The sequence below is a fragment of the Engystomops pustulosus genome, chromosome 4, assembly GCF_040894005.1.
Source record: "Engystomops pustulosus chromosome 4, aEngPut4.maternal, whole genome shotgun sequence".
NCBI lineage: Eukaryota > Metazoa > Chordata > Amphibia > Anura > Leptodactylidae > Engystomops > Engystomops pustulosus.
Window position 1 is genome coordinate 18,950,102 of NC_092414.1, and position 256,868 is coordinate 19,206,969.

Genomic DNA, 256,868 nt, shown 5'->3' on the forward strand with positions numbered 1-256,868 from the left:
TCCTCATGGCCCTACCCCTCATACACTGCTCCTCATGGCCCCATCCCTCATACACTTCTCCTCATGGCCCTATCCCTCATACACTGCTCCTCATGGCCCCATCCCTCATACACTGCTCCTCATGGCCCCATCCCTCATACACTGCTCCTCATGGCCCCATCCCTCATACACTGCTCCTCATGGCCCTATCCCTCATACACTGCTCCTAATGGTCCAATTCCTCATACACTGCTCCTCATGGCCTCATCCCTCATACACTGCTCCTCATGGCCCTATCCCTCATACACTGCTCCTCATGGCCCTATCCCTAATACACTGCTCCTCATGGCCCCATCCCTCATACACTGCTCCTCATGGCCCCATCCCTCATACACTGCTCCTCATGGCCCTATCCCTCATACACTGCTCCTCATGGCCCTATCCCTCATACACTGCTTCTCGTGGCCCCATCCCTCATACACTGCTCCTCATGGCCCCATCCCTCATACACTGCTCCTCATGGCCCCATCCCTCATACACTGCTCCTCATGGCCCCATCCCTCATACACTGCTCCTCATGGCCCCATCCCTCATACACTGCTCCTCATGGCCCTATCCCTCATACACTGCTCCTCATGGCCCTATCCCTCATACACTGCTTCTCGTGGCCCCATCCCTCATACACTGCTCCTCATGGCCCCATCCCTCATACACTGCTCCTCATGGCCCCATCCCCCATACACTGCTCCTCATGGCCCTATCCCTCATACACTGCTCCTCATGGCCCCATCCCTCATACACTGCTCCTCATGGCCCCATCCCTCATACACTGCTCCTCATGGCCCCATCCCTCATACACTGCTCCTCATGGCCCTATCCCTCATACACTGCTCCTCATGGCCCCATCCCTCATACACTGCTCCTCATGGCCCTATTCCTCATACACTGCTCCTCATGGCCCCATCCCTCATACACTGCTCCTCATGGCCCTATCCCTCATACACTGCTCCTCATGGCCCCATCCCTCATACACTGCTCCTCATGGCCCTATCCCTCATACACTGCTCCTCATGGCCCCATCCCTCATACACTGCTCCTCATGGCCCCATCCCTCATACACTGCTCCTCATGGCCCCATCCCTCATACACTGCTCCTCATGGCCCTATCCCTCATACACTGCTCTTCATGGCCCCATCCCTCATACACTGCTCCTCATGGCCCCATCCCTCATACACTGCTCCTCATGGCCCTATCCCTCATACACTGCTCCTCGTGGCCCCATCCCTCATACACTGCTCCTCATGGCCCCATCCCTCATACACTGCTCCTCATGGCCCTATCCCTCATACACTGCTCCTCATGGCCCCATCCCTCATACACTGCTCCTCATGGCCTCATACACTGCTCCTCATGGCCCTATCCCTCATACACTGCTCCTCATGGCCCCATCCCTCATACACTGCTCCTCATGGCCCCATCCCTCATACACTGCTCCTCATGGCCCCATCCCTCATACACTGCTCCTCATGGCCTCATACTCTGCTCCTCATGTCCCCATCCCTCATACACTGCTCCTCGTGGCCCCATCCCTCATACACTGCTCCTCATGGCCCCATCCCTCATACACTGCTCCTCATGGCCCCATCCCTCATACACTGCTCCTCATGGCCCTATCCCTCATACACTGCTCCTCATGGTCCTATCCCTCATACACTGCTCCTCATGGCCCCATACACTGCTCCTCATGGCCCTATCCCTCATACACTGCTCCTCATGGCCCCATCCCTCATACACTGCTCCTCATGTCCCCATCCCTCATACACTGCTCCTCAAGGCCCTATCCCTCATACACTGCTCCTCATGGCCCCATGCCTCATACACTGCTCCTCATGGCCCCATCCCTCATACACTGCTCCTCATGGCCCCATCCCTCATACACTGCTCCTCATGGCCCCATCCCTCATACACTGCTCCTCATGGCCCCATCCCTCATACACTGCTCCTCATGGCCTCATACACTGCTCCTCATGTCCCCATCCCTCATACACTGCTCCTCAAGGCCCTATCCCTCATACACTGCTCCTCATGGCCCCATCCCTCATACACTGCTCCTCATGGCCCCATCCCTCATACACTGCTCCTCATGGCCCCATCCCTCATACACTGCTCCTCATGGCCCCATCCCTCATACACTGCTCCTCATGGCCCCATCCCTCATACACTGCTCCTCATGGCCCCATCCCTCATACACTGCTCCTCATGGCCTCATACACTGCTCCTCATGGCCCTATCCCTCATACACTGCTCCTCATGGCCCCATCCCTCATACACTGCTCCTCATGGCCCCATCCCTCATACACTGCTCCTCATGGCCCCATCCCTCATACACTGCTCCTCATGGCCTCATACTCTGCTCCTCATGTCCCCATCCCTCATACACTGCTCCTCGTGGCCCCATCCCTCATACACTGCTCCTCATGGCCCCATCCCTCATACACTGCTCCTCATGGCCCCATCCCTCATACACTGCTCCTCATGGCCCTATCCCTCATACACTGCTCCTCATGGTCCTATCCCTCATACACTGCTCCTCATGGCCCCATACACTGCTCCTCATGGCCCTATCCCTCATACACTGCTCCTCATGGCCCCATCCCTCATACACTGCTCCTCATGTCCCCATCCCTCATACACTGCTCCTCAAGGCCCTATCCCTCATACACTGCTCCTCATGGCCCCATGCCTCATACACTGCTCCTCATGGCCCCATCCCTCATACACTGCTCCTCATGGCCCCATCCCTCATACACTGCTCCTCATGGCCCCATCCCTCATACACTGCTCCTCATGGCCCCATCCCTCATACACTGCTCCTCATGGCCCCATCCCTCATACACTGCTCCTCATGGCCTCATACACTGCTCCTCATGTCCCCATCCCTCATACACTGCTCCTCAAGGCCCTATCCCTCATACACTGCTCCTCATGGCCCCATCCCTCATACACTGCTCCTCATGGCCCCATCCCTCATACACTGCTCCTCATGGCCCCATCCCTCATACACTGCTCCTCATGGCCTCATACACTGCTCCTCATGTCCCCATCCCTCATACACTGCTCCTCATGGCCCTATCCCTCATACACTGCTCCTCATGGCCCCATCCCTCATACACTGCTCCTCATGGCCCTATCCCTCATACACTGCTCCTCATGGCCCCATCCCTCATACACTGCTCCTCATGGCCCCATCCCTCATACACTGCTCCTCATGGCCCTATCCCTCATACACTGCTCCTCATGGCCCCATCCCTCATACACTGCTCCTCATGGCCCCATCCCTCATACACTGCTCCTCATGGCCCCATCCCTCATACACTGCTCCTCATGGCCCCATCCCTCATACACTGCTCCTCATGGCCCTATCCCTCATACACTGCTCCTCATGGCCCCATCCCTCATACACTGCTCCTCATGGCCCTATCCCTCATACACTGCTCCTCATGGCCCCATCCCTCATACACTGCTCCTCATGGCCCCATCCCTCATACACTGCTCCTCATGGCCCCATCCCTCAAACACTGCTCCTCATGGCCCCATCCCTCATACACTGCTCCTCATGGCCCTATCCCTCATACACTGCTCCTCATGGCCCTATCCCTCATACACTGCTCCTCATGGCCCCATCCCTCATACACTGCTCCTCATGTCCCCATCCCTCATACACTGCTCCTCAAGGCCCTATCCCTCATACACTGCTCCTCATGGCCCCATCCCTCATACACTGCTCCTCATGGCCCCATCCCTCATACACTGCTCCTCATGGCCTCATACACTGCTCCTCATGTCCCCATCCCTCATACACTGCTCCTCAAGGCCCTATCCCTCATACACTGCTCCTCATGGCCCCATCCCTCATACACTGCTCCTCATGTCCCCATCCCTCATACACTGCTCCTCATGGCCCCATCCCTCATACACTGCTCCTCATGGCCCCATCCCTCATACACTGCTCCTCATGGCCCCATCCCTCATACACTGCTCCTCATGGCCTCATACACTGCTCCTCATGTCCCCATCCCTCATACACTGCTCCTCATGGCCCTATCCCTCATACACTGCTCCTCATGGCCCCATCCCTCATACACTGCTCCTCATGGCCCTATCCCTCATACACTGCTCCTCATGGCCCCATCCCTCATACACTGCTCCTCATGGCCCCATCCCTCATACACTGCTCCTCATGGCCCCATCCCTCAAACACTGCTCCTCATGGCCCCATCCCTCATACACTGCTCCTCATGGCCCTATCCCTCATACACTGCTCCTCATGGCCCTATCCCTCATACACTGCTCCTCATGGCCCCATCCCTCATACACTGCTCCTCATGGCCCCATCCCTCATACACTGCTCCTCATGGCCTCATCCCTCATACACTGCTCCTCATGGCCCCATCCCTCATACACTGCTCCTCATGGCCCTATCCCTCATACACTGCTCCTCATGGCCCTATCCCTCATACACTGCTCCTCATGGCCCCATCCCTCATACACTGCTCCTCATGGCCCCATCCCTCATACACTGCTCCTCATGGCCCCATCCCTCATACACTGCTCCTCATGGCCCTATCCCTCATACACTGCTCCTCATGGCCCCATCCCTCATACACTGCTCCTCATGGCCCCATCCCTCATACACTGCTCCTCATGGCCCCATCCCTCATACACTGCTCCTCATGGCCCTATCCCTCATACACTGCTCCTCATGGCCCCATCCCTCATACACTGCTCCTCATGGCCCTATCCCTCATACACTGCTCCTCATGGCCCCATCCCTCATACACTGCTCCTCATGGCCCCATCCCTCATACACTGCTCCTCATGGCCCCATCCCTCATACACTGCTCCTCATGGCCCTATCCCTCATACACTGCTCCTCATGGCCCTATCCCTCATACACTGCTCCTCATGGCCTCATCCCTCATACACTGCTCCTCGTGGCCCCATCCCTCATACACTGCTCCTCATGGCCTCATCCCTCATACACTGCTCCTCATGGCCCTATCCCTCATACACTGCTCCTCATGGCCCTATCCCTCATACACTGCTCCTCATGGCCCCATCCCTCATACACTGCTCCTCATGGCCCCATCCCTCATACACTGCTCCTCATGGCCCCATCCCTCATACACTGCTCCTCATGGCCCTATGCCTCATACACTGCTCCTCATGGCCCCATCCCTCATACACTGCTTCTCATGGCCCTATCCCTCATACACTGCTCCTCATGGCCCTATTCCTCATACACTGCTCCTCATGTCCCCATCCCTCATACACTGCACCTCATGGCCCTATCCCTCATACACTGCTTCTCATGGCCCTATCCCTCATACACTGCTCCTCATGGCCCCATCCCTCATACACTGCTCCTCATGGCCCCATCCCTCATACACTGCTCCTCATGGCCCCATCCCTCATACACTGCTCCTCATGGCCCCATCCCTCATACACTGCTCCTCATGGCCCCATCCCTCATACACTGCTCCTCATGGCCCCATCCCTCAAACACTGCTCCTCATGGCCCCATCCCTCATACACTGCTCCTCATGGCCCTATCCCTCATACACTGCTCCTCATGGCCCTATCCCTCATACACTGCTCCTCATGGCCCCATCCCTCATACACTGCTCCTCATGGCCCTATCCCTCATACACTGCTCCTCATGGCCCCATCCCTCATACACTGCTCCTCATGGCCCCATCCCTCATACACTGCTCCTCATGGCCCCATCCCTCATACACTGCTCCTCATGGCCCTATCCCTCATACACTGCTCCTCATGGCCCCATCCCTCATACACTGCTCCTCATGGCCCTATCCCTCATACACTGCTCCTCATGGCCCCATCCCTCATACACTGCTCCTCATGGCCCCATCCCTCATACACTGCTCCTCATGGCCCCATCCCTCATACACTGCTCCTCATGGCCCTATCCCTCATACACTGCTCCTCATGGCCCTATCCCTCATACACTGCTCCTCATGGCCTCATCCCTCATACACTGCTCCTCGTGGCCCCATCCCTCATACACTGCTCCTCATGGCCTCATCCCTCATACACTGCTCCTCATGGCCCTATCCCTCATACACTGCTCCTCATGGCCCTATCCCTCATACACTGCTCCTCATGGCCCCATCCCTCATACACTGCTCCTCATGGCCCCATCCCTCATACACTGCTCCTCATGGCCCCATCCCTCATACACTGCTCCTCATGGCCCTATGCCTCATACACTGCTCCTCATGGCCCCATCCCTCATACACTGCTTCTCATGGCCCTATCCCTCATACACTGCTCCTCATGGCCCTATTCCTCATACACTGCTCCTCATGTCCCCATCCCTCATACACTGCACCTCATGGCCCTATCCCTCATACACTGCTTCTCATGGCCCTATCCCTCATACACTGCTTCTCATGGCCCTATCCCTCATACACTGCTCCTCATGGCCCCATCCCTCATACACTGCTCCTCATGGCCCTATCCCTCATACACTGCTCCTCATGGCCCCATCCCTCATACACTGCTCCTCATGGCCCCATCCCTCATACACTGCTCCTCATGGCCCCATCCCTCATACACTGCTCCTCATGGCCCTCTTCTGTTGACTTGTGAAGCCAATGTGTGATTAGGGTCTGGGCCCATCGTAGGATCCCTGTGATTCTCCGGTGGGCCCGTCCAACCCTCCTTAATACTGTTAGGGATGGGTCTATGAGAAACAATTGGTCACACATTCTGCTTCCAGGGGCTCCTTCTAGGATCATGGGGGGGTCAATATTTCAAGGAGAAGGCAGGGAGACAGGATCACCAGGACACGGAAAGCTTGTCAGATTCTTATGTTTTTCCCACCAAAAATAACCCGAAAACAGGTTTTCTATATTTAGTTTTAATGAGAGAGAACGGTGATCAGATGTGAAAATCAACGGAAGTGTGAAAAATCGGTGAGAAATGGCACCTAAAAAGATCCAATAAATTACAAAGTCAATAAATTAAGAAGTCACCAAGTGGAAGAATCCAATAAATTAAGTATAAATTATGTAGTTCATGAGAAATAGACAAAACGGGCGTCCCAGACGCTGCCCCTGTCCTGGTGGTCCTGGGGTACAAATAAAGTTTTTTGATCAGGTGACTCCAAGAAGACTCCGGATTTCTGGTCCTGGGGAGAAAAAAAAGAGGAAAAAAAAAAGGGTAAAATATCAAAATTATAAGACAGAAGACAAACAGATTTCATTGATGAAACAAATTCTGGCCACCAGAGGGCGACACACTAACATAATATCAGCTCTGCTACATCCAACTCCACCGCATCAGTACTACTACATCTACTCTGCTACATCCAACTCCACCGCATCAGTACTACTACATCTACTCTGCTACATCCAACTCCACCGCATCAGTACTACTACATCTACTTTGCTACATCCAACTCCACCGCATCAGTACTACTACATCTACTCTGCTACATCCAACTCCACCCCATCAGTACTACTACATCTACTCTACTACATCCAACTCCACCGCATCAGTACTACTACATCTACTCTACTACATCCAACTCCACCGCATCAGTACTACTACATCTACTCTGCTACATCCAACTCCACCGCATCAGTACTACTACATCTACTCTACTACATCCAACTCCACCGCATCAGTACTACTACATCTACTCTGCTACATCCAACTCCACCGCATCAGTACTACTACATCTACTCTACTACATCCAACTCCACCGCATCAGTACTACTACATCTACTCTACTACATCCAACTCCACCGCACCAGTACTACTACATCTACTCTGCTACATCCAACTCCACCGCATCAGTACTACTACATCTACTCTGCTACATCCAACTCCACCGCATCAGTACTACTACATCTACTCTGCTACATCCAACTCCACCACATCAGTACTACTACATCTACTCTGCTACATCCAACTCCACCGCATCAGTAATACTACATCTACTCTGCTACATCCAACTCCACTGCATCAGTACTACTACATCTACTCTGCTACATCCAACTCCACTGCATCAGTACTACTACATCTACTCTGCTACATCCAACTCCACCACATCAGTACTACTACATCTACTCTGCTACATCCAACTCCACCGCATCAGTACTACTACATCTACTCTGCTACATCCAACTCCACCGCATCAGTACTACTACATCTACTCTGCTACATCCAACTATACTGCATCAGTACTACTACATCTACTCTACTACATCCAACTCCACCGCATCAGTACTACTACATCTACTCTACTACATCCAACTCCACCACATCAGTACTACTACATCTACTCTACTACATCCTACTCCACCGCATCAGTACTACTACATCTACTCTGCTACATCCAACTCCACCGCATCAGTACTGCTACATCTACTCTACTACATCCAACTCCACCGCATCAGTACTACTACATCTACTCTACTACATCCTACTCCACCGCATCAGTACTACTACATCTACTCTGCTACATCCAACTCCACCGCATCAGTACTACTACATCTACTCTGCTACATCCAACTCCACCGCATCAGTACTACTACATCTACTCTACTACATCCAACTCCACCGCATCAGTACTACTACATCTACTCTGCTACATCCAACTCCACCGCACCAGTACTACTACATCTACTCTACTACATCCAACTCCACCGCATCAGTACTACTACATCTACTCTACTACATCCACCGCATCAGTACTACTACATCTACTCTGCTACATCCAACTCCACCGCATCAGTACTACTACATCTACTCTGCTACATCCAACTCCACCGCATCAGTACTACTACATCTACTCTGTTACATCCAACTCATCCGCATCAGTACTACTACATCTACTCTGCTACATCCAACTCCACCTCATCAGTACTACTACATCTACTCTACTACATCCAACTCCACCGCATCAGTACTACTACATCTACTCTGCTACATCCAACTCCACCGCATCAGTATTACTACATCTACTCTACTACATCCAACTCCACCGCATCAGTACTACTACATCTACTCTGCTACATCCAACTCCACCGCATCAGTACTACTACATCTACTCTGCTACATCCAACTCCACCGCATCAGTACTACTACATCTACTCTGCTACATCCAACTCCACCGCATCAGTACTACTACATTTACTCTGCTACATCCAACTCCACCGCATCAGTACTACTACATCTACTCTGCTACATCCAACTCCACCGCATCAGTACTACTACATCTACTCTGCTACATCCAACTCCACCCCATCAGTACTACTACATCTACTCTACTACATCCAACTCCACCGCATCAGTACTACTACATCTACTCTGCTACATCCAACTCCACCCCATCAGTACTACTACATCTACTCTACTACATCCAACTCCACCGCATCAGTACTACTACACACACTCTGCTACATCCAACTCCACCGCATCAGTACTACTACATCTACTCTACTACATCCAACTCCACCCCATCAGTACTACTACATCTACTCTACTACATCCAACTCCACCGCATCAGTACTACTACATCTACTCTGCTACATCCAACTCCACCGCATCAGTACTACTACATCTACTCTGCTACATCCAACTATACCGCATCAGTACTACTACATCTACTCTGCTACATCCAACTATACCGCATCAGTACTACTACATCTACTCTGCTACATCCAACTCCACCGCATCAGTACTACTACATCTACTCAACTACATCCAACTATACCGCATCAGTACTACTACATCTACTCTTCTACATCCAACTATACCGCATCAGTACTACTACATCTACTCTGCTACATCCAACTCCACCGCATCAGTACTACTACATCTACTCTGCTACATCCAACTCCACTGCATCAGTACTACTACATCTACTCAACTACATCCAACTATACCGCATCAGTACTACTACATCTACTCTTCTACATCCAACTATACCGCATCAGTACTACTACATCTACTCTACTACATCCAACTCCACCGCATCAGTACTACTACATCTACTCTGCTACATCCAACTCCACCGCATCAGTACTACTACATCTACTCTGCTACATCCAACTCCACCGCATCAGTACTACTACATCTACTCTACTACATCCAACTCCACCGCATCAGTACTACTACATCTACTCTGCTACATCCAACTCCACCGCATCAGTACTACTACATCTACTCTACTACATCCAACTCCACCGCATCAGTACTACTACATCTACTCTGCTACATCCAACTCCACCGCATCAGTACTACTACATCTACTCTACTACATCCAACTCCACCGCATCAGTACTACTACATCTACTCTGCTACATCCAACTCCACCGCATCAGTACTACTACATCTACTCTGCTACATCCAACTATACCGCATCAGTACTACTACATCTACTCTGCTACATCCAACTATACCGCATCAGTACTACTACATCTACTCTGCTACATCCAACTATACCGCATCAGTACTACTACATCTACTCTGCTACATCCAACTCCACCGCATCAGTACTACTACATCTACTCTACTACATCCAACTCCACCGCATCAGTACTACTACATCTACTCTGCTACATCCAACTCCACCGCATCAGTACTACTACATCTACTCTGCTACATCCAACTCCACCGCATCAGTACTACTACATCTACTCTGCTACATCCAACTCCACTGCATCAGTACTACTACATCTACTCTACTACATCCTACTCCACCGCATCAGTACTACTACATCTACTCTACTACATCCTACTCCACCGCATCAGTGCTACTACATCTACTCTGCTACATCCAACTCCACCGCATCAGTACTACTACATCTACTCTGCTACATCCAACTCCACCGCATCAGTACTACTACATCTACTCTGCTACATCCAACTCTACCGCATCAGTACTACTACATCTACTCTGCTACATCCAACTCCACCGCATCAGTACTACTACATCTACTCTGCTACATCCAACTCCACCGCATCAGTACTACTACATCTACTCTACTACATCCAACTCCACCGCATCAGTACTACTACATCTACTCTGCTACATCCAACTCCACCGCATCAGTACTACTACATCTACTCTGCTACATCCAACTCCACCGCATCAGTACTACTACATCTACTCTGCTACATCCAACTCCACCGCATCAGTACTACTACATCTACTCTGCTACATCCAACTCCACCGCATCAGTACTACTACATCTACTCTACTACATCCAACTCCACCGCATCAGTACTACTACATCTACTCTGCTACATCCAACTCCACTGCATCAGTACTACTACATCTACTCTGCTACATCCAACTCCACCGCATCAGTACTACTACATCTACTCTGCTACATCCAACTCCACCGCATCAGTACTACTACATCTACTCTGCTACATCCAACTCCACCGCATCAGTACTACTACATCTACTCTACTACATCCAACTCCACCGCATCAGTACTACTACATCTACTCTACTACATCCAACTCCACCGCATCAGTTCTACTACATCTACTCTGCTACATCCAACTCCACCGCATCAGTACTACTACATCTACTCTGCTACATCCAACTCCACCGCATCAGTACTACTACATCTACTCTACTACATCCAACTCCACCGCATCAGTACTACTACATCTACTCTACTACATCCAACTCCACCACATCAGTACTACTACATCTACTCTACTACATCCTACTCCACCGCATCAGTACTACTACATCTACTCTACTACATCCAACTCCACCGCATCAGTACTACTACATCTACTCTACTACATCCAACTCCACCACATCAGTACTACTACATCTACTCTACTACATCCTACTCCACCGCATCAGTACTACTACATCTACTCTGCTACATCCAACTCCACCGCATCAGTACTGCTACATCTACTCTACTACATCCAACTCCACCGCATCAGTACTACTACATCTACTCTACTACATCCTACTCCACCGCATCAGTACTACTACATCTACTCTGCTACATCCAACTCCACCGCATCAGTACTACTACATCTACTCTGCTACATCCAACTCCACCGCATCAGTACTACTACATCTACTCTACTACATCCAACTCCACCGCATCAGTACTACTACATCTACTCTGCTACATCCAACTCCACCGCACCAGTACTACTACATCTACTCTACTACATCCAACTCCACCGCATCAGTACTACTACATCTACTCTACTACATCCACCGCATCAGTACTACTACATCTACTCTGCTACATCCAACTCCACCGCATCAGTACTACTACATCTACTCTGCTACATCCAACTCCACCGCATCAGTACTACTACATCTACTCTGTTACATCCAACTCATCCGCATCAGTACTACTACATCTACTCTGCTACATCCAACTCCACCTCATCAGTACTACTACATCTACTCTACTACATCCAACTCCACCGCATCAGTACCACTACATCTACTCTGCTACATCCAACTCCACCGCATCAGTATTACTACATCTACTCTACTACATCCACCGCATCAGTACTACTACATCTACTCTGCTACATCCAACTCCACCGCATCAGTACTACTACATCTACTCTGCTACATCCAACTCCACCGCATCAGTACTACTACATCTACTCTGCTACATCCAACTCCACCGCATCAGTACTACTACATCTACTCTGCTACATCCAACTATACCGCATCAGTACTACTACATCTACTCTGCTACATCCAACTCCACCGCATCAGTACTACTACATCTACTCTGCTACATCCAACTCCACCGCATCAGTACTACTACATCTACTCTGCTACATCCAACTCCACCGCATCAGTACTACTACATCTACTCTGCTACATCCAACTCACCGCATCAGTACTACTACATCTACTCTGCTACATCCAACTCCACCGCATCAGTACTACTACATCTACTCTGCTACATCCAACTCACTGCATCAGTACTACTACATCTACTCTGCTACATCCAACTCCACCGCATCAGTACTACTACATCTACTCTGCTACATCCAACTCACCGCATCAGTACTACTACATCTACTCTGCTACATCCAACTCCACCCCATCAGTACTACTACATCTACTCTACTACATCCAACTCCACCGCATCAGTACTACTACACACACTCTGCTACATCCAACTCCACCGCATCAGTACTACTACATCTACTCTACTACATCCAACTCCACCCCATCAGTACTACTACATCTACTCTACTACATCCAACTCCACCGCATCAGTACTACTACATCTACTCTGCTACATCCAACTCCACCGCATCAGTACTACTACATCTACTCTGCTACATCCAACTATACCGCATCAGTACTACTACATCTACTCTGCTACATCCAACTCCACCGCATCAGTACTACTACATCTACTCTGCTACATCCAACTCCACCGCATCAGTACTACTACATCCACTCTGCTACATCCAACTCTACCGCATCAGTACTACTACATCTACCCTGCTACATCCAACTCCACCGCATCAGTACTACTACATCTACCCTGCTACATCCAACTCCACCGCATCAGTACTACTACATCTACCCTGCTACATCCAACTCCACCGCATCAGTACTACTACATCTACCCTGCTACATCCAACTCCACCGCATCAGTACTACTACATCTACTCTACTACATCCAACTCCACCGCATCAGTACTACTACATCTACTCTGCTACATCCAACTATACCGCATCAGTACTACTACATCTACTCTGCTACATCCAACTCCACCGCATCAGTACTACTACATCTACTCAACTACATCCAACTCCACCGCATCAGTACTACTACATCTACTCTGCTACATCCAACTCCACCGCATCAGTACTACTACATCTACTCTACCACATCAGTACTACTACATCTACTCTACTACATCCAACTCCACCGCATCAGTACTACTACATCTACTCTGCTACATCCAACTCCACCGCATCAGTACTACTACATCTACACTACTACATCCAACTCCACCGCATCAGTACTACTACATCTACTCTGCTACATCCTACTATACCGCATCAGTACTACTACATCTACTCTACTACATCCAACTCCACCGCATCAGTACTACTACATCTACTCTTCTACATCCAACTATACCGCATCAGTACTACTACATCTACTCTGCTACATCCAACTCCACCGCATCAGTACTACTACATCTACTCTGCTACATCCAACTCCACTGCATCAGTACTACTACATCTACTCTGCTACATCCAACTCCACCGCATCAGTACTACTACATCTACTCTGCTACATCCAACTCCACCGCATCAGTACTACTACATCTACTCTGCTACATCCAACTCTACCGCATCAGTACTACTACATCTACTCTGCTACATCCAACTCCACCGCATCAGTACTACTACATCTACTCTGCTACTTCCAACTCCACCGCATCAGTACTACTACATCTACTCTACTACATCCAACTCCACCGCATCAGTACTAATACATCTACTCTGCTACATCCAACTCCACCGCATCAGTACTACTACATCTACTCTACTACATCCAACTCCACCGCATCAGTACTACTACATCTACTCTGCTACATCCAACTCCACCGCACCAGTACTACTACATCTACTCTACTACATCCAACTCCACCGCATCAGTACTACTACATCTACTCTACTACATCCAACTCCACCACATCAGTACTACTACATCTACTCTACTACATCCTACTCCACCGCATCAGTACTACTACATCTACTCTACTACATCCAACTCCACTGCATCAGTACTACTACATCTACTCTGCTACATCCAACTCCACTGCATCAGTACTACTACATCCACTCTACTACATCCAACTCCACCGCATCAGTACTACTACATCTACTCTGCTACATCCAACTCCACCGCATCAGTACTGCTACATCTACTCTACTACATCCAACTCCACCGCATCAGTACTACTACATCTACTCTGCTACATCCTACTCCACCGCATCAGTACTACTACATCTACTCTACTACATCCTACTCCACCGCATCAGTACTACTACATCTACTCTGCTACATCCAACTCCACCGCATCAGTACTACTACATCTACTCTGTTACATCCAACTCATCCGCATCAGTACTACTACATCTACTCTGTTACATCCAACTCATCCGCATCAGTACTACTTCATCTACTCTGCTACATCCAACTCCACCGCATCAGTACTACTACATCTACTCTACTACATCCAACTCCACCGCATCAGTACTACTACATCTACTCTGCTACATCCAACTCCACCGCATCAGTACTACTACATCTACTCTGCTACATCCAACTGCACCGCATCAGTACTACTACATCTACTCTGCTACATCCAACTCCACCGCATCAGTACTACTACATCTACTCTACTACATCCAACTCCACCACATCAGTACTACTACATCTACTCTACTACATCCAACTCCACCGCATCAGTACTACTACATTTACTCTGCTACATCCAACTCCACTGCATCAGTACTACTACATTTACTCTGCTACATCCAACTCCACCGCATCAGTACTACTACATCTACTCTGCTACATCCAACTCCACCCCATCAGTACTACTACATCTACTCTACTACATCCAACTCCACCGCATCAGTACTACTACATCTACTCTACTACATCCAACTCCACCGCATCAGTACTACTACATCTACTCTGCTACATCCAACTCCACCGCATCAGTATTACTACATCTACTCTACTACATCCAACTCCACCGCATCAGTACTACTACATCTACTCTACTACATCCAACTCCACCGCATCAGTACTACTACATCTACTCTGCTACATCCAACTCCACCACATCAGTACTACTACATCTACTCTGCTACATCCAACTCTACCGCATCAGTACTACTACATCTACTCTGCTACATCCAACTCCACCACATCAGTACTACTACATCTACTCTGCTACATCCAACTCCACCGCATCAGTACTACTACATCTACTCTACTACATCCAACTCCACCGCATCAGTACTACTACATCTACTCTGCTACATCCAACTCCACCGCATCAGTATTACTACATCTACTCTACTACATCCAACTCCACCGCATCAGTACTACTACATCTACTCTACTACATCCAACTCCACCGCATCAGTACTACTACATCTACTCTGCTACATCCAACTCCACCGCATCAGTACTACTACATCTACTCTGCTACATCCAACTCCACCGCATCAGTACTACATCTACTCTGCTACATCCAACTCCACCGCATCAGTACTACTACATCTACTCTACTACATCCAACTCTACCGCATCAGTACTACTACATCTACTCTGCTACATCCAACTCCACCGCATCAGTACTACTACATCTACTCTGCTACATCCAACTCCACCGCATCAGTACTACTACATCTACTCTGCTACATCCAACTCCACCGCATCAGTACTACTACATCTACTCTACTACATCCAACTCTACCGCATCAGTACTACTACATCTACTCTGCTACATCCAACTCTACCGCATCAGTACTACTACATCTACTCTGCTACATCCAACTCCACCGCATCAGTACTACTACATCCACTCTGCTACATCCAACTCCACCGCATCAGTACCACTACATCTACTCTACTACATCCAACTCCACGCCATCAGTACTACTACATCTACTCTGCTACATCCAACTCCACTGCATCAGTACTACTACATCTACTCTGCTACATCCAACTAAACTGCATCAGTACCACTACATCTACTCTGCTACATCCAACTCCACCGCATCAGTACTACTACATCCAACTCCACCGCATCAGTACTACTACATCTACTCTGCTACATCCAACTCCACTGCATCAGTACTACTACATCTACTCTGCTACATCCAACTCCACCGCATCAGTACTACTACATCTACTCTGCTACATCCAACTCCACCGCATCAGTACTACTACATCTACTCTGCTACATCCAACTCCACCGCCTCAGTACTACTACATCTACTCTACTACATCCAACTCAACCGCATCAGTACTACTACATCTACTCTACTACATCCAACTCCACTGCATCAGTACTACTACATCTACTCTGCTACATCCAACTCCACCGCATCAGTACTACTACATCTACTCTACTACATCCAACTACACCGCATCAGTACTACTACATCTACTCTACTACATCCAACTACACCGCATCAGTACTACTACATCTACTCCACTACATCCAACTATACCGCATCAGTACTACTACATCTACTCTGCTACATCCAACTCCACCGCATCAGTACTACTACATCTACACTGCTACATCCAACTCTACCGCATCAGTACTACTACATCCACTCTGCTACATCCAACTCCACCTCATCAGTACTACTACATCTACTCTGCTACATCCAACTCCACCACATCAGTACTACTACATCTACTCTGCTACATCCAACTCCACCGCATCAGTACTACTACATCTACTCTGCTACATCCAACTCCACTGCATCAGTACTACTACATCTACTCTGCTACATCCAACTCCACCACATCAGTACTACTACATCTACTCTGCTACATCCAACTCCACCGCATCAGTACTACTACATCTACTCTGCTACATCCAACTCTACCGCATCAGTACTACTACATCTACTCTGCTACATCCAACTCCACCGCATCAGTACTACTACATCTACTCTGCTACATCCAACTCCACCGCATCAGTACTACTACATCTACTCTGCTACATCCAACTCCACTGCATCATTACTACTACATCTACTCTGCTACATCCAACTCCACCGCATCATTACTACTACATCTACTCTGCTACATCCAACTCCACCGCATCGGTACTACTACATCTACTCTGCTACATCCAACTCCACCACATTAGTACTACTACATCTACTCTGCTACATCCAACTCCACCGCATCGGTACTACTACATCTACTCTGCTACATCCAACTCCACCGCATCAGTACTACTACATCTACTCTGCTACATCCAACTCCACCACATTAGTACTACTACATCTACTCTGCTACATCCAACTCCACCGCATCAGTACTACTACATCTACTCTGCTACATCCAACTCCACCGCATCAGTACTACTACATCTACTCTGCTACATCCAACTCCACCGCATCGGTACTACTACATCTACTCTGCTACATCCAACTCCACCGCATCAGTACTACTACATCTACTCTGCTACATCCAACTCCACCACATTAGTACTACTACATCTACTCTGCTACATCCAACTCCACCGCATCAGTACTACTACATCTACTCTGCTACATCCAACTCCACTGCATCAGTACTACTACATCTACCCTGCTACATCCAACTCCACCGCATCAGTACTACTACATCTACTCTGCTACATCCAACTCCACTGCATCAGTACTACTACATCTACTCTGCTACATCCAACTCCACCGCATCAGTACTACTACATCTACTCTGCTACATCCAACTCCACCGCATCAGTACTACTACATCTACTCTGCTACATCCAACTCCACCGCATCAGTACTACTACATCTACTCTGCTACATCCAACTCCACTGCATCAGTACTACTACATCTACCCTGCTACATCCAACTCCACCGCATCAGTACTACTACATCTACTCTGCTACATCCAACTCCACTGCATCAGTACTACTACATCTACTCTGCTACATCCAACTCCACCGCATCAGTACTACTACATCTACTCTACTACATCCAACTCCACCGCATCAGTACTACTACATCTACTCTGCTACATCCAACTCGCATCAGTACTACTACATCTACTCCACTACATCCAACTATACCGCATCAGTACTACTACATCTACTCTGCTACATCCAACTCCACCGCATCAGTACTACTACATCTACTCTGCTACATCCAACTCCACCGCATCAGTACTACTACATCTACTCTACTACATCCAACTCCACCGCATCAGTACTACTACATCTACTCTGCTACATCCAACTCCACCGCATCAGTACTACTACATTTACTCTGCTACATCCAACTCCACTGCATCAGTACTACTACATCTACTCTGCTACATCCAACTATACCGCATCAGTACTACTACATCTACTCTACTACATCCAACTCCACCGCATCAGTACTACTACATCTACTCTGCTACATCCAACTCCACCGCATCAGTACTACTACATCTACTCTACTACATCCAACTCCACCGCATCAGTACTACTACATCTACTCTGCTACATCCAACTCCACTGCATCAGTACTACTACATCTACTCTGCTACATCCAACTCCACCGCATCAGTACTACTACATCTACTCTACTACATCCAACTCCACCTCATCAGTACTACTACATCTACTCTGCTACATCCAACTCCACCGCATCAGTACTACTACATCTACTCTACTACATCCAACTCCACCTCATCAGTACTACTACATCTACTGTGCTACATCCAACTCCACCGCATCAGTACTACTACATCTACTCTGCTACATCCAACTACACCTCATCAGTACTACTACATCTACTCTGCTACATCCAACTCCACCGCATCAGTACTACTACATCTACTCTACTACATCCAACTCCACCGCATCAGTACTACTACATCTACTCTACTACATCCAACTACACCTCATCAGTACTACTACATCTACTCTGCTACATCCAACTCCACCGCATCAGTACTACTACATCTACTCTACTACATCCAACTCCACCGCATCAGTACTACTACATCTACTCTGCTACATCCAACTCCACCGCATCAGTACTACTACATCTACTCTACTACATCCAACTCCACCTTATCAGTACTACTACATCTACTCTGCTACATCCAACTCCACCGCATCAGTACTACTACATCTACTCTGCTACATCCAACTCCACCGCATCAGTACTACTACATCTACTCTGCTACATCCAACTCCACCGCATCAGTACTACTACATCTACTCTACTACATCCAACTCCACCGCATCAGTACTACTACATCTACTCTACTACATCCAACTCATCCGCATCAGTACTACTACATCTACTCTGCTACATCCAACTCCACCGCATCAGTACTACTACATCTACTCTGCTACATCCAACTACACCGCATCAGTACTACTACATCTACTCTGCTACATCCAACTCCACCGCATCAGTACTACTACATCTACTCTGCTACATCCAACTCCACTGCATCAGTACTACTACATCTACTCTGCTACATCCAACTATACCGCATCAGTACTACTACATCTACTCTACTACATCCAACTCCACCGCATCAGTACTACTACATCTACTCTGCTACATCCAACTCCACCGCATCAGTACTACTACATCTACTCTACTACATCCAACTCCACCGCATCAGTACTACTACATCTACTCTGCTACATCCAACTCCACTGCATCAGTACTACTACATCTACTCTGCTACATCCAACTCCACCGCATCAGTACTACTACATCTACTCTACTACATCCAACTCCACCTCATCAGTACTACTACATCTACTCTGCTACATCCAACTCCACCGCATCAGTACTACTACATCTACTCTACTACATCCAACTCCACCTCATCAGTACTACTACATCTACTGTGCTACATCCAACTCCACCGCATCAGTACTACTACATCTACTCTGCTACATCCAACTACACCTCATCAGTACTACTACATCTACTCTGCTACATCCAACTCCACCGCATCAGTACTACTACATCTACTCTACTACATCCAACTCCACTGCATCAGTACTACTACATCTACTCTACTACATCCAACTACACCTCATCAGTACTACTACATCTACTCTGCTACATCCAACTCCACCGCATCAGTACTACTACATCTACTCTACTACATCCAACTCCACCGCATCAGTACTACTACATCTACTCTGCTACATCCAACTCCACCGCATCAGTACTACTACATCTACTCTACTACATCCAACTCCACCGCATCAGTACTACTACATCTACTCTGCTACATCCAACTCCACCGCATCAGTACTACTACATCTACTCTGCTACATCCAACTACACCGCATCAGTACTACTACATCTACTCTGCTACATCCAACTCCACCGCATCAGTACTACTACATCTACTCTGCTACATCCAACTCCACTGCATCAGTACTACTACATCTACTCTGCTACATCCAACTATACCGCATCAGTACTACTACATCTACTCTACTACATCCAACTCCACCGCATCAGTACTACTACATCTACTCTGCTACATCCAACTCCACCGCATCAGTACTACTACATCTACTCTACTACATCCAACTACACCTCATCAGTACTACTACATCTACTCTGCTACATCCAACTCCACCGCATCAGTACTACTACATCTACTCTACTACATCCAACTCCACTGCATCAGTACTACTACATCTACTCTGCTACATCCAACTCCACCGCATCAGTACTACTACATCTACTCTACTACATCCTACTCCACCGCATCAGTACTACTACATCTACTCTACTACATCCAACTCCACCGCATCAGTACTACTACATCTACTCTGCTACATCCAACTCCACCGCATCAGTACTACTACATCTACTCTGCTACATCCAACTGCACCGCATCAGTACTACTACATCTACTCTGCTACATCCAACTATACCGCATCAGTACTACTACATCTACTCTGCTACATCCAACTCCACCGCATCAGTACTACTACATCTACTCTGCTACATCCAACTCCACCGCATCAGTACTACTACATCTACTCTGCTACATCCAACTCCACCACATCAGTACTACTACATCTACTCTGCTACATCCAACTCCACCGCATCAGTACTACTACATCTACTCTACTACATCCAACTCCACCGCATCAGTACTACTACATCTACTCTGCTACATCCAACTCCACCGCATCAGTACTACTACATCTACTCTGCTACATCCAACTCCACCGCATCAGTACTACTACATCTACTCTGCTACATCCAACTCTACCGCATCATTACTACTACATCTACTCTGCTACATCCAACTCCACCGCATCAGTACTACTACATCTACTCTGCTACATCCAACTCATCCGCATCAGTACTACTACATCTACTCTGCTACATCCAACTCCACCGCATCAGTACTACTACATCCAACTCCACCGCATCAGTACTACTACATCTACTCTGCTACATCCAACTCCACCGCATCAGTACTACTACATCTACTCTACTACATCCAACTCTACCGCATCAGTACTACTACATCTACTCTGCTACATCCAACTCCACCGCATCAGTCCTACTACATCTACTCTGCTACATCCCACTCCACCGCATCAGTACTACTACATCTACTCTACTACATCCAACTCCACCGCATCAGTACTACTACATCTACTCTGCTACATCCAACTCCACCGCATCAGTTCTACTACATCTACTCTGCTACATCTAACTCCACCGCATCAGTACTACTACATCTACTCTGCTACATCCAACTCCACCGCATCAGTACTACTACATCTACTCTGCTACATCCAACTATACTGCATCAGTACTACTACATCCACTCTGCTACATCCAACTCCACCACATCAGTACTACTACATCTACTCTACTACATCCAACTATACCGCATCAGTACTACTACATCTACTCTGCTACATCCAACTATACTGCATCAGTACTACTACATCTACTCTGCTACATCCAACTCCACCGCATCAGTACTACTACATCTACTCTGCTACATCCAACTCCACCGCATCAGTACTACTACATCTACTCTGCTACATCCAACTATACTGCATCAGTACTACTACATCTACTCTGCTACATCCAACTCCACCGCATCAGTACTACTACATCTACTCTGCTACATCCATCACAGCATCAGTACTACTACATCTACTCTGCTACATCCAACTCCACCGCATCAGTACTACTACATCTACTCTGCTACATCCAACTCCACCGCATCAGTACTACTACATCTACTCTACTTCATCCAACTCCACCGCATCAGTACTACTACATCTACTCTGCTACATCCAACTCCACCGCATCAGTACTACTACATCTACTCTACTACATCCAACTCCACCGCATCAGTACTACTACATCTACTCTACTACATCCAACTCCACCGCATCAGTACTACTACATCTACTCTGCTACATCCAACTCCACCGCATCAGTACTACTACATCTACTCTACTACATCCAACTATACCGCATCAGTACTACTACATCTACTCTGCTACATCCAACTATACCGCATCAGTACTACTACATCTACTCTGCTACATCCAACTCCACCGCATCAGTACTACTACATCTACTCTGCTACATCCAACTCCACTGCATCAGTACTACTACATCTACTCTACTACATCCTACTCCACCGCATCAGTACTACTACATCTACTCTACTACATCCTACTCCACCGCATCAGTGCTACTACATCTACTCTGCTACATCCAACTCCACCGCATCAGTACTACTACATCTACTCTGCTACATCCAACTCCACCGCATCAGTACTACTACATCTACTCTGCTACATCCAACTCCACCGCATCAGTACTACTACATCTACTCTGCTACATCCAACTATACTGCATCAGTACTACTACATCTACTCTGCTACATCCAACTCCACCGCATCAGTACTACTACATCTACTCTGCTACATCCAACTCCACCGCATCAGTACTACTACATCTACTCTGCTACATCCAACTCCACCGCATCAGTACTACTACATCTACTCTGCTACATCCAACTCCTCCACGTCAGTACTACTACATCTACTCTGCTACATCCAACTCCACCGCATCAGTACTACTACATCTACTCTGCTACATCCAACTTCACCGCATCAGTACTACTACATCTACTCTGCTACATCCAACTCCACCACATCAGTACTACTACATCTACTCTGCTACATCCAACTCCACCGCATCAGTACTACTACATCTACTCTACTACATCCAACTCCACCGCATCAGTACTACTACATCTACTCTGCTACATCCAACTCCACCGCATCAGTACTACTACATCTACTCTGCTACATCCAACTCCACCGCATCAGTACTACTACATCTACTCTGCTACATCCAACTCTACCGCATCATTACTACTACATCTACTCTGCTACATCCAACTCCACCGCATCAGTACTACTACATCTACTCTGCTACATCCAACTCCACCGCATCAGTACTACTACATCCAACTCCACCGCATCAGTACTACTACATCTACTCTGCTACATCCAACTCCACCGCATCAGTACTACTACATCTACTCTGCTACATCCAACTCCACCGCATCAGTACTACTACATCTACTCTGCTACATCCAACTCCACCGCATCAGTACTACTACATCTACTCTGCTACATCCAACTCCACCGCATCAGTACTACTACATCTACTCTACTACATCCAACTCCACCGCATCAGTACTACTACATCTACTCTGCTACATCCAACTATACCGTATCAGAACTACTACATCTACCCTGCTACATCCAACTCTACCGCATCAGTACTACTACATCTACTCTACTACATCCAACTCCACCGCATCAGTACTACTACATCTACTCTGCTACATCCAACTCCACTGCATCAGTACTACTACATCTACTCTGCTACATCCAACTATACCGCATCAGTACTACTACATCTACTCTGCTACATCCAACTCCACCGCATCAGTACTACTACATCTACTCAACTACATCCAACTCCACCGCATCAGTACTACTACATCTACTCTGCTACATCCAACTCCACCGCATCAGTACTACTACATCTACTCTACCACATCAGTACTACTACATCTACTCTACTACATCCAACTCCACCGCATCAGTACTACTACATCTACTCTGCTACATCCAACTCCACCGCATCAGTACTACTACATCTACACTACTACATCCAACTCCACCGCATCAGTACTACTACATCTACTCTGCTACATCCTACTATACCGCATCAGTACTACTACATCTACTCTACTACATCCAACTCCACCGCATCAGTACTACTACATCTACTCTTCTACATCCAACTATACCGCATCAGTACTACTACATCTACTCTGCTACATCCAACTCCACCGCATCAGTACTACTACATCTACTCTGCTACATCCAACTCCACTGCATCAGTACTACTACATCTACTCTGCTACATCCAACTCCACCGCATCAGTACTACTACATCTACTCTGCTACATCCAACTCCACCGCATCAGTACTACTACATCTACTCTGCTACATCCAACTCTACCGCATCAGTACTACTACATCTACTCTGCTACATCCAACTCTACCGCATCAGTACTACTACATCTACTCTGCTACATCCAACTCCACCGCATCAGTACTACTACATCTACTCTTCTACATCCAACTATACCGCATCAGTACTACTACATCTACTCTGCTACATCCAACTACACCTCATCAGTACTACTACATCTACTCTGCTACATCCAACTCCACCGCATCAGTACTACTACATCTACTCTGCTACATCCAACTCCACCGCATCAGTACTACTACATCTACTCTACTACATCCAACTCCACCGCATCAGTACTACTACATCTACTCTGCTACATCCAACTCCACCGCATCAGTACTACTACATCTACTCTACTACATCCAACTCCACCGCATCAGTACTACTACATCTACTCTGCTACATCCAACTCCACCGCATCAGTACTACTACATCTACTCTACTACATCCAACTCCACCGCATCAGTACTAATACATCTACTCTGCTACATCCAACTCCACCGCATCAGTACTACTACATCTACTCTACTACATCCAACTCCACCGCATCAGTACTACTACATCTACTCTGCTACATCCAACTCCACCGCACCAGTACTACTACATCTACTCTACTACATCCAACTCCACCGCATCAGTACTACTACATCTACTCTACTACATCCAACTCCACCACATCAGTACTACTACATCTACTCTACTACATCCTACTCCACCGCATCAGTACTACTACATCTACTCTACTACATCCTACTCCACCGCATCAGTACTACTACATCTACTCTGCTACATCCAACTCCACCGCATCAGTACTGCTACATCTACTCTACTACATCCAACTCCACCGCATCAGTACTACTACATCTACTCTACTACATCCTACTCCACCGCATCAGTACTACTACATCTACTCTACTACATCCTACTCCACCGCATCAGTACTACTACATCTACTCTGCTACATCCAACTCCACCGCATCAGTACTACTACATCTACTCTGTTACATCCAACTCATCCGCATCAGTACTACTTCATCTACTCTGCTACATCCAACTCCACCGCATCAGTACTACTACATCTACTCTACTACATCCACCTCCACCGCATCAGTACTACTACATCTACTCTGCTACATCCAACTCCACCGCATCAGTACTACTACATCTACTCTGCTACATCCAACTGCACCGCATCAGTACTACTACATCTACTCTGCTACATCCAACTCCACCGCATCAGTACTACTACATCTACTCTACTACATCCAACTCCACCACATCAGTACTACTACATCTACTCTACTACATCCAACTCCACCGCATCAGTACTACTACATTTACTCTGCTACATCCAACTCCACTGCATCAGTACTACTACATCTACTCTGCTACATCCAACTCCACCGCATCAGTACTACTACATCTACTCTGCTACATCCAACTCCACCCCATCAGTACTACTACATCTACTCTACTACATCCAACTCCACCGCATCAGTACTACTACATCTACTCTACTACATCCAACTCCACCGCATCAGTACTACTACATCTACTCTGCTACATCCAACTCCACCGCATCAGTATTACTACATCTACTCTACTACATCCAACTCCACCGCATCAGTACTACTACATCTACTCTGCTACATCCAACTCCACCGCATCAGTACTACTACATCTACTCTGCTACATCCAACTCCACCGCATCAGTACTACATCTACTCTGCTACATCCAACTCCACCGCATCAGTACTACTACATCTACTCTACTACATCCAACTCTACCGCATCAGTACTACTACATCTACTCTGCTACATCCAACTCCACCGCATCAGTACTACTACATCTACTCTGCTACATCCAACTCCACCGCATCAGTACTACTACATCTACTCTGCTACATCCAACTCCACCGCATCAGTACTACTACATCTACTCTACTACATCCAACTCTACCGCATCAGTACTACTACATCTACTCTGCTACATCCAACTCTACCGCATCAGTACTACTACATCTACTCTGCTACATCCAACTCCACCGCATCAGTACTACTACATCCACTCTGCTACATCCAACTCCACCGCATCAGTACCACTACATCTACTCTACTACATCCAACTCCACGCCATCAGTACTACTACATCTACTCTGCTACATCCAACTCCACTGCATCAGTACTACTACATCTACTCTGCTACATCCAACTAAACTGCATCAGTACCACTACATCTACTCTGCTACATCCAACTCCACCGCATCAGTACTACTACATCTACCCTGCTACATCCAACTCCACCGCATCAGTACTACTACATCTACTCTGCTACATCCAACTCCACCGCATCAGTACTACTACATCTACTCTGCTACATCCAACTCCACCGCATCAGTACTACTACATCTACCCTGCTACATCCAACTCCACCGCATCAGTACTACTACATCTACTCTACTACATCCAACTCCACCGCATCAGTACTACTACATCTACTCTGCTACATCCAACTCCACTGCATCAGTACTACTACATCTACTCTGCTACATCCAACTCCACCGCATCAGTACTACTACATCTACTCTGCTACATCCAACTCCACCGCATCAGTACTACTACATCTACTCTGCTACATCCAACTCCACCGCCTCAGTACTACTACATCTACTCTACTACATCCAACTCCACCGCATCAGTACTACTACATCTACTCTACTACATCCAACTCCACTGCATCAGTACTACTACATCTACTCTGCTACATCCAACTCCACCGCATCAGTACTACTACATCTACTCTACTACATCCAACTACACCGCATCAGTACTACTACATCTACTCTACTACATCCAACTACACCGCATCAGTACTACTACATCTACTCCACTACATCCAACTATACCGCATCAGTACTACTACATCTACTCTACTACATCCAACTCCACCGCATCAGTACTACTACATCTACACTGCTACATCCAACTCTACCGCATCAGTACTACTACATCTACCCTGCTACATCCAACTCCACCGCATCAGTACTACTACATCTACTCTGCTACATCCAACTCCACCGCATCAGTACTACTACATCCACTCTGCTACATCCAACTCCACCTCATCAGTACTACTACATCTACTCTGCTACATCCAACTCCACCACATCAGTACTAATACATCTACTCTGCTACATCCAACTCCACTGCATCATTACTACTACATCTACTCTGCTACATCCAACTCCACCGCATCATTACTACTACATCTACTCTGCTACATCCAACTCCACCACATTAGTACTACTACATCTACCCTGCTACATCCAACTCCACCGCATCAGTACTACTACATCTACTCTGCTACATCCAACTCCACTGCATCAGTACTACTACATCTACCCTGCTACATCCAACTCCACCGCATCAGTACTACTACATCTACTCTGCTACATCCAACTCCACTGCATCAGTACTACTACATCTACTCTGCTACATCCAACTCCACCGCATCAGTACTACTACATCTACTCTGCTACATCCAACTCCACCGCATCAGTACTACTACATTTACTCTGCTACATCCAACTCCACTGCATCAGTACTACTACATCTACTCTGCTACATCCAACTATACCGCATCAGTACTACTACATCTACTCTACTACATCCAACTCCACCGCATCAGTACTACTACATCTACTCTGCTACATCCAACTCCACCGCATCAGTACTACTACATCTACTCTACTACATCCAACTCCACCGCATCAGTACTACTACATCTACTCTGCTACATCCAACTCCACCGCATCAGTACTACTACATCTACTCTGCTACATCCAACTCCACTGCATCAGTACTACTACATCTACTCTGCTACATCCAACTCCACCGCATCAGTACTACTACATCTACTCTACTACATCCAACTCCACCTCATCAGTACTACTACATCTACTCTGCTACATCCAACTCCACCGCATCAGTACTACTACATCTACTCTACTACATCCAACTCCACCTCATCAGTACTACTACATCTACTGTGCTACATCCAACTCCACCGCATCAGTACTACTACATCTACTCTGCTACATCCAACTACACCTCATCAGTACTACTACATCTACTCTGCTACATCCAACTCCACCGCATCAGTACTACTACATCTACTCTACTACATCCAACTCCACTGCATCAGTACTACTACATCTACTCTACTACATCCAACTACACCTCATCAGTACTACTACATCTACTCTGCTACATCCAACTCCACCGCATCAGTACTACTACATCTACTCTACTACATCCAACTCCACCGCATCAGTACTACTACATCTACTCTGCTACATCCAACTCCACCGCATCAGTACTACTACATCTACTCTACTACATCCAACTCCACCGCATCAGTACTACTACATCTACTCTGCTACATCCAACTCCACCGCATCAGTACTACTACATCTACTCTGCTACATCCAACTCCACCGCATCAGTACTACTACATCTACTCTGCTACATCCAACTCCACCGCATCAGTACTACTACATCTACTCTACTACATCCAACTCCACCGCATCAGTACTACTACATCTACTCTACTACATCCAACTCATCCGCATCAGTACTACTACATCTACTCTGCTACATCCAACTCCACCGCATCAGTACTACTACATCTACTCTGCTACATCCAACTACACCGCATCAGTACTACTACATCTACTCTGCTACATCCAACTCCACCGCATCAGTACTACTACATCTACTCTGCTACATCCAACTCCACTGCATCAGTACTACTACATCTACTCTGCTACATCCAACTATACCGCATCAGTACTACTACATCTACTCTACTACATCCAACTCCACCGCATCAGTACTACTACATCTACTCTGCTACATCCAACTCCACCGCATCAGTACTACTACATCTACTCTACTACATCCAACTACACCTCATCAGTACTACTACATCTACTCTGCTACATCCAACTCCACTGCATCAGTACTACTACATCTACTCTGCTACATCTAACTCCACCGCATCAGTACTACTACATCTACTCTGCTACATCCAACTCCACCGCATCAGTACTACTACATCTACTCTGCTACATCCAACTCCACCGCATCAGTACTACTACATCTACTCTACTACATCCTACTCCACCGCATCAGTACTACTACATCTACTCTGCTACATCCAACTCCACCGCATCAGTACTACTACATCTACTCTACTACATCCAACTCCACCGCATCAGTACTACTACATCTACTCTGCTACATCCAACTCCACCGCATCAGTACTACTACATCTACTCTACTACATCCAACTCCACCGCATCAGTACTACTACATCTACTCTGCTACATCCAACTCCACCGCATCAGTACTACTACATCTACTCTGCTACATCCAACTGCACCGCATCAGTACTACTACATCTACTCTGCTACATCCAACTATACCGCATCAGTACTACTACATCTACTCTGCTACATCCAACTCCACCGCATCAGTACTACTACATCTACTCTGCTACATCCAACTCCACCGCATCAGTACTACTACATCTACTCTGCTACATCCAACTATACCGCATCAGTACTACTACATCTACTCTGCTACATCCAACTCCACCGCATCAGTACTACTACATCTACTCTACTACATCCTACTCCACCGCATCAGTACTACTACATCTACTCTGCTACATCCAACTCCACCGCATCAGTACTACTACATCTACTCTACTACATCCAACTCCACCGCATCAGTACTACTACATCTACTCTGCTACATCCAACTCCACCGCATCAGTACTACTACATCTACTCTACTACATCCAACTCCACCGCATCAGTACTACTACATCTACTCTGCTACATCCAACTCCACCGCATCAGTACTACTACATCTACTCTGCTACATCCAACTGCACCGCATCAGTACTACTACATCTACTCTGCTACATCCAACTATACCGCATCAGTACTACTACATCTACTCTGCTACATCCAACTCCACCGCATCAGTACTACTACATCTACTCTGCTACATCCAACTCCACCGCATCAGTACTACTACATCTACTCTGCTACATCCAACTCCACTGCATCAGTACTACTACATCTACTCTGCTACATCCAACTCCACCGCATCAGTACTACTACATCTACTCTACTACATCCTACTCCACCGCATCAGTACTACTACATCTACTCTGCTACATCCAACTCCACCGCATCAGTACTACTACATCTACTCTACTACATCCAACTCCACCGCATCAGTACTACTACATCTACTCTGCTACATCCAACTCCACCGCATCAGTACTACTACATCTACTCTACTACATCCAACTCCACCGCATCAGTACTACTACATCTACTCTGCTACATCCAACTCCACCGCATCAGTACTACTACATCTACTCTGCTACATCCAACTGCACCGCATCAGTACTACTACATCTACTCTGCTACATCCAACTCCACCGCATCAGTACTACTACATCTACTCTGCTACATCCAACTCCACCGCATCAGTACTACTACATCTACTCTGCTACATCCAACTCCACCACATCAGTACTACTACATCTACTCTGCTACATCCAACTCCACCGCATCAGTACTACTACATCTACTCTACTACATCCAACTCCACCGCATCAGTACTACTACATCTACTCTGCTACATCCAACTCCACCGCATCAGTACTACTACATCTACTCTGCTACATCCAACTCCACCGCATCAGTACTACTACATCTACTCTGCTACATCCAACTCTACCGCATCATTACTACTACATCTACTCTGCTACATCCAACTCCACCGCATCAGTACTACTACATCTACTCTGCTACATCCAACTCATCCGCATCAGTACTACTACATCTACTCTGCTACATCCAACTCCACCGCATCAGTACTACTACATCCAACTCCACCGCATCAGTACTACTACATCTACTCTGCTACATCCAACTCCACCGCATCAGTACTACTACATCTACTCTACTACATCCAACTCTACCGCATCAGTACTACTACATCTACTCTGCTACATCCAACTCCACCGCATCAGTCCTACTACATCTACTCTGCTACATCCCACTCCACCGCATCAGTACTACTACATCTACTCTGCTACATCCAACTCCACCGCATCAGTACTACTACATCTACTCTACTACATCCAACTCCACCCCATCAGTACTACTACATCTACTCTACTACATCCAACTCCACCGCATCAGTACTACTACATCTACTCTGCTACATCCAACTCCACCGCATCAGTTCTACTACATCTACTCTGCTACATCTAACTCCACCGCATCAGTACTACTACATCTACTCTGCTACATCCAACTCCACCGCATCAGTACTACTACATCTACTCTGCTACATCCAACTATACTGCATCAGTACTACTACATCCACTCTGCTACATCCAACTCCACCACATCAGTACTACTACATCTACTCTACTACATCCAACTATACCGCATCAGTACTACTACATCTACTCTGCTACATCCAACTATACTGCATCAGTACTACTACATCTACTCTGCTACATCCAACTCCACCGCATCAGTACTACTACATCTACTCTGCTACATCCAACTCCACCGCATCAGTACTACTACATCTACTCTACTACATCCTACTCCACCGCATCAGTACTACTACATCTACTCTACTACATCCTACTCCACCGCATCAGTGCTACTACATCTACTCTGCTACATCCAACTCCACCGCATCAGTACTACTACATCTACTCTGCTACATCCAACTCCACTGCATCAGTACTACTACATCTACTCTGCTACATCCAACTCCACCGCATCAGTACTACTACATCTACTCTGCTACATCCAACTATACTGCATCAGTACTACTACATCTACTCTGCTACATCCAACTCCACCGCATCAGTACTACTACATCTACTCTGCTACATCCAACTCCACCGCATCAGTACTACTACATCTACTCTGCTACATCCAACTCCACCGCATCAGTACTACTACATCTACTCTGCTACATCCAACTCCACCGCATCAGTACTACTACATCTACTCTGCTACATCCAACTATACTGCATCAGTACTACTACATCTACTCTGCTACATCCAACTCCACCGCATCAGTACTACTACATCTACTCTGCTACATCCAACTCCACCGCATCAGTACTACTACATCTACTCTGCTACATCCAACTGCACCGCATCAGTACTACTACATCTACTCTGCTACATCCAACTATACCGCATCAGTACTACTACATCTACTCTGCTACATCCAACTCCACCGCATCAGTACTACTACATCTACTCTGCTACATCCAACTCCACCGCATCAGTACTACTACATCTACTCTGCTACATCCAACTCCACCGCATCAGTACTACTACATCTACTCTGCTACATCCAACTCCTCCACGTCAGTACTACTACATCTACTCTGCTACATCCAACTCCACCGCATCAGTACTACTACATCTACTCTGCTACATCCAACTTCACCGCATCAGTACTACTACATCTACTCTGCTACATCCAACTCCACCACATCAGTACTACTACATCTACTCTGCTACATCCAACTCCACCGCATCAGTACTACTACATCTACTCTACTACATCCAACTCCACCGCATCAGTACTACTACATCTACTCTGCTACATCCAACTCCACCGCATCAGTACTACTACATCTACTCTGCTACATCCAACTCCACCGCATCAGTACTACTACATCTACTCTGCTACATCCAACTCTACCGCATCATTACTACTACATCTACTCTGCTACATCCAACTCCACCGCATCAGTACTACTACATCTACTCTGCTACATCCAACTCCACCGCATCAGTACTACTACATCTACTCTGCTACATCCAACTATACTGCATCAGTACTACTACATCCACTCTGCTACATCCAACTCCACCACATCAGTACTACTACATCTACTCTACTACATCCAACTATACCGCATCAGTACTACTACATCTACTCTGCTACATCCAACTATACTGCATCAGTACTACTACATCTACTCTGCTACATCCAACTCCACCGCATCAGTACTACTACATCTACTCTGCTACATCCAACTCCACCGCATCAGTACTACTACATCTACTCTGCTACATCCAACTATACTGCATCAGTACTACTACATCTACTCTGCTACATCCAACTCCACCGCATCAGTACTACTACATCTACTCTGCTACATCCATCACAGCATCAGTACTACTACATCTACTCTGCTACATCCAACTCCACCGCATCAGTACTACTACATCTACTCTGCTACATCCAACTCCACCGCATCAGTACTACTACATCTACTCTACTACATCCAACTCCACCGCATCAGTACTACTACATCTACTCTGCTACATCCAACTCCACCGCATCAGTACTACTACATCTACTCTACTACATCCAACTCCACCGCATCAGTACTACTACATCTACTCTACTACATCCAACTCCACCGCATCAGTACTACTACATCTACTCTGCTACATCCAACTCCACCGCATCAGTACTACTACATCTACTCTACTACATCCAACTATACCGCATCAGTACTACTACATCTACTCTGCTACATCCAACTATACCGCATCAGTACTACTACATCTACCCTGCTACATCCAACTCCACCGCATCAGTACTACTACATCTACTCTGCTACATCCAACTCCACTGCATCAGTACTACTACATCTACTCTACTACATCCTACTCCACCGCATCAGTACTACTACATCTACTCTACTACATCCTACTCCACCGCATCAGTGCTACTACATCTACTCTGCTACATCCAACTCCACCGCATCAGTACTACTACATCTACTCTGCTACATCCAACTCCACCGCATCAGTACTACTACATCTACTCTGCTACATCCAACTCCACCGCATCAGTACTACTACATCTACTCTGCTACATCCAACTATACTGCATCAGTACTACTACATCTACTCTGCTACATCCAACTCCACCGCATCAGTACTACTACATCTACTCTGCTACATCCAACTCCACCGCATCAGTACTACTACATCTACTCTGCTACATCCAACTCCACCGCATCAGTACTACTACATCTACTCTGCTACATCCAACTCCACCGCATCAGTACTACTACATCTACTCTGCTACATCCAACTATACTGCATCAGTACTACTACATCTACTCTGCTACATCCAACTCCACCGCATCAGTACTACTACATCTACTCTGCTACATCCAACTCCACCGCATCAGTACTACTACATCTACTCTGCTACATCCAACTGCACCGCATCAGTACTACTACATCTACTCTGCTACATCCAACTATACCGCATCAGTACTACTACATCTACTCTGCTACATCCAACTCCACCGCATCAGTACTACTACATCTACTCTGCTACATCCAACTCCACCGCATCAGTACTACTACATCTACTCTGCTACATCCAACTCCACCGCATCAGTACTACTACATCTACTCTGCTACATCCAACTCCTCCACGTCAGTACTACTACATCTACTCTGCTACATCCAACTCCACCGCATCAGTACTACTACATCTACTCTGCTACATCCAACTTCACCGCATCAGTACTACTACATCTACTCTGCTACATCCAACTCCACCACATCAGTACTACTACATCTACTCTGCTACATCCAACTCCACCGCATCAGTACTACTACATCTACTCTACTACATCCAACTCCACCGCATCAGTACTACTACATCTACTCTGCTACATCCAACTCCACCGCATCAGTACTACTACATCTACTCTGCTACATCCAACTCCACCGCATCAGTACTACTACATCTACTCTGCTACATCCAACTCTACCGCATCATTACTACTACATCTACTCTGCTACATCCAACTCCACCGCATCAGTACTACTACATCTACTCTGCTACATCCAACTCCACCGCATCAGTACTACTACATCCAACTCCACCGCATCAGTACTACTACATCTACTCTGCTACATCCAACTCCACCGCATCAGTACTACTACATCTACTCTGCTACATCCAACTCCACCGCATCAGTACTACTACATCTACTCTGCTACATCCAACTCCACCGCATCAGTACTACTACATCTACTCTGCTACATCCAACTCCACCGCATCAGTACTACTACATCTACTCTACTACATCCAACTATACTGCATCAGTACTACTACATCTACTCTGCTACATCCAACTCCACCGCATCAGTACTACTACATCTACTCTGCTACATCCAACTCTACCGCATCATTACTACTACATCTACTCTGCTACATCCAACTCCACCGCATCAGTCCTACTACATCTACTCTGCTACATCCCACTCCACCGCATCAGTACTACTACATCTACTCTACTACATCCAACTCCACCGCATCAGTACTACTACATCTACTCTGCTACATCCAACTCCACCGCATCAGTTCTACTACATCTACTCTGCTACATCTAACTCCACCGCATCAGTACTACTACATCTACTCTGCTACATCCAACTCCACCGCATCAGTACTACTACATCTACTCTACTACATCCAACTCCACCGCATCAGTACTACTACATCTACTCTGCTACATCCAACTATACCGTATCAGAACTACTACATCTACTCTGCTACATCCAACTCCACCGCATCAGTACTACTACATCTACTCTACTACATCCAACTCCACCGCATCAGTACTACTACATCTACTCTACTACATCCAACTCCACCGCATCAGTACTACTACATCTACTCTACTACATCCAACTCCACCGCATCAGTACTACTACATCTACCCTGCTACATCCAACTCCACCGCATCAGTACTACTACATCTACTCTGCTACATCCAACTCCACCGCATCAGTACTACTACATCTACTCTGCTACATCCAACTCCACCGCATCAGTACTACTACATCTACTCTGCTACATCCAACTCCACCGCATCAGTACTACTACATCTACTCTACTACATCCAACTCCACCGCACCAGTACTACTACATCTACTCTGCTACATCCAACTCCACCGCATCAGTACTACTACATCTACTCTGCTACATCCAACTCCACCGCATCAGTACTACTACATCTACTCTACTACATCCAACTCTACCGCATCAGTACTACTACATCCACTCTGCTACATCCAACTCCACCGCATCAGTACTACTACATCTACTCTGCTACATCCAACTCCACCGCATCAGTACTACTACATCTACTCTACTACATCCAACTCTACCGCATCAGTACTACTACATCTACTCTGCTACATCCAACTCCACCGCATCAGTACTACTACATCTACTCTGCTACATCCAACTCCACCGCATCAGTACTACTACATCTACTCTGCTACATCCAACTCCACCGCATCAGTACTACTACATCTACTCTGCTACATCCAACTCTACCGCATCAGTACTACTACATCTACTCTGCTACATCCAACTCCACCGCATCAGTACTACTACATCTACTCTGCTACATCCAACTCCACCGCATCAGTACTACTACATCCACTCTGCTACATCCAACTCCACCGCATCAGTACTACTACATCTACTCTACTACATCCAACTCCACCGCATCAGTACTACTACATCTACTCTGCTACATCCAACTCCACCGCATCAGTACTACTACATCTACTCTGCTACATCCAACTCCACCGCATCAGTACTACTACATCTACTCTGCTACATCCAACTCCACCGCATCAGTACTACTACATCTACTCTGCTACATCCAACTCCACCGCATCAGTACTACTACATCTACCCTGCTACATCCAACTCCACCGCATCAGTACTACTACATCTACTCTGCTACATCCAACTCCACCGCATCAGTACTACTACATCTACTCTGCTACATCCAACTCCACCGCATCAGTACTACTACATCTACTCTGCTAAATCCAACTATACTGCATCAGTACTACTACATCTACTCTGCTACATCCAACTCTACTGCATCAGTACTACTACATCCACTCTACTACATCCAACTCCACCGCATCAGTACTACTACATCTACTCTGCTACATCCAACTCCACCGCATCAGTACTACTCCATCTACTCTGCTACATCCAACTATACCGCATCAGTACTACTACATCTACTCTGCTACATCCAACTCCACCGCATCAGTACCACTACATCTACTCTACTACATCCAACTCCACCGCATCAGTACTACTCCATCTACTCTGCTACATCCAACTATACCGCATCAGTACTACTACATCTACTCTGCTACATCCAACTCCACCGCATCAGTACTACTACATCTACTCTACTACATCCAACTCCACCGCATCAGTACTACTACATCTACTCTGCTACATCCAACTCCACTGCATCAGTGCTACTACATCTACTCTGCTACATCCAACTGCACCGCATCAGTACTACTACATCTACTCTACTACATCCAACTCCACCGCATCAGTACTACTACATCTACTCTGCTACATCCAACTCCACCGCATCAGTACTACTACATCTACTCTGCTACATCCAACTCCACCGCATCAGTACTACTACATCTACTCTGCTACATCCAACTCCACCGCATCAGTACTACTACATCTACTCTGCTACATCCAACTCCACCGCATCAGTACTACTACATCTACTCTGCTACATCCAACTCCACCGCATCAGTACTACTACATCTACTCTGCTACATCCAACCCCACCGCATCAGTACTACTACATCTACTCTGCTACATCCAACTCCACCGCATCAGTACTACTACATCTACTCTGCTACATCCAACTCCACCGCATCAGTACTACTACATCTACTCTGCTACATCCAACTCCACCACATCAGTACTACTACATCTACTCTGCTACATCCAACTCCACCGCATCAGTACTACTACATCTACTCTGCTACATCCAACTATACCGCATCAGTACTACTACATCTACTCTGCTACATCCAACTCCACCGCATCAGTACTACTACATCTACTCTACTACATCCAACTCCACCGCATCAGTACTACTACATCTACTCTGCTACATCCAACTCCACCGCATCAGTACTACTACATCTACTCTACTACATCCAACTCCACCGCATCAGTACTACTACATCTACTCTACTACATCCAACTCTACTGCATCAGTACTACTACATCTACTCTACTACATCCAACTCCACCGCATCAGTACTACTACATCTACTCTACTACATCCAACTCCACCGCATCAGTACTACTACATCTACTCTGCTACATCCAACTCCACCGCATCAGTACTACTACATCTACTCTACTACATCCAACTCCACCGCATCAGTACTACTACATCTACTCTGCTACATCCAACTCCACCGCATCAGTACTACTACATCTACTCTGCTACATCCAACTCCACCGCATCAGTACTACTACATCCACTCTGCTACATCCAACTCCACCGCATCAGTACTACTACATCTACTCTACTACATCCAACTCCACCGCATCAGTACTACTACATCTACTCTGCTACATCCAACTCCACTGCATCAGTACTACTACATCTACTCTGCTACATCCAACTCCACTGCATCAGTACTACTACATCCACTCTACTACATCCAACTCCACCGCATCAGTACTACTACATCTACTCTGCTACATCCAACTCCACCGCATCAGTACTACTACATCTACTCTGCTACATCCAACTCCACCGCATCAGTACTACTACATCTACTCTGCTACATCCAACTCCACCGCATCAGTACTACTACATCTACTCTGCTACATCCAACTCCACCGCATCAGTACTACTACATCTACTCTGCTACATCCAACTCCACTGCATCAGTACTACTACATCCACTCTACTACATCCAACTCCACCTCATCAGTACTACTACATCTACTCTGCTACATCCAACTCCACCGCATCAGTACTACTACATATACTCTGCTACATCCAACTCCACCGCATCAGTACTACTACATCTACTCTGCTACATCCAACTCCACCGCATCAGTACTACTACATCTACTCTGCTACATCCAACTCCACCGCATCAGTACTACTACATCTACTCTGCTACATCCAACTCCACCGCATCAGTACTACTACATCTACTCTGCTACATCCAACTCTACCGCATCAGTACTACTACATCTACTCTGCTACATCCAACTCCACCGCATCAGTACTACTACATCTACTCTGCTACATCCAACTCCACCGCATCAGTACTACTACATCTACTCTGCTACATCCAACTCCACCACATCAGTACTACTACATCTACTCTGCTACATCCAACTCCACCGCATCAGTACTACTACATCTACTCTGCTACATCCAACTCCACTGCATCAGTACTACTACATCCACTCTACTACATCCAACTCCACCGCATCATTACTACTACATCTACTCTGCTACATCCAACTCCACCGCATCAGTACTACTACATCTACTCTACTACATCCAACTCCACTGCATCAGTACTACTACATCTACTCTGCTACATCCAACTCCACCGCATCAGTACTACTACATCTACTCTGCTACATCCAACTCCACCGCATCAGTACTACTACATCTACTCTGCTACATCCAACTCATCCGCATCAGTACTACTACATCTACTCTACTACATCCAACTCCACCGCATCAGTACTACTACATCTACTCTACTACATCCAACTCCACCGCATCAGTACTACTACATCTACTCTGCTACATCCAACTCCACCACATCAGTACTACTACATCTACTCTGCTACATCCAACTATACCACATCAGTACTACTACATCTACTCTGCTACATCCAACTCCACCGCATCTGTACTACTACATCTACTCTGCTACATCCAACTCCACCGCATCTGTACTACTACATCTACTCTGCTACATCCAACTCCACTGCATCAGTACTACTACATCTACTCTGCTACATCCAACTATACCGCATCAGTACTACTACATCTACTCTGCTACATCCAACTCCACCGCATCTGTACTACTACATCTACTCTGCTACATCCAACTCCACCGCATCAGTACTACTACATCTACTCTACTACATCCAACTCCACCGCATCAGTACTACTACATCTACTCTACTACATCCAACTCCACCGCATCAGTACTACTACATCTACTCTACTACATCCAACTCCACCGCATCAGTACTACTACATCTACTCTGCTACATCCAACTCCACCGCATCTGTACTACTACATCTACTCTGCTACATCCAACTCCACCGCATCAGTACTACTACATCTACTCTACTACATCCAACTCCACCGCATCAGTACTACTACATCTACTCTGCTACATCCAACTCCACCGCATCAGTACTACTACATCTACTCTGCTACATCCAACCCCACCGCATCAGTACTACTACATCTACTCTACTACATCCAACTCCACCGCATCAGTACTACTACATCTACTCTGCTACATCCAACCCCACCGCATCAGTACTACTACATCTACTCTACTACATCCAACTCCACCGCATCAGTGCTACTACATCTACTCTGCTACATCCAACTCTACCACATCAGTACTACTACATCTACTCTGCTACATCCAACTCCACCGCATCAGTACTACTACATCTACTCTGCTACATCCAACTATACCGCATCAGTACTACTACATCTACTCTACTACATCCAACTCCACCGCATCAGTACTACTACATCTACTCTGCTACATCCAACTCCACTGCATCAGTACTACTACATCTACTCTGCTACATCCAACTCTACCGCATCAGTACTACTACATCTACACTGCTACATCCAACTATACCGCATCAGTACTACTACATCTACTCTGCTACATCCAACTCCACCGCATCAGTACTACTAAATCTACTCTGCTACATCCAACTCCACCGCATCAGTACTACTACATCTACTCTGCTACATCCAACTCTACTGCATCAGTACTACTACATCTACTCTGCTACATCCAACTCCACCGCATCAGTACTACTACATCTACTCTGCTACATCCAACTCCACCGCATCAGTACTACTACATCTACTCTGCTACATCCAACTCCACCGCATCAGTACTACTACATCTACTCTACTACATCCAACTCCACCGCATCAGTACCGCTACATCTACTCTGCTACATCCAACTCCACCGCATCAGTACTACTACATCTACTCTGCTAAATCCAACTATACTGCATCAGTAATACTACATCTACTCTGCTACATCCAACCCCACCGCATCAGTACTACTACATCTACTCTGCTACATCCAACTCCACCGCATCAGTACTACTACATCTACTCTACTACATCCAACTCCACCGCATCAGTACTACTACATCTACTCTGCTACATCCAACTCCACTGCATCAGTACTACTACATCTACTCTGCTACATCCAACTCCACCGCATCAGTACTACTACATCTACTCTACTACATCCAACACCACTGCATCAGTACTACTACATCTACTCTGCTACATCCAACTCCACCGCATCAGTACTACTACATCTACTCTGCTACATCCAACTCTACCGCATCAGTACTACTACATCTACTCTGCTACATCCAACTCCACCGCATCAGTACTACTACATCTACTCTGCTACATCCAACTCCACCGCATCAGTACTACTACATCTACTCTGCTACATCCAACCCCACCGCATCAGTACTACTACATCTACTCTACTACATCCAACTCCACCGCATCAGTGCTACTACATCTACTCTGCTACATCCAACTCTACCACATCAGTACTACTACATCTACTCTGCTACATCCAACTCCACCGCATCAGTACTACTACATCTACTCTGCTACATCCAACTATACCGCATCAGTACTACTACATCTACACTGCTACATCCAACTATACCGCATCAGTACTACTACATCTACTCTGCTACATCCAACTCCACCGCATCAGTACTACTACATCTACTCTGCTACATCCAACCCCACCGCATCAGTACTACTACATCTACTCTGCTACATCCAACTCTACCGCATCAGTACTACTACATCTACTCTGCTACATCCAACTCCACCGCATCAGTACTACTACATCTACTCTGCTACATCCAACTCCACCGCATCAGTACTACTACATCCACTCTGCTACATCCAACTCCACCGCATCAGTACTACTACATCTACTCTACTACATCCAACTCCACCGCATCAGTACTACTACATCCACTCTGCTACATCCAACTCCACCGCATCAGTACTACTACATCTACTCTACTACATCCAACTCCACCGCATCAGTACTACTACATCTACTCTGCTACATCCAACTCCACCGCATCAGTACTACTCCATCTACTCTGCTACATCCAACTATACCGCATCAGTACTACTACATCTACTCTGCTACATCCAACTCCACCGCATCAGTACCACTACATCTACTCTACTACATCCAACTCCACCGCATCAGTACTACTCCATCTACTCTGCTACATCCAACTATACCGCATCAGTACTACTACATCTACTCTGCTACATCCAACTCCACCGCATCAGTACTACTACATCTACTCTACTACATCCAACTCCACCGCATCAGTACTACTACATCTACTCTGCTACATCCAACTCCACTGCATCAGTGCTACTACATCTACTCTGCTACATCCAACTGCACCGCATCAGTACTACTACATCTACTCTACTACATCCAACTCCACCGCATCAGTACTACTACATCTACTCTGCTACATCCAACTCCACCGCATCAGTACTACTACATCTACTCTGCTACATCCAACTCCACCGCATCAGTACTACTACATCTACTCTGCTACATCCAACTCCACCGCATCAGTACTACTACATCTACTCTGCTACATCCAACTCCACCGCATCAGTACTACTACATCTACTCTGCTACATCCAACCCCACCGCATCAGTACTACTACATCTACTCTGCTACATCCAACTCCACCGCATCAGTACTACTACATCTACTCTGCTACATCCAACTCCACCGCATCAGTACTACTACATCTACTCTGCTACATCCAACTCCACCACATCAGTACTACTACATCTACTCTGCTACATCCAACTCCACCGCATCAGTACTACTACATCTACTCTGCTACATCCAACTCCACCACATCAGTACTACTACATCTACTCTGCTACATCCAACTCCACTGCATCAGTACAACTACATCTACTCTGCTACATCCAACTCCACTGCATCAGTACTACTACATCTACTCTGCTACATCCAACTCCACCACATCAGTACAACTACATCTACTCTGCTACATCCAACTCCACCACATCAGTACTACTACATCTACTCTGCTACATCCAACTCCACCACATCAGTACTACTACATCTACTCTGCTACATCCAACCCCACCGCATCAGTACTACTACATCTACTCTGCTACATCCAACTCCACCGCATCAGTACTACTACATCTACTCTGCTACATCCAACTCCACCGCATCAGTACTACTACATCTACTCTGCTACATCCAACTCCACCGCATCAGTACTACTACATCTACTCTGCTACATCCAACTCCACCGCATCAGTACTACTACATCTACTCTGCTACATCCAATTCCACCGCATCAGTACTACTACATCTACTCTGCTACATCCAACTCCACCGCATCAGTACTACTACATCTACTCTGCTACATCCAACTCCACCGCATCAGTACTACTACATCTACTCTGCTACATCCAACTCTACCGCATCAGTACTACTACATCTACTCTGCTACATCCAACTCCACCGCATCAGTACTACTACATCTACTCTGCTACATCCAACTCCACCACATCAGTACTACTACATCTACTCTGCTACATCCAACTCCACCGCATCAGTACTACTACATCTACTCTGCTACATCCAACTCCACCGCATCAGTACTACTACATCTACTCTGCTACATCCAACTCCACCGCATCAGTACTACTACATCTACTCTGCTACATCCAACTATACCACATCAGTACTACTACATCTACTCTGCTACATCCAACTCCACCGCATCAGTACTACTACATCTACTCTACTACATCCAACTCCACCGCATCAGTACTACTACATCTACTCTACTACATCCAACTCCACCGCATCAGTACTACTACATCTACTCTGCTACATCCAACTCCACCGCATCAGTACTACTACATCTACTCTGCTACATCCAACTACACCGCATCAGTACTACTACATCTACTCTACTACATCCAACTCCACCGCATCAGTACTACTACATCTACTCTGCTACATCCAACTCCACCGCATCAGTACTACTACATCTACTCTGCTACATCCAACTCCACCGCATCAGTACTACTACATCTACTCTGCTACATCCAACTCCACCGCATCAGTACTACTACATCTACTCTGCTACATCCAACTCCACCGCATCAGTACTACTACATCTACTCTACTACATCCAACTCTACCGCATCAGTACTACTACATCTACTCTGCTACATCCAACTCCACCTCATCAGTACTACTACATCTACTCTACTACATCCAACTCCACCGCATCAGTACTACTACATCTACTCTGCTACATCCAACTCCACTGCATCAGTACTACTACATCTACTCTGCTACATCCAACTCCACTGCATCAGTACTACTACATCTACTCTGCTACATCCAACTCTACCGCATCAGTACTACTACATCTACTCTACTACATCCAACTCCACCGCATCAGTACTACTACATCTACTCTACTACATCCAACTCCACCGCATCAGTACTACTACATCTACTCTGCTACATCCAACTCCACCGCATCAGTACTACTACATCTACTCTGCTACATCCAACTGCACCGCATCAGTACTACTACATCTACTCTACTACATCCAACTCCACCGCATCAGTACTACTACATCTACACTGCTACATCCAACTGCACCGCATCAGTACTACTACATCTACTCTGCTACACCCAACACCACCGCATCAGTACTACTACATCTACTCTACTACATCCAACTCCACCGCATCAGTACTACTACATCTACTCTGCTACATCCAACTCCACCGCATCAGTACTACTACATCTACTCTGCTACATCCAACTATACCGCATCAGTACTACTACATCTACTCTGCTACATCCAACTCCACCTCATCAGTACTACTACATCTACTCTGCTACATCCAACTCCACCGCATCAGTACTACTACATCTACTCTGCTACATCCAACTCCACCGCATCAGTACTACTACATCTACTCTGCTACATCCAACTCCACCGCATCAGTACTACTACATCCACTCTGCTACATCCAACTCCACCGCATCAGTACTACTACATCTACTCTACTACATCCAACTCCACCGCATCAGTACTACTACATCTACTCTGCTACATCCAACTCCACTGCATCAGTACTACTACATCTACTCTGCTACATCCAACTCCACTGCATCAGTACTACTACATCCACTCTACTACATCCAACTCCACCGCATCAGTACTACTACATCTACTCTGCTACATCCAACTCCACCGCATCAGTACTACTACATCTACTCTGCTACATCCAACTCCACCGCATCAGTACTACTACATCTACTCTGCTACATCCAACTCCACCGCATCAGTACTACTACATCTACTCTGCTACATCCAACTCCACCGCATCAGTACTACTACATCTACTCTACTACATCCAACTCCACCGCATCAGTACTACTACATCTACTCTACTACATCCAACTCCACCGCATCAGTACTACTACATCTACTCTGCTACATCCAACTCCACCGCATCAGTACTACTACATCTACTCTGCTACATCCAACTCCACCGCATCAGTACTACTACATCTACTCTGCTACATCCAACTCCACCGCATCAGTACTACTACATCTACTCTACTACATCCAACTCCACCGCATCAGTACTACTACATCTACTCTGCTACATCCAACTCCACTGCATCAGTACTACTACATCTACTCTGCTACATCCAACTCCACTGCATCAGTACTACTACATCCACTCTACTACATCCAACTCCACCTCATCAGTACTACTACATCTACTCTGCTACATCCAACTCCACTGCATCAGTACTACTACATCCACTCTACTACATCCAACTCCACCTCATCAGTACTACTACATCTACTCTGCTACATCCAACTCCACCGCATCAGTACTACTACATATACTCTGCTACATCCAACTCCACCGCATCAGTACTACTACATCTACTCTGCTACATCCAACTCCACCGCATCAGTACTACTACATCTACTCTGCTACATCCAACTCCACTGCATCAGTACTACTACATCCACTCTACTACATCCAACTCCACCTCATCAGTACTACTACATCTACTCTGCTACATCCAACTCCACCGCATCAGTACTACTACATATACTCTGCTACATCCAACTCCACCGCATCAGTACTACTACATCTACTCTACTACATCCAACTCTACCGCATCAGTACTACTACATCTACTCTGCTACATCCAACTCCACCGCATCAGTACTACTACATCCACTCTGCTACATCCAACTCCACCTCATCAGTACTACTACATCTACTCTACTACATCCAACTCCACCGCATCAGTACTACTACATCTACTCTACTACATCCAACTCCACCGCATCAGTACTACTACATCTACTCTACTACATCCAACTCCACCGCATCAGTACTACTACATCTACTCTACTACATCCAACTCCACCGCACCAGTACTACTACATCTACTCTGCTACATCCAACTCCACCGCATCAGTACTACTACATCTACTCTGCTACATCCAACTCCACCGCATCAGTACTACTACATCTACTCTGCTACATCCAACTCCACCGCATCAGTACTACTACATCTACTCTGCTACATCCAACTCCACCGCATCAGTACTACTACATCTACTCTGCTACATCCAACTCTACCGCATCAGTACTACTACATCTACTCTGCTACATCCAACTCCACCGCATCAGTACTACTACATCTACTCTGCTACATCCAACTCCACCGCATCAGTACTACTACATCTACTCTGCTACATCCAACTCCACCGCATCAGTACTACTACATCTACTCTGCTACATCCAACTCCACTGCATCAGTACTACTACATCTACTCTACTACATCCAACTCCACCGCATCAGTACTACTACATCTACTCTGCTACATCCAACTCCACCGCATCAGTACTACTACATCTACTCTGCTACATCCAACTCCACCGCATCAGTACTACTACATCTACTCTGCTACATCCAACTCCACCGCCTCAGTACTACTACATCTACTCTGCTACATCCAACTCCACCGCATCAGTACTACTACATCTACTCTGCTACATCCAACTCCACCGCATCAGTACTACTACATCTACTCTGCTACATCCAACTCCACCGCATCAGTACTACTACATCTACTCTGCTACATCCAACTCCACCGCATCAGTACTACTACATCTACTCTGCTACATCCAACTCCACTGCATCAGTACTACTACATCTACTCTACTACATCCAACTATACCGCATCAGTACTACTACATCTACTCTGCTACATCCAACTCCACCGCATCAGTACTACTACATCTACTCTGCTACATCCAACTCCACCGCATCAGTACTACTACATCTACTCTGCTACATCCAACTCCACCGCATCAGTACTACTACATCTACTCTGCTACATCCAACTCCACCGCATCAGTACTACTACATCCACTCTGCTACATCCAACTCATCCGCATCAGTACTACTACATCTACTCTACTACATCCAACTCCACTGCATCAGTACTACTACATCTACTCTGCTACATCCAACTCCACCGCATCAGTACTACTACATCTACTCTGCTACATCCAACTCCACCGCATCAGTACTACTACATCTACTCTGCTACATCCAACTCCACCGCATCAGTACTACTACATCTACTCTACTACATCCAACTCCACCGCATCAGTACTACTACATCTACTCTGCTACATCCAACTCCACCGCATCAGTACTACTACATCTACTCTGCTACATCCAACTCCACCGCATCAGTACTACTACATCTACTCTGCTACATCCAACTCCACCGCATCAGTACTACTACATCTACTCTGCTACATCCAACTCCACTGCATCAGTACTACTACATCCACTCTACTACATCCAACTATACCACATCAGTACTACTACATCTACTCTGCTACATCCAACTCCACTGCATCAGTACTACTACATCTACTCTGTTACATCCAACTACACCGCATCAGTACTACTACATCTACTCTGCTACATCCAACTCCACCGCATCAGTACTACTACATCTACTCTTCTACATCCAACTCCACAGCATCAGTACTACTACATCTACTCTGCTACATCCAACTCCACCGCATCAGTACTACTACATCTACTCTGCTACATCCAACTCCACCGCATCAGTACTACTACATCTACTCTGCTACATCCAACTCCACCGCATCAGTACTACTACATCTACTCTGCTACATCCAACTTCACCGCATCAGTACTACTACATCTACCCTGCTACATCCAACTCCACCGCATCAGTACTACTACATCTACTCTGCTACATCCAACTCCACCGCATCAGTACTACTACATCTACTCTGCTACATCCAACTTCACCGCATCAGTACTACTACATCTACCCTGCTACATCCAACTCCACCGCATCAGTACTACTACATCTACTCTGCTACATCCAACTCCACCGCATCAGTACTACTACATCTACTCTGCTACATCCAACTCCACCGCATCAGTACTACTACATCTACTCTGCTACATCCAACTCCACCGCATCAGTACTACTACATCTACTCTGCTACATCCAACTCCACCGCATCATTACTACTACATCCAACTCCACTGCATCCAACTCCTCCGCATCAGTACTACTACATCTACTCTGCTACATCAGATGATGTCGTTGCTTCTATGTCCATGGGGGGCGCTATTGTAATCGGATTACTCACCTGCTTCTTCCCGTAACCAAATATCCACCCAGTGATCTGCACCTGAAAGTAATTTATAAAAAATCATCAGAAAAAGGTTCAGAGAATTTCAGGCTTGTGACAGCGGGACCAGACTACACAGGGTGTGTTTGTAGTCTGTTACCATAGAGACACAGAGCTCTGCAGTGGAGCTGTAGGCAAATAAAACAGAATGAAATTCTTTTTCATTTACAAATATTGGGCAAAAATATAAACATCAACATCCAGGGGCGGATAAGACCCCCTACAATATGAATATTATAGCCCCTACAAGTCTGGGATCACTCCCTACATCAGAAGAATCAGCTTCATAGGGGAATGGAGGATGTGTCTCTTCTGTCTGATATCAATCTGGGGTTTCAGGACCTTTGTAGGACCTTCAAAGGTCCTGAAATGTCTCTTGCATACATGTGCAAATAAGTTTTCCATGATGGGATAAGGAGAACCACACCTCTTTTAGCTACCTTGTAAGGCAGCTTCCTTAGCATCAAGCATGACCTTATCCCATTCCGGAAAACGTATTTGCATATTTTCCCAGAATCCCCTAGTGGAGCGTCCATTGCTATAAGACTCCACACGCCGTAAGGAGAACTCTTTCTTCCCGACCCTGGTCACAAGCCTCTCACTCAGCCAAACCAGTTCCCTACACTGTGCTGAAGAGATTCAACCAGGTGGAAACAGCGCTGTCTACAGTTGGGAGTCTGTTCCTTCTGGAATAGATATACTGGTTTGGTCTTAATCCTGCATCATGTCATTAGGCTTCCTGAAGGTCATGCTTGATGTCAAGGGAGCTGCCTTACAAGGTAGCTAAAAGAGGCGGGGTTTTCCTTATCCCATCCTGGAAAACTTATTTGCATATTTTCCCAGAATCCCCCTAGTGGAGCATCCATGGCTATAAGACTCCACAGAACTCTTACTTCCTGACCCTCACAATTCCTGTTCCTGTTATGAGAAGGCCAAAGCCAACGATCCCCGGTCAAATAGAAGTCCCAGATATCACAATAAGAAGGGGAGCCGCTGGGGAGGGGGGCACAATAAGAGGGAGCTCCTGGGGGGGGGAGTACTTACTGGTCTGGTGGCACAGTAAGAAGGGTGCGGCCAGTGGGGGTTCAATAAGAGATGAGTTGATGGCAGGGTTCAATAAGAAGGGCAGCTGCTGGGGGGCACAATAAGAGGGGGAGTTGTTCGGAGAGCAAAATAAAAGTCAGAGTTGATGGGGAAACACACAAAGAGTGGGACTTGCTTCGAAGGCAAAATAAGAGTGAAAGTTGATGGGGGGACACAATAAGAGGGGGAGGTGCTGGGGTGGCACAATAAAAGGGGGAGGTGCTCGGGTGGCACAATAAGAGGGGGAGGTGCTGGGATGGCACAATAAGAGGGGAGCTCCTGGGGGGGGGAGTACTTACTGGTCTGGTGGCACAGTAAGAAGGGTGCGGCCAGTGGGGGTTCAATAAGAGATGAGTTGATGGCAGGGTTCAATAAGAAGGGCAGCTGCTGGGGGGCACAATAAGAGGGGGAGTTGTTCGGAGAGCAAAATAAAAGTCAGAGTTGATGGGGAAACACAAAAAGAGTGGGACTTGCTTCGAAGGCAAAATAAGAGTGAAAGTTGATGGGGGGACACAATAAGAGGGGGAGGTGCTGGGGTGGCACAATAAAAGGGGGAGGTGCTCGGGTGGCACAATAAGAGGGGGAGGTGCTGGGATGGCACAATAAGAGGGGAGCTGCTGGGGTGGCACAATAAGAGTTGGAACTGATTAGGGGCACAATAAGAAGGGAGCTGCTGCAAGGGACACAATAAGAGGGGTAGTTGCTGGGGTGGTACAATAAGAGGGGAGCTGCTGGAGGGGAAAAATTTGTGGGGGGGCTGCTGGGGTGGTACAAAAAGAAGGTGAAGCTTCTAGGGGGGTAAAATATGAGGGAGAGCTGCTGAGGGGCACAATAATAGGGGGAGGTGCTGGGGTGGCACAATAAGAGCTGGAGCTGCTGGGGGGCACAATAATAGAGGGAGTTGCTGGAGGAGCAAAATAAGTGGGGGTTTCTGCGGGGGTGGTACAATAAGAAGGTGGAGCTGCTAGTGGGGTAAAATATGAGGGAGAGCTGCTGGGGGGGCACAATAAGAGGGGGAGTTGATGGGGTGGCATAATAAAAGGGTGGGCACAATAAAAGGGGGCTTTATTATTAGGGGGGAGCTGGGGCACAATATCAGGGGGGCTACAATGTGACAGGGAGATGGAGGGCACTAGGGGGGGAATCATACTGTGTAGGGGTGGAGCAAGGGGCGGAGCAAAAGGTAGGGTTAAGTGCAACTAAAGGGGTGGAACTATCATATTACGGCGCTTCGTTCTCCAGCATATGATGCAAACCCCGCCCCCCTGGCACCCGCTGGATCTATCAGGTGGCTCCGGGCTTTCTTTTTTGCCCCTCATTTGTCTGTAGCTCTGGCTCTTATGTGGGGTTTTTTTTTTTTTTAGATTTTTATGCCTTCCTCTTACAGCAGGGGCGAGAAGGTCAATGCTCTCCTGTCACGTAAACTACTTTTCTACAGCTGCTCATCTGGTGCAATGTATATCCCCCCCAGCACTACACCCGGCTCATCCCATGTATCCGGGCAGTTCAGAGAAGATTCCTCCGGAATTGTTGGAGTGGAATTCCACAAATAGAAAGCAGAGAGACCCCTTGTCTTGTAGGAGACCCCCTAAAGGTCATCCAAGCTTAAGGTCATCTAAGCAGATGTCATGTACTGATGTAGCAGAGCTGAGTGTGATAACTGGTGCTCAAATTTCAGATCCCCCCCCCCCTCCTTACAGCCCCCCCCGCGAAACATCTTCAATTACGCTACCAATTTATAGAATTTAATGACATTTTAATTTAAAAGGAATATTTCATGTGAAACTTCCGGCATTTGATATTTTCAATGGGAATTTACCCTCATGTAAATTCCACATCCCGTCCCAGAGGGCGGAGATTATGGAAATTTTGGGGCCCGCGTTTGTTTTTGTAATATTCTCCTGGATAATTTTAGATTTTAGTTTTTTTGTCTTTCTCTCTTTGAAATTATACTTTCAAAATTCACTATGGAAATGAGATTCTGTTATTTTTCCCGAATTCTCGATCATATAACTTCTTAACCCCTTCCCGTCTCAAACCTGTTTAGTCCGTTCCCTCAATTACCATATTTTTCTCGTGTGATCCGTTATGTTGAATTTACAAAATTTTATAAAATATAAATATATATAATTTTTTTAAAATTTATTTTATTATTTTGCCTTCCAAAAATCTATAGAACTATCTGTATGGGGGGGGGGGGGCTTGTTTTTTGCAGGATGAGTGGTATTTTCTTACTGGCACCAATGGATTTTCTATAAAACATGTTGAGAAACCTATTAAGAAAAAAAAGATTGTGAACAGAGAAGAAAATATGGATTCTGTTTTCGTTGAGGTTTGAACAGCAAAAAACAAGTTCTCTTTATTCCGTGGGTCTGTATCATCCCACCTCATATCGGTTTTATTATATTTTACCACTTTGAAAAAATATACAGTATATAAAACTTAAAACAAAGGTGCCATATCTTCCTCCTATAACCTTTTATTCTGCCATACATAACTCTGTGAGGGGGCTTGTTTTTTCCTGGGATGAGCTGTAGTTTTATTGGTACCTTACAACTTTTTGCTTACAATTTTTGGATGCTATTTTTTTACAGTTAAAATCAGAAACAAAAACACCTATGTAGTCATTACGATATTTTTGGTTGGTGTTTCTGCGGGGGTGTTTTTTTTTTTTTTTGGTTTTTTTTTTTTATTCTGAAACTTTAATCAAACTTTATAGAATTTTTTAAACCTTTTTACTTTTAGCCCCCTTAAACTTTTTTTTTTCCAGAATTCTGGGAAACCTTGTAGGGAACTGGGGTAGGGGTGGAAAAAAAAGTATAGCTACTTGGCTACCAAGTTCCACCTAGATTCTATATTTTTCGGTTTTAGGCCCTGCCCCCGAGGTGGGTCATGGGACATCACTTCCTCTGATGAAAGGATGTCCACAGATCTGAGGAGGCCATAGCGGGGGTTTTTTACCTCTAGGGGCAGGGCAGAAATGCAAGTACCAGAAAGTGGAAATCGGGAGCTGTGTTTTTTGTGGAGGGTGGGCTACCTCTTTCCAAGCAACCCTTTAAGGGACATAGCTTGAACCCTACTATAATACAATGTTGCAGTATTTTATAGAATCATTACAATCGGGAAATGTCCGGTCCACGGACCCAAAATTCAACAAAGTGTACTGGTCGGGTATGGCCGGAACAGCGGGAGTGAGCTGATTGGCTGGATCAGTCATGTGGGTTTCTTCCAATCAGCTCACTCCTGCTCCAAATTATTGATGAGTCGATTTCTGGATTCTAAAATACTGGATCAAAGGAGTTCGCTTTCTGTCTTTTGTACCTGTGGTCCATATTGTGTATAAGAAGCTTTGACCTTCTGTGTGAGACACAGTGGGGCTCACTTACTATGGGCTCCACGGCCGCACTTTCGTCGGGTTTCTCGTTTTTTTCTGTTTTGCGTCGAATTCCGCCAGGATATTGGGTCAAGCGATCAGATTTTGGCGCAATCGTGCCGGCTTTCACGCGACAGAAATCAGGGGCGTGGCAGTCGGAAAACCTGATGGATTCGGAAAAACCGTGGAATTTAAAAAACGATTTGTGTCGCAAAATCAATCACTCACATGCACCGGGAATGGGTTTGTGAACTCCAGCGGACCTCGGCGGACTTCAGCGCAGCAGCGACACCTCGTGGACGTTGGAGGAACTACCTTAGTGAATGCCGGAAAACCCGGATCCTCATCTAAGAAGGTGCCGCTTGATCGTGACAGGACCGGGTAAGTAAATGACCCCTATTGTGACACAGCAGGGAATTTCCTAAACATCCCGGAATATCTACGCTCCCGGAGCTGTGACAACACAATAAAGACAGCGCTCCATACAATCTGCTGGAGGAACAGATGCAGAGGCCAGACATAGCGCTGCCTCCTCCAAAGACGTCTTCAAGGCGGAGGCACCCGATTCCTTGCATTGTATACAGTAAGGAGTAGTGACAGCTCAAGTCGTCCTCTGGGAAACCCTAAAGGAGACACGAGTGTCCATATCCTAGAGACGGAAACTGGTCAGACTAGATGCATTGAGCAAAATTAACTACATTCTAGTCTCTCTATCACCAAACTGCAGTCAACGTAGTCAATGTCCGACCCTTTAATAGGCCTTGAATGGTGGCTAATGTTGATAGCCTGACAGTTATACACGTTCTTGCCCCTTATTAGTATTGTGTTAGTACAGATGAGTTCTCCTCTACCAGGAAGAACACCCTAGTGCTACATGTTAAGAGTAGTAACTCTAAGTCAACATGAGACCCTTTAACAGGCCTAAAGAATAACAGCTGGCCTAGGGATTCTTAAAGACCAGGGAATGTTCCGATATCTGGATGAGTTCTTCTCAAGGAGGTAGAATGCAAGCTCTCTAGTGTCATCTTTAGATCAACGGCAGACCCTTTAACAGGCCTTGAAGCAGGCCTAAGGATTCTTATGGACCAGCCAACGGAGAGTTAATATGTAAATGAACTCTCCTCCAGGGAAATGAACAGAAAAACTTGGTTCTACCCAACTGGAGGTCCAACTCCGTAAATCAACATGAGACAAAACAAACCAGAGTCTAAAGTAAAAATTAAAAAAAAAAAAATCTCTAAATTTTTTTTTATTATTATTTTTCCCCCCAAATTATAGAATACAGCTCTGGTTGGGTGGGATGATATTGTTTTTCATTATGGAGAGTAAGAACACTGCCTCTTTATCGCCATTGAGAGAGATAGCAACTTTATTAGTGGACATGAGACCCTTTAAGAGGCCTAGCAATGGATTTAAGATAATAACCAAACAAGATCTTAGTGGAGAGACCATGAGGGACTGTTATAGGTTAGGCAGTATTCTTGGGTACAAATATGAAGATTATCTCTCCTCCAGGAGGAAGAAAACTACCTCTCTCGGTAGTGCTAACTATTAAAAGTAGCAACTCTATAGGTCAGTGGTGGCGAACCTATGGCACGCGTGCCAGAGAGGGCACACAGAGCCCTCACTGCTGGCACGCGCCCCATCCTCCCAACCACTGCCAGGTGCGGACACCCACTGTCCACACCTGGTTGTTATGGCTATTAGCAGTATCGGAGCGCAGCTGGATCAGTGATCAGCCGGAGGAACGCGAGTCTAAGGTGAGTTTATTTTATTTTTTTTATACAGGGCATACATGGGGCATAATATATCAGCAAGAAGGCTGATTTCCTACCCGCTCCCGCACCTCCCATAAAACTCTGCCTGCAACTGGCCCGAAACTCGCGGCACAAACTGTGCCCATTACCACAAGCCCCCCTCGCGCCCGAACCCCAGCCCGTTCTGCCCGCTATCGCAAACCAACACCCCCCCCCCCAAATCCGCCCACTACTGCAATTCGCCCCCCCCAACTCCGCCCACTCTCACTACCCCCCCACTCAACTCCGGTCACTGCCCCCCATCACCCCCTCCCCTGGAACTCATGCCTCATAACCCCACTGCCCCGTACTCCAGATGCTGCATTACCCCCCCCCCCCCCTTCAGCCCTAACTCCGGCCGCCCACCCTCTGCCCATCTGCCCATCTACTGGGTTGCAGTTTGGGCACTCGGTCTCTAAAAGGTTCGCCATCACTGCTATAGGTCAACATGAGACCCTTTAATGGGCCTGGAAATTACCAGTTGGCCCAGGGAGTCATATTCAACTGTGGCAATGCTCTCTGGGAAAATAATATGCAGATGAGCCCTCTTCGAGCTGTGTCTTTATGGTCCCTATTGAAAATAACAACATGAGACCCTTTACATGAGTCAACATGAGACCCTTTAACAGGCCTTGAAGCTGTGTTTTTTTACCTCACAGTATAGAATAGGGCAACAGTTAATGTTAGTGTTAGGGGATAGTGTTTTTCCATATGGAGCTCTCCTCCAGGAAGAATAAATCTGTCTCTATATTTTCACCTATTGGAAGTAGAAATCCGATGGGTCAACATGAGACCCTTTAATGGGCCTGGAGATAATCAGTTGGCCTAGGGATTCATATTTGGCAATGCTTTCTGGGAAAATAATATGCAGATGAGCCCTCTTCGAGCTGTGTCTTTAGGGCCCCTATTAAAAGTAGCAATGAGTCAACATGAGACCCTTTAACAGGCCTTGAAACATTTTTTTTTCCTTCACAATATATGTTTGAATGTTAATAAATCTGTCTCTCTCGTGTCACATATTGGAGGTAACAGCTCTAATAGTCAACATGAGACCCTTTAATAGGCCTTGACAAAGCCCAATATCTAAACCGGACCTCTCTGGGGTCAGCTGTTTTGAAGTTCTTGCCCCTCTTTTGTACAGTGTAAGACACTCTTTGACAAAGTGAGATTAGGCTTGGGGGATACCAATATCTGGTTTATGGGTTCCTATAGGACAGGCAATAGTCCTGGGAAAAATATGCAGATGAGCTCTCCTCCAGGAGGAAGAACTCTCTCTCTAGTGCCACCTATTGGAGGAAAATACCCGATAAATCAACATAATAGTCACCTAATTAAACTCCACTGTCATCAAGTTGGAAGCTCCCTTTAAGAGCGCCGCTGGGTGACTCTACCCTGGGATCCCGGCACAAGGATTCATAATCCGGGGGTCTGTCATGTAACATGTCACTTAGCGCATAATTAGGATTCTCCACATAATTTCCGATCCTCGATGTTGGCAGAAGACGGATATAATTAGTAAATAAGCGACTATCGGGACTTTGAAATCCAATAGGATGACATACAATACGTGCAGATGTAGCAGAGCTGAATCTGTCACTAGGGTATGTGCACACGGGAGGGGTCCGCAGCTGAGTACTCTATACGGTGGTTATGTATGAGCTCTATATGGAAGTATTATCTGGACTCTATATGGTGGTAATATAGGAGCTCTATATGGAAGTATTATCTGGACTCTATATGGTGGTAATATAGGAGCTCTATATGGAAGTATTATCTGGACTCTATATGGTGGTAATATAGGAGCTCTATATGGAAGTATTATCTGGACTCTATATGGTGGTAATATAGGAGCTCTATATGGAAATATTATCTGGACTCTATACGGTGGTAATATAGGAGCTCTATATGGAAGTATTATCTGGACTCTATACGGTGGTAATATAGGAGCTCTATATGGAAATATTATCTGGACTCTATACGGTGGTAATATAGGAGCTCTATATGGAAGTATTATCTGGACTCTATATGGTGGTAATATAGGAGCTCTATATGGAAGTATTATCTGGACTCTATATGGTGGTAATATAGGAGCTCTATATGGAAGTATTATCTGGACTCTATATGGTGGTAATATAGGAGCTCTATATGGAAGTATTATCTGGACTCTATATGGTGGTAATATAGGAGCTCTATATGGAAGAATTATCTGGACTCTATATGGTGGTAATATAGGAGCTCTATATGGAAGTATTATCTGGACTCTATATGATTGTACTGTATGGGCTCTGGATGGCAGTATTATCAGGTCTCTATATGGTGGCTCTGTAAGTCATTGTGCTGTCTATGTATAGTAGTATTATGTGACTTCTGTATGGCAGTGTTATATAGATTCTGTATGGCAGTATTATTTAGTATCTGCCTCGTATTATTATGTGGCCTCTGCCCTGTAGTATCATGTGGACATGATAAAGTCGACACCGAAGCGGCCCCTCCTCCCTCCCTGTGTTATATTTATTGTTGTTTATGTGAATTTACGATGTTTTCTTGTTTATCTCTTAAGTCGCAGCTGGCGGAAAGTGAGAAATGTGTTAGAAAAGGCTCGGCTGGCCGACTTGCCAGCTGGGAGTCCAATTAAAATTTCAAGTGCCTTAAACCTTTGGCTTTGTTGTATGGAGATAATAAAGCTGCAACCTTTTTACACCCAGAAAGAGTTGTGATCTGTTTTATTCATAAGTTGGTTGGTAAGGGGTTTACTGCGGCATTAAGGTGCTTAAAGATACGGGTAGTTCATGCCTTCAGTCTATGGCGTCCGTATGGCAATGTTATATAGATTGTATATGGCAGTATTATTTAGTATATGGATGGTAGTATTATGTTATTACTGTTTGCCATTGTGATGGGGTCTCTGGAAGTCATCGTGCTGTCTCTGTATAGTAGTATTATATGGCGTACGTATGGCAATGTTATATAGATTCGGTATGGCGGTATTATTTAGTATCTGTACTGTATAACTATGTGGTCTCTGCCTTGCACTATAAAGAGGGCTCTGTATGTCACTGTGCTGTCCCTACAGGTGTCATTGTTGCATTGTATGGTGTAGTAGTATTATATGTAGTCTGTATGGCGATATTATTTAGGACTGATAGGATATACGTATGTGGTCTTTGTAAGGTTTTTATGACACTGTGCTATCTCTGTATTGTAGTATTATGTATGGTATGGTAGTATTATCTGCAATGTTAGATGAGTTCTGTATAGCAGTATTATTTAGGGTCCTCGTTACGGTACAATGTGACCAGTTCTGTAGGATTACAGTAGTGACTATAAGTCAGGTGCCACCCCTGGGCACAGTAGAGCGGTATGGCGGTATTCCAATGCACTCGGGAAGTTGATACGGCGGCTGCGGGGGGGAATCGGGTGTCTCCTAATGACAATGGAAATCTGCGTTGGAATGTAAAAGCGATGGAATGTAAAAGCAGCAAAGTGGAAATTCGAGCTCCTTGTCAGGCACATTGTCCGCTACCGTATGACGCGCCATGTATCCAAGGACAGGGGCACCACGCAGACAGATTAGGGGCAGCTAAAAAGGATAGGTCTTTTTTTTTTTTTTTTGGAAGATTCCGGAATGTTCCGGGAAAAATTAACAAGTACGTTTTTTCTTTACATTCCTCAGCAGTCGAGACCACTAGTTGCTATGGAGAGCTAGGTAGCACTTCCTTGGCAACCAGTAGATGTCCCGATTTTTTTGCGAGGAGAGGGAATCGGCAAGGAGGGCAAAGGTCAACCAAGGAATATGAGTATTCTACCGGTCTAAAGTCCATGTACTTTTTATATTCGATCCAATAGAGGACGATGAAGTCACAAGCCCCTCCTCCCAGCATGTTTAAATCATGCCCCCCATTTCCAGTTTTTTTAAACTCAGCCCCTAATGTGACCAGTAGTTTTAAGCCCCGCCCCTATTGTGACCACTATTTCTTTCTTGTCCTCTCCCTATTGTGTACTTTATTATAAACTGGTATTTTTGAGTTCCACCTCATTGGTCTTACCCCAATTGTGACCGGTATTTTTTACCCTCATTCTGACCAGTATTTCTGTCCTGTAATCTGAGTCCCGCCCCCTATTGTGACCAGTATTTCCTTGCTGTTATTTGAGTCCCGCCCCCTATTGTGACCAGTACTTCAACCCTGTTATTTGAGTCCCGCCCCCTATTGTGACCAGTATTTCCTTCCTGTTATTTGAGTCCCACCCCCTATTCTGATCAGCATTTTTTTCCTGTAATCTGAGCCCCGCCTCCTATTCTTACCAGTATTTCTTTCCAGTAATCCAGATGCCTATTTTGACCAGTATTTCCTTGCTGTTATTTGAGTCCCACCTCCCTTTGTGACCAGTATTTCCTTCCTGTTATTTGTGTCCCATCCCCTATTATGACCAATATTTCCTTCATGTTATTTGAGTCCCACCCCTATTTTGACCACATTTTCTACCCTGTTATTTGGGTCCTGCTCCATATTTTGGCCAGTATTTCCTTCTTGTTATTTTAGTCCTGCCCCCTATTCTGACCAGTATTTCTTTCCTGGTATCTGAGTCCCGCCCCCTATTCTGACCGGTATTTCTTTGCTGTAATCTGTGTCCCGCCCCCTATTCTGACCAGTATTTCTTTCCTGGTATCTGAGTCCCGCCCTCTATTCTGACCAGTATTCCTTTCCAGTAATCTGAGTCCAGATGCCTATTTTGACCAGTATTTCCTTGTTGTTATTTGAGTCCCACCCCCCTTTGTGACCAGCATTTCTACCCTGTTATTTGAGTCCCATCCCCTTTTGTGACCAATATTTAATTCCTGTTATTTGAGTCCCGCCCCTATTTTGACCACATTTTCTACCCTGCTATTTGGATCCTGCTCCATATTTTGGTCAGTATTTCTTTCCTGTCATTTGAGTTCCATCCCCCTATTGTGACCAATATTCATTCCTGTTGTTTGAGTCCCGCCCCCTATTCTGACCAGAATTTCTTTCCTTTAATATGAGTCCCGCCCCCTATTCTGACCAGTATTTATTTCCAGTAATCTTAGTCCCGCCGCCTATTCAGACAAGTACTTATTCCTTGCTGTTATTTGAGTACCGTCCCCTATTGTGACCAATATTTCCTTCCTGTTATTTGAGTCCCGCCCCTATTTTGACCAGATTTTCTACCCTGTTGCTGCTCAATACTTTGGCCAGTATTTCTTATTTGAGTTCTGCCCCAATTGTGGCCAGTATTTCTTTTCTGTTATTTGAGTCCCGCCCCCTATTGTGACCAGTATTTCCTTCCTGTTATTTGAGTCCTGCCCTCTATTGTGACCAGTATTTCCTTCCTGTTATTTCAGTCCCGCCCCCTATTCTGACCAGTATTTCCTTCCAGTTATTTGAGTCCTGTTGCATATAGCGTCTTTTTATCCCCTTCATTTACCACACTTATTTTGGTCAGTACACTTATTTTGGTCAGTACAAACTAACCAGTGATTTTAAGCTCCACCCCTATTACTGACAGCACTTTTCAGTCCCGCCCCTTATCTTTACGGGTATTTTTGACTTACATTAGTGGCCACCCTAGAGACTCTTTTTCTCTCTTTGACACCACATCTTCTATATTTTTGTGAAAATATCTCTCAGCAAGGAGACAAAACAGATGACACCTGTTTCTAGGCAACTGCCGCAGGGAATCCCAGGCACATAATTACAATGGAAAGCCCCCGGGATTTACTTTCTTTCTTTCTGTTTTTTCTGCATTCAATGGGATAGTCTGAGATTAAAAATCAGAGTCCCACCCACAGCGCCATGTCCGTGCACGGGCTGCGTCCGCTACTGCTCTTCTGCCCAATTTACTTGAATAAGGATGCAATACCAGACATGGCCTGTGGAGAATGGGGCGCTGTGTTTAGGTAAAAGGTGATGCTTATGGCACTCATCAATTTTCATACACTTAGTATATATCTTATATATTTACAACCCTGTATCCTGATAGTGATGGCGGCATCATGTCACATTGCAGGTGAGCGCCGGGCGCCCAGGTATCCAACCCTGCAGTAATTGTGCTGAAAACAAGATGCTGCAGTCTCCGGGGACAGAACCGCCTGGAGAGACATCACATACACCGACATTACAGAGGATTTCATCTAGTATACAGGAGGGAAAAACTGTACATCTAGATAGGGATCCATTATCTCTCTCTATCTATCTCATATCTATCTATCTATCTCATATCTATCTATCTCATATCTATCTATCTCATATCTATCTATCTATCTATCTCATATCTATCTCATATCTATCTATCTCATATCTATCTATCTCATATCTATCTATCTATCATCTCCTATCTATCTATCTATCTATCTATCTATCTATCATCTCCTATCTATCTCCTATCTATCTATCTATCATCTCCTATCTATCTATCTATCTATCTATCTATCTATCTATCTATCTATCTATCTATCTATCTATCATCTCCTATCTATCTATCTATCTATCTCATATCTATCTATCCAAATGTCTATCTATCTCATATCTATCTATCTCATATCTATCTATCTCATATCTATCTCATATCTTTCTTTCTATTCCTTTTTCTATTTCATCTATTTAATATCTATCTATCTAGATCACTTGGATACAGGTAAGTAAGTGCCCCCTGCTGGCTCCCCTGACGACAACCGTAGCAGTGATCAGAGCGGGCGCCGCTGCTAATGAGGTTTGGTAATTAGCAGGAATAAATCAGCCTCATGATCAGATACACGGAGAGAAAACAACCTGCCCGACATGATTAAATTACAGATTCCGTTTAATTAATCCCTCTCTCTGTGATATCAGGGGATCCTCTGCTGAGAATCCATTATAAATAGGGATAGACACGTGCACACAGGACTACTCCTCCATGCACTCCCCTGTCCTTCTAGATATCAGACATCTTATAGGTAAACCAACAAACCAATACTTATCAGTCACTAAGGAACTACATCTCATCGATCTATAAAGGGTTAATTTATTCTACATTGGCGCTAATTACGCCAATGTATAATGCTGCCCCTGCACTCTCAAGTCTCCAGTACCTGGTAATGATGATGACCTCCAGGCTGCTACTGTTCCTGTTGGAGACCCTACTTCAGCTCTGGATATAGACCAATCCCCTGATTGGCTAATGCCCGCTATCTGGTACAGCTTTTTTTTTCCAGTTTGGGCTGTGGCCTTTATCCCCTGATGTTATTTAAAAAGCCACAGACATTGCTGGACTTCTCCCCATATTCAGAACTCAAGGGACTCTTTGAACCTTGCTAGTTGTGCTCAAAAGCACTCATCTCTGCTGAAAGCAGAGCAACTTTTACTAAGAGCTGTGCCGCTCATCGCAGAGGAGAATACTACACCCTTTTTCCTCATCCTGAGATCTATGTGGCACCCCGTTTGCCATCCAAGGACTGTGCCCAGAGAATGGACTCTATTATGGCAGAGCTCTCTGAGAGAGTTATAGTCACAGTTTTGCTTTTCTAGGGTAAAGGACTATTTATTGCTTAAGTAACATTATGCAATGTTTGAAGTGTGTACCCATTGGGGCTCATTTACTAAGGGTCCGAACGCCGCACTTTCGTCAGGTTTCCCGAATATTTCCGGGAAATGTTACTATATATTTAATTGCTAGGCTTTGTCGGACAGTCTCTTGGTGTAGTGTGTGTAAAATCCTGACTGCAGGCTTACGCCTAAATCTGCGCTCACTAATCGTGTGACCTCTAGAGGGCCAGCGGTGTATAATGATTTACATCTGGACGTAGCACGCTGGGGTAAGACCATAAATTGGAAGGTAAAGTTAAAGGACACCTGTCATCAGGTCTGTGTCACTTGTCCTGTCACTACTACCTGTTGGAGCAGCTCACAAGGATCCCATCCAAGCCTTTATCTATTTATTTCATACATTATTCATTATAAAATCATCTATTCTTTATCATGTAAATGAGGCTGGTCACATGGTCAGAGGCAGTGATGTCACCCCTGTTACCCCTCCCCTCTCCTCCCCCTGCTCATGTCTGTGTGTAATGTATAGTAAAGCATTGCTAGTATGTGTGCTGCATCTGCTGACATGCTGCATCCTCCTAATATACAGGTGAGAGACACAGACATCAGCTACACAAGTACCTGACATGTTCTGCTATAACATGGCTGCTTGGAGCTGTTGTATCTCTCCTATACACACACAGGCTGCAGGGGGCGTGGCCACCAGCACCAGGAAGCACATCATTATACAGCCTCACATCATTATACAGGCTGTCAGTCAAGCACTGGGGGTGTGGCTGTACCTCCCACTCATGAATAGAGTGGACAGCTTGAATATGCTAATGCTTCATTGGACATTTCCCAGGTCATTTGCATACAGCTTTAGGACCTCATTGCTTAGGTTTACAGGCATGTAGAGGGACAATGAATGGATAGAGGCAATGCTCTCTAATGGCAGTTTATGAAAATATATTTAGTTTAGGGGGGTTATTTTGCATGACGGGTTCTCTTTAATGTATAATATAGTGTGGGAAGAGAGGGAGCTACAACTCAAAGGCAAGTCCAACCTACAGACAGTCTAAACAGAAAACGTCAAATGCGAAGCTTCTGCCTCAACAATAAAAAGCTTCTACAATAAAAAGAGCGTTATTTCGACCTGGCTCCTTTCTGATGAAAAAAGGAGATCAGAAACAAGTCAGGTCGAAAAAGCGTTTTGTTTATTTGAAACACTTAAAAGGACAGTTGTTTTATTTACCGTTAAAAAAAATCAGAATCCTCTAAAATGTTGAGGCAGAAGCTCGGCATTTCATGATATGTATAATATATGTATTTGTGCGTATATGGTGATGAACCTAAGAGCCTAGGTTTGCAGCATACCGGGACCTCCAGGAGGCCGTGCTTATCCTTTCCATAGCTGGGCCATGGGCATCTTGTTTCATTACCAAGGGGGTATGTAATGGCCCAGTAAATCGGGACATTACGGAATATTGTGGTCCTATTAAATGATGTATGTCCAAAGAGCCTGATCAACTCGGTGAGGCAATTTACGCCATCTACTGTCCATAAATGGTAATGCAGCTGAATGTTATCTGCCTAGGATGGGAGGGTTTACATGATAACCAATCATAACTTGTGTTTGACCTTTGTCAATCCTGGTTCTACCCCTGGAGGTTCCTAATTAGAACCCAAAGGAAAGTTTTACTTATACTCCCGCTGGCTGGTGTTCCAGAGTTCTGTCTGATAGTGATGGGAAGTCCGGTTCTTATTAGTGAGCTGGCTCATTAGGCTTCGCTCTCTAAGAAGGGCCGGCTCTTTTGGTTCCTGATTGGCTCCCTATTAAATATATAATAAGGAGCCGCAGACCAGTCAGTCATCCCACACCACAGCACTTTTTACCGAATTTTATCGGGTTAAAGGGGGTGTGGTGAGGTTTAGTGAGCTATCACCGGCTCTATGTGCCGGCTCATTCGCAAACGGCCCATCACTGCTGCGTGAGAGTCCTGGGAGGACACAAGGCCTGCTGCTGCTGTCTCACCTGAGGGCAATCTCCCTTCCTCCTGCCACACTTCAGAGTTTGCTTCAATTGCTGCCAAAGAACATCTACCTTTTCGAGCCCCAAGTTCCAAAACCTGGGCTGGAAGCATCCTCTACCAGACTACATCCAACCAGCAGCAGCCTGTTACATTTGCTGCGTTAAAGTCTTGGAATAGAAAGACTGTAAGTTTGAAGTTCTACATCTTGTCTCAACGTGTGATCCCTGGCTGCCGCTAACTTCATGGGCCTCCCCTCTACTATCTACCAGGGGATTCGTAATACATGAATACACTGGAAGCGTCCCAGAGAGAATCTTACTGTGGCTTCCCCCTCTTCTTACAGCCCCTCGCTGGCCCTGCCTGGCGTAAATGAGGCCTGTTCCACCTGGACCAAGCGACCGTGACAAGTCTAGAGCAAGGCTGCACTCAAGCCACCAACACGAAAGGTCAGGCTCTGATGGGAGAACATTGCACAATCAAGTAAAAACTAGCCCTGCTTTTGTGCTATACCCGCAGTCACCACTAGAGGCAACATAGAAGCTTACTGTATACTGTGTTATTACTAAGCTCCCTCTAGTGGTGGCTGGAGGAAGCCAAAATTTTAAAACTATACTCTTATCAACACTGTGGAACTTAAACATCGTATAAGTGAAAGGAGAGCTAGAACCAGTATATATATATATATATATACCTTATATAAATTACCTTTAACGGGAATCTCTCAGCAGCTTTAATCATGCAAAACAGCAGACAGTGTTAGGTATTGTCCCTGGAGAGATGTGTAATCATACCTTTGTGTATAGCAGTAGTGGATGGACTGTGAAATAAGGATTTATATTCTAGAATTGTAACCACATTTCCTCACACTGCTGTGCTCTTAGTTCCATCCCTCTGTTAGCAAGTTTATGTTACTTCAGCAGTCACCAAGACAAGAGGGCAGGGCTTGTAAAAAAAAAAAAAAAAGAAACTCAAAAAAGAGAGCCAAGAGCACAGCAGTGTGAGGATTCTCCCACAGTGCACTTGCACAAGTTGCAATACTTGAATATAAATGCATGTTTTACAATCCTGCAGCTACTAACATACCTATAGATAGATATGATTACACTTCTCTCCAGGGGTAATACCTTGCGTGGGCTGCAAAGAGCAAAGCAGTGTGAGAGTAACCCCCAGACTATACAGAGAAGCTACAACCCCGGAATATGAAACCTGTCTTCACAGTCCTGCTGTTACTAACAACATACACAAAGGTATTATTGCACAGATTTGCAGAGACAATACCTAATACTGGCTACACAGAGCACAGAGCACAGCAGTGTGAAGACAGCCCCCCCAATACAACAATCCTGGAATATAAATCCATATTTATAATTGCTGCTTCTAATAACAACATGAATAAAGATATGGTTACATAGCATTCAGGGTCAATACCTCACACTGGTTGCAGGGAGCAAAGCAGTGTGAGGACAACCCCCTAATACTACAGTCCTGGAATATATATCCATATTTGACAGTCCTGCTGCTACAACACACAAGCATGAATACACATCTTTCCAGGGAGAATATCTATCACTGGCGGCAGAGAGCACAGCAGTGTGAGGACACGCCCCCAGAAGCTACAATCCTGGAATATAAATCCTTATTTCTTAGTCCTGCTGCTTTCAGCAACACATAAAGGTATAATTACACAGATATCCAGGGACAATACCGAACACTGGCTGCAGAAAGCACAGAGCACAGCAGTGTGAGGACACGCCCCCGGAAACTACAATCCTGTAACATAATTCCATATATCACAGTCCTGCTGCTGCTATCAACACATACAGGTATGATTACACAAATCCCCAGGGATAGTACCAAACACTGGCTGCAGAAAGCACAGAGCACAGCAGTGTGAGGACACGCCCCCGGAAACTACAATCGTGGAATATAAATCCTTATTTCTTAGTCCTGCTGCTTTCAGCAACACATACAGGTATAATTACACAGATATCCAGGTACAATACCAAACACTGGCTGCACAGAGCACAGCAGTGTGAGGACACGCCCCCAGAAACTACAATCCTGTAACATAATTCCATATATCAAAGTCCTGCTGCTGCTTACAACACATACAGGTATGATTACACAAATCTTAAGGGACAATACCAACCACTGGCTGCGGAAAGCACAGAGCACAGCAGTGTTAGGACACACCCCCCAGAAACTACAATAGCAATACCTAACACTGGCCGCTGCTTCATCTGGACATCCCCTTTAAGGCGCTTGTTATATAAGGTCTGAGCCATAGTCTGATGCAGATTCAGGATTTGAATCCTAAGGAGTAATACTAAATCTTAGGATTTGGGCTTCAGCGCTCCGTAAATCCGGGATTTGTATAATAGCGCCATACACGCCGCATCCAGAAGTCGCTGTTGTCTTTTTTAACAGGGGGAAGATAACAATGGACGCCACATAACAACGCGGCTCTGCAAATCCTCCCGGCGCAGGGAAGAGAAATAACTGAGGTCGGCGTTCGTGTTACACAACGGTAAATTAAGAGGAAAATTTCTCTGCGCTATAAATCACGGTGACGTTCCGCAGATCTCCCGGGAGATTCCCAAGTCAGAGCGGAGAACTGAGATTTTCCTGCACATTTTTCCATAAAAAGCACCAGCCTTCCCTATTGGCTGCCTATGGTATTGCAACGCATGCCCCTATATAGAAATGTGACTAAACCGCAATACCTGACGCAGCCTATGGACAAGAGTGGCGCTATTACTGTGTCCATGCTGCCAGATGCTGAATATGTGCACAGTGTTAGTTGGAACATGTTGTTTGTACACTATGTGATTGGTTAGGGCAGAATTATGTGCTCCAGAGCTGCACATCTACTCAACTGATTAGGGCAGAATTATATGCTCCGGAGCTGCACATCTACTCAACTGATTAGGGCAGAATTATATGCTCCGGAGCTGCACATCTACTCAACTGATTAGGGCAGAATTATGAGCTCCAGAGCTGCACATCTACTCAACTGACTAGGGCATAATTATATGCTCCGGAGCTGCACATCTACTCAACTGATTAGGGCAGAATTATGTGCTCCAGAGCTGCACATCTACTCAACTGATTAGGGCAGAATTATATGCTCCGGAGCTGCACATCTACTCAACTGATTAGGGCAGAATTATGTGCTCCAGAGCTGCACATCTACTCAACTGACTAGGGCAGAATTATATGCTCCGGAGCTGCACATCTACTCAACTGATTAGGGCAGAATTATATGCTCTGGACCTGCACATCTACTCAACTGATTAGGGCAGAATTACATGCTCCAGAGCTGCACATCTACTCAACTGATTAGGGCAGAATTATATGCTCCGGAGCTGCACATCTACTCAACTGATTAGGGCAGAATTATATGCTCTGGACCTGCACATCTACTCAACTGATTAGGGCAGAATTACATGCTCCAGAGCTGCACATCTACTCAACTGATTAGGGCAGAATTATGTGCTCCAGAGCTGTAATGTTATTTAACTGGTAGGGCAGAATTATCTGCTGTGGAGCTGTTCTTCTGTTTAACTAGTTAGGGCAGAACTTTGTGCTCCGGAGCTGTTACTTGTTAAAATTAATAGGGAAGAATTATGAGTTCTTCTGTTTAAATTCTTAGGGTAGATTTATGTGTTCCAGAGCTGTACTTCTATTTAACTGGTTAGGGCAGATTTATGTGCTCCAAAGCTGCATTGAGAAGATTTATATGCTCCAGAGCTGTACTTCTTATGAACTGGCTAGCTGTTCTTCTATCTAACTGGTTAGAGCAGATTTATGTTCTCCAGAGCTATACTTCTATTTAACAGGGTAAGGCAGAATTTTATGCTCCAGAGCTGCACATCTACTTAACTGATTAGGGATGATGTATATGCCCCAGAGCTGTACTTCTAATGAACTGCATAGCTGTTCTTCTATCTAACTGATAAGGAAAGAATTATGTGCTCCAGAGCTGTACTTATATATAACTGGCTAGGGCAAATTTATGTTCTCTGAAGCGGTTCTTCTATCTAACTGGTTAGGACAGAATTATGTGCTCCAGAGCTGCACATCTACTTAACTAATTGGGAAGATGTATATGCTCCAGAGCTGTACTTCTAATTAAGTGGCTAGCTGTTCTTCTTTCTAACTAGTAAGGGAAGAATTATGTGCTCGAGAGCCGTACTTCTATTTAAAAGTATTAAAATTTTGTGCTTCGTATCTGTTCTTTTTTTAAAATTTTTTAAGGAAAGAATTATGACTCATTCTGTTTAAATTCTTAGGGTACATTTATGTGTTCCAGAGCTGTACTTCTATTTAACGGGTTAGAGCAGAGTTATGTGCTCCAGAGCTGCACATCTACTTAACTGATTAGGGAAGATTTTTATGCTCCAGAGCTGTACTTCTATTGAACTGGGTAGCTGTTCTTATATCTAACTGGTTAGGGCAGTATCATGTGCTCCAGAGCTGTACTTCTGTTTAACTGATTAGTGCAAATTTGGAGCAGTACTTCTATTTAACTGGTGAGGACAGAATTATGTGCTCCAGAGCTGCACATCTACATAACTGATTGGGAAGATGTATATGCTCCAGAGCTGTAGTTCCAATTAACTTCCTAGCTGTTCTAACTAGTAAGGGAAGAATTATGTGCTCCAAAGCTGTACTTCTATATAACTGGTTAGGGCAGACTTATATTCCCTGAAGTAGTTCTTCTATTTAACTAGTTAAGGCAGATTTATATGCTTCAGAGCTGTACTTCTATTTAAGTGATAGGGCAGCATTATGCATTCCGGGAATGTTCTTCTGTTTAACTTGTTAGGCAAGAATTATAATGTGCTCCAGAGCTGTACTTCTATTTAAGTGGTAGGGCAGAATTATATGCTCCAGGGATGTTCTTCTGTTTAACTTGGTAGGCAAGAATTACAGTATAATGTGCTCCAGAGCTGCACTTCTATTTAACCGGGTAAGGCACAATTATGTGCTCTGGAGATGTTCTTCTGTTAAACTAGTTAGGGTAGAATTATGTGCTTTAGAGCTGTCCTTCTATTTAACTTTGTAGGGCAGAATTATAGGCTTGAGAGCTGTTCTTCACGTTAAAATTTGCTATTTGCTTACTTAATACCGCCATATGCAAACAACTTAATAATACCACTATGTAGAGCGGGTATATAGGGTATATAGGCCCAACACTAAACCACCATTCAGTGAAGAAGAGCAGGGTTATATTCAAACTACATATTACCATCATGTTGGTCAAGATAACACTGCCAAATACTGGCAGTATAATACTAAAACATAAGTATAAAATTCTAACTGAAGTATATAGTAGCAAAGCTGCTCTCCCCCTGAGCAATTTGGTGTTTGTTTCTTCAAAATCCGCCCACCCGTTCAAAAGATATGGCCCTTGGAAGTTTAAGTGTGGCTTAGCTTATACCAGCTGAGTGGGCGGTGCCAGATAATAAATGTTACCGCCCCCTTGAATGGTATGAGCTGATTCACACATAAACTTCCGAGAGCTATATCTTCTGAACAGATGGACGGTTTAAAAAAAAACAAACGCCAAATAAATCAGGGACTTAGCACAAATCATATGAGGGAGGTCATTCAAAATTTTGTACTTGCTGACAGGTCCCCTTTAAATGAGAGCATATTCAGCTCTGCTACATCTGCAGTTGCATTTATGAATAGAAAAAAAGTTCTCTGTGTTATTTTTGTCTTTTTTTAGGATTTGATGAAGAAAAACCTGTGTGACAGCGCAGGAGTGACAGCGCAGTAAATGACACGCTTTTCCGAGGTAATTAAGCTTAACTTATTTTCTCGACTGTAGGCTCCACCGTAGATTACTATAATTTGGCGGCAATCGGCGTGCCATGCGAAAGTAAATTTAACTCTAGGAAAATGTTTCAATCTAAAAATAAAAGTGGACGGCGAAAAAAAAAAACTAGGACATTTTCCATCATCGACGGTTTTGACGTCCACTCATGACCCTCCGCGAAGAAACATGGATTGCCTTTAAATGGAAGGATTTAATAAAATTTGTAACTCCGGAGAAAATGTCACATCAGACGCTATGTGTCTGCCACACCAAGACAGGAGTTCTCATGTCTAAAAGCAGATTTAAAAAAATACATAAAAAATTTCCCCAAAATAGCACCACTCTTATCAGTGGCTATTTCTGGTATTGCAACTCAACTCTATTTAAAAGGGTTTCTATGAGAAATAGTGCCACATTTGTACACAGGTTGTAGAGGGTTTTGCAGCTTGGCCCTATTGACGTTGATGCTAGGCTGCAGTACCAGCAATGTCCTATAGGACAAAATTCTAAATTCTACAAATTTAAATCCTCCTTTAAGCTGCAATTCCAGACATGACCATTGATATATGGGGCGCTGTTTCTGGAACAAAAAGACACAGATGTTATGTAATATCAAAATTAAAAACCCCAATTAAAGGGGTTTTGCCATCATGGAGACAGTGGTAATGTCCTTGAAGTCATCCTGTAATGGGTGATATTTGTGGGAGGAGCTTAAATGGCTACCTTGTCCTTACTAAAGGATTTGAAAGCGAGCTGAGTTAAAGTACCCCATCATGGCCAGTAGGGTACACTATGCAGCAGATGCCAAGTGCCAGTACCTACTGATTGTATATAGGTGACTTATCCTAAGGGGGTCAATATCTAGTATTTGACAACTTTTAAAGCATTTGTATATTTTCATAGAGGTTTGTATGATAGAGAGCTCCAAATACTATAAATGGACTCTGATATAAAAAAAATAACATGCCAGTTCCCACAGCCACCACTAGAGGGAGCTTCAGAGCTCACTGCATACTGTGTGTACATTGAACTCTATGATGAACTTGAGCATGAAGTAAGCTCATAAGCTCCCTGTAGTGGAGGCTGCAGGTTGTCATAAACTTATATTTTAAGCTCATGCATTGAAATTAGAGATCTGTATCTGAAACAAATGTGTATATTTTTATAGAGGTTTATATGATACAGACCTCCAAATCCTATAATTGCACCCTGATATAAAAGATAACATGCCAGTTCCCTAAAGCCACCACTAGAGGGAGCTTCAGAGCTCACTGCATACTGTGTGTAAATTGAACTCTATGATGAACTTGAGCATGAAGTAAGCCCATAAGCTCCCTCTAGTGGTGGCTGGTGGTAGTCATAAACTTACATTTTAAGCCCCCACAGGGAAAAAAGTATAATTTAGGACCTTATTTTAATAAGTGGACATCCCCTTTAAAATTTCTTAGTATAGGAGACAGTTTTAGGAACAGACAAATAGCATATATTCTATAAAAAATCACCCAAAAAACAAAAACCCTGTGACTCTGCTCTGACCCAAAGTAAGTTTTACGACCGTTCAACCTGCCAGAGACTCGCCAGTAACTCACGACACATGAAATTGGCTGGAAAAGCCGACACCTCCGGCTCGACAAGTCCTTTAAATCCACATATACCAAGGACACGTCTGCAGTTTACATAAACATTGACTTTCCATAGCAACGGAACTCGCCGTGAGCCATGGCAACAGCCAAACAGAGACTGGGGGGTTTTATAAAATATCACATATATCATTTTTTCGTCTGACTACTAGTAACGATCTGCTGCAGGTCCCCGGAGACTCTGAACAAGCAGAGAGTGATTTCTTTTATAGCTGGTGGCTGGGAGAATCCGTTTTTATGCTGTAATAAAACTTAAAAGAAAAAAACTAAACAAAAAAAAGGAAATATCTTAATTGATTTATTGTAATAGATATGACATTCTCTGTTCTGGAGGAACGCGGAGTCCCAGGGGTGGCCTCCCTGGACTGTCATCACTCCACTCCTTGACTCCTGATCCTTTGTACTGACCCCTGACCTTGACCTCGACCTGGATGCACCTCCTACTTGACCATGGTCAAATTTGCTCTCACCCTATGATCTGTCACATCGTGACTGCTCTCCTGGTGATAAATTGCACCCCAATTCCTGTCTATGCTCCTGTTTTCTCTCATGGTTTGTTACATCGTAAACCGTTTTACGGTTATCTGTTTCTGACGAGGTTCTGTCTTCTGTCTCGTGGTTTGTTTCCTTCTTACCAGCTTCCTGGTAATGACCCTTGTCTCCATTCTGAAGACTGTGCTCCTGTGTCATATACAGTACTAGCTTCTCACATCCTGACTACGCTCGTGAGGTTGACCCTTGCTCTTATCCTCTCAGAGTCCATACATCCTGACTACTCTCCTGGTGATAACCTTTGCCTCAGCTCCTGACTATGCTCTGTCTTGTCCCATGGCCTATTACATTCGGACCACCTCTCTGGTAATGACCCGAGTTTCCATTCCTGACTGTGCTCCTGTTTCATACATTAGCTTCTAACATCCTGACTACGCTCCTGAGGCTGACCCTTTTATCCACTCTGGCCACGCTCCTTTTTTATCCCCTCATTTAGTGCCTTTTGACCACTCTCTTGGTGATAACCTTTTGTCTGTTCCTGTCTATGACCTGTCTTGTCCCATGGCTGATTACATCTAGACCACCTCCATTCCTGACTGTGCTCCTGTCTCATACACTAGCTTCTCACATCCTGACTACGCTCCTGAGGCTGACCCTTTTATCCACTCTGGCCATGCTCCTTTTTTATCCCCTCACTCAGTACATCCTGACCACTCTCTTGGTGATAAAATTTTTACTGCTCCTGTCTATGACCTGTCTTGTCCCATGGCCGATTACATCTGGACCACCTCCATTCCTGACTGTGCTCCTGTCTCATACACTAGCTTCTCACATCCTGACTACGCTCCTGAGGCTGACCCTTTTATCCACTCTGGCCATGCTCCTTTTTTATCCCCTCACTCAGTACATCCTGACCACTCTCTTGGTGATAACATTTTTACTGCTCCTGTCTATGACCTGTCTTGTCCCATGGCCGATTACATCTGGACCACCTCCATTCCTGACTGTGCTCCTGTCTCATACACTAGCTTCTCACATACTGACTACGCTCCTGAGGCTGACCCTTTTATCCACTCTGGCCACGCTCCTTTTTTATCCCCTCGCTCAGAACATCCTGACCACTATCCTGGTGATAACCTTTTTATCTTCTGACTATGCTCTGTCTTGTCCCATGGCCGATTACATTCGGACCACCTCTCTGGTAATAACCCGAGTTTCCATTCCTGACTGTGCTCCTGTCTCATACACTAGCTTCTCACATCCTGACTACGCTCCTGAGGCTGACCCTTTTATCCACTCTGGCCACACTCCTTTTTTATCCCTTCATCCTGACCACTCTTCTGCTGATAACCTTTTGTCTGCTCCTGCCTGTGACCTGTCTTGTCCCATGGACGATTACATCTAGACCACCTCCATTCCTGACTGTGCTCCTGTCTCATACACTAGCTTCCCACATCCTGACTATGCTCCTGAGGCTGACTCTTTTATCCACTCTGGCCACGCTCCTTTTTTATCCCCTCATTTAGTACATCCTGACCACTCTCTTGGTGATAACCTTTTGTCTGCTCCTGTCTACAACCTGTCTTGTCCCATGGCCGATTACATCTGGACCACCTCCATTCCTGACTGTCCTGCTGTCTCTTAGACCTGCTTCTAACATCCTGACTACGCTCCTTAAGCTGACCCATTTATCCATTCTGGCCATGCTCCTTTTTTATACCCTCATTTAATGCCTTTTGACCACTCTTTTGGTGATAACCCTTTGTCTGCTCCTGTCTATGACCTGTCTTGTCCCATGGCTGATTACATCTAGACCACCTCCATTCCTGACTGTGCTCCTGTCTCATACACTAGCTTCTCACAACCTGACTACACTCCTGAGTCTGACCCATTTATCCACTCTGGCCACGCTCCTTTTTTGTCCCCTCGCTCAGTACATCCAGACCGCTCTCCTTGGGATAACCTTTTTCTCATCTCCTGACTGGTGGACCCCTCTGTTCTGCCAATCCCAACTGTCTTTGAAGTAACTTGTAGGGTGGATCCTATGGCTCCTGGTTTGTTTTTGTTTTTCCTCCCTGTATTCCATTGGGTCTTAAACAACCAGTTATGTTACAATAGGAAAGGGATCTCAATATTTAGATGGTGGTGGCATCACTGTTGGAAGTCATCAGTTGACCTTGGCCAAAACCTCCCCTAATGACTTTACCGGGACCTACTTTGTCCCATTGAGCATCCATGATTTCTATCCCACATCAGGGGACGGGTAACAGTAGGAACAAAAGCCTATATATGGTGGACGCGTCCTAAAGCTGATCATTTCTCTCTTCTCTCTTGACTACGATCTTCTCGCTCCCGATAGGACAACCCCTAGCATCTAACTTTTAGTCAATAAACATCTAAAGAAACCTAAACCAGGTACGTCAACTATTCCAATTGTGTATCGGAAATCTCCTTTACTCTCAGTAGAGCAGGTCTAGACCTTGGTCTCCAAGATGATGTTTGAACGGGAGGAGAAGATGGATATGTTCTTCAAAATTAGGCAACCGTGGCCAGACGACACCCATATCGCAACGGATTCTATTGTTCTTGAATGGCGACTTCTACTCAATACTGGTTCCATTTGCTACTAAGGGGCTTTAGTGACCCTTAAAGGGGAAGGAGAGAAAACGCGGGATGTGTCTTTAAGAGATCGAGCGTCTGGATGAAGACAAGTTAAGCAACTGATTAAATATTTCTTTGGCATCTTGCTTTCCCCCCGTTGTTGTGACGGTTACATAACCGCTGCTTAAATATTTGATTTTGCAGGAACATTCGGGGATTTGAGTGTTGTGCACAGCAGAGGGTCCACGTGACACGTTTGAGACTGTTTCTATGGATACTCGTTGATTTTTTCATTCATATGCAATTTAAAAAGATTCATCAAGAATGTTCAATATGTCAGAAGGCATTAGCTGCTATTCCCGGGATCTGTGTTTTCCTGTGCACCGGCTTTCCCTTAAAGGGCTTCTCCACCTCTAATCCCTACTTTGCTTGATAAGAAACAGATTCCAAAGTTTTTAGTTTGGCGTTTTGTTCATACGTTCCTCGTATATTCCTGGACACCCCCAACATATACACTGAGCGTATCCATGTACTGGCAGATGGGGGCATCCTTTTTACCTCTGTATAACAGTTTTCTTTCCACCCCACTCCCTCCTGCTGAGCAATGTATATGCTCAGCAGATGTCATAGGAGGCAATGGGGGACGGATTCAAAGTATTGCATCCATCCCCTGGACTCCGCTAAGCGTACACTCTACAGTATCTGTCCATATAAGACTGCATTCAGATGGCCATTGGGGGACGTATATATGGGCAACGTATATACATCGGCAATGGGCGCGCAACGCCATACGGGAGCGGTACGGTGCACCACCATACCATTCCGTACTTGGGGGAATACGGCGCTGTGCACCATGTTTCTCTATGGAGAGGGGCAGGGGTGAGCAGCGCTCATCCCCTCCTCCTCTCCTGGGCGCTGCCGTGTGCCCGGCGTGCTACGGTAGGACAGGCACACGTTTGTCTGAATATAGCCTAAGGGCAGTGACATCACTACGAACACTAATAATGGCTCCTGTCAATTCGCTCCTCCGCCCAATGTTTGCAGGTTTGGGTCAGCAGAACACGAAGAGTTCTATTCTTCCCCCCATCGGTGCTAGCACTGATCTCTGGTGTAATCCTTTATAAGCCGTCCATGCTGATCTGCCATTTTGGCAGCAATCTTTTGCCAGCAGCGATCACGGATGTTACCGGTGGGCGAGTGGACCCATTTAAACGGATAACACCTGTGATTGATTACGGTGTTCCCATTCGGGTCCAGATCTACGAACCAGCTCGACCAAATACTACCAGCCGCTCATCGCTACTAAGTGTTAGACCTTGGCCATTTTTTTTAATGAGCTGTATTTTCCCTCTTGTCCTTCAGAACAAAAGGGAATTTTTGTAACCAAAAAACCATGATACAGTCCCAATATAATATCACAGTGCACAAATAATACTGCAATAAAGGTCGTATATAGTACCTATGTAATATCAGGATAACATATAGAGGAGGTAGTACCACCAGGGCCACATGGTGCCCAAAATGGCCATGATTCTAAAGATGGTCAGATACAGTAATACCGCCATGTGTATGTCCTAATAACACCGCAGTATAATACCCAAATAATATATGAATAGTATATTGATGCTGTATCACCACCAGGGCCCCAAATATCACTATAGCATATTGAAGTGGTAGCGCCACCAGGGCTGCATAGTGCTCAGAAAAAGACCATCATACTAAACCTGAGTGCATAAATAATACTGCTATACCAGGGCCCACACAGTAGTACTGTATAATACCCAAAACATATCACTATTGTATTATGTAGTGGTACCGCCACCAAGGCCACATAGTGCTAAAAAAAAAGACTGTCATACTAAGCCTAAGTGTATAAATAATACTGCTATACAGTGCCCACATAGTAGTACTATACACCAAAATTTCACTATAGTATATTGAAGTGGTAGTGCCACTATAGTGCTACTAAAGTGAGTGTAGTGCTACTATGTGGGCACTATATAGCAGTATTATTTATGCACTTAATATGATGCACAAAGTGCATAAATAATACTGCTCTACAGTTCCCACATAGTAGTACTATACCCCAAAATATCACTATAGTATACTATATTGAAATGGTAGTGCCACCAGGGTCACATAGTGCTCAAAAAAGACTGTCATGCTAAGTGCATAAATAATACTGCTATACAGTGCCCACATAGTAGTACTATAGTATTACAAAATTTCACTATAGTATATTGAAGTGGTAGTGCCACCAGGACCACATAGTTCTCAAAAAAGACCGTCATACTAAACCTAAGTGCCAACTCTACGTAATATATAGTAATACCACCATACAGTGTCTAAATAGCAGTGCGGTATAATACCCCAAAATACACACAGATGGTATTTTAAAATGCTACTGCCACCAGGGCCTTTGTGAACCTAAGTGCACAAATAATACTGCTATAGTAGTGCCACCAGGACCACAGAGTGCTCAAAACCGGCCATCATACTAAACCTAAGTAATATACAGTAATATCACCATACGGTGCGGTATAATATCCTAAATATATTCGGATGTTATATTAAAATGCTACCACCATCAGAGCCACAAGATGCACAAAATAATACTACCATACATTGGCAATACCTAAATAACCTTAGGGTAGCATCCTCAAGTCACACTACACATACTGATCAATTAAGACTGTCATACTAGGAATAATACTGCCGGACCGTAGCCAAATGCCAGAGCTAAAATAATATTTTGCTTAATAACAGTTGACGATCATTAACAGTATATAAGTAATACCGCCATATAGTGTCCCAGAAGTTCCATTCCGTGGACAAATAATACCACGAAACAGTTCTCACATCACAAAGTCTGAGAATGCCAAAGTAATACCACAAAATCGTTCTATCCCACATGTATAAAGAATACCGTTTCACAAAGACTAATAAATAATACCGTAAAACAACTAGACCTCCATTTAAGATCACAATTGACATTTCTTCCCGATATTTATGTATTTGCTTCTACAAAATAGAAATGAATTCACTTTCTCTATAGTTATTTTGGATCCAGTGACATCAGAACACCAGGGACCGATGACATCACTGAGTATGTAGCCGGTGAATACACCGGCATCATGGAAACAAGTCTGCACAGATCGTAGTGTCCATGGTAACAGTCCAACAACATGACAAAAAAAAAAAAATCAAATAAATGACTATTTCTATTAATAAGTTAATTTTTTTTTCTCGGTTTTATAATTAGCACTGAATAGTACGGCCCTGTTTTAGAAATATAGAGACGTAACCTAGCAACCGACCATGTGACAACAAGGTGGCCAATAGCTCCGCTCCTAGGTTTCAGGGTAATGTGGTGGTCACCGACCTAAGAAGGGGAAGTTTTTATACAAACTACTTTTGTATAAAATAATATCATTTCTCTGAAAAAGTTGTAATAGGCATTTCTCATCAGGATCTCACATGACCTTATCAGGATCTCAGAAATCTACATCCTATTGATAGGGTAGTAAATAAGTAAGTTTGGGGTTTAATCTTTGGGAAAACTAATATTTAGGAGAACGGGGAACTGAATGAAGTGCTGACATGCATGTGTGTATGAGGGTTACCTGACTTTTCCCCAAACAAGGCCAAGTAGTTGGAGTTCAAAATGGCCGACCTATTCCTTCTTCAGGAAAAAAGCACTACCCAACATGTATCTGGCAATAGCTTATTTCCCTAACCCCACAGGGGAGTTAGGCTTCCCGTTCATTATTCACCCTATCTATCCACAACATGTAACCTAGCAACAGACCATGTGACAACAAGGTGACCATAATATCCATGCTTAGGTTTCAGGGTAATGTGGTGGTCACTTACCTATGTAGGGGGAAAGGGGCAACTAGTTTTTATAAATTATAAAGACTCTTGTAATAGACAAATCTAAGCCTACGCAACTTCATCAGGAATCCAATTAAAGGGGTTGTCCCATTGTGCTATTGAAAGTGTAGGAAATAAGTTGGAGGTCATTGGGGTCCAAACTTTGGGAAACCCAAGATTTGGGAAAATGAGACTGAGTGAAGCACTGACATACGTGTGTGTGGGGGAGTCTTGACTTTTCCCTAACAAGGCCAAATAGCTGGAGTTCAAAATGGCCGAAGTTTTTGTTCTTAGAGAGATTAATCAGCACCCAGATGTATCTGGAAATAGCTTATTTCCCTAACCCCATTTAGAATAGGGGAGTTATGATAAGGAATAATAAACAGGAAGCCCATCTATCCACTACATGTAATATGGACATGTAACCTAGCAACAGACCATGTGACAACAAGGTGACCATAATATCCGTCCCTAGGCATCAGGATAATGTGGTGGTCACCTACCGATGAAGGGAAAGGGCAACTACTTTTTTGTCAAATATAAATTCCCTGAAAAAGTTGTAATAGACAAATTTAAGCCTACACAACTTCATCAAGATTCCAATTAAAGGGGTTGTCTCCGAATTTTATGTCCTACTGAGAGGGTAATAAATAAATTTGAGGTCATGGAGGTCAAATCTTTGAGAAACCCAAGATTTAGAAAAACGGGACTGAATGAAGCGCTGACATGCATGTGCGTATAAGGGAGTCTTGTTTTTTCCCTGACAAGGCCAAGTAGTTGGAGTTCAAAATGGCCGACTTTTTTTTCTTAGAGGAGATAAGCTGTACCCACATGTATAAGGAATCAGGATTGTTCCCTATCTTCATTTAGGTGCACCTATCATAAATGAGAATAGGGGAGAATGGGTAATCTACCCATTACACACACCGGCCAACTCTTCCGAAATGTCAAGAGACCCCCGAGAAAACAGAGACCTACCAGGTCTCATATCTATCAGTTCCTTGCTCATTTTATGACATAGTTTGCATGTCATTTCATGCAAAAGGAGGCGTGGTAGTATGCCAAGGGGCGTGGCCACCTCAAAATCCAGGCGCCATCTTTAAGAGTCAGCAAGTACTTATAAGGCTAGGTGTGTCTTGCCCAAAATATATTTTAAAATAAAATGACATCAGAAAATTCTTTTTGGAAATTGTGAAATGTGAGCTGTTAGGTTTCGCTCATAACTAAATGACATTTTAATTCCTTTGTTTTGACAAAAAATGACAAGTCTTGTAAATTGCGTAAAAAGTGTGGAAAGCTAAACATATGGCCATACTGAAGGCATACTATATTTGGGCAGTGCAGCAAGGTGTTTGTGCTTTATGGCAGCTGCAAAGAATTGGAATTTAAAAGGGACGTCCAAAACTTTTTAAAGGGATCTGATTGGTATAAGACCTCAGCCAGTCATTGGCTTGGAGCCATTTGCAAGTGCTGAGAAGTCACAGGAAGTAGAAACCATCTGGGACCTGGTAAGCATTGGTTTAGAATAGCAAAAGATTTGGAAAGTATCAGTTTTTGTTGTTTTTATATGCCATTCTGACCCAGACAACCCCTTTAATAGATAGAAAAGTGAGTAAAATATGTTTATAGACTATAATGTGCCTTTTGGCATTATTTAGCCAGATCAATAGAATAGAACTAGCTACAATAAAATCTCCTGCCCTTGATGAGATGACACTGCTTACTGAGCTTTGCTGTGTAGACTAAGTCATTTTGACATGACATTACTGAACCTGTCTTAGTCTACACAGCAAAGCCCAGCACAGCAGTAAATAGATAAGTGTACTGTGCATTTTGATATGACATTACTGAACCTGTCTTAGTCTACACAGCAAGGCCCGGTGTTATTACAATGATATTACTCTGTTTGCCATGTCTCAATCTACACAGCAAAGCACAGAATCCTAATGATATGATCACACTAACCATTATTCTTTCTATACAGCAAAGCACAGCAGCATCATAATTAGATAAATCTGCTCACTATTTCTTAATCTACAAAGCAATGCTCAGCAAATCTGCACACAATTCCTCAATCTACACAGCAAAGCACAGCAACATCATAATTATATGACCCTGCTAACCATGTCTCAGTTTATACAGCAGCATTCAACAATGTCACAGTGAGGTGATCCTGTCTAAGTCTGCAATCTACAAATCAAAGCTCAACAAAGTCATCATGATAAATCTGCTGATCCTGCCCAGTCTACGTGACAAAGCTAAGGAGAAGACTCTGTTTCAGTCTGTACAGCAAATCTCAGCAAATATATAATGAGATCACTCAGCTGACCTTGTTTTAATCTATACAGCAAAGTTAAAACACAACTAACAGAGTCGTAATAAGAACCTGTCTCCCTATGCACAATCAGAGCAAAGTCATAAAAGTACTCTTCTGACCCTGTCTCAGTCTACACAGCAAAACTGAGTAAACTACTAGAGTAAGCACAGGTATTGTTGGTGCGTCTATTATAAATGTATTGCCCTCTAAGGATAATAAGAAGTCTCTGTTCCTGCGTCGGTCTGTAGAGCGAACCTAAACAAACACATGATGAGATGACTCTGCTCACCTATCCTCAATCTACATAGCAAAGCGCAGCAAAGTCATAATAAGACTCTTCTGACTCTGTTTCAGACTACATAACAAAGCACAGCACAGTCATAATAAGACATGGGTGAACCTGTCTCTCTCTGCAAAATCAGAGAAAAGTCATAAAAGTACTCTCCTGGCCCTGTCTCAGTCTACACAGCAAAGCACAGCACAGATTGTGTATAAATCAGAATATACAGCTTTAGATAGATACTATAGTAAGTAACAAAATTCTGTACGGCTGAGGTCTTCTGCCTGGCTATAAATATAAACCAATTATCAATTCAGGGAAGAAAAATAATGAAGTTTTCTTTCACTCGTTAAACCATGACAACAGCCATAATTTTCAGATACAATCTCGGAAAATGATCCGCCATTAACATTCATTGGCAGCATCCGAAACGGTAAATGATGTTTTCCCTCATGCGACGGCGGGCTGTTTTATCAACAACCGGATTACTCCGCTTCCCTCTGTGCATCTAATTATTTTCCTTACAAAAGCGCAGATGTGATTGACAGGAGATGTAAACACGAGCGAGGCTCCCGATCAGCGGCGGCAGGGGCGCTCACGGCTTGGTAGCCATTAACATCGCTTTGTTTTGGTATCTGGGTTATTTAACTCGCCCCATCGAAATGAAATCATCTCAGAAGCATGTGCATCATTTCTCCAATTATTTTCACATTCATTATCCGGGATTTCCTGACAGCGGTTTATTAGCAGGAAGAAAATGAAATTGTAAAAAAAAATAGGCTAAAATGTGAAAGGGAGGGATAAAACTTTGGTGGTTTGATATTCTTTGTTAATGTCATTCTCAATATGTATTTATAGGGCTGAGGGGTTTTCTTAACAATTTTTAGCTTGCCTATTGAGTATAACTCTGTCTATCAACAGGCACCACTAGGGGGAGCTTTGAAGCTAAGTGTATACTGGTCATTCTTGAGTATAACCAGTATGCATTCAGCTCCTCAGCTCCCTCTTGTGGTGGTTGGCAGTGGAAAAATGTGTTCAAGTCAGCATCAAGTAAGGATCCTATGGTTTGTTCAACTGTGGATCCCCTGGTGTGTCCAGACTCTCACTCAGTTGGTCTGACAAAACAAATAAAACACTATGGAGGCTACTATGACCATGTGTCCTTGAGCAAATGGAGAACCCCTTTGATGTGTGGGGCTAAAGATTAACACTAGGCAGGATACTAACAGGAAAATCTAAGCGTAGACCCCAAGTCATTAATATAAACTTGAAGGAAAATCCCTTTAACCTATTCAAATTAATTGTCACGGGTGCTCCTGCGACCCATATTGCGGGTCGCGGACTCACACGTGCCCCTCTCTGCCCGCCAGCGCTGCGTCCGTGTTTCTTACCTGTTCCCATTCCTGCACCTGGTCCTCCAGCTGTGCGCGTGCCCCTGCCTAAGGCACCCCCGCCTAAGCATTGTTCCCTAATGCCCTGCGTTCTTAGTGTGATTTCCAGTTGTGACCCCGGTTCCGTATAAGACTTTGATCCTGTTCCGCCTGCCCTGACCTGTTGCTTCGTCTCCGACTGCGATCCCGCGCTGTCCGTCCTGATCTCCTGCCTGTCCCCGACTACAATTCTGCTCAACGTCTGTGTACCTCACTTTGGCTTCCAACGCGGACAAAGTCGCACCTGTGGTACCACACCGCAGTATGTCCAACCCGCTTTGCACCGGGCTCTGGTGAAAACTGTGAACCACTTAGATTCCGGTCCCTCATGTCGGCTTACGTCATTGTCCGCATTGGTCCAGTTGGTCTACTACCCCTGGAACCTGACATTAGTGCTGCTGAGTTGGTCATAGACCCCTTCGAGGACCTATCCAATGAGGTCATTAATATCAATTGGTAGGAAATCCCTTTAACCCATTGAAATTAATGTTTCTGAGATGGAATACCAGTGACCTTGCCTCACAACCAGATTCAGTGGGATAGTCACAGATTTCGGGGGCCAAACGAAGACCTTATACAAGGTCAAAAGTCTCAGGAAAGGGGTATTATAGTATATAGCATGTACTAATCTTGACAACGTGGGGCAGTTAAGGTGGGTATTATATTATGTGGGCACTCTAGGGGGGTTGGGTAAGGGGCGTGGCTTATGGTATTGGAATCCTTGTGAAGCTGCGTTCCCACTGATGAGATGGTGTTGGATCCCCATGATGCTACATCCTGGGAAGACAATCCATGCTATCCATCCATCCATCCACTATCCATCCATCCACTACCCTCTATCCATACTGCTACAGCCAATGTGTGATGGGAAACCAAAAAGAAAAAAAAACAGCTTTCAGTCGTTAAATTCAACATTTTATGTCATTTTTGCACTTTTTCGCGAGGGCTCGACAAACAAACATGTTGTAAAACAGTGCGGCTCGCCGTTCTGTCACACAACACGTCCTCCGCAATATGCCAAAGGCAGCGGATTGGGAACATGTTTACAGTCTCCCTGAGCTTATGCAAAGCCGTCTGCCGCTTCCTCCGAACACAAACCAAAGCCCCGCGCACCGAGCCAGCGCCAAACAAATGGACAGGGGGGGACAGTGAAATTTTTGGAAAAAAAAAATTTGTATAGAATTTTCTCTCTACTAAATTGGATTGGATCTCTACAACGGGAGGAAGCGCCGCCCGCCTTCTACCATACGTAATCCACTTACAGCAGGAAATATTTGCTTTATGGAATTAATGCCGGGCCTTGATTATCGCAACGATTTAATTATGAGTCATTATCCGAAAGGAAGAATCATTCACAAAAATGGAGTTTGAATTGATCTCTGACAGTCAAGCTCACCGCCGATGTTGTGTACAATGGTGTTGGTACCAAATTCGAAGAAATTTGTATTTAACTCCAGGGGAATGGATGAGGTCGGAAAACGGTTATGGGGACCACTATAGTCCACTATACAGGTAGACTGATGTTATAGGGGAAGATCCAGACTGCACACATTTTCCAGTGCTAGGGCGGTCCAGACTACACAAGACTCCTTAAATCATCCTCCTTCCAACAACTTCCTGAAAAACACACCCTACCAGCCTCCAAATTGAGTTGTCCTCATGCGGGACACTGGAGTCCATTATTGTTTTATAGCCTGGGCCCATCGCAGTACCCTCTGGTTGACTGGTCCAACTGAGGTCCAGATTATACAACCAACCTGCTATTATAGGACCAGACTACACAACCAGACTGCTGTTATAGGGGGAGGGCCAGACTACACAACCAACCTGCTGTTATAGGGGGAGGACCAGACTACACAACCAACCTGCTGTTATAGGGGGAGGACCAGACTACACAACCAAACTGCTGTTATAGGGGGAGGGCCAGACTACACAACCAGACTGCTGTTATAGGGGGAGGGCCAGACTACACAACCAGCCTGCTGTTATAGGGGGAGGGCCAGACTATACAACCAGACTGCTGTTATAGGTTTAGGGCCAGACTACACAACCAGCCTGCTGTTATAGGGGGAGGACCAGACCACACAACCAGACTGCTGTTATAGGGGGAGGACCAGACTACACAACCAGACTGCTGTTATAGGGGGAGGACCAGACTACACAACCAGCCTGCTGTTATAGGAGGAGGACCAAACTACACAACCAAACTGCTGTTATAGGGGGAGGGCCAGACTACACAACCAGACTGCTGTTATAGGGGGAGGGCCAGACTACACAACCAGCCTGCTGTTATAGGGGGAGGACCAGACTACACAACCAGATTGCTGTTATAGGGGGAGGGCCAGACTACACAACCAGACTGCTGTTATAGGGGGAGGACCAGACTACACAACCAGACTGCTGTTATAGGGGGAGGACCAGACTACAAAACCAGACTGCTGTTATAGGGGGAGGGCAAGACTACACAGCCAGAATGCTGTTATAGGGGGAGGACCAGACTACACAACCAGACTGCTGTTATAGGGGGAGGGTCAGACTACACAACCAGACTGCTGTTATAGGGGGAGGACCAGACTACACAACCAGACTGCTGTTATAGGGGGAGGACCAGACTACACAACCAGACTGCTGTTATACGGGGAGGGCCAATCTACACAGCCAGACTGCTGTTATAGGGGGAGGACCAGACTACACAACCAGCCTGCTGTTATAGGGGGAGGACCAGACTAAACAGCCTGACTGCTGTAATAAGGCGAGGACCACATTTCCCAACTAGACTGCTGTTATAGTGGGTGGTCAGACTACAAAGCCATACTTCTGTTATAGGGGGAGTCCAGACTACATAACCAGACTGCTGTTTTAGGAGGAGGTCCAGACTACACAGCCACACTTCTGTTATAGGGGGAAACCTAACTAAATACAACCAGAATACTGTTATAGTTGGCAGTTCACACTACAAATCAAAACTTCTGTTACAGGGGTAGTCCAGACTACACATCTTGACTGATGTTATAAGAGGAGGACTAGACTACACAGCCAAACTTCTGTTTTAGGGGGAGGACCACTTTATGCAACTAGACTGCTGTTATAGGAGGACAACCAGAATTAACAACCAGGCTGCTGTTATTGGGGAAGAACCCGACCACACAACCAGACTGCTGCTATTGGGGGAGGACCAGACTACACAACCAGACTGCTGTTATTGGGGAAGAACCCGACCACACAACCAGACTGCTGTTATAGGGGGAGGTCCAGACTACACAACCAGACTTCTGCTATTGGGGGAGGACTTGACTACACAACCAGACTGCTGTTATTTGGGGGGGACCAAAGTACACAACCAGCCTGCTGTTATTGGAGAAGAACCAGACCACACAACCACACTGCTGTTATTGGGGGAGCACCAGACTACACAACCAGCCTGCTGTTATAGGAGGAGGCAGGGGGCATAACCAAAAGAGGCAGGGCCCCATAGTATACTTCTGAATGTGGCCCCCCCCTTCCCCCATAAAAAATATACATATTTGTATACTCACACATGTGAGTTACAATCACACACAGTATATAGATACCATATATACATACAGTATATACACATATACATGCAATACCATATACACCCATGCATCATATACACATACATTCAGAATATACACATCATATATACACACACATACAAGTACAGTGTATTTATACCACACACAGCATATTTACACCCAACACCATAGATGTCGGGGCCCCAAGACACTTCGTGACCCAAAGAGACTTCTATAGCTGCTACCCCTGTATATACATCCCTCGGAGGAGGGCCAGACTACACAACTAGCCTGCTGTCATAAGTTTTATAGACTCTGGCCTCCCATAAAATCTCCTTTTTGTGGACGCTAAAAATGAAGACTAGTATGTCATTGAAATGTGTATTGGAATGGGTGCAGCAGTCAAAGAGTATATAATTTACAATAATGAATACAATAATAATCCCTCTGATGTGTCAAACGTGTTTTGGGCACAATAGTCTGAACTCAACCCTAACGGCTTAGTAATACAATACACATATAAAAATACAACAAAGTCACTACCCCACTGTTCTGTTTATGGTACAGATGTAATGTAACTAAGGGCCCGATTCACGTTTTCCCGATGTGTTACCCGAATATTTCCGATTTGCGCCGATTTTCCCTGTATTGCCCCGGGTTTTTGGTGCACGCGATCGGATTGTGGCGCATCGGCGCCAGCATGCACGCGACGGAAATCGGGGGCGTGGCCGAACGAAAACCCGACGGATTCGGAAAAACCGCCGCATTTAAAAAAAAAAGTGTCGCGGGTATAGGCCGGTGGATTTCAGGGCATTCCGGCGGGCCTCGGGGAACTTCAGCGCAGCAGCGACATCAGGTGGACGGCGGAGGAACTACCTTAGTGAATCGCTGGAAGACCCGAATCCACCGTAGAGGACGCGCCGCTGGATCGCGAATGGGCCGGGTAAGTAAATCTGCCCCAATGTTTTTACTTACCCCTGCTCCGGCTGCCCTATACTGAAAAATCCCTTTAATATTAAGACCCTTTAGTGACCCCTGCACTACACACCCTAGATATTAACCCTCGCTTTTCCTATATAAGAAATACAGCCCTGTTCCGATTGCCTTTATCTCCGGCCTCCTCAGGTTTGTTTCCGTCACACTGGAAACTCATATGATCTCCTCATGTTACACGCCGTGTGACATACAATGCATTGTCATTCAATAGCCAGATGTAACCCGCTGACCTGTAAAGGACAAACCCGAGGAGCCATTCATCACACTGACAGGACAAGATTTCACAGTGACAGGGTTTGTTTAGGAATGTAACCAGGAAATCTTCAAGTGACATCCGAAAAAAAAACGTATCTAGATCTTTAGGAATCTTTTTGGAATTGCATCCACTAAGGAGCTCTTATAAAAGATAGTCACAAATCTAAGTCCTTTTTTTTTTTGCTACAAACAGCGCCACCATTGTCTTTAGGCAATGTCTGGTACTGCGAGTACTATGATAAACAGTAGCAGCTAGAGAGTACTATGATAAACAGTACCAGCTAAGGAGTACTATAATAATCTGTACCAGCTAGAGAGTACTATGATAAACAGTACCAGTTAGAGAGTACTATGATAATCAGTACCAGCTAGAGAGTACTATGATCAACAGTACCAGTTAGAGAGTACTATGATAATCAGTACTAGCTAGAGAGTACTATGATAATCAGTACCAGCCAGAGAGTACTATGATAATCAGTACCAGCTAGAGAGTACTATGATAAACAGTACTAGCTAGAGAGTACTATGATAATCAGTACCAGCTAGAGAGTACTATGATAATCAGTACCAGCCAGAGAGTACTATGATAAACAGTACCAGCCAGAGAGTACTCTGATAATCAGTACCCGCTAGGGAGTACTATGATAATCAGTACCAGCCAAAGAGTACTATGATAATCAGTACCAGCTAGAGAGTACTATGATAAACAGCACCAGCTAGAGAGTCCTATAATAAACAGCACCAGATAGAGAGTACTAAGATAAACAGCACCAACTCGAGAGTATTATGATAAACAGTACCAGATAGGGAGTACTATGTTAATCAGTACCAGTTAGAAGGTACTATGATAAACAGTACCAGCTGGGGAATACTATGATAAACAGTACCAGCTAGAGAGTACTATGATAAAAAGTACCATATAGAGAGTACTATGATAAACAGTACCAGATAGGGAGTACTAGGATAATCAGTACCAGCTAGAGAGTACTATAATAATCAGTACCAGCTAGACAGTACTATGATAATCAGTACCAGTTAGAGAGTACTATGATAAACAGTACCAGCTAGAGAGTACTATGATAATCAGTACCAGCTAGAGAGTAATAGGAAAAACAGTACCAGCTAGAGAGTACTAGGATAATCAGTACCAGCTAGAGAGTAATAGGATAATCAGTACCAGCTAGAGAGTACTAGGATAATCAGTACCAGCTAGAGAGTAATAGGATAATCAGTACCAGCTAGAGAGTAATAGGATAAACAGTACCAGATAGGGAGTACTATGATAAACAGTACCAGCTAGGGAGTACTGTGATAATTAGTACCAGCTAGAGAGTACTATAATAATCAGTACCAGGTAGAGAGTACTATAATAATCAGTACCAGCTAGAGAGTACTATGATAATCAGTACCAGCTAGAGAGTAATAGGATAAACAGTACCAGCTAGAGAGTACTAGGATAATCAGTACCAGCTAGAGAGTAATAGGATAATCAGTACCAGCTAGAGAGTACTAGGATAATCAGTACCAGCTAGAGAGTAATAGGATAATCAGTACCAGCTAGAGAGTACTAGGATAATCAGTACCAGCTAGAGAGTACTATGATAATCAGTACCAGCTAGAGAGTATTATGATAATCAGTACCAGCTAGAGAGTACTATGATAAACAGTACCAGCTAGGGAGTACTCTGATAATCAGTACCCGCTAGAGAGTACTATGATAATCAGTACCAGCTAGAGAGTACTATGATAAACAGTAGCAACTAGAGAGTACTATGATAAACAGCACCAGCTAGAGAGTACTATGATAAACAGTACCAGATAGGGAGTACTATGTTAAACAGTACCAGCTAGAGAGTACTATGTTAAACAGTACCAGCTAGAGAGTCCTATAATAAACAGCACCAGCTAGAGAGTACTATGATAATCAGTACCAGCTAGAGAGTACTATGATAAACAGTACCAGCTAGGGAGTACTGTGATAATTAGTACCAGCTAGAGAGTACTATAATAATCAGTACCAGCTAGACAGTACTATGATAATCAGTACCAGTTAGAGAGTACTATGATAAACAGTAGCAGCTAGAGAGTACTTTTAGAAACAGCACCAGCTAGAGAGTACTATGATAAACAGCACCAACTCGAGAGTACTATGATAAACAGTACCAACTTGAGAGTACTATGATAAACAGTACCAGATAGGGAGTACTATGTTAAACAGTACCAGCTAGAGAGTACTATGATAAACAGTACCAGCTAGAGAGTACTGTGATAATCAGTACCAGCTAGAGAGTACTATGATAATCAGTACCAGCTAGAGAGTACTATGGTAATCAGTACCGGCTAGAAAGTACTATGATAATCAGTACCAGCTAGAGAGTACTAGGATAATCAGTACCAGCTAGAGAGTCCTATAATAAACAGCACCAGCTAGAGAGCACTATGATAATCAGTACCAGCTAGAGAGTACTATGATAAACAGTACCAGCTAGGGAGTACTGTGATAATTAGTACCAGCTAGAGAGTACTATAATAATCAGTACCAGCTAGACAGTACTATGATAATCAGTACCAGTTAGAGAGTACTATGATAAACAGTACCAGCTAGAGAGTACTATGATAATCAGTACCAGCTAGAGAGTAATAGGATAAACAGTACCAGCTAGAGAGTAATAGGATAGTCAGTACCAGCTAGAGAGTACTAGGATAATCAGTACCAGCTAGAGAGTAATAGGATAATCAGTACCAGCTAGAGAGTAATAGGATAGTCAGTACCAGCTAGAGAGTACTAGGATAATCAGTACCAGCTAGAGAGTAATAGGATAATCAGTACCAGCTAGAGAGTAATAGGATAAACAGTACCAGATAGGGAGTACTATGATAAACAGTACCAGCTAGAGAGTACTATGATAATCAGTACCATCTAGAGAGTATTATGGTAATCAGTACCGGCTAGAAAGTACTATGATAAACAGTACCAGCTAGGGAGTACTGTGATGAACAGTACCTGCTAGAGAGTTTTATGATAAACAGTACCAGCTAGAGAGTACTATGATAATCAGTACCAGCCAGAGAGTACTATGATAAACAGTACCATCTAGAGAGTACTATGATAATCAGTACCAGCTAGAGAGTACTATGATAATCAGTACCAGCTAGAGAGTACTATGATAAACAGTACCAGATAGGGAGTACTATGTTAAACAGTACCAGCTAGAGAGTACTATGATAATCAGTACCAGATAGAGAGTACTATGATAAACAGTACCAGCTAGAGAGTAATAGGATAAACAGTACCAGCTAGAGAGTAATAGGATAGTCAGTACCAGCTAGAGAGTACTAGGATAATCAGTACCAGCTAGAGAGTAATAGGATAATCAGTACCAGCTAGAGAGTAATAGGATAGTCAGTACCAGCTAGAGAGTACTAGGATAATCAGTACCAGCTAGAGAGTAATAGGATAGTCAGTACCAGCTAGAGAGTACTAGGATAATCAGTACCAGCTAGAGAGTAATAGGATAATCAGTACCAGCTAGAGAGTAATAGGATAAACAGTACCAGATAGGGAGTACTATGATAAACAGTACCAGCTAGAGAGTACTATGATAATCAGTACCATCTAGAGAGTATTATGGTAATCAGTACCGGCTAGAAAGTACTATGATAAACAGTACCAGCTAGGGAGTACTGTGATGAACAGTACCTGCTAGAGAGTTTTATGATAAACAGTACCAGCTAGAGAGTACTATGATAATCAGTACCAGCCAGAGAGTACTATGATAAACAGTACCATCTAGAGAGTACTATGATAATCAGTACCAGCTAGAGAGTACTATGATAATCAGTACCAGCTAGAGAGTACTATGATAAACAGTACCAGATAGGGAGTACTATGTTAAACAGTACCAGCTAGAGAGTACTATGATAATCAGTACCAGCTAGAGAGTACAGTAATAAACAGTACCAGCTAGAGAGTACTATGATAAACAGTACCAGCTAGAGAGTACTATGATAATCAGTACCAGCTAGAGAGTACTATGATAATCAGTACCTGCTAGAGAGTACTTTGATAATCAGTACCAGCTAGAGAGTACTATGATAAACAGTACCAGCTAGAGAGTACTGAGAAACATTATCAGCTAGAGAGTACTATGATAATCAGTACCAGCCAGAGAGTACTATGAGAAACAGTGCCATCTAAAGAGTACTATGATAAACAGTACTAGCTAGAGAGTACTATGAGAAACAGTACCAGCTAGAGAGTACTATGAGAAACAGTATCAGCTAGAGAGTACTTTGATAAATAGTACCAGCTAGAGAGTATCCCGATATACAGTACCAGCTAGGAAGTATCCCCTATGAACAGTACCAGCCAGAGAGTTCTATGATAAACAGTACCAACTAGAGAGTACTATGATAAACATTACCAGCTAGAGAGTACTATGATAATCAGTACCAGCTAGAGACTACTATGATAATCAGTACCCTATAGAGAGTACTATGATAAACAGTACCAGCCAGAGAGTTCTATGATAAACAGTACCAACTAGAGAGTACTATGATAATCAGTACCAGCCAGAGAGTACTATGATAAGCAGTACCAGCTAGAGAGTACTGAGAAACATTATCAGCTAGAGAGTACTATGATAATCAGTACCAGCCAGAGAGTACTATTAGAAACAGTGCCATCTAAAGAGTACTATGATAAACAGTACTAGCTAGAGAGTACTATGAGAAACAGTACCAGCTAGAGAGTACTATGAGAAACAGTATCAGCTAGAGAGTACTTTGATAAATAGTACCAGCTAGAGAGTATCCCGATATACAGTACCAGCTAGGAAGTATCCCCTTTGAACAGTACCAGCCAGAGAGTTCTATGATAAACCGTACCAACTAGAGAGTACTATGATAAACATTACCAGCTAGAGAGTACTATGATAATCAGTACCAGCTAGAGACTACTATGATAATCAGTACCCTATAGAGAGTACTATGATAAACAGTACCAGCCAGAGAGTTCTATGATAAACAGTACCAACTAGAGAGTACTATGATAATCAGTACCAGCCAGAGAGTACTATGATAAGCAGTACACGCTAGAGAGTACTATGAGAAACAGTACCATCTAAAGAGTACTATGAGAAACAGTACTAGCTAGAGAGTACTATGAGAAACAGTACCAGCTAGAGAGTACTATGAGAAACAGTATCAGCTAGAGCAGTGATGGCGAACCTTTTAGAGACCGAGTGCCCGAACTACAACCAAAATCCACTTATTTACCATTAAGTGCCAACATGGCATATTAAGCAGTAACTTATTGCTACCTGTTATTCCATTGTATCGGACGCCTGAGGCCACCAATACAGTGGAAAGAAGGAGGGCAAATTCAGACTTTAATTATAGCTTCTCTCCAAGTTGCCTGGGACAGCAGAAAGATTTGATGGATTTGATCCTGTTTGGTGAACTCTGTCCTGGGGCAATGGTCTGAGTGCCCACAGAAAGGGCTCTGAGTGCCACCTCTGGCACCCGTGCCATAGGTTCGCCACCACTGAGCTAGAGAGTACTTTGATAATAAGTACCAGCTAGAGAGTATCCCGATATACAGTACCAGCTAGGAAGTACCCCCTATGAACAGTACCAGCCAGAGAGTACTATGATAAACAGTACCAGCTAGAAAGTACTATGATAAACAGTACCAACTAGAGAGTACAGGCAGTCCCCGGGTTACATACAAGATAGTGTCTGTAGGTTTGTTTCTTAAGTTGAATTTGTATGTAAGTTGGAACTGTATATTTTATCATTGTAATCCCAGCCAGAACGTTTTTGGTCTCTGTGACAATTGGATTTTAAAAATGTTGGGTTGTCATAAGAATCAATATTAACACTAAAGCTTCATTGCAGACACATTTGATAACTGATACAGCTGATCATTGTAGCCTAATAAATTACCAATATCCAGAGGTCCGTTTGTAACTAGGGGTCGTATGTAAGTTGAGTGTAGGGGACCGCCTGTACTATGATAAACAGTAGCAGCTAGAAAGTATCCCGATATGCAGTACCAGCTAGGGAGTACCCCCTATGAACAGTACCAGCCAGAGAGTATCCCAATAAACAGTACCAGCTAGGGAGTACCCCCTATGAACAGTACCAGCCAGAGAGTACTATGATAAACAGTAGCAGCTGGAGAGTACCCCCGATAAACAGTACCAGCTAGAGAGTATCCTGAAAAACAGTACCAGCTAGGGAGTATCCCCTATGAACAGTACCAGCCAGAGAGTACCACGATAAACAGTACCAGCCTGAGAGTACCCCCTATGAAAATTACCAACAAGAGAGGACCCCCTATGAACACTACCAGCAAGAGAGGACCCCCTATGAACAGTATCAGCCAAAAAGGACCCTTATAATATTGGTATATATAAAATTGGTATATATATATATACATACTATAGCCCTACCACATAGACTGTTGAGTACCCCCTATGAACTATACCAGAGATTACCCCTATGTACAGTACAAGCCAGAATGTAACTCCTATGAATAGTACCAACTGGTGATTACTCCCTTTAAACAGTACCAGCCAGACTACCCTCTATGAATAGTACCAGCCAGAGTATCCTATATGTACAGTACCATCTAGAAAGTACCCCCTATGACCTTTATCAACTGACAAGTACCCCCTTTGAACAGTACCAGCCAGAAAGTAACCCTTATGACCAGTACCAATTGGTTATAAACCCTATAAACAGTACCATCAAGATTGGGCCAAAAGTGGACCTAAAACTGATAGCCTGACGACTGAGCTTGACTCTACAAAGCCCAACGAGAAGTCAGGGGCCGCGCCCATTGGTATGGTGCCTTAAGGAATCTCTAGAGGTCCATAAGAGATCAAAAGCTCAATTTCATGTTGGTAGTAAAGTAAACCCTTGAGGGTATGGTCAAAACCTGAGTCGTAGGGTGTCCCTTCCTTGTCCTAGTACTGATTTTGTATTGGGGCTCGGCAGATTCGTTAACGTCTCTAGTTATGTACCATTTAGTGCCAAAATTCACTCCGTGAGACTTCATATTGTGATTTTTCCATCTATGTGACTATAAATACATAAAGCTGAGTCATATACTTTGTGCCTTATGAGTGGGAGCCGCCATATTAAGCGTTCGCCTGTCTTAGTATTTACTTCTCCTCGGTTTTTGGTTCCTTTGAGGCAGAAGTGTTCTGGATTACGTAGGTGTGAAGAGAAGTGTAAAGAGAAGTGATAATGAGGTTATTATTTCAGGTATACTACGTTCCTCTACCGCTGGTGTCTTATCACATCCCCCTCCTCTACCGGGGAGACGCAACCTCATGAGTCCCAGGGAACGTCTGGAGCAGAGTTGAACATAAACCTACATGAGATATTGGGGGAAATGTGAGTCAAAACGTGTAAAAAACAGTCATGATGCGGAGAAAGATCTGTGTCTCTGCTGCATCTACAGCCATGAACGAGCAATTAGGTCACAAAATATAACATAGAAGGTAGACGCTGGGGTTAATTATATAGTAGCAATTAAAAGAAAGCATTAAAATTGCAAAAATAAAAATATATAAAATAATAGGTAATAAAATAACAAAGAAAACTAGGAAAAATTGAACACAACTAAAAACTTTGATAACTAATAATAATATATTGGGGGCATTGGCTGGCTATATACTGGGGATTGGTCTGGCTGGCTATATACAGGGGGGCATGGGCTGGCTGGCTATATGCTGGTGTACATGGTCTGGATATATACTAGGAGGCATGGGCTGGCTATATACCAGCTGGCTATATACTGGTGGGCATGGGCTGGCTATATGCTGGGGGCATGGGCTAGCATATTGGTCTAGCTGGCTATATACAGGGGGCATGGGCTGGCTGGCTATATACTGAGTGACAGGGGCTGGCTATATATTAGGGGGCATGGGCTGCCTGGCTATTTACTGGGGGGCATGGGCTGCCTGGCTATATGCCAGAGGGTATGGGCTGGCTATATACTAGCTAGCTATGTACTGGGGGCATTGGCTGGCTGGCTATATACTGAGTGACAGGGGCTGGCTATATATTAGGTGGCATGGGCTGCCTGGCTATTTACTGGGGGGCATGGGCTGCCTGGCTATATGCCAGAGGGTATGGGCTGGCTATATACTAGCTAGCTATGTACTGGGGGCATTGGCTGGCTGGCTATATACTGAGTGACAGGGGCTGGCTATATATTAGGTGGCATGGGCTGCCTGGCTATTTACTGGGGGGCATGGGCTGCCTGGCTATATGCCAGTGGGTATGGGCTGGCTATATACCAGCTAGCTATATACTGGGGGCATTGGCTGGCTGGCTATATGCTGGTGGGCATGGGAAGGCTATATACTAGCTAGCTATATACTGGGGGCATTGGCTGGCTGGCTATATGCTGGTGGGCATGGGCTGGCTATATACCAGCTAGCTATATACTGGGGGCATTGGCTGGCTATATGCTGGTGGGCATGGGCTGGCTATATACTAGCTAGCTATATACTGGGGGCATTGGCTGGCTGGCTATATGCTGGTGGGCATGGGAAGGCTATATACTAGCTAGCTATATACTGGGGGCATTGGCTGGCTGGCTATATGCTGGTGGGATAGCTATGTACCGGATGAAAGCTGTGACCAATGCATTTCCCCCTCTAGGCTTATACTCGATATGTTTTAGGTCAATAGGTTTTCACAGTTTTTTGTGTTAAAATTAGGTTCCTCGGCTTATACAAGATAATATACGAAAATATCATAATAGAAACAAAAGAGGAAAAAGGAAACACAATTTGATCAAATAAAATAAGGGAAAAATTGTAAGTAAATTCTTCAGGGCATGGCCGCCCTCCACACCTCCCGCACCTCGTGCTGATCTGGCGCTCACCTGGCCCTTGGATCTCTCTCGGGAGGAGAAGGGAGACTCGGTTCCCCCCCCGGCTCGCCCCGCGGTTGTCATGGCGCTGCCGGCGCGCTGATCCTGCGCTGACTCCACGCTGGGTCCCGTAGTGGAGGAAGGAGGAGACCGGCAGTTTGTGGCGCACCTCTGGCGCGTTTTGGGCGCACGAACGCCGAGGTGATCGGGCGCCTGCAGGATGTGGAGCGCTGGGCTGGAGGGATCAAGAAGAAGAGCGGGGAGCAGCTGAAGACCGGTGCCGGAGGCGCGCTGACCCGGAGGAAGGCGTTACGAGCTCCATGCTGAGGCGAGTGTCTGGAGGGCTTTCCAGCGAGTCGGCGTGACCGGAGACAGAGTTGGCAAGATTCCTCTCGATTTGGGTCCCTATTGGCATGTTTGAATCGTCTGCATGTTGAAGCACCCCGTGAGACGGGTGTGATGCCCCACGTCTTGTGATTCTGGCCATGCGCAGCAGATCGTCTGGATTGGTGAGATGTAACTGGCCTAAATTCTTTCTGCTTCCAGTGGGCTACATACGGTGCTAACTTTGACTTCTTTCTAACCAAAATAATATCTGCATGACATCTGCTTGCTATTTGCTTGCTATCTGCCTGATAATAGCCATTTACATCTTTTGCATATAACTCTTCTAACATTTCCAAGCTGCGAACTATATATTGGTGATCCGTTAAGAAGTCTGAAGATAAGCTTACAATCACAATGTGACATTCTTCTGCCATTCTGTGCTATGCCATCTCTGCATATATGCCTGCTACCTGCCTCCTATTTTGCTTGATATATGCTAGCCACTTCCACCCTTGCATCTAATTCCGCTAATGTCTGTGTCATGTCAAGAATGTTGAAGATAAGCTAATAACTAATAATGTGATATTTTGATATATTGTGCTATAATAACTCTGCACACAGTACTTTTTAATGATTGGGGCGAACGGTCCCTGTTTATGATTATGATTGGTATCTAGAATTAGCTTACACGTCTTGCAAATTACGCTCTGTAGAGAGTTCCCCCCTTACACTTCCTGCTATTTTTCAGGGGTCTATATCTCGGTTACTATACTAATGCTATCTTGACCTCTGGCAGTTGTGAAGTATATCTTGCTGCACTAGTGGGCTGCGGCGTTTTTTTTTTTTCTTTTTTTTTTTTTCTCCTTCTCCTAGAGATAATACGTCCTGGTTTAAGTACAATCCTCGTTTTATCAGGGATGCCTCCAAAAAATACCTCAAGGAAATCCCTGGGAGCAGTTTCTCCCAGGGAGAAAGAGAAAGGAGGGGCTAAAGGAGAGAACTCCACGAAGTTAGATAAACTATGGAAGTCCCCCCCAGCTAAAACACGTACAGGCTTGACCTTACAGAAAAATCCTGAAAACGAGACTCAAGACCCCAAAAATAAATCACAAGGCTCAAAAGCAGCTACGACTGCTGAGGGGGAGGACCGGGATGAGGACGAACCAAATATGGGGGGAGAAAACATTATGTTAAAGGAGATCTTAGACTCTATAAAAACATGTAATGCAGCAATACTGGGTCTCACAGATCAGGTGGGGGCCCTGAGAGGAGACGTCTCGCTCCTGAGAGAAGAACTGAACAGGGTAAGAGATAAACAAAAAACTGCAGAAGATAAAATCACTAATATTGAGAAAGAGGTGGGCACTCTTAAAAAAATCACCTCTCGACTTGAGACAGAGAATAAGGCCCTTAAAGGGAAAATAGCGGATATGGAGGACCGCTCAAGAAGAGCTAACTTAAGATTAATAGGGGTTCCAGAAAAAGCTGAGGGGGAGAATCCCGTAAGTTTCATTAAAGAATGGTTTTTGAAGGAATTAGGGAAGGAACATCTTTCCCAGTCTTTTGACATCGAACGGGCACACAGAATCCCGGCAGGTCCTTATATCCCCGGGAATACCCCTCGCACTTTTATCTGCAAAGTATTACTCTCGAGAGATCGGGATATGATATTGAAACGAGCACGTGATCTAAAAGATCTATCAATCCAAGGGTCTAAGGTTGCAATATACCCGGACTTCTCTAAGGAGACCCTCCAGAAGAGGAAGAGTTTTCTGGAGGTGAAAAAAAGGTTGAGAGACAAGGGAATTATTTATTCTTTAATGTTCCCGGCCAAATTGAAAATTATTTTCAAAGGACAGTCCCAGTTCTTCAGTACGCCAGAACAAGTCTCAGACTGGTTAGACCTTAAGGGACTTTAAAGTTGGGAATTTAGGTTACTATGAGTTGTCTCAGGTCAGCAACTGGGGGAGACGGGGGTGAGGGGGGCGGGAAAGTGGCTGAAGTAGGTAGAGTTTTACTATGGTAGAACAGGTGGGGGGAGTTGGGGGGGGGGGGATGAACCGATGCTGGGGATGTGGTGTGGTCGTAGGGTTGCCCTCGTTGTTTCTCTTTGGTTTAATTCGTAGATATAAATGGCTACTAGATTCATAGTATGGAATATAAGAGGACTAAAAGATCGCTTGAAACGTTGTATTATCTTTGATTATATTGTTAAACAACTGCCAGCGATTGTTATATTACTTGAGACACACCTCGATAAGGATTCGTTAAATCTTGTGGAAAGGAGGTGGGCCAGTCAGACGTACAACTCAGTGTTTTCAACTTTTTCTAGAGGAGTTACTATCCTGGTGCATAGATCAGTAGATTTCCAATTATTGGAAGCAAGGACTGACCCCGATGGAAGATATGTATTTCTGCTAGGAATTCTAGATCGCATTAAATGCGTCGTGGCAGGAGTATACATACCTCCCCCCTTTAGATATGATGTATTGATAAGTCTACTGCGTTTCATGGAGAAGGTGGGCGAATGCCCAGTTATGGTCCTCGGTGACTTTAATGCCGTAATGTCGGAAAAGCTTGATCGTTTAGGGAAAAAAAACCCGGCAAGTATAGAGACGGGAGACACCCCCTTTGCTAGGTTTTGCCAGGAAGTGGGTTGGAGAGACGTATGGAGAGCCCTAAAAGGGGAGCAACAGATTTTTTCATGCTACAATCGCTCCCATAATACTTTCTCCAGGATAGATTTAGCGTTGGTTAACGATCTTGCCCTTGACCGGGTGGGGAAAATTCGGTATGATAATCGTACCATCTCCGATCACTCCCCACTCGTTCTGGAGATGTCTGGATCTGCGAAACCTGGATGTAAATTTTGGAAGCTCAATGCGCACTGGCTAGTGCTACTGACAGATGAGGATAAAATTAAGGAAATGATATGTAGCTTTATTGTGAGGAATAGAACTGGGGCCTCCCTTGGGTTAATGTGGGATGCCTTGAAATCCTTCCTTAGAGGGATATTAAACTCAGAAATCATATACCTGCGCAAGCAATGGGCCAGAAAGGAGAGGCTATTAAAAAAGGAGGTAAAAGATAAAGAGAAGGCCTTGCTAGAGTGTGGTTCGAGTGAGCGGCGCGATAGCTTTATTAAGGCACAAGAGGAATATAATAATCTGATAGCAGATAAGGCGATGCAGAAATTATTTTTTTTAGATCAGAGGGCACATTGTGAGAGCGGGGTCCCCTCCAAGGGTCTTCTCCAGAAAGTTAAAAAACAACAGGAGGAAAATAGAATTACGGCCATTAAAAATAATTTTGGCGACATAACTACTAACGCCGAGGAGATTAGAGATACTTTTCTAAAGTTTTTCCAAGGAATCTACGCCTCAGATCTGGAGGCGTCAATAGGGGACATAAGACATTTTTTAGATAATGTACAATTTCCATCCCTCTCGGGGGAAGGGATAGATGTGCTATCACGTCCTATAACGATTTCAGAGCTTGAGGAGTCCCTGGTATCCTCCAGACGTAACTCTGCCCCGGGATTGGATGGGCTTCCTATAGAAGTCTATAGTAGATTTGGCTCTATTCTTCTACCTCTTATGATGGAGATATGGGAATCAGCACAAGAGGAGGGTAGGTTGCCTGATTCATGGTATGAGGCAAGTATAGTCTTGATTCATAAAAAAAATAAAGATCCACTGGAAGCGGAATCCTATAGACCGATCTCGCTTATTAATGCAGATGCCAAGCTGATGGCCAAACTACTGTCAAACAGATTAAAAGAGTTTGCTCCTACACTAATACATGAAGACCAATGTGGGTTTTTGACTGGTCGACAGAGTAAGACTAATATAAGACGGCTCTATGCAGGTTTGCAGATGGGCAGGGGGGTTCGCGCTCCATCCTGTCACTGGATGCTTCTAAGGCCTTTGACAGGGTGGAGTGGGACTTCCTCTGGGAGGTCATGCATAGATTTGGGCTGGGTTCGCCCTTTGTGGATTGGGTCAGGCTTTTTTATAAATCCCCAAGGGTTTGTATCAGGGTTAATAACGACTTCTCCCCTTTTTTTACACTGGCTAGGGGTACTAGGCAAGGTTGCCCCCTGTCTCCGTTGCTATTCGCGCTCTATATAGAACCTCTGGCAATAAGACTTAGGGCAGATAGGGAGATAGAGGGGGGAGGATTAGCTGGGCCCGAAGATAAGATAATGCTATATGCGGATGATGTCCTTTTATTTCTTAAAGATTCAGAAATCTCGGTACCAAAAGCCCTGAAGGTCATTCAGGAATTTGGTAGATTCTCGGGCTTCCAGATTAACTCCCATAAGTCGATTTTGGTCCCATTAGACGACGTCCCCCACCCCAATTATTTGCAGTTGGAATTGAAGATTTCCTCCGTATGCGATTATCTTGGGCTAAAAGTATCGGCCAAAGTAGATGAGTATATTACGATGAATCTGGCTCCCTTGCTAACAAAAATAAAAAATAAGGTGAACACATGGAACACGTTGCCATTAAACCGAGCAGAGAGAGTTATACTCATAAAGAGTGTTCTGCTCCCACAAATACTATACGTACTATCTAACTCGCCTTGCTGGATAGGGAAGAAATGGTTTGGGCTTATCCGTGCGATTTTAAATAAACTACTTTGGGGGAGAAAAAGGGTGCGCATTAAACAAGAAACTTTAATGCTTAATAAGGAAAGGGGAGGTTTGTCATTACCATCCTTTTTTCATTATTTTTTGGCGGCACAGACACAATTCATTTTGGAAAATAGACAGTCAAACATATTTTATGCGATCACATTGCAGCTGGAGCGAAGATTCGATTCAATTCTGGCTCTATTGGAGTCAGGTCAACTGAAATGTCTTAACGCTAAAAGATTCCCCTTGGCACGGTTACTGGAATACACTTGGAGAGATCTGAAAAGCTTATTTGGTATTGAGGGAGGATTTAGGTTTACCCCGTTGTGGGGCAACCTTAATTTTCCTGAGTTGGCTAAAATGGATGACGTTGGGTTTTGGGAAAGAAAGGGGATTAAGTCGCTGGAGCAGTTGGAAGAAGATGGGACATTGCCCTCGTTTCAGGATTGGTGTGATAGGCACATTTTGGAGGAAAGGGATTTTTTTAGATATGGTCAAATTGCGCACGCATATAGGAAAGAAGTATATCATGATAGATTCACGAGACACTTAGAGAGTAAATTTATGGAACTATTAGATTTAGAGGTATCACGACTTAAGTTATCATGTATCTACGGCCGACTTAGGATTAGAATAGATCAGAAGGGTAGCCATGTTACTCAACTGAAATGGGCAAACCAGGTCGGCCCTATCACGGCGACACAATGGCAAGAAATTTATAAGAATGTGATTAGATCAACAATTAATTTAAATCACAGGTGTACACAATTACATATATTATATCGAATTTATTACACACCAGACTTAATGTTTAAAATTGGTTTAATCGAAAACTCCAATTGTAGGAGGTGTAATCGTTCCCAAGCTGATATCCTACATGTCCTATGGGACTGCCCGAAGCTCAATCAGTATTGGGAGGAGATATTTACGAGCATAGAGGATCAGCTACAAACGGGGCTCCCGCGGGTTGCTACCTTTGGGGTCCTGGGTCTACTCCCGATCTCCCTAGGGGACAGAATAAAAAGTGACTTGGCCTTGAAGACCATCTTTCTTGCAAGATTAGTGTTAGTTAAACACTGGATAGATGAGAAGACTCCAACTGTTAATGAATGGATAAATTTAGTCAAGCGTATAAAAACATACGAATGCGCATATGAGAAACGATATAGGAAGGGCACCAAATTAAACGATACGTGGAATCAGTGGAGCCTATAAGAGGTGTCCGCTGTTCTCTACGGTATATTTATCGGAACCATTCAGCGTCTCCAGCATCGGTAGAGGGTGGGGGGCAGGGAGGGTTTGGGGGGGGGGGTTTATTTGGATTGTAATAAGGTCATGCTTCGCTATAGGTGACGGCTCCTAATGGCAGAGAGTCGGCGTACATATGGTCATCTGTAATACGATATATAGCGATGTAAGGATATAATATGAAATGTTTTGTTGTGGTTTTGGATACCGCAAAAAAAAAAAAACTGTCATGTAACTTTTTGTCTTGTTTAAAAGCAAATAAAAAAAAAAAAGAGTTTAAAAAAAAAAAAAAAAAAAATTCTTCATTTAAGAAAGCAACAACTAAAATAAAAATCTAAAATTTAAAAAGAGCACAGGTGCGAAAGGAACTTATGAAAATATAGAAAAATGCAAAAAAATCGGAAAAAAAAATACAGTACTTTCAATTTTAAAAGAAATAGATTTGCTTTGATTTTCCTTAAGAAAAAAAAAATTAAAGTAATACAGTAAACATGTAAAGTGTAATGCAGTAAAACCTCTCTGAAATGGTAAAAACTCCTCCCTAAAAGATCAATTTTTTTCAGTGACGGATTTTTTTGTTCCCAATGCGCAGATTTCATTGTAATATAGTAGATTGTTCTCATCTCTTTTAGGATAAATTCACAAATGGAGTAATTTTATGGCAATTCCGCAGCAAAATCCTAAGTTGTTATAAAGTCGCACCCCCCCCCCCCTCCCCTATAGCATCCAGGCTATAGCCTGAAGTGGCAGCCATCTTGTTTGTTTGTCACCCAGCTTTCCCAGTGGACCATATGTTACCAGAGCTCTTCCAAATGGCTCACTAGAATATTACAAGACTTGATGTACGAGGTCAACTTTCTGGGTCATTTTCTGCTATTTTTGGTATAAATGCTCTTTTACTAAGTTATGCAATACTTAAAATGTTTGTAATCCTGTAAGAATATTAATCTCCTGTAATGCGCAGATGTGAGGTTATCTGCTTCTTAAAGGGAAAGACAGTGAAACAAAACACGAAACGCCACCCCACCTCCCCAATCTGGAATTATTCATTAGGGAATCCTTCAGACTCCCTGATGAATAACTTATACAGAAGAGGAGCTCTCTAGGTCGGGCCCTGAAGGAGTTCAAGCAGCTGCTTAGCAACAAGCTCCACCTACTTAGGCGTTTATAACAGCTACTTACAAGAAATAAAAACGACTTTTCTATTCAAAGCAGCCAATCACGGCTTTCAATTTAAAACTTGTTAGGTGATTGGTTGCTTTGGGCAAAAAAAAAACAGTTTTTCTCATAAATTCTCCTCAGACATTTGAAAAACACAAATAAAGGACCCATAAATGACTGATTCCCCTTAAAAAGTTTTCCTCAGAACATCCGATTGGCATGGAAAACGTAGAAGAGGTCTTATCACTGGTGTATTCCCTAGACTGGTGACGATCCCAGTGTTTAGACTCTAACAAAGGGAACCTGTCTGGTGTGATTTGGGATACTAAACCATCTGAATGGTTTGTCCCGGAGCGATGATATTGATCCGAAAAGGATCTGTGGGTGGTTAAGTGGCCCAAATCACTGTGACAGTGAGGACCTTGACTCAAGATTGAATATCCCTTTAAGCACAATTTAGTATGTATGAGACCAGTGCAAAATCTGATAAGTAAATTGAATTTTTACCTCAGCTAAAGATCTGAGGTAAAATTTCCGGCTTAGTGACCCGTTTTGCCTCTATTTACTAAGGTAGGATGTCCTCTCAACCTACCTCCTAGTACCGAACCCCTGGATTATGTCCACTACCAGACGTAGCTACCTATCTCCCTCAGATATCTGAGGTAAAGATCCGGCCTACTGACCAGATTTTGCCTATATTTACCCTCGCTAAGGTAGGACACCATCTCGACCCACCATCTGGCACCGACCCCCTGGATTATGTCCACTACCAGACCTAGCTAGCCATCTCCCTCAGATATCTGTGGTAAAATATGTCAGAAACCCCCTCCATGAGTCACAGTTATAACCCAACAGGCCACCATTTTTATGGATCCCTGGGTAAGAGGGCCGTAAAACCTGTGAAGGCCTTAATAGAGGGCCCCCCAAAGTGCAACATATTTGCTCAAGTAAGAACAACAATGGAACTACTCTAACTATCTCCATAGTGGCTTATTTCCGTGGTCAGAAATCCCTGTGAACAGGTTTTTGGCAATGATAGTCTTTTGTGGCCATATAACAAAATAGTACAATATAGCGAGATATACACCAAATGAAAGGGGTACAATTCAAATAGAACCGCCCTTTAAGTCAGGATTAAGACCACGCTAAATGACTGAAGGTACAAAACTCCTCAAAAACAGTGGTGATTTTTCATGACAACCCGCACAGGAGCTGCGTACCACATACGGCCGGATGCACGTAGCTCTGTACAAACCACAGAAGATTGATAGGCAGGGAGTGTGTGCAGCCGTAAGGACCTCTCCTTTCGAGCATAAGTGGGTTAATTACTGTCTGAATTAATTGCACTAATTAACATGCGCACATGCGGGAAAAGCGGCCCTCGCCTGATCCGGTGCTTGAAAAACAGAAGTGGTTAACGTGCCAGATGTAAAAATAGACACAATTTTATTTAAAGAGCCCCTACACAGACAATGGTACAGGAAGCAGACAGCGCTGTCCTCTGTCTAGTGGTCAGATCAGGTAACTGCAGTTGTGCTCCTATTCATTTGAATGGGAGCTTAGCTGCAATTACTCTGTTTAGCCACTACACATAGACTGGCGCTGTCTGCTTCCTGTTGCTGATCAGCTTATCTGTTGGGTCCTGGGTGTTGGATATCTACCAATCTGACAATCGTGACCTATGTTTAGGATATTCATTTTTGATTAAACTATTCTCTACCTTTATGTAAATGAACATCTTGGTGCACTAAGGGTGGAGCCATGCCTGCAGGTGCACCGTTTTTTTTCATTCCACCCCCCCCCCCATATGATTTTTTTTAAGATAACATATCTCTGGGAAACAGGAACATATGTGTCTGGAAAGCATCTACACAATGCTGAGTTTACTTGTGGTGGCGTTTGAGATCTTGGACACTCCCTTTAAGTCACGTGTAGCTCTGTGTCTAAATCTGCATATATATATATATATATATATATATATATATATATATATATATATATATGTATACATTGAGGCACATTTATCAGGGATAGTTTTCTGGTATACAAACCTTGAAATAGGAATATTTTAGGGCTTGTACACCAATTTCCCCCGTAATTACACTTTCCCGCCAAATGGGCCTGGAGGGGTGTGATGGGGGCGTGTCAAGCATTTCAGGAACAGCCTGTGGCGCAGCGCTTCCACCCGCCGTATTTATCAAGAAGCAGGAACCTCCTGATAAATCCGTCCAGTGATAGGAGATAGGGGCAACATCACAAGCTGGTGCACTCAGCGCCAACATATCATTAATGTGCCCCATAGTGTAGGAATTGCTCAACTGTGGTGATGCTGCAATGAAATGTCATACTGTTGTGATGCCCTGATGACATGTTAGACTGTGGGGATGCCCCAATGAGATGTCACACTGTGCATTGTCACATTGTTGTGATGCTCCGATAAGATGTCACACTTTGTTGATGCCCCAATGAGATGTCACACTGTGGTGAAGCCCCAATGAGATGTCACACTGTTGTGAAGCCCCGATGAGATGTCACACTGTTGTGAAGCCCCGATGAGATGTCACACTGTGGTGAAGCCCCAATAAGATGACACAATGTGGTGAAGCCCCAATGGGATGACCCACTGTTGTGATGCCCCAATGACATGTCAGACTAAGGGGATCCCCAATGCAATGTCACATTGTTGTGATGCCCCAATGAGATGTCACACTATGGTGATGCCCCGATGAGATTTCACACTGTTGTGATGCCCCAATAAGATGTCACACTATGGTGATGCCCCGATGAGATGTCACACTGTGGTGATGCCCCAATTAGATGTCACACTATGGTGATGCCCCGATGAGATGTCACACTGTTCTGATGCCCCAATGAGATGTCAGACTGTGGGGATGCCCCAATGAGATGTCACACTATGGTGATGCCCCGATGAGATGTCACACTGTTCTGATGCCCCAATGCAACGTCACATTGTTGTGATACTCCGATGAGATGTCACACTGTGGTGATGCCCCAATAAGATGTCACACTATGGTGATGCCCCGATGAGATGTCACACAGTTCTGATGCCCCAATGAGATGTCAGACTGTGGGGATGCCCCAATGAGATGTCACACTATGGTGATGCCCGATGAGATGTCACACTGTTGTGATCCCCCAATGAGAAGTCACACTGTGGTGATGCCCCGATGAGATGTCACACTGTTCTGATGCCCCAATGCAACGTCACATTGTTGTGATACCCCGACGAGATGTCACATTGTGGTGAAGCCCCAATGAGATGTCACACTGTTGTGATGCCCCGATGACTTGTCACACTGTGGTGTTGTGCGGATGCACCTGCGTCACCCAACCGTGCACAGTGACTTGTAATTATGCACCTGCTTCATAATGTTGACATAACAAAAACAAGAATTCTGTTTTCACTAAATATATTGAAACTAATATAAACCGTACGGAAAAACATTTCACAAAGCAGTGTGAAATTTTAAAGGCGACTTGTCACCAGGAAAGTTTAGATGTTGCTTTGTTAAAAAGATTTCTTCTAAAAACAGCGCCCCCAGAGGAGAAATGGAGCATTACACAACGCCTATGTAATGGTCTTATATACTGAGTCCTCCAGAGGGTTGGAAAATGAGAGTCTTGAATAGGGATGGTGTGAGGGGTGGGGGAGTCCTACATCGATTAACCTAGAAGTCCTTAATACCGTTTAGGAAATAGGATTTCCAAGTCAACAGAGTAACATGATGTTCTGCTCCATTAGTCTGAATACTAAAAGGCTCCGCTCCCAGGACTGGCCACAGATGGACAATTAAAGGGCTATTCATCAGAGTCATTACATGGGAGATACCATTACGGTGGTGACATACAGTAACTTGTGGCTATGGTCCCTGGTGATACTGATGGCGAGATGAATACATTGCACACATATCACATATGGTGCCCGATTACATCCCAGGAACAGATTACACCACTGACGAGCCATGTCACAATGATTTGCTTCCGCAGACTTCCGTCTATATAACCCAATGTACTGATGTCACTGCTTATAATTCCTTCTAGTCAACACTGCCATTATTGAAGGAGACAGCGACATATAGCAAAATCTACTGGGGGAGGAGGGGAGGGGGGCAAGAGATTCCAAGATCAAGGAATAGGGAGAAAAATAAGTGGAAGTAAGTCACAATGTGATCTGATTACTAGATAAATAGATAGATATATAGATAGATAGGAGATAGATAGATAAGAGATAGATAGATAGATAGATAGATAGATAGATAGATAGATAGATAGATAGATATGAGATAGATAGATATGAGATAGATAGATAGATAGATAGATAGATATGAGATAGATAGATATGAGATAGATAGATAGATAGATAGATAGATAGATATTCAAGGAAGGCAGCAGCACTCCAGTAGATGACTTAAATCAGGGTGATCTTTATTTCAGATGCGATGTTTCGGTGTATCCACCTTTTTCAAGCTTGAAGCTTGAAAAAGGTGGATACACCGAAACGTCGCATCTGAAATAAAGATCACCCTGATTTAATTCATCTACTGGAGTGCTGCTGCCTTCCTTGAACATATTACCGGATCCTTGCCACGGATATACAGATTTCTGCATCCAGACAAACAGGTTGTGCTGCCTTGGACTTCTCTCTTTCTAGATAGATATAGAAGAAGTAAAATCCAAGTCAGCACAATCTTATGGACTCCTAATAAGGGCCACTTGTTCAATAAAGTTCACCTTTTATTTTGAAATTTTGAACCATGGAGTGCTGCCCGCTTTTTACTTTATTTTTCTAGATAGATAGATAGATAGAGAAGAGTGATAGATATAGATAGATATGAAATAGATAGATAGATAGATAGATAGATATGAGATAGACAGTTAGATATGAGATAGATAGATGGATATGAGATAGATAGATAGATAGATATGAGATAGATAGATAGATAGATAGATAGATAGATAGATAGATAGATAGATAGATATGAGATAGATAGATAGATATGAGATAGATACATATGAGATAGATAGATATGAGATAGATAGATAGATATGAGATAGATAGATATGAGATACATAGACAGATAGGAGATAGGAGATAGATAGATAGATAGATAGATAGATAGATATGAGATAGATAGATATGAGATAGATAGATAGATAGATAGAAATGAGATAGATAGATAGATAGATAGATAGATATGAGATAGATATATAGATAGATAGATAGATAGATAGATATGAGATAGATAGATAAATAGATAGATAGATAGATAGATAGATAGATAGATAGATAGATAGATATGAGATAGATAGATATGAGATAGATAGGAGATAGATTTAAAAACACATTACACAAGGAAACCCCTCTGTAATATACAGTGATTAGTAGTGTGACCAGATTTGGAGTTGATGTGGCCTCAGGCACTGGGAGTAGATATGCCCTAGAAACTGCACACAGCACATGCTCCATCTGCCCCTCCTCCTCCACTATTTTTACATACGCTACAGGCAATAAAGCTCCAATGAATCAAAAACAATCCAAAAAATTCCAGCCCTTTTTTTTTTCTAAGTTTTTGAGGTCTACTACATAAGTTATGGTCCACCAACCTGTTGTGTCCGCGCCGGCCCCCTGTACTCCATCAGTCTTCGCTCAGGTTGTGTTGTAGGGTTACAAGTCATCCCATGGTGGATTTTATCCGCAGGCCGGAAGGATAAAGCAGCTCCGTTGGATTATTCTAGATCTTTCATTCCATTGGTTTAGAAGATACGTTCCATTGGAAAAGAAAACTTTGTAATCACAGAGAAGGAAGAGATCCTGGAAGGGGTTAACTTTGAGATGAGTTTTTGAAATTCTCGAAACCCTTCCCCAACCCCCCCCCCTCCGCTCACTTCTCCTGGAGACGTCTTCCAAGGTTCTTCACATTGAAGGTAATAGAACTGAGCAGGACGTCAAGTGCAAGATGATGTTCTCTTTACCTTATGTGTATGACACAAACATAAGACGAGGGATTTCGATCCGGGGGCGGGGGCCCGATCGAAACATAAATCCCCCAACCCAGACTCCAAACCAAAAAAAAAAACTTGATGCAAACCATCGCTAACTCTATTTGGTTGTAGGCTATAGACTTGGAATTTTTTTATTATTATTATCCTGTGTCCAAAGAGTTAAAAAAATATCATTTGAAATATTTTAGATTTTTTATTTTTTTTTTTTTAAATTAGGGATTCGCATTGATTTTCCGGAAATAAAAAACAAAAAAAAAAAAAATTCCCTCTGGATTTTTTTTTTATTTTAAATTTTTATTTTTTTAAATTTTTTTTTAAAAAAAAAGGAGATCAGGTAACATTACGATTTTTAATAAAGTTTTTTTTTTTTTTTCGTAAAGAAATAAATCTACATGATGTAATAAATTAAGGCTCACAAATATATATATATATAGAGATAGAGATTTATATAGAACCATACAATATTTTCCCAAAAAAAAAAAAAAAATTTCCTGCTAAATTCAAGAGCACCAAATGCACTGCACGTACTAAATCGACCATAACTTTGTTCACGACAGGTAAAATTTGAGTGTCATTTTCTTACCTCGGTGATTAAAAATTTCACAAAATATAAATAATATTTATTTTTATTTTTTTTGTTCTTCAAAAAAATGTAATTATGTCCATTAAATATTTATACAATATAATTTTTTCTGAATTTTTTTTTTTAAATTATTATTAACTATCTGGAAAAAAAAAATTCCTTCTAGATGTAGACAAAGTATTTGTTTTGTTTTTGTTCCCTGTAATTATGTCACCTGAATTAAAAAAAAAAAATAGTTTTTTTTTTCAATTTTTTTTTTTTTATATATTCCAAGGAAAGGGAGGGAAAAATAATGGTTCACTTCCACGTTTTTTAACAATAAAATTAGTTATAAAATAGATCAGTGACTCGAAATACTGCAAAAAATTGTAACAAAATGTCTCTCCAACAGCAAATACTGTCCAGGTCGCTACTTAGAGATGACAAAAATTCTCTTTTTGTAAAAGGTTTTCTTAGCAAAAAAAAAAAAAAAATCCCTTGTTCCATTGGGGCTTTGATAGGTTCATTTGGGCTGCGGATGTTTGTGGATGATGATAATAATCATGATGATGATGATGATGAAAACGATGGACCTACAGGTCGGTTTCCCTGTTGGTATCCAGGCATAGGGCGTACAATGACTTCCTAAGGTCCACATTGCTCTTGGCTTTGAGGTTAGTCTTTTCTAAAGTGCCGGTCCCATTGTTGATGCCCTCAACATTTTCCAAGTGCACTATGGACTTGTTGAGTGAAGCTTTACTAGGACTTCTCTTAAGATCTCCAGCACAACTACCCTGAGCACTACTAGGTTCCTCCTTCAAGATGACCTGCTCCTCATGGTCAGTCTCTCTATGGTAGAAGTAGTTGAAGTTGGAGACAATGACAGGGACAGGTAAAGCAATGGTGAGTACTCCAGCAATGGCACACAAGGAACCCACAATTTTGCCCCCAACAGTGACTGGTCTCATATCTCCATAACCTACTGTGGTCATAGTCACCACCGCCCACCAAAAAGCATCCGGAATACTAGAGAAATGAGACTCCGGGTCATCAGCTTCTGCAAAATAGACCGCACTGGAAAACAGTATGACCCCAATGAAGAGGAAAAATATTAGCAACCCCAATTCTCTCATACTGGCCTTCAAAGTCTGCCCCAAGATCTGTAGTCCTTTGGAGTGCCTGGACAACTTGAATATTCTGAAGACCCTTACCAGGCGGATGACCCTCAAGATGGCCAAAGACATGGCTTGCTGTCCATTGTTAGTCTGTTGCTCAGCCAGCTCTGTGCCAAGGGTTATAAAGTAAGGGATGATGGCCACAATGTCTATGATGTTCATGATGTTCTTGGAGAAGTCAGATTTGCTGGGGCAGGCAAAGAACCTGACAAGTAACTCAAAGGTGAACCATATGACACAGGTAGTCTCTATGATGAAGAAGGGATCTGTCAGGCCACTGGGGGGAGTAGGCTGTTGGGTGTCGTTCAGCACCTTGGACAGTGTCGGGGGCAGCTCATTCTCATCCCTGAACTCTGGTAGGGTCTCCAGGCAGAAGGTGATAATAGAAATGAGGATGACAAGCACACTGACTATGGCAATACCTCTGGCAGAACTAGAACTCTCAGGATACTCAAAAATAAGCCATACCTGGCGCTGGAACTCGTTCCTTGGAAGGGGTTTCTCCTCATCTTTAAGGAAGCCCTCATCTTCTCTGAACCTCTCCATGGCTTCCTCACCCAACTCATAGAATCGAATCTCATCTGCAAAAACATCAATGGAAACATTGACAGGTCGCCTGATCTTGCCACCAGACTGGTAGAAGTAGAGGATCCCATCAAAGCTGGGTCTGTTGCGATCAAAAAAGTATTCATTCCTCAGGGGGTCAAAAAACCTCATCCTCTTCTCAGGATCCCCCAGTAAAGTGTCTGGAAACTGATTGAGTGTAGAGAGTTGGGTCTCAAACCTCAAGCCAGCGATGTTGATGATGACCCTTTGGTTGTTTTCGTGGTCCATGATACCCAGGTCAAAGTGGTGGTCCTCCTCCTCCTCAGGTAAGTTGGGGTGGTGGTGGTGGGCATGGGGTTCTTCTTCTTCATCCAACCTGATCACCGTGTCTAGATCACAATCCTTGATGTTAGTGCCAGGATAGCTCATGATCATGTCGTTGCTTTGCAAGCGTTCGCCCACACCTCCTCCTCCTCCACCACATCCACCTCCACCACCACCACCTCCTCCTCCTCCTCCTGCTTGCCCAGTCCCTGGTGGATGATATTGCTGCTGCTTCTGGTGAGGATGATGATGTTGTTGTGGTCGTTGCTGGCGGCTTTCCCCACCGACTTCTTCTGTCCCTTGACTGTAATCATTCAGCCAAGATGGTGCCCTGGGGATTTGCAGTAGATCCTTCCTGCCTGGCATGGTGGTGGTGGTGGTGGTTGTAGCTCCATCTTCTGCTGCTGTGCTGCCAGCTACAGCTGGGGCTCCACCGTTCTCCCAACTCACCAAAGCAATCTCCATTCTTCAGACATGAAATATTCATCAGCCCCAATCATTCTGCAGGATTGTCACAGAAGATCCTCCTCTCCCCTCCCTGAGATAGAGCTGAGGGGGGGGGGGTGTAAGGGGAATTAGAGCTGGATGTTCTCCAAAATAAAAAAAAAATGGAATATACTGAATATATATGGAAGAGAGGAGAAGAAGAAGAGCAGACCTCAGTGTACACAAATAACACAAGGAGAGGGAACCCAGATGAGAGACCAATCATTAATCCTGACGTCAAAGATGCTGCTGCTGCCTCCATCCATAGTTACCAAGCAGATGCCTGGCTCTCCACACAGCAATCTGTCCCTCTCCCCCCTTAGCTGTGTATTAATCTACCCTAAGGGAGGGGGCACCGCAGAGACACCCCCCAGGAAACTGATTGGCAGCTCTTGGGCACCACTGTGCAACAGTCTTCTGCTGACAGGTACCAGGATCCATAGATCTATATATACATCTTATGTGCTGCCTCCATGGGGGGATGTTATTTTAAGCCAGAGAGTAGTTAATAAAGGGTGGGGGGGGGGATTGTATTTCACAGAGGTTGTGTTGCAATGCAAAGCATTCACATGGAGGAGGCACTGACTGAGGTGCAAGGGCTGGGGTGAAAGGTGGGACTGGGGGGGGCTGTGCTGACAAGGGGGAGGGGGGGGGACTGTGTTACTTTACTTGTGTGACAATGTAACTACTATACAGTGAGAGGGAAGCCAATGTCTCCTGCAGAATATTACAGTGTGTGTGATGTGTTAGTCGTAGGAGTGGCTACATTTACTGTAATAACATGCAAAAAGTATTAGTAATATAATATACATGTGTGTATATATATATATATGTGTGTGTATATGTATATATATATATGTGTGTGTATATGTGTATATATATATATATATGTACATGTGCGTATATGTGTGTTTGTGAATATATTATATATGTTTGTGTATGTTTGTATATATGTGTGTGTATATATTTATATATATATATGTGTGTGTGTGTGTGTACATGTTTGTGTATATATATATATATATATATATATATATATGTGTGTGTGTGTTTGTGTGTATATATAAATATGTGTGTATATTTGTGTGAGTATATATATACATATATGTATATATGTGTGTGTGCTCATGTATGTATATTTAATTGTGTATAAATGTGTGTGTATGTATATATAATATATACTTGTGTGTATATAGGTATGTGTTTGTATATATTTGTGTGTATCTATATGTGTATATACAGTATATATATATATGTTTCTTTGTATATGTATATATATATATATATGTGTGTGTGTGTGTGTATGTATGTATATTTAATTGTGTGTATATATATATACAATATATGTGTGTGTGTTTATGTATATTATGTATATAAATATGTGTGTGTATGTTAGTGTATGTATATATAATATATATGCGTGTATGTGTATAACAATAAATATGAATGTGTTTGAATATATATGTATGTGTGTCTATGTGTGTATATACAGTATATGCGTGTGTTAATTTTGATTTAATTTTGTAATTTTAGTAATATATGAATTAGCAAAAAATTATTTAGTATAACTATCACACACTATTATTATATAAAGATATGATGATAATTAGGATTTTTACTATTTTATTTGGTACATACATTTTTAATCTTTTGGCAGAGATGATCATTTGGAGAGGTTTCTATGTATATGGTACTGAGCACTGTATCCATGCAGTTTAAAGGGATTTTCTTGTGTCACTAGAGGACCTTTAAGAGGCCAGATAAAAATTAAAGAAAATATACATTTTGCAGTATTTTACTGCTCCATTTTCTAATTCCATTGATCACTGAGCAGGAAGTGCAGACAATCATGTGACCACTGTAGCCAATCAGACGCCTCAGCGGTCACAGGTGATGTAACTGTTCTATCGCCACAATGGTCATGTGACCACCTGCACTTCCTGTCCGTCAGTGGCCATTCCATGCAATATTTTATGGGAGTATTTGCAAGTTTTTATTATTACATGTGGTATTTTTGTATTTCTATACATATTTCTTAGAGAATCTCTGCCAGGAAAGAGTTAACATAATTCTCTAGATTAAAAAGCAAATCCCCATCTCCAGTAAAAAAAAAAAAAAAAAAAAAAAAATGAACGCTGTTTGACTCCAAATATATTCTGCACTAGGCATCTCGTATGTTATGGAAAAATAGGGTGAACGCTTAGGGTAAAGGCATGGCAGAGCTGGAAAAAGTGAAACAGATGTCATATCCATCGAATGCTGAAAATCAGCGTGGGAAACAATGTTACCCTGAGCTAGGTTTTTCAATTCCCGTGGGATTAAGCCGTCCACTTTTGTAATCAACCATATAAAATCCAACTTCAATTTCCCAGCAAATACAAAAAATGCTTAATCCACGGTCACCTAAAAGATGTCCTCGGGTGCCCATATTACAGTTCCGTCCAAACTACGGGTAGGACCGTGCTGTGAAACGCCCAAAAACATTAGGCGTGAAGTGTAGAAACTAAGGAAGCTGTAGATGCCACTTAAAAACTAATTTGCATATACCCATTTAGGGTTAATATTTGAGGGGTCCCCGAAGGAGGACCCTCATCTATAAACTGGAGTCGAGATCATCTAAAACAAATGTTGTCCCAGTATGAACAGTACATAGACAACCAATTGGTTTAAATAGGGTGCAATACTTGTCTTTTCCTTTGGGGGCGCTGCAGGATAATTGAGCACAGATCAACGTTGACCTCTAGAGATCCCAACATTAAAGGAAGGTACAGTGAATATTAATAGCTTGAATCAAAAGTGTCCCTTGAAGCTCCTGGGCCCCAGTACTAAATCTCTAGGTCCTTCATTATCTCCTCCTGCTCCATGGTGCTCTATCAAAAAGGGGAGTGGCTTTGTGGGAAAACGGGAGCCAAAAATTATGACAACTTTGGGACATATTTCTGGCAGAAACCAAGAAATGGGAAGTCTAATAGTCTAAGACTTTAATCCAGCCCAGTTTAAGACTCATCCTGCCCAGTTTAAGATGGTCTAACCTAACTTTTAGATTTTATTTTTTAAAATTTTTCCTAAATATATTAAAACCGACCCAATGTATATAAACAATTTGGTGCATTAAAATGTACAACTCGTCCAGCAAAAATCAAGCCCTTCTCATGGCAAAATACATCACAGAAATGTTAAGGGCACAATTATACAGTCTTCCTTAAAGGCATCCTTAAAGGGTTAAATCTTCCTACCAGGCGTGACTCAGCTATAACCAGGCTCCTAGTAAGTAATTACCTTGGGGGGTTGTTATGAAGCTTCGACCAGGCAGTGTAGATGAATTATATACATTGTGGATATGCTCGGGTTTCAGAAGCAGACCCTATGTATGTATATGTTCCTGGAAGGCTCTCCACCAGGCCCGCAGTCCCGTAATTTCTACTACTGTATACATTTACTTTGCTGTGGTAGTGACAGGTGCCTGCAAAGTCTCCAGAGGTCTCTGGTGACTCACTGATCAGTATGGTTACTATTTACAAGGGTTGGGTGCACATGTTGGCCCAGGAAATAGAAACTAAGGGTCCACCCTCCACTGGAGGACCCACAATTTTCTCTTAGGCCCTGTCATGGTGGACAATCGTTACCATATGGAAATCAGATTGACGCTGGTCAATACATCTAGTCAAGAGCTGACCTGATCTAGTGCCAACTTAGGACCTTCTCCAGTTCGGAGAGTCGCTCCATAGGATCCTCCGTTGATCCTAGGGTTTAATCCAATTCTAAACGTCAAAGGTCTAGCAGAAGACAACCCTACTAAGAACTACATCCTAGGAATAGTCGAACCCCCCCAAAAAAATTATTTTGTGGGCTCAAGGCACACCAGTGTAAAACTGGTCCTATCATATCATATTCCCACTCTAGTGTCCCCTCACAACATATGCCCCATTTTGGGTCCATTAACCCCATATGCCAACTAGGTTCCCCTCACGTTTTTTTGTCCCACCACACCACATACCTCCTTAGAGCTCTCTAAGGACTTCTGCTTCTTACTTCTTTCCGATGCTGTGCATACAAGATCTCTGCATTTTGCCGCCTGAGGTGAGACACTCAACCTGACCCTGCTCCCAGCTCACTTGGCTTTGGAGCATTGTATGCCACTTAATATAACTTTACACCATTTGCCCCTTAGAGACCCTCACACCATATGCCCCATCACTCCATATGACCCCTTAGAGCTTCTACAGGACTCGTTTTTCTAGTTCTGCCCAATGCTGTTCCCTCAGGGTCTATGTATGCTTCCCCCCATGGGGCACATGCATTGGAGGATCCCAACTTTCTGCTAGGATAGGGCAGTTTGGTGAAGGTACAAGTGTAGCCCCTAACATGAGAATCTGCGTAGATTTCTTTACGTACACATTTATGGTCTCAGCTTCTGAATCCCATAAATCTAAATGATCAAATGGTCCACTTTAGGAAACACCTTCAATGTAACAAAAATATAAGATATAGATTTCAAGACGCTGAGAAGCCGTCATCTCGTCTGTGTATCAGATGACAAATGGGGCATATAAATATAAAATAGTGCACTTGGCTATAAAAAGGTTTCCGGTGCCATCTGGACACGGAAGGAAATGTAGATCAAAGTGTCCCTGGAGTTGTCACATGATACGGTTATGGGTTTTATTTAGTGTTGAGTCTTTAAAAATAGTAGTTGAGTTATGACCATCGTGTGCATCTAGCAAAGGCCTAAGGGTCATTGACCCATCAACCGATGGACCTCTCTCCTTCAAGGGACTGCTCAGTCAAACTTTCTGAGGTGACACGTAAAGGGCATCATACTTGGGTGAGGTATAATCATTATGTCCATGTATTACAAGCCTGAGCGTCATTGACCTATCAACCGATGGACCTCTCCTTCGAGGGACTGCTCAGTCAAACTTTCTGAGGTGACACATAAAGGGCATCATACTTGGGTGAGGTATAACCATTATGTCCATGTATTACAAGCCTGAGCATCATTGACCTATCAACCGATGGACCTCTCCTTCGAGGGACTGCTCAGTCAAACTTTTTGAGGTAACACGTACGGGAATCATAGTTGGGTGAGGTATAACCATTATGTCCATGTATTACAAGCCTGAGCGTCATTGACCTATCAACCGATGGACCTCTCTCCTTCGAGGGACTGCTCAGTCAAACTTTTTGAGGTGACACATAAAGGGCATCATAGTTGGGTGAGGTATAACCATTATGTCCATGTAGCAAAAGCCTAAGGGTCATTGACCTATCAACCGATGGACCTCACCGCTTCGAAGGACTGATCAGTCAAATTTTTAGAGGTGACACGTAAAGGGCATCGTAGTTGGGTGAGGTATAACCATTATGTCCATGTAGCACAAGCCTAAGGGTCACCGACTTATCAATCGATGGACCTCTCTCCTTCGAGGGACTGCTCAGTCAAACTTTTTGAGTTGACACATAAAGAGCATCATAGTTGGGTGAGGTATAACCATTATGTCCATATAGTACAAGCCTGAGCGTCATTGACCTATCAACCAACTGAACTCTCTCTTCGAGGGACTGCTCAGTTAAACTTTTTGGGGTGACATGTTATGGCCACTTTACATGAATGTCAATCCCCAAAGATTTTTTCCCTAAATCATAGTCAGCATGGTAGCAAGTTGAAGGATCTTCATTGTAAAAGTGTGTGTAGGTCCTTGAGGAACCATATCTGTCATGTTCCGCTCATTGCATATGGTGTTAATGGACCCAAAAGGGTGCGTATGTTGTGAGGGGACACTAAGTGGGCATATGATATGATAGGACCAGTGTTACACCAACGTTCCTTGAGACCACAAAATAAAAATTTTGGTGGGTATATTTATCTATACTTTTCCAGAATATTCTGATCCCTGAAGAGTGGGTCAATCTCCGAGGCCTAGTAGAATCATAATATATGATATGGGCACATTATGCAATGTCAAAAAGGGGGGTGACGAGGGGATAAAACAAACATTCTGTAACATAAAACGCTGTAGCTCTAATTATAGGCGATTCTAATGATCACATGGAGTCGTATTCATGGGATACAGCTTTTACTTCTAATGGTTTCCATGGAAACACACTCTAACTCCAGACAGGCATGGGCATGTGGGGAAGTCTTGTAGGCCTCGGCCTACCCTGGCAGCATGTATCGGCATCGCTCCCAAAAATTTCAGATAGTTACAAAGAGAACATATGGTTCGCTGTAGGAAAGATCCAATATTTCATGCAGAGGCGTGATGTGAGGCTACTGGACCCCAACACAAGATCTGAAACAGGCCCCCCACCATGTGCTACTTATATTACTAATGTCTGACACGGGGACTCATGGGCATCCTTGGTCCAGAAGCCGCTGTAATGCCCCCTACGGTTAATCCCACATATTAGGATATGATTTCCAAACATGCAAATATTGTCCACAACTGTGGGCAAGGCCACAAAATACCGGACCTAATCGGAGATGGCGCTCAAAAATACTGGCCACAATAGGGAATGGGGTTCAAAAATACTGATCACAATAGGGAACGAAACTCAAAATTGTCAGGCGCAATAGGGGGCGGGATTTTAAAATACGGCCCCCAATAGGGGAAGGGACTCAAAAATTCTAGTCATAATAGGGAACAGGACTTAAATTTGTTGGTCAAAATAGGGAATGGGAATCAAAAAGGGGGCAGGACTCAAAAATACGAGCCACAGTAGGGAATGGGACTTAAAAGTATCGGTCACAATAGGGGATAGCGCTCAAAATTGTCGGCCGCACTAAGGGGCAGAACTTAAAAAACCATCAACAATAGGTACCGGGACTTCAAAATTCCATCCACAATAAGGAACAGTACTCAAAGATACTGGGCAAATTCTGACTTACCAAAAGTGGGCAAATATTGGTCACTACTCAAAAATTGGGGACAGGGCTCAAAATTGTCAGCCACAATAGGGGACTTAAAAATACTACAATATTGAGCGTGAATCAATAGGGGACAGGACTCCAAAATACCGGCCACAATAGGGGACAGCACTCCAAAATACAGGTAACAATAGGGGGCAGGACTCCAAAATACCGGACACAATAGGGGACAGGACTCCAAAATTAAGGCCACAATAGAGGACAGGACTCCAAAGTACAGGCTACAATAGGGAACAGGACTCCAAAATACAGGCCTCAATAGGGGACAGGACTCCAAAATTACGGCCACAATAGGGAACAGGACTCCAAAATACCGGCCACAATATTGAACATGAATCAAAAATTCGGGCTTACCGAACCTGCAAATATTGGTTCGGAGACTCAAAAAATAAGAGCCACAAATAGGGGATGGGACTAAAAAATACTGGCAACAATAGGGGGCAATTTAATGGTATTATGAGGTTATGTAAAGTTTTATACTTCTTAAGGGATACATCTATGATCTTGGATGTGTCTGTGAAATCGTGACAACCCCCATTCCATCAAAATCCGCAGAACGGGGGGAACCCAGACCCCTCAACCCACTCCATTCTAGTAGGATAAAAAAAAGGGAAAACAATATGGGATTTTCTTTGGAATGTAAGCACTTCCGGCTTCCCATGTAAGCTGAGGATCCCTTTAATAACAAATTATGGCTTAAACAGCCCAGCGCAGTCATTACAAAGATGTGCAGTGAAACAGGTCAGCGCACAATCTACTTCATCACTTTCCTAATCCTAAAACAGCTTGATGTTTTATGCGGCGCGCTCATTCAGAGCTCGCGGACAGCGTAGTTTCAGTTTAAGCCCTCCGACTTCCGGATGGCGATTCCAATTGAATGTTTTGTGCTTGTGAGGATTAAACGCATAGTCAGTGGCAAATCACAGAAACATCTGTAGAAGCATCCTCCCTCCACCCAGGGCTAATCCACAGCGGGGGAAATAATGAATTAATTCTACATCTATCATGTGTTTTGTAGGCCGTGTCCTCTAAACGGTGTTATTGAGTGTCACTTTTTGAAAAAAAAAAATGTCAATGTGAGGACCCCTTTAAGAAAGAGTGGCTGCTATTCTGGTCAGTCAGGCATATCCATGTATTACATAGCCTGTCACCTCCCCTGGTTTATATGTTTCAGTAAATTCTTCTTTAAACCCCCATTCTGGATCATCTATGTTTTGCCGTTCCTCTGTTATTCCTCCAGGTGACTACATTGACAACTGGGTGTTATGATTTCCCAAGTTGAGAATTGTATCTCCTACAGAGGCCGACCTTGTAAGCACTAATTGGATAATGTTGAAACTGCAAAGAAATGTCACCAACTAGTCACACCCACTTGTCAGATTAACTCAAAAAAATTTCCAGGAAGAATAACAGAAACCCCTTTAAATAAAGTTCTGTGAAAAAAAATGTGTTTATTAAAATGACAGAACTGAGAATAAATAATCCAGATCCCTGGTTAATTCTTGGCATGGGAGCCTTTAATTTCCTGCATAAGTGTGTTCCATTAAACCGGTCCCATTATCATGATCAAAATTATAATTATCCTACCTGATCTGATTCCTGCCTCTCCCCTGATCAGTTTGGTGTTTGTTGTTTCAAAATCCGTCCAGCCGTTCAAAAGATATGGCCCCTAGAAATTTCTATGTGTACTAACGCACAGAGACACGCCCACGAGGAAAATAAATGGTTACATCCCCCTTGACTATGCACTAATTTGTATATAAACTTCCAAGGGCCATATCATTTGAACCGGTGGGTGGATTTTGAAAAAACAAATTCCAAATTGATCAGGAACACAGCGCTAATTATGTGAGCCATGTCAATCAGCATATTGTTTTGGGTGATAGTCCCCCTTTAAAGCTTTCCTAAGTAAAAATAGTTAGTTGTTGTATATGTATAATGATGCACAGTAGGACTCTGTGACCCTTTACATTCATAATTTATGACTCACTAGTATGACTTCACTAATCCCCTTGATCCCATTGTGTTTGAAGTAATAAGCAACCCCCTGGAATGTTAATGGATTTATCCTGACATCTTCCCTGTATAGAGACCCTGCCTGTTGACTACTGGAGATGGATATGTAGATCATATTCATCTACAACCGGTCTGAAGCCATTTGCCCTTTAAGTTCACATTAACCCACAACCAGTATACAAAAAAAAAAAAAAATCCTATCACCAAATGAATACAAAGGATCTTACATAATTTTAAATCTGTGTTCCATTAAACAGCAACCATCATCAAGATTAAAATGGTAAATAACCTACCCCATGATATTCCTGCCTCTCCCCTGATTAATTTGGTGTTCGCCTTTTCGAAATCCGTCCACCCGTTCAAAAGATATAACCCTGGGAAGTTTATAAGCAAAAACTAGCGCACAGAGACACGCCCACGAGGAAAATAAATGGTTACATCCCCCTTGATGAGGCGCTTATTTGTATATAAACTTCCAAGGGCCATATCTTTTGAACCGGTGGGCCGATTTTGAAAAAACAAACACCAAATTGATCAGGAACACAGCGCTAATTATGTGAGCCATGTCATTCAGCATATTCTTTTAGGTGATAACTCCCCTTTAAAGCTTTCCTAAGTAAAAATAACTAAAAATAGTTAGTTGCTGTATATGTATGTACATATATATGTATAGTGATGCTCAGGAGGACTCTGTGACTCTTTCCATTTATAATTTATGACTCACTCATATGACTTCACTAATCCCCTTGATCCCATTGTGTTTGAAGTAATAAGCGGCCCCCTGGAATGTTAATGGATTTATCCTTACATCTTCCCTGTATCTAGACCCTGACTGTTGACTAACATAGATCAAGAGTATAACAATGTTAACATTCTGCATTAACATTTTCTTAGCTTACCTTTTTCTGTTTCCTAAAGGGGTTGTCACAGATTTTCGGAATTTAAGGGGCGTGGCTTAGATCATATGCCCCTCCTTCCAAAGGAGTTATGCCCAAAGTATTGAGGCGCCCCTGTCTCTCTGTGAGTCAGGCCACTGTACTTTAAAGCGCAGAGTATTTCAGCAGAAGGTTATGAAGTAGATGGGGATGAATAAGCCCCCGTAGCTGATGGATAATAAATCTCATCCTAGAAATGATCAAAAGGGAATAAATTAGGATTGTGCAATCTGATGATTTATTAATGACAGCAGAGGATGACAATAACATTGGCGCTCTCGTCGCAGGCGGTAACAGGAACCTGTGGTTTCGTCTTCCTTCATTCTGTTCCTATCAATAAAACATTTAACGTTGGGCTGTGTATCCAAATTATACAAGTCTCCCGCAGCGGATGGGGTATTACTATTTACGGGGACAGAAGACTCGAGGTAGCCGGAGGGATCATATTACTAAATTTTAAAAAATGGAGTGGATTTGTTCCAGAAACAGCGCCACACTTGACCGCAGGTTGTGTGTGGTACTGCAGCTCAGTTACATTGAAATATACAGAGCTGAGCTTCAATGCCAGACACAACCTGTAAACATGCGTGGTGCTGTTTCTAGAGGAAGTTACCAAATTCTCCATATAATCGTGGTCTTTACTGCAATACCAGTTATAGCCACTTAGAAATGTATGGCACTGTGGTGGATGAGGAGCAATAAATACACAGTAATTGTCTGAATACGGTGGTTTCTTCAACGGATTTAGGTTGAGTTGTTAGGTCTCAGGATAAAGAATCATTTCCAAAGTCCTTTAAATCCCTTTAATACTGGATTCATTTGCATATGCGAATTATGATGATTAAAGGGGCCTGTTACCTCTAAAAAAATACATAACCTTGACCCATTTTGTAATCCGGAAACAACCCCTTTAAGGATGAGCACAGACACTGCAGTTTAGATCCCATTCATGTAAATTGGGTCTGACCTGCAGTAACCAGATCTGACCACTACACGGTGAACGGCGCTGTCTGCTTTCTGCTCCATCCTCGGTGTACCAGGCGCTGAGATTCATCTGATCTGTGGTGGGCACTGGGTGTCAGACCCCCATAAATCTGATGTTCTATAGATATTTTTAGCCCAGACCTCCCCTTTAAGGCTATGTTTGGCCATATGTAAGCTTGAATACCGTATACATACATAGATCTTGATCCCTTGATCTGACGTTGTTTGGCACATGCACAGAAGAGGAATCTGGGATAATGTACACAGCTCCTCTTCCCACTCAGTGTTTTGGAGGATAATATTACCAGAAGTCCCTCCATTTCCTCCTCTATGGTCTGTTAAAGGGATTGTCCGCTGTAGGCCATAGGGTCCAAGGGTCACACAAGAAATAAGTTGAGCACCCAGCTGCTGGGAACTACCAAGATTCACAGACAAAGCAAAGGTTTGAGATTCCTGCAGCACCCCCGCAGGGGAACTGAGGTATTACATGGTGTCCAGAGACATCTCCGGAGAGGGAGACACTATGGCCCACATGTAGGAAAGAGTTTGCGCCACTTTTGTGTCTGACTTTGCACTAGAAAGAAAGTACAAACTGTGGTGAAGACCGGGCACCAGTTCTGATGAATCTGGCGCCCCCTGCACACTACACAGGTAACTGCACACAGTACAGATCGGACCAGTTCTGATAAATGTGGCCCCATGTGCAGCTTCTGGTTCTCCTCCTTGTTGATGGCTCCTGAATCTCCCTGTGATTTCCCTGTGTACACTACTAACAGCCCTGTGTACAGCAATGTCACAAGTACCTGGACCCAAACACAATCATCCTGCACATAATGTTACAGGTCTACAGTATAACATCACCCCGGGGAGCCTGAGGGAGGGGAAACAAGGGAGACGCCTCTATCTCATATCTATCTATCTATCTATCTATCTATCTCATATCTACAATATATACTCGAGTATAAGCCGAGACCCCTAATTTTAACACAAAAAACTGGAAAAACCTAATGACTCTAGTATAAGCCTAGGGTGGGAAATGCATTGGTCACAACCCCAGTATACAGCCAGCAAGCCCCCTGTAGTATATAGCCAGCCTCCACCCTGTAGTATATAGCCTGCCAGCCCCCTGTAGTATATAGCCTGCCCGCCCCCTGTAGTATATAGCCTGCCAGCCCCTGTAATATATAGCCTGCCAGCCCCTGTAGTATATAGCCTGCCAGCCCCCTGTAGTATATAGCCTGCCCGCCCCCTGTAGTATATAGCCTGCCAGCCCCTGTAGTATATAGCCTGCCAGCCCCTGTAGTATATAGCCTGCCAGCCCCCATGTAGTATATAGCCTGCCAGCCCCCTGTAGTATATAGCTTGGCAGCCCCCTGTAGTATATAGCCAGGAAGCCCCCTGTAGTATATTGCCTGCCAGCACCTCTAGTATATAGCCTGCCAGCCCCCTGTAGTATATAGCCTGCCAGCCCCTTTAGTATATAGCCTGCCAGCCCCCTGTAGTATATAGCCTACCAACCCCTGTAGTATATAGCCACCAGCCCCCTGTAGTGTATAGCCTGCCATCCCCCTGTATTATATAGCCTGCCATCCCCCTGTAGTATATAGCCTGCCAACCCCTGTAGTACATAGCCTGCCATCCCCCTGTATTATATAGCCTGCCATCCCCCTGTATTATATAGCCTGCCATCCCCCTGTAGTACATAGCCTGCCATCCCCCTGTAGTATATAGCCTGCCAACCCCTGTAGTACATAGCCTGCCATCCCCCTGTATTATATAGCCTGCCATCCCCCTGTATTATATAGCCTGTCATCCCCCTGTAGTATATAGCCCGCCAGCCCCCTGTAGTATATAGCCTGCCAGCCCCTGTAGTATATAGCCTGCCAGCCCCCCTGTAGTATAAAGCCTGCCAGCCCCCCTGTAGTATAAAGCCTGCCAGCCCCCTGTAGTATATATCCTGCCAGCCCCTGTAGTATATAGCCTGCCAGCCCCCCTGTAGTATAAAGCCTGCCAGCCCCCTGTAGTATATAGCCTGCCAGCCCCCTGTAGTATATAGCCTGCCAGCCCCCTGTAGTATATAGCCTGCCAGCCCGGAAACAGGTGTACAAGCCGTGATTTAGTCTCAATTCCCAATGCAAAGCCAGGTACAGCGACTTCTACGCCGGTTGGGCTGGGAGGGGGCGGTGTCGGACTGTGCAGTGGGCCGGTGCAAGGTGTTCCTGCCCCGCACCTGTGCACTGCCCGTAGCCTGTACCTGTTCAGGTAAAGGTTATGGTGCAGACCCGGAGTAGAAGTGCCCTAGCGGCTCAGCACCTGGATTTGCCAGGAGGCCGGAGTAGGGAGGCAGGGCACCACCAGCTCAGATATAACATGAGGCCGGATCCTCCCAATAAACCCTGCTGGTGACAGAGGGCAGGGATTGCGTCGTACATTGGGGCACTGTGCGCCTTGTCTAGTGTCAGGGGGTCACAGGATCAGCTCTGGTCAATCTGTGGCCTCAGTGGACCACACGACATTAGGACACTGATTGGCCGAAGCAGATCCGACCTCGCCATCAACACTGGTACCGGATCAGGGGAAGTACACTGGCCTGGAAAACCCCATTAAGGCTCTTTGGGGGCGTGGCTTAACATTTGTTGGGGTGCATTATGGCTCTACGTGCAGAACTTTTATCCCACTTCCGTATCTTCTGTAGGTAAGGGGATAAGCCTCCGCAGGACCCCCGCGCCTCCCCATATTTATGTCCCAGACTACAGGTGCACAGTCCCGGTCACACTATCCTCACCCCCCTGCGCCCGGGGGGAGGTTACACCGTCATTAAAATAGTTTTTATAATCCTGTTTACCCTTAAACACAGAGTTAAAATAATCCGTGTTGTTTCCCGTGTCATGTGTCAGCCATGACTGATGTATTCCTGGCATCAACATAAAAAATACCGCCAAGCGGCGTCACGTAGGATGAAAAATACTGCACCCCTATTTCTCGTTCTCATTGGGTGCCATCGATCATGTGTCATCATAACCAAAGAAAAAGATCTTAAAGGGGAGGTAAAGGGACTTTAAGGCATAGTGAGATAACTAGCTGACCATAAAGAGGGGTCCCCTGAATCCCCAAATCCATGGAACAAGCAACTGGTTCCAGTGGGTCAAAGTCCATCGGCAAGTCTTCCCCAATCCTGCGTATAAAGGGTTAACTTGAAATTCTCCTTACACTTTAATAGCTATTCCTTCTGACCCACCGAAACACATGCACACTCGGCTCAGCCATTATGTGCTGTGAACCCCCTAATCCATGGGACAACTGGCTGCGTACGTGATATCAGTGGGGGTCAGGCTCCATCAGTAAGTAACCCCCATCCTGCGCTGAAAGGGTTAACTTGAAATTCCCCTTACACTTTAATAGCTATTCCTTCTGACCCACCCATACACATGCACACTTGGTTCACCCCCTAATCAATGTAACAACTGACATCACATGTGATACCAGGTGCCATCAGTAAGTAACCCCCATCCTGCACTGAAGGGTTACCCCCTTACACTTAAACAGCTATTCCTCCTGACCCCCGCACAGGCACACGCACACTCAGCTCAGCCGTTGTACATGCATTCTCAATGGGAAGATAAATCCCATACAGCATCAGATGAGACTCAGGCCACTCCCTATTGGACACAAACAACTTTCATCCAGGAGCTGATTTGGTATTTCTTTGACCCCTTTAAGAGGTTCATAGATCATTGCGGACCCCACTGACCACAAGAGCGCGTGCTTTGCCCCTCCAAACGCTGCTGATACATGGATGCAAGTTACCTGCATCACTTACTGGAGTCTGAGAGTGCTCGTCCTTCTGTTCCTCCACCATGCTTTACACTGCAGCTCTGCTCCTGCACCTAAATGTACAAAAAAGCCAAGTATTAGGTCATTGATGGAGATAAAGTGGGACAAATTAGCCCCAGAGAAGACTATGATGGGGTCCCCAAGTTTCTTACTTAATTATAGATAGATTAAGGAGAACCATGGAGCCATGGTTAAAGGGGCGTGTAGATGGCCCCCAGTTGAGCATCAGTATTGGGTGTGCAGAGTTGCTGGTCAGGGGGGCCGTTACATAAATGGACACTAGTGGATTTGTCTCTATAACCGATTGCGCATTGGGCCCCATGATTTTAAAGTTACACCTCTGGGCATGTGGCTGCCATATTTAAAGGGGCAGCCATCGTTTCGTACTATATCAGGGCAGTTCATGGGTATATAGGAGGTCATGTTATGACTAAATAATACAGTATCATAGAGTATTAAGGGGGTATGTGCCACTCAACAGGTGCCCGTCCCTTTAAGAGGCACCTTATTTTAAGTATATTATGTTAATCAGATATTTTCAGCTCATGTTATGATTATAAATTATTAGATCCCGGTTTTATATCCAAATAATAATCCGAATAAAAATAATGATTCATAGAGATACAGGTAATAACATCATCCGATGCCAGGAAGCTTCTATCCAGCGATGATATCATGTAATAAATATGGAAACTCTCTGCTGCCCTCTGCTGGTAAATAGTGAGAATCACAGGATGATTTAAAGGGGAACTCTACGAAAAGTTGAGATCCCTAATTAAGTTATAGATCTATAGTTTGAAGACATTTTAGAAGAAATCCATTTTTTGGGGGGAGGATTTATCAATTTCCCAAATATCTCATATTTTATAATCAGTATTGAGCATTATTAAAGGGGTCCTCCCGACGTTAAAAAACATGGCTGCTTTTTCCAAAAACAGAGCCACACCTGACCGTGGGTAGCGTGTGGTATGGCAACCAAGCTCCATTCATTTCTATATAGCTGCAATACCGGCACAAACCATGGTCAGGGGTGGCGCTGTTTTTGGAAGAAAGCAGTTTTTCAACCTTGGGAGAACCCCTTTAAGTCTCACACTCCTAATGGGTGATATTCCTCCATTTTCATCACCATCCGCTCACTGGAGCGAGATATGTGTTGATAAATTTAGTTTAATAAAGTTACATTTGTTGAATTTGCTGGACATCAGCTTGTGATTGGCTGCAGTGGTCACATGTCCCTGTGTCCTGCCTCCTCTAAAGGATCCTGGGTACCGGAGGCCACCTATGATGAATCTGTAGCAGTAGTGAATTTACCTAGGCAGCGACAGTGGGTCATGAAGACCCTCAGGGGGGCAGAGACTCTAGGAGCACCTGTCTCATGTGCTTTCCCTATAGCACAGTGCTGAGCAGGGGAGGAGTCATCCTCTGGTTGTCCGTCCCCAGCAGAGCCTGTGTGGCAGGCCATGGTCATTATCTACAGAAGTTTCTTTATATGTGAGCTGAAGCCTGTAAAACAAAAGAAACAACAATGTCAGCTACTACAGAAGAAGGGGAGAAATTTAAAGGACATGCACATTACCTTTCTTGGGGGTCCGGCTGTGTTTTCCTCTCTTTTCTGCCAGTTAGACTGTTCACATTAGGCTTTGCAGATATATTGTGGCTCCGACTCAGGGAAAGCAAAAACCTGGAGCTCCCTCCCTTAATAAGTGGGCTGATTACAAACAGGACTGTACACTCTACCCCCTCCCTGTGTGACTGTATGATGGCTGCACAGTACACTCTACCCCCTCCCTGAGTGACTGTATGATATCTGCACAGTACACTCTACCCCCTCCCTGTATGACTGTATGATAGCTGCACAGTTCTCTCTACCCCTTCCCTGTATGACTGTATGATGGCTGCACAGTGCACTCTACCCCCTCCCTGTATGACTGTATGATGGCTGCACAGTTCTCTCTACCCTCTCTCTGTATGACTGTATGATGGCTGCACAGTGCACTCTACCCCCTCCATGTATGACTGTATGATGGCTGCACAGTGCATTCTACCCCCTCTCTGCATGACTGTATGATGGCTGCACAGTGCACTCTACCCCCTCCCTGTATAACTGTATGATGGCTGCACAGTGCACTCTACCCCCTCCATGTATGACTGTATAATAGCTGCACAGTGCGCTCTACCCCCTCCCTGTATGGCTGTATGATGGCTGCACAGTGCACTCTACCCCCTCCCAGTATGGCTGTATGATGGCTGCACAGTGCACTATACCTCCTCCCTGTATAACTGTAAAATGGCTGCACAGTTCTCTCTACCCCTTCCCTGTATGACTGTATGATGGCTGCACAGTGAACTATACCTCCTCCCTGTATAACTGTAAAATGGCTGCACAGTTCTCTCTACCCCCTCTCTGTATGACTGTATGATGGCTGCACAGTGCACTCTACCCCTCCCTGTATGACTGTATGATGGCTGCACAGTGCACTTTACCCCCTCCCTGTATGACTGTATGATGGCTGCACGTTGCACTCTGCCCCCTCCATGTATGACTGTATGATGGCTGCACAGTGCATTCTACCCCCTCCCTGTATGACTGTATGATGGCTGCACAGTGCGTTCTACCCCCTCCCTGTATGACTGTATGATGGCTGCACAGTACACTCTACCCCCTCCCTGTATGAGTGTATGCTGGATGCACAGTGCACTCTACTCCTTCCCTGTATGACTATACGATGGCTGCACAGTTCTCTCTACCCCTTCCCTGTATGACTGTATGATGGCTGCACAGTGCACTCTACCTCCTCCCTGTCTGACTATATGATGGCTGCACAGTGCACTCTACCCACTCCCTGTATGACTATATGATGACTGCACAGTGCACTCTACCCACTCCCTGTATGATGGCTGCACAGTGCACTCTAACTTCTCTCTGTATGACTGTATGATGGCTGCACAGTGCACTTTACCTCCTCCCTGTATGACCTTATGATGGCTGCACAGTGCACTCTACCCTCTCTCTGAATGACTATAAGATGGCTGCTCAGTTCTCTTTACCCCCTCCCTGTACAACTGTATGATGGCTGCACAGTGAACTATACCTCCTCCCTGTATAACTGTAAAATGGCTGCACAGTTCTCTCTACCCCCTCTCTGTATGACTGTATGATGGCTGCACAGTGCACTCTACCCCTCCCTGTATGACTGTATGATGGCTGCACAGTGCACTTTACCCCCTCCCTGTATGACTGTATGATGGCTGCACGTTGCACTCTGCCCCCTCCATGTATGACTGTATGATGGCTGCACAGTGCATTCTACCCCCTCCCTGTATGACTGTATGATGGCTGCACAGTGCGTTCTACCCCCTCCCTGTATGACTGTATGATGGCTGCACAGTACACTCTACCCCCTCCCTGTATGAGTGTATGCTGGATGCACAGTGCACTCTACTCCTTCCCTGTATGACTATACGATGGCTGCACAGTTCTCTCTACCCCTTCCCTGTATGACTGTATGATGGCTGCACAGTACACTCTACCTCCTCCCTGTCTGACTATATGATGGCTGCACAGTGCACTCTACCCACTCCCTGTATGACTATATGATGACTGCACAGTGCACTCTACCCACTCCCTGTATGATGGCTGCACAGTGCACTCTAACTTCTCTCTGTATGACTGTATGATGGCTGCACAGTGCACTTTACCTCCTCCCTGTATGACCTTATGATGGCTGCACAGTGCACTCTACCCTCTCTCTGAATGACTATAAGATGGCTGCTCAGTTCTCTTTACCCCCTCCCTGTACAACTGTATGATGGCTGCACAGTGAACTATACCTCCTCCCTGTATAACTGTAAAATGGCTGCACAGTTCTCTCTACCCCCTCTCTGTATGACTGTATGATGGCTGCACAGTGCACTCTACCCCTCCCTGTATGACTGTATGATGGCTGCACAGTGCACTTTACCCCCTCCCTGTATGACTGTATGATGGCTGAACGTTGCACTCTGCCCCCTCCATGTATGACTGTATGATGGCTGCACAGTGCATTCTACCCCCTCCCTGTATGACTGTATGATGGCTGCACAGTGCGTTCTACCCCCTCCCTGTATGACTGTATGATGGCTGCACAGTACACTCTACCCCCTCCCTGTATGAGTGTATGCTGGATGCACAGTGCACTCTACTCCTTCCCTGTATGACTATACGATGGCTGCACAGTTCTCTCTACCCCTTCCCTGTATGACTGTATGATGGCTGCACAGTACACTCTACCTCCTCCCTGTCTGACTATATGATGGCTGCACAGTGCACTCTACCCACTCCCTGTATGACTATATGATGACTGCACAGTGCACTCTACCCACTCCCTGTATGATGGCTGCACAGTGCACTCTAACTTCTCTCTGTATGACTGTATGATGGCTGCACAGTGCACTTTACCTCCTCCCTGTATGACCTTATGATGGCTGCACAGTGCACTCTACCCTCTCTCTGAATGACTATATGATGGCTGCTCAGTTCTCTTTACCCCCTCCCTGTACAACTGTATGATGGCTGCACAGTGCTCTCTACCCCCTCCCTGTATGACTGTAAAATGGCTGCACAGTGCACTCTACCCCCTCTCTATATGACTGTATGATGGATGCACAGTGCACTCTACTCCTTCCCTGTATGACTGTATGATGGCTGCACTGTTCTCTCTACCCCCTCCCTGTATGACTGTATAATGGCTGCACAGTTCTCTCTACCCCATCCCTGTATAGCTGCATGATGGCTGTACACTGCACTCTACCCCCTCCTTGTATAACTGTATGATGGCTGCACAGGGCACTCTACCCCCTCCCTGTATGACTATATGATGGCTGCACAGTGCACTCTACCCACTCCCTGTATGACTGTATGTTGGCTGCACAGTGCACTCTACCCCCTCCCTGTATGACTATATGATGGCTGCACAGTGCACTCTACCCACTCCCTGTGTGACTGTATGTTGGCTGCACAGTGCACTCTACCCCCTCTCTGTATGACTGCATGATGGCTGCACAGTGCACTCTACCTCCTCCCTGTATGACTGTATGATGGCTGCCCAGTGCACTCTACCCTCTCTCTGTATGACTGTATGATGGCTGCACAGTGCTTTCAACCCCCTCCCTGTATGACTGTAAGATGGCTGCACAGTGCATTCTACCCCCTCTCTGTATGACTGTATGATGGCTGCACAGTGCATTCTACCCCCTCCCTGTATGACTGTATAATGGCTGCACAGTTCTCTCTACCCCCTCCCTGTATGGCTGTATGATGGCTGCACAGTGCACTCTACCCCTCCCTGTATGATGGCTGCACAGTGCACTCTACCCCCTCCCTGTATGACTGTATGATGGCTGCACGTTGCACTCTGCCCCCTCCCTGTATGACTGTATGATGGCTGCACAGTGTGTTCTACCCCCTCTCTGTATGACTGTATGATGGCTACACAGTGCACTCTACCTCCTCCCTGTATAACTGTATGATGGCTGCACAGTGCATTCTACCCCCTCCCTGTATGACTGTATGATGGCTGCACAGTACACTCTACCCCCTCCCTGTATGACTGTATGATGGATGCACAGTGCACTCTACTCCTTCCCTGTATGACTGTATGATGGCTGCACAGTTCTCTCTACCCCCTCCCTGTATGACTGTATGATGGCTGCACAGTTCTCTCTACCCCCTCCCTGTATGACTGTATGATGGCTGCACAGTACACTCTACCCCCTCCCTGTATGACTGTATGTTGGATGCAAAGTGCACTCTACTCCTTCCCTGTATGACTGTATGATGGCTGCACAGTTCTCTCTACCCCCTCCCTGTATGACTGTATGATGGCTGCACAGTGCACTTTACCCCCTCCCGGTATGACTGTATGATGGCTGCACAGTGCACTCTACCTCCGCCCTGTATAACTGTAAAATGGCTGCACAGTGCACTCTACCCCCTCCCTGTATGACTATATGATGGCTGCACAGTGCACTCTACCCCTCCCTGTATGACTGTATGATGGCTGCACAGTGCACTCTACCCACTCCCTGTATGATGGTTGCACAGTGCACTCTACCCCCTCTCTGTATGACTGTATGATGGCTGCACAGTGCACTTTACCTCCTCCCTGTATGACTATGTGATGGCTGCACAGTGCACTCTACCCCCTCTCTAAATGACTGTATGATGGCTGCTCAGTTCTCTTTACCTCCTCCCTGTACAACTGTATGATGGCTGCACAGTGCACTCTACCTCCTCCCTGTATGACTGTATGATGGCTGCACAGTGCTCTCTACCACCTCCCTGTATGACTGTAAGATGGCTGCACAGTGCACTCTACCCCCTCCCTGTATGACTATATGATGGCTGGACAGTGCACTCTACCCCCTCCCTGTATGACTATATGATGGCTGCACAGTGCACTCTACCCACTCCCTGTATGACTGTATGATGGCTGCACAGTGCACTCTACCCTCTCCCAGTATGGCTGTATGATGGCTGCACAGTGCACTATACCTCCTCCCTGTATAACTGTAAAATGGCTGCACAGTTCTCTCTACCCCTTCCCTGTATGACTGTATGATGGCCGCATAGTGCACTCTACCTCCTCCCTGTATGACTATATGATGGCTGCACAGTGCACTCTACCCACTCCCTGTATGATGGCTGCACAGTGCACTCTAACTCCTCTCTGTATGACTGTATGATGGCTGCACAGTGCACTTTACCTCCTCCCTGTATGACTTTATGATGGCTGCACAGTGCACTCTACCCCCTCTCTGAATGACTATATGATGGCTGCTCAGTTATCTTTACCCCCTCCCTGTACAACTGTATGATGGCTGCACAATGCTCTCTACCCCCTCCCTGTATGACTGTAAAATGGCTGCACAGTGCACAATACCCCCTCTCTATATGACTGTATGATGGATGCACAGTGCACTCTTCTCCTTCCCTGTATGACTGTATGATGGCTGCACTGTTCTCTCTACCCCCTCCCTGTATGACTGTATAATGGCTGCACAGTTCTCTGTACCCCATCCCTGTATGGCTGCATGATGGCTGCACACTGCACTCTACCTCCTCCCTGTATGACTATATGATGGCTGCACAGTGCACTCTACCCCCTCCCTGTATGACTATATGATGGCTGCACAGTGCACTCTACCCCCTCTCTGTATGACTGTATGATGGCTGCACAGTGCACTCTACCCCCTCCCTGTATGACTATATGATGGCTGCACAGTGCACTCTACCCACTCCCTGTATGACTGTATGATGGCTGCACAGTGCACTCTACCCACTCCCTGTATGACTGTATGATGGCTGCACAGTGCACTCTACCCCCTCTCTGTATGACTGCATGATGGCTGCACAGTGCACTCTACCCTCTCTCTGAAAGACTGTATGATGGCTTCTCAGTTCTCTTTACCCCCTCCCTGTACAACTGTATGATGGCTGCACAGTGCACTCTACCCCCTCTCTGTATGACTGTATGATGGCTGCACAGTGCATTCTACCCCCTCTCTGTATGACTGTATGATGGCTGCACAGTGCATTCTACCCCCTCCCTATATGACTGTATGATGGCTGCACAGTGCACTCTACCCCCTCCCTGTATGACTGTTTGATGGCTGCACAGTGCATTCTACCCCCTCTCTGTATGACTGTATGATGGCTGCACAGTGCATTCTACCCCCTCCCTGTATGACTGTAAAATGGCTGCACAGTGCACAATACCCCCTCTCTATATGACTGTATGATGGATGCACAGTGCACTCTTCTCCTTCCCTGTATGACTGTATGAAGGCTGCACTGTTCTCTCTACCCCCTCCCTGTATGACTGTATAATGGCTGCACAGTTCTCTGTACCCCATCCCTGTATGGCTGCATGATGGCTGCACACTGCACTCTACCTCCTCCCTGTATGACTATATGATGGCTGCACAGTGCACTCTACCCCCTCCCTGTATGACTATATGATGGCTGCACAGTGCACTCTACCCCCTCTCTGTATGACTGTATGATGGCTGCACAGTGCACTCTACCCCCTCCCTGTATGACTATATGATGGCTGCACAGTGCACTCTACCCACTCCCTGTATGACTGTATTATGGCTGCACAGTGCACTCTACCCACTCCCTGTATGACTGTATGATGGCTGCACAGTGCACTCTACCCCCTCTCTGTATGACTGCATGATGGCTGCACAGTGCACTCTACCCTCTCTCTGAAAGACTGTATGATGGCTTCTCAGTTCTCTTTACCCCCTCCCTGTACAACTGTATGATGGCTGCACAGTGCACTCTACCCCCTCTCTGTATGACTGTATGATGGCTGCACAGTGCATTCTACCCCCTCTCTGTATGACTGTATGATGGCTGCACAGTGCATTCTACCCCCTCCCTATATGACTGTATGATGGCTGCACAGTGCACTCTACCCCCTCCCTGTATGACTGTTTGATGGCTGCACAGTGCATTCTACCCCCTCTCTGTATGACTATATGATGGCTGCACAGTGCATTCTACCCCCTCCCTGTATGACTGTATGATGGCTGCACAGTGCACTCTACCCCCTCCCTGTATGACTGTTTGATGGCTGCACAGTTCTCTCTACCCCCTCCCTGTATGGCTGTATGATGGCTGCACAGTACACTCTACCCCTCCCTGTATGACTGTATGATGGCTGCACAGTGCAATCTACCCCCTCCCTGTATGACTGTATGATGGCTGCACAGTGCACTCTACCTCCTCCCTATATAACTGTAAAATGGCTGCACAGTGCACTCTACCCCCTCTCTGAATGACTCTATGATGGCTGCACAGTGCTCTCTACCACCTCCCTGTATGACTGTAAGATGGCTGCACAGTGCACTCTACCCCCTCCCTGTATGACTATATGATGGCTGCACAGTGCACTCTACCCACTCCCTGTATGACTGTATGATGGCTGCACAGTGCACTCTACCCCCTCCCTGTATGGCTGTATGATGGCTGCACAGTGCACTATACCTCCTCCCCGTATAACTGTAAAATGGCTGCACAGTGCACTCTACTCCTTCCCTGTATGACTGTATGATGGCTGCACAGTTCTCTCTACCCCCTCCCTGTATGACTGTATGATGGCTGCACAGTGCAGTCTACCCCCTCCCTGTATGGCTGTATGATGGCTGTACAGTGCACTATACCTCATCCCTGTATAACTGTAAAATGGCTGCACAGTGCACTCTACTCCTTCCCTGTATGACTGTATGATGGCTGCACAGTTCTCTCTACCCCCTCCCTGTATGACTGTATGATGGCTGCACAGTGCACTCTACCCCCTCCCTGTATGGCTGTATGATGGCTGCACAGTGCACTATACCTCCTCCCTGTATAACTGTAAAATGGCTGCACAGTGCACTTTACCCCCTCCCTGTATGACTATATGATGGCTGCACAGTGCACTCTACCCAATCCCTGTATGACTGTATTATGGCTGCACAGTGCACTCTACCCCCTCTCTGAATGACTGTATGATGGCTGCTCAGTTCTCTTTACTCCCTCCCTGTACAACTGTATGATGGCTGCACAGTGCTCTCTACCCCCTCCCTGTATGACTGTAGGATGGCTGCACAGTGCACTCTACCCCTCTCTGTATGACTGTATGATGGATGCACTGTGCACTCTACTCCTTCCATGTATGACTGTATGATGGCTGCACTGTTCTCTCTACCCCCTCCCTGTATGACTGTATGATGGCTGCACAGTTCTCTCTACCCATTCCCTGTATGGCTGCATGATGGCTGCACACTGCACTCTACCTCCTCCCTATATAACTGTATGATGGCTGCACAGTGCACTCTACCCCCTCCCTGTATGACTATATGATGGCTTCACAGTGCACTTTACCCACTCCCTGTATGACTGTATGATGGCTGCACAGTGCACTCTACCCCCTCTCTGTATGACTGCATGATGGCTGCACAGTGCACTCTACCACTTCCCTGTATGACTGTATGATGACTGCCCAGTGCACTTTACCCTCTCTCTGAAAGACTGTATGATGGCTTCTCAGTTCTCTTTACCCCCTCCCTGTACAACTGTATGATGGCTGCACAGTGCACTCTACCCCCTCTCTGAATGACTGTATGATGGCTGCACAGTTCTCTCTACCCCCTCCCTGTATGACTGTATGATGGCTGCACAGTGCACTCTACCTCCTCCCTGTATAACTGTATGATGGATGCACAGTGCACTGTACCTCCTCCCTTTATGACTATAAGATGGCTGCACAGTGCACTCTACCCACTCCCTGTATGATGGCTGCACAGTGCACTCTACCCCCTCTCTGTATGACTGTATGATGGCTGCACAGTGCACTCTACCTCCTCCCTGTATGGTTGTATAATAGCTGCACAGTGCGCTCTACCCCCTCCCTGTATGACTGTATGATAGCTGCACAGTGCACTCTACCCCTTTTCTGAATGACTGTATGATGGCTGCTCAGTTCTCTTTACCCCCTCCCTGTATGACTGTATGTTGGCTGCACAGTGCACTCTACCCCCTCTCTTAATGACTGTTTGATGGCTGCACAGTGCACTCTACCCCCTCCCTGTATGACTCTATGATGGCTGCACAGTGCACTCTACCCTCTCTCTGAATGACTGTATGATGGCTGCACAGTTCCCTCTACCCCTTCCCTGTATGACTGTATGATGGCTGCACAGTTCTCTCTACCCCCTCCCTGTACAACTGTATGATGGCTGCACAGTGCTCTCCACCCCCTCCCTGTATGACTGTAAGATGGCTGCACAGTGCACTCTACCTCCTCCCTGTATAACTGTAAAATGGCTGCACAGTGCACTCTACTCCTTCCCTGTATGACTGTATCATGGCTGCACAGTGCTCTCTACCCCCTCCCTGTATGATTTTATGATGGCTGCACAGTGCACTCTACCTCCTCCCTGTATGACTGTATGATGGCTACACAGTACACTCTACCCCCTCCCTGTATGACTGTATGATGGCTGCACAGTGCACTCTACCTCCTCCCTGTATGACTGTATGATGGATGCACAGTGCACTCTACTCCTTCCCTGTATGACTGTATGATGGCTGCACAGTGCACTCTACCTCCTCCCTGTATGACTGTATGATGGCTGCACAGTACACTCTACCCCCTCCCTGTATGACTGTATCATGGCTGCACAGTGCTCTCTACCCCCTCCCTGTATGATTTTATGATGGCTGCACAGTGCACTCTACCTCCTCCCTGTATGACTGTATGATGGCTGCACAGTACACTCTACCCCCTCCCTGTATGACTGTATGATGGCTGCACAGGTCACTCTACCCCCTCCCTGTATGACTGTATGATGGATGCACAGTGCACTCTACTCCTTCCCTGTATGACTGTATGATGGCTGCACAGTGCACTCTACCTCCTCCCTGTATGACTGTATGATGGCTGCACAGTACACTCTACCCCCTCCCTGTATGACTGTATCATGGCTGCACAGTGCTCTCTACCCCCTCCCTGTATGATTTTATGATGGCTGCACAGTGCACTCTACCTCCTCCCTGTATGACTGTATGATGGCTGCACAGTACACTCTACCCCCTCCCTGTATGACTGTATGATGGCTGCACAGTGCACTCTACCCCCTCCCTGTATGACTGTATGATGGATGCACAGTGCACTCTACTCCTTCCCTGTATGACTGTATGATGGCTGCACAGTGCTCTCTACCCTCTCCCTGTATGAATGTATGATGGCTGCACAGTTCTCTCTACCCCCTCCCTGTATGACTGTATGATAGCTGCACAGTGCACTCTACCTCCTCCCTGTATAACTGTATGATGGATGCACAGTGCACTCTACCCCCTCTCTGAATGACTGTATGATGGCTGCAAAGTGCACTCTACCCCCTCTCTGAATGACTGTATGATGGCTGCAAAGTGCACTCTACCCCCTCCATTTATGACTGTATGATGGCTGTACAGTGCACCCTACCCCCTCCCTGTATGACTGTATGATGGCTGCACAGTGCACTTTACCCCCTCCCTGTATGACTGTATGATGGCTGCACAGTGCGCTCTACCCCCTCCTTGTATGACTGTATGATGGCTGCACAGTGCACTCTACTTCCTCCCTGTATGACTGTATGATCGCTGCACAGTGCACTCTACCCCCTCTCTGTATGACTGTATGATCGCTGCACAGTGCACTTTACCCCCTCCCTGTATAACTGTATGATGACTGCACAGTGCACTCTACCCCCTCCCTGTATGACTGTATGATGGATGCACATTGCACTCTGCCCCCGCTCGATATGACTGTGTGATGGCTGCAAAGTACACTCTGCCCCCTCCCTGTATAACTGTATGATGACTGCACAGTACTATCTACCCCCTCCCTGTATGACTGTATGATGGCTGCACAGTACACTCTGCCGCCTCCCTGTATGACTGTATGATGGCTGCACAGTACACTCTGCCCCCTCCCTGTATAACTGTATAATGGCTGCACATTGCACTCTGCCCCCGCTCGATATGACTGTGTGATGGCTGCAAAGTACACTCTGCCCCCTCCCTGTATAACTGTATGATGACTGCACAGTACTATCTACCCCCTCCCTGTATAACTGTATGATGGCTGCACAGTACACTCTGCCGCCTCCCTGTATGACTGTATGATGGCTGCACAGTACACTCTGCCGCCTCCCTGTATGACTGTGTGATGACTGCACAGTACTCTCTACCCCCTCCCTGTATAACAGTATGATGGCTGCACAGTGCACTCTGCCGCCTCCCTGTATGACTGTATGATGGCTGCACAGTACACTCTGCCGCCTCCCTGTATGACTGTGTGATGGCTGCAAAGTACACTCTGCCCCCTCCCTGTATAACTGTATGATGACTGCACAGTACTCTCTACCCCCTCCCTGTATGACTGTATGATGGCTGCACAGTACACTCTGCCGCCTCCCTGTATGACTGTATAATGGCTGCACAGTGCACTCTGCCCCCTCCCTGTATAACTGTATGATGACTAACCAGTACTCTCTACTCCTTCCGTGTGTGACTCTATAATGGCTGCACAGTGCGCTCTACCCCCTCCCTGTATGACTGTATGATGGCTGCACAGTGCACTCTACCCCCTCCCTCTATGACTGTATGATGGCTGCACATTGCACGCTACCCCCTCCCTGTGTGCTGTATGATGGCTACACAGTGCATTCTACCCCCTCCCTGTATGATGGCTACACAATGCGCTCTAACCCCTCCCTGTATGACTGTATAATGGCTGCACAGTGCACTCTACCCCCTCCCTGTATAACTGTATGATGACAGCACAGTGCGCTCTAACTCTCCCTGTATGAACGAATGATGGCTGCTTAGTGGACTTTACCCCCTCCCTATATGACTGTTTGATGGCTGCACAGTTCTCTCTACCCCCTCCCTGTATGGCTGTATGATGGCTGCACAGTGCACTCTACCCCTCCCTGTATGACTGTATGATGGCTGCACAGTGCAATCTACCCCCTCCCTGTATGACTGTATGATGGCTGCACAGTGCACTCTACCTCCTCCCTATATAACTGTAAAATGGCTGCACAGTGCACTCTACCCCCTCTCTGAATGACTCTATGATGGCTGCACAGTGCTCTCTACCACCTCCCTGTATGACTGTAAGATGGCTGCACAGTGCACTCTACCCCCTCCCTGTATGACTATATGATGGCTGCACAGTGCACTCTACCCACTCCCTGTATGACTGTATGATGGCTGCACAGTGCACTCTACCCCCTCCCTGTATGGCTGTATGATGGCTGCACAGTGCACTATACCTCCTCCCTGTATAACTGTAAAATGGCTGCACAGTGCACTCTACTCCTTCCCTGTATGACTGTATGATGGCTGCACAGTTCTCTCTACCCCCTCCCTGTATGACTGTATGATGGCTGCACAGTGCAGTCTACCCCCTCCCTGTATGGCTGTATGATGGCTGTACAGTGCACTATACTTCATCCCTGTATAACTGTAAAATGGCTGCACAGTGCACTCTACTCCTTCCCTGTATGACTGTATGATGGCTGCACAGTTCTCTCTACCCCCTCCCTGTATGACTGTATGATGGCTGCACAGTGCACTCTACCCCCTCCCTGTATGGCTGTATGATGGCTGCACAGTGCACTATACCTCCTCCCTGTATAACTGTAAAATGGCTGCACAGTGCACTTTACCCCCTCCCTGTATGACTATATGATGGCTGCACAGTGCACTCTACCCAATCCCTGTATGACTGTATTATGGCTGCACAGTGCACTCTACCCCCTCTCTGAATGACTGTATGATGGCTGCTCAGTTCTCTTTACTCCCTCCCTGTACAACTGTATGATGGCTGCACAGTGCTCTCTACCCCCTCCCTGTATGACTGTAGGATGGCTGCACAGTGCACTCTACCCCTCTCTGTATGACTGTATGATGGATGCACTGTGCACTCTACTCCTTCCATGTATGACTGTATGATGGCTGCACTATTCTCTCTACCCCCTCCCTGTATGACTGTATGATGGCTGCACAGTTCTCTCTACCCATTCCCTGTATGGCTGCATGATGGCTGCACACTGCACTCTACCTCCTCCCTATATAACTGTATGATGGCTGCACAGTGCACTCTACCCCCTCCCTGTATGACTATATGATGGCTTCACAGTGCACTTTACCCACTCCCTGTATGACTGTATGATGGCTGCACAGTGCACTCTACCCCCTCTCTGTATGACTGCATGATGGCTGCACAGTGCACTCTACCACTTCCCTGTATGACTGTATGATGACTGCCCAGTGCACTTTACCCTCTCTCTGAAAGACTGTATGATGGCTTCTCAGTTCTCTTTACCCCCTCCCTGTACAACTGTATGATGGCTGCACAGTGCACTCTACCCCCTCTCTGAATGACTGTATGATGGCTGCACAGTGCTCTCTACCCCCTCCCTGTATGACTGTATGATGGCTTCACACTGCACTCTACCCCCTCCGTGTATGACTGTAGGATGGCTGCACAGTTCTCTCTACCCCCTCCCTGTATGACTGTATGATGGCTGCACAGTGCACTCTACCTCCTCCCTGTATAACTGTATGATGGATGCACAGTGCACTCTACCTCCTCCCTGTATGGTTGTATAATAGCTGCACAGTGCGCTCTACCCCCTCCCTGTATGACTGTATGATAGCTGCACAGTGCACTCTACCCTCTTTCTGAATGACTGTATGATGGCTGCTCAGTTCTCTTTACCCCCTCCCTGTATGACTGTATGTTGGCTGCACAGTGCACTCTACCCACTCCCTGTATGGCTGTATGATGGCTGCACAGTGCACTCTACCCCCTCCCTGTTTGACTCTATGATGGCTGCACAGTGCACTCTACCCCCTCTCTGTATGACTGCATGAAGGCTGCACAGTGCACTCTACCTCCTCCCTGTATGACTGTATGATAGCTGCCCAGTGCACTCTACCCTCTCTCTGAATGACTGTATGATGGCTGCACAGTTCCCTCTACCCCTTCCCTGTATGACTGTATGATGGCTGCACAGTTCTCTCTACCCCCTCCCTGTACAACTGTATGTTGGCTGCACAGTGCTCTCCACCCCCTCCCTGTATGACTGTAAGATGGCTGCACAGTGCACTATACCTCCTCCCTGTATAACTGTAAAATGGCTGCACAGTGCACTCTACTCCTTCCCTGTATGACTGTATCATGGCTGCACAGTGCTCTCTACCCCCTCCCTGTATGATTTTATGATGGCTGCACAGTGCACTCTACCTCCTCCCTGTATGACTGTATGATGGCTGCACAGTACACTCTACCCCCTCCCTGTATGACTGTATGATGGCTGCACAGTGCACTCTACCCCCTCCCTGTATGACTGTATGATGGATGCACAGTGCACTCTACTCCTTCCCTGTATGACTGTATGATGGCTGCACAGTGCACTCTACCTCCTCCCTGTATGACTGTATGATGGCTGCACAGTACACTCTACCCCCTCCCTGTATGACTGTATCATGGCTGCACAATGCTCTCTACCCCCTCCCTGTATGATTTTATGATGGCTGCACAGTGCACTCTACCTCCTCCCTGTATGACTGTATGATGGCTGCACAGTACACTCTACCCCCTCCCTGTATGACTGTATGATGGCTGCACAGTGCACTCTACCCCCTCCCTGTATGACTGTATGATGGATGCACAGTGCACTCTACTCCTTCCCTGTATGACTGTATGATGGCTGCACAGTGCTCTCTACCCTCTCCCTTTATGAATGTATGATGGCTGCACAGTTCTCTCTACCCCCTCCCTGTATGACTGTATGATAGCTGCACAGTGCACTCTACCTCCTCCCTGTATAACTGTATGATGGATGCACAGTGCACTCTACCCCCTCTCTGAATGACTGTATGATGGCTGCAAAGTGCACTCTACCCCCTCTCTGAATGACTGTATGATGGCTGCAAAGTGCACTCTACCCCCTCCATGTATGACTGTATGATGGCTGTACAGTGCACTCTACCCCCTCCCTGTATGACTGTATGATGGCTGCATAGTGCACTTTACCCCCTCCCTGTATGACTGTATGATGGCTGCACAGTGCGCTCTACCCCCTCCTTGTATGACTGTATGATGGCTGCACAGTGCACTCTACTTCCTCCCTGTATGACTGTATGATCGCTGCACAGTGCACTCTACCCCCTCTCTGTATGACTGTATGATCGCTGCACAGTGCACTTTACCCCCTCCCTGTATGACTGTATGATGACTGCACAGTGCACTCTACCCCCTCCCTGTATGACTGTATGATGGATGCACATTGCACTCTGCCCCCGCTCGATATGACTGTGTGATGGCTGCAAAGTACACTCTGCCCCCTCCCTGTATAACTGTATGATGACTACACAGTACTATCTACCCCCTCCCTGTATGACTGTATGATGGCTGCACAGTACACTCTGCCGCCTCCCTGTATGACTGTATGATGGCTGCACAGTACACTCTGCCCCCTCCCTGTATAACTGTATAATGGCTGCACATTGCACTCTGCCCCCGCTCGATATGACTGTGTGATGGCTGCAAAGTACACTCTGCCCCCTCCCTGTATAACTGTATGATGACTGCACAGTACTATCTACCCCCTCCCTGTATAACTGTATGATGGCTGCACAGTACACTCTGCCGCCTCCCTGTATGACTGTATGATGGCTGCACAGTACACTCTGCCGCCTCCCTGTATGACTGTTTGATGACTGCACAGTACTCTCTACCCCCTCCCTGTATAACAGTATGATGGCTGCACAGTACACTCTGCCGCCTCCCTGTATGACTGTATGATGGCTGCACAGTACACTCTGCCGCCTCCCTGTATGACTGTGTGATGGCTGCAAAGTACACTCTGCCCCCTCCCTGTATAACTGTATGATGACTGCACAGTACTCTCTACCCCCTCCCTGTATGACTGTATGATGGCTGCACAGTACACTCTGCCGCCTCCCTGTATGACTGTATAATGGCTGCACAGTGCACTCTGCCCCCTCCCTGTATAACTGTATGATGACTAACCAGTACTCTCTACTCCTTCCGTGTGTGACTCTATAATGGCTGCACAGTGCGCTCTACCCCCTCCCTGTATGACTGTATGATGGCTGCACATTGCACGCTACCCCCTCCCTGTGTGCTGTATGATGGCTACACAGTGCATTCTACCCCCTCCCTGTATGATGGCTACACAATGCGCTCTAACCCCTCCCTGTATGACTGTATAATGGCTGCACAGTGCACTCTACCCCCTCCCTGTATAACTGTATGATGACAGCACAGTGCGCTCTAACTCTCCCTGTATGAACGAATGATGGCTGCTTAGTGGACTTCACCCCCTCCCTATATGACTGTATGATGGCTGCACAGTACTCTCTACCCCCTACCTGTATGACTGTATGATGGCTGCACAGTACTCTCTACCCCCTCCCTGTGTGAATGTATAATGGCTGCACAGTGCAGTCTACCATCTCCCTGTATGACTGTATGATGGCTGCACAGTGCACTCTACCCCCTCTCTGTATGACTGTATGATGGCTGCACAGTGCACTCTACCCCCTCTCTGTATGACTGTATGATGGCTGCACAGTGCACTCTACCCACTCCCTGTATGACTGTATGATGGCTGCACAGTGCACTCTACCCCCTCTCTGTATGACTGTATGATGGCTGCACAGTGCACTCTACCCCCTCTCTGTATGACTGTATGATGGCTGCACAGTGCACTCTACCTCTCTCTGAATGACTGTATGATGGCTGCACCGTTCTCTCTACCCCCTCCTTGTATGACTGTATGATGGCTGCACAGACACAATAGACCATCAGCGATAGCACACTTTAACAAGTTCACTACCCGAGACTACCTTGGTTACTAATATGAGCAATTAATCTCTTAACTGTCCTAGATCTCATTGCATATTAAAATATACCACCTTTTACCCTTTTTCACTTTAAAAACCTCTTTACTACCTTAGATCACTAGATCTACGGGCATCATCTCCTTTACTGATCAGCGATACTGATGATAGCCCTGTACTGACCTGAATGACTGCTCAAAGGAAATTCATTTTAACCCTGTACTGACCTAGACCACCATGTATACTGAACTTAACTCCTCATTAGGATCTTTAGGTAACCCTCTTTAATGTCCTAGACCACCAGGGATTCTGATATTAAACAAGGATACCAACATTATCCTATCTCTGAACTATAAGGACCATCATAGGGTTGGGCGTCTTCTTCTTCAAGATGGATCTGGCCAAAAAGCATCTATTTTTTTTTTTTACAGTTTTATGGAAATTTACAGGAATTCTGGCCCCGTAGCGTCTGGCCGGACATCTTTACCCTTGTGTTTATTTGCCATTATGACTCGTGGTCTGAACCTTTGAGACAGACAAGGCCTCCTGTGTTCCCTGTCAGCCATCGCCGCCGTGGATCACAAGCTTCTGCTTTTATGGATATGGACACAGAGCGGGAGAAGAAATGATGATGTGGAAAGTTATTTTAACTTCCCAAATGTTTTCTTTCATGTCTGGCCGCCTCCTGCCCTTATAAATGGGCCCCATTATGTCTGAGCAGAAACTGAGGGTCATTGATGGAAACGTGAAATGTGCGACTTCCCCGCTATAGAAGCCAGAGATATATGGACCCTAACAGGACGGATGGAGTGCTGCTCCTCAGGTCCATAGACACCATTATCCCACCTCTAGTTATCCTTCTTTTTCATTCTCTTTAGAAGAAATTGAGTCTTGGTCCCAATTTAACACGTATTTGGCGCCTCTAGCGGTCATTTATCACATTTTCCTTTTGTTTCTCTGCAATTTATGCCATTTTGTTGCCTCTTTTTTGTGCCCTAGTCGTCTTTGCAGTCTCAGTTTTTTGTCAAATGCTGATTTCTCTAGGGACTTTAGGAGCAAATTTTTGCACAACTACCACCATTGCCTTTCCTAAGCAGGGTCAGGCCTGGAGTGTTTGTTTCCTTGGAGGTGCAAATCAATATTAAATCAAGCGCAAATATCTGGAAGCAGGAGAAAGGACAACTTAGGAACAAACCAGGAAACTGCTACACGGCAAACTCCGGCACCGCTACACAGCCAACTCCAGCACTACTGGCACTACTGGCTACACAGCCAACTCCGGCACCGCTACACAGCCAACTCCAGCACCGCTACACAGCCAACTCCGGCACCGCTACAAGGCCAACCCCGGCACCGCTACACGGCCAACTCCGGCACCGCTACACGGCCAACTCCGGCATCGCTACACGGCCAACTCCAGCACCGCTACACGGCCAACTCCGGCACCGCTACACGGCCAACTCCGGCACCGCTACACGGCCAACTCCAGCACCGCTACACGGCCAACTCCAGCACCGCTACACAGCCAACTCCAGCACTACTGGCACTACTGGCTACACAGCCAACTCCAGCACCGCTACACGGCCAACTCCGGCACCACTACACAGCCAATTCCGGCACCGCTACACGGGGAACTCCGGCACCGCTACACGGCCAACTCCGGCACCGCTACACGGCCAACTCCGGCACCGCTACACGGCAAACTCCGGCACCGCTACACGGCAAACTCCGGCACCGCTACACAGCGAACTCTGGCACCGCTACACGGGGAAATCTGGCACCGCTACACGGGGAACTCCGGCACCGCTACAAGGCGAACTCCGGCAGTGCTACACGGCAAACTCCAGCACTGCTACAAGGGGAACTCCAACACTGCTACACGGCCAACTCCGGCACCGCTACACGGCCAACTCCGGCACCGCTACACGGCCAACTCCAGCACCGCTACACAGCCAACTCCAGCACTACTGGCACTACTGGCTACACAGCCAACTCCAGCACCGCTACACGGCCAACTCCGGCACCACTACACAGCCAATTCCGGCACCGCTACACGGGGAACTCCGGCACCGCTACACGGCCAACTCCGGCACCGCTACACGGCAAACTCCGGCACCGCTACACGGCAAACTCCGGCACCGCTACACGGCGAACTCTGGCACCGCTACACGGGGAAATCTGGCACCGCTACACGGGGAACTCCGGCACCGCTACACGGGGAACTCCGGCACCGCTACAAGGCGAACTCCGGCAGTGCTACACGGCAAACTCCAGCACTGCTACAAGGGGAACTCCAACACTGCTACACGGCCAACTCCAGCACTACTGGCACTACTAGCTACACGGCCAACTCCAGCACCGCTACACGGCCAACTCCAGCACTGCTACAAGGCCAACTCCAGCACCGCTACACGGGGAACTCCGGCACCACTACACGGGGAACTCCGGCACTGCTACACGGGGAACTCCGGCACCGCTACACGGGGAACTCCGGCTCCGCTACACGGGGAAATCCGGCACTGCTACTTGGCAAACTCCGGCACTGCTACACGGCAAACTCCAGCACTGCTACATGGGGAACTCCAACACTGCTACACAGCCAACTCCAACACTGCTACACGGGCAACTCCGGCACTGCTACACGGCAAACTCCAGCACTGCTACATGGGGAACTCCAACACTGCTACACAGCCAACTCCAACACTGCTACACGGGCAACTCCGGCACTGCTACACGGCAAACTCCAGCACTGCTACTTGGGGAACTCCAACACTGCTACACAGCAAACTCCAGCACTGCTACATGGGGAACTCCAACACTGCTACACAGCCAACTCCGGCACTGCTACACGGTGAACTCCAACATTGCTACATGGAAACTCAAGCACTGCTGCACAGCAAACTCCAGCACTGCTACACGGTGAACTCCTGCACTGCAAGAAAAAGGCGCAAAGAATTGTAAAAATACCTTATGGGGCAGATTTACTTACCCGGTCCTGTCGCGATCCCGCGGTGCGTTGTCATTCGGGTCTGCTGTGATTCACTAAGGTCGTGCGTCCAATTTCCTGCAGGTGTCGCTGCTGCGCAGAGGTCCGCCGGAGTTCACTTTCTTCTTCCCGGTGCATGTAAGTGCTTGATCTTGCGACACAATTAGTTTTTTAAATTCCGCAGTTTTTCCGAATCCGCTGGGTTTTCCGACGGCCACGCCTCCCCCTCCAGGGCAATTCAGGGCTAAGTGCAGCGTTCGGACCCTTAGTAAATGAGCCCCAATGTGTCTAAAAATGCACTAAAATACAACCAAAACACACACCAGACTGAGAAGTGTTTCACACGAACGTGTGCAGAGGACGGGAGTCCCTGCGTTATATAGAAATAAAATGCAGGCGCACGAGAATTGGAATAGTTAATATAGTTCCGGCGCGGCTGTTCTTTGCATTTTATTTCTATATAATGGAGGGACCCCCGTCCTCTGCTCTGTGTGCAGCCGGTGGGATCCTGCCAGCATACGGCGCCGTTTACCTGGACTGTAAACATTCGTGTGAAACAGCCCTAAGATAAATCTGCCACAATGTGACATCACTTGATAAATCACCCACAAAATTTCACGGCTTGTAAGTCTGAAAACAGACGTACAAGCCGTGACTAAGTCACAATTCAAAGTGCAGAGCCGGAAAGTGTGACTTCTCCGCAGGTTAGGTGGGGAGGAGAAATTGTTGGGATGGAGTCCCCTGATTCATCGAGTTCTGAGGGTTGGGAGCACCGTCATACATTGGCGCACTCAGAGATACATATAGGACAGATAGATAGGGCCACATTTATCTTAGTCCGAAGCATGTTTTTTGGTTGTATATTAGTGAATTTTTGGGCACATTGGGTTACGTACAAGATAGGTTCCATAGGTTTGTTCTTAGGTTGAATTTGTATGTAAGTCGGAACTGTATATTTTATAATTGTAGCTCCAGACAAAAAAAATTTTTTTTGCCCTGGTGACAATTGGAGTTTCCAAATGTTTTTATGTAATGGGACCAAGGATTATCAATAAAGCTTCATTACAGACACCTTACAGCTGATCATTGCAGCCAGGGACCATAGTAACATCCAGAGAGCTTCACCGGAGATCACAGGAGGAAGAGGGGTCCGTCTTTAACTAGGGGTCGTCTGTAAGTCAGTTGTCCTTACAAAGGGGACCGCTTGTATTTGGACAATGGTATAATTTGAGCAACAACATTGGGGCAGATTTACTTACCTGGTCCATTCGAGATCCAGCGGCGCGTTCTCTGCGGAGGATTCGGGTCTTCCGGCGATTCACTAAGGTAGTGCGCCCGATGTCCACCAGGTGTTGCTGCTGCGCTGAATTCCGTCGGAGTGCACTGAAGTTCACTATCCCATCCTGGGTGCAGGTAAGCGCGTGTCAAGCGACACTTTTTTTTAAAAAAATGCGTCGGTTTTTCCGAATCCATTGGGTTTTCTTACGGCCAAGCTCCCCCGATTTCCGTCGCGTGCATGCCAGCGCCGATGCGCCACAATCCGATCGCGTGCGCTAAAATCCCGGGGCAATTCAGGGAAAATCGGCGCAAATCAAAAATATTCAGATAACCCGTCGGAAAAACGCGATTCGGCCCTTAGTAAATGACCCCCATTGTGCCTAATAAGGCTGCATTTCACAAAAATAACACCTGCATTTGACAGAGAGCCAAAACGTCAAAGACAACTAAAGGTGCAAAAAATAAACTCATAAAAAGCACAAAAAGAGCTCAGAGAAGGGAGAAATAAGATAAATGATCCCCTTTGGGTTATTTGCACAATTTTTTGCACCTTTTTCCGGCAGTTCTCCGGAGTTCTCCGTGTAGCAGTTTCCTGGTTTGCACCTAATTTGTCTTTGTATTTCTCCTGCTTCCAGATTTTTGCGCCTTGTTTAACACTGCTTGGCGCCTAAAAGGCTGCAAATAATTGCATGAAAACACTTCGAAAGATAATAGGGGCACATGTATCATAAGTCTGGCTATGTCCGTCTCTTTTTGGAGAATTTTCTTGGCTTTTCTGCTGCTGATGTATTTTAGTGGTTTTATCTTATTGATCTCCAAAACTCGCAAATCAGTTCCAAGCTAATTTCTCCTCCTGGTCAGGGACACCCGTAGATTTGTGCCAAAATTTGCAATTTTCCCATCTGGATTCAGGTGATAACCCAGGGAACACTACAGAAAACGAAACAATGGCGAACTTTGAGGGGAGAGTAATTTAGGCGCAAAAAACAGTTGCAAATGAGCAGAAGCAACATAAGTCTCAAAAATTTATGAAAAAGGCGAGCCATAAGTTTGATATATGTGCCCCATTGGTATATGTGCGCCAAAAAATAATCTAAAAAACAACTCCAAAGATGAATAGGGCGCAAAAGAAGGCATGAAGAGGGCACAAATCACAGCGAAACAAAAGGAAAATGTGATAAATGACCCCCATTGAATTTCTCCCATGTGGAGGGGCCTGTAGCGCAGCGTGCCAGGGTGTTGTGGAGTGAGCCGGCAACAGTTCTTGGTGAAATTTATAGCGCAATTCTACACCAGGCATGACCTGGTACGGTATAAAATTGTCCGGTCCAGCAGCCAACTAGCGGATAGCCTCCGGGGGGGGGCTCTTGATATATGAGGCTCAGGTAGAGGCGTCGGGGAACATCATTGGCGCACAGTGTGACAACTCGTGATAAAGTATTACTCAGCAATCTCCTATAATGTAAGCATGATATTCCTCTCCGTGTCCTCTAGAGGGCGCTGATGCTTCACTATTCATATATGAAACGTCATTGAGATTTTTCTCCGTTTTGGCTGCTCGGAGGCTTCGCATTACCTTTGGTGACTTATTAGACAGTTATAGAAGAACTAAATGTCCCAGCATGTCCTGCCGGAGCTTCTTCCTAAGAAATATACAGAATAATTTTAAGCGATTTAAAAAGTTCTACCAACATTGCACCTTTCACGTGGGATTACCCTGATGGATGCTTCCCCCGGCCCTAGCCCAGGCCAGACCCCTGGGTGTGGAATTTTAATTGTAAGGGGGGTATTCCCAAAGTTGAATTGACGTTGTTTTCCATACACGGCGAGTGTCTGCTGTATTATACATGTATGTTTATACAATATTCATCTGTCGCCTCTGTTAACCCTCTAGATCCCACGGTGGATTATGTATATTCACAGTATACTGCACTATAAAAGAATTGCATATACTTTATGAGTGTTTAAATACCCTAGAGGACCTTTAACAAAAATGTAAAAAAAAAAAAAATAATAAAAAAAAATGTATAACAAGTTTTAACATGCTAGATATATATATATATATATATATATATATTATATATATATATACCATGTATACTCGAGTATAAGCCTAGGTTTTTAGCGCAAAAAAACACAAAAACACAAAACACAAACTCGGCTTATACTCGGGTAAAAAAAATATAGGTTTAACCAGGTTTTTGTGGTCAAATTAGGGGCCTCGGCTTATACATGGGTCGGCTTATACTCAAGTATATACGGTATATAAATATCTGATGAATTAAAATATAAAAATATTGATTCCATAATTGCCACTTTTTCTCAATGTCCCTTAAAATAAAATATGATTGAAAGAACTTATAATCACCATAAGTGGTGTCAATGGAAAAAGCAGCTCACACCAGGCGTAGAAATAAACGCAGCCGGTGACTTTTCACATGTGAAAAGTCGCCGGCAGCAGAGAGTACGCCGGCGTGGAGATAATAAAGCCCGTCGTCGGCCCACTCACCCACATGAAGGTGGCGGATTGGGGCAAATAATCGCAAGTGCTAGCAATAAGCTAGCATTTGCGATTATTTCAGCGCATGGCATAAATATGCCCTAGTAGGTCTATAAATTCAGACTGTGTCTAAGGCTCTGAGTCAATCTCTCTCATAAGTTTTCAGTATGTCTTTGCATCCAGCTTGTTGCCTAAGTAGCAGAGCCAATCTGGCTCTGACACCAAGATCAAGGCTAAGGTACTTCTAAATCCCTGCAACACAACAGAATCATTACTATAGCCAACCAATCCACCACCTTTTGTGGATCTGCAGTAAGGACTGGAACCACCCTGTTACCTGCTGCTGTTTTGGACTGTGTGCTAATAAAGAATTATTTAAAAATTCCCGTTGTTTAGAGTGTAATACCTGGCCTGCCGCTAACATAAGGCCTTCCCTTCAACATCTGCCCAGGGATCCATAACCACACACACCCAGGGGGATTTCTTCTTTATAGTACGACCTCCTGCATCCCCCTGCTGGCCCTGACGAGGCCTGTTCTTGTGGACCAAGCCACCGTGGTGCATTCTGGTGCTAGGCCGCAACTACAACCAGCCGATCAGGCCCTGGTGGGATAACACTGCAGCTTCAGTCCCACCGTAGAAAGAAAAATAGGGCTCATTCATACGGCCGGAATTGTGTATGATAGAATTGAAGTCTATCACTCACGGTCATGGTGTGGTGAGCACATGGTGTAACATCGCACCGTGACCAAGTCGGTCGATCATCTAACTATGAAGGAAGAAGGGTGAGGAACGCTCGCCCCTACTTCTACCGGACATGATCCGGTGTGGATAAGTACACGGCCGTTTGAAAGAACTTTTAGAAGGGGCCTTTGAACAGGGCATTGGGGCAGGACAGGATGATTGGTGCCCCTATGGCCGCTGTAGGTCCACATGGTGCCCCTATGGCCGCTGTAGGCCCACATAGTGCCCCTTTAACGTCTTCCCCAGGGTTTTTTAAAGCTTTGTTTATCCATTAGTTCTGGATGAGCTCTCATGACACACGCCAGCAGCCCCGGTAATAGCAGCCATTCTTCATCCCCTCCATTCTTAGTCGCACAGTATTTGTAGAATGCGCGGCAGACATTCTGTGCGGGGGAACCCTGCTCCTCGCTGACACATCGCCTGACGGACTAAGCAGATGCTACATCAACACTAACGCGCTAATATCACATCTCACACACTAAATATCTAATGCGATAATGTGGAAAGTAAAATACTAAACTGACAGCCTACACAAAGGCTGCACACAGACGTCTTGTCTATGAGGGATAGACTGCGCCATTCTCTATGTAGTGGCTGAACCTGGTCACTACACCTGCACTCTCTGAGCTGATGAGAACATCTGGGGGTACATTTATGTTGTGCTGGGGCTAATCGTATGATGTTCACCCGACCCGCAGCACCCCCATGTTGTGCCTCCATGATCTGTGGGGGTTCTGGGTGTCGGAACCCACCTATCTGATATTGGGGACCTATTTTACAGACATTTTAGGAATGTGTTGTCAGAACTCGTCGACCTCTTGGGTCTGATTGGGTTTCCTTACTCAGGAAGGTTAAATCCTGGATTTTTTTCCTCACAAAAGTCTACAGTTTACCTCATGTCCGCCTTTACCAGTATGTGAGGCGTGAAGAGGCTGGCATTGTCCACACTGTGAGGCTGGTGGAAAGTCGCCAGTTCTGAGGTAAAAATACTCATGAATAAAGCGGTCTGTCAGCGTCAGGCCGCCGGGCGGATGAGTAGATGGCGCTGCAGATGTCTTGGATCACGGGCCGGCTCTGTGTTTGTGCAGATGGGGCGATGACAAAGTCACTACTATGCGATGTTAGATTTCGCGTCGAGAACTTGCGTCCACATTTATTCTCCTGACTCATGTAACGATGAGATAATATGGGGAAGATTCTGGAAAGACTGACTGCGTTTTAAGGTGGCTTGTGTATAAAAGACACGCAAAAGCCGTCTACATAAGCGAGACCGATAGTTTCAATAACTATAAAGGCATCCTAACTGCTAGGCAGAAGTTGAATAGCGCCTAACTGGGGGAAAAATTTTTTTATTCCATGCCCCTACCCAGAATAATCACCCTATTTTTGGCACCTGCACTATATAACCCCCTTTAAGGACATCTACCACCATGATGAAGGATTGTAAACCAAGCACACTGACATACTGGTGTGTGCCCCCTCTGGCAGGATCTGCTCTTCTTTAAGCTTCCTGTGCCTTTGTTGTTCAGAAAAAAAGCTTTTATAATGACATAATGAGCCTAAGGGGCTCCATAGATGTTAAGGAAGCCTTGAGACCCTTAGGCTCTTTTGCGTAATTTAAAAAAAAGCAGGATATTAGAAGCTAAAAGAAGAGCGGATCCTGCCAGAGGGAGCCCACACCTGTATGTCAGTGTGCTTGGTTTACAATCGTTCATCCTGGTGGTAGATGTCCTTTAAGTGACCCTCCCCCCCCCCCCCTCACTGAATAATGTCATCGTCAAATGGCACCACATTGTATAATTTCCCCATTCTGTGGTACCCCACTAATAATGTCCCCTATGCAGTCCCCACTTATGTTGCCCCTGTTAGAACCCCACCATAAGCCCCTAAGCACTGTATATTTTCCCATCCCTGTGGACCCCACAGTGTATTATTCCCCTATTCTGTGCCACCCCACTTATAATGCCCCCCAGGTATGTAGTCCCCACTTATTTTTCTCTGTTTGTGACCCAAAGAAATATATAAACCCCCTATTTGTGGCCTCCATTCTGTATAATGCCCCCCTTCCTGTGGCCTGCACATTGTATAATTTCCCTATTCTGTGGCACTCTACTAATAATTCCCCCTAAACGGGGTCAACTTCAGGTTTCAGTAGGCTCCTGGGTGACAGAACCTCAGTGGGCCCCTTTGCAGTGAACTCACATGAAGCCATTAAAATTTTTGAAGCTAAAACAGTCTCCTGTTCCCTAAAATATTCCTTAGTTTATCATCCCAAACAGCCGCCTCATGGTTATTTTACATAGCTCATCCCCTATGGATTCATTAGATACAGCCACCCCCACTCCCAAGGGTTTCTTATGTACAGCCTTATGTTGGCCCCCCTAGCAGCTCTGGGCCCCGTCATTTGCCCGAGCATGCCTAATGCTGACGCCGGACCTACCCCCCAATTATGCTCAACAATTATATTGCCCCCATTGTGACTACACTGTAAAATTCCTTTCCTTTTTGCCCCTCCACCACCTGAGGCAACAGGACGGACCAGGAAATCTTGTATTGTTCAGAATTAGGAAAATATGGCTTCCTCCTTTGAGAAACAGCACCAACACACGATGCAACTGATTTATGGGCCTATGGCAAACTAAAGGTTTGGCTTAAACATCCATATTTAATGTGTGGGTGGAGCTTAGTTAAAAGGTGGGATCCACTAGTTAAAGTTGGGCTGACTGATTTAAAGGGGCCCGGGCAGGGACAAGATAAAATATTAAACTGTACTTTCTCCATTTCTTGCAGTATGGCCATGGTCTTGTTGTTTACATTGTAGTCAGTGGTCAGGTGACTTCTCCGGCCAATCCATGGACTCTGCAGTCACGTGATCTCCAACAGTGAAATTGATTGGCTGCAGCAGTCATGCGACTACCTGCACTTCTGTCTCGACCATCAATGTAAGCAACAGTGGCCATTTTATTTTGGGTTCATATCCCTTTAAGAAACTCAGGCCTTCAAAGCCAACTCAGACACCCTACACAATCTAATGTAAACATAGGATTAACCCTAAAAACGAGACTTTTCCTACCGTGTTTGGCAGAAAATATGGATTTGAGGTTGACAAGCGAAAGAAAAAAAATCATTTAACCCCTTGACTATTTACTTTGGGCCATTTCTAAAGGGTAAACTGAGGGCACCAAGTCCTTCGCTGCTGAACCGGGCAATTTACAGGCAAAAGCTGCAAGCGTTTTTCTCCAGAGCAGCGAAAGTCGTCTGTGGGGTTACTTAAGGTCAGCTGAAAAACTAGCGGGAAGAAAATATATATGGTTTTATAGAAAATACCAATCCTGGGAGGGCAGGAAATTCAACATCAATGTTGACCTATTAGATTGTAAGCCCAACACTGGGTGGTTCCCTCCACTTAAGGGACAATTATCAGGTCCTTCTGTGCATGGTGGAAAAACTCAACACTCCTCAATCTACCAGAATTATTCAAAAAATTTTTGAGCTAAAAGCATAAAAGTTGCCTAAAATCGGGTCAAAAAAGAGATGTGTGAAAACTCCACCTCCACTCCAACTCATGGGTGTTTCTGGGTGGGTTTTGGTGTCAAGGTGGCTATAATGTATGGTTTATAGTAATAGTCTTCTCATGAGGGAAAGTGACACCATAAGGGCCCCCTAAACCTCTTGGGCCCTGGTGCGACCGCAACCTCTGCACCCCCTCAAGTTACACACCTGGTCCCTGCTATTTTAATCTAAGTAGCCCATGTGGTGTTAAGGGAGAGGGCCTGATTACCCCAATGCTGTCATAAACCTGCATTAGAACTGTGAGTTGGAACCCACTGGGGGTCATTTACTAACGGCCCGATTCGTTTTTTTCACGACGTCTTACCCGAATATTTCCGATTTGCGCAATTGGATTGTGGCGCATCAGCGCCGGGGTGCACGCGACGGAAATGGGGGTGTGTGGCCGAACTAAAAAACGTGACGTATTCGGAGAAACCAACGCATTTAAAAAATAAAGTGTCGCTGGATACGCGCTTACCCTCACCAGGAATAGGATCGTGAACTCCGGCGGACCTCAGCGCAGCAGTGACACCTGGTGGACGTCGGAGGAACTGCCTTAGTGAATCACTGGAAGACCCGAATCCACCGCAGAGAACGCGCCGCTGGATCACGAATGGACCGGGTAAGTAAATCTGCCCCATTGTCTTAACCTGTGTCCTTGGGATAGCCGCATTACCATCATGGGCCTCCCCTTTACCAGCAAACCGGGACCATCACTCCAGGGGAATCCTTACAGCAGCCTCCCTTTTTACAGTTTCCCTTTGAGCCCTGACGGGTATGGGAGGATAACCATCAGACAGGAGAGGACCACTGTGACCACTCAACTAGGCCCCTGCATCAAGACCATTGTACTCCTGGAATATAACTCCTGGATACCTGTTAGGCCCTGGTGGGTAAGTTGTATATCCAGCATCACAGCAATTCTTCCTCACTTTTACACAAGTTCTGTGTGCCACGGATTGGCGTTATCAGGTCCCGTGACCCCAACAGGAGACTGTAGCAGTGCTGGAAAACGGAAGTTGGACCTTTTTGGTTGCCTCACCCCCCAGGGAGTTTCATTGTACCACTATCCCTTATCTATCAAGCTGCAGGGACCTCCTTTTTTGTGATGTCAAATGACAAGCTTAGGTGATGTCATCATCAAGTGTCCCAATCTTTAGTAACCCCCTTCCAGTTGCTGTGTCCGTCCCCTCCTTATCAGGCTTCTACTGCTTCCTGTTGGCTGATATTCCAGTTGGATCTTCAGAGATGAGTCCAAGGAATTCAGGAAGTATGTATTGATGTCATCAAGGACCTGGTGGGGCTGTACCGAGGTCATTTCTACTATTATACCTGTACAAATTAGTTAGACATTGGATAAATGAACAAAACACTGATGACCCATGAAGCTCTTTAACCGTCTTACCTGGTACCTGGATCTTCTTATCTTCTCGGGGCCTTCAGATTCTTTGATCCCTCGTGTTCAGGAGCTCATGTGTAAATCCAGGTATGACTTATAGGTGCGTTCTTCATATTGTAAACATGAACTTTTTGGAAATTTTTAAAAAGTTATACAGTCCCTGTCTGATATTACACTATACATTACCTCTTTGTGTAACTGTAAGTCCAGTTTAGTGTCTGTGTATGTAATAAGAACATGGACACCAATGTAATGGGAACCCAAAAAATTTTCTTTGAGGTCCACACTTCGCCCATATGGACCGTATGTTTTGCAACTTTTAGATCTTTGAAAAAAAATTACCTTATTGGTGAATCGTGCCATAAGAAGAAGACCTCGGTGATTGGCTCCAACTTCACTTCCAAACGTGGTTGTCCCAGGTTGGACCTTTGGATTTTATTATTGTGTCAAAGCCTGGGCCTACTGGAAGATCTGGTATGAATTTTTGATTGATGTGTTCTTAAAGGGATATATCCAACATTAACACATTTTCCTGTGTCTTATCCATCACTACGAACCTCATCACAAGAATGGGGGGTCCCTGAGACCCTTGTTGACTTACCCTTGTTGAATTGGTCCATATCTCTGATTTCCTCTCTACAAAGACTTGGGAGACCTCTTTCATATGATTATTACTAGGACCCCTAGTTCCATCCCTTATCCTGTGGATATGTAAGTATTTTTGAGAAAATCCTCTGATACACATAAGATGTAGGTCAACCAAACCCACCAATTTCTGGTGGCTTCTGATCTTATCACCAATTGTAGATGTTCAAGTTCAACATAACCAAAAAGTCTTGTTCTGGGGTCTTGGAGGTTACATATTAAGAACACATCAGGTATATCTAAGGTGTATGGCCTTACCCCTGCCATATAGAGTGGCCCTCAATCTGGGAAGATGTCTGTAGAACATATGCCATACAGATGTTATGGTGGACAGCCAACTTTTTAGGATTCTATTTAGTTCTGTTAAAGTCCTTCTACTTGTTTCCTAAAAGTCAACCCAAGCCAAAGAATAAAACCATTTGCTCTGGAGGTCCACAGTCTTCCAGGAAATTTTTGTAAGTTTTCCAATAATCTTATGGAAGTGTGACAACTCTAGAAAGAACATCAAATGTGTGGAACCTCCTGAGATACCCACAGATACCCCAGATATATATACTAGTATGTATTAGATTTATATAACACATTCGACTTCCAAAAAATTCCTTCATGTTGACTTCTCCTTATTCCAGTGTATACATCCATCTCAGACATCATACGTCTCCAAGTTCTCCGCCAAGCAGAGGCTCATCCCCAAGGCTTTCATGTAGACGTGAAATATAGGCATCTAATGACTTGGTGATATCTGAAGAGTGCAGTGGGACAACATCGAGCAAACACATGAAGGGCACAGAAGGAGGATGGGGGTCTTTAAAGGGAAAGTGTCTTAAGAAAATTACACATATCCATCTAAAAATAAAATTTGAAATAAAAAGTATACACACATCTCTGGCAATTTTCTGCTTTCTGTAGCTCATGAATCAACTTTCTTGTGTAGCTTGGGACAGAGAATGGTAGATTCGAAATCTGTCAGCAGTTTTGGCAGCAGCCCTAGAAAGCTGTGTACTAATACCTTTGTGCATGTTATTAGTAGAAGCAGGACTGTGAAAAATTGATCTATATTCCAGGATTGCAGCTTTTCCAAATGTGCTGGGGGCGTGTCCTCACACTGCTCTTCTGTTGGGTATCTGCACTGCACTGCTCCATGGCCACTACTATCTGCTCTGTATCTGACACTTGAAGGAACATCAGGGGAGGAGTTGCAGTTATTAAGAGCACAACAGTGTGAGGACCCACCCCCCAAAGTCCACTTGATGAGGATACAATTGTGGAATATTTATCTATATTTTATAGAAACTCGGACAGGAAGTACCTACAATACAGAAAGTGCCTACAATACAAGAAGCGCCTACAATACAGGAAGTACTGACAATACAGGAAGCACAGACATTACAGGAAGTGCCTACAATACAGGAAGCAGGGACAATACAGAAAGTACCTACCATACAGGAAGCGCCTACAATACAGAAAGTGCCTACAATACAAGAAGCGCCTACAATACAGGAAGTACTGACAATACAGGAAGCACAGACATTACAGGAAGTGCCTACAATACAGGAAGTGCCTACAATACAGGAAGTACTGGCATTACAGGAAGCACAGACATTACAGGAAGTGCCTACAATACAGGAAGTACTGACAATACAGGAAGCACAGACATTACAGGAAGTGCCTACAATACAGGAAGCAGGGACAATACAGAAAGTACCTACCATACAGGAAGCGCCTACAATACAGGAAGTGCCTACAATACAGAAAGCGCCTACATTACAGGAAGCAACAACAATACAGGAAGCAGAGACAATACAGAAAGTACCTACAATACAGGAAGTGCCTACAATACTGGAAGCACCTACAATACTGGAAGCACCTACAATACTGGAAGCACCTATAATACAGGAAGCACCTATAATACAGGAAGCACCTACAACACAGAAAGTACCTACAATACAGGAAGCACTGACAATACAGGAAGCAATGACAATACAGGAAGCCCCGACAATACAGGAAGCCCCTACAATACAAAAAGTATTTACAATACATGAAGTACGGTACTGACAATACAGCAGGCAAAGACAATACAGGAAGCACCTACAATAAAGGGAGCACAGACAATACAGGACGTACCGAAACCACAGGAAACACTAACATTAGAGGAAACACAGACAATACCGGAAACACTGGCATTACAGGAAGTACAGACAATACAGGAAGTACTGATAATACAAAAAGCACCTACTGGAAGCACCAACAATACAGGAAGTGATGACAATACAGGAAGTGCAGACAATACAGGAAGTGCTGACAATACAGGAAGTACAGACAGTACAAGAAGTTAAAGTGTGTCTCCAATATCGTCATTTTCAAGCTTTAAAAAGAAAAAAAATATAGAATATTAAAAAAGAACAAAAGCACACCTATATATAACAGATAAAACAAAACCTTAAACGCTACACAAGAGCTCCCCTTTAAGTCAATCCACTTACATTGAGGATGGTCTTGCACGAGTTAACTGGGAACATACTTAGCGGGTGCAGCATTACATTCCTAGCGTGACTACTGTTTATTCAGCGGGTGTTATCTGAGTTTATTGTGGAGGATATAAACACTCTCTCCAGGCATGAGCGGCTCCTCGGGGAATTGTTTCATGTTAGAAAGCAACTTATCTTGGGTATCAAAAGGATAAAAGAAGCTTTTAATTACTGAAAATTGCCACAGACTTAAACATTCTCAATAACTGGATTTGTTCTAAGGTCTTAATCTGTCAAGAGTTTGCAAAGTTTACGTGAGGAAAACTTAACAATTTTATGAAAAATCCTTAAAGGGGTTGTCACTTTGTTTACTTTTCCATTTTTTTTTTTTTTAAAGGGTCTGTTAAGAGGAAATTGATCACGATCTTCGGGTTGTCAATTGCTGTGATCAGATGTGATCTGCAGGGAGGGACCTGGATGTAAGTGATCAATTGTTCTGTAGCACCCCCGCAGGTAAAATGGAGCATTACACGATAATCAAAAGATTGTATTATGTATGTAACTTATTAAGGTTCTCCAAAGTGATTATGTTTGTAGCTGATCTCAGGTCTGGAGGTTTGTGTAATGTTGGGTTATTACAAAACTATAGTCTATGATTGACGCTGGAGTGGACCCAGTAGAACTGATCCCCCTACTAAGCCCTGTAACTCAACAGTCTATGGAGAATGACCCAGCTTTTCCAGGCTCAGATCCTCTAGAAATGTCATAGTTATGTAGTATTGTGTAATAATAATAACTATAATTCCTTTATGTGGTGCACACAGATTACGCAGCGCTGCACAGAGTTTGCCAAATTGGTCCCTGTCCCCAATGGGGCTCACAATCTCCTCAACCTACCAGTATGTTTTGGAGTGTGGGAGGAAACCGGAGGACCCAGAGGAAACCCATGTAAACACGAAGAGAACATACAAACTCTTTGTAGACGTTAACCATGGGACTTGAACCCAGGTGCCCAGCGCTGCAAGGCTGTAGTGCTAACCACTAAGCCCCCGTGCTGCCTTAAAGACAACCTTTGCTTGGAATAGGTAGAATTAAGTGCACTATATGTTTCTATGTATTCTGTCTTGTTCTTAAATAGTTAGGGCGCATTCAGACAAACGTATGCCCGCCCCTCCCCTCTCCATAGCGATGCACGGCGTATGAGCCGCGAACACATGGAAAATATAGAACATGTCCTATCGTTTCATTGTGTACGGAGCAGTACGGTGCCATGCATGTGCGGCACCGTATCACTCTGTGCGCCTATTGTGGTCTATGGGGGACGTATGTATGGCCACAAGGTTGTGGCCGTATATACAACCCCCATATGTTCATGTAAATTTGGCACTAATTTGATTTGCTTACTTTAAATGTATCTTTAATATGTTCTCCTGAGGTGATGCAAGCTGTTTATCGGCTAGTTCCCTGGAACCTTCCAGAGGCTGAGACATAGCGTTTATAAATAGAGTCTCAGTCATGGTGTTCTTGGTTGTTCTTCTTGGTTTCTACTACAAAACTGAATGCTGATCGTGTACTAAAATAAATTTTAACCATAACTCCACATCCTAGTGCACTTTTACATAAAGAACACTTTTATTAAAGGGAATGTACCAATCCTTTTGACCACTGCAGGCAGTGTTAGGTATGTACCCTGTTTAATCCAAGCTTTCTGTATGTTGCTGTGGGCACATCCTCACACTGCTGTGCTCTTTGTTCTCTGAATTGAACTGCTCCTATCGTTTACTCTAAGTAAAAGCTGTACAGACTTCTGGTTGAATTCTCCCCAAAGAAAAAGGCAGGGGCTGTTGAACAGCTCAGTGCAGAGACTTTAGTGCACAGCAGGGTGAGTAACCTCCCCCCTCCACTGCTCAATAAGTCCAGCTACAATCCTGCTGCTACTTCTAGCAAAACACACAAAGACATAATAATACCTACACTGACTGCAGGTTTAGGATTGTCACTTAGTGGAGTTAGTGCACTAAGTGGGAGTGTCCTCACACTGCTGTGCTCTTAGCTTCCTACATTGAGCTGCTTAGCAGCCACTCTCATCGGCTCTTGAATGACTGCTCAGGTATTGAACCAGTAGCCTGTACAACTTTAATTCATAACAAAGGGGAGTGGCTCTGAAGAAGCTTATTGTAGAGAGTTAAAGGACACCTGTCATCAGGTCTCTGCCACTTGTCCTGTCACCTCTACCTGTTGGAGCAGCTCACAAGGATCCCATCCCAACCTTTATCTAGTTGTTTCATACATTATTAATTATAAAATCATCTATTTTTTATCATGTAAATGAGGCTGGTCACATGGTCAGAGGCAGTGATGTCACCCCTGTTACCCCTCCCCTCTCCTCCCCCTGTTCATGTCTGTGTGTAATGTATAGTAAAGCATGGCTGGTGTGTGCTGCATCTGCTGACATGCTGCATCCTCCTAATATACAGGTGAGAGACACAGACATCAGCTACACATGAATCTGACATGTTCTGCTGTAACATGGCTGCCTGGAGCTGCTGTATCTCTCCTAAACACACACACATGCACACACAGGCTGCAGGGGGCGTGGCCACCAGCACCAGGAAGCACATCATTATACAGCCTCACATCATTATACAGGCTGTCAGTCATGCACTGGGGGTGTGGCTGTGCCTCCCACTCATGAATAGAGTGGACAGCTTGAATATGCTAATGCTTCATTGGACATTTCACAGGTCATTTGCATACAGTTTTAGGACCTCATCGCTTAGGTTTACAGGCATGTAGAGGGACAATGAAGGGATAGAGGCAATGCTCTCTAATGGCAGTTTATGAAAATATATTTAGTTTAGGGGGGTTATTTTGCATGACGGGTTCTCTTTAAGTGCACAGCAGTGTGAGGACACGCCCACCTAAAAAGTAAATCTAGGTATGATTACACAGGTCTCCCTGGCCAATATCTCTGTGCAGCTTTGTGTGGTCAATCCTGCTGACACATTCCCTTTAAATGCATTAGTGGCCCCCAATGGGGGCATCGGTAACCTGAGACTCTATAATAATCAGGACAACTATGGCGTCTGAAAAGCTGAGTGCCGACCGTTTTCTAGACAGGCTCCGCCCCCATCTTTACCACTTAAGATGCTTTATAGATCTCACCAAATGTGCTGCACTTTACAAAGTAGCGCTGACTGGTACTATCCAGCAGCAGCTCTTAGAGAATGAACTGAGGTCAGACAGGAAGACGGAGCCAGAAAATGCTTCCGAATTACTGGAAAACACTGACAGGACCCCGGCCCACACCAATTACTAACAATGGACTGCGCAAATGGAAGAACTGAGGGAGAACGCGGACACTTCCATGGAGCCGGGAAACCTGCCTCATAGGGAAAGATGGGACCCAAAGGCTGGAGATTCCTCCCCGCAGCGTCCACCAATATAAGAGGAGGATAAAGAACCAATTATATCTATCTATAGAAGCTTCCTGGATCACACATGTAATGCTAGAACTACAGTGTAGATAGATAGAGAGATAGATAGATATATGATATAGATAGATATGAGATAGATAGATAGATAGATAGATAGATAGATAGATAGATAGGAGATAGATATGAGATAGATAGGTAGATAGGAGATAGATAGGTAGATAGATAGATATGAGATAGATATGAGATAGATAGATAGATAGATAGATATGAGATAGATAGATAGATAGATAGATAGATAGATAGATAGATAGATAGATATGAGATAGATAGATAGATAGATAGATGTGAGATAGAAAGATAGATAGATATGAGATAGATAGATAGATAGATAGATATGAGATAGATATGAGATAGATATGAGATAGATAGATATGAGATAGATAGATAGATAGATATGAGATAGATATGAGATAGATAGATAGATAGATATGAGATAGATAGATAGATATGAGATAGATAGATAGATAGATGTGAGATAGAAAGATAGATAGATATGAGATAGATAGATAGATAGATAGATAGATAGATAGATAGATAGATAGATAGATATGAGATAGATATGAGATAGATAGATATGAGATAGATAGATAGATAGATAGATAGATATGAGATAGATAGATAGATAGATATGAGATAGATATGAGATAGATATATGATATAGATAGATAGATAAATAGATAGATATGAGATAGATAGATATGAGATAGATATATAGATAGATATGAGATAGATAGATAGATAGATAGATAGATAGATAGATAGATAGATATGAGATAGATAGAGAGATATATAGATAGGAGATAGATAGATAGATAGATAGATATGAGATAGATAGATAGATAGATAGATATGAGATAGATAGATATGAGATAGATAGATAGATAGATAGATAGATGGATATGAGATAGATAGATAGATATGAGATAGATAGATAGAAAGATAGATAGATAGATAGATAGATATGAGATAGATAGATATGAGATAGATAGATGGATAGATATGAGATAGATAGATAGATAGATAGATAGATAGATAGATAGACCCTGAGAGAACAATGGATATATGATAAGTATGTATATAGATAGATGTGATGTTAGCTGAGAGCGGAGTTGTCCTTATATAGAAGGCTGGGGTTAGTCTCTGCCTATAGATTACATTACAAATCTCTCTTCTGGCACTTGCTCTTTGTCAGCACAATTGTCATTATGTGAAAGTCCACTAGGTGGAGCACTGAGTCATTAGGCTTCTGTACTACCTGCAATTTAAGGGGTCATTCACCTTCTAGAGAGGTTTTATAATTACCTGTCAGGTTTGTATTGGGCCATTCAAGAGAAAGCAAAGATGAAACCAAGTGGAATCTAAATATTATAGTAAAAGGGCTTATGTGCCAATCACAAACACTGGGCAAGCCCCGCCATGGATAAACAAGCTGTCAGCACATGTCTTCCCTGGGGTAAGACAGATGAGACACAACTGTTGGGTGGGAAACCTATGTCAGGACAAATTTGAACTCATCTGAGATCTAGTTCAACAGCAGGAATTCTGAAATTCTTCACCTTTGTGACATGTAAACTGAACCTTCAGAGTGACCTCTTCCTGCCAGGACATTGTACTTCCCCTTTAAATCTCTCCCTATTGCACAGGTTTACAACTTATACTTTATGACAACCTTTATTGGTAAAATATTTGTTTTCTTAAAGGGTGGTATAGAAATTTTTCCAAATATTTAAGAATTTACCCTTAAAGGATTTGTCCATGTAAGATATCCCTCTAATCCCTGGGAAGCTACTGGACTGTGAACCATCCATGTGATCAGACTGACATCTAGATTTGACAACAGGTCCTTCCTGAAGCCCTAAGGTAATTTGTTAAAAGGTGCACTGTACAGTGATGACAACCCCTTTAAGAGAACCAATGAAAATTGCCACATGGCACAAGCCATGATTGCTGCTGTGTCCCTGATCAATTTGGTGTTTACCCCATTAAAATCCGTCCATCCGTTCAAAAGATATTGCCCCCTGAAGATAGTATGGGAATTAGCTTATGCTAGCCAAGTGGGCGGTAATAATTTTTATACAGAGACACGCCCCTGAGGAAATAAAATACTTCACATATGAACTTCTGGAGGTCACATCTTTGGAACGGATGGTCGGATTTTCAAAAAAACAACACCAAATTGATCGGGATGACAGGGGTAATCTAATGTGTCTAGAGATTTTAATTGGATGATTGGTCCTCTTAAAGGCTCTGCAATAGCATCCAATTTTGCAAACAAATATGCTCCAAAGTCAAAACCAATAATTTTTACCACATTTTTTAGATGACATATTTTGTCTGTACTGTAAATATTCAGTCTAGATTCTCATTCTCCCGTAGCAGTAGAACATCCGCCCCTTTAAAACTTAAAACTATTTTAAGCCGACACTATGATCATTTCAATGCTTCTAAAATATCCCTGGGGTCTCCCTCCGGCTCCAGGATGACTGATCTTTCAACCTGTTTGGTCAATGCTATTTCTATTCCAACTTTACACTGGCTGGAAATGTCAGGGTCATATAGGATTCCAGGTGGAAAGGTTACAACGGCAAGCGGTTCGCCCTCTATAGGTAGCTCACTGTATTGCGGCAGTTTTTAAAAAAAAAATATTACACAACCACATGCTGAATGACCAGAACATCAGCTTAGGTTGGCAGATTATTCCGCAGTGCTGAGAGGTCCGTGTATAATTGATGAGAGAAGTAAGGGAATGTTTTTTTTATAGAACCTGCTCTATGCCACAGAAATACATTATTAATATACAGAAATATTTTTCTTATACCAGGGCAGTGGAGCGTCAATTGGGCACACATACCATGTTTGGGTGCTGAGATGTCATCAGGAACAAAAAATATCTACCACTAGACCACCAGGGAGCATATAATTTACCACTAGACCCCCAGGGATCATAACACCTATAATTAGACCACAAAGGATCCTATAACTCACTAGACCACCAAGGATTATATCACTTACCACTAGACCACCAGGCATCATATACCATATCATTAGATAACGAGGAAACATGTAGTTTATAACTAGACCCCCAGGGATCATAACACCTATAACTAAACCACAAAGGATCCTATAACAAATCACTAGACCACCAAGGATTATATCACTTATCACTAGGCCACCAGGCATCATATATCATATGATTAGATAACAAGGAAACATGTAGTTTATAACTAGACCAACAGGGATCATACTACTTGTTGGGCAATTATACCGAGCAACAAAAATCCGCAACATATTTTGGCGCAAAAATTTCCAAAAGAAACCATACTTAAAGTTAATCTACCACCAGGATGAAGGAATGTAAACCAAGCATACTGATAATACTGGTGTGTGCCCCCTCTGGCAGGATCCGCTCTTCTTTTAGATGTCCCGGTGCTTACAAAAAAAGGCTTTTAAAATTATGCAAATCAACCTGAGGTGCTCCCCGCTCCATAGGTTTTAATGGAACCTGGAGCCCCTGAGGCTCTTTTACATCATTTTTAAAGCCTTTTATTCTTTAAAACCAGGGGATAAGACTGTACTTTCTCCAAGTCCATCGGAGCATCTCAAACAGCGGCTGTAGAGGAGAACTGGGCAGATTACCTCTACATATTACACTCCAGAAGAGGGCGCTATCATTCCTGGCTCACCTACAGAACGGCAGGCCGGATCCCTTCCACCATAAAGCCTGGCAGCAGCAGGGGGTCCCTGCCAACCTGGGAACCCAAACCCAGCCAGACCCAAACATGGACCATCCACAACTGACCAAAGCCAAAATCATGGCCCTGATAAACAAGGCCGAGGAGGGACATGTCAGTGACTGGAGGACCACCATAGAGTCATCCCAGAAGCCGACCATCTACCAGGGTCTACAGAGACTACAGACCGGCCCCATACCTGGAGAAACTACCGGACCCCAGAGACTGTCATATCAAGAGCGGCTACAGACTGAACGCCCACAACCTGCCATGGAGTCCGGGGCGGCACAGACGGAGAGCAAACAGTGCCAACAGTGCCAGGACCAGGAGGCACCGAGGATGAGGTCCACTTCCTGCTACACTGCTCCAGATACTCAGCAGTGAGGGACACTCACCTCAGGAGACTCTCGGATCTCCTCCCGGGCTTCTGCTCCATGGAGGAGGGAGAGAAGATCCATCCTGCTGGGGGAGAGGAGACCACAATTGCCATAGCCACACATTGGGGCTCATTTACTACGGGTTCGTGGATCGCACTATTGTTGGAATATCCGACGATTTCCGATTGGCCCCGCATTTAGAAGCGTTTTTTGGTGCATACGATCGGATTTTGGCGCATCAGCGCCGGCTTTCATGCAACAGAAATCAGGAGGTGCGCCGTTGGACGATCCGACGGATTCGGACTAAGCGCAGGAAAGCATAGATATGAGATAGATAGATAGATAGATAGATAGATAGATAGATAGATATGAGATAGATAGATAGATAGATAGATAGATAGATAGATATGAGATAGATAGATAGATAGATAGATAGATAGATAGATAGATAGATAGATAGATAGGAGATAGATAGATAGGAGATAGATATGAGATAGATAGATAGATAGATAGATAGATAGATAGATAGATAGATAGGAGATAGATAGATAGATAGATAGATATGAGATAGATATGAGATAGATAGATAGATATGAGATAGATAGATAGATAGATAGATAGATATGAAATAGATAGATAGATAGGAGATAGATAAACAGATAGATATGAGATAGATATGAGATATATATGAGATAGATAGATAGATAGATAGATATGAGATAGATATGAGATAGATAGATATGAGATAGATATGAGATAGATAGATAGATAGATAGATAGATAGATAGATAGATAGATATGAGATAGATAGATATGAGATAGATAGATATGAGATAGATAGATATGAGATAGATAGATAGAAAGATATGAGATAGATATGAGATAGATATGAGATAGATAGATCTACACACATTTAGGAAGAATTAGTGTACATAAAATGGCTTGTGCCAGGTGCTGGAGTCAGGTAGTAGATGACATGTGAGGTCATGTATCGAGGCCTCCGTTTTGTTCTGTCACTTAAAAGCAGTGAAATGACATAGCGGTGCGAGTTCATCCTGGTAACTCTGATCCGGTTTTGTCGGCTATCTATTTCAGGAGCCGTCCAGTACGTAAGTCAATCCACGGCTCTCCTGCCTCAGACTCATTACTGCGCCTCTCGGGTTACACTTAAACCCCTTTTACCTAGGTGACAGAGCTTCACTTTAAGTTATGGAAAAGCCGGTGGTAACACATCTGACTGCAGCGGGGAATGTGACCCTGCGGAGTATAACACTGGAGAACTGAAGAAATACCTGGAAAACACCATTGACCCGTCCCCCCCCCTCACACACACACACACACACATTTCGGCAAACGCCTCCTATATACCGGTAGTTAGTTCTCAACATTCCAAAAAGAAGATAAAGGTCGGTAAGCAGAATGTGCCTCGAAATTTTGAGGACCATGTCTCTTTCCCATTGGCCACACCTACAAGTAGGCGTGACACTCATTTTCAAGGACATGACACACCTACTTTTAAGTTACTGGTCATGACACATTATAGGGACGTAAAGTGATCCTGGGGATTTCACCAGACACAGGACAAGACTCCGGGAGGTCCCCAGGGGAGAGTTGACAAACATGGTGTTCTTATAGGGAACATAACTTATAGGAATGTAAAGTGATGCTGAGCGTTCCACTGGGCACAGGACAATAATCCGGGAGGTCACCAGGCGGAAGTTGGCACTACGGTGTCCTACTCAAGAGGACGTACCTTATAGGATTGTAAAGTGATGCAACGCATTTCATGGAACACAAAAGACAAGACTCCGGGAGGTCACCAGAGAAGAGGTGCCGTGTATGATGTCCTACTCAAGGGGATGTATCCATATTGGAATGTAAAGTGATTATAGGTGTTCCATGGGACACAGGAAGAGACTTTGGGAGGTCCCTGGGAGAGGTGCCAAGTATGGTGTCCTACTCTAAGTAACATTTATTACTAGGAGTGTAAAGTGACCCTAGGTGTTCCACAGGACAAAACTCCTGGAGGTTCCCAGTAGAGATGGAAAGTATGGTGTCCTACTCAAGGGGATACCTTATAGCTTCCATGTAAAGTGATGCTGGAAGTTCCACAGGATGAAACTCCGGGAGGTACCCAGGAGAAAGTTACTCAGTATGGTGTTCTACTCAAGGGAACGTAACTTTTAGGGGTGTAGAGTGATGCTGGTAGTTCCACAGGACACAGGATACGACTCTGAGAGGTCCCTTAGAGCAGTGCCAAGTATGGTGTGCTACTCAAGGGAGGATGTTGACTACTTCCAGAAGTGTACCTTGAAGCTGTTTGACCCCGAGGAAAACATGCTCCAAACTACAATGTAGGGTTCACAGTTCTGGACTCTTCTGGACACAGTTCAAGAGGAACAAAACACCTTATGAGCTACCAAACAGGGTTCCGATGCTTCTGCAATACTCTCAAGTTTTTGCCCAGTTTCTCAAGTAGACCGTCTTGGTCTGAAGAGGATCCTGCATATGTAAAATGAAACCAACCAAAAATGATCAAAGTTGACCTTCTTATATTGGAAAACATGTAAAAAAATTTTTTTTTTGCCCGAAAACAGCTTTGAAAAACTTTGTCTACAGGCTTCCAGTGGCCTTCAATATTTATGTTGGCTGTCCTTCTTTAAAGGGGAACCCAGCACATTGAGCATGGCTTACTGCTATTCATGGGACTCCTAGAGACTGGTAGTGTACAACGCTTAGCCATGAAATAAAGTTTGACCTGTTCTTGTGATTGGTGGGATACTTTACATATCTGTCTCTACCTTTTTCCTTATAACATGGACCACAAGTTTTTTTTTTCTTGGAGATCCTCTTCTTTGGATATCTCCCACTTAATCTATAATATCCAGTACATCAGTAGATTAAAATTCAGAGTCTTTCTATAACTAGAAGACCATGTTCTCCTCCGGCTCCGATCAGTATGTGAATCACAGCAGCTGACTATGGTGGCTTCTGCCTTTGCTATTAATAATGTTCTGTTCCGCTGTTTTTCTGTAACACACATTCTGTCGCTTCGGATGGTTACGCAGCCCCTTGGCTGTAGATTTGCACTTCCACGCTTAGTTATTAGGAAGAGGCCTTGCCAAAAACAATGGACCATGTGGCTGCCACAGTGTAGCAAGATAATTGGTAGGATACTGTCAATGGAAATTTATTTATCTGACTATGGGCAGAATCATGGTCAACGATGATCATACATACAGTACATGTACATAGCCATGTACGCTACTCATGCTTAATCATGAGACGTAGAAGGTTATGTTGGGCAAATTAACCTCCGCACCAAACCATGAAGCCACATCTCACTACATCAAGGCAAGTTACTCATAAAGTTCTTATTCGTGGAAGCAACTAACTCTTTGCCTCTGCCCTTTTCCATCACCCCCATGCTTTCTACCAAGTTGTTAACTAACCCAAATGACCAACCCAACTTTTATGACCCACTGTTCCAACCCAGTTTGTGGCCACAAGGTTTGACCATTCAAGTGATCTGACAAAAATTATGGAAAAACAAAGCAATACTAACTAAGGAACAGACGTCCAACCAAAAACTCAACAGAATATGATGTTGGATACCACAGGATGACCAAAGGATGACTGGTTAAGGTACAGAAGTAAATTAGAAATGGTGTTCTTAATTTATGGTCTAGAAACCACCTCTACCTCCTAGACAATTTTTTGAGGAGCACTGTGTCTACTTGGTAGAATAAGAGGTCTTCAAGTGGATCTGACATATCAAGATGGGTCTTTTCTTACTTAACGATGTGGTTGGAAATGCCTCACCATAAGTGTTGAGATGAACAACTCAATGGGGGTCATTTACTAAGGGCCCGGTTCGCATTTTCCTGACGTGTTACCCGAATATTTCCAATTTGCGCCGATTTCACCTGAATTGCCCCGGGATTTTGGCGCACGTGATCGGATTGTGGCGCATCGGCGCTGGCATGCACGCGACGGAAATCGGGGGGAGTGGCCGAACGAAAACCCAACGGATTCGAAAAAAACGCCGAAAAAAATTTGTCACTCGGCACACGCTTACCTTCACTCAGCCCGGCTCGGTGTACTCCAGTGCGTTCCGATGCTCTTCAGCGCAGCAGTGCCACCTGGTGGACGTCGGAGGAACTACCTTAATGAATCCCGGAACCGAATCCACCGCAGAGAACGCGCCGCTGGATCGCGAATGGGCCGGGTAAGTAAATCTGCCCCAATATGGTAGCAGGATTGTCGCATCTTTAGGTAACTCTTGGGAAAAGGCAAGGAAGGCCACAAGTATAGAAAGTTTACGGTAATTAGACAAAATGACAAGATCAAATGTATGGGACCTTCAAGACTAACCCAGCAGAAGACAAAAGGATCATACTTGTTGAATTTCAACACATGGTTATCAGTTTGTTCTCCATGTAGATAAGCCACCAGAAGCAATGGCATACTCAACCTTCTCCGTTAACCACACTGTCGAGGAGGCCAAAGTTGTATGTGTATGGAAGAATGAGAAGAATTGGTCCTTGTTTGTCCAATGGGGACTTTGAGATACAAAAAGGTTGGTGGTTGAACAAATTATGATCTTTTAATGCATCACCTCAAACATGTCTACGATTAGAGGAATAACTTAATGGGGCGCAGAGGGCATCCATGAACCCAGCAGCTTAAAGTCACATCTCCGAGTCAAATTGTTGGGATCTACTGTAAGAACACAAAATCCTTTAGAAGCAAATTTCAGTAAGTTCTGAGTATTTCTGGACAAAGATAGAGGTCAATGTCTAGTTAAAGTTATCATCTTCGTAAAATTTTTTAATTACTGTTTATGGTTGGAATTGTCCATCTTCAGCAACGTCAAGGAAAACGTTTCTCTTTGGAAAGAAGCTCTCTCAAATAAGAGAGAAGGACCCGAGTTGGATGAAGATAATCTAGATATAGATTCGGAGAATCCATCCAGTTAATAAAGGAATGTTTGTGTTGACTCTATGCCAGAAATATGGCAGCCCGACCTCCCCTGTTTACAAGAGAACCACACATCTTATATTTCAGTATAGGCATTTACCATTGGCCGAAATTATCCTACGACCCAAAAGTAGGCGATGTCATAAACCCTCTTAGATTGAATTAAGAAGATAAAGCTTCTTTTATAAGAGGGATGTATATATATAGCATGTGTTGTAGTAACCGTATGGGGCTGCTAGGCATAAAGAAAGAGGTAATTGATAGGGGTGTTTATAACCCTCCACGAATAACATAATAAATTGACCGTGACAGCACATTCCCATCGAAAGGGCACCTAGAGGACTTCAAGACTTAGCCCATAACATGAGAGGTACATAAACATTATGTCAGGGCCTGGGGAAACTAGTCAGATTGTGTTTCTGCAGGCTATTGGAGTCTGTGGGAAATCTTTTCTAGAAGAATGGGATGGCTTCCCTGTTTTCCGTAACTTTCTGAACTTAAACATAGTGGTGGCCTCATATAGTAACATGGTCACCTCCATATGGGAATATTTACATCAGTTCATCATTTATTCTGTATCGGGAGATACTGGATGGACACGGACACAGATACAGTTCACAATTTACTCCGTATCGGGAGATACTGGATGGACACAGACACGGATACTATGGGGAACATTTAGCCCTGAAATAGGCGCAACTCCTGGCACATTTCCCCCTTTATTTCCTTCAGGCCAAGTGGCCAAAGGGGGAAGTGGGCAAGGCCTAATTGGGCGGGGTCCCTTCCCGCGCACTACCCATAACCTGTGCAAGCTTTTGGCGCAGACTGAGGAGACCCTTTTCTACGGACGGTAGGACCTTGCATACAAATGCTGGTGGCTATCTAGGGGGGCAGGGATCTCCGACAGTTTTCAGACAGAGAAGGCACATAAATCTACCCCTCCCCACCAGCTTCTGCAGCCCACACACCACTTTTGGCATGTTGGGGAGCAGGGGGGTGGTCGGTCTGGTGCATGAATGCTTGGCCCACCGGATTTACTATATCATATAACTATTACAGAAAACTCAGCCAGGTCAGACCTGGTCTAAACTTGCCCGACCCGGGGAAAATTGCTCCCGTATTTGCTAAGAGGCTAAGATCGTGCGTCCAATTTTCTGCATGTGTCGCTTCCCCGCTGAGGTCCGCCGGAGTTCACCTTCTTCTTCCCCGTGTATGTGAGTGCTGATCTTGCGACACAATTTGAATTTAAAATTCTGCGGTTTGTCCGAATTAGTCAGGTAGTCCAACCGCCACGCCCCCGATTTGTGTCGCATGAAAGCTGGTGTTGATGCGCCACAATCTGATTGCGTGCGCCAAAAACTCGGGGCAATCCAGCGCAAATCAGAAATAGTCGGGGAAACTTGACGGAAAGGTGTCCAACGGACCCCATCAAATAAAATACTATAGGGGGATGTGTGTGCCAGCGTATGATAAAAGCCCACCCCTGATGGATATCCGGCATCATGGAAACAATTGCCAGGCACATTGTGAACCTGACTCAGGTCTAAGACAGGTCCAGCTTGGCACAGAACTGCACTATAGCCTGCGCCTGGAACCTGGTGCAGGCTACAGCGAGTGCACAGGTACGAGGCATCCCGCGCCAGCCACAGCGCAGCCTGTCACTACTCCCGACTCAACTGGCGAAGAGGGTGCAGTAGTCACGATTCCCAACTCTGTGCCGATAGATAGATTGGAGATTGAGAACAAACTAGAGGGACTGAAAGATTGACAGTAGGATACAAGTGGACGATGCAGGTGGATTTATAGGTGAACAGATAGATAAAATATAGATAGATAGATTACAGATAATAGAAAGTATAGATAGAAACACAGAGTCATTTGTAGATGAATACATTTAAACAGCTATATAGACAGATAAAGGGAGGATTTATCATATTCTGGCTCATCATCATGAACCACCTTATGATCCAAACCTCCCGGCACATGCCGGATCTATCAGGATTCTACATTAGGTCCAGCCTACCGTACAACTGCACATTAGCCTGTGCCCGAACCTGCCCACTGCACAGGTGTGTGACAAGCTGCACCCAGTGATCTCCTCACCAGTGCCTTCTCCTGGAGGGGATCCTCCGGTGCTGATCTGCTGCTGCCCCCCTGTAATTCTGGCCAGTATTCCTCCTCAGACACCAGTGTGGTCATTCTGCTACACGGGACACTTCTCAGTCCTGTCTGCAGCTCCTACACTCTTCTCTGTACTGTCTCTCCCCCTATCCCCGCTCTTCTATCCTGCTACACAGGGGACACTTCTCTGTACTATCTGCAGCTCCTACAAACTTCTCTTCTCTCCTGCTCTGAGCTGCTGCTTTTGCAGATTGTTTGTAAATAGAAGGTTATGAACTGTAAACAGAGGCTGCAGGTAGTGCCTGTAGTGTCTGCTGAGCTCTGCTGCTGGGGAAAAGCTGCTCTGCACAAGAGCTCAGTGTTGCTTCTCAGTCTACGCCACCTTCAGGCTGGAGTGTTTTTGCGCCTAAATTGTGCCTAAATGGACAAGTTGCTAATAATGAATAATTAGGCGCAGCAAAACTTCTAGTTTGGTAGGATAAATTAGGAAAACATGGTTAATTTTGCTGAGCGGCTAGTTTGGTGCTTCGTCACAAAATTGGCATAGAAAAACTCTGCGACACTATGAAAAGGTGCCAAAACAACAGAAAAAAGAAATGATACATCTGGCCCTATATTCGCTAAATAGATAAAGTCATCAGATAAATAGGTAGAGAAATGTAGATGTGAGAGGAATAGGAGCGAATAGATTGATGGAGGATACTTAGAATAATTATAAGATACATATAAGATAGATAGATATGAGATAGATAGATAGATAGGTATGAGATAAATTGATAGATAAATTGATAGATAGATATATAGATAGATAGATAGATATGAGATAGATAGATATATAGATAGATAGATAGATAGATAGATAGATAGATAGATATGAGATAGATATGAGAAAGATAGATAAATTGATAGATAAATAGATAGATAGATAGATATGAGATAGATAGATATATAGATAGATATGAGAAAGATAGATAAATTGATAGATAAATTGATAGATAAATTGATAGATAGATAGATAGATATGAGATAGATAGATATATAGATAGATAGATAGATAGATATGAGAAAGATAGATAAATTGATAGATAGATATGAGATAGATAGATATATATATAGATAGATAGATATATAGATATGAGAAAGATAGATAAATTGATAGATAGATAGATATGAGATAGATAGATAGATATATAGATAGATAGATATGAGAAAGATAGATAAATTGATAGATAGATATGAGATAGATAGATATATAGATAGATAGATAGATATGAGATAGATAGATATGAGAAAGATAGATAAATTGATAGATAAATTGATAGATAGATATATAGATAGATAGATAGATAGATAGATATGAGAAAGATAGATAAATTGATAGATAGATAGATAGATATGAGATAGATAGATATATAGATAGATAGATATATAGATAGATAGATAGATAGATATGAGAAAGATAGATAAATTGATAGATAGATATGAGATAGATATATAGATAGATAGATAGATAGATAGATAGATAGATATGAGATAGATAGATATGAGAAAGATAGATAAATTGATAGATAGATATATAGATAGATAGATATGAGATAGATAGATATGAGATAGATAGATAGATAGATAGATAGATAGATAGATATGAGAAAGATAGATAAATTGATAGATAGATATGAGATAGATAGATAGATAGATAGATAGATAGATAGATAGATAGATAGATATGAGAAAGATAGATAAATTGATAGATAGATATGAGATAGATAGATAGATAGATAGATAGATAGATAGGAGATAGATAGATAGATAGATAGATATGAGATAGATAGATAAATTGATAGATAAAAAAAAAAAAAGAAAAAAAGCAGCACAGTCCAAAATAGTGAAAAAACAAGGGTGTTTATTAGCGGGAGGTGGAATAAACACCCTTGTTTTTTCTTTGAATTGATAGATAGATAGAACATTCCGGATCCCTCCTCCAGCTGAGATGCAGAGTGCCGCACAAGGCGCAGCCCCAGACCTTTACTCGGCAGTAAATGCAGCAGTATTGATCACCGGTGAGATGGAAGGGATATGCAGGGATAATGATACCCAAGGGCGTTCTCTTCTAGCTGCCTTAGCACAATCCCCTCTGTAGACCTCAGTAAATTGCTTGATCACCGTACTATTATAAAACCCATTCTGCTCAGCGCTGCAGTTTCGGAGACGACAGTAGTAAGGAATAATACTAAAAGTTTTCTCAGAACACGTCATCTCCTTCCCGATAAGGATAACACACTTTCTGGAGAAAACAAGTCATTCCATTCCATTACTGGCTATCAATCCCCCAGACTCCTTCTAATAACAGGGACCCAATAATTCGTAATGTCCTCTATTCCTTCTTCTAGGACAATCTCTATAAGGTTTGCCTGATAATAGGCTGATCACCGCGATCGCCATGATCAACGGTAATCTGTAGGTAAGCCGGGCAGTAGTGCCACCGCAGGAGAAATGAGGCATTACACTCTGACTACCGAAATCAATGGTGGTCTGTGTGTGTATGTGGAAGAATAGGACTGGTCCTGTAGAGCAGTGGTCCCCAACCTTATTGTATTCGGGGACCGGCTGCACCCAAATATTTTTTCGCAGGGACTGAAACCATGGTCACTGGAAAAAAAATTGTGCCAGAAAGCTGCGGGGAGAAGCGTTGGAGGGGAGTGCACTTATTTTAAGTGCTTTGGCCATGGCCCGGAACCGGACTCTCCACGGCCCGGTGGTTGGGGACCACCGCTCTCGAGTGAGAGTCTGTCTTTGTCACCGCTTTACGTTATGGCCCCTTTATTATTCTAAATTTCTTAATTTAATATGAAATTATAAAAGGGGACAACCCCTTTAAAAGGTGTTAATAGAAAACATCTATCTTTCCTTTTCTACCTCGCACCCGTTTATCGGGATTTCTGGCGCTGCCATCCCTCATGTCTAGCGGGAAAACCCTTTGAAGGATCTAGAGAACCGTAAAAAACATGGCTGCGTTCTTACAGAGATCACACCACAGCCAGCAATTGGTTGTGAATGTGGTGCAGTACCACACATAACCTGTAAACAGGCGTGGCGCTGTTTCGGACATATAACAGAAATCTCACTATTCCTATAAGAGTTTTTGCATTTAGAACATTTAAGAAAAAGGTTTTTTTGAGGAATTTTTAGTCACTGGTTTAATCCTATTACTATGCATGGTCTAATGTCCAGTTTCCCTCCGAAAATATAATTAGTCAGACTCATTTTGACCCCATTCTGTCTCATCAGAGTGGGGAATTGACGGGACGTGAACTGCACATTTTATGAGGTAATTTATGTCCAAAATGGAGAATAAAACTCTCAAGGTTGTGTAATGAGAGAATATCAAACATCCTGAAACTTCTGGGAGGGTCACAAACAAGATGAGACCTGCCAGAGTATTGGTAGAGCGGCCATGTTTCTGACATTTTGCCAAAATGTTGGTGAGTATGTTTTAGATGCGGTAAACAAAATCTCACCAAAGATTCAGCAAATCTTCCAAATTATAAAAGCTATGAGGTAGATTTTTTAAAACGATCTAAAATAATCCATCGTGACTTGCACAACCAATCATATTGCAGCTTTTATTTTGTATTCCGCTCTTTTAAAATGAAAGCTGCGCTGTGATTTGTTTCTATGGGCAGTTTCTCTTTTAGGCCTTGAGGTAAATTTATTAGACTGCCCTGGTTACCCATAGTAACCTATCCCGGTACAGCTTTTATTTCCATATTAACAATGATTTTTACTTCGCTGTTCATATCCGAATTCCCCCCCCCCCCCCGGCTTAGTCATCCTTCAAGATTATGAAGCATTTTTCCTGTCAATCTCTTGTCACCAGTTCTTTTCATGGTGGCTCCTGTTCTTCTCACCTATAGAAATGTGTCTATATATAAAGAGGAACACGTATAATTACCCATCATCACAATAACATGAGAGCACAATTCTGCTCTTAAAGGGGTAATCCCCTTTAATAGGGCGTGCTGAGTGGGGTGGCTGAGTGGATAGCACTTCTATCTTGCAGCGCTGGGGTCCTGGGTTCAAGTCCCACCCAGGTCAACATCTGCAAAGAGTTTGAATGTTCTCTCTCCGTGTTTGCGTGGATTTCCTCCAGGTCCTCCGGTTTCCTCCCACACTCCAAAACATACTGGTAGGTTGTTTAGATTGTGAGCCCCATTGAGGACAGCGACCAATTTGGCATCTGTAGTCGGTTGTCCGAAATTCCCCCGCTCCTCCATAGCCTCCTGCCCTGGTACACTGTGAATTACTTTACCGCAATAACACCGCAGCTGGCAGCTACAGAGCGCAGTCGCTGACACACTGAAACGCAGTCCTTCCTGTTTTCAGACAAAGGCACAACATCAAACTGCAGGCACTTTCCAAGGACTGTAACAAGTCTTAATGTTTCTCTTCCTCTTAAATTTTTAATCAGGCCATTTGTTAGGCCAGATTTTTCATTTTAATACCCCTGCAAGACAGAAGATGTATACTCCAGCTTCCTGCCGTATCTGCGAGAGGAGACAAGGGTAAGGGCGCGAAGCCAAGGGGTTGGAGAATTAGTAGTTCTGATACTTAAGGACCCTCTACTTTAAAATTACACTTGCGTCTGTACTTATAAACCATTGGCTAATACCAATAAAGTGCTGACATGGCAAGAAAATACAGGTGTGAACTTTGCCTTTAATTGGTCACTAGCCCTTTTAACAAATGAAGACTAAATCACTAAAGTCTCATGTTATAGCTTACAGCAATGTTATGACATGAGGACGAGGAGGGTGAGAAGCTGAGTTAGAAAGAAGCAGATATATGCAAATACACTGTGCCGCAGCCATTAGTAAGTTTTCTTTCTCACGTGCTTTATTCACATCAATACAGGTCAGTGCTACTCTATAATATCTTATATGATCCTGTCAATGCTTTTCAGTGGAGGAGGAGATACAGAGGCAGCTGCAGCTAATAGTAAGTTTCTATCTCACCGCAAGTAATTGATTCTCATCCGTACAGGTCAGTACTATTTTGTAAACTATTTTGTAAACTGTTGGTGTATCTGATAGCATGATAAACAGAGTCACAGAGGCTGCTGGAGCTAATAGTAAGTTTTCTATCTTGACCCAGTGCTTTTTTCATATCTATATAGAACAGTACTTCAATATAATGTGCTATATAATCCTACTGATGCTTCACAGTGGGAGAGAGACAAGCCCAGAATTAGCTAGCTGGAGCTAAAAGTAAGTTTCTGTTACAACCTCTATGCTTTATTCACTTCAGTAAAGGTCAGTACTTTTCTATCATGTCCTATTGTATACTGCTGACAGAGAAAAGTCTAGAGTGAAACTGTTGGAGAGAGAGAAACACAGGAAGACCAGAGGGTGCTGGAGCTAAGAGTAAGTTTTATATCCTGCCCCAGTACTTTATTCACATCTATAAAGGGTCAGTACTAATGTCCAATATAATCCTACTGATTTTCTTAGAGATAGGGAAAGAAATAGAAACACATGCCTGGAGTGAACCTGCTGGAGCTAGGACCAAGTTACTATCTCACCCCAAATGCCTTATTTACATTCAAGGAGCTCAGTGCTTCTCTAAAATGTTCTATATGATCCTCCTGATGCTTCAGAGAGAGTCAGTGATTACATTCCCCTCTACTGTCTGTGTGCAGTGTATGGGAGACATCATAGTAGGTAGTCTCCAACACCGGCTCTGAGACAACTAAGAAATTACATAGAACAGCTAAAACAAATACCAGCCATAAAATGACTATAAATAGTGTTACTCCTCCTTTATACACAATACATGGTATCATCAAAAGGCAGTTCGATATGGACAGGGTGACAAATTGGACACTTTACTTGCTGCCTAAAACCCACACATGTTAGATCTGAGGTCTTCAAATATTAAAATGTAACCCCCACAAGAACATAACAACAAGAGCAAAATGGTATGGTCCATCTGGAGTTATACATAGAAGAGAAAGCTAAAAATATGACCCTTCTTCAGGAGATGCTTGACCCCACCGCACTCCTAACCCCCCAAGGACAGAAGGTCCTTCTCCCCCCATAATATTTTCATCACATTTTCCATTACCTTCATAGACATGGCACATACAAAAATATGACCCCTTTTAACAGATGTTTGACCCCACCACACTCCTAACCTCCTGGGACAAAAGGTTCTGGTCCCTTTTCCAATTTCCATGACATATTCCATTACTTTGTTACATTTGCAGCAACTGATCCCTGTCCAAGCCACGACACCAGTTACCATGCAATCTCAATCTGAAATTGGTTCCCTCCTTCCATGGACTCCATAGCGAGGGAATGGGCTACCGGACTGGAAAAAACTGGAAGACCTCCTGGAAGAAATGACAAATCTCCAGGGAACTACATAGTCCTGGAGCCTCCTCAATAAGTGTCCTACAGGATACTGCATCTTCAGGCCAAACGCACAATTAAAGGCATAGTTGCCGACTGCCCAAAATTGTCTGGGAATGTCTCAACTTTCTGTAACATGTCCAAAAAAACGTAACTTGACTTGACCCTCACCCTGCCCACAAATGGACATCTATGGTAAGTAAATGCTGGTCCAAATGTACAGGGCACAAATAGTAACCCAAAAAAATTTGGTTTGCATATCAAAGAGGACCTTTCACCATCTACACCAACTCTATGACGAGATGTCCCTCTACTGATTCCAGCGCAGTTGGAATTTTTTCTCTAGCCCCCACCGTTCCCGAGAAATCAGTTCTGTTAGCTTCAGCACCTAATATGCTAATTATGTTCTTTCTACTGTCAAGTAGGCGGTCCAAACACACAACTAAGGACATAGTTGTTATCAGTCTGGTATTAGCTAGTATGGTCTCAAACTTTTTTGTAACATACCAGGAGAATTTGACTAGGGCCAACATCCTCTTCAGATAAAGGGTGTACCAAGATTTTACCAGTACACAGATATATATACATATATATTGTGTTAAAGGGGGATCTTTTATTACCATATATTCACAAATTCTTTATATCCCTTAATAGCTGCTGCTCCACCGATTCCGGTGCTGTTGGAATTTTTTTTCTAGCCCATACCATTCCCGAGCAATCAGTTCTTGTAATTTTCAGCATCCAATATGCTAATTCTGTACTGTATTGTCAAGTGGGTGGGCCTGAAACTAATTTGCATGTATGGTGCTTAAACTAACAGTAGTGATTACTCGGGAACGGTTGGGGCTAGAGAAAAAATTCCAACTACGCCGGAATCCATAGATTGACCACTATTACATAATTCAAGGACTAGGTAGAGGTAGTTAAAGGTGATTTTTTTTTAAGGGGACGTGGTGTCTGAATGTGTTCCCAAAAAATTATAAAAAGCTGAAGATGGATGACATGACTTTAACAAAACCAGACATCTCCATACCCTGAACTTTGGATGACTAAGAGAGTCCCTAGCGCTAACTACAAACCCGTCAAGCAGAGCTCCCTATTATCCCGGCACCCAGCGTGTGCTGAATGTTGTGTCAGGTATGAATTGTATCCTTGTGTTCCACATTTGTCCAGCAAACTATTATAACATACTGCGCTCTTGTGCTGCTGTTTGCTCTTACATTGTACTTTCTGATACATAATACCTGTCCAGCAACTTTCGAGCGACATAAGATACACAGTGTCTGGTCTCCTTCCCTTATTTATATGGCACATAATAAGCAGGATACAGTGTCACATGCTGACAACCGGCAACAAAGTGCCATGATGGAAGCAGCGACTGCTGTGTGCTGGTCCTAGTGGAGCAAATCCAACATGGCAGTACTCGTTATAAGTTTGGATATTTCACCATCTCTGTCAACTCTAAATCTTTCCTTCATTAATTAAGTGTCACTCCACTGATTCTCGCACAGTTGGAAATTTCTTTCTAGCCCCCACCATTCCCAAGTAATCGATGTATTTATTTACAGGTCTTAACTGTCAAATGGGCGGAGCCAGACTACATGCTCTAACCATTTAAGAGTAAAGAGGCAAATCAGCATATTGGGTACTGAAACTATGCTAACTGGGTTCTCTTCTGTCAGTTGAGTTGTCCAGGGCTGGGAGAGACAACCTGGCTCCGCCCATCTGACAATACAGAGCCAAAAGGAATGATGCTGATAGTCTGGGAATGGTTTGGGCTAGAGAGAAAATTCTAACTATTCCAAAATCAGTGACAAGAGTTGGTGAAAGTGATAAATGTTCCTCTTTAGTGGAGTTTGGGCACCAACCCATACCAAGTATGGGGGCACCTTGGTCATCTCTATGGGATTGCCTAATCTCCAACAGTGCCAAAGAGATGAAAATAAGGGGGGCATGTAATTTTAGGCTCACTTCTATAGGATGATTAGCTTCTTAAAGGGTTGTTGGAGTTATTGCTGACCTATCAAACGCGTAGTAAGGAGTCCAACACTGATGGAACCTACACTCACCGGCCACTTTATTAGGTTCACCTGTCCAACTGCTCGTTAACACTTAATTTCTAATTAGCCAATCACATGGCGGCAACTCAGTGCATTTAGGCATGTAGACATGGTCAAGACAATCTCCTACAGTTCACACCGAGCCTCAGTATGGGGAAGAAAGGTGATTTGTGGCCTTTGAACGTGGCATGGTTGTTGGTGCCAGAAGGGCTGGTCTGAGTATTTCAGAAACTGCTGATCTACTGGGATTTTCACACACAACCATCTCTAGGGTTTACAGAGAATGGTCCGAAAAAGAAAAAACATCCAGTGAGCGGCAGTTCTGTGGGCGGAAATGCCTTGTTGATGCCAGAGGTCAGAGGAGAATGGGCAGACTGGTTCGAGCTGATAGAAAGGCAACAGTGACTCAAATCGCCACCCGTTACAACCAAGGTAGGCAGAAGAGCATCTCTGAACGCACAATACGTCGAACTTTGAGGCAGATGGGCTACAGCAGCAGAAGACCACACCGGGTGCCACTCCTTTCAGCTAAGAACAGGAAACTGAGGCTACAATTTGCACAAGCTCATCGAAATTGGACAGTAGAAGATTGGAAAAACGTTGCCTGGTCTGATGAGTCTCGATTTCTGCTGCGACATTCGGATGGTAGGGTCAGAATTTGGCGTCAACAACATGAAAGCATGGATCCATCCTGCCTTGTATCAACGGTTCAGGCTGGTGGTGGTGGTGTCATGGTGTGGGGAATATTTTCTTGGCACTCTTTGGGCCCCTTGGTACAACGCCACAGCCTACCTGAGTATTGTTGCTGACCATGTCCATCCCTTTATGACCACAATGTACCCTGTAACATCTGATGGCTACTTTCAGCAGGATAATGCGCCATGTCATAAAGCTGGAATCATCTCAGACTGGTTTCTTGAACATGACAATGAGGTCACTGGACACAAATGGCCTCCACAGTCACCAGATCTCAATCCAATAGAGCATCTTTGGGATGTGGAGGAATGGGAGATTCGCATCATGGATGTGCAGCCGACAAATCTGCGGCAATTGTGTGATGCCATCATGTCAATATGGACCAAAATCTCTGAGGAGCCTCCAGCACCTTGTTGAATCTATGCCACGAAGAATTGAGGCAGTTCTGAAGGCAAAAGGGGGTCCAACCCGTTACTAGCATGGTGTACCTAATAAAGTGGCCGGTGAGTGTATGTCGGAACCAGAACAGCTCCATTACCTGTGAGGTTACTATAAGTTAGCTCCATTTCACTATGGACATTCTCTTTAAAGGGAACCTCTTCCTGAGTTTAGAACCAATAACCTATCCTTAACATGTCTCTGCTCTTAAAGGGGTTGGCCAGGATCAAGTAATTTCTTCAAACTATCACATGAGGCTGTAAAATAAAAAAAAATTCAGTAATACTTTCCTTCTGCATAGCGGATTATACTTATTTATAGTAGCCAGCGGCAATGAGGTGGTCTTACCTAGCAGCAACTATTCAATTATCCTACACTGCCTCCACAGGCTAAATTAGGTATTACATTGAAATCAATGTCATCAGAGTAACACAAGGACATTCCGGGTCCTCCAGCAATGACACTTTTCAATGAATGTAGAGCCTGGTAAGGTGTCCATTGGTAGGTGGATGCCTCCAAATAGACTAAAAGCGGGTACACAGAACAAAACGGGGGGGAACCCCTAGTGTAATACTGTACAAATGTAAGTATCATGTACTCAGGGGGTCACCGAGTTAAGATTAGAGTTCAGTTGACCCGATGTTACTGCTTAGTGTTTGGTTTACCTGGAATTATTTGCCACCAATTCGGCAAATTGATGCATTTAGTAACTAGCTGTGGCTATGATTGGCCAGGGGTGTCCCCACCCATCCCAGTGGACCAATCATAGCCATGGACAGTAGCTAGGACATCATTTTGCCAGATTGACCCGATGTTACTGCTTGGTGTTCGGGATACCTGGAATTATTTTCCACCAATTCGGCAAAATGGTGCACTTAGTAACTAGCTATGGCTATGATTGGCCAGGGGTGTCCCCACCCATCCCCACGGACCAATCATAGCCATGGACAGTAGCTAGGACATAATTTTGCCAGATTGACCCGATGTTACCGCTTGGTGTTCGGGATACCTGGAATTATTTGCCACCAATTCGACAAATTGATGCACTTAGTAAGTAGCTGTGGCTACGATTGGCCAGGGGTGTCCCCACCCATCCCCGCGGACCAATCATAGCCATGGACAGTAGTTAAGACATCATTTTGTCAGATTGACTGTTCAACTACCAATCTGCATAGGCCAAATCTGAGCCCAAACAGAAACATAGGGCCCGCTCATCTAAAGTCAAGATCCTGGCAATTAGACATGGTTCCGGGAGTCCAATTGGGACGGAGATGAATGAATAACACTGATTTAAAAAGGCTTGGTCGCTCGTTGAAACTTGGAAGTTGACCCCGAGTCTTAATAACATCAACGCAATTTATTGGTAGTATGCTACGTGTTTAGTATGCTACGTATCAGGCTTAGCATGTCTATAGGTCTGATGACAACTTTGAGGGCAGGTAGCCGGCTCGTTCTATCAATACGCACTGAAAAAGAGTAAATGAGGAATAAATGATGATGACGTCAATGATAATTAAAGGCGATGTTCACTTTGGCCGTAGTTATAGAAGTCACGAAGAGCTGCATCATTCTCCGATGCTGTAATATCATTATAAATCAGAGCAGTGTCCCTTGAAATGTTGGCAAGTAGGCGCAATACACGATCTGGCCACATGACAATGATTTATGGAACGCTTACCACCGTTCTTATAGATCAGCAGTATCAAGTGCTTAGCGTATGATTTATAGGATCTGCGCTACCTGCACGATATAGAAAACTTTTTTTTGTTTGGGAGGGGGGGTAGTTACTAAAATGTTAATAATAAAACCAAGAAACAAATTGTAGATAGGAGTGACACTGCCCACATGATATTCACTGGCAGAAACGGGCAAACTAAAAGCCTGGGCATGAAATACATGACACAAGCTGCTTCTGTGTTTTACACGGATCCTGACATCGTAATCTCAATAACTTAGAGACGACTAAACTATACTAAACACCACTACACAATACAGGATCGTACAATACTATGCTAGAGAATATAATACTAAACTAAACACCACTACACAATACAGGATCGTACAATACTATGCTAGAGAATATAATACTAAACTAAACACCACTACCCAAAACAGGATCGTACAATACTATACTAGAGAATATAATACTATACTAAACAGCACTACACAATACAGGATCATATAATACTATACTAGAGAATATAATACTATACTAAACACCGCTACACAATACAGGATCGTACAATACTATGCTAGAGAATATAATACTAAACTAAACACCACTACACAAAACAGGATCATACAATACTATGCTAGAGAATATAATACTAAACTAAACACCACTACACAATACAGGATCGTACAATACTATGCTAGAGAATATAATACTAAACTAAACAGCACTACACAATACAGGATCGTACAATACTATGCTAGAGAATATAAAACTAAACTAATCACCACTACACAATACAGGTTCGTACAATACTATGCTAGAGAATATAATACTAAACTAAACACCACTACACAATACAGGATCGTACAATACTATGCTAGAGAATATAATACTAAACAGCACTACACAATACAGGATCGTACAATACTATGCTAGAGAATATAATACTAAACTAAACACCACTACACAATACAGGATCATACAATACTATACTAGAGAATATAATAATAAACTAAACACCACTACACAATACAGGATCGTACAATACTATGCTAGAGAATATAATACTAAACTAAACACCACTACACAATACAGGATCGTACAATACTATGCTAGAGAATATAATACTAAACTAAACACCACTACACAATACAGGATCGTACAATACTATGCTAGAGAATATAATACTAAACTAAACACCACTACACAATACAGGATCGTACAATACTATGCTAGAGAATATAATACTAAACTAAACACCACTACACAATACAAGATCGTACAATACTATGCTAGAGAATATAATACTATACTAATCACCACTACACAATACAGGATCGTACAATACTATGCTAGAGAATATAATACTAAACTAAACACCACTACACAATACAAGATCATACAATACTATGCTAGAGAATATAATACTAAACTAAACACCACTACACAATACAGGATCGTACAATACTATGCTAGAGAATATAATACTAAACTAAACACCACTACACTATATCACACAAAATGACGCAATGCTATACTAAAAAATATAATACTACACTAAAAAGCACTACACTACATAGTATCATACAATACTAGGCAATGCTATGCTATAAAGCATAATATCATAATCAAAAGCACTACACAATACAGTATCATACAATCCTATGCTAGAGAATATAATACTAAACTAAACACCACTACAATATACTGGGGCAGATTTACTTACCCGGTCCAATCGCGATCCAGCGGCGCGTTCTCTGCGGTGGATTTGGGTCCGGCCGGGATTCATTAAGGCAGTTCCTCCGAAGTCCACCAGGTGGCGCTGCTGCGCTGAAGTCCGCTGAAATGCACTCAAGTTCACCGGCTTATTCCTGGTGAAGGTAAGTGCAAGCTCCACGACACTTTTTTTTTTTTTTTTTAAATGCAGCGGTTTCTCCGAATCCGTTGGGTTTTCGTTCGGCCACGCCCCCCCCCCCATTTCCGTCGCGTGCATGCCAGCGCCGATGTGCCACAATCCGATCGCATGCGCCAAAATCCCGGGGCAATACAGGGGAAATCGGCGCAAATCGGAAATATTTGGGTAACACGTCGGGAAAACGCGAATCGGGCCCTTAGTAAATGACCCCCACTGTGTCACACAAAATGCTATACTAAAAAATATAATACTAAACTAAACAGCACTACACTACATAGAATCATACAATACTAGGCAATGCTATGCTATGAAACATAATATCATAATAAACACCACATACACAATACAGTATCATACAAAAAGATGCAATGCTATACTAGAAAATATAATACTACACAATACAGTACTATACTACAATTTCATACAATACTAGGCAATGCCATAAAACATAAAACATAAAGCATTACACTTTATATGATCATACAATGCTATGCTATAAAATATAACAATATATACAGCACTACCCTGTACAGTATCATACAACACAATGTAATATTACACTATAAAATGCAATACTAGTCAGCACTAGTTTATATAGTACAAACAATATTATGCAATACTATAACATATAATACTACTACACTAAACGGCACTATCCTATACAGTATCATACAACACTATGCATTACTATACTATAAAATACATTAAGATACTACACTAAACAGCACCACAGCACTCTATACAGCATCATACAATACAATACTATACTATGTGATTCCTTACTATAAAACAAAAGACTAAACAGCACTACATTATACAGTACCATACAATACTACCCTATAAAATACAAGACTATACTAAACAGCAATATCCAATACAGTATCATACAAAACTACAATACTATACTATATAGTAGCCTATACAGTATGATACGACACTATACATTACAATACAGGGCTATGCTAAACTATGTTATAACATCATTTTAGTAAAATAGTTTTTATTTTACATATAGCATATTTTAAGAATTGCACTACCCTATAAAGTGCTAATACAATAACTAATACTATACAGTACAAACAGGGGCGTCGCTTTTCTAAAAAGGCAGCTTAGATACAGCAGCTCAGCTCTACGTAAGGTGGATGTCTATATAATGGCAGCTTAGATACAGCAGCTCAGCTCTACGTAAGGTGGATGTCTATATAATGGCAGCTTAGATACAGCAGCTCAGCTCTATGTAAGGTTGATGTCTATATAATGGCAGCTTGGATACAGCAGCTCAGCTCTATGTAAGGTGGATGACTATATAATGGCAGCTTAGATACAGCAGCCCTATGTAAGGTTGATGTCTATATAATGGCAGCTTGGATACAGCAGCTCAGCTCTATGTAAGGTGGATGTCTATATAATGGCAGCTTGGATACTGCAGCTCAGCTCTATGTAAGGTGGATGTCTATATAATTCTATGAACAATGTCCAAAAATTGACCACACCAGAAAAAAGCTTTAAAGCATACTTATTCTTTACTTAAATGTTCCATTAAAACTTCCAATCATGTATCGTTTAGTAAACACATATGTTGTATCACTCTTTATTCCAACAATATAGTTTGGTATATCCTTCTTTCAATAAATGCTTGCACTAGACAACGTTGCCTTGGGACCATGTGAGTTATTTACTGGTACTAATACATAGCATTCCATCAGTCCAAAATATCTGTATTTTAAATAGCAGAAAAGTTTAAACTCACGTAGGTACGATCCCTTAGGGCAGAGACTCTATCTCACCTACACACCAGACAGCAGTCAGGTAAGATCCATATGAATGACGTTTCGAGGGCACGCCCTCTTCCTCAGACATGACGGGATCTCGTGCATTAGCTCAATTGTAGTCTCCGTGACCGGAAACTCCTATATAAACATCTTGTTAAATACAACAGTATACAGTTAAAACATAATAGATCCTACCTTATATACAACATAAACCAAGCCTAATCAGATGCAAATAGTTGATATTCTTTCATAGAAACACATTAAAGTTACACTCTTCGTTTAACCCTTTAGGGCTTTTAGTTTCTAATCTACATATCCAATAAACCTCTCTTTGTAAGAGCCGTTTCTTAATTTGATCACTCCCATTTCCACATACTTCTTCTAATATTAACCATTTCAATTCTGATACCTGGTGTCTCTGTTCCTTAAAGTGTCTGGCCACTGTTGTTTCCCCATATTTTCTCTTTTCCACTTTATTTGACTCTACAGTTGTCTCACCACTATCTTGTTTCCCATATGTTCTGATTGCAGATCTATGTTCATTTAGTCTGATTTTAATTGGTCTCGAAGTTTGCCCTACATACATTTTGCCACAAGGGCATTTTAATGCATAAATGACATTTTTACTATTACAAGAATGCCATCCTTTTATCATCACATTTGTACCATATAGTGGATGTAGGAGCTTATCTCCTCTAATAATAGAGTTGCAGTTCTGGCATGATAAACATGCATAGGTTCCATTATTTCTGGCTCTTAAAAATTGTTGTTTATTTGGTTTCTTTTTCTCTATGTCTGCTCGTACCAGCCAATTGGCCAGTGTTTTACCTCTCCTGAATACAAACTTCGGTTTGTCTTTAAACATATGTCCATATTGTGGATCGCATCTGAGCATATCCCAATATTTAAGGACAGTATTTTTAATCAAATTAGAATGATTGTCATAGGATAACACAAAAACGTGTTCCCTGTCTTGGTTCTTTTCATGTCCTATATTCTGTTGTCGTAATCTCTGCCAATCTTCCTTAGCTACTTGTTCTCTAATCCTATTCATTTCATTCCTGCAGTACCCCTTTTCTACAAATTTCTCGATCATCCTTTGACTATGTATTTTATATTCCTCGTCTGTATTACAAATACGGCGAGTTCTTATGAATTGACCTTTCGGTATTCCCTTAAAGGTACCTGGGTGGTGAAAACTCGTTCTATTCAATAAATTATTCTTATCAGTAGGCTTAGAGTAAAGTGTGGTAGTCAGTCTCCCTTCATTAACTATTACATTAACATCTAAAAATTGGATGTTAGTAGGGCTCCATTCTGCAGAGAATTCTATGAGTGGATGGCATTGGTTAAGATGTGTTACCCATTCTTTTAATTCAGTCTCCGTACCACCCCACGCCACAAACACATCATCCACATAGCGTTGCCATAAGATGACGTGTCTGCCGAGTGGATGTGTGAATAGAGACCTGTCCTCAAATGTAGACATGAATATGTTTGCAAAACTAGGTGCTACTGGGGACCCCATTGAGGTCCCCTGTAATTGTAGAAAGAAATCAGTTCCAAATCTAAAATAATTTTTCTTTAACACCATTTCCAATAATGTAACTAGGAAACCAATCATTGCATTTGATAGATTAGGGTTCTCACATAGCTTATCCCTAGTGGCCCATATTCCTTCATCAGTTGGAATATTAGTGTACAGACTCTTTACGTCCATGGTGCACAAAATTTGTACACCACTGAAGTCCAGAGTCTGTACCCTTCTCAAAAAATCACTTGTGTCTTTCAGACATCTAGGTAGGCAGTGTACTATGGGCTGTAAAAAGCTGTCAATATAGATAGCTAAAGGGTAGAGAAGGGAGTCCACCCCCGAGACTATGGGACGTCCCGGGGGGGACTCTAACCCCTTATGTATTTTGGGGAGCAAGTACAGTAGAGGGACTCTGGGGTGGTTTTTTAACAGGCTTTTTTTAATCGGTTCATCTATGATGTTGGAAATCACTGCATCCTCTAAGACCTGTTCGATCTCTTTTTTAAAAATAGTAGTGGGATCGTCTTGTAGTTTCTTATAAACATTAGTATCAGCTAGCTGACTCAAAGCTTCATTGGTATACGCTGTTTTATTCCACACCACCGTAGCCCCTCCTTTATCAGCCCTTTTCAAAATTATATTTTCATCCTTAGACAAATCTTTGATAGCTTGGAACTCAGCTCTCGAAAGATTAGGTCTTTTTTTATTCTTATGCACACTTTCCCATTTATCACAGACTTCTCGTGTTACTATTTGTTGAAAGCTATCAAAAATTGGAGAGAGAATTTCTGGGTCAAAAGTACTACGTTCCCTGATCTTTTTAGGTATTTCCGTTCTGGTCTTATTAGATGTACTCTTATCCTTAAAGAACATATTAACCCTTAGACCTCTGCAAAATTTATAAAAGTCCACTGTGAAATCAAATTTTTGTGTTTCATACGTAGGTACAAATCCCAGTCCTTTATTAAGGACCATTGTTTCCGTTTGGGTCAATGGTCTGTCTGAAATATTAACAACTGAATTTATTTTTATTTTTTCTTCGTTCTCTTCTTGTTGGATGGATCCTTGCTGTTCCTTTCCGTTGAGGATTCCTGGGATGAGCTTGTTGCAGTGTTTTCGTTTTTGTCTCTCTCTAAAAAATTCCTTTGAGTTGAACGTAACCTCATTCGATCATCTTTATGGTTAGTTGAATTGTCACTTCCTGAAGCTCCTTGATCAGAGCTTGTATCTCTCTTATTCCTCGGTATATATGTGCGTCTCGTTGTTCTTCTCTCTTCCGACCAGGTATATACCCTGTTGTTCAAATAATCTTGCATATCCCTGGAAAATTTCTTTATTTTCCCTTCAAGAATCGTGGTTCGTTGTTCTTCCAGGTTAGTATGGATGGTTTCTATTGATATTGCAGCTTCACTTTCACCTTTTTCTTTTTTATAATCAATCTCTATGATCTTGATTTCCTCATGTAGGTTAGTGATTGCTTTTTGTAAATGCTGTATTGTAAGCAGTAGTAGATCAAGGGAGTACCGGTTACTGATGGCAAACCACCTTTGTAAATAAATATGGTCATCCTTTAAAAAGATTGGACGTAGAGGACTCCTCATCCCACGAGGTATTCGTTTAACTTTGACATATTCCGTAAGTGTAGAGGCATGGAGTTGTAGACTTAATTCCTTCTTCTTTAGTTGTTCCAGTTTTTTAAGAAAATTCAATTTAGAGTCTTTCTTGGCTCGTTCAAGCGTTAGGCCAGCTGTTTCTGCTGATTGCAGAATAGACTCCCGTTCGGCATCTGTGAGGGAGTAGGTCTCTGCCCTGTTGTCAGTAATGCAAGCTAGTTCGTCGAATGACATATTTATTTTTCTCTTTTAAACTCCACTCCTTATCGGAGTAAATCCACACAAAAAGACACGGTAAGGTACGTGGAATTCCAATATAAACACAACGTGGTCTAGGACAGGGGCTACTCCATCTTCCCCTGGAATCGCATTCTATGAACAATGTCCAAAAATTGACCACACCAGAAAAAAGCCTACTGATAAGAATAATTTATTGAATAGAACGAGTTTTCACCACCCAGGTACCTTTAAGGGAATACCGAAAGGTCAATTCATAAGAACTCGCCGTATTTGTAATACAGACGAGGAATATAAAATACATAGTCAAAGGATGATCGAGAAATTTGTAGAAAAGGGGCACTGCAGGAATGAAATGAATAGGATTAGAGAACAAGTAGCTAAGGAAGATTGGCAGAGATTACGACAACAGAATATAGGACATGAAAAGAACCAAGACAGGGAACACGTTTTTGTGTTATCCTATGACAATCATTCTAATTTGATTAAAAATACTGTCCTTAAATATTGGGATATGCTCAGATGCGATCCACAATATGGACATATGTTTAAAGACAAACCGAAGTTTGTATTCAGGAGAGGTAAAACACTGGCCAATTGGCTGGTACGAGCAGACATAGAGAAAAAGAAACCAAATAAACAACAATTTTTAAGAGCCAGAAATAATGGAACCTATGCATGTTTATCATGCCAGAACTGCAACTCTATTATTAGAGGAGATAAGCTCCTACATCCACTATATGGTACAAATGTGATGATAAAAGGATGGCATTCTTGTAATAGTAAAAATGTCATTTATGCATTAAAATGCCCTTGTGGCAAAATGTATGTAGGGCAAACTTCGAGACCAATTAAAATCAGACTAAATGAACATAGATCTGCAATCAGAACATATGGGAAACAAGATAGTGGTGAGACAACTGTAGAGTCAAATAAAGTGGAAAAGAGAAAATATGGGGAAACAACAGTGGCCAGACACTTTAAGGAACAGAGACACCAGGTATCAGAATTGAAATGGTTAATATTAGAAGAAGTATGTGGAAATGGGAGTGATCAAATTAAGAAACGGCTCTTACAAAGAGAGGTTTATTGGATATGTAGATTAGAAACTAAAAGCCCTAAAGGGTTAAACGAAGAGTGTAACTTTAATGTGTTTCTATGAAAGAATATCAACTATTTGCATCTGATTAGGCTTGGTTTATGTTGTATATAAGGTAGGATCTATTATGTTTTAACTGTATACTGTTGTATTTAACAAGATGTTTATATAGGAGTTTCCGGTCACGGAGACTACAATTGAGCTAATGCACGAGATCCCGTCATGTCTGAGGAAGAGGGCGTGCCCTCGAAACGTCATTCATATGGATCTTACCTGACTGCTGTCTGGTGTGTAGGTGAGATAGAGTCTCTGCCCTAAGGGATCGTACCTACGTGAGTTTAAACTTTTCTGCTATTTAAAATACAGATATTTTGGACTGATGGAATGCTATGTATTAGTACCAGTAAATAACTCACATGGTCCCAAGGCAACGTTGTCTAGTGCAAGCATTTATTGAAAGAAGGATATACCAAACTATATTGTTGGAATAAAGAGTGATACAACATATGTGTTTACTAAACGATACATGATTGGAAGTTTTAATGGAACATTTAAGTAAAGAATAAGTATGCTTTAAAGCTTTTTTCTGGTGTGGTCAATTTTTGGACATTGTTCATAGAATGCGATTCCAGGGGAAGATGGAGTAGCCCCTGTCCTAGACCACGTTGTGTTTATATTGGAATTCCACGTACCTTACCGTGTCTTTTTGTGTGGATGTCTATATAATGGCAGCTTAGATACAGCAGCTCAGCTCTATGTAAGGTGGATGTCTATATAATGGCAGCTTAGATACAGCAGCTCAGCTCTATGTAAGGTGGATATCTATATAATGACAGCTTAGATACAGCAGCTCAGCTCTATGTAAGGTGGATGTGTATATAATGGCAGCTTAGATACAGCAGCTCAGCTCTATGTAAGGTGGATGTCTATATAATGGCAGCTTAGATACAGCAGCTCAGCTCTATTTAAGGTGGATGCCTATATAATGTCAGCTTAGATACAGCAGCTCAGCTCTATGTAAGGTGGATGCCTGTATAATGGCAGCTTAGATACAGCAGCTCAGCTCTATGTAAGGTGGATGTCTATATAATGGCAGCTTAGATACAGCAGCTCAGCTCTATGTAAGGTGGATGACTATATAATGGCAGCTTAGATACAGCAGCTCTATGTAAGGTGGATGTCTATATAATGACAGCTTATATACAGCTGCTCAGCTCTATGTAAGGTGGATATCTATATAATGGCAGCTTAGATACAGCAGCTCTATGTAAGGTGGATGCCTATATAATGACTTCACTATCTACAGACCTAAAGCTACTTCTTAAAGGTTAGTGATCTCATAAGGGGAGAGAAGAGCATGGGGCAGCTTATATCATAAATCTCAGTGCAGTAAGGTTAAAGGGTTTACACTTCTTAAATTTCAAAAAGTCAAAAGGAGATGCAAGTTTTGTACCGTGGCCTGTCGGCCCCCTGGATTATAGGCCTATGTGCGACATCCGCCAACGTCTACCACCATAAAAATATATGGAACATTAGGGTTCGGGTCCGCTCATCCATACTTAACAAGACAAGCCTACACTATCTATAACCAGCATGTACAACATATCCATGAAATAGTACTACATCATACTAAACACTACTATACTGTGCTTTATACAATATAAATCCATGCTACAGTGTGTAATACTAGAGTGTATACAATGAAGATACAATTCTATATTAAATTACAGTGTACAAGTTACAATAATATACTGCAATATATAATACCATATAAAATATTCCCATAATATACTGTACTACACAACACTACACTATTCATATGTCCTCCACTCTAAAACATAAGGACCATATACAGACATTAAAGGTCCTTATGCACGGGCAGCGAGTTTCTAAAGCATTCTAGAGTCATGGAAAAAATTTATAGCCGTGAGCTTGATGGTCGGAGACAACTGGGTTTCCCATTTTTTGCTTAGTCTGTCACTTCACACGCTACACCCGTACATACAGCCAATATGCCTCTTACTGCGACAGTGGTGACATTATTAGGGCTGTTTTACCTTTAAATAGGAAATATTCCTTTAAAAAAAAAAAGCATCAAAATATAAAGCAGAAGTTTAGAGAGGGGATAACAAAAAAATGGGGGGGGGACAGTAAATTAAAGGCGTTGTATCACAATTAACATTCATATATAAGGGGACAAGTATCAATCTTGAAAAAAACACTTTAAATGTCTCGATAGTTGAGACCACCCACGTTGGGGCAAGTTCTCCTGACTTGCTTCATACCTATGTAACTCTCAGGTTTTAGAAGTCCTAAAGTCTAGGAAGTAGCCCCATACTTTGATCCATTGGGGCTCATTTACTAAGGGTCCATCGGACGCACTTTTGTCAGGTTTCCCGACGATTTCCGTTTTCCAACAAATTGCCGGGATTTTGACGCACACGATCGGATTGTGGCACATCGGCGCCGGCTTGCATGGGACAGAAATGGGGGGGGGGGCGTCGGACAACCTGATGGATTCGGACAAACCGCAGAATTTAAAAAAGGATTTGTGTTGCAAGATCAAGCACTCACATGCACTGGAAAGAAGAAGGTGAACTCCGGCGGACCTCGGTGCAGCAGCGACACATGCAGGAACTCGGACGCACTTAGTGAGTCGCGCCGGACCCGAATCCTCGTTGGACAACGTACCGCGGGATCGTGATAGGACCGGGTAAGTAAATCTGCCCAATTGACTTCTAAGGCACTTCTGGTTTGGCTTGGAGAAGATAGGGAGAAACTTGGATCCCCGAGCAGATCGATAGGAGCCTTAGCTATTGAACTCTTGAACATACATTTAGAAGGTTAATTTTGACCCGGCCCGTTTCATAACCACCTTCAACCAGACATGTCCAATGGCCTCACCTGGCCATTGGAGGCAAATAAACCCTTCTGTCCACCATATGATCCTCGCTATGGAGCCCATCTATCCAAGCACCTGGACCTCTCCCTCAGAGGTGATGAAAATCTAGAACAAAATCTAGCCAAAAATTCTTTGGCTGAGACATATCAATCTGTAGTTTCTCAAAGGACCCGGATAATCCTTTTATGTGGAAAACTTCTGAAGTTTCTACAAGGTTACCTAGATTTTTTTTTAAATACTAAGACTTCATAAAATCTCTCTGCCCACGGAAAATTTTTAGCTCCATAATTGTTGGCAGAAATAGACAAGCAAAATGAATCTGGAACGCTAAATAATTTCACCAACATCTTACAAATGTTACGTAGAAACGAAGCCTCCTACATGGAGCTGGAGCACAATATTCTTTGGCAGAGATACAAAGATATCTCACATCTCTGTTGCTTTGTCTCTCTCTCTCTCTCTGAATATTTTTGTCAATTTGTTCAAAGAAGGTCATGTACTTATGAGCTACACATCACACTCCACTAAAAAACAATATCTGCTGGGCAAACTCATCAAGCAAAAAGGGGAGCAAGAGGACCTCACCATGTTACTGTTTACAAAAAGTTGGAAAAATCTCAATGATGGTCAAGAAGTGTGCAAAGACAAGGAAGAGAGAAGAAAGAAGGTGAGGAGAAGAGAGAAGGTGAGGAGAGAGAAGGTGAGGAGGAGAGAGAAGGTGAGGAGAAGAGAGAAGGTGAGGAGAAGAGAGAAGGTGAGAAGAAGAGAGAAGGTGAGAAGAAGAGAGAAGGTGAGGAGGAGAGAGAAGGTGAAGAGGAGAGAGAAGGTGAGGAGGAGAGAGAAGGTGAGAAGAAGAGAGAAGGTGAGGAGGAGAGAGAAGGTGAAGAGGAGAGAGAAGGTGATGAGGAGAGAGAAGGTGATGAGGAGAGAGAAGGTGAGGGGGAGAGAGAAGGTGAGGAGGAGAGAGAAGGTGAGGAGAAGAGAGAAGGTGAGGAGGAGAGAGAAGGTGAAGAGGAGAGAGAAGGTGATGAGGAGAGAGAAGGTGAGGAGGAGAGAGAAGGTGAGAAGAAGAGAGAAGGTGAGGAGGAGAGAGAAGGTGAAGAGGAGAGAGAAGGTGATGAGGAGAGAGAAGGTGATGAGGAGAGAGAAGGTGAGGAGGAGAGAGAAGGTGAGGAGGAGAGAGAAGGTGAGGAGAAGAGAGAAGGTGAGGAGGAGAGAGAAGGTGAAGAGGAGAGAGAAGGTGATGAGGAGAGAGAAGGTGAGGAGAAGAGAGAAGGTGAGGAGAAGAGAGAAGGTGAGGAGGAGAGAGAAGGTGAGGAGGAGAGAGAAGGTGAGGAGGAGAGAGAAGGTGAGGAGGAGAGAGAAGGTGAGGAGGAGAGAGAAGGTGAGGAGGAGATAGAAGGTGAGGAGAAGAGAGAAGGTGAGGAGAAGAGAGAAGGTGAGGAGAAGAGAGAAGGTGAGGAGAAGAGAGAAGGTGAGGAGAGAGAAGGTGAGGAGGAGAGAGAAGGTGAGGAGAAGAGAGAAGGTGAGGAGAAGAGAGAAGGTGATGAGGAGAGAGAAGGTGAGGAGGAGAGAGAGAAGGTGAGGAGGAGAGAGAGAAGGTGAGGAGTAGAGAGAAGGTGAGGAGTAGAGAGAAGGTGAGGAGGAGAGAGAGAAGGTGAGGAGGAGAGAGAGAAGGTGAGGAGGAGAGAGAGAAGGTGAGGAGGAGAGAGAAGGTGAGGAGGAGAGAGAAGGTGAGGAGGAGGGAGAGAAGGTGAGGAGGGAGAGAAGGTGAGGAGGAGGGAGAGAAGGTGAGGAGGAGAGAGAGAAGGTGAGGAGGAGAGAGAAGGTGAGGAGGAGAGAGAAGGTGATGAGGAGAGAGAAGGTGATGAGGAGAGAGAAGGTGAGGAGGAGAGAGAGAAGGTGAGGAGGAGAGAGAAGGTGAGGAGGAGAGAGAGAAGGTGAGGAGGAGAGAGAGAAGGTGAGGAGAAGAGAGAGAAGGTGAGGAGGAGAGAGAGAAGGTGAGGAGGAGAGAGAGAAGGTGATGAGGAGAGAGAAGGTGATGAGGAGAGAGAAGGTGAAGAGGAGAGAGAAGGTGAGGAGGAGAGAGAAGGTGAGGAGAAGATAGGCTGAGAGATTCTAAGAAGCCATGGATATGTGGAAGACGTAGGAGATACCGTGAAGATCATAAAAATCATAAGCCAACAATTTTCTAATTTCATCGATTGTTAATGGAGGTCAGGGTAAGATAGGACATGGTAGAGGAGAAGAGAGTGGTGAGGAGCTGGAAGTGATTGTGATAAGCCATGGGATGTAGATAGAGGGCAGGTAGGATAGACAAGTCGAGGGGGAAGGAGAGGCTGAGGAATCCTGAGGAGCGAACAATGGGTGCAAGACGCAGAAGATAATGTGATGCTACAACATGGTTCCTAAAGTTCAGAAGAGGACCACCCTACTAGCTCACCACTCCCTGCTTACTTTCTTTGGCCCTTCAAAGTGTTGGTAGTCACCAGGAATTTTTCACCCAAAAGAGTAGCTTCTTTGTTAGCCGTGAGAGATAAAACTGGGTACGAAGAACTACAAAATAATTCAAGTTTTCGAGGTAAAAAGTGGCTTTAAGATCTACAACATTGACTCCTGATTTCAGATCCTCACCAGGATCAGTAAGACAACCCGCGCTGGTTCCAACTAACAATATTTCTAAGAACTTTGGAGAACCCCTTTAAGTTTATCGAGCGGCTGTAAATACATTGCCTCCCCCTGTGTGAATGTGAAAAACATGGACGTTTCGAGCATGAAAACTGCTGTTTTTTCTCATTTTTGACAAGATTTGTATACAGCTCCCGGGCTATTTTTAGTGGGAGCTGTCAGAGCAGTGAAAAGGGAATTCCTAATCATCTGTGTAATGCTGAAAGTTCCAAAAAAAAAAAAGTTTTATCTATGCAATGGAAACCATTTGCTATTGCAGATGCATCAGCTGGACAGTAAAATGACCCATATGCTAAGGCTTTGTTCACATCTGTGTAAGAGGCTTCCAGAATGTGTCGTAAGTGCTGGAACAGAAAGTTAGCAATATTTTTTCCCGTAAAATGAGGGACTCCTTGGCGGGAAGCTAGTGGTTAATGGGGTCAGGTGACACTTAAATTTGTAGTTCTTCTCTGATGATGGAGCGGAATATTGGAATTGACCGAAGCTGGTGTCAACAGACCTCAGTTGGAAGCGTTGTTGTGTAGCATGCGTGTTCCCCAGTAACGATGGGATGGACCAAGAAGCCGGGGAAATCCTTAACACATCCTCGGTTCCTGGCGCAGTCTAGAAGTACTACACAGGCATGGGGTAAGAATGCCGATCCACTATGCCGCCCAGCACAGCCCCTTTTTCGCCCCTCCATGACAAATAGGAAGTGGGCGTTGCAATTCTTGGCCTGACTATTTCACAGCTTATACGCCAGAAAACTGGAGAACGATCCCTAATAAATCTGATCCTTAGTGTTCCATATGTTCCCCTTTTAAAAGTGCAAGGCCAACATCCAAATTCCCCAACTCTCCTAAAATATCTGGGAGGCTCCCGAAATTGAGGAAACCCTCTGTAGTCTCAGAAGAGAAGGCAAATCCTCCAAAAGGGACCACAATGCAAGGTTCCTAGGTTATACGTGCCATATGGCCTATTCATGTTCAAGTCACATCCTCAAAAATTACCAACAATAAAAGTGCCTTTATCACATAAAGGGACATGTCCCATATAGAAATGAACATGGTTTAGGAAAAGGATATGCTGTGAATCCAAAATATGTGGGTTTGGCACACCGGTACAGTCACTGTTGGGCCTTGAACACTGAGAGAACCCAAAAACTACCCTACCACAAAAGCATGCGCAGAACAGCAGGCCTGTGCATCCCCAGCTTCGGAGCAGTGACCACGCAGGCGCGGGCCTGCTCTTCTGTGCATGCGCAGACTGCAGGATCGTCGGACGAGGGTGCGCAGCTACGAGCAGCTGCCCGCCGAAGATGGTGAGTAGGAGGAGAAAAGAGGCTACCGGGGCGTGGAGTAGCCTCCTCGTGTTATCTCAGATGCGGCTACTCCACGCCCCAGTAGCCGCATAATAAAATTAGCATAAAAGTTTGATAAAAGTAACTAAAAAAGTGCGGGGACGTGAGGATTAGCCCTTAAAAGGGCTATCCTCACGTCCCATTGATCCACCCACCAACCGATCTACCTTTATAGGTAGATTTGTGGTGGTAGGTTCCCTTTAACTCTCGATCAAAGTTCTGAGGAAATGACCTACTTTTCCTCTTGGTTTGTGGTGACGCATTAGATACATGCTATGTTTTTAAGCTGGTCATCTCTTGACACTCAACTCAAGATATCTTGGTCCAAGAGCAACAATATAGCAAGACACATTCAAGTTTGTAGACCAATACTATCCTCTCACCCACTCATTGGGTCATAATTTATCAAAAAGTTTCGAACAATGTTTCAATCCAAACTTTTGGACACAGATTGGATAAACAAAATAAAATAGATTCTGGTAAGAAGCTTGACCACCCCAGAAATATTATAGGAGAGGAGCATACATCTACCATAGAAACTTTTTAGAAAATTTTGGAAAATCTAAAACCTCAGAGACATCAAGAGAAAAGAAGAGGAAGACTCCTAGCTCAGGAGACAAGCTAAGGTAGTGCAGAAGAAGAAGTTGAAGGTCTACCACTATACCCAATGGGATCCAAAGTCCCCTGCCCCGAGAGACAAAAATATGAGTTTTGTAGGGTTGATCGAAAAGCTGAAAGCTTCAAATTATGTATCTAAATTATGTAAGGAGACAATAACAAAAATCCTAAACAATCTGAAGACATCAAACAGTAGACATGAAATTACAGTATTTTTCGGACTATAAGGCACACCGGATTATAAGGCGCACCATCAATAAATGCCTATAAAAAAAACTAGTTTCATATATAAGGTGCACCGGATTATAAGGCGCACCTGATAATAAGGATGAATGACCAGCAGGTGGCAGACCTGTGCACAGTTCAAGGCAGATGTTGTCTGTAAGTACGGTTCATAGATAAGGCGCACTGGACTATAAGGCGCACCTTTGATTACGGAGAAAATCAAAGAATTTTTGTGCGCCTTATAGTCTAAAAAATACGGTACTGTTAAAAAATTCATACAGTGGAGATGACTATACATAATTCCGCACCTATTCTAAACACACTGATCACACCCTATTACAAACACTAACATTACAACTAAATTAAAATTATACAGCCACGTTTGGATCTCAATGACATCATACGACCACTTTTTAACTATTATTTTCGTGACATAAATGATAAACAATTCAATTTGGAAAATAGAAATCTGATTGGCCGGTATGAGTCTCGCCTGATGACGCTGTTGTAAAAGCTATAACACAAGTTAATCAAAACATAAATATTTAAAATTCAGCCGAATATAAACAAATTCTTAAAGGGGTTTTTCGATGGTCATATCCATGAGATATATCAGATTGGTGGGGGACCTCTATGACCCTGTGATGACCTTGGAAAACTCAACTTTGTAATAAATATACATATAGTATACACCAAGTCCAATCTTTTTGTTGTTGCACCTTCACAGAGTTTCTCAAAAAAACATCAGCGTCACCGTTCTCCACAGGCTTTGAATGGTATGGCAGCTCAACTTCAGTCACAACAGATGGAATTTTTTTGGAATGAAACAAATCAATGATGTTGTAGTTTGAGAAAGTCGTTTCTTAGTAAAATAAAAATACAAAGAAAAATGTAAAAATAATAGTGCTCAAGAAGAATTTAAAAAAATAAGCTTTTTTTTCATATACATTCCTCTAAACGGAACCAAAAAGTTACATATTAAGCCCAAATTTTTGAAACAATTCTGCCCAACATATACCAGTTGTTAGGAATCCTTGAAGAACATCTATCACCAGGATGAAAGGCTGTATGCAAATGAGCCTGAGGGGCTCCAGGCTCCATAGCCATTAATGGAGCCTGGAGCCCCTCAGGCTCATTTGCATACAGCCTTTCATCCTGGTGATAGATGTCCTTTAACATAAATCATCATATTCATTTACAAAAAGTTAAGGCAATTTCACAATTATCATGGATTTCAACAAAACGCATTCAATTATCGAGCACAAATTCAGGAGTGAAGTTCATTTGTAAAAAAAATTATATTTATTTCGTACTTTTCTTTTAAATAACAAGCAATTTGTCAAGTGCACGTTCAGGTCTACAAAGACATTTGAGCGCATTTGAAAAAGGTAAGAGATTCTTCAGACTTTTTTTTTTTTTTTTTTTTTTTTTCAATTTTGCAGATCTGCATGCCTAGGCTATGAGACTTTATCCCTGTACTTCAAACATAGGATTATCCAAATGGGCGGAGTTACAATGAGAAAAAGCATCATTCACACACCCCAGACTGCACCCCAAGTAATGTACCCCTAACCTTTTCCAAAAAAAAAAAAAAAAAACAATTAAAAGAAATAAAAAAATTATAAATAAAAAAAACAATTCATGCAGCACTTTTTTTTTTTGTACTCATGCAGAAATATTAAGTCCTTAAAAACAAATTTATGGGAACCCCCAAAATCCTAGAAACCAAGTTGCTTTTTTGAGCCTTTGTTTGATGTTACTTTAACCACCTTATTCAGCTTCACAGAAAGAACATTTTATTGCAACTTTACTGAATGCAGCAATAATGTGATCTGAAAAACCAACAAAAACAATTAAAAATTTTTTGAAAAAGCTAGTTTTGTCCCGCCTTCCCGTGAAAAGGACAACCGACATTGTAATTTTTGCGGTTTTTTTGCGTTGCATTGTATTGGGAAGCTTAATGCCCTGTGTCGAGATTTGATAATTTTTGAAATTTTTGGGAAATGTTAAAATAAAAAGTCCATCTATGAGTGCAACTTCATCCAAAGACTCTCAAGTTAGAGAGTTACCAGGTCTTAGTTTTTTCCCTTTTTTTTATCATTTTTAAGACTTTTGCCTTCCTGAACCTTGTAGAAATATTATATTTTGTCTGTTGTAAAGGATTGTTTTTCCTGTGTTAAAATTTTTAGTATGACACATTCATTGATAACGGATTGGTGAGGATCCATAACCAATCACCTCAACAGATGAAGTGATAAACAGAGAATGGAACAGGAAGTAGACGACTTCAGCTGTCTGCTTCCTGTCGACTTCATCTGTCTACTTCCTGTCGACTTCAGCTGTCTACTTCCTGTCGACTACAGCAGACAGGAAGTAGACAGCTGAAGTCGACAGGAAGTAGAGGAAGTAGACAGCTGTAGTCTACAGGAAGTAGACAGCTGTAATCATCAGGAAATAGACAGCTGTAGTAGACAGGAAGTAGACAGCTGTAACCGACTGGAAGTAGACAGCTGTAACCGACAGAAAGTAGACAGCTGTAACCGACAGAAAGTAGACAGCTGTAACCGACAGAAAGTAGACAGCTGTAACCGACAGAAAGTAGACAGCTGTAACCGACAGGAAGTAGACAGCTGTAACCGACAGGAAGTAGACAGCTGTAGTCGACAGGAAGTGGACATCTGTAGTCGACAGGAAGTAGACAGCTCTATTTCCTGTGTAGTAGTCAGACCTGGTTACTGAAGATCAGCTCCAGGCCATTTGAATAGGAGCTAAGCTGCAGTGACTTGATAATACCACTACCAGGAGAATGGTGCTGTCTGGTTCCTTCTCTATTCTCTCTAGCCTCACCAATCTAATATTAAGGATGTATTCTATTAATGGGTTATCAATATTTTTGGCAAAAAAAAACCCCTCACCAATCAATTTTTTTAAAAAATTTTTACGAACTATTCTTCTTTTTTATATATATTATGGCATAAACTCACATAAAGATCTAAACACATTCCAAGGATAATTTTTTACCCCGGGTCAAAGATTGATTCTGATATTTAGAATATCTAGCTAAATCAGATTTCAAAGGCGGATTATGGAAAGATCTAGAATTAAGACCCTCATCCCCTCATCTAGCGGATAGCATTTGCCCTCTTTGTAAAAATAACTAAAGGGGTGGGGGGGGAGGGCCTTAAACGCACCATTAATTACTAGCCCATTATGTTAATACATCATCCTGAGTCTTATTTTGTTTATTATTACATACCGGGTACAAAAATTTTCCAAAAATAATGTTGGCAGTGTGCGTATAAATCATAGAACTCTGCAGCATAGCATTGCATATGTATTGGTGGATACCAAGGACCAAAGCTCAACGTAAGGAATGACTTTATAGGGGAAAAAACAAAAACAATGGCGGCTTGTTAAGTGCATAACTTTTCCCTTTTTTAGGCGAAAAAGTTTTTCAAAAATTTTTTCCTTACAGCACATTCACAATAGAAAAAAAAAATTGATTTTTTTTTTTTTTTTTTTTACTGTACCTCATTGCCAAAAGGAATATAAAGCAAAAAATATTAATACATATCGTCAACATCCAAACATACACTGGCCCTTTACACATTATCCATTTCCCCGAGGAGGGAAAAACACGCCCCCAATGGATCCGTCCTGGTAACGTCAACATTTTTTGTAATTTTATTTTTTTTTTTTACACTTTTTATGACTTTACGGTTCCTGTCCATTTTTTGATATTTTTTTTTTTCGTTTTTTAAATTTTTTTAGCTCTATTCGCGGAGGCACTTTCAGCAAGTCAGTGAAGAAAGAATAAAGGCACTAGCAACTATCTAGATCATTCTGTTCTCTAGAGTTTTCCTTAGCAAATTCTAGAGGGATACAATAAAAAAAAAAAAAAAAATTTCTATGGACGTCAAATAATAAAAGCTAAGGAGATGTCTGTGTTTTTTTTTTTTTTAATTTTTACATTTTTTTACCTTTTTAATGCATACAGTTAATGATAAATTACATTCTGACACTGTAGCGATATACATGCATCTGCACCAAATTCAGTAAGTCTACGCATTTCGCTTTGAGATTCTTCGGCATCGATACATACTGGTCGTTATCGACTTTTAAGAAGCCGTTTAATAACCCTAGGATTTTATCGTTATTTTTTTTTACTTTTTTTTATTTTTTTTTTATTTTAGAATTATGCCTGGAGATAAGTTTTATGCATATTTCCCTGAGATATACTACAAGGAAAACAAAAAAAAAAATTCATTAGGCCCTTAAATTCCATCTGGCTCCTAATCCAATATGAACGTTGACTTTTTTTAAACAAAAAATTTTTACGATTTTTTTTTTTTCTATAATACTGATATCATGCATAAATTACTTCAGATTACACCTTAGTCAAAGAGGCCATAATGCTGAATACTTTAACATGCGTGGTCTTCAGTTAAAAGGTTATCGTCTCCGTTAAATTTTTTATTTTTATTTTTTTTTTTTCGACTTACTATGCATTTACATACAGTACTGTAAATTACTAAATTTGAAATTGTAGGTTTTTTTCTCGTTTTTTTTTTTTCTCGTTTTTTTTATTTTTTCGGAAATCAGGAGTGCACTTTTGGTGAATGCAAACAATAGCGATTTGAAAAAAAAAAAAAAAGAAGAAAATGAAATGAAATCAAAAAAAAATTAAAAAAAAAAACTAAAAAACACAACATGAATCATGTTCTCTTCTTTGACGGGTAAAGAAGGCCGCAGCATCTTGCACTGAGGTCCATTGCATTTTCACATGAAAAGCTGAAGGGTTTTAAAAGGAAAAGCAAAAATAAAATGTAAAAAAAATAAAAATAAAAATAAATAAGAGAAAAACTTATCCCCCCCATATTGGTTGAGGTAACATTTCAGGCATGCTAGATTACCAAATAAATACAATTAGGTATCAAATCGAAAAAACATGCTAATGAGTTATACCATTGTGCTGTATTGCAACAAGAATGGGAGAGGGAAGGGGAGAAAGATTAGGGGGGTTGCATCCAAGTTTTGTGAACCAATAAAACAGAACATAAAAATCATGTTGATCTCATCTGCATATAAGAAAAAAACAAAAAAAACTCTAGCAGCAATTGCAGATGTACCGTATGTCTTTTTTTTTTTTCCATTTAAATGACTTAATATTGTATAAGTCCCCGTCCCTTTAAGATGAAGCAAAGTCATGGGTTTGATTCTTAAGGTGCTTTATGAATCAGTAGGTCATCAGTAAGTGCATAATATTTTCATTGGATAGTAATACACTTCTTCAGATTCAAAAGTGTTTTTTTTTGCATACTTCACGGTTAACCCTTTCCCTTTAGATGCACTTCCACCTGGATGCTCTACGCAGGTCGTCTTTGAAAAATTAAAAAAAAAAATAAAAAAAAAAATCTACAGTAAATCCATGCATATCTCTTTAAATCAAAGGGTCTCCGTTGGAAAAAAAAAAAAGTTAAGATCGACAAGCAAAAGGAAAGGGGGGATGGGTTAGAAAGTGTTACTTTTCTTATAACGCTTTCGACTAGGACAACTTAACCCATCCACCGGTTGGAAGAAGAAAAAAAAAAATATATTGAAAATTTAAAAAATAAAATGATTAATAGTTATCTTTCACGGATCCTGAAAGCTTCTTTGTTCGCTGAGCACAAATTTTTTCGCAATGCAACAAATGCATTAACGATGAGAAGGTAAAGCATTCAAAGACTTAGTTTTAAAGCATCTACAGAAAGTGGCAGAGCCATGGACAATCCTGCAGCTGTGTGGGGGGGTGGGGGGGCCTCCAATCTACACATCTGTCAGTAGCTTGCTTTTGTTAACACAGTTCTGATTGGCTACGGTGCAGTTGCCAGTTCTGAGATTGGCCTCTCTAAAGTTATCTATGCTATTATTCAGATCCTCTTCGATCTCCATGTACTCAGATTTGCTCATGGTAGAGGAGCTGCGTCGACTCAGATCACTGTCGGAGGCTAAATTGGGGGAACTAACATGAAGTAACTGAGCCTGTTCCTCCCCTTCAGTTTCTCGGTGGTAGAAGTAGTTGAAGTTGGACACGATGACAGGTACAGGCAGGGCAATTGTCAGGACACCAGCAATGGCACACAAGGAGCCCACGATTTTGCCTCCAATTGTCACAGGGTACATGTCACCATAGCCCACAGTGGTCATGGATACCACCGCCCACCAGAAAGCATCAGGGATACTTGTAAAATGAGAGTCATCCTCTTCTGCTTCAGCAAAGTACACTGCACTGGAGAACAAGATGACCCCAATGAATAGAAAAAAGATTAGCAACCCTAGTTCTCTCATGCTAGCTTTCAAGGTTTGTCCCAAAATCTGGAGGCCCTTAGAATGTCTGGAGAGTTTGAAGATTCTAAAGACTCTTACCAGTCTGATGACCCTCAGGATGGCCAAAGATGTTGCCTGCTCCCCTTTTTGGGGACCCTCTTGCTCGGCCATTTCAGTCCCCAAGGTGATGAAGTATGGGATGATGGCCACTATGTCAATAAAGTTCATGATGTTTTTGAAGAATTCCGGTTTGCTGGGACAAGCAAAGAACCTTACCACCAACTCAAAGGAGAACCAGATGATGCAGAGGGTTTCCACCACGAAGAAGGGATCCGTGAAGATGTTGGATTTGAAGAACACCGTACTGTTGTCCACCCTGCGGCTGAAGATGCGGTCTTCCTTCAACTCAGGCAAAGTCTCCAAGCAGAAAATAACAATAGAGATGAGGATTACCATGACTGAAATTATGGCAATGATCCTGGCGGGTCCTGAGCTCTCAGGGTACTCGAACAAAAGCCACACCTGACGCTGGAACTCTCTTTCGGGCAAAGGGCGCTCCTCTTCTTTTATAAAGCCCTCGTCCTCACGAAATTTTTCCATCGCTTCTTCCCCCAGTTCGTAAAACTTGATCTCTTCGGAAAACATGTCCAGGGGTACGTTGACTGGCCTTCGAAGCCTTCCACCAGACTGATAGTAATACAATATGGCATCAAAACTGGGCCTGTTGCGGTCAAAGAAGTACTCATTCCTAAGGGGGTCAAAATAACGCATCCTCTTTTTGGGGTTACCAAGCAAAGTATTGGGGAACTGAGCTAAGGTCTTTAACTGAGTCTCGAAGCGTAACCCGGCCACGTTGATGACCACCCGCTCACAGCACTCGTGGTCGTCATGGTCGGGCTGGTAGCTGTCTTGAGGGTGCCCAGGTAGGGCTGAGGTCTCGTCCATGTTCTCCCCGGCAATCACGGTCATTTTTCTGCAGGGGGGGAGGGGTGGGGGAGGAGGAGCTGCTAGGAATAACCACTTTGATGGTGCAGCGCCCCCCTTCTACCCCTTGACTTTGTTCTGTATAGACTGCCAGGTCCTTAAGTGTCTTCAAAGCAACAAACACAGTTTTGAGGAATACAAAAATCTTTCTACCTCCACCGATGCTTTCCACAGGAAATTTTTGGCAAAATAAAGAGTTTTTTTTTTATTTTTTTGGTTCCTCTATTGCAGCAGGTCACTTCTCCTATCTGACTCTACCATTGCTGTGATGCAGCCACAAGCTCCCCAAACGCTGCCGGTAGGATGCTACGGTCTTTGCCAACTCAGCAGATTTTTTTTTCTCTCTCTCTCTCTCTCTCTCCTCTTGCTTTCCCCTCCTTTTTTTTTTGTATTCACAGTTAGGTAAACCAGAAGATCACGCCAGTGCGGTAGTAGATGAATGCTGCAGGGGGAATAGAAGAAAACAAAAACAAAAAAAGAAGAAAAAAAAATAGAAAAGTACTAAAAAAGGGAGTAAAGACATGAGAAATATGGAAAACACTGAAAAAAAAAACACTGAAGGAGGTGTAGAAAACATGCAGGGTGCACATTCCTCTACAAGTTAAGTTCACAAGACGAACATTAGACAAATCACATTGGTGCAGTGCATAGATTTGCGGAGGGGATGGTGTGGGGGGGGGGGGGGGGGGGGGGGGGAGGTAAAGCCGGAGCGGTTCTCCTTACCTTGTGTGGGTGCTGCTGCTGCGGCTGCGGCAGGATGAGAAGTAATAGCAGGCTGGGAATGCGTCAAGCCTTGCAGTATACAGGGAGGCACATGCAAAGGCAAGCTCCTGTGCCCCTTAAATGTACAATAAAGCCCATGTTAGTCCCATGCCGCATGCTACGGGCAGGCTGCAAATAGAGAGTCATCCATAGGGAACCAAAAAAAAAAAACAAAAAAAACGACGCGTTAATCCTTACTCCTGGTCATTCCGTAGCGCGGAGCGGCGGTCCCTGGGATCCGCAGACCAGCTGCATCCTAGGAGTATAGCGCTAATGAGCTCGCCACGGCTAAGGCTGAATACATTAAGAGAGGGAATAGAGCAAACTCTAACCATTTATTGACGTTGCAGGATCAGCAGAAACATGAGAGCTGTTTGGTGCAGGCAGGAACAGATCCTCCCTGGGTATCACAAGTCCAGCCATTCAAAATACTACATCCTATAGGCTTTTAGTGCTAAGAGACGGTGGGGGGGGAAAAAAACAAGGCAGTGTTTTTTTGTTTTTTTTCTAAGGGGATTCACATTGAGACGCAATGCAGGCAGCATGCAATGCAAGCAACAGACCCCCCCCTACCTCCTCCTTCCTTCCTTTCTCCTCCTCCACCTCCTACTCCATGTGGGCATCCAGCAAATGATCTATTAGCCATGATCACCCCCACCAACAATGTGAACATGATGTGGGAGGAGAAAGACGGCTTCACGTGTATGAGCACAACCAGCAAACAGTCCACAAGAGGCAGCGCCGGGTGCCACTTACATGCATGGCATGGCTTTACCGCTGCGCACCCAGCCATGCACCATACACCTGATGCCCCTTACATCAACAGCTCTGCTGCAATATCCAAGATGAGATCACCCTCACCCCAGAGCTCAGTCATCTGCAATGGTGGCCAGGACCTCCCCCCAGAATTATTGATAGGAATCATCTGATAGGAGAGTGATCCCTCGGCTTGGCTGTCCACTAGCACTCAACGCCATCCACCTGAACGCTGAACTACTCCATCAGGAACAATGTGCACCCCTTTTACAAGTTATTGAAGTCTGCACTAGTAGCAACTAAGCCATGGATGGCATAGTCTACTACAAAACTGCACCAGGCACCCAAGTGCACCTATGACTTCATTAAGACACATCCTCCACCAGTCACACTTGTACCCCTCTACTCCACCAGTGGCCTAGTGCACCCATGTCTCAACATCTACCTCTGTACTCCTTAAGTCATCAAGTGCACCCCTTAATTCCAATAGTCTCAACATGAACTCCTTTACTACACCAGTCATCTAGTGAACTCCTTTATTCCAATAGTCTCAATATCAACTCTTTTACTACACCAGTCATCTAGTCCACCCCTTAATTCCAATAGTCTCAACATCAACTCCTTTACTACACAGTCATCTAATGCACCCCTTTATTCCAATAGTCTCAACATCAACTCCTTTACTACACCAGTCATCTAGTGCACCCCTTTATTCCAATAGTCTCAACATCAACTTCTTTAATACACAAGTCATCTTGTGCACCCCATAATTCCAATAGTCTCAACAACAACTCCTTTACTACACAGTCATCTAGAGCACCCCTTAATTCCAATAGTCTCAACATGAACTCCTTTACTACACCAGTCATCTAGTGCACCGCTTTATTCCAATAGTATCAACATCAACAACAGTCATTTAGTGCACATCTTCTCTTAGCTATTTACTACACCAATCAACTACTGCACCTCACCAGTAGGGATGCAACAGCCATTAGTCAAGTTGAGCCTCTTGCCTCAGGCAGCACCACCTGCAGCAAGATGGGGGGCAGCATCAGGGGTGCAGTCACTTGAAATAGCGTTTCTTTGCATTGGATATCAGCAGGGGGTGTGAGACACTGTATGGAGAACCTACATACTTATACTACTACTGCATAAGGTGGAGGGGGCACTGTTCCATAACTTGCCTCAGGCAACAGAGAGTTTCACCCCTGCTCACCCAATGCCTCTTTCCAAATCACTAGTCTTAACTTCTACCCTCTGTACTCCACCAGTAACTCAGTATACCACATTAATTCACTGTACCCAACATGTACCCCCTTACCACACCACTCACTACAACCATACAACTTACTAGACTCAACATCTACTCCCTTACTCCACCGCTCACTACACCCATACAACTTACTGGACTCAACAACTACCCCCTTACCACACCACTTATTACACTCATACAATTCAACAGACTCAACATCTACCCCATTACTCCCCCACTCAAAACCCCCATGCAACTTACTGGACTCAACATTTACCCCCTTACTACACCTCTCACTACACCCATACAATTCACTGGAATGAACATCTACCCCCTTACTCCACCACTCACCACACCCATACAACGTACTAGACTCAACATTTACCCCCTTACTCCCCCACTTAAACCCCCATACAACTGACTGGACCCATACTCCACCACTCACTACACCCATACAACTGACTGGACCCAACATTTACCCCCTTACTACACCACAACCTACACCCATACAATTTACGGGACTGAACATCTACCCCCCTTACTCCACCACTGACTATACCCATACAACACTCCATCACTTACTACAACCATAGAACTGACTGGACTCACCCCATCCAATCCTTCAGTCACTCAGTATACCCCATCAATTCACCAGACCCAACATCTACCCCCTCACTCAGTGCACCCCATCAATTCACCAGACCCAACATCTACCCCCTCACTCAGTGCACCCCATCAATTCACTGTACTCAAAACACATCTCTGCACACATCTAGTCCCCCAGGACTCCCCTTGGCACAACCAGTCATCCAGAACACAGATCAATGATCACAAGAACCCCTAACTTACAAAGCACCTCCAAACCATTCATCCAGCTTGCAATAGCCCATGATGAGAGGACCCCCTGCCAGGGCACCCCTACACCAGCCCAATAATCCAATGTTTCTGCCTGCAGTACAGGCAAGCAATCCTCAGTCCTCCCCAGTCTGCTGCAGTCCTCTGCCTGCCCGACAATTGATTTTAGGTTCATAGATGAAGAGGCACAGAACCCGACAATTGATTTAAGGTTGCTAGATGAAGAGGCACCTACCATGGTCCATGATCAGGACAGGTCAGGGGTTACATGGTGGGCTTGTGGCTGTTTGCTTCCTTCCACATTGCGATGCAGTACAATGGAGCAAGATGCCAGCACTGAGACTGCTGCTGCTTGTTCTGCTTCTGCTGCTGCTGCTGTGTCTCTCTCATTCCCCCTTCCAGTTCTCTCTGCAGCACTCTCCACAGCCTGCATACTATTCTGTAGCTGGATTCCCAGCTGTGGCTGTAAAAATGCTAATGACCTGGCTGTGCAGACTGTTCACAGCGTGGGATCCGGTACAGAGCAGTCATGCCTGCTGCCTGTGTGCACTGTGTCAGGGATTGTCATGGATGGAGGTGCCTGCGCTGCTCATCAGGATTCTTGTCATTGTGTCACCACAGTCTCTGCAGAGATCTCTGCTGGCAGCAGCTTTCCCTAGCAAATCACTTGCCAGCTGCTGCAGAAGCTCTTGAAAAATCAGAGCAATTCAGCCAAATAGATTCAGAAATCTGACTTTAGGTCATCTGAAATGACCTAAAGTCATTTCACAAATGCTGGGATGGATCAGTGTTCTGGAAAAGCTGGGTGATCCCCCACTGCAGCTCGTACAGGGGTGAGATGCCATGCAGGAGACTAGGAAAGCTGGATAAAATGAAGTGCTGGATGGGAATATAAGGAAAGGTCATTCTATAGTAGGGTGTAGTTAATATTGTTTTATATAGGTAATGGATACTGAGATGTAATACCAGACAGTACCTATGGACAGTGGGGGCGCTGTTTCCCTCATATAATAATAATTCCTTTATTTAAATAGCGCAAATCCGTCCCTGTCCCCATGGGGCTCACAATCTAATCTAATCGAGTTTTATACAGATAATGGGGACTGAGATGTAATACCAGACAGTACCTATGGACAGTGGGGGGCGCTGTTTCCCTCATATAATAGTAATAATGACTTTATTTATATAGTGCACACAGAGATGGCAAATCAGTCCCTGTCCCCATGGGGCACACAATCTAGTCTAATCGAGTTTTATACAGGTAATGGGGACTGAGATGTAATACCAGAAGCATCTATGGACAGTGGGGGTGCTGTTTCCCTCATATAATAATAATAATTCCTTTATTTATATAGTGCACACAGATTACACAGCGCTGCACAGAGCTTGGCAAATCGGTCCCTGTCCCCATGGGGCTCACAATCTAATCAATCTACCAGTGGGAGTGTGGGAGGAAACCAGAGGACCCGGAGGAAACCCACACAAACACAGAGAGAACATACAAACTCTTTGCAGATGTTGACCTGGATGGGACTTGAACCCAGGTCCCCAGCGCTGCAAGGCTGTAGTGCTAACCACTGAGTGCTACCCAAAAAAAGCTTCATGTAACATGGAGCAAGTTATCCTTCATCAGGCGGATAGTGAAAAATATGATGTGGCACCTGATGTGGATGGTGCTAAATTATGGTCATCTAAAAAAATGCCCACTTTAGGGGAAACCTAGGTAGATCTTCACTATACACAGTATGTACCCTAAATTTACACATTCTATAGACATGGAAAATGTGAATATTAGAAGTCAAATCTATTTATACCTTAAAAATCAGTTCTTGTTCCATTAATTTTTTTTTTATTACTGACACAAAGCACCAAGTCCCCTGCTTTACTCCACACAGCCACCACTAGAAGGAGCTTACTAATTGAGTTCAATAATAATAATCTTTATTTACATACCGCCTTCATATTCTGTAGCACTTTACCAATCATGGGGGACAAATACAAACAAAATAAGACATTACAGAGTAAAACCAACAGATAACTTGTATACAGTGAGCTCCCCCCTGTGGCGGATTCAGGCAGCAGGAATCTAAACAGAAGATTTGGAGGTAACGAAATGAAATGAAATGTTGAAACTGAAAATATACCGCCATGAAGACAGTATTATATTTGCAAACAGTACTTTTTTTTTGTCAAATTGGTGTTTAAGAGTAGACTGTGTGGTGTGGATGTGCTCCTCAGGGGCGGGGCCAGATATTTTTATGCGGGAGGCAGCAGTTTTAGAATGCACCCTTGAAGTTACTCATGACACTCCTCATCATTACGTTTTCTCGGCAAACAACATGCACACTGTGTTATGGACTAAACTGAGGGGATAACATGATAGAAAATAGAAAGACCTAGCCACGCCCACGCAGAACCATTGACTTTTAGCTGAAAAGTTACATAGTCTTTATTTGAAGAGGCAGTGGCGTAACTAGAAGCTGATGGGCCCCAGAGCAAAGTCTGTGCCAGGCTCCTCACTATAATGTATGGTTTATAGTAATAGTCATCTCATATGGGAAAGTAACACCAGAAGGGCCTCCTACACCTCTTGGGCCCGGGTGCGACCGCAACCTCTGCACCCCCTCAAGTTACGCCCCTGTGAAGAGGGCAGTTGCCACATTGAGTTTCCGTATTTTAATTTCCAATTTTTTAATACACACAAGATACTCGTATACTTGGATCATAATAATACTGTAATAAATTAATATTATGATTATGATAAGTGAGCACTTGTACATCCACAGGGCCCATGGGGGGATAATTCTTGCTGTCCCTTAGGGCCTTGTGTGTCTTCTCCTTGAATCATTTCTCTGGCTAGGTGACACAGTAATTAGGCTATTTAAAGAGGACCTGTCACCAGAATATCACCACCCTGACTAACAAGGCCTGCTGTTAAAGGGTTAAAAGTCCTCCCCATATCAACTAAAATTAGCCAGTGAGGCACTGCACCTTAATTACAGCTGTTTTTCTGATATGCAAATTAGCTTTTCTGACTCATGTTTAGTGGCTTTGACTCTTCTCTCTCCCAGGCTGGCAGTGAACCACGCCCCATTATTCTGACTGACAACTCTGTGTCTCTTCAGATCACTGCTCTGCCTCCTTGTACTTAGGGACTGACTGCTAAGATTCAGGTAATATTATTGCAGGTCCTTTAGCCTCCTAACAATAGCAAACACCATGTACACCATCTATGTGATCACATGAAATCACAGCATGCCTCCATGGAGGATGGACAGTAGTAGAAGTCCATGGAGGCTGCTGTGACTTCATGTTGTCAGATACATATATGCTACCATGACAGATCCCAAACAAGGAAGTTATGCAACTTCCCTTAAAGGTTTTTTTTTTTTTACAGTGGAATAAAAATTTTCCTATTAATAAACACTGCCAGGGTCGCCATTAACTCTAAGTATGAAAGCCATGATGTTTCCAGACAATCCCAACTGGAGATCAATGTCCAATCTACTTGTGCCCCCACCATGTTTGCCCAACTGCTGCCATGACTATGCCTGCCCCCTTGTCTAAATACACATAACAAGAGAAGGGGTCTGGTTTAGATGTAAAATGAAGAAAGCCCCTGCAATGATGTCATACAAGGTGGCAATAGCGACAAATAATTTGGACATGTAACATACAGTCGCAACGTCCCAAAGGCTGTGGTTCCATCACATGTTCATTATGTTTCAGAAGTTATATGTTCCAACCACCTAATTAACCCCTTTAAAGTTTTCTATGGGAATACATGCATTTATATACATGGGCTCTGCATAAAACATGGAGGATGTTTATGAAACTTCCCTTATCACCCATGGAAACCAACCACAGAGCACCTTTCATTTGAAATCCTGCTTTTCATAAATGTAAGCTGTGTTGTAATTGGCTGTTACGGGTAAACAAACAGGCCTACTTAACTGCCTAACAGTAAAACCCTTAGTTTCCCATATCATCTAATCACAGTGCACCTTTCATTTCAAATCCTGCTTTTAAATAATGAAAGCTGTGCTGTGATTGGTTGCTATGGGTAACCTGCTCAATTTCTCTCTTCTGAACCACGAGGCCTATATAAATTTGTATATTTTCTGTACAGTTTCTTAATTTTATTATATTTTTTTTTTCATGATACTCCCAGCAATGAAAAGCAAACATTTTTTTATGATCTTTTCAGCTTTGGCTCTTCCCCATGGGCGTTCGCTTCAGAGGACGCTTTTAACCCAGTGTGGAGGCTCTGAGCAGTATCTCTATGTCCTGTCACATGAATAATTCAACAAAACAGAATACCTGCAGTGGCACAAGGCCGAATACTTTTGCCCTTTCCAATTAGGCTTCCCGCTGACATGCGTTGCGAGTTAACCCTTCACCGCCCAGTTTTTCCTAATTAACGCAAACGTTATACACCACTTTTTCGAATATTGTCTAAAGTTAAGCTTGCGGGAGGCCCGCCCTTTGTAAGGTGCCTTGGGGGAACAGATGGTTTCGCAGTTCTGTCGGTTCTCTCTCTGTCAACTCGTCAGCTTTTTTTTTTCCGGAAATTTGATCGTAAACAATGGAGTAGGGATTTCCTGGTGCTGTCCTCATAGTGAACCTATAACAATGCAATGCAGTATTCATTTTAAGACGCCGATGACGCTCGGGTTTTAGTCGGCGCATTGCGTTACGTAGTGGAACGTCGTTTCCATGACTTTGCTCAATTCCTTATTAACAGATGACTTGGAAAAGCCGGCGAGCCATTAATGCCACAATGCATAGGAAAGAATCAGGTTGGCAATCGACGCCGTAATGCATTTGGCTGTGTTGTTGGCACGCTCCAACTATGGTTACTCGCTGATCAAGCTAAAACCTGTAATTAAAATTTAAAATGTATTGGGAAAAAGTATGTGCCCCCCTCCCATTCCATCATCAGTAGTCACTCATTATTGCCTATTTGGTCTACAGCTTTGCTTTTACTTAAAGGGGTCCTCTGGAGAATGTATCAATCAGAGTTTGTAAAGGTGGTGGAAGTTCCTTCATGACTGGTGTTACTGAGCTGCAGCTTCACAGGCTGTTACACTGTTTCCACTTCCCCCTCTGCTCCCTCAGCACTTCCCTAATGGTGCAACTAAAGTCTTATAAGACCCAACATCTTGCTAGTAGAGCTCATTGTAGTGCCCAAACCCATACCTTTAGGTTAGCCATATGTATATAGTCAAAACCCCCACACAGACACCTTTAGGCTTCCCACCCACTCATTTTGGCTTCCCTGGACCTAATGTAAAAGCATCATACTGTGTTAAAGGGTCTGTCCTGTCATAACAAGTTTTCCCCTATCCCCAGGATAAGAGATGACTTGCTGGTCAGTGGGGATTCATGGACCACGTGAATGGGGTAATTGCTGTACCCCAAAATTCATACATCTACATCTCTATTCATATCTATGGCGCTGATAAGGACACAATACTTAGCCACTTCCATCAGAGAATTGGTAACAGCCAGCGTCAGGGGGCCCCAGCATCTGGGATATTGGGTCTGTATATGCTGTATGTCTGTATATGGTATTGTGTGTCTGTGTATATTGGTTGTGTTTGTGTGTATATGTGATGTGTATATGCTTTATGGGTGTATATGGTACTGTAAGTATGTGTGTGTGGTACTATTTGTATAAATGTGTTGTGATTGTGACTCACATGTGTGAATATACAAATATATTTATTTTTTTAAGGGGGAAGGGGGGCCCCATTTAAAAGTCTGCTAAGGGACCCTGCCTCTTCTAGTTCCGCACCTGAAATTTACCATCAAAATTCAGCGTGATAAACCAGGGGCACTTACTCATAGATCCAGGCACTGTGACTGTGTTAATCTTCTTATATTTGTTATCCATGGCCTCCTTCCTTATAAAATCAAAATTTAAAACTAAAAAAACTATATGCTTATAAGCCTGAAATGCTACTCGGTGTGATATCAGAGCCCCTCTGTGTTCCAACTTCACAGGCTGTTACACTGTCTCCCCCTCTGCACCCTCAGCACTTCTCTCCTCCCTGCACGGTGTAAAAGCCTATGAAGCTCCAGAACAGGAGGAGCTCTGCTAACACCCCCAGGAGCTCTTCAGAATCATTTGGGGGTCAAAGGACCCTCATTCTTAGGATCCAAGGGATCCACACAGCAGATTATCCCCTCCTATCCTTTGTATAGAGTGGAACTTACTGTGACAATGCAACTAGAGATGAGCGGACCCATAGTTTCAGTTCAGTATCCGCATTTGGGTCACGCACCCAAATCCAAACTAAAACTCATCTCTATGTCCAACCCCTTTAAAGAACCCTACACCAACACCTTTAAGGTTGGGCATACACAGTCAACCAGCACCCAGTTGGAATTTTTTTACACTTTCCCCACCCTCTCATTAAGGCTGTCCCTTGTCATATAGTTGACAAGTGCATAAAGATGGCATACTTAATGACATTATACACTGCCCATTAAGGCTCCACTGGGTATAGCATACTGCATTACAAAACCCTACACTGACACCTTTAGGTTCAGCTCTGGATATACGTTAAACCAGCACCCGACTGGCATAGTTTATTACATTATCCCTACCTACTAATTTTGACCACTGTGCATAAGTTAGTGCATACAAATATGCAGTGTGCTCACAAGCTCCCTCTAGTGGTGGCTGCAAGCGTAAACAATATTAATTTTAAGAGTATTTGTAGCCAGAATACTTAGTGCCAGAAAGAAAGTTGGATTGTGTCTAATTGGCTTGTAAATTTCCATCCAATATTTTAATATGTGTTAAATTCTGGGGTCTTCCTTTAAGTCGGAACAGCTATTTAATGGGATTACCCATTTTGATCTATAAATAATCCATTGTCTTCCCTGTAGGTCACTTCAAACACAAGTCGTAAGCATCACAAACACTGAGTAGTGAGAGGCACGATGCTCCGTCATATAAGGTAAGGATGCCAAATCACCAAGCAGTGCCATCTGTCCGGGCCACCACACGATAATAAGGTTGTAACATATGGTCATATGTCATTTATATCCAAAACTATGGAGTCATTTGGCCTATAGACAAAAGACATTTCCCTTCTCCTCCACCACCCTTGACATATTTACCAACCTTGTAAAATCAATCTTCTCCACATCATAGGCATCATATGGGAACCCCAAAGTAACTAGGGCAATGCCTCCAAAATTTGAAGTGCCCCAGTACTGTAGTAAAGAATATGGAAGCATAATATCATTTAAGGGAACCTGTCACCGGAAGACCCATTTTTAGCGCTCCCCCAGTCCCCACAGAGCATAGTACATAGTACACTGCCAAAGTGTTTTTGTATTAAAAATTGGTTTTACAGAAAAAAATATATGTTATATTGTACCTTTCATTAGCATCTGCTGTGTGACTAGGCAGTTGCCAAATGGGAGGGGCTGGAAAGGAGCAGTTCCCCCCCACCCTTGGGAAACATGTGACCTTTTCAAATATATGAATAACTCCCCTCACTCGGGATTGGCTGTAGAGGAGTAGGGGGCGTCGCTAAGCCAAGTGATGGGTGTTTTCATATATTTGAAAAGGTCACATAGAGGAGCTGTTTCCCAAGGGTGGGGGGGGGGCGGGCGGGAAACTGCTCCTTTCCAGCCCCTCCCAATAGGCAACTGCCTAGTCACACAGCAGATGCTAATGAAAGGTACAATATAACATATCTTTTTTTCTGTAAAACCAATTTTTAATACAAAAACACTTTGGCAGCGTATGTACTATGCTCTGTGGGGCCTGGGGGAGTGCTAAAAATGGGTCTCCTGGTGACGGTTCCCTTTAAGGTTATAAAGTAGTACTTAACATATGATTGAATGATCATCTTTTTGAGAAACAAAGCCTGGATTACACTAAATGATCAACAAAAATTTGGATTTTGCTAAAAGTTTGGGGTTTGTTATAGGTTCAAGGTCCAAAAATAATAGTTGCGACTTCCTTGTCAACCCAAAATACTTATGATGTCTTCATGGTGGTCTTCTACATCATTCCAAACATTTAGACCATTGTGTTACCTATTTTGTCATATACTGGTGGTCTTCAGTGCAAGTAAACATGGCGACTGTAGTCAAGGAACAGCCATATGACACATCTCATGAGGGTTCTCCAGTAGACTTAGTCTTTGGTCGTTGGTTAATGTACACCAAAACCATCTCCATCAATTCCAAGTTTTTTCACCCTTTTGAGATGGACAGTGATAGATGGTCTTTTCCAGACCAGGACCACCCATCAATAACCTACTTAGTAAATTTAGTATATCATATAATGAAACTATCTCAAAACTATGCTAATTAGTCTCTCTACTGTCAGATGGGTGGTCCTGGATTAGAGAGGTGGTGAAAGGTCCACAAATAATATAGTTAAGATTTAGAAAGTGTTCATTTAATTGCTAGAGCTTGGGGCAGACGTCTATAGAAGAATGGTGTGTGGTCCTCTCAGAAACATTATACTGTGTAGTGACGGAGAAGTATGTAAACCCTTTACATTCATTCGTGTGTCTGATTTAGCTCCTTAGGTTACCTCCTAGTAGTCACGATAGGTTGCGGCACCTTTGCAGATCCAGTTACAGAAGTGGCATTTATAGTGACAGATACCAAGAATGGCGCCCTCAGACCTGGAACATGTGAAATGATGTAACACTGTCCATGACACACACATAACATGGGGTATTAGAGGTGTTTAAAGCAAACATGTCTGATGTCTGGGCTGAAGGCAGCAAATGATAGACAAAGAAAAGGTGAGTGAGCTCTGTACTATGTAGGGATAAACGATTTGGGGCAGGAGTTTTTAGATAACTCATAACAGGACTCCTATGGTTGACAGTGAGAGTCCTGATTACTCCGCCCACACACAGTGATTGACAGTGAGAGTCCTGATTACTCCGCCCACACACAGTGATTGACAGTGAGAGTTCTGATTACTCCACCCACACACAGTGATTGACAGTGAGAGTCCTGATTACCCCATCCAAACACAGTGATTGACAGTGAGAGTCCTGATTACTCTGCCCACACACAGTGATTGGCAGTGAGAGTCCTGATTACTCTGCCCACACACAGTGATTGACAGTGAGAATCCTGATTACTCCGCCCACACACAGTGAGTGACAGTGAGAGTCCTGATTACCCCCACCCACACACAGTGATTGACAGTGAGAGTCATAATTACTCCGCCCACACAGTGATTGACATTGAGAGTCCTGATTAGCCCCATCCACACACAGTGATTGACAGGGAGAGTCCTGATTACTCCACCCACACACAGTGAGTGACAGTGAGAGTCCTGATTACTCCCCCCACACGCAGTGATTGACAGGGAGAGTCCTGATTACTCCTCCCACACACAGTAATAGACAGTGAGAGTCCTGATTACCCCGCCCCCACACAGTGATTGACAGTGAGAGTCCTGATTACCCCGCCCACACACAGAGAATGACAGTGAGGATCAAGCTCTAGATGACATGTCCATTTTAATCAACCTTACTCTAAACCTATGACTGAAAATCAAGGGCCAGAATTTACCTTATGAACCGATGCCAGTAAATTGCATGTCACAGGTAGCGGCTATAAATAGATTTGTGATTAATGACACTATTTTAAAAGTGTACGTTAAGCATTTATGTGCTGAGCATTGCCCTTTAGTTTGCTTTTCCAGTTTTTGCCTCGTATACAGAAATAGTCCCGACAATGTTTCACTCCACTGAGACAATTTATTAAGTATTATACACCGAGTGGGGGAAAAAAAAGAAACAATATTCACGCCCTGGTAGATCAAAGGGTTAATTAAAAGAAATGTCAACCGTAGGAATGTTTTTTATTACCAATTTCCAAATAATTAACAAAAATCGGGGGTCAAGTACTCACCTTCTCAACATGGGTGCAGACCCCAATCTACCAGATATATATGGCTTTAACTCCAACTCCTTGCATCCTTTAATAGATACCCCTCCACTGACTGTCAAATGGGTGGAGCTACACTGTCTACTGGAGCCCGGGATCACTTATCCGTCACCCTAATCAGCATTAGTACCAAAGCTGCCCAGAATCTATGTCAATTTGGCTTTCTAGTGATACATGCGTTGACCTGGGCTTGAGTAGGCAGCCTGGCTCCGCCCATTTGACAGTAGCGATCTGAAAATATTGATACTGATTGCTTGGGAACGGCGGGGACCAGAGACAAAATTCCAACAATGTCAAAATATGTGGAGGGACGTCTATTAAAGGGGTTTTCCCAATGAAGAAAGTTCTCAAATTTTAATCCCTAGTGATGTTTACACAATAAAGATAATTTTTTACCTCATACTTTACAATTTTACAGTTTTTAGATCCTATTTAACCTCATGGTCAGTGTAAGATCCCAGAGTGTGAGTGGGGATTCTCTAAGGAAACACTTCATGATTCCTCTGTACTGTGAGATGCTGTGTGCTGACAATGTGCTTCAATTATCAGGGTACAGGGTTTATCATAACTTTCATTTACCTTCTGAACATTCACTAGTGTCTGAAACATAGAACAAGAGAGATGAGACAGATCAAAGGTGATGAGATCCATGAGATGCATATAACACACAATGACACACTTCAGCTCTGCTACATCTCAGTTGTAACACACTATCATCTCTTTCTCCTGCTATAAAACTCTTATCTGTAGCTTGTAGATTTAGTCTCCTCACACTGCTGCTTGCTGGCAGGAAGTGTCTATGTTTGAGCTCCTATTGACAGAGAGCACTGCAGTGTGCAGACAAGAGAAGCTATTCAAGAGAAGAATCTGCCATGCCTAAACCCTAAGTCAGAAAATTTACGTTCAGATCCAGGGGCAACTGAGATTGTATACACCAGGACTGATAGAGACAGGTTGGAATTATATCTGTGAAATGCTATATTTTTGTTAACAACAGTAAATTAGAGAATGTGATATTTTGTTATCCTGAGAATATTTAAGAATCTTGTCTTTGTAGGAATACCCCTTCAATGGATGCAAAGAGTTTGAGTTGCTGCAGGTGATGGAAAGTCCCCTTTAAACTGACTTATCTGTAATACCATACATGACCATGGACAGATGTGGCGCTGTCTTACTCTCATCTGCCCAACTTCTACCACAACCAAGAATTTTCCACCAATTCTCCACCGAAAAACCAATTGTTTTTTTTCCCTTTTGCTCTGACAATCTAGCACGGGGACTATTTTAGCCTGTTGTCAGGTTGTCAGACTCCTGATTGATGGGAGTTTCCATCTTTCTTCGGAGCAGATGTCTCTGCTGCTGGTTGAAGTGCATGCATTAGCAGAATGGGCTGTCGTATCACTATAAGACATCACTTTGTCATCATTTCCTTTTAAAAACCTCAACATCAATACCTGATCTTACTATCCATCCAAGACATCACAGCCATCAACGGTGGAAGAGGAGGTGAACGTCCCTGAGGAGGAGCCGAAATATACACAAGTCATGGACACATCCACATATCTAGCCAGGGGGGCAGAGATAGTGATGGAATATTACTGCTAATAATCTATCTATTTATCTATCTATCTATCTATCTCATATCTATCTATCTATCTATCTATCTATCTCATATCTATCTATCTATCTATCTATCTATCTATCTATCTCATATCTATCTATAATCTATCTATCTATCTCATATCTATCTATCTATCTATCTATCTATCTCATATTTATCTATCTATCTATCTATCTATCTATCTCATATCTATCTATCTATCTATCTATCTATCTCATATCTATCTATCTATCTATCTCATATCTATCTATCTATCTTTCTATCTATATCTATCTATCACTTTTCATATCTATCTATCTATCTATCTATCTCATATCTCTCTATCTGTCTATCTATCTATCTCATATCTATCTATCTCATATCTATCTATCTATCTATCTATCTCATATCTATCTATCTATCTCATATCTATCTGGGGTTGTGGGTGATGGGGAACAGGATGAAGGAGAACATGGGGTGTGGGGGGTTATAGTAGTCCATGGTATCATATATGGTCTCCTCTCCCCCGGGAGGATGGATCTTCTCTCCGTCCTCCATGGAGCTGAAGCCCAGGAGGAGATGTGAGAGTCTCCTGAAGTGAGTGTCCCTCACTGCTGAGTATTTGGAGCAGCGTAGCAGGAGGTGGACCTCATCCTCGGTACCTCCTGGTCCAGTATGCTCCCCCTGGGCACGTATGTTTGTCCGTCTGTGCCGCCCGGACTCCATGGCGGGTTGTGGGCGCTCAGTCTGTAGCAGCTCAGGATCTGACGGTCTCTCGGGTCCGGTAGTTTCTCCTGGTAAGGGGCCGGTCTGTAGTCTCTCTGTAGACCCTGGTAGATGGTCAGCATCTGAGTTGTCTATATGGTGGCCCTCCAGTCACTGACATGTTCCTCCTTGGCCTTGTTTATCAGCTCCTTGATTTTCGTTTTTTGTCAACCTTGATTGGTCCATGTTTGTTTCTGGCTGGGTTTCTGTAGGTGAGTCAGAAATGACGGCGCCCTCTTCTGGACTGTGATATGTAAAGCGAATCTGCCCAGTTCTCCTCTACAGCCGCTGTTTGAGGTGCTAAGATGGACTTGGAGATGGTATTTGCAGAACTCCAGGTGAAATATTTGGGTAGAGTCCCACCTTGACCAATCCTGGTATGTGTGTGGGCCCCAGACCTCACTGCCATACAGAAGGATGGGGGATATGATGATGCCATAAATTTTTGTCAAGCCTGTCACTGGAGGTTTATGTACATACAATCATCTCCTGATTGCACGGTAGGTTCTGTAGGCCTTGTCTCTGAGCACCTGGGTGGTTTGCTTGAAGTTTCCCAATTGGCGGATTTCTAGGCCCAGGTAAATGTACCTGTCAATCACTGTCAGTGGGCAACTGTTCAACGCCCGGCCACTCTTGCATTTCTCCTCTGGAAGACCATGATATTGGTTTTATTTAGGTTGATGGGTGTTATGTAGTCCTGGTGTGGAGGAGGCCTCCAGGGCTGCAGCCAACTCATTGATGTAGATGTTGAAGAGCATTGTAATTAGGTTGCAGCCCTGTCTGACCCCTCGACTCTGCTGAAAATAGACTTTCCCACCTATTCCACTCTCCAACAGTCTCGGGATGAGACCTTATCATCTCTAGTAGGGTGCCATTGGGAGCCATTTTATGGAGGAGATGCTCTATGTTACCTCCTGTAGGGTTATTGGGGCATCTAGAGGGTTTTGAAAGTCTTTGATTTTTTCCTCAAGGGCTTCTAGTTTTGTTCTGATGTCTTTCTGCTCTTGGTTTAGTTCCTCTGTTGGGATATCTTTGTAGAGATCCTTGAAGTTTTGGTGACAGATGTTGCCATTCTGGATATGGAGGTGGCTTTCCTTCCCCTCACTGCCCATGTGGTGCCATAGTTCCCAGAATGAGTTGTCCTGGAGGACATCTTGGAGCTGGGTGAGCTTGGTGGAGATGTGGTTGTATTTCTTTTTCCGTAGTATGGACTTGTATTGATGTTGTATGGTGTTGTAGGCTTCCCATAGGCTGCCATTGTTTGGGTCTCTGTGTTTCTTGTTGGAGGACCTTCCGTAGGGATTTGCAGTCTTTGTGGTACCAGCTGTTCAGACCTCTTGTGGTTGTGTCTTCTTACATCGCACATATCTACCATTTTGTACAGTATATGGTTGAGGTCTGTCGGGGCTTGGTTTACCCCCTGTGGGTTTATCACATACACTGTTGTGTAGAAATTCTGGAGTTTTCCCTTAACTTCTGGACTGTTGGGGTGTCTTTATATCTTGAAGCCAATGTTTTTGACCATTTGAAGGATGGTGGGAGACAGAAGAGGCCGCTCTGCTGAGGTTTTTGTGCGGATGGTTTATTGGTAGACCTGATGTATAGAAGCAGCTGGTTGTGATCTGAGAGATGTGTTTGCGGGGTGACTATGAAGGCACCAATATTTGTAGAGTCCATGTCAGTAATGGCATAGTCCACCACACTGCTGCCTACATGAGAGCTCACTGTGCACCTTCCTAGAGTCTCCCTTTGTGCGGCCATTTAGTATATGGAGTTCGAGGCCTCGGCATAGACATCTCACGTCTATATCATATGTATCAATCAATCAGATAACTCTGTATTATCTATCCATCTCTCTACAGGGAAGGATGAACCTGGATAAATCCAACAAGCTCCAATATGGCAGTATTGTGGGTAAATATACATGAACAAAGGACTAAACAACGCGTTTTGGTCTGGCTCCCGGATCTTTATCATTTATCTCTTTGTAGATCCAAAATTGAAATTATTTATCCAGCTTTATGGAGTGTATGGGGCTATGATTATTATTATTATTATATCCATGTAGACATAATTGTTATATTGTTGTTACCTATGAGGAAGCGACACTTCAGTCCTCAGTACAAAGGAATAAAGTACAAGTACAAATACATCCTTCTATTTTCATGAAAATACAAAAATTGTATTGTTTGCTAATAGGCTTTGGTTTTTCACTATTTTCAGCAGTTTCCGCTTGCTGTCAGTGTATGACACCACATTGGGGCACATTTACTTACCTGGTCCAGTCTCAATCCTGCGGCGCGTTGTCTGCCGCTGATTCGGGTCTGCCGGGATTCACTAAGGTCGTGCGCCCGATATCCAGCAGGTGTCGCTGCTGCGCCGAAGTCCGCCGGAGTTCACCTTCTTCTTCCTGGTGCATGTAAGTGCATGATCTTGCGACACAAAGCGTTTTTTAAATTCCGCATTTTTTCCTAATCCACAATCCGATCGGGGACCCGATGAAAGTGCGGCGTTCGAACCCTTAGTAAATGACCCCCATTGTGTCACTATTTTCAGCAGTTCCTGCTTGCTGTCAAGGTATGAAACCACATTGTGTCACTATTTTCAGCAGTTCCTGCTTGCTGTCAGTGAATGACACCATATAGTGGGGACCAGGGCTGGCATTAAGGGGCGGCAAACTGGGCATTTGCCCAGGGCCCCGTGTCCTAGAGAGGCTCTCTACATGTGGACTTTTGTGGACAGAGTATTAAAAGTTCTTTTGATACTTTTTGATCGAATTCCCGGGTGAAGATGTTATTATCTATCTTTCTAGCTATCTATCCCCTATAATTTGTCTATTTCATATCTATATATCTGTCTATCTGTTCATAAAATAGCTTTATTTTGGGGCCATGTTTACTTTACTTTTTCTAAAATCATCCCTAATGGGGACCTACATATCCCAGACTGGGTTGAATCCTTGAATGAGTATTATCTGTACTTCTATAGAAGAATTCAATGGATGTGGATCTATTGATTGGAAGTATTGGTGTAGTACCACTTCTGGGCAGCAGATGGAGGTAGTGAGCTCTAGCAAAAAATATTCATCTGTCATTGAGACAAAATAACAAAACTGGTGGGAAAACACAATTCTGTATCCGAGATCAAAGTGGAATCACCACCACCACTTGTTTCATAGTATTTCATTAATATCGGATTGGTGTGGGCATAACTCCCAGCATCCTACTCTTTACTACTTATCTCAATCCATCTTCTTAAAGGGATCTACGGCATTTGCAGAAAACCACCGATGGGGCATCATTTGGGGAGAAATAGAATCAAAAGTTACAACCATCCGCTCCCCAGCGCTTGACTGAGCCATTACCTGATCTTAGCAGGATCAGAAGTGCCAAAACCCCTTTAACTGCACTATATTGCCCCTTTGACTTGCATTGAATGAAGCTTTAATACTATGGGGCTCATTTACTTACCTGGTCCAGTCTCGATCCCGCAGCGCGTTGTCCGACGAGGATTCGGGTTCTGCCAGGATTCACTTAGGTCCGTGCGCCCAATATCCAGCAGGTGTCGCTGCTGCACCGAGGTCCACCGGAGTTCACCTGCTTCTTCCTGGTGCATCTAAGTGCGTGATCCTGCAACATTTTAAATTCAGCGGTTTTTCCCAATCCATCGGGTTGTCCGACGGCCACGCCCCCGTGTTTTTGCGTGAAAGCCGGCACCGATACGCCAAAATCCGATCATGTGCGCCAAAATCCTGGGGCAATTCGGCGCGGATCGGAAATCATCGGGAAACCCGACGAAAGTGCGTCCGACGGACCCTTAGTGAATGAGCCCCATGTGCTGCTGCTCCTGACTGTGCTCATAGATGGACCCATGTAAGGAATGGAAAGCCTGACCGTCTAAGTGTCTCCAATCTAAAGAAAAGCGGGTCCCTTTTTAATACGAAAATGGATATATCCCTTTAAGGTCGCTAATGCTGTAATACTCTGCACTGCTGTTAACTATATAGTTAGTTTTCTTGTAGACAGAACTGTGCATATCATGCTACAGCGACTACTCCAGATTAAAGGGAGGGGAGTGACTAACCAATGAATATAATGTATATATAGATGTAGATATATATATGTAGATGAAACTATCCCTTTAACATGGCCTCAATGTGATGACGCTGTAATACTCTGCCCTGCGGCTACTTAGTGCGCAAAGCCAGATCCATGTGAACAATGACCAGGCTATAATACCTATGTAAGTGATTTATTGCAGGGGTGGGGTGGTGGAGGTGGACCCCCACCCACTGGAAGACCTCTTTAAAGGAAATCTACCACCACGGATCTACCTATTAAGTTCTGTGCATGCGCAGAATGCCAGACACCGGCTGCACAGTCTCGCCTCTGAAGCGGGAGCTACTGCGCATGCGCAGAACCCAGCTTCGCAGACAAGTGTAGCTGCGCATGCGCAGTAGCTCCGGCTCCAGAGGCGAGACCGCGCAGCTGGCGGCCTGCAATCTGCGCATGCGCAGAAATCAGCTTTGCAAACGAGATGTCAGGGGTAGACACAAGAGGCTACTGGGGCATGGAGTAGCCGTGCCATATAGCCTCAGCTCCGGCTACTCCATGCCCCAGTAGCCTTTTTGAAAATTTGCACACACCACAAATAAAGTTTTAAAAAGATACAGGGGACGTGTGCATTAGACCTTTAAAGGGCTATCCTCACATACAATTGAGGTACCTACCACCCGACCCGATCTACCTTAATAGGTAGATCCGTGATGGTAGGTTTCCTTTAAGATCAAGGGATGCTGAAATACTCTGCACTGCTGTGACTGGATAGGCAGAGTTCTCATAGACTGAATGTGGCTATATAGATGAGTGAAAGGCTGGGGTGATAGAAGTTGAACCCCCCACCTATCAGAAGACCCCTTTAACAGTATTTGATGTTCATGTTCAAGAACGTAGAAGGGTGATCTATAGACTAGAAGGCGAGGTCTCATCTTACAGACTCCTTATATCATCTCCTTCAGTGTCTCTAAAGCAAAACGTCATTTTTGATAGAGGACAATCCCTTTAAGGGCGGGCAGGATGGCTGCCGGCAGGCGATGGGTTAAGCGAGTGCTGCAATCCTTCAGCGCGCCCGTGACTCGCAGCCACAACAAATGAGCTAATGTGCAGGTTGCGTTCTTGCGGCAAAGAAGAGGTCGTACCACTGCAGTGAAAAGGGGGGATGGGAATATCCAGCTTCTGGATATCGGATATAGACATTGTAGGGATCGCCGGAATTCCATACATGCAATATATAGGATTGAGACATAGGGGAAGTGTTTATATCCAGGGCTAGTTACATGTAGAGGGAAATCCTCATTGATGTGTATCCCCCCTCCTCCCCCCTCCGTTGTATACGATTTGTCGTAGTCTGACTCTCCGTAAAAATAGCTCCTGGAGACCCAAGGGAGAAGCCGCAGCCTATAAATAGCATCAAGGTTGTGGGATCATTTGCTGCCGGCGATGACATCATTTATTTATTTATTTTTTTACTCCGAAGATCTGTGGGGTTTCCTCGTCAGATGGACAAAAAACTTTTGAAATCGCATCTTATCCGCAACGCCGCATTTAACCCTTGCTACCGCTACAAATAGAATCCAGTACAAACATTGTAACAATAGCATAGGCAAAAATAGTAATTATAATAATTAAAAAAATAAATAAAAATGAATTAAATGTAAGCCCCGCCCCCTTCTTCCACCAAAAAAAAACGGGATAAATTTCATGGCTTTGCCGGATGGTGAGCATTAATCATGTGTAGAGTCTTCTAATCTCCCTCCTTAAAGAGGTAAATTCATCATCAGGAGCGAGGAGAGTGGTAGCGGCACGGGTGGCCTTATTTGTCCTTACGCTATACACCTGCTCTGCGGGGACCACAAGCTACATTCATCATCGATTCGCAAATGGTTGGGTTTTTTACGAAATATACTGTAGGATCCAAGATGCAAATGTGTGTAGATCCATCTACAGAGGAAGGAAAGAGGGACGATACTGTCAACTGCCAGAGGGGGAAGGAGGATGATTCTGTCCAGATATTGACTCCTTCTCCAGGGGAAGGAGTGAAAGATGATCAGCTGCTAGACTGGAAGGGAGGATGATTCTGTCCAGGTGTTGACACTTTCTCCAGGGAAAGGTGGGAGGAACAATATTGTCAGCTGCCAGAGGGAGAAGGAGAACGATTCTGTCCAGATTTTGACTCCTTCTCCAGGGGAAGGAGTGAAGGACGATCAGATGCTAGAAGGGAAGGGAGGATGATTCTGTCCAAGTGTTGAATCGTTCTCCAAGAAAAAGAGTGAGAGACAATACTGTCAACTGCCAGAGGGGGAAGTTGGATCATTGTGTCCAGATCTTGACTCCTTCTTCATGGGAAGGAGAGAAGGACGATCAGTTGCTAGAGGGGAAGGGAGGATGATTCTGTTCAGGTATTGACTTGTTCTCCAGGGGAAGGAGTGAAAGATGATCAGCTGCTAGAGGAGAAGGGGTATGGTTCTGTCCTGGTGTTGACTCTTTCTCCAGGGAAAGAGAGGAGGGACAATAATGTCATCTGCCAGAGGTGGAAGGTGGATGATTCTGTCCAGATTTTGACTCCTTCTCCAGGGGGAGGAGTGAAGCATGATCCGCTGCTAGAGGGGAAGGGAGGATGATTCTGTCCAGGTGTTGAATCGTTCTCCAAAAAAAAGAGTGAGAGACAATACTGTCAACTGCCAGAGGGGGACGTTGGATGATTCTGTCCAGGTGTTGACTCGTTCTCAAGGGAAAAAGTGAGGAACAATACTGTCAGCTGCCAGAGGGGGAAGGAGGGTGATTCTGTTCAGATTTTAACTCCTTCTCCATGGGAAAGGATTGAAGGACAATCAGCTGCTAGAGGGGAATGGTGGATGACTCTGTTCAGGTGTTGACTCGTTCACCTAGGGAAGAAGTGCTGGACAATACTGTCAGTATGCCAGTTGGGGAAGGAGGATGATTCTGTCTAGGTGTTCACTCCTTCTCCAGGGGAAGAATTGAAGGACAATCATCTGCTAGAGGGGAATGGAGGCGGATTCTGTCCAGGTGTTGATTTGTTCTCCAAGGGAAGGAGTGAGGTATGATACTGCTAACTGCCAGAAGGGGAAGGAGGATGATTATGTCCAGGTGTTGACTCCTTCTCCAGGGGAAGGCGTGTGGGGGTGATACTGTCAGCTGCCAGAGTGGGAAGGTTGATAATAATTTCCAGGTGTTGACATCTTCTCTAGGAGAAGGAGTGAGGGACCATACTGTCAGCTATGAGAGGTGGAAGGAAGATGATTCTGTCCAGTTGTTGACTCCTTCTCCAGGTAATGGAGTGAGGGACAATACCGTCAGCTGCCAGAGGGGAAGGAGGAGGTTGACCTCCAGCAACTTCTGGAAATGTAAAATACTATGAAAGGGGGGTCTTTGCTTAAAAAAAGATATTGCTAAAATAGTCATTGGTTCTCCACAGGGTACCCCTATCAATCAACTGAGAATGAACAAGAAGCAGACTAGGATGTTGCAGTTTAGCTCCATTTATTTGAATGTGATCTAAGCTGCAGTGACTCAGTTCAGCCACTACACAGAGATTGGCGCGGTCTTCTTCCTATATCATCTTTTTGTTTATCATCCTCTGACATCAGATAATCGGAAGGGGTGCTCGATAGACATCCACCAAAGGAAAGTTAAGTTTGATGGACAGCTCCTTTAAAGCCACCGCAGCAATTTGTTGACCATAATGGGCTCACCTACTTTTCCATTTTAAGAAGTCACAGATTCCCAAAGGTGGAATCTAAAATGGTCAGAAACATTCAAGGTTGATGATTTTCAATGTCAATGTCAGGGATCTCCATAGTCAGGATGTAGCTGATTAATAACATTGAAGTTTTGCTATCACCAAGGACAAGGTCATGGATCTCCAAATTTAGGTTAGCATTTTTGTAGACTGATTGGGGCAGATTTACTTACCCGGTCCATTCGCGATCCAGCGGCGCATTCTCTGCGGTGGATTCGGGTCCGGCCGGGATTCACTAAGGTAGTTCCACCGACGTCCACCAGGTGGCGCTGCTGCGCTGAAGTTCCCCCGAGGCCCGCCAAAATGCACTCAAGTTCACTGGCCTATTCTTAGTGAAAGTAAGTGCAAGTCTTGCGACACTTTTTTTTTTTAAAAATGCGGCAGTTTTTCCGAATCCGTCGGGTTTTTGTTTGGCCACGCCCCCCAATTTCCGTCGCGTGCATGCCAGCCCCGATGCGCCACAATCCGATCACGTGCGCCAAAATCCCGGGGCAATACAGGAAAAATCGGTGTAAATTGGAAATATTCGGGTAACACATCGGGAAAACGCGAATTGGGCCCTTAGTAAATGACCCCCATTGTCTCCAATGTCATGGTCTACATGGTCATTAATGGTCACTACATTAATGGTTTATTATTTCCAAGGTCATGGAGTTAGGATGGTAAATGGTCAGGATGTGCATCATCAAGGTTCATGATCTCCCGTGTCCTACATCTCCAAATTCAGTCTCTACATGGTTAGTGACATTTGAGGTTGGAATCTTAAAAGGCTAGTGAATTTCAAGGATGTGGATTTCCAAGATCTACAGGGTTGTTGATTACCTCCAAGGCCATGAATTCAATTTTGGAATGGTCACGAACATACAACGTTGATGGTCTTGAATAACATGGATCTTAAAAGTCAGAATCTAAAGCTTTAGTAACATCCATGGTTTATTATCTCCAAGGTCATGGATCTCCAAAGTCGGAATCTGGAAAGGTGATAAACATTCAAAGTTCTTATCTCTAAGCCCATACATTTTCAAAGTCTAGATCTGTGTGTCATGGGTGGTATGGATCGCGGGCTCACCTGTGCCCCTCGTTCCCCGCAGGCGCAGCGCCAGCTCCACATACCTGTCCCCACTCCCAAGTCCCGGCCTCGCTCCGTGTGCGCGCGTCCCTGTGTCCTAGGGTGCGCACTCGGCAGTCTCAGAAAATTTAAAGGGCCAGCGCACCATTAATTGGCGCTGGCCATTTTCCCATTAGGCTATTTATAACTGCCTCTCCCATCACACCCTGCCTGATCTTTGTGATTTTCCTGCGTTCCAGTGTCTCCTGCGCTCCAGTGTCTCCTGCGTTCCTGAGTCCCTCCTTGTTCCTGTGTACCAGTGTTCCTTCGTGCTGCTGTCCTGTGTACCGTGTTCCCGTACCCATCTGCTTGGACCTCCCTTGCTGACCCCGTATTGGACTCTGATGTTGCATCTCTGCCGCCTGCCCTGACCCTGTGCCTGGACCTGACCACGAGATTGTCTGCCGTTCCAGTACCTCGACCTTGGCCGCCACTGCAGACAAGTCACGCCTGTGGAACGACCTGGTGGTACCACGCTGCAGCTAGTCCAACCCGGTTTGCGGCAGGCTCTGGTGAAAACCACTTAGACTTAGACTCCAGTCCCAGGTAGTGGCTTGTGTCATCATCTGCAGTGGTCCAGAGGATCCACAACCCTCGAGCTTGATACTGTGTTGTCAGAAACATTAATGCTTGACTTTCCTCAAGGTCAAGGAACTTCCCAGTTGGAATCTAAAATGGTCAGTAACATTCAATGTTGATGATCTTCAATGTCATGGTTATCCAAAGTCAGTTCCCAAAGTGATCCGCACAATAGCATCCAAGGTTAGTGATCTCCACGGTTGAGGATCTCCAAAACCAGCAACATCTCAGGTTAATGATCTCCCAGGTTTGGGACCTCCTAAGTCAATGATCTCAAATGTCAATGACCTCCTCAGTCTGCAACCTAGAAGATCGGTAACGTCAATGACCTATATATTTGCCAAGATGGAACGACATGCACCCTCAGACACGACGATAGGCAGAACAAATCCTCAGCAAGTAAACACTGTTAAATAATTCTCTTAGTAATGTTGCCGATCCCCGTCACTCAAACCTCTGTGCCTCATGCCGTGATATCACAGTATCTATGGTAACAGGGAGATATTACTAATTTAACGGCAAGATATGTTTGGGAAAATTTTTTTTTTATCCCAGTGCCAGGACTCCAATTCACTTAGTTAATTGACTGTGTAACTTGACGTATGTGATAGGTTCATCTGTGGTACGTTTATTTCGGTTACAATCTGTTCATGACAAACTCGTTGTTTTTATGGGGTTTTTTTGGAACATGGCGCTTTTTATAGTCGTGTTATGAGTCAGATGAAAAATAATTCTCCCCGAAATACACAGTTCTCGTAAATTTTGAGAGCTTTTTATAAAATCCTAATAAATTTGAACTTTTTACTATAAACTCCATCATACAAACCATTCTCACCGCTAGACACATGGCGGTTATGGATGCTGGGTTTCTCACCATACCTGATGGCTAGTGTCTGGACTGGTCAGCTTGACCTGATGACTAAACCTAAATCTATGTAGGACTCCATGGATTACTCTGAGAACATCCTTTTTAATAAAACCCTGAAGAAACCCTCCATCATACAAACCATTCCTACCACTAGGTAGGTGCCATGACACCTGGTGGTTATACATGCTGGGTTTCTCCCCATCCCTAATGACTAGCGTCTAGACTGGTCAGCTTGGTCCGATGGCTAAACCTAAATCTTTGTAGGACTCCAATGAAGATAAAGTTGGATTACTATGAGAACATCCTTTTTAATAAAACCCTGAAGGAGCCCTCCATCATGTAGACCATTCCTACCACTAGGTAGGTGCCATGACACCTGGTGGTTATAGTTGCTTGGTTTCTCCCCATCCCTAATGGCTAGCGTCTGAACTGGTCAGCTTGGTCCGATGGCTAAACCTAAATTTTTTGTATGACTCCATTGAAGATAAAGTTGGATTACTCTGAGAACATCCTTCAAGACCACCCAAAGCCTCCATATTATGGAGTCATGTCATCACACCATGATTCCTGGCAAGATTTTGGCCTTGTAATACCTTGATCTTGAATGTATCTGGAATGTATCTGGAAAATGAACCTCAGTGTAGCTTAGCCCTAGTATAATTTTGGAAAAATGATGGCAAGAAGGGTAAAAATTATAAAAAACTAACCATCATTCATCCAGTTCTCTTTTTTTTGGGTCAGTTGTGGAAGGCTCTTGGATGAAGGATGAAATATCAAGATGCGAGCTGGACCAAGACTTGGATGTTGTGATCTCCTTGGAACAGGAGACCTACCAACCATGGTCACTCAACCAAATCTTCTTTTCCCTGTATCCGGTCTACTGCCAGATGGAGCTTCTCCTTAGTCTACTGAAAGTCCAATGGTTAATGGTTTAGAGAAGTAGCTTGAAAAACTTAGCCCTGATACAGAGTTTATAACAAGGCCCTCACATACTCACATGCTAGGGGTTAAACTTAAAGGGGTGTTTTATTGACCCAATGGCCCAAGACAATTTGTGCATATTGAACGACACAGAAAAGAGAAGTAGCTGAAGGCAGGGAGCGGCCATCTCTACAATGTAATGGAAAAAGCAGTCAATTTGCCTCAATGGTCTTGGGATTCCCATGTGAGGGTCCTACAGCCTAGTCATAAAACATCAAAATCCCTCAGATTTAATAACTTGTGAACCATCATACACAACATAATAAATAAAGCTGTGAAGACACAAACATGTGTAATATCAATGTAACCTAGATCTGTCTGATTTTTGTCACATTTCGGATGGTTCCCAGATAGTGTTTATTGTCTCCTTGGTGACAGACTCTTTACAACAGACCTCTACGACAGACGTTCCCAAGATGGGAGATATCAAGAAACAGTCTGGAAAAACCACTTTTTCCCAGAGATCCCAGAAGTACTGCTGCAAGGATAAAAACCTAAATATAGGTCAATATCATTATGGTAGAATGTGTCTGGTTACGTACATGTTCCTAGTAGACAACCGGCCTACAATGGTTAACGTGTATGTAAGAAGTAGACATAAGATAAATGAGCCCTAAAATTTTTTCATAAATATTCCCAAATATCATAAATCACCAGCAATTACACCTTGTCTGTTGTGGATCTCAAGGGGACAACCTAAGTGATCCTCCAAGATTGAGGCCAAAATGTCCATATTGGGGGTCATTTACTAAGGGCCCGATTCGCGTTTTCCCGACGTGTTACCTGAATATTTCCGATTTGCGCCGATTGTACCTGAATTGCCCCGAGATTTTGGCGTACGCGATCGGATTGTGGCGCATCGGCGCTGGCATGCGCGCGACGGAAATCGGGGGGGCGTGGCCGAACGAAAACCCGACGTATTCGGAAAAACCGCCGCATTTAAAAACCGAAAAAGTGTCACTTGGGAAGCACTTACCTTCACCTGGTCCAGCTCGGTGCATTCCGGCGCGTTCAGATGATTTTCAGCGCAGCAGCGTCACCTGGTGGACGGCGGAGGAACTGCCATCATAAATCCCATCCAGACCCGAATCCTGTGCAGAGAACGCACTGCTGGATCGCGAACGGACCGGGTAAGTAAATCTGCCCCATTGAGTTAATTGGTTTAGGAAACCTTTTTCCTTTTCCTCCAACGGTTGAAGCTGATTGGTGGTGGTTGTGATCGACTGAGGGTGAATCATTTTAACATAAACTACTTTGTCGGTGAATCTTTTTAAGAAAAATTTGAACTTATGACCCACTCATAACCATGATAGCTAAACCTACAAGACCAGGGCTCATTGACTGAGTTCCATCCATTTTTTGTTTTGAGGGACATCTCAACCTCTTACGTTACTTAATATTCTCCCCCTATGTAATAGAGGCCTTAATAAGGCCCAAACCCTCATAGTTGAATGGGCCCATGATGAAATTAGTAGTTTTCACCCAGATCTATCATTTCTGGTACTGGCGTTGGATGATGTTGGTCTTCAGACTGGAGCCTGTTATTGATGACAAGACACAACCTTTGGAGTAGCAGCCTCTGATTTGCTGGTTGTGGTAACATCTCCAGCCCCCGTTAATGCGCTTTGTATTTGTGATGAAATTACTTCTGTATCTAATGCAGTTCCAATCAATAAAAGACTCTTTGAAAATATGTGGAGAAATTACTCATGAAACAAATCATGCTCAGCCAGCACGTTCCTCCATTCTACTAAAAGGTCTTGTGCAGGATGACGGACCGGGGAGATGACATCACCTCTTACTTCCTTGCTTGTCTCCAACGGGGTAATCTTCCATACAACAAGGACCTGTGTAGTAAGTGTCTAGATCGATGGCACAGCGTGAATAAAGAGATATGTTATTTGTAGAAGGATATTACATGGACTGGTCAACATAATACTTAACACATGATCACAAGCAATATGTCCCTAGTGCAAAAACATCTGCTCCTGCTTAGGATCTGAGATGTCCCATCTGCTCTACACCCATCAAATATGCTTCTAGGGTCAATTGCGGAAGCCTCTTCAATGAATTATGCAATGTCTTCAAGCTGCTAGATGGACCACAATCTGGATGTTACGACCCCCTTAGAAATGTTGACCTACCAACTATGGTTGACCAACCAAACCTTATATCCCGTACCTGGTTTAATGCCAGAAGGAGCTTCCTATCAGACTACTAATGGCTCAGTGGTTATATGAGAAGCTCTGGGACAAGAGAAGTAACTAGAAGCTCCAAGATTTTCTACCAAGGCCCTCAAATCGTGACATGTTATTTGCAGTATTATTTACATTGATGATTTGGGGTCTAGCATAACGGACTGTATTCATGGAGCATCTGGAGTTGAGGTGTGAAGGCTCTCGTTTGGGGTCTGCATGAAGAACGTCAGTATCAATGAGTCCATGTTCCAAATCAGTATCATAACTGATTTTTAAAAGGTCGATATATACACATGATCTAGTCTGGGGGGTGTATCATTGAGGAGTTGGTCTAGGGCAAGGGTGGCAAACCTATGGCACGGGTGCCAGAGGCGGCACTCTGAGCCCTTTCTGTGGGCACCCAGGCCATCACCCCAGAATGAAGTTCACCAGACAGAATCTTCCTACAGAATCTTCCTACAGTGATAGATTAATTTGCCCTCCTCCTTTCAAATCTGTTGGTGTCCTTGGGAGGCTGAAGGATTGAAAGTTGTCAATGAACAAAGAGAAATAAATTACTGGTTAAATTGCTGCGCTGGCACTTTGCAATAAATAAGTGGCTTTTGGTTGAAGTTTGGGCACGCAGGCTCTAAAAGGTTCACCATCACTGGTCTAGGGTGTGTATTGATGGAGGGTCTGGGGTCTCTTATTGATGGGATAGGGGATCAAATCAGGGATCTTTATATGGGGAGTTGTCTGGTGGTTTGGTATCTGTGTCAAGAAGGGTTTGGTTTCAAGTCTGTATTGATGAACTGGCTGGTCTTGGGTCTGCATTGCTAAACGTCTGATCTGGTGTCTGTATAGATGGGAAGTCCGTGGTTTTTAATTAAGGGAGGTTGGTGAGTCAGGTCTGGTCTTGGATCGGTATGGTGGAGGGATCTGGTCTAGTGTGTTATGTGTATTTATTTTGGGGTATACTGAAGGAGATCATTTGTAAATTTGTGGACATCTCTTCTGTTTGCCCGTTTTGAGTCTGGGTCGTAACAGGCTTTGCCAATGGGGACTTGTACTTGGGTTTGTATTGATAATTAATTGGGCTTCAGTCTGGCTTAGGGTCAGATATATTCTTGGTGGACATTCTGAGTGAAGGTCTAAGTCTGAAGAAGGTCTTGAGTCGATGAAGGTCTGAGGTCTTTATAAATAGGAGTCTGCATTGATAAGGGTCTGATCGGTTGTGTCTCTATGGACTGGCAGTCTGAGATCTTTATTTAACGGAGGTGGTAAGTCTGGTCTGAGGAGGTCTGGTCTTGTTTCTTTATCGGTGGGGGGATCTAGTCTAGTGTGTGATGTGTATATATTTTGGAGTGTACTGAAGGAGATCATTTGTGCTATTTGTGGGCATCTCTTCTGTGTGTCGGGTTTGAGCCTGAGGTCTGACCAGGTTTAGTGAATAGGAACTTGTTCTTGGGTCTTTATCAATATGGACCGGTCTGTCTTTTGTTGTTTTTAATGATGAGGTGTCTGGTTTTGGGTCAGATATATTCTTTGTAGATATTCTGAGTGAAGGTCTAAGTCTCAACAAATTCTTGGTTCTGTATCGACGAAGGTCTGAGGTCTTTATAAATGGGGGTCTGTATTGATTTAGGTTACGGTTTTCATTTGGGGTCATCATGGATGGAAGAATCTGTATAGGACTGGTGTGTGGTCTCATTTATTTGGGCTCTGCAGTAGTTTTTGGTCTTATCATCAATATAAGGATTGTGCACTGATTTTGAAAGGCCTCAATGCCCAAGTGGGTCCTCTAACTCTTATATACCCCCGTAGTCCCATACTCTATACATCAGTAGACCTCTGTATAGTGTAATATACCATCTTAATACATTTGCTATTCCATGACTTGAGCGTATGTACTGAATAACCATTATTATCGTAAGAGCTCTCCCTTCGGAGACTGATTGTAATAGGGTCCTAATGGTCACCGGCCTCTGGTCTTGACTGGTTGTAGAGATTGTCCTTAATAAGTGCTCTGCTCAGTAGCATCACTCTCCCCCCCTGGAGACTGACATTGATTCCACAATGAGACTAATAATTCATCTGAAACTTGCACTTGTGCATAAATTAACTATTTAATAAGCCTCCCTTACCTCAGAACCCATTACTTGTGCATTAAAACGATGAGCGTTACATAATTTCTGCTTGGTTGGAGTTGACATGCATATTGTTACTGTAATATTGCGGGCAGGTTATTAAGATAGATTTAAAGAGGAAGTGCTTAGGAAAATGGATATTGGGGTGGTAACTGAGACAAAAAGTTGGGATCCCCATGAATGTGAAGAACAAGACGGCCAATGGGACAGTATCGGTGGTATTACTGTGAAGAACCTCATCACAAAGAGTTTCCTGACTAACCCCTGACCTACCCGCCAAAATGTGGTTCCTGTATATAGTCCCCTTAAGTGTGCAATGGGCCTCATTAGGAGTACAGTGGCCCACAAGGCCCAAATATTATTTTTTGATGGAGGTTCCAGTGCATTCTAAAAGGCAGTAGTATTACTGTGAAGGACCTCAACACAAATCGGGCCCTGACTGACTGCTGATCCATCAGCCAATAAATATTACAATCAGGTTGTAGTTGGGGCAGTCAGGTTAAGGTATGGGATGCTATGGTGCCCAAAAGAAATCCATTTGATGAGCAAATCTGGCTCCCTTTAGTTACAAATAGATCTAATTAGGAGTACAGTGGCCCACAAGGCCCAAATATCATATTTTGATGGGGTCCTGGTGGAGCATTCTAAAAAGTACTACGACCTCATCACAAATGGTGACCCCTGACCCATTGGCCAATACATACATTACAAATACAGATCAAATGCCTTAGGTATGGGGTGCTATTGGGCACCCACTTGTCACAATACCATTACTATCTGGCACTAAAGAAACCTATTTGTTGAGCAGAGCTGGTTCCCAATATAGTCCCCTTTAGCGTAGAACAGGCTTAATTAGGAGTACAGGCGGTCCCCTACTTAAGGACACCCGACTTACAGACAACTCATAGTTACAGACGGACCCCTCTGCCCCCTGTGACCTCTGGTGAAGTCTCTGGGTGTTACTATAGTCCCAGGCTGCAATGATCAGCTGTAAGGTGTCTGTAATGAAGCTTTATTGATAATCATTGGTCCAATTACAGCAAAAATTTTTAAACTCCAATTGTCACTGGGACAAAAGAAAGAAATTTGTCTACAACTTCAATGATAAAATATACAGTTTCGACTTACATACAAATTCAACTTAAGAACAAACCTCCGGACCCTATCTTGTATGTAACCCAGGGACTGCCTGTACAGTGGCTCAAAAGGCCCAAATATTATATTTTGATGGAGGTCCCGGTGGAGCAATCTAAAAGGCAGTAGAACTTTTGTGAAGGACCTCATCATAAATGGGGCGTACATGGGGCCCTGACTGACCCCTGACTCATCAACAAATACATACTATAATTGGGTTGTAGTTAGGGGGGGCACCAGGTCAAGTGCCATAGATATGGAGTGCTGTTGGGCACCTACTTTTTAGAAACTTATTTGGTGCACAAATCTGGTTCCCAATATTGTCCCCTTTAGTGTAAAATTGACCTACTTAAAAGTACAGTGGCCCATAGGGCCCAAATTTTTTTTTTTTTTTGATTGAGGTCCCAGTGGAGCAAACTAAAAGGCAGCTTTTTAAGGGCTCTAAGGGTTCATTGTACTCATAACAGATAAGCATAGGGTTAAAATATTAAGCAGGGAAAGCCAGGAAGAGATTTTAAAATGCATGCATTATATAGCCGGAAACATACTGACTTACGCAGGCATCTTAATTATCCCATGTGAGTTCCTTAACGAACAGGACAGGTGCATTAGGTTTACCATGCTCAGCAGTAAAAAGCTCTTTAGCATGCACCGAGGCATTCGGGTGTCAGACTTTTCAGATGATTTTAGATCTTAGGAAATATATGAGAGGTTGGCAAATATCTAACAAGTCTTCAGTTTTTTTAACCTTGAAGTCTTGAAGAAGAAAACAAGAAATTCACGAAAAACCATAAAATTGGCGTTTTCTAGACAAGGACTCTTCAAAAAAGATAATGAAAGTCTTAGGGGACCCAACTGATATGAAGAAGAAGAGGAACATGGGCTCCACTTTTTGAGGTGGCCACCTTTGTGTGGTCACCGCTCCGGAAAATCGAATAGAAGAACGTTCAGATTTTTGGCAATGGAGACCAGAAGGATTTCTTGACCCAAGTCTCAAAAAAGGAATTGCCTTCTACATTTACAAGGGTGACTACCATACCAGGACACTAATAAAACACAAAGGGGGTCATTTACTAAGGGCCCGAATCGCGTTTTCCCGACTTGTTACCCAAATATTTCCGATTTGCGGCGATTTTTCTTGAATTGCCCCAGGTTTTTGGCGCACGCGATCGGATTGTTGCGCATCGGCGCCGGCATGCACGTGACAGAAATCTGGGGGCGTGGCCGAACGAAAACCCGACGGATTAGGAAAAACCACCGCATTTTTTAAAAAAAAGGGTCGCTGGACACGCGCTTACCTTCACCCAGAAACCGCATTCTCTGTGGTGGATTCGGGTCTTCCGCAAATTCACTAAGGCAGTTCCTCCGACGTCCACCAGGTGCGCTGAATGCACTGGAGTTTACCATTTAAAAAAATGCGGCGGTTTTTCCGAATCCGTCGGGTTTTCGTTCGACCACGCCCCCGATTTCTGTCACGTGCATGCCGGCGCCGATGCGCCACAATCCGATCGCATGCACCAAAATCCCGGGGCAATTCAGGAAAAACCAGCGCAAATCGGAAATATTCAGGTAACACGTCAGGAAAAAACGAGAATCGGGCCCTTAGTAAATGACCCCCAAAGACGCACTAGAGATGTTTTAAACCTTACCGTCTTGATGGAGACATCCAATAAGAACAGTGGATTTCCTATTTTGGTTTAGGTTATAGAGTGACTACCATACCAGGACACCAATAAAATCCTGAAACAAACTAAAGATGTTTTAGATGCTAACATCTTGGCGGAGACACTCAAGAAGAACAATGGAGGTTCTAACTTTTATGGAGGTTCTAACTAATGGTCATCATAGAAGTGTGGTGTGACCTCCTTGGCCATGGAGCTTCACCAAAAACCAGTTTCAGAGTGTACAAACATTTCAATGATCCTATCACTATAATTAATAATTCCATTATTTATATAGCGCACACAGATTACGCAGTGCTGCAAAGAATTTGCCAAATCAGCCCCTGTCCCCAATGGAGCTCACAGTCTAATCAACCTAGCAGTGTTTTTGGAGTGTGGGAGGAAACCGGAAGACCCGGAGGAAACCCACACAAATACGGAGAGGACATAAGAACTCTTTGCAGATGTTGACCCTGGGACTTAACCCAGGTCCCCAGCGCTGCAAGGCTGTAATGCTAACCACTGAGCCCAACCTTAAAAGGTCAGTTCTGGCAGCAGAGGAACGTAGTCAAAAACGGAACTGGGGTCACAACAGGAAATCAGGATAAATGCACAGGTAATCAAATACAGCTTTTCACTAAGACACGAGGCACAAAAATCCAGAAGGGGACAAAGGAAGGGGCCGGGAATTTAACTGGGAAGGCGGACGGCCAGCGCTGATCATTGGTGCACTGGCCCTTGAAATCTTAGAAAGTCGGTGCGTGTGCGCTGGAGCAAGAGGACCGCCCCTGGAGCCAGAAAGCAGATTTAAGGAAGAATGAAAAGGGATTGTCCAACCATTACTAATAACCTTCAAATTTAAAACGTACATCTACAGTGCCTCCACAGGAGAACTAAGGTATTACATGGCACGTGTAATACTTGTGTAATGTATAGAAACGCTGGGACCCCCAAAGAGAGAGATGAACATAACGGAACATACAGCACATGAGGAACCTATAAGTGCACACAGGGGGGAACGTATACTCTCCGCTGCCTGAGGCGAGCCATAGAACGGCGTCTTCTTCAACCCATCCAATAGTGATGATCAAGTTATTTTTTATAGTAAGTATGTTCTCCATGCAGTGTCTCACCCCCATAATGAAAAAGGTGCGAAGAGAAACTATATTTAAGTAGCAGGTCCTGTAGTAGATAACTGAGCCCCAGATGACGCCCCCATCTTGCTGTAGGTGGTGCCACCTGAGGCAAGAGGCTCAACTCGCCTCAAGGCTGGTGCCGTACATTGCCATGCAATTCTCCATGCAGTGTCTCACAGCCATAATGATAAAGGTGCGAAGAGACACTATTTTTAAGTAGTAGGTCCTATAGTAGATAACTGAGCCCCAGATGACGCCACCATCTTGCTGCAGGTGTTGCCGCCTGAGGCAAGAGGCCCAACTTGCCTCATAGCTGTTGCCCCCCTGCGTGCACATGAAAAAATACTTTAGATACCTCCCTAAGTGGTTTCATTCCATCTTAGAAGTCCTAGGCTCAAGACCCAGACATTTTTTTTATAAAAATGATCATTAATAATCATAAGAAATTTGAATGCAGCTTCGGATGTGACTAGAGAAGACCAAATATTGCCGAGATTCTGGTATTCATAGAATTCCCGTTTGCTGTGTCTTCTTCGCATGACGTTGGTAAACCAGTGAACAATCTGTCCTATCAGTAAATTTGCCGGCAGGGCAGGGGAGATCAGGTCATATTTGCAGTTATTTTCAGAAATACACAAAACATTGAGGCATCAGCAGATAGCGTAGAAATTAGACACCTGCTGTTCCCCCCCGTGTGATGAGCAACAACATAACCACAGATGTAATGAAGACAAAGCCGCAGAGGAGCCAACGTCTCCAGGGAGCGGAGAACCAAGTCTGTTATGTCTCCGTCAGCAGGATGATAGGAGTCAAAGCTAGAAAACTTACATCACAGCCAGATCTAGAAACTGGAAATGTTTAGTTTATTGCTTATTTTTTATCCTGGTTAAATTTCATAATATAACTTTATTCCACTAGGGGGAGCTAAAGAGCTCACTGAAGGCCATGGGTGGGAAATTTCAGAGAGTGGAGATGTAATGGAAATCTTGAGATCTACCTGGTACTAAGTTGTGATGAGATCAGCACAGGCGAGGCACAGATGGAACTCAGTGTCCTACAGGCGTTGACGTTCCGCTGGTCTTCCTATTCCTTTTGTTCTCCATTTGGTCCAGACCGCCATGACGGCTTATAATGGAGCAATAATCATGAGGAATTTCCTGACCAGACACCTGACAACCCTATAGTCCTTCCTAGTCCCTCCATAAGGCACCTCAAACCACTCTCAAACCAAACAAGACTGTCCATGGATGCCCACATCACCCCACCAGCAGGGGACAATATATAGTTCCAAAGCAAAGGCAGGATTGAAGAGTTCACCACAAGGTCTCCACATTCCAACCGGACTGGTACCAGATGTAGAAGTTCTGGATGACCATTAGAGTGATCGTGGATGACTGTCTTTGGCAGGACGTGTAACGTGTGCTGTGATATCAAAGTGGGCAACAAATTTGTCAGAGCTCCAATCTTCTCATATATAGCCTGTCCACCTAGTGTGTCCTCACATAACTATGGCTCTTATGACCTCCTAATAAGTGGGTTTCAAATGGCCTAAGTCAGTGGTGGCGAACCTATGGCACGGGTGCCAGAGGTGGCACTCAAAGCCCTTTCTGTAGGCACTCAGGCCTTCCCACCAACACAGAGTTTGCCAGACAGGACTCAAAGCTTCCTCCTGCGGTCCAAGACAGCCCAGGACATGCCATACTCAGCGCCATTTTTAAGCAACATCCTTGGCTGCTAGGACTACAGGAAGAGCGGGAAGGTGTGGATAGAGATGGGTTAACGTTGGCGCTCCTGCTCTGGGTTGCCTGATTTTTCGTCTTCAGGGGACACTGGAGGGAAGCTAAAATCCAAATTTCCCCATCATCTTTCTATTGTATAGGTGAACTCAGGACTCCAATACGATTGAAACCTGTGATACTGCAGGGATCAATAAGTTACTGCTTAATTTGTCATGTTGGCACTTTGCGACCTATAAATGGTTATTGGTTGTAGTCTGGGCACTCTGTCTCCAAAAGGTCCGCCATCCCTGGCCTAGTTGGTGGTCAATTCCACAAAACAACCAGCCCATTTCTCCTAGTCCTATATAGCGCCCCCTTTTAAAGTCTGGAAAAATGTATTCCCGTGCACTATAGAATCTAGGAGGTCAATGGTTTTTCACCAAGAGGTAGTGCACCCAAAAGTAGACTCTACATATACAAACATTGTCCTTTGCTGGGTTGTTATATAATATAATGGGGGGGGGGGGTTGTCAGGGCCTGAAAACAGGAGTATAAGCTGTAATTTACTCACAATTCCAAGCGCAGAGATTGGAATTGTGACTGCTCCGCCATCTTTACCGGTTTGGCGGGGAGGGGGAGGTGCTGGGCAGGGCAGTGGGCGTTCCTGTTTCATGCCTGCTCACCAAACCAATGGCGCTATATATGGCTATGGCACAATTCTACACCAATCCTGCACTGCGTAGCCACCCGCCGGGATGTATCGGGAGGCCGGCGCTGGCCCTGGGAGGCGGGGGGTACAATCGTATTCTGCTATAAAATATTTAACATAATAGATAGATATATGGTTAGATAGATATTAAATAGATAGATAACAGAGCTATATCTACAGTATATATAGATATACTGTAGATAAATCTATATCTATCTATCCATAGATACACATAGGGGGAGATTCAACATCAACCACTGTAGGATGAAGTCCCCACCACTCTGGAGCCGCTGTATACATCAAGAGGCTTAGGCCCTCCTGATGTATCTGATGGGATGACCATACAGTGTATGTTTCTACGCCAGGTTCTACATGGCGTTCTAACAACTTTCCACTCCCCCACCATCAGATTCACCAGGATCTCCCGCCAGTTACGGCTATGAGCTCCACTACGCGGTGATCTACCTGAGCTCAGCGTGCCGAGCAAGATAAGAGCCAGCTTCATGGTGGGTCAGCGTAGTGCTTAGTACATCTCCCATGCACAGTCTGACGCCCAGTTTTAAACATTTTCTTCTTTTTGCTCTATTATTTGAGTATGTACGATGTCCTTAATATAATCTTTGTCTCCCTCTGTAGATTTGGGCATCAGACGGCCTCTATTGATACCGAGAGATTTGGATACGGCTACTGTAACAACAAGCTGGTTCTTCAAGACCCCTCCATCAGAGACTATCACGCTCCAATATGATCTAGAACAGGGGTTCTCAACCTGTGGGTCGCGACCCCGATAGGGGTCGAATGACCGAAACCCAGGGGTCGCCTAAAGCCATCGGAGCCTCGATTTTATCGTGTTTTGGGTGCAAATACAACATTCTTGTACATGGTTTGGGGTCACTGCAACATGGGGAACTGTATTGCGGGGTCACAGCATTAGAAAGGTTGAGAACCACTGATCTAGAACAAAGGTCCTGCCAAAATGGCAGCACATAGACAGAGCCATCCAGAAGACCAACCAGAAACAACAAGAGGTTTTCGACCACAACGTCTTCTCATCCACTCTAGGGCAGCACAGAGTTTCAGTAGTAAGTGCTGGCACCTTGCCACACTGGGGTCCGAGATACAAATGGACCAGGTCTGCATGGAGTTTGTATATTCTCCCCATGGGTTTCCTCTGGGTACTACGGTTTCCCCCCACACTCTCAAAAATATACTGTACCATAGGTTAGTTGGCTTCACTCCAAACTGTCCCTAATACCAATGATGGTCATCCCTGTATAGCGTTGGAGAACATTGGGTGCTACACCATCTGCAGGAGATCAATATAGGAGGAAATAAAATCTTTAAAAGCTATATTTTGGTAAAGTTTTTATTAGTCAGTTCCTAAATATTTATAGAGATATGCGGGGGGAGGGGAATTTATTGCTTAAAAGCCAGTTTCCTGGTCCCATGCTTGTACCTTGTTTTTGCACAAAACCTACGCTGTAGTCCCCAATCATGGCATACTAGGCATGCAAGCTGTGATTTCTGTGCCATTCCCCGTACAGAGGCTGGGAATTTCTTCCCCCTTCTACGCCAGTTGGGTTTGGAGGGGGAGGTGCCGCGCCATACAGTGGGCCGCCACCGGGCGGTGCTGCCCTGCGCCTGCGCACTGCCGTTAGCCTGCACCTGTTCTCCAACCAATAGGGCCATAAATGGTCAATATGAGGTGATCCCATGACCCCATGATGACCGGTTTTCAGTCATCTCACCTGAATATAAGATTGTTGGCTAGAAACTTTCTATAGCAGTTACCTGTGTATGTATACACTACGAGGCAGAGGTATCTTTTAACTCTTTAGTGACGGGGCCTGAAAAGGCTCTAGTGACCGGGCATTTGTGTCGAATTTTCGTTTGCGCCAGTTTAAGGGCTTTTTTTTTTTTTTGCATGCTACCTAAAAAATTTTTTGCTGTTTTTTTTATAGGGACACATAGAGCTAGTTAAAAAGGTACCTTATATACTCGAGTATAAGCCTAGTTTTTCAGCACAAAAAAAATGTGCTGAAAACCCAAACTCGGCTTATACCCGAGTAAAAAATATATAGGTTTTACCAGGTTTTTGTGGTAAAATTAGGGGCCTCGGCTTATACTTGGGTCGGCTTATACTCGAGTATATATGGTAATTAACGTTTAAACATTTTTTTTTTTCATTTTTATTTTTATTTCGGGTTAAACGTGGGAAAAAGGCTTTTTTTTATAGTACTTTTTTTAAAATTTACAAATTAGCTCAAAATGAACAGTATTAATGAATTCCCAATTTAGTTTCAGTCGTTTTGATGTATATGGGGCAAAAGGGGCGACTATGGGGATGCTTTTTGTAGTGTACCGGGAGATTTTTTTTTTTTTAATTCTATGGAGAAATGTCATTGTATTTTTATGAATATTTATTAATATTCTTTTTGTGTGTTTGCTTTATATGTCCCTCAAGAGGTCATAGAAGACCCCTGGGGGACATTTTCACTTTTTTAAAAAATTTTAAAATTTTTTTCTTACAAGCTTTTCCATCTATAAGAGCCTCAGTTACAGGGGAAATGACCACCTGTCACTGGTGATACTGATCAGAGCTGGACTGGGTCTAATCAAACCCAGCAGCTCTGATTAACCCCTTTACACCCGGTGGTCATGTGACCTATGGAGCCGGGGGCCGCGCTGGCTCCGCTCCTCTATGCATCGCGCTCATTCAGTGTGATGCTGTGAGGAGCGGAAAAGGGAGAAGCGGTAACGAATCTCCCTTCTCCCTAGGGTCTCCGGGTGTCGCTGACCGGGAAGAAAACTGAGACCCCAGACCTGCGCTCGCTGACGTCTAAAGTCAGCGGGCTGTCCGAATAGAGTTAAAGGGGTTAACCGGCTGTTAAAAATTACTGAGGGCCGGGCTGGGGTGGGCTAGTCCTCCGGTGCCACTGATGTCCCGCTCCGCGGTCCATTTGATCCGTTTGTTTACAGGGGCACAGGAGCCGCGCACAGGGAACTTCTGGTCTGCGATGTGGACGGCTCCTCCCATCCGTCACTACCTCTCAGCGTTGTAAGCACTGGGAGATGGGGTCGGATGGGAGCTTCCGGCCGGCCGAAGAGACGAACCGCAGCGCGGGACATCGGCAGCGCCGGACGAGGTAAGTACATGTTTATTATGTTTAACTAGCCCACCCCAGCCCTGGATAACCCCTTTAATTCACATTTTCCTTTCCTTTGTTTTGATTTTGGCCCAGATCCCAATGACTACTTCAACTGCAGCCCCATGCTCCTTTTATCTGCATGCTATGAATCTATACTGATAATTATTTAAAGGACATCTACCACCTGGATGAAGGATTGTAAACCAAACACACTGACATACTGGTGTGACCCCCCCCCCCCCTTCCACCGCTGTGAGGATCTGCTCTTCATTTAGCTTCTTAGGACCTTGTTTTTGTGAAAAATTATGCAAATTGAGTCTGAGGGGCACTGAGCTCCATTTGTGTCAATGGAGCCTAGAGTCCCTCCACTCATTTGCATAATTTTAAAACCTTTTTTGTGAAAACAAGGTCCTAAGAAGCTAAGAGAAGAGCAGATCCTGGCAGATGGGGCATGCACCTGCATGTTAGTGTGCTTGGTTTACAATCCTTGAGCCTGGTGGTAGATGTCCTTATATAAGAACAATATATAGAAAGATGAGGATGCAGGAGACAGCAGGGGAAGGTAAATTATTTTTTAAACAGCTACAGTTCATGAAAAGGGGTTGGGCTCTGAAACTATAAGCTACAGAAGGGCTCTGTGACTATTGGTTAACGAAAGGCCCAGGGATTATTGGCTAGATAGAGGCCCTGTGGCAAAAGAGGGGTCCTGTGACCATTGGCTACGGAAAAACCCTATGACTATTGGCTACAGAAGAGACTTGTGACTAATGGCTACTGGGGAGCACTGTGACTATGGGCTATGCAGGGACACCGTAATATAGTAAGTATTGTTACTATGTCGACAAATGTGGAGGTACCAATCCCTATTGGCTACAGTGGGATCACAGTTATTAAATTGGCTAATGTGGGGGCACTATTATCATATTAGCTACTGTAGAGGCCCTGTTATTATATTGGCTACTGAGGGGGCAATGTAATTATATTGGCTGATGTGGGGGTACTTTTATTATATTGATTACTGTAGAGACACCATTTCTATATTGAATAATAATACTGTTTATACTCGAGTATAATTCGAGGCCTCTAATTTTACTTACATATAACTGGGAAAACTTATTGACTCGAGTATAAGCCTAGGGTGGGAAATGAATTGGTCACAGCCTCCCTGAGTAATGTAATGCCCAGCAGCCTCCCCCTAATAATGAAATGCCCCATGCACCCTCCCCTCGTAATGAAATGCCTGATGCAACCCCTCTAGTATCGAAATGCCCTGCATCCCCCTAGTAATAAAATGCCAGACACAGTCACAAGGATGCCCCCATTAGCCTGTAGTCACAGGGATGCCCCCAGTAGTTGTAGTGATGCCCCCAGTAGTATTTAAATAAACATACTTACCTTTGTTCCTCTTATTGCCCTTATTTGGACTTTCCTTATGTTAGATAGAAAAAAGATAGATATAAGATATAGATATTAGATGTATAGACAGATAGATAGATAGATAATAGACGGATCGATCTTGATCTGCATCTCGAGGACATGGATAAATGCAAAGATCCTAAAATCTTACCGTTTGTAATCAGTCGTGATCGCTGTGTTGCCAATTCCTGCCGTAGTCCTATAAATAGTGATGTATCGGACTGTGAGCTCCCCCTACAGGTAGCTGCAAGATGTTACCATATAACTGTGTGATTTGGGATTTGGTGCATACATAGAAATAAATGATGAGGTTAATCTGCTATCAATAGTTCTAAATACTGGAATATCCCTTTAAATGATGTCTAGAAGTGGATTTGCATTTGAATCTGAACTTACTATGGGATACATGTCAGCAGGTGATATGAGAGCAGACACCCACCTATCTGGTGAATATCCCTTTAAGTAGGGTCACTAGTATGTGATCTGTCGAGCCCCTTTAATAGGTTTGGTGCTGCTGTATTAGGCATAGCTACATTGGGGGTCATTTACTAAGGGCCCGATTCGCGTTTACCCGAATATTTCCGATTTGCGCCTATTTTCCCTGTATTGCCCCGGGTTTTTGGTGCACGCGATCGGATTGTGGCGCATCGGCGCCGGCATGCACGCGACGGAAATCGGGGGGCGTGGCCGAACGAAAACCCAACGGATTCGGAAAAAACGTTGCATTTTTTTAAAAAAATTGTCGCTCGGCACGCGCTTACCTTCACTCAGCCCGGCTCGGTGTACTCCAGTGCTTTCCGATGCTCTTCAGCGCAGCAGCGCCACCTGGTGGACGTCGGAGGAACTACCTTAGTGAATCCCAGCCGGACCCGAATCCACCGCAGAGAAGGTGCCGCTGAATCGCGAATGGGCCGGGTAAGTAAATCTGCCCCATTATGTAGTGATAGTGGTCATGGGACCCTCAATGGTCTGGGAGAAGTGAGCCACTGATTTGTTGCAGAGAGTCAGGTGACCACTGACCGATTCCAGAGTCTCAGAAAATCCCTTTAAGGGTGATGTCACACGTTAGTATTTTGATTCTGTTAAAAAACGCACGCGTTTTTGAAAACGCATCAGTTTTTGCCCATTTTTACTCATTATCCCAATTATATTAATTAAGATAATTGGGAAAACGGTCAAAAACGCGTGGGTTTTTTAATGAACTGAAATGCATGCTTAAAAACTAACTAAAAACGGAATCAAAATGCTAACGTGTGACATCACCCTAAAGTGAAGTGGCTTGAGGTGAAAAATTTAGGACCCTGCTGCTCTATGCTCTACTTTTCATTCCACCCCTTTTCGGGCAACTTTATAAAATTAGGCAAGAAAATATATATATATATTTCATGGTAAAACTTTTTTGTAAA

The 256,868-nt window shown here is 44.2% G+C and overlaps 2 protein-coding genes and 1 long non-coding RNA gene across 5 annotated transcripts; 1 reads left to right on the top strand and 2 right to left on the bottom strand.

Moving 5' to 3' along the window:
- Nucleotides 1-6,914: 6,914 nt before the first annotated feature.
- LOC140126202 (potassium voltage-gated channel subfamily A member 1-like) lies at nt 6,915-115,120 on the bottom strand. The gene is made up of 3 exons (XM_072145400.1): nt 111,495-115,120; nt 50,511-50,552; nt 6,915-7,193 (listed from the first exon to the last, which is right to left on the bottom strand). Exon 1 carries the CDS (start codon nt 114,963-114,965, stop codon nt 113,049-113,051), a length of 1,917 nt encoding a protein of 638 aa, XP_072001501.1. The 5' UTR covers nt 114,966-115,120; the 3' UTR covers nt 6,915-7,193; nt 50,511-50,552; nt 111,495-113,048.
- Nucleotides 115,121-115,332: 212 nt separating this feature from the next.
- Nucleotides 115,333-228,234, top strand: LOC140126203 (uncharacterized). Its single transcript, XR_011854782.1, has 3 exons — nt 115,333-115,413; nt 223,449-223,519; nt 227,554-228,234. It is a non-coding gene; the product is annotated as an uncharacterized lncRNA (long non-coding RNA).
- Nucleotides 206,913-217,155, bottom strand: LOC140126201 (potassium voltage-gated channel subfamily A member 1). Of its 3 annotated transcripts, XM_072145397.1 has the most exons (3): nt 216,787-217,155; nt 213,650-213,764; nt 206,913-213,368 (listed from the first exon to the last, which is right to left on the bottom strand). In XM_072145397.1, the coding sequence occupies exon 3, from the start codon at nt 212,909-212,911 to the stop codon at nt 211,442-211,444; it is 1,470 nt and encodes a 489-aa protein (XP_072001498.1). In that variant the 5' UTR covers nt 212,912-213,368; nt 213,650-213,764; nt 216,787-217,155; the 3' UTR covers nt 206,913-211,441. The 3 variants fall into 3 exon arrangements, with proteins under 3 accessions (XP_072001498.1, XP_072001499.1, XP_072001500.1); XM_072145398.1 differs by lacking the exon at nt 213,650-213,764; XM_072145399.1 differs by lacking the exons at nt 213,650-213,764; nt 216,787-217,155 and adding an exon at nt 213,887-214,217.
- Nucleotides 228,235-256,868: the final 28,634 nt, after the last annotated feature.

Excerpts from the sequence above, each read along its gene's own strand:
- LOC140126202 (XM_072145400.1), bottom strand. The coding sequence starts at position 114,965 with ATGGAGATTGCTTTGGTGAGTTGGGAGAACGGTGGAGCCCCAGCTGTA.
- LOC140126201 (XM_072145398.1), bottom strand. The coding sequence starts at position 212,911 with ATGACCGTGATTGCCGGGGAGAACATGGACGAGACCTCAGCCCTACCT.